At 37.9% G+C, this 259,990-nt stretch overlaps 9 protein-coding genes and 1 pseudogene across 27 annotated transcripts; 1 reads left to right on the top strand and 9 right to left on the bottom strand.

Moving 5' to 3' along the window:
• Positions 1-1,325: 1,325 nt before the first annotated feature.
• On the bottom strand, positions 1,326-3,828 carry LOC127453494 (PYD and CARD domain containing). Of its 3 annotated transcripts, none has more exons than XM_051719909.1 (3): positions 3,479-3,828; positions 2,644-2,697; positions 1,326-2,412 (listed from the first exon to the last, which is right to left on the bottom strand). In XM_051719909.1, the coding sequence occupies exons 1-3, from the start codon at positions 3,747-3,749 to the stop codon at positions 2,150-2,152; spliced, it is 588 nt and encodes a 195-aa protein (XP_051575869.1). In that variant the 5' UTR covers positions 3,750-3,828; the 3' UTR covers positions 1,326-2,149. The 3 variants fall into 3 exon arrangements, with proteins under 3 accessions (XP_051575869.1, XP_051575870.1, XP_051575867.1); XM_051719907.1 differs by having other exon boundaries at positions 1,329-2,412; positions 2,644-2,700; positions 3,479-3,827; XM_051719910.1 differs by lacking the exon at positions 2,644-2,697.
• Positions 3,829-30,583: 26,755 nt separating this feature from the next.
• Positions 30,584-35,746, bottom strand: LOC127453477 (caspase a-like). The gene is made up of 7 exons (XM_051719869.1): positions 35,370-35,746; positions 33,448-33,635; positions 33,100-33,276; positions 32,705-32,945; positions 32,413-32,529; positions 32,157-32,266; positions 30,584-31,998 (listed from the first exon to the last, which is right to left on the bottom strand). Exons 1-7 carry the CDS (start codon positions 35,632-35,634, stop codon positions 31,888-31,890), a joined length of 1,209 nt encoding a protein of 402 aa, XP_051575829.1. The 5' UTR covers positions 35,635-35,746; the 3' UTR covers positions 30,584-31,887.
• Positions 35,747-37,880: 2,134 nt separating this feature from the next.
• LOC127453481 (ETS translocation variant 4-like) lies at positions 37,881-41,238 on the bottom strand. Of its 2 annotated transcripts, none has more exons than XM_051719877.1 (8): positions 41,100-41,238; positions 40,722-40,805; positions 39,985-40,095; positions 39,794-39,859; positions 39,513-39,692; positions 39,065-39,304; positions 38,831-38,949; positions 37,881-38,629 (listed from the first exon to the last, which is right to left on the bottom strand). In XM_051719877.1, the coding sequence occupies exons 2-8, from the start codon at positions 40,801-40,803 to the stop codon at positions 38,354-38,356; spliced, it is 1,074 nt and encodes a 357-aa protein (XP_051575837.1). In that variant the 5' UTR covers positions 40,804-40,805; positions 41,100-41,238; the 3' UTR covers positions 37,881-38,353. The 2 variants fall into 2 exon arrangements, with proteins under 2 accessions (XP_051575837.1, XP_051575838.1); XM_051719878.1 differs by having other exon boundaries at positions 39,985-40,062.
• Positions 41,239-43,841: 2,603 nt separating this feature from the next.
• On the top strand, positions 43,842-70,023 carry LOC127453464 (retroviral integration site protein Fli-1 homolog). Of its 6 annotated transcripts, none has more exons than XM_051719831.1 (11): positions 43,842-44,011; positions 52,387-52,592; positions 53,514-53,683; positions 62,939-63,142; positions 63,358-63,429; positions 64,470-64,538; positions 64,633-64,695; positions 64,802-64,849; positions 68,512-68,595; positions 68,764-68,847; positions 69,042-70,023. In XM_051719831.1, exons 1-11 carry the CDS (start codon positions 43,994-43,996, stop codon positions 69,563-69,565), a joined length of 1,542 nt encoding a protein of 513 aa, XP_051575791.1. In that variant the 5' UTR covers positions 43,842-43,993; the 3' UTR covers positions 69,566-70,023. The 6 variants fall into 6 exon arrangements, with proteins under 6 accessions (XP_051575791.1, XP_051575792.1, XP_051575794.1 ...); XM_051719833.1 differs by lacking the exon at positions 43,842-44,011 and adding an exon at positions 44,126-44,264; XM_051719835.1 differs by lacking the exon at positions 43,842-44,011 and adding an exon at positions 44,344-44,562.
• On the bottom strand, positions 56,522-78,252 carry zp3d.2 (zona pellucida glycoprotein 3d tandem duplicate 2). Of its 3 annotated transcripts, none has more exons than XM_051719848.1 (9): positions 77,156-77,779; positions 76,317-76,432; positions 76,055-76,158; positions 75,807-75,981; positions 75,614-75,725; positions 74,156-74,244; positions 73,983-74,056; positions 73,541-73,746; positions 56,524-57,766 (listed from the first exon to the last, which is right to left on the bottom strand). In XM_051719848.1, the coding sequence occupies exons 1-9, from the start codon at positions 77,687-77,689 to the stop codon at positions 57,689-57,691; spliced, it is 1,488 nt and encodes a 495-aa protein (XP_051575808.1). In that variant the 5' UTR covers positions 77,690-77,779; the 3' UTR covers positions 56,524-57,688. The 3 variants fall into 3 exon arrangements, with proteins under 3 accessions (XP_051575811.1, XP_051575808.1, XP_051575809.1); XM_051719849.1 differs by having other exon boundaries at positions 56,524-57,763; XM_051719851.1 differs by lacking the exons at positions 76,317-76,432; positions 77,156-77,779 and adding an exon at positions 78,129-78,252 and having other exon boundaries at positions 56,522-57,766.
• A 703-nt stretch (positions 78,253-78,955) lies between these two features.
• LOC127453459 (uncharacterized) lies at positions 78,956-84,011 on the bottom strand. The gene is made up of 9 exons (XM_051719823.1): positions 83,548-84,011; positions 82,379-82,491; positions 82,197-82,300; positions 81,916-82,090; positions 81,694-81,805; positions 80,967-81,055; positions 80,796-80,866; positions 79,239-79,959; positions 78,956-79,132 (listed from the first exon to the last, which is right to left on the bottom strand). Exons 1-8 carry the CDS (start codon positions 83,962-83,964, stop codon positions 79,313-79,315), a joined length of 1,728 nt encoding a protein of 575 aa, XP_051575783.1. The 5' UTR covers positions 83,965-84,011; the 3' UTR covers positions 78,956-79,132; positions 79,239-79,312.
• A 3,771-nt stretch (positions 84,012-87,782) lies between these two features.
• Positions 87,783-181,212, bottom strand: LOC127453450 (dual specificity tyrosine-phosphorylation-regulated kinase 1B-like). Of its 7 annotated transcripts, none has more exons than XM_051719797.1 (13): positions 180,484-181,212; positions 158,953-159,057; positions 133,301-133,462; positions 104,585-104,730; positions 103,744-103,863; positions 103,211-103,399; positions 102,822-102,969; positions 101,732-102,018; positions 100,186-100,332; positions 95,976-96,137; positions 91,757-92,060; positions 91,468-91,571; positions 87,783-90,862 (listed from the first exon to the last, which is right to left on the bottom strand). In XM_051719797.1, the coding sequence occupies exons 4-13, from the start codon at positions 104,645-104,647 to the stop codon at positions 90,122-90,124; spliced, it is 2,265 nt and encodes a 754-aa protein (XP_051575757.1). In that variant the 5' UTR covers positions 104,648-104,730; positions 133,301-133,462; positions 158,953-159,057; positions 180,484-181,212; the 3' UTR covers positions 87,783-90,121. The 7 variants fall into 7 exon arrangements, with proteins under 7 accessions (XP_051575757.1, XP_051575758.1, XP_051575756.1 ...); XM_051719798.1 differs by lacking the exon at positions 158,953-159,057 and adding an exon at positions 105,271-105,416; XM_051719796.1 differs by lacking the exon at positions 158,953-159,057.
• A 1,159-nt stretch (positions 181,213-182,371) lies between these two features.
• On the bottom strand, positions 182,372-198,395 carry LOC127453454 (alkylated DNA repair protein alkB homolog 8-like). The gene is made up of 11 exons (XM_051719807.1): positions 198,255-198,395; positions 197,154-197,388; positions 196,892-197,023; positions 194,573-194,668; positions 191,763-191,867; positions 191,604-191,674; positions 188,338-188,444; positions 187,840-187,991; positions 186,699-186,955; positions 186,411-186,560; positions 182,372-183,986 (listed from the first exon to the last, which is right to left on the bottom strand). The coding sequence occupies exons 1-11, from the start codon at positions 198,387-198,389 to the stop codon at positions 183,387-183,389; spliced, it is 2,040 nt and encodes a 679-aa protein (XP_051575767.1). The 5' UTR covers positions 198,390-198,395; the 3' UTR covers positions 182,372-183,386.
• A 297-nt stretch (positions 198,396-198,692) lies between these two features.
• On the bottom strand, positions 198,693-210,769 carry LOC127453500 (rRNA 2'-O-methyltransferase fibrillarin-like; annotated as a pseudogene).
• A 5,066-nt stretch (positions 210,770-215,835) lies between these two features.
• On the bottom strand, positions 215,836-253,719 carry LOC127453473 (G protein-activated inward rectifier potassium channel 2-like). Of its 3 annotated transcripts, XM_051719861.1 has the most exons (5): positions 253,434-253,719; positions 248,144-248,256; positions 228,310-228,450; positions 223,667-224,543; positions 215,836-216,896 (listed from the first exon to the last, which is right to left on the bottom strand). In XM_051719861.1, exons 3-5 carry the CDS (start codon positions 228,385-228,387, stop codon positions 216,541-216,543), a joined length of 1,311 nt encoding a protein of 436 aa, XP_051575821.1. In that variant the 5' UTR covers positions 228,388-228,450; positions 248,144-248,256; positions 253,434-253,719; the 3' UTR covers positions 215,836-216,540. The 3 variants fall into 3 exon arrangements, with proteins under 3 accessions (XP_051575821.1, XP_051575820.1, XP_051575822.1); XM_051719860.1 differs by lacking the exon at positions 248,144-248,256; XM_051719862.1 differs by lacking the exon at positions 248,144-248,256 and having other exon boundaries at positions 216,651-216,936.
• Between the last annotated feature and the right edge of the window lie 6,271 nt (positions 253,720-259,990).

Below are 259,990 nucleotides of genomic sequence, written 5' to 3'. Positions count from 1 at the left end.
AAAGATGGCGATAACCAATGAGTCAATTATCACTGTCAGAACATGATGCTGTATTTTATGAAGGGACCCAGTAATAGAAACTCCTAAAACATGCACACAAATGTGCTAAAATGCAAAATTCTAATAAATATTACCTTACAACTGCTTTTATTAAATACATTAACATAATGTGAAACCAAATTATTGGCATATCAGATCTTGAACACTGTGTAATATAGGGTATTAAATTATGGTTTGTGCTCCTAAGATCATCTAAAATGATTCATGTTTTTTAAAGACACTATCTGTACTACTGATCTTTTGTAGTGTCTAGTAGTGTGTCTGTTTGGATCTGCCATGTAACATTAAGAGTAAAGGTTTTGACGACACATTTCAGTTAAGAAACTTGGTTAAAATTAAAATTGCAGACTCATATTGTCAGCCAGGTTAGCTATAAAGCTAATGATCAGGACATACTACAAATGGGCAACTTTCAGCTGTTGACATTTTACAAGACACTACACGTTTATAACTGAGAGAAAATGATACGAACTTTAAGTCACAGTATTGCTATGATATCGTCCGTTTCTTTAAAAGTTTGTGACCTTGGAGCTTATCTGTATGTGCTTGATTCCATGCTCATGAGAGATGTGACTCTGGTCCCTCCCTGATAGTAAAACGAAGTGTGATTGGTTGAAAATAGAACGTGCTACGATTGGTCCGATTACTTTGGCCGTTATCTGATTGGCTTAAGTAGACGATGGGTGGAGTCTACCTATTTGTGGATTAACTGCAGCTCTGGAAAATCCACAATTGTGTGCTGCCATCCACAAATGCACAGCAATTTTTTTTTTTTTTTTTTTTTGGGTATTTTATAGATTTGTATTTTTAAACAGCATATTTTGTGTTCTGAATTTTTTTTTAGAGGTGATATTAGCTGTAAATCTTCAGATTATAAAATTACAGCTGAAGAAGAAATTAAATGTTTTAAAATTCAATATAGAATTCAATATTCTATTACTGAAAGTAGGCCAGAGGTCAAGCATCCGGGTTCCACAGGGAAAAGTTGAGGGTATCAGAGAAGTCTAACGGAGCATTTTGGCCAATCAAAGAGCTACAATGGCAATTCCATCAAGTACCCATGATCAGTATATATCCGAACCATTTCAGTAAGTTATCATAGACACCTGCAGATCCAGTCCAGACATCAGAAAATGTTCAGTCCAAACAAGTTTTCTTCCACTTTAGATCGGGAAAAGAACTTGGATACAGACGTGACTAAAGTGGACATGAGTAAAAACTTTGTGAATTGAAATGCACAATCCAGAAATACTACCAGCCACATAATATAGACGGGTTGACACTCCTAAGAACATGTAGTAATCATTTTTTATTAACTGTTGTTTTCACATAAATGAGGAAAACCCGTCGTTACAGACGTGACAGTTGTGAAAGCACCACTTGATGAGGGGGGAATCAAAACTCTAAAACTTGTACCTTTGATCTCTGAGACATTGTGTGATGCCACATTGGCTATTGTTAAACATGTTCAGATACAATGCAAACATACAAAAACACAGTAAAAGTAGGTTAATAATAGTAATAAAAATTTCTTTTTCTGTTCAGAAAAACTCTTTAGAAAAACAATCAAGTTTCTCACTTGATTGACAAGAATTTTTTTCTTTCTGCCTTATTTTTGAGGTGATTATGAAAGAAGTATTCTAAAAGTATTCTACCAAAATGTTATAAAGTAACTGTATTCTGAATACAGGTGCTTGAAAACGTAATGGGGGCTGAATACAGTTTCTTCATTTTTGTATTCTGAATACATGTAGCCTATTCCGTTACAGCCCAAACCCTGTTGGTCAACCAAGCAAGCTTTTTGATAGACCTGATTTTGTGGCTAATCTATGAAATGGGTTGTGCTTGGAAAAACCAATAAACATAGTGGAGAGGAAGAGACTTTGGTCCAGTGAAGTTAGATTCTGCAGTGTGTGATAAAAAGCCTAGTTTTCAAAAGATGGCATCACTTTTAATATGTTAGTGCAGTGTATGTTTGGACAGCTTTTGTTACAATAATTGGAAGGTATGGTTTGCAAAATATTTCCCATATACTACAGGAGACAAAAGTAAATAAAACCATTAAAAAACATTCAGGCTGTCAGGAGTTTCACTTAGCCCCAAGCTCTTTCATTAAGTAGGACTGTAACTTCATAAGAACTTTGTATAAGGTATCTTTCCCTCCAGTGCCAGCAGAATTGATGGGGCCATCAAATAACGCTCTCATCTTGCTTTGCGGTGTTTTCTCAGCACGGATGGCATTGTATTCTTCCTGTCTGATGATTTCCTTTTCATAAAGTTCATCAAGGATGGCGTCTATGTTATTAACTCGTTGTATCAGCGCTGTCCGATTCCTGTCAATGAAGTGTTTATCTATAAAAGAGATGGGAACATGCATTTGGTCAGATTGTGAGGATGTGGAGGGAGTTCGTTTAAATCAAAGGGTAAAATGGCTAAAATGTTAGGTATTGTAGTATTTTTCAGATTTTAGCTTACAAGGTAGCCTATATATTGTCTCTCATTCATTGTCTAACTATAAAGAGTTCTCTAAAATGGTCTAAGATTCATTTTTGAAATAAATACAAAAAAGTTACACTTATTCACCATTAGATGGAGGGCTTGGCTGTGCTGGCATATCTTGAACGCTGTCAGATGAACCTGCTGATATAAACATTATTCTCTCTATAAATCGAACAACAAATTTCCACGTTACGTAAAGTACAGGGGAAGGTAAAAACATTCATTAACGTTGTTTAGCTTACTCAAGTCAATCCTAACAGTTTAAACAAGCCTTTTTGTGACGACAGAATAAATGTATCACATATAGATTGGGTTATTTAAATTCAACTAATGATAAATTGACTTACTGGTTCCCATTATTCATGATTATTTAACTTTAAGCCTAGTTATTTAATCGCTTAGATAATTATACTGCTTTTCAAAATATGGCCAAAAACTGACCTAGAAACCAGAACGTGGGGAAGTGAAAGTAAATTTGGGTTCAAGTCTACAAACTGTAGAATCATTTAAATAGTAACATAACTTTAGAACACTGTGCTACATTTGTAACACGAGTTTAACGGTGCTGCGGTAGGCTTGTTAACTACTTTTGACTTCAGATAACCCTACGACCACGACCCTATTTTATAGGGGCCTGAAACGAAATCGAAAGTAAATTAATCTAGCTAAAAAGCGAATGCAATATGAAAAATGAAAAAAAAAAAAAAAAAATTTTTTTTTTTTTAAATAACCTGAGATGTTCCTAATTGTTTTCTGGATTATGTAAGAACTCCAAGCAAGTGTCTTTACTAGATGGGAAGAGAACTTCCGCGTTCTACAACATACTTCGTAAACTCTGTCGTTTTGACGTCTTCTTTCCTAATTTGCAATAGTCATCGTTTGTAATAGCTCTGCTCCAAGGATAAAGGTTTTCACTTACTGTGTCCTGTGACCTCTCTGAGTTCCGCTGCTTGTTCTCTACAGCCAATTGCCTCTAAAATTTCGAGTGATACAGAAACCGCGTCTTTCGACGTGAAAGTGGTCACCATTAGATCTGCGAGATCTATCGAGTCTGCAGCCTTTTCGGTCGCACTTCGGCGGACGCGCGGTTCTTTCTGTCGATCGCACAATTTGTTTTTAAATTTCTTTTGGTTAGCCTCCCCCAGATCATCAAAAACGTCAATAAGGCGATCCTTAATAGTTTTCTCCATTCTTGCTCATATTGTTACTGCCTCTTCTAGTGGCTGTTGGCAGAAGATGAACCAACTGTTGTAGGTTGAGCTATGGAGAGTTTATAAGATGGAGGTGTGTCCTTAGACATGTACCTAAACTGTTTTATATGCTTCCTTGACCTTGACTTAATTGTTGCTCACACAGTAATGGCAAATTCAGGCAATCAAAAAGGACAGAAGCATGGAAATGCACCTAAAGCCAAGAAAATGGGTAGTTGACAAGACAAATTAACCAGGAACAGCATTGTCATGTTATACTTAACTATTTTAAACCTTTTTAAAACTACTTTGTTGCAATTAGCTGAGGATCTGCCTATTGAGGACATAAATAAACCTTAGTACGTTTAATATGTCGGATTCTGGTGTAGTAATTTGGCAATAATTATCCAGAAGTTCAGAAACTATGCATATGCAGAGAGATAATCATGAAACTAGTGCTTTAGATAAGAACAGGTAAAAAAGTGGTATCTACTTTATTTCTTCCATCACCTTATCAGCAGTTAAGGGAGCTAAGCTATTTAAGGTTATAAAAACTTGACTTGTTAAAAACATATTGGAAAATATTATGAAAGGTATAATTAAACACACAGACTTAGATGAGAAGAGATTAAAAGATAGCAGTTTAATGGAAAATTAATTACCAAACACATTACAAAATGATTTAACAACATATAAGACAGGCTTGTATGACAAATACAAACATTCCTGAGTACTTGGATAATGCTTTTCAGTATTGTATTTTATCTATGGAATTAAATACTGTATGTGCCAATGGAACTTCAATTTTAGGACTTGAATTTGAACATTTACTTGAAATTTAATTTGCAGATTTGAACTTGAATTACATCAAAATTGAAATTCAAATGTATGTGGCATGAATTCAGATAGTTAAAATCAGATTTCATTTTTTAATACACTGATTCAGGTTTTATATTCAGATTATGGTGAATTTGACAAAGACATCCGGGGTAGTCAGAGCAATCGAACCTGTTTGCAATCGAACTCCTTCTTGACCAATCACAACATAGCTCACAGTTCACATTTGGAAGAGGAAACGTCCGCTGTGAAATAGTGCCAACGTGTGATCATGGCAATTTGAATTTCATTCAGTTTTAATTAAACATGTTAAAATTCAAGTCCTAAAATTCAAGTTCAAAGTTTGATGCAATTCAAGTTCAAAACTGCAAATTCAATTTCAAGTAAACATGTTCAAATTCAAGTCTTAAAATTCAAGTTCAAATCCCAATGGCACATATTTCATTCCATGATTACCCCGCAATGGTCAAAATATTTGGTTGTGGGGTTAGAGGTGGGGGTATATGGTTGTCAAGAAAGGACTTTGTTCACCCAAAAATGATAATTCATTCATCAATTACTCACCCATATGCTGTCTCAAACTCTGAATTTCTTTCTTCTGCTGATTTTTGTGGGTGAATGGTTCCTTGAAATAAACTCAGCAAAAAAAGAAACGTCCCTTTTTCAGGACACTGTATTTTAAAGATAATTTTGTAAAAATCCAAATAACATTACAGATCTTTATTGTAAAGGGTTTAAACAATGTTTTCCATGCTTGTTCAATGAACCATAAACAATTAATGAACATGCACCTGTGGAACGGTCATTAAGACACTAACAGCTTACAGAGGGTAGGCAGTTATGGTCACAGTTATAAAAACTTAGGACACTAAAGAGACCTTTCTACTGACTCTGAAAAACACCAAAAGAAAGATGCCCAGGGTCCCTCCTCATCTGCATGAACGTGCCTTAGGCATGCTGCATGGAGGCATGAAGACTGCAGATGTGGCCAGGGCAATAAATTGTAATGTCTGTACTGTGAGACGCGTAAGACAGCGCTACAGGGAGACAGGAAGGACAGCTGATCATCCTCACAGTGGCAGACCACGTGTAACAAAACCTGCACAGGAGTGGTACATCCGAATATCACACCTGCAGGACAGGTACAGGATGGCAACAACAACTGTCAGAGTTACACCAGGAACGCACAATCCCTCCATCAGTGCTCAGACTGTCCGCAATAGGCTGAGAGAGGTTGGACTGAGGGCTTGTTAGCCTGTTGTAAGGCAGGTCCTTACCAGACATCTCCAGCAACAATGTCTCCTATGGGCACAAACTCACCTTCGCTGGACCAGACAGGACTGGCAAAAAGTGCTCTTCAATGATGAGTAGCGGTTTTGTCTCACCAGTGGTGATGGTTGTACTCGCGTTTATCGTCGAAGGAATATGCGTTACACCGAGGCCTGTACTCTGGAGTGGAAACGATTTGGAGGTGGAGGGTCCATCATGGTCTGGGGTGGTGTGTCACAGCATCATCGGACTGGGCTTGTTGTCATTGCAGGCAATTTCAATGCTGTGCGTTACAGGGAAGGCATCCTCCCTCCTGTGGTACCCTTCCTGCAGGCTCATCCTGACATGACCCTCCAGCATGACAATGCCACCAGCCATACTGCTCATTCTGTGCATGATTTCCTGCAAGACAGGAATGTCAGTGTTCTGCCATGGCCAGCGAAGAGCCCGGATCTCAATCCCATTGAGCACGTCTGGGACCTGTTGGATCGGAGGGTGAGGGCTAGGGCCATTCCCCTCAGAAATGTCCGGGAACTTGGTGGAAGATTGGGGTAACCTCTCACAGCAAATCTGGTGCAGTCGAGGAGATGCACTGCAGTACTTAATGCAGCTGGTGTCCACACCAGATACTGACTGTTACTTTTGTTCAGTTTATGTCTTAGTTGTTGAATCTTTATGTTCATACAAATATTTACACATGTTAAGTTTGCTGAAAATAAAAGCAGTTGATTGTGAGAGGACGTTTCTTTTTTGCTGAGTTTATAAGCGTAGCAGGATAAAGTTTGTAGAGAGAGCTGCATTCTGTTTGTTTTTGGAATGTATTTAAGTCTGGAATGGGATAGCAAAAAGAGCTTGTGTCAAGAGCATGTGAGATTTTACTTTGATATCAAAGTCCAGGGAACAATTAGAACTGCTTTATAAGGAGGGATCCTTTACATGCCATTTGTTTAAAGCCTTCTCTTATTTCTGGGTCACTCTCGAAGCATTGCGTAACCTATAAAACAGAGCAAATGTTGGACTGTGGCAAGAAACAAACCTCTACATCAAATATTTCAGTTTGGTTAAGTAGTGTACTCATGAAATAAAAGACAACAATTAAAACTGTTCTTAATTTACCTTCCTGAACAATTCATCAAAGTGATCCTTAAGTGCACTTTCGCAGAACACATTCAAAGTGTCTGACATAAGGTGTACCAAAAACAGGATCAACGTAAGAGACTGTGTCTGTAGAGAAAATGCTGTGCTAGTTTACGCAATTAGTAAACAAAGTAACCCCAAATCCTTTAAATCTTTGTTCAATATTGAAAAAAAACAAAAAACAAACAAAAAAAAACATTGCCTATATTAACAGCTCCATGAAACTGGTAATGATTAAAAATTAAAAGTAGTGAACAGAGTTTTACATTCATTAAAAATATTTCACCACTCATTGGAGTGTCCCCATCAGTTGGTTGGGTTTCCCTGGAATTTAAGCCATAACTGTAAATTAACTTATTAGAATTTAAGAAACATCTTCAATAAATGAAAAACAAAGTTAAATTGCTTACTATTTATTTATACCAGACATTCTACAATAGCATGGCTGAATAGACAAATATAGGCCTATGAAATCATCTGAAATAATCTGTTTGAACGCTCACCACTGGTCCAGGACATAAGACAGGTAAAGTGTTTCTCCTAGTGCATCCAGCCATTTGTTTTATTTTCTTTGGCTTATTGGTTTCACTTTCATTGATCTCCAAACCTCCACCCTCTTCTGGACTGAGACTTGATTAAGAAAGTCATTATTCAACAGTTCCCCTACCTCTCCACTGGAACATAACAGACTTTAGGTAGACATTTTACTACTTGCCTCATGTTCCTTTTCATTAAGAATTTTATGTTTAAATTCTAAGGTGCATCAAAAAAGCCTGAATTGCGCATTCCAATTATCTGGCTGATCAAACACAACCTGCACAGGTATCTCTTATGCCAGGGCACTGAAGACCCTGACAAGAACAAAACACACACACCATGATCACTGTTGTACATTCAACATATTTTGAAATATAAAAAAACTAGATTTAAGAAAAAAAAAAAAAAAAAAACACACACATGCAGTGTTCTTTACATCTAAAGTTTGATATGGCATCTTACTTTTTTATATATATATGCCAAATACAATTTACCAATGAAAACTACACTAATGCAATTATAAAAGTAAACAAAGTCTTGGACAGCATGCATAAGAAAGATTCAATTGTTTTTGTAAATGGATAAATGCACAAGTCTTGTAAAAATGTAAACTGTTCATAAATGAAGCAGTTTAAAATTTAAAACAAAGGTTAACTGAGATTAATCTGTACGCTACAATGAAAAAATGAGAAAATAAGAGCCTCATTAACATGGAAAAAACAGAGGTAGTTTTGGAAAGCTTGCACAACATTTCCTTGCTATTATTAGTACTAGGGTTGAATATTAATACAGATATCCTGATTCAATTTGATTCCGATTCACAAGCTTTCTATTTGAATTTTATTCAATTCCAATTCATGTGGGTATTTCAGTTATAATATTAATTTTGCTTCCATATGAAATAAATTATCCACCAGCTAATGCTAATGCTTAATTATACAGGGGAACTTCTAACTACATTTTGAAACAAATTTTATGTTATCCATAATGTTTTCATCATTTTGGTCACATTTTAGCTTTTTAAAAATGTATAAATCCAAAAATGTAAGTGTCATGTCTTAAAATTCCATATATATACACTATATATATATATATATATATATATATATATATATATATATATATATATATATATATATATATATATATATATATATACACTATATGGCCAAAAGTTTGTGGACACCCCCTTCTAATTGTTTGGGGATAGCCCTTTTCTGTTCCAGCATGACAATGCCCCTGTGAACAATGTGAGGTCCATAAAGAAATAGTTTACTGTGTCTGGCGTGGAAGAAATTGACTGGCCTGCACAAAGCCCAGACCTGAACCCCACTGATCACTTTTGGGGTGAACTGGAACAGCAACTGTAAGTCAGGCCCCATCGACCAACATCAGTTCCTGACCTCACTGATAGCCTTGTGTCTGAATGAGAGCAAATCCCTGCAGCCATGTTACTACATAGAGTATAGTGGAAAGCCTTCCCAAAAGAGTGGAAGCTGTTATTACAGCAAAGGGGGAAATTGATGCCTAAGGTTTTGAAATCAAATGTTCATCAATCACATATGGTGTCCACAAACTTTTGGCTATATAGTGTATATATATATATATATATATATATATATATATACTGTATATACACTCACCGACCACTTTATTAGGAACACCTGCACACCTACTTATTCATGCTATTATATAATCTGCCAATCATGTGGCAGCAGTGTAATGCAGAAAATCATGCAGATACGGGTCAGGAGATTCAGTTAATATTTACATCAACCATCAGAATGGGGAACAAATTTGATCTTAATGATTTTGATTGTGGCATGATCGTTGGTGCCAGATGGGCTGGTTTGAGTATATCTGTAACTGCTGATCTCCTGGGATTTTCATGCACAACAGTCTCTAGAGTGTATACAGAACGGTGCAAAAAAAAAAAAAAAAACACCATCCAGTGAGCGGCAGTTCTGTGGGCGAAAATGGCTTGTTAATGACAGAGTTCAGAGGAGAATGGCCAGACTGGTCCAAACTGACAGGAAAGTGACAGTAAACCAAATAACCATACATTACAACAGTGCTATGCAGAAAAGCATTTCTGAACATACAACACATCGAACATTGAGGCGGATGGGCTACAGCAGCAGAAGACCCCTCCGGGTACCACTTATGTCAGCTAAGAACAGGAAACTGAGGACGCAGTGGGCACAGGCTCACCAAAACTGGACTGTAGACGATTGGAAAAACATCGCCTGGTCTGATGAATCTCGATTTCTGCTGCAACATGCAGATTGTAGGCCCACTGCAGACAGAAGTGGAACCCGATGTGGTCTTCTGCTGTTGTAGCCCATCCGCCTCTAGGTTTGACGTGTTGTGCATTCTGGGATACTATTCCTCACTACAATTGTACAAAGGGGTTATCTGAGTTACCGTAGCATAACTCAGTTTGAACCAGTTTGGCCATTCTCCATTGACCTCTGTCATCAACAAGGTATTTCCGTCCGCAGAACTGCCGTTCACTGGATATTATTTGTTTTTGGCACCATTCTGGGTAAACTTTAGAGTTTGCTGTGCGTGAAAATCCCAGGAGATCAGTATTTACAGAAATACTCAAACCAGCCTGATTGGCACCAAAATCATGCCACGGTCTAAATAAAATGTTCCCCCATTCTGATGGTTGATATAAACATTAACTGAAGCTCCTGACCCGTATCTGCATGATTTTATGCATTGCACTGCTGACACATAATTGGCTGATTAGATAATCGCATGAATAAGTAGGTGTACAGGTGTACCTAATAAAGTGGTTACTGAGTGTATATATATTGTGGCGGAGTGAGCAAGAGACAGACACAGTGGGTGTGGCATCAAGCCACGGAGAGGCATTTATTGAAAATAATAATAAACATAAAATGTTCATAAATGGGGAAAATAGTGTTCAAGGGGGAAAGTTTCCAAAATAAAGGTGAATCTGGCATCCTCACGGTGAAAGGGGGCATTGTGTAGGATGGGGAGTGTCCAAAGGAAGATCCAGGATGTAGGCGGGGTATGGCGGCTGCATACGCTCCTCTCATTGGTTCGTGGCACGGCGGCTTCCCAGGGCCACGGTGTATGCGAGGGGAAAGCGGCCCAGCATCTGTGCCCATCGATGTGCTTCAATCCCCTGGCGTCGCATCTAATTTGTGCCGGGGGTCCGGGGGTGCGGGTACAGCACACACCTAATTTGGCCGGAACCCTCCCCGCTCTGCTCATGGATCTATGAGGACACCAGTGGGTACACATAAGGAAATAGAAGCTGGCTCCCCGAAAAAAGGTACGCTCTGCATTTTAAAGACAGCAGTGATGAAGCATTATTCACATCAGGTGTGATTCATCCACCACTGTTGGAATGAGGCTTATTAACTATGCACCTCTTCTCACTCTCCATCCCACTCCCGTTGTGAGCCTGGCTGAAGGATGGCCCTCAGAGGTGGAGCAACGATGACGAGAGGGAGGGGCAGGTCGTTCCACCACAATATATACTGTATATATATATATATATATATATATATATATATATATATATATATATATATATATATATATATATATATATATTTATTGTTTACATGCATATATTTTACATGCAAGTATTTACATTGGAATAGAACAAGCACTTAAACCGTACTGTCACTTTAATGATAGTGGAAGTTCAGCAAGCGTCTCACTGAAAGTGTTTCGACTGAGCGCACTTCAAATGATTTCGTTACAGCATACTGTATGTGCTATGTGTAATTAGAATTCAGTGGGTCTTTTTTGGTGGTTTTTAAACAACAACTGATTGTAAATAACAGAAAGGATATTAAAAGAGACATTATTCATTGGATTTCATCTTTGGACACACATTATACAGTACATAACAAGTCAAACCAAACTTTTAGTCTCAACCTGCAGTGAAAGGATCTCTGTGCTAAACTTCTTTGCCACTATACTACTGGTGTGAAATCTGAAATCTTTACCAGCCAGTTAATCACAGACATTTTTGAGGACATTCAACCTGCCACAGGCGCTGCTGATACAGTTCTACTCAGCAGTCGTTGAGTCTGTCCTCTGCACTTCTATAACTGTCAGGTTTGGTTCAGCTACCAAGTCAGACATCAGAAGACTTCAAAGGTTAGTTCGGACTGCTGAGAGGATTATTGGTGCTCCCCTAGCTACCCTGCTAAAACTGTACACATCCAGAGTGACGAAAAGGGCTGGTAAAATCACTCTTGACCCCATTCACCCAGCACACTTCCTTTTCGAACTGTTGCCCTATGGCCGGCGCTACAGAGCACTGAACACCAGAACAGCCAGGCACATCAACTCTCAGGCCATCCACCTCATGAACAGTTAAAACTGCCCCCAAATACTTTCCTTTTGCCAGTACAACCATGTGCAATATTCAATCCATCCATTCCTACTTATATCCATATTTCATTTATATTCATTAACATATCCTACCTCTTCTTCAATACATTTCATCACCTACACATAACTGTAAATCTGTATAGAAAATATTCAATCAACATTATTGCTCAAATGCATATGTCTCTTTTTTATCTGTTATATCTTTTTTTATTATTTTTATGTCACTACATGTATATACACTGGTGGCCAAAAATTTGGAATAATGTACAGATTTCACTGTTTCGGAAGGAAATTGGTACTTTAATTCACTGAAGTGGCATTCATCTGATCACAAAGTATTGTCAGGACATTACTGATGTAAAAAACAGCACCATCACAATTTGAAAAAAATCAAATTTGATCAAATTTAGACAGGCCCCATTTCCTAGCAGCCATCACTCCAACACCTTATCCTTGAGTAATCATGCTAAATTGCTAATCTGGTACTAGAAAATCACTTGCCATTATATCAAACACTGCTGAAAGCTATTTGGTTCATTAAATGAAGCTTAACATTGTTTTGTGTTTGTTTTTGAGTTGCCACAGTATGCAATAGACTGGCATGTCTTAAAGGGGACCTATTATGCAAAATTCACTTTTACATGGTGTTTGAACATAAATGTGAGTCGGCAGTGTGTGTACACAACCACCATACAATGTTAAAAGTCCACCCACTCCTCTTTCTTATATTTCTATTGATCAAAAACAGTGTCTCAAAATGATCGGTTTTCATTTCTGCTCTAAAGTGACGTCACTTTAGAGCAGGCCTCGCCCACGACTGGTGACGGACTCCACCCTATTATCATAGATCCTCCCCCGAGTGTTCTACACACAGTCCGACATTTTTTTCCTAAGGTGGGAAGAATAATGTCTCAGCTTCGTAAGCGTCATAAGTGTTCTGTTGTTGGCTGTAAAAGTGAACATAAAAGTCTTCATATACTCCCAGCGTCAGAGCCACTGAAAATGCAGTGGACAAGTTTTGTTTTTTAAGCAAATGTGCCCCAAAACATACAAAAATTTGTTTATGTTTGTTTAAATCATTTTACACCAGACTGCTTTGTGAATGAGGATCAGTATTGTGAAGGTTGCATGGGAAAGGACGAGTCGGGAAGCTCAGACACTGTCAAAGTAAGGCTTTTATTTTCTGCCCTCTGCACAGCCTGTACACTCTCTCTAGTGTTTTCCTGGGTTCACTCAGATAGCTTCACCAATAACAAAAACTCTCCATAAACTTCTTAAAAGACATGCAGCTTTTTTGACATTCAGGACACGCCAACACTGGACTGACGTGTTGTCCTCTCTCTGCTTCTGACGGTGGCGTGGCTGTTTATATGCCGCTCTCCCCAGCTCACTGGAATTAGAGACAGGTGTTAGACATAATTTAGCTCCGGTATAAGCGCCCTTACCGCTTTCTCTCTCTCCGGACGGGCGCTCGACCACGCCCCTGCAGCCACAAATATAAAGCAGGATTTTTCCAAATATTTGATTCTCAAGCATGGATCAGTACGAACTGTTCGTGGTCCAGCTTTAGTATCGCACTTTATATTTTGTTAATGTTTGCAAATCACCTTTCCGAATGTGCTTGTTAGCTGATTCCACGGCTAATGCAGCTAAAGTTACCATTGTCTCGGAGAACAGAGCTATGTCGTTATTTTTAATTTATAACCCGAAAACGCTTACTGTCAGTTACCATTGTCTCTGACTGTATTCACGGAGACCAGAGCTATGTTGTTATTTTTACGCTTACTGTCTGTATAATAATAGGGGCTGGGGAGAAGCAGCTAATTTGCATTTAAAGAGATACACACGGAAACAGCGTGTTTTTGATTCCATCTAAAAAGAGGCATTTACAACATGGTATAATAAATGATCCGTGGAGTATTTTGAGCTGAAAATTCACAGACACATTCTGGGGACACCTGAGACTTATATTACATCTTGTAAAAAGGGCAATAATAGGTCAAAAATGGCAAAAAAAAAAAAAAAAAAAAAAAGAAACAGCTTTCTCTAGAAACTCATAGGTCAGTCATTTTTTTGATAAATGAAGGCTACATAATGCTTGAAGATGAAGATTTCATACAAAGGTGTACACTACAGTCTTCAAAGACAAAGGACAACTGGCTCTAACAAGGACAGAAAGAGATGTGGAAGGCCCAAATGTACAACTAAACAAGAGGATAAGTACATCAGAATCTCTAGTTTGAGAAATAGATGCCTTACATGTCCTCAGCTGACAGCTTCATTGAATTCTACCCACTCAACACCAGTTTCATGTACAACAGTAAAGAGAAGACTCAGGGGTGCTGGCCTTGAAGAATTGCAAAGAAAAAGCCACTTTGAGGGGTCACGTGACGCCATGCAAGAGGCAGACGTGTGAGTGACGAGCTCTGCGCACTTTGCTAAATTTGTAATTATTTTTATGTTATAATCTGGTGAACTTTGATACACCCAGTTACACATTTGCTCTTTGAGGAAAAACATGCCAAAGAAGTCAAAATCCTCGGGCTCTGGAGACATTAAAAGACACTTACGTGTTCAGGATGAAAGCCCCAACAGGCCTACAGACCGGGGACTCAATTTGGATGGCGCAGCGGGAAATGAGGTCCAGCGTCAGTTGTCCAACATGTCGGCGATGTTGACGAAGGTTCTTGCTGACTTGGAGGATCTCGCTGTAACACGTCAATCGATTACGGCGTTGGAAATAAAATTCTCTGAGATAGTTACAAGAGTGACTGATGTTGAGAGACAAATTGATTTTCTGGAATCTTCAGAGAGGGAATTAACCGCTAATCCGCCTGCGACCAAAGTTGATTTAGAACATCACCTTGAAAAGCTTGAAGATCTTGAGAATAGAAGCCGCAGGAATAACGTTCGAATTGTTGGAATTCCTGAGCATGAGGAGGGCAGAGATATGGTGAAATTCCTAGACGAGCTTTTCCCAAGTCTGCTCGATATAACAGGCCACAAGCTGGAAATCGAGCGAGCTCACAGAGTCCCAGCTCACAGATCTGCTGCAGGATGCCCCAATCGATTCTGGCCAGATTTCTGAGATCATCCGATAAAGATCTTGTGTTGTGCCAGGCGAGGAGCAAAGGGAAGCTTTCTTGGAAGAACCATAATATTTTCTTATTCCTGGACTTTGCGAGTTCAACAAAAGAAACGTGAACGGTTCAAGGAATGTAAGAAACTCTTACATCAGCGAAAGATCACTTTTGCTCTGATCTTTCTGGCCAAACTGAGAATAGAAACAAAGGTCGGTCGCAAAGTATTTACATGTCCCTATCAGGCAAAGTCTTTTATTGAATCAATGGGTGAGTAAACCATTGGGTGTTTCTCATGTGAATGGGTCAACTCGCTGTACTTACTCTGGCTTTTGAGGAAGCTGGGCATCATTTTGGTTTCTTTTTTCTTTTTGCGTTGGCTCCACCGAGTGGCTGGAGTTTGTTTTGTGAATAACACTTTTCCTTAAAGAAAATTTTGCATTGACGAAAGATTACTTTTGCATTGAAGTTCCCAGCCAGTTTGAGAGTGGACACTATGGATGACCGCAAAATATCTACATGCTCACACAAAGATGTCTTTTATAAAGTGACGGATTGTGTAAGTCATGGTATATACTTTTATGCGGCCTCCAAGTGAATTGACTCGACCATCCGGCGAACCGGGATGCCGGTTTTGTTTCTTTTTGTATTGGTTCCGCCTAGCGGCTGGAGCTTGTTCTATTGAATAACACTCCTTTGGAACAGCTGTGGATTAATCTGTTCATTCTTCGTGCTTATTCCTCCTGCTGGCTGTAATTTGTTTATTTTTTTATTTTTTTATGGGACATTGGAATGATTACGTCATCCGTTGAACTCATAACAGCCGGCTCACTGAACATTCGTCTGTCTGTCCGAGGAATCTGAACGGCTTTATATCGGCTGGAATTTGTTTTGTGGAAGATCACACCTTTGAGACAGTTCTGTGAATGAAACACAATGTACTTTGTGTTCATTCTTCCTATTTGCTGGGGTTTATTTTACAAAGTATTTTCTGTTATGTAATTTTGCCTCACAAATTGAGCAATCTGATGGCAAAGTTGTCGTGGGGGCTCATGGGCGTTCATGGACCTTTTGAGTTTGAAGGAATTGTCACCGGTTGGCGCTTTCGTGCGCGGGGTTAATGCGCACGTTTTTCTTTTTTCTGTTTGTTTTGTTCGGGGGGGAAGTTCGGGGTTTGATTGTTTCACTAATGGGGAATGTGGTCTTTATAATTTTGTTTTTGGCACACAATTAATTTTTTCTACTATATCAAAATGTCAAATGTTAATATGAGTGTATTATCTCTCTCCACATGGAATGTTGGGGCACCCCATAAAAAGAAGGAAGGTTATTACTTTTCTTAAACGTAAAAAATATGATATAGTGTTTCTTCAAGAAACACATCTCTCCCTGCAGGAAGCTGAAAAATTTGGGAAGATATGGGGGGACATTTTTCTTTAGTGCTGGCTCAAGTAAGAGCAAGGAGTCATTATATTGATTAATAAACATCTACAAGTCAAATGTCTCAAACAGGTTAAAGATAAATTAGGAAGAGTCATTATTGTTTTAGCTGAAATTCAAGGGCAAAGGTTGATTTTGGCTAATATTTGCGCACCTAACGCTGATGATCAGGGCTTTTTTATATAGGTGCATCTCAATAAATTAGAATGTCGTGGAAAAGTTCATTTATTTCAGTAATTCAACTCAAATTGTGAAAGTCATGTATTAAATAAATTCAGTGCACACAGACTGAAGTAGTTTAAGTCTTTGGTTCTTTTAATTGTGATGATTTTGGCTCACATTTAACAAAAACCCACCAATTCACTATCTCAAAAAATTAGAATAGATCATAAGATCAATAAAAAAAAACATTTTTAGTGAATGGTTGGCCTTCTGGAATGTATGTTAATTTACTGTATATGTTCTCAATACTTGGTAGGGGCTACTTTTGCTTTAATTACTGCCTCAATTCGGCGTGGCATGGAGGTGATCAGTTTGTGGCACTGCTGAGGTGGTATGGAAGCCCAGGTTTCTTTGACAGTGGCCTTCAGCTCATCTGCATTTTTTGGTCTCTTGTTTCTCATTTTCCTCTTGACAATACCCCATAGATTCTCTATGGGGTTCAGGTCTGGTGAGTTTGCTGGCCAGTCAAGCACACCAACACCATGGTCATTTAACCAACTTTTGGTGCTTTTGGCAGTGTGGGCAGGTGCCAAATCCTGCTGGAAAATGAAATCAGCATCTTTAAAAAGCTGGTCAGCAGAAGGAAGCATGAAGTGCTCCAAAATTTCTTGGTAAACGGGTGCAGTGACTTTTGGTTTTCATGGACCAACACCAGCAGATGACATTGCACCCCAAATCATCACAGACTGTGGAAACTTAACACTGGACTTCAAGCAACTTGGGCTATGAGCTTCTCCACCCTTCCTCCAGACTCTAGGACCTTGGTTTCCAAATGAAATACAAAATTGCTCTCATCTGAAAAGAGGACTTTGGACCACTGGGCAACAGTCCAGTTCTTCTTCTCCTTAGCTAAGACGCCTCTGACATTGTCTGTGGTTCAGGAGTGGCTTAACAAGAGGAATACGACAACTGTAGCCAAATTCCTTGACATGTCTGTGTGTGGTGGCTCTTGATGCCTTGACCCCAGCCTCAGTCCATTCCTTGTGAAGTTCACCCAAATTCTTGAATCGATTTTTCTTGACAGTCCTCATAAGGCTGTGGTTCTCTCGGTTGGTTGTGCATCTTTTTCTTCCACACTTTTTCCTTCCACTCAACTTTCTGTTAACATGCTTGGATACAGCACTCTGTGAACAGCCAGCTTCTTTGGCAATGAATGTTTGTGGCTTACCCTCCTTGTGAAGGGTGTCAGTGATTGTCTTCTGGACAACAGTCTTCCCCATGATTGTGTAGCCTAGTGAACCAAACTGAGAGACCATTTTGAAGGCTCAGGAAACCTTTGCAGGTGTTTTGAGTTGATTAGCTGATTGGCATGTCACCATATTCTAATTTTTTGAGATAGTGAATTGGTGGGTTTTTGTTAAATGTGAGCCAAAATCATCACAATTAAAAGAACCAAAGACTTAAACTACTTCAGTCTGTGTGCATTGAATTTATTTAATACACGAGTTTCACAATTTGAGTTGAATTACTGAAATAAATGAACTTTTCCACGACATTCTAATTTATTGAGATGCACCTGTAGATCTTGAAGGATGCTGCAAACTGCTGGCACCCCTCATGATATAATATTGGGAAGAGACTTTAATCTTTTGATGGATTCAGTCCTTGATCACAGTGAAGCAAATGTGTGTAAATCCCCTAGAGCAACACTGACGCTTCACAGGTTGTGTTAAAATCTTGGTCTTACGGATATTTGGAGACATCTGAACCCATCTGGTAGGGACTATACATTTTTTCATCAGTCCATAAGATTTATTCTAGAATAGATATTTTTTTGATATCCAAATTCCTCATTTCATCTGTTGTTGATTGCTCAATTGGAAACATTTTAGTTTCAGATCATGCCCTGGTGAGTTTAGAGGTGTTGCCATATACAGAGAAAAATAAATCATATAGTTGGTGCCTTAATATGTCCCTTTTGCAAAATCCTGATTTCCAACAAATGCTAAAGACTGAAATCAATGTTTATATGGAGACCAACTGGTCCTCAGTATCCTCTGTGGGCGTGGCTTGGGAGGCACTTAAGGCGGTTCTTAGGGGTCGGATCATACAGTATGCCTCAGTCATTAAAAAATCCAAAGCATGAGAACTTGTGGACTTGGAAGAGAATATTAAAAGTGCAGAGGCAGAGCTGAAGCGCCATATGTCAGCTGATGGCCTCAGAGAATTGACCCGATTGAAATATAGATATAATACTATTTTGTCACAGAAAGTGGAATTTTGGTTATTCAGGGCAAGACAGTCATACTTTTAGTTGGGTGACAAGGTAGGATAGCTTTTGGCTAGATATATAAAGCAGAGAGAGTCTCTTTCTATCATTCCCTCAGTGAAATCTGCTGGTGGTGAAATTTTTACCTTGGCCATTGATATTAATAATGCTTTTAAAGAATTCTATCTTGATCTCTGTAATTCCACGTCTTCGTCTACTGATGAAGATATTAGAAACTTTGTGGAACCATTAGATATTCTTAAACTGACGATTGTGCTTGCGAAAAAACTCTCTTGATTCTGAGATAACCTTGGAGGAGCTTGACGAGGTAATTAAGTCCCTACCTACTGGCAAAGCTCCGGGGCCAGATGGTTTTGCTGCAGAATTTTTAGATCCTATGTACAGAACTGGCTCCACTTTTGTTAGAAGTTTATACGGAATCATTAAAGAATGGAAAGCTTCCTCCAACCATGACGCAAGCCCGGATCAGTCTGATTCTTAAAAAGGACAAAGATCCAAGCGAGTGTAAAAGTTACCGTCCAATCTCACTGATCCAATTAGATGTAAAAATATTGTCAAGAATTCTGGCTAACCGATTAAGTAAGGTTATGACATCTCTTATACATATAGATCAGGTGGGGTTTATTCGGGGCTTTAGCTCTTCTGATAACATCAGGCGTTTCATCATTATCATGCGTTCAGTAGCGAATGATCAGTCTCCGGTCGCTGCCATCTCACTTGACGCTGAAAAGGCATTTGATATGGTAGAATGGGATTATCTTTTTAAGATTTTGGAAATGTATGGGTTCGGGAGTACATTTATTGGTTGGATTAAGTTACTTTATAAACACCCCGTAGCAGCGGTACAAACAAATGGATTAATTTCAGATTATTTTACTCTGAATAGGGGCACTCGGCAGGGTTGCCCTCTTTCCCCATTATTGTTCTGTCTTACCCTGGAACCATTAGCAGCCACGATAAGAAAGGAGGATGATTTTCCAGGGGTTATGGCGGGAGGTGTGGCGCATAAGCTTCTGCTTTACGCAGATGATATTTTATTATTCGTCTCCGACCCCACTAGATCTATGCCTTGCCTCCACAGAATTATTAATTCCTTTTCCAAGTTCTCAGGATCAATTGGTCAATTGGTCTTTTCCAAGTTCTCAGGGTCAATTGGTCTAAATCCGAAGCTTTGGTTTGACAGCGTACTGTCCAGTGACGGCCTTCCAGCCGGGCGCCTTCCAGTGGCCCAAACAGGGCATTAAGTTTTTGGGAATTTTATTCCCAGCAAATTTGTCTGATTTAGTCAGAGTTAATTTTGATCCCTTAATAAAAAAGTTTTCGAATGATGTGGACAGGTGGGCTTCATTACACTTATCAATGATTGGGAAGGTCAATGTAATTAAAATGAATTGTATTCCAAAATTCAACTACCTGTTACAATCTCTCCCAATAGATGTCCCCCTCTCTTATTTCAAGCAATTTGATAGCATAGCGAAGTCCTTCATGTGGAATGGTAAGCGTGCCAGGTTAAATTTCAATAAGTTACATAGGCCGATTGACAAAGGTGGGTTAGGCCTACCCAAGACTTTGTTTTATTATTATGCGTTCAGTCTCAGACATTTGAGCCCCTCCCTGGTTGTGTATCGAAAAGGAAGCTCTTGCCCCTATCTCGCCTCTGCATAGCCTTTCAATCAAATTAATCGGAGAAGTTAAGTCACACCCCGTTATTTTGCATTTAAACTCGATATGGACAAAAGTGTCCAGAGTGTTTAATTCGGATATTTATTTAAACATAGCCTCGAGCATATGGCAGAACCCTAAACTATGCATTAATAAGTCCCCTTTCTGTTTGTCAGTTTGGATTGTGAGGGGGGTTAATACACTCGGTGAGCTATATGAGAGTGGAGTATTGAGACCTTTTGAAAATGTGGTTCAAAATATTGGGATTCCCAGATCTCAATTTTATAAGTATTTACAGCTGCGGCACCTACTCTGCACTGTTTTTGGGAGTGGCACGCACCCCCCTAGTGCGGCAGATACTCTGGAAGTGGTGATTACTGCTTTTGGAAAAGGTCATGAGGCATCAGTGTATTACTCCCTGCTAATTCAGTGTTTGGGGGACAGAGCTTTAAATTCCCTCAAAAGATTATGGGAGGAAGATTTAAATTTGTTTTTGGAGGAGGGAGTGTGGGCTAGGATTCTTAAAAACATCAAGTCTGCATCTAGAGATGCAAGGGTGCACCTTATGCAATTTAAGATTCTACATAGATTTTATTGGACTCCTTCTAAATTGTATAGACTTGGTCTTAAGGACACACCCACCTGCTGGCAATGCCATTTAGAAGATGGAGACATCGCCCATGTTTTTTGGGGGTGTCGTAAGATACAGGAGTTCTGGTTGAGGGTTTTTTTGGCTGACGTATTGGGTACTCGGATCTCCTTTAGCCCCAGGCTCTGCAGCTATCTGGCCTTTTTGGAGGGCTCTCGGGGAGGGACAGTGGAGGGAGACGTGTTGTTTTAAATGTGTATGTTGTAGCCTTTTTGTTTTTGAACATATACTTTTTTTTTTCAATGTATTTCTAAATATTTTCTTCTATTTTATTGTTTGTTTGTGTGTCTTTGTCAATTGTATTTGACCACTGGGGTATCTGTTTGTGTTGGGTGGTGGGGTGGTTAATGTTCGGGAGGAAGGGTTGTAAGTAATATAATGTGATTCCAAATATTCTGTTTTTATATATATATATATATATATATTTATATGTTATATGGAATCAATAAAAATTTTAATAACAAAAAAAGAAAAAGCCACTTTTGAACAGAAATACAAAAAGAAAAGGTTAGAGTGGGCAAAGAAACACAAACATTGGACAACAGATAATTGGAAAAGAGTGTTATGGATCTTAACCCCATTGAGCTTTTGTGGGATCAGCTAGACTGTAAGGTGCATGAGAAGTGCCTGATAAGACATAATAATAATAATAATAAGATTTTTTTTCTGCTTTTATAAATGTTCAGGCCGATTAACCAGGACGTTAGAGAAGAGAAAGTGAAAGTATTTTATATAAAGCATGTACATCTCTGAGATTTCTGTTATTTTCTCCATGGTTCAAGTCCAGCAATAATCTTTAGCGTTACAAATGCCCAAAAGTAAAGGGGGCGATTGGGCATGTTCATTTTTGTCAGCTGTTATTTTGAGATGAATTACACCGCACAATTAAGTGTGACGTGAATGAGACACCATAAAGAATGAGATATTGACAATTAACACAAAATTGAATTGCTAATGTTCATGAAAATGAGGATGAGGACGATATATATATATATATATATATATATATCAAAACTTTTGACCGGTAGTGTGTGTATATATATATATATATATATATATATATATATATATATATATATATATATATATATATACACAAACACACACTATTTTAATGACAGCAGTCAATTCAGCATTCCCAACAAACAATGCAATCCCTTACAAAGTATAGGCCTATAGTATTACACACACACAATGCAACACAGTACTACTGAAAAAAATAAAATAAAATAGGTTCTGTGGACGTACTGTAACACAGCAAAAAACACTAACGAATGCTTGAATGATCTCAAATTTAACTTTAGATAATTATAAACACTTTTATTAATGTGATTTTCATGGTCAATTTGTGAAATTACCTAGATTTACTAAAAGCATAAAATTTCTGTGAAGAAGCATACTAGAAACCTAAAGCTTAACTGAATAGTTTCTTTCCATGGCAAAGAATGCTATTTTAGTATAATGGTACTTGGCAACAGCACTAATCAGGGCCGTGCACAGACATTTTGGGGGGCAGGTGCTCAAGTGAAAAAAAGGGCACCCCTCTCATAATTATTTATAAAAAATAAAGTTACATACAGCAGCACATCTTCCTTACATATTTATTTATTTCAATATCCATTTATCACAAGAACAGGCAACCAAAGAAAACAATGCCACATTGTGCATGCTTTAATAGTATCTTTCTATTTTCTTAGCCTGTCTTTGTTGGATTATGCTGCAATTGTTAAATGAGCTAAATCAATGTTGTGCATGATAATTAAGGGTTAATCTCCCAAAAACAGACCACCAGTACAATATGATGTTTATTTGGCTAGGACTGCTTGGTCTATGCATTACAACAATAAGCCTCACCAGACTGTAACTGTAAGTGGCCCAAATTCAAGTACCCTTCCATATAGCTAGCTTTTTCTGCAGACAAATTTTAATGGGCTATTTGTCATTTGGCAATGTTTTAATAATATTTAAGTGAAATACATGATATAGATGAATGCAAGTGTTGTAATGTAGATCTAATTTAGGCAATAGCCCTCCATTAAGCTTAACAACAGGCAAGCTAGTCTGGCGAAAAATAGCGTCTTGACGCCATCATCAATGAAAAATGAGTGAACTCCGGTAGGCTAGTTCCTTTGTCAGGCAACTGAAACAAATAAATATGCATTACGCGGTTAATACGTGGTTAATAGTCAATCATATTTGGATATCAGAAACGTTAGCTGACCTGTCACAAGAAAATGTGCAAATATATGATTCGTCCACTGTTTACTGTGTCACAATCATACTGATTAGCAAATTCTTTAAAATATTGCCTAAATTGTCGATTCTTACTCCTGTGACACAAAATTTACTGGTATTTGTAGGCAAGCCAACTTATTGTCATTTCAATACAATAGTCCAGGGCCTTTACAAGCTCAGATTTTAAAGTTTAACTGTTCATCTAATTTTATTGAAATCTTATTATAGGCACACAATTTATTTAAACTACACAAAGTGGTTTGGCGATTCTAAATCAGACATGAAGCTACTTTAGCTGAATATTAGTACTTTGTCAGAATTATAGTTGAACTAACCTTATATTGGCTAAGTTAGGCTGGCTGTATTGAGATGTTTTAATATTGGGTTTAATTTTACAACAGTGACAAACAATGCCAAAGCGTAGGGCAAACACTATTGTTACCTGGCTGTCACCAATGAAGGCAGGTCAGGGAGACATGAATGCTGCTCCGCAGGGCACTCGATTGGCGTGCCATGGGCCAAATTTTAAAACTAAAATACAAAATTAGAAAAAGAAAATGTCTTGCAAAAAGGGCAGGTGCTTGAGCACCACCTATGGCCTATCTTCTGTGCATGTGTGTGGCACTAATCCTTCCCATTGCTAAGATAAATGTAATCACAGAAATAACCTCCATGGTTCACTTTTATCAGGAGGACTAAAAGTAAATGTGGACTTGCAATTCTCTGCTTGGACTAATAGTAGCATTTAGAACATTGATGGAACACTGAGTATATCTAAACCCAGATAGCAAGGAGACGTCTATTCAACGTGTATTTTTAGTTGTAATAGTCTGAATCAGTCATCAACCAATTTTCAATGTTGAATCAACATTCACTATTGGGTCAGTGCATCAGAACGTTATTAGGTTGAAAAAAGAACATCTATTCAACGTCGAAATGAGGTTGACTCATTAACATGTACCGCCGACCCATCTGGTCGAAATCATAACGTTTGTTTTATGTTGAAACCTGGTTAGAAAAATCGGAGTTCTGCGCATGCGCAACTTCAGGACGCATTGCTAGAAAACGGTCATTTTTGTATTATATAAATGTTTTTTTTTTTTTTTTTTTTTTTTTTTATAATTGAATATCATTGTTTTATCCTTCAGTGTTTTTTGTTTTAGTTTTTTTTTTAAACGATCTACCTTTGTAATTATGTAATTAAATGCCCATTGCGCACTGCCAGTCTTCAATGAGGCATCCGTAACTGAGGTAAATTTAGATAATTCACCTTGCACTCATTTCAGTTGTTGTAGATTGTCAACTTCAACATGATACATTTCACTCATATTTTTTAAACTTTAACTTTAGTTCATTAATTGATTTGACTTCTGCTCGCGAATGTCCTATGACGAGCACGCGAGCCTGCGGTGGTACCGCGCGCGCCATACTGAATAAATTAATAAATACTGAATAAATTATACACAAGGTGAACAGATGTTTAAAATTGTCATTACCTTCTCAAAGACTGTGTTTTAAGTTTAGGGAAAAAACCCTGTGGCATTGTCTGCATTACTGTGCACCACAGAGGTCCAAATGAGTATGGCAAAGGTAGAAGCCTCATGTTATCTTTAATATTATTACAATTGTATGTCTCACAGAAATATAACATTCATTTAAATATACTGTCATCTGCTGTATATATACATTTTGCTGGGAAGCAACTGGTGTCTTTTGTGTTTTAACTAATTGAATAAATATGATTATTTTAGGATGACGATTATTAGGTGGACTGGTAATAATACTGTTTAATAATATCATTTGTACGTATTTCTCTGTTTCAGAGAGATATGTGCAGTGCCTTACCCCCATTTCATTTACTCTTTTTTTAGGGATTGTCTTTGCAGTAAATCCACCCCAAAGAGGCTCAAATATGGAACACAGTGGTATTTTTTTGAGTATTGTATTGTAATGCCAAATATCTCAAGATAATGTTTGATATACTGTAGGGTGGAGTTAAAATAGTATAACCTGTTATTTCTGTATAATTCTTGAATTTACATTTGTGAGACTTGATTTTATTATTGAATGACCCACTGTTGAAATGCTGTTTCACTGTGATTGATGCCTTTTCTTTTACCTTTAGGGAGGGACTCCTCATCTGAGCCACATCACAGCACATCGCTGAATGGCAAAGGCTTTCTCATCATTGATTACAATTTTCCACCTTTGCAGCTTTTTATCTTACCAAAGGGGGGGTTTCAAATGCATAGTCTCAGCCTCAGACACGCCCACAGTCTGTGTACTAACTGTCTGACACTTATAGCGCACAAAATTGGAAATGCTTTCTCAGTTCAGTCAGACCAAATCAGATTGGCTGACTTCTACAGGATTTCCGAGAGCTTAGATTGAGCTGGTCCGGGTGGAAGCACGAGTCGAGTTCACAAGGTTCCGTGTTGATACAATGAACGCCTTTGAGGATTTAATAATCACAGAATTTGCCCAAGTTTGCCAGGTTAGTCACATCAACTCTTTTAAAGATATTCAACGTTTGGTTTGAGGCACAAAGCTGAAAGTGAAGTGGATATCCATGAGCAGAGCTGCATATTTTGCTTTGTTTAGTTATTTATGGCTGTGAAATACTCTGTAATGAGGTTCTGTGCTGTACTTACACTCTTTTCTGCTATTTTCCTGTGTGTTTTCTGTGCAATTGCTCGCAGAGACTAGCGCACCATTATATAAATTATTTATTCATTAATTATTTATGCTGGTCTTTTATTATGGTATGAGCCGTCTCCGATAACACCACCCCTAAACATCACATAATGACAACACTGACTGTGATGGGTTTTCCTGCCTAAGTGGGTGATTCTTTGCCAATGTTAGCTGCGATAGACCCCAGACCTTTGCTGTTTATGTCTACGGTCTGGGTACACGAGACTAGCAAATGCATGGATGAAGCATACATGGTGCAGACCAGGGATGCTGTGGTGTGAGACTTTGACCGTTAGATTACGGTCTAAGAAAAAATTGCGCTTAACCGTTTTTTATGATTATTTGCAAATTTTCTTTTTATGCAACAGCACAGAGGCAGAAAAGGCATATCATGTCACAATTTAATGTGTAAGTGGACATGTTCTTTAGGGATATATGGACTCTAAGCGCAGCCATACAAAAGCAAAACTGCTAAATACACAATAAATAAATATAAGGTTTTTAATAAGAGACGCAACACCGCTTATCTGCATCCCAGGTGCAAAATGCGCTTCAGTGTAACTGGAGTGCTTTGAATTGCTTCAGAACAGCATAACTGTAAGATTATTGTGGATGCACAACATATAGTTTACGGCACACAATAGTTTTGTCTTCTGCAATTTATTAAAGTGATCCATTGTCTGTCAGACACCCCACTATGAAGAATTGGCAACAGACTCCATAAAAATATTGTCCTCCTATCTGTCCACAAAATCTCACAAATAAACCTGTGGACTATGCATAATAACGGGAACATTGCTTAAAGCAGGCTATTTAAAGTCCAAAATTGACATTTATGGTTGCATGCAGTGAATTTGTACTCAAGCAATGCTTTAAATAATTAGGATGATTTAATACGCAACTTCTTGAAGTTGACACACTGATAGTATCTACACGTAAACGTATGCACTGTCAGCATGCTTAAACATTACAAAACGTTGCTTTTTCAGTGGACACGTGTCTGGTAGATTGAATTACTCTATCATGTTTTGGAGTTTGTGTGTAGTAGCCCCAGTTTCATGTGAACTGAAAGTTCAGTCAGCGACACCTGATCAAGCACCATGCGGTCGCCATCCGCACAGAAATTTGGCCAACTTACTCACTGCTCCTCGCTTTAGTCTCTCAAGTGCTGTATTGCCCAGTATACAAAAACCTTTGTAGGGTTTTAAAGGCATCAGAAGAGTTGTTATAGTATTGGGAATACTCCTGTGACCAGATAAGATTTGATACTGAAGTGGGTCATATGGCATTATTTAAATTGCATTGTTTTTTTTTATTGCAGGTCTTCTGTTTTACTGTGAGCCCAAGTTCAAGACAGAGAACTTGCAAATGTTGGCCTTAACCAGTGTCAACCTGGACAGACATCTATTCCAGTCCTACTTACACCACACAAGACTCTTTTCTGCTTTTATATGGATGACTGTCTACTTGCAAGTTATCTTCCAAATTAGATGTATGCAAATATTACTTAAACTGAATATTGCAGTAGCAAAAAACTTGATCCAGTTGCAGAGAATCCCTTATGTTAAAGGGATAGTTCACCCAAAAATGAAAATTCTCTCATCATTTACTCACCCTCATGCCATCTCAGATGTGTGACTTTTTCTTTTGCAGAACACAAATAATTTTTTTTAGAAGAATGTCTCAGCTCTGTAGGTCCAAACAATGTAAGTGAATGGTGGCCGAAGCTCCAAAAAGCAGATTAAGTCATAATACAAGTAATCCATATGAGTCCAGTGGTTTCATCAATGTTTTCTGAAGTGATCCAGTTGGTTTTGGGTGAGAACTGACCAAAATATAACTCTTTTTTCACTGTACATCTTGCCATTGCAGTCTCTAGGCACGATGATGATTTCTACCTTGATTACACTTCCTAGTGCTTGTTGCATGCGCAGAGTGCTAGATGGCGCTATGAAGTGTAATCAAGCTTGAAATCATAATCACCAAAGAGGCTGTTGATGTTATGATTCTCACCTAAAGCCGACTGGATCGCTTCAGAAGACATGGATTAAACCACTCTTGTCTTATGGATTACTTTTAAGATGCTTTTATATGCTTTTTGGAGCTTTAAAGTTCTATTTTTTTTGGGTGAACTACCCCTTCAAGAAAACCTTTAGATATAATTGTAAGCATATTGTTGTCACTAAGGGTTTTCTTAAATTAAGGGGTTTCTTGCAACCGGCCCCTTGTCTTTAAAAATAAATGTTAATTGCAAAGGAAAATAATTTATAGATTATTTCACTCTGTCCTCTATTTTCAAGGGTAACGTTATTTATAAAGTGCCAAATGTGTGAGGGATAGTTAAAAAAAAAATAAAAAAATAAAAAAAAAAAACCTTGCAATAAGTCTTGCGTTCCCTCGCAATAAATTAACCATGGTTTTACTTTAGTAATATTATAGTAAACATGACTTTAGTAATCATGGTAAATCTTGTGGTAGTGTTTTTTCAAAAACCATGGTTAAACAATGGTTTCTGTAGTAAAACAAGGTTTAATTTTCATAACGGTTAAATGTCTTTTTTCAGCAGTAACAATAGTTTAATTATGGTAATTAAACCAGAGGAACCACAGAATTCTAATTTTATTACCATACTTTTCATTGTCCTGTGTTATTACAATGGTTTTACTACAAATACCATTGTTCAACTATGGTTACTGTAATAAAACCATGGTTATTTTTTTCTGCAAAGGAATACAAAATATTTCAAGGGGAAAAAATGTCTCCCTCTCTGTCCTCTTAAGGGGCTCTCTGTGTTCCAAACCTGTATGTTATTCCTTTATGAAACACAAAAGAAGATATTGCAATATTGAATTTCAGTCAAGAACTCACTTTAATAGAAAAGAAAGATGCAATGAAAGAAAATGGTGACTGAGATTGTCATTCCTTAATGTTCTGCCTAAAATCTCCTTTTGTGTTCCACAGAATAAAAATGTCTAAGGTTCAGAAGAACATGAGGCTGTGTAGTTTATATGATGAAAGAACTGAAATGTTATTGATGAGCTAACTCTTAAATCTGTAACATTGACACTACCTTTAAATTAGCCTATTATTTGTAATTGTACATCCATTTTTGAATGCATCAGTGTGTATGCGTTTTCTATAATTGACTGTTAAGTCTTAAGATTTCTATACGGTAGAAAAAGTTAACTCCAAAGAATTATGTATTTGTAAATGTATATTTTTTATAAATAAAACAATGAGAAACTGAATGTGCTGTGTCTTTAATAAAGAGTACATATATAGACTGATTTATTCATTTAAGTATTTGGGATTTTAAAATAAAAGAAAGAAAATATGTTGATTGTATAACGTCGTTTCACCCAACTGAAATCAACATTGTTTCAACATGTTAAGCAAACCACTAGACATTTTTCATAGACTGTGATGACGTGTTTCCGCCTTATTTAGCAGCGTAAATCTTGCAAACTTTTTCATATGATAAATTGTTTTAAATATTGAGTTGAAGTTTATAACATTATGCTTTGTATTATATGACCCTGGAATTACGAAGTAGATTCAACGTGACTTTGATGAGCAAAAAGATGTAAAATCAACGTCGTTTCGATGCAGCGAGAGTTATCGATTGTACGTTTATTCTATGTCAGTTTGCTATCTGGGAAATGTCTAATTCTGTCTAAGTTATTTGCACAGAATGACAATTGTCCTAAAGGGATATTTAAAAATGACTTTATAGTTATGCAAATATAACTATGAAAACTTAAGCTAAGGATGGACACCAAAAGTTGTGTCTAGCTATTAAAAAAAAAAAAAAAAAAAATGCCCCAAATTTGTTAAAAAGTACACCAATTTCATTCCTGCTGCTCACACATTTTCTCCCATCATTTTACCAGCAGAGAAAAACCAGATTATCACATAATTTACTAATCAGAACCGTTATATGGACCACGTGTGCAGTCACCTTTACAGAGTTGTTCTCCTACCTCTGCTGTTTCACCATGAATGAATATTGTGTACTATTGTTTGCAACATTTGTTACATAACCTTTCAATCATTCTAAAGTTACAGTGAGTGTAAAACAACCCAGTATCATGAAAATTCGTACATATTTTATGAGTTGGCTATTTCGTATGATTTCGTACATTGTATAAATTTGTAGGATTTCATCACGTGCAAATGCCCGGATGTCTAATGCAGAAGCACGAGTTTCACAAGGCGTTAAGGACATGCTTATTAATATTATGCCCTTACCCAAACCCCTTATCTAAACCTAACTGATCAGTAGAGTGTGTAAACATGATAGGAAGCTATCATGCCAGTTATATAGTTGTGTGAATGGGCATCTGGAAACTGCTGACTATTTAGGTAACAGAAAAGGTTTTCTCTCCAGAGGAAAGGAAGCCAAGACCATTGTTAAAAATAAAATGCACTCACTTAGAATAGAAAAAAAGACAAAAAAGTAGAAATTTAATGGAAATGTATTTGCAAAGGAATTACAATATACTTGAATTGAATACTTGGATTCGAACAAACATTCCCGAATACCTAGACAATGCTTTCTCTGTCAAAGAAAGAAAGAATAGATAAAAGACAACATACTGTACTCATTGTATACCTGGGCGGGTAATACAAAATGCATAAGGCGGTATACAGTACATGCGACTAATCTAACAATAAATGAAAAACATAGCCTTAAATGTACACTACAATTTAAAAGCATGGAATTACTTGAATTTTTTAATAAATTGACATTTTTATTCATCTAGGTTGCCCTAAATAAATTAAAAACATACAGTAAAAAATGATTCACAAAATTTAAATAGTAAGTGTTCTAAATAGTACATTTCTATTTTTGTGTCAAATAAATGTTTTATTCTTTTTGCAGAAAGTCCTTGCAGATATGACAGCAGATTTGCAGAACTTAGGCATTAGTTGTCAGTTTATTAAAGTATTCAGGTGAACAGTCATCTTCTGCCCCATTTGTCATAGGTATGACTGGCTTGCACGGCAGTTCTCACAGACCTTTCAGTCAAGCTGTTCCCATTTAATAAATTGATCTATACCATTACTGGTATAGATTGAATTATAAAACAGTTATGCTCAATTGAAAGGCTACGTCAATGAACAGAAGTATCACTGCCTTTCAAAAACATAAAAATGTCTTCCATACTTGTGAACATATGCGATCTGATTGACTTTAAAATGACCACATAAGACGAATAGGATAAATGGCACAAATCAGTAATATGACAACTGATTTTTAAATAATAAAAAGTCCAAGACAGCTTGTTAACAATTAATTTGTGAACAACATTATATGTTTTTGCATTTTGAATGTTAAAAGAAATTGCTGCACACTATTCCTGTCTGATAGGACAAAAAATGACTTAAGTCAGTATCAGGTATTCTAATATTTGAGTCAAGTCAGAAGCCCACAGCACAGCACATTTGTAAATACAGTATTTAGGGAATTTGCTTTCAACAGCAAAGTTGGTATTATGGAACCAAACTGAACTCTTGGGATAATATGTTTAGAGAGAGAAAACAACATACTCTCTTCAGCTACTTACTTCAGCTTGATCTGAGGAGAGTGAATAACAAGCAACTTATACAAGTGTTAAGGGTTTTTTCTTGTTTTGAAAGAAATATCAAGAGGCCTACAGAAATATCAAGAAATATTTCGGATGTATTGACAGTAAATGTGATGACAGGAGATGATCTGCTAAATTCACAGGTGAGGAGTTGAGAGCATGTGAGACTTCGATTTCAGAGTCCAGGGAACAGGTAGAAAAGCTTTGCCAGCGTTGCCCTGTCTTTACATACCATCTGTCTGAAGTTCCCTGTCATATGTGGGACATTTTCAAAGCATCTCATAACCTATAAAAAGAGAATATTTTGGATTGTGAACAAAGTGTTGCTAAAACTGATGAAATGTCAGTGTACACACAGAAAAATTAACCTGTGAGAAATACTTTTGACTTTTGACAAAAAGAAATTCAAACAGGTTGCAATACAAGTTGCAGCATTTGATGTACCTTCCTGAACAATTCCTCAATGTGATCCTCATGTGCACATTTGCTGAACACATCCACTAAGCACTGGACATAAAATGTCCCACACACAACATGCCTATAAGATTTGGTGTCTGTAGAGAAAATTAAGAAGTGGGTCTGGATGAATAGTCAAATATAGTATGCGTCACTAATACTGTATATACTGTATATTATAGATCAGTGGTACACATTAACTATTAGATCATTTGAAATGACCAGTATGTGTCTGTGCACTCACCAGGGGTGCAGGACATCAGGGGGATGAAGTCCTTCTCTGTGTGCACCCAATCATCCTCCTCTATTTCCACAGGCTCCTCATGCTCACTATCATTGACCCACAAACGCCCGTGTTTACCTGGACAGAGATTTGTGTGAGACTGTGTAAGGCATTTTCAAGCAGTTCCATTTTGCCCCTTTGAAACAGCCTATAACAGACTTTAGGAGACATTGTTACTAAACAGTACTAACAGGTAAGTACTGAGAAATCAAAGATAATTTAAAGTTAGATGAGTTTTCACTGTTTTAAGTACCTCCTCTGCAGGCTTGAATAAGAATAACCTTTGGTTTATCACGCAGTGCTGCACAATTCTCTGCATTCAGATGGGAGAAGATATTATCGACGGGGAATATATCAGACGGGTTCTTTGTATTATCGTAATGGACACCTAATATGGCACCCATTTTGCCGTGGGACATTATAACCACAAAGGTGCTGTCTGAACATAAATGTTCCTTCCGTCCAGCAAAGCTTTTGACTGCATGATCCATTTCCTGAACATAAATAGACAACACAAAAAAATTAGGTGATAAATACAGTTAGACAACACCAATATTTTGTGCACCATCTCTACAATTAATCTAAAAAAGTCTACTAGCTCTATATTGATAATATGGTTTCATGAGGCTGGACTGATTTCTTTCGCACCTTTCCAGACAGATTTCTGTGTTTCACTACTTGATAATCCAGCTGGTTTAACAGCCACTCCATGTTCACTTCGTCTTTCTCCGCCCCTCTCCTGTTCATTCCCTTACTGTCAAATTCTGTGTTGTTAATCAGCAGGGCAAGCCGTTTTCTCACAGACTTGTCTGCTGGTTTGTAAATCTATGAAAAACCACCATGCAGAATTGAAATCAAAACCAATACCTTAAGAGTCATTTAGTCATTTATATATTCTTCTTCCTTTATATTTAATGTGTATCATATTTAATGTTTATCATTAAAAAAAAAGATTGTATTTTTTTCCTACAACATTTGTTGAAACAGAATACTTGCCTCCTCTCCCTTTTCTCTAAGAATTCTGTCTCTAAATTCTTGGCTGCATCGAGTAACAGCAAATGGTTTCTGCCAATCATCTGACATATACAGCGCACTCTCTGCAGGTATCTTTGAGAGCGTCCCCACAGGCATAAGAACACCCTGTGACTTTGAGTCTACCTCAGAATGTTGGCCCATTGGAGAGCCTAGAAAACAGAACACAGTTGTACATCATTCAACGTATTAAAAGAAGTAGGCTACATATGGCAGCACACTAAATAGTAAGCTATAGCACATGTAAAGATAGATGTCCGTTTAAGAAAGTTTGATCTGGAAAACATTGCATTTTAATTAACATCTACTAAACATCACGATGCATGAACGTCTTAAAGACATCTTTTGAACGTATTTTTGACATCCGCGAGGAAACGCTTTATAGAGGTGTATATTGCAGATGATCACACAACCTAAATAAAATAGGTACTTAAGATGTACGTGTGCTGTCAGTGTGGTAGAACACAAATATCATATTTTCAGACCACGTTTTGATATTCCTAAAACCTAGATTACAAAAGCCACAGTTCAGTAAGGGGCCGTTCACACCGAACGCGTTCTCGTGCTAAAAAGCAGCGACTAGACCTCAGATAGCACACACTTTTCTCAAATGTCTGTTTTAGATATTTTCATCTGGAAAGCATCACATTTTAATTTACGTCTGCTAAACACCTTTAAAAATAAGATTTACAAGCATGCTAAATCATAAAAGTCTCAAAGACATCTACTAAATGTCTTGTTGACATCCGAGAGGAAACGTCTCGTAGACGTATTGCATATGAGCAAAATAATAATAATAATAATAATAATAATAATAATAAGACTTTTAAACGTATTCCGTGTGCCATCAGGGAGCTGAACGCTGGTGTCTCGAAAAGTGTTTTTAAAAGTTGATGTTCTTTATAACTTGACATGGCGTCTAAAAACGCGGCGCTCCTGCGCGAGACGCTGAAAATAAATAAATAAACAGCGAGATGCGGAAAAGGGGCCGTTCACACCAAAAGTATTTTGCGTCCGTCTGCGCTGTTTTACAATTGTTTTGTGTAAACACGCTAAACGGACTCTTTGGCCGTTGCGCCGCGTGTCGCTAATTTGTTAACTAAAAAAAATATATATATATATATATATATATATATATATATATATATATATATATATATATATATATATATTTTTTTTTTTTTTTTAATTAACAAATTAAAAAAAATTAACAAATTAAATTAACAAATTAATTAACAAATTTAAAAAAAATGTTTGCGTTTTAAAATAATAAAAAAAAATATATATATATATATATATATATATATATATATATATATATATATATATATATATATATATATATTTTTTTTTTTTTTTTTTTTTTTTTTGCGTCTAGCGCAGGTGCTCCGCGTTTTTAGACACCTTGTCAAGTTATAAAGAACGCAAACTGTTAAAAACGCGTCTCGACACATGCGTTCGGTTCTTTTCGTTGCGCAAAAACGCGTTCGTTCTGAATGGCCCCAAAGACCCATTATTAAAGATAAAATTCAAGAACCTTGTAGAACTTTTTTGTAGGTAACTGTGACTATTCAAACGTTTCTTTGCTGATACATGCTAGATAAACCATTAAAAACATGAAGGTCCAACCGAAATCGAAAGTAGGTTAGAACAATCACACTTTAAAGCTATTGTAAATGAAATCACACCGATAACTTACTAATCTTCTGTCTTCTTATTTAATTTCTGTAATGCTCTTGAATATTTAAGAACTTTAGACCGTTTCTTCATTGGAAGCAAAGAGAACTTCCGTCTTCTCGGACTTAACGTTCTAAACGTCTCACTTCACAATTGAGTTTCTTTCCTCTTTTATATCAAATTGCACCAAGCATGACAGTTTCACTTACTGGTGACCTCTCTGAGTTCCGCTGCTTGTTCTCTACAGCCAATTGCCTCTAAAATTTCGAGTGATACAGAAACCGCGTCTTTCGACGTGAAAGTGGTCACCATTAGATCTGCGAGATCTATCGAGTCTGCAGCCTTTTCGGTCGCACTTCGGCGGACGCGCGGTTCTTTCTGTCGATCGCACAATTTGTTTTTAAATTTCTTTTGGTTAGCCTCCCCCAGATCATCAAACACGTCAATCAGGCGATCCTTAATAGTTTTCTCCATGTTTGCTCAGTCTTTTCCTGCCTCCGACAAGTTTCCTTTTCGCTAGTATGAGGGTTAGAGGCGAGAGCATGAATATGCATGCCCGAAAGACGGCCCCTGCAATCTCAACGCGTTCCTTGAAGATCTGTTTCCTGTAACCGAGCAAACCCACCCGCCCCCCAAAAAACGAAAACATTACGCATTTCATTTTCATAACAAAATTGCACCAAATTTAACGGATTAATCTTTAACAAAAAATTTAAAATATTTGAAGTTTTATTTAATTTAGTTAAAATTGCAATCTACAATTTGATGGAAATTTGTTCTTAAAAATAGGCAAAAATATTTGTTTTGTGTGTTATTATTATTATTATTATTGCCACTAATGCTTTCAATAACCTTTTTTTTGTGCTAAGTGTTTTTGTGTTATTAACGTAATCATATTAACAGTAAACATGTTATACAAAGTTGGACTCCCAGAATGTCTCTAAACACCTTTTTTTTCATGTTTCATCATTAAAAACCAGAACAAAAATGTCTTGAAGTTTTTGCTTAAAAAATGTGTTTGTGCTATTTTATATATATATATATATATACACTATATTGCCAAAAGTATTCGCTCACCCATCCAAATAATTGAATTCAGGTGTTCCAATCACTTCCATGGTCACAGGTGTATAAAATGAAGCACCTAGGCATGCAGACTGCTTCACAAACATTTGTGAAAGAATGGGCCGCTCTCAGGAGCTCAGTGAATTCCAGCGTGGTACTGTGATAGGATGCCACCTGTGAAACAAGTCCAGTCGTGAAATTTCCTCACTACTAAATATTCCACAATCAACTGTCAGTGGTATTATAACAAAGTGGAAGTGATTGGGAATGACAGCAACTCAGCCACGAGGTGGTAGGCCACGTAAAATGACAGAGTGGGGTCAGCGGATGCTGAGGCGCATAGTGCGCAGAGGTCGCCAACTTTCTGCAGAGTCAATCGCTACAGACCTCCAAAGTTCATGTGGCCTTCAGATTAGCTCAATAACAGTGTGTAGAGAGCTTCATGGAATGGGTTTCCATGGCCGAGCAGCTGCATCCAAGCCATACATCACCAAGTGCAATGCAAAGCGTCGGATGCAGTGGTGAAAAGCACGCCGCCACTGGACTCTAGAGCAGTGGAGACGTGTTCTCTGGAGTGACGAATCACGCTTCTCCATCTGGCAATCTGATGGACGAGTCTGGGTTTGGCGGTTGCCAGGAGAACGGTACTTGTCTGACTGCATTGTGCCAACTGTGAAGTTTGGTGGAGGGGGATTATGGTGTGGGGTTGTTTTTCAGGAGCTGGGCTTGGCCCCTTAGTTCCAGTGAAAGGAACTCTGAATGCTTCAGCATACCAAGAGATTTTGGACAATTCCATGCTCCCAACTTTGTGGGAACAGTTTGGGGATGGCCCCTTCCTGTTCCAACATGACTGCGCACCAGTGCACAAAGCAAGGTCCATAAAGAAATGGATGAGCGAGTTTGGTGTGGAAGAACTTGACTGGCCTGCACAGAGTCCTGACCTCAACCCGATAGAGCACCTTTGGGACGAATTAGAGCGAAGACTGTGAGCCAGGCCTTCTCGTCCAACATCAGTGTCTGACCTCACAAATGCGCTTCTAGAAGAATGGTCAAAAATTCCCATAAACGCACTCCTAAACCTTGTGGAAAGCCTTCCCAGAAGAGTTGAAGCTGTTATAGCTGCAAAGGGTGGGCCGACATCATATTAAACCCTATGGATTAAGAATGGGATGTCACTTAAATTCATATGTGTCTAAAGGCAGATGAGCGAATACTTTTGGCAATATAGTGCATATATATATATATAATTATTATTATTATTTTATCAAGCTCTTAACTAAGGATAAATACAATAAAATGTATCATTAATCTAGATAATAAACTGGAGGTTACAGCTGAAGTTACATTTAGTTCTGCATTCTTCTGTAAGCTCATAATAATAGTTATTATAACCAGTCCATCCTATGATCTTCATTATGGACAGATCTAAATCTAGTCTGGCATCTAATAAGCTTATCTCCTTCTGATTAAGGTTGCTGAACATGTTTCCCCAAAGCTCAGCTTTAAGCTAATGCTCTTAGTTTTTTCGTTTTTATAAGCGTTTAGCTGTGATAAAATTTTCACATACTGTGCTGTGGCCACATCTGTCTCTCAGACCAACAAACCTAACAGAATTAAACCTATTCAAAATTCACATGAATGCATAACATTTTGTGAAGAGACATGTTTATTACAACATATTTTTTTTTATTTACAATAATTAACAATCTGATGTCACACCATCAGTTTACTTATGAAAAACACATAAATTTACAAGATTAGTGTTCCAACGATAAAAGAGGTAGCGAACAATGTTCTGTAGGCCTCTAACTGCACTGGATGTGTGAGGACACCCTGGGGCCTAGGCATGATATTTCATGCAAGCATTCATGCAGGAATTCAAGGAGTGAGAACATAAAAACCAGGGGTATACATATTTAAAAATACATTTTAGATCTGTCTATGGCAGATGACACTGCATGTTTACATATAAAAACAACTGAAAAACAGCACGGATGCAAAAACACATTCAGTGTGAACGGCCCCTTAGAATGCAGCAGTCAATGAATTCTTTGTCATTTGACAAGACATGATTCCTGCTGTCTGACAGTTCATTTTGATCAGTGCATGTGTGTGAAAATGTTCTCTTCTAATGTGTCCAGGACTCTGTGGTTTCCTCTGATCTTGTCGTGCTGGCTACAGAGTGTGGAGATCCTACATTTGATGGCGAGATGTTTAGACTCGCTAAGACCTCGTGTGCCGTTTTCCCGAGCATGCTTTGCACGTCACAGACAAAACGGTAGACATAACGTTTCCCTGCTGTTTTGTGAATGATGTTTTTGTGGTAGTAGTAACGCAGACCACGACTTAGCTTCTCGTAATTCATTTTGGGCTTGTTCTTACACTGGCCCCACCGCTTGGCCACCTGGAGGTCACAGATAACGACAATGAGTTAATGAGATAATGAATATCTTAAACCAACCAATAAAACATCTTTATCTTTAGAACAGATGTAAAAATGTGGTTAATAAACTGATGAAAAGATAACGGAGGCCCTCTTCCTTAAACTGTCAACATGTTTTAGTTTAGAAACTGTTTTTGGGTTCAGTTGAGGAATGACTCTCACCTCTGCGGGGTCTGACATTTTAAATTCCCAGCCATCTCCAGTCCAGCTGATGAAGGTGTGGCAAGCAGAGTCCAGCAGAAGTTCCAGCAGAAACTGCCATAGCTGGATGGGCCCAGATCCTGATCAAAACAGGACCAAACAGGAATGAGCCATAAATACAAGACAAATGTAGTCTCACTTTATATTTTGAAACACGATTCCTTCTACAAAAGGTCCTGTAACTGAATGCCTCACCTGGGTAAGCGGACATTGGTGCCATTTCACCCTCCCTGTCTGACCTGTGAGATGGTGCACTACGCCTTTTGGCCACACGGGGGCAGAATGACTCAGAGGACTGAGTAATTGGAGGTGAGGAAGAGGATGGGGGCTGGCCAAGCATGGAAGTGCAGTAACTGGGTGAGGGGTAGTCGGCCCAATATGAAGGCCTGGTTTGTTGCTCTGTTTCATACAATGAATATGTTCCCTCAGTAGCACCTATGCAAGGAAAACAAGGATAAATATCTTAACTAGGATAAGGACAAATATCTTTTTAATTAAAGAATGATTTCAAAATCTCATCAATAATAGAAATTATATATATACAGTAAAATTATGATGTATAAATTTTAATGTAGGCTTATAGAAATTAATAGAAAATCAATGCAGAATAAACTAATAGAGAATAATGAGAACTGAGGCCTACCCAAATTCTCCAGATTAACAGTACCAGATGCTCCTCTATGACTTGGACCTTTCCCAGGTTGGTAATGGCTGATGGTGTCCATTCCTGGGCTGAATGTACTACTTTGTGCTGGAGGACAAAGAGGCACAAGGTTCTGGTAGGTTTGAGCAGATTCCTGATCTGCTACCATTGCATCTGGAACTGTGGAAAAACGACACATTATTAGGCCAGGTCACTTAAAAGAAGATTTCAAAAAATGTTAAGGAAGAAAATGAATTTTGCATTGGTGTTTTGATACTTACTAGTATACGATGCCCAGTAACTAAACTCAGGTAAGGTGTCTAGATTAAACAGTCCGGATTCACTGACTGAAAGAATATGAATCATTCAGGTAAAAACAGTAAACATACATTTTTTGTAATCAATAGATTAAATATTTGCTATAAGACTCTGACAAATGTAACTGACAGGAATTTCTGTGTTAGATGCTTACCTTTAGAACTGTGGAAATTCTCCTTCTGGGGCTCTGAAAACGTTTCTGGATACTGCTGTTGGGCAGGTCCTTTGCGGTCTAATAAAAAGGACAGGTCTTCACCACTGTAGTCTGGAGGTACATTACCAAAGATATCAAATTAATGAAAGACCCCCCTAGAATTAACAATGGATTAAATCTGTGCAACTCCCCCATAAAGTTTTCTACACCAGCTTTTCCCCCTAGTCTGAACTGTGCTAGAAATGAAGGAAACACTAGCTGTGGGACTGTGACAGGGTGATGAAGAAGGCTGTAGGAAAGGGGGTGCTAAATCTGTTAGAGGAGGAAGTCTGGAGGAAAGGATTAGGAAGAGAGGGAGGGAACAGAAAAAAAAAGAAACGGGTTTATCTTTAACCTGACCACCCGTCCCTGGTTTGGACATTCCTAAATCTCAGAGCATGCATACCCTGACACCCCCTTTTCCTGATGAGCTTTGAATTAGAGCACACAAACATGATGTCAAGGTCTAATTTTTAGGGGTTTTGACAGGGGTGTTGCAATTCTGGCTTTGCAGTTGAAGGACAAAGGAAATGTTTTGCACAGAGATTCAGGAAACAAGGCTGGACCAATACTAATGCCCAGAAAATTGGATGAATTTTCCTCTTGTGGCCAAACTTCATGTGACAATTGCAAGCATGGGCATCAATGTACTAATTTCTATCATCAGAAAGAGACAATAAGTTGAAATAACATATTACCATATGAACTGAAGTCGAAACCACCAGGAACCTCTTGAGTTCTGAAGTCTTCTGTGTAAAATCCAGCTTGATACATCTCCATATCTGAAAACAGAAATAGCATGATAAAGTGTTTAAGTTAAAAGCAAAGACTAAAATAATTTTAATGACACTTAATGAATACAGATATAGATAATAAAGGATGTGTACCCTTTCCATTGGCTTAGTTTTATTGTTTATTCAATAGGCCTAATAATTGCAGCTAGGAATGCCCTTTACACAAATTCTGTACATTGATTTATTAAATCAAACTATTTTATGTTTTATTTCATGTAAAAACAGTCCACTATCCAAGCCAGTCAATCAAAGTGTCTAATTGATAAGAAAACCAGACCCTACCTTAAATGTCTCAGGAAATCCTTATTGCAGATATTAAGGATGCGCTACAGCCTCAAGCAGTGCCTTCACACTCTTGACTGTCGGTGCTTTTACTCCGGACAGTTATAAAGAGGCGTTGCGCGTTGGGGCGTGCCCGCGTGTCTGTGAAGTAGTGCGTCGTGACTGCGGTTCCCTCATTTTACTCGTCGTGACGTCAGACAGGAGTCACGACCACAGATTTGTTACACTGCCATTCATAGAAAAGGTGTCTAGGGAATGTAGCGTAAAAAAAAATAAAAAAATAAAAATAAAAAAAGAATATATATATATATATATATATATATATATATATATATATATATATATATATATATATATATATATAAAACAGTTAATCGGGGTACATTTAAAGGTCTCTTTTTGATCAATTTTAATAAAAAGCTAAATCCCATGACTGTTTACTACTGCTGCTCCTAATAACAGCCGGTAGGCCTAAGTATGATAATACATATGATGTTTATTTGACAAGTCGTATTTGTTTAATCGTATAGGGACGTATATGAATGGTAGGCTACATGTTTCTGAGTTCAAAGTAGACCTAATTTTGAACATTTTCTGGGGCTTAAAGTTAAAAATTGTGTCCTACAGTTAAGAATGGAAAAAAATTAAGAACAGCCTATGCCCTTTAATTATACAATTAAACCCATGCAATAGATTTTATTCAAAATATTCTGCCCTTATATACTTGTATATTTTGCATTAAGAATATCAACAGTGATTAGACCCATAATTAATTGTGAGGCCTGTTTCACTTTCTCATTTTATAAAGGAAAATAATTTTCTTAAGAAACGAGAGGATAAATGTTCAAAACTGGAAGTTAGAAACAAGATCAGTCAGAACCAGTAACTTAGACTTTAACAAGCTGAGTTCGTATCTTTAAAAGCCATTCAAGAGAACAATGGCCTGTAAAATTCCGAGCCGAGAAGACCTGAAATCACGGCGTGAGTGCTTGGGACAGATAAGACCAACCCAAGGGCCTTGTATAAACAAACACATCAGGTCATTTTCCTCCCGCTCGCAGAAAAAAATGCATATGGAAATGTAAGTAAATCGTGCAAGGCGTGAGTCGTGATTGAAGCAGTCACGCGAACTGAAGAGGATACAATCAGTGTCCAGTTCCCATGACACCTCACCTGCGCACGCCGCTCCAATGTAAATATAAGTCAACGTATGTGTTTAACGTTAAAAATTAGAAGAACTTTTATTTCTCTGCATGGGATGAAAATACATTTTCATTGTTAATATTAACAATTTTATGTATTAAACTTGTATTAAATAAGATTCACAGTAATGTGATTTGACTAATATTTTTTAGTCTATATCATATATATATATATATATGATATAGGCTAAAAAATATTAGTATATATATATATATATATATATATATATGATATAGGCTAAAAAATATTAGTATATATATATATATATATATATATATATATATATATATATATATATATATATATATATATATATATATGATATAGGCTAAAAAATATTAGTATATATATATATATGATATAGGCTAAAAAATATTAGTATATATATATGATATAGGCTAAAAAATATTAGTGTGTATATGTATATATATATATATATATATATATATATATATATATATATATATGATATAGGCTAAAAAATATTAGTATATATATATATATGATATAGGCTAAAAAATATTAGTGTGTATATATATATATATATATATATATATATATATATATATATATATATATATATATATGATATAGGCTAAAAAATATTAGTATATATATATATGATATAGGCTAAAAAATATTAGTGTATATATATATATATATATATATATATATGATATAGGCTAAAAAATATTAGTATATATTTTTTTTTTCTTTTTTTTTCTCATAAGCTAAAGAACAAGCGAATACAATATTTGTATGCAGAATGCAGCGGATGCTTTTGAGTTCTGAGAGTTTTTATTCAGCTGTTGATTCATGATGCTGATATGGTGTTTTATATCACTAGTTAGTGGTTTAAGAGTTCTAACATAAGGCGCGATTTCCTGTTTAGTTTTTAACTGGCTGTTTGAAAAAAAAAAAATTAAATAAATCTAAAAACATGATAAAATATAGATTTTATCTATTAATACACCAGAGGCGATTAGCATGTAAGCATATATATAATAACAGCTCTGTTAAATTACTTTATCAACTTATTACTGTCAATCAATAAAGTAATCAGTTAATATGCAAGGAGAGGGAAAGACGATATAGGACTTTCATAAAAGTGCATTGCATGAGTGGAAGGTATGGTTGCATGTCGTAGTCAAAGAGTTTGTTAAAAATGCTCCAGTTCAGATCAGAACTTCTGAAGATCTTCAGATTCATGATTTTACCCTAATTGGAGGAAAGCAGAAAAATCTTGTAAATTGTTAGAAAATAAGACAAATAAACAGTATAACCGATAAACAAAGTTCAGATGGGTTTTTATTTATTTATTTATTTATTTTTCATTCTCGGCAGATTCTGATTACAATCCGTGGATTTTTTTTATTTTATTTTGATTTACCATGTTCTGAGAAGTTAGTGCAATAAGATTTCACCAATAAAGAACAGCGCTCGATGCTTTTGTGTGACTTCACTTCCCAATTTTAGAGAGGAGAGCTCAAAAAAAAAAAAAAAAAAAAAAAAAAAGCGTTGCCATCCGGTTATGGTCTAAGCGAAAAATGTTACAGCAATGGTTTGCGCCGATGACTAAATGCGCCTGTGCACACGAGTCGATGCGTTTCAACTGGGTTATCAAAGTACCTGGGTTTATATAGCTCGAGTTTACCAAACTGTTTTCTTCATGAACTCCACAGAAAACGGCAATGGACTGTACTATTAAGGTAGGCGTTTGATCTGGTTTATTGTCTGTTCTGAAAATGAGTAGAGAGAGCGCAACCACCCACACGGTTAGTGCGACTACTGGTGAGAGAGGCAAGGCGGTGATGTAGGTCCCCACTCTTTCCTTCTTGTACAAAATTTCCTCTTCCTTCCCGTTCGTGGTTGAATGTCGGCTCTTTAATAACACAAGAAACCACTACAACTTTTCGACTCAGATAAAAAACGAAATGGGGTCCAGAGCGCGCGCGAGAGAGGGTATGCACAAATTTGTGATTCCGTTTATTTATTTTTATTATTTATTTTTTTGTAACAGTAACACTAGTATCCACACTGGTATTTTTTAACTGAGCCTTCTAAGGCGGTTAAGTACATACAGCTAACCTCTTTAACTATTATCATCAAACGATCAAAGAAAACTGAAGCAATTGAGAGATGGAAAGTAAATTTCAGATATGGCACAATTATGGCGGGGCGCTCTCGAGGCAGGTGGCTTTATGGCGCCAACACCATGGACTGCTGGAGACTTTAGAAATCACGGATCGAATTGCGTCTGGTATTTTTATTCTGTATATTTTCCAACTTGTTAACATGGGCATGGTACATTGCAAAAGCAAATATAATTTCGTTGATGCACTGTTATAAAATGCAGAAGTTGAATTTGTTAGTTTATTATTTGGATGTAACATGCATGGCTTAAAACTGCGGCAAGCTGAGCTGGTTGCATGTTTTATTCGGTAAAATCGCTAAAAAATAATTAAAATCCCAGTATTTGCCGTTTTGATATTTTCAAATAGTGTTAATAGTGGTTGGGCTTTTTCAGTTATTAGGCTCCTGTTTGCTTGTTGTGGCTGATTTACGATGATGATTATTAGAAGAGTTAATGTAATAATAATAATAATAATAATAATAATAATATAAGCGCATATTTATAATAGTTATATTGGCTTTGGCGACAAGCATCTTCTGTAGTTTACTCCAATGGTGGCTGGAATTCGTTTCAAATGGACGTGTTCCTCAAACATTAGCGCAAATAAATCCACAAGTGCTTCTGTGTAAAGAAGACTATAGGCTTTAGGAAAATAATCACAATTACACTTTCTAGCAAAAACTGTGAATGTGAAAGCATTTAAAAATTCAACATCAAAGTACTAATCCTAATTACAGTTTTTATTTATTTATTTATTTCTGTTTGCGAAAACTGTGATTCAACTTTGACTCTATGCGATTATCTCTGCGCTATATATCCCCTTTGTAACCCAGGGGAAATTGTTATACAACATTTCCTGCGTTCTGTCTGTTTTTTTATTCCATGGCCGATTTAGTTCTTTAAGGAATAATTTATAGCAAAGTGCTGGGCGCTTGTCAGGTGTCGTTATCAGAACTCAGCAGGCTTCCTGTCTCAGACCTCAGACTTCCCGCGCACACTTCCTGTTCGGAAAAAAAAAAAAAAAAAAAAAAAAAAAAGCAAAGACTGACAAAACCATACTGATTCGATAGATGTGCGATGCCAATGCATTGTTCAACATTTCAATTAAATTAGCCGGACAATAAACCGAAGTGAAATTGAACGTGCTGCGGCTCCACGCGTTTTGGCGTCCTGTTACTCTCTGTAACACAGACTCTCCCCTCAGAAAACCGCCCCACTCTCCACTTGTACACCAATGTTGCTGATTAAAAACTTGTGAAAACCACAAAGTGTTTTTGCAGCTCAAAGCGCAGCTGCGTGTCTCTTTGCAAAATCAGCATGCCTTAACGTCAACTTCTGCTTTCTTTCACCCTTGCAACAACTGACAGTGTTTTCGCTCGATTAAATACATTTATTCATGCGCAAATATTATTTATCGCGCGTTTAAAAAGTCATACCTCTTCATAGACTATATCTATAATAGTAAATCATTATTACTAACCCTAACTAGACACTACAGATAGCCTAAATTATAAATTAGACTACAACAACTAGATTATAGCTATTATGCAAATTATTAAAAGGACTATCATTATTAGTTGTTATAGTTGTAGCCTGATAAGACGAGATTCGATTACTAATTCGATTACTAAATTTGATTTTAAGTTTACAAATCAGTTGGGAATAATGTAGTGATTGTGTCAGTAATTAAACATGCCCAAACGCAACAAATGAATTGATTTATTCCCTCAGGTGCGGTGAAAAATGTATCAAAGCAGAATGCAGTGACTGCACCATTAACAGACAGTCATATAAAATGCACACATTTGAACCACTTTTAACCGCAAACGAAATTGCCAATGGTATGCTTCAATGACGGTTAATTGATTGAAAAAATCTGTATAAAAGGTTATTTAGCGGGTTCACACATCAAAATGTCCAAATCAAAGATTTTATAAAATATGTTTGAATCAGCGTCAAATCTTATCATTATAGATATGATAAAACATGTAAAAGGAATCTCACATATTATTTGTCAATCTATGCGAGAATGATCAATAATAATAATATATTTCAAGTAAGAAATTGTTAAACAAGACTACATAAAAAACTTCCTTATTTTCGTTGACTAAAATTAAGCCTACAAAACAATCACTTGCACCCTAAACTGGCACTTCATGGTGCTTATTTTTAAGAGTAGGTGCATTAGAGTAATCTGGGAAATTATTGCAATTTTGAGTCTATTAATTACTTTGATCCTCATCCCAACACTTCAGATCAACAAATCAGACTTTAGGACAATCCAGCTAGAATAACGTACTGTTAGCGTTGACTTCATTGGGATGCAGTAAGAAATGTAGGCTATACATAACAGTTTAGGTGTTGCATATGTCCCAGATAACCCTAATCAACCTTATAATGACAACAAGGGGACGTTTCATAACCTGCTTGCATTTTCAAGAACTGCTCTTGTAGGTGCTTCCTGCAACACACATCAGATTCTAACCTGTTCACCTCTGAGAAATGAGAAGGAAGAGACCAATTAGAAAAGAGGCTACATCCCCAAACATCACCGGTTTTCTAGTAAATCTCACATATGATAACAGAATCTAACAGATTGCTTTTGCAAACTTGCAGGCCTAAAGGGGAGTGAGCTCCACCCTTTGAAGGTGATCTGCTGTGTGATTAGTTTCTGTGCAAAACCTCCAAAACATAAAACACTGAAAAACATTGAGGCTATTTTTTAAGAAGTGTAAGACAGTGTAGCTCCATTGAGTATAGCTTTGTCATAAGCTCTCTTGTCAAAGTAGTGATAATTAATTTCACAATATCGAGTTGAGGTTTGTTGCAATTGACTTGCAAACACCCCATGCATGTTTCACAGGCTCCAAGTGGCGCCAAGGACAACAGTAGCATTATTCTTTTGTGTGTGTGTTTGTGCATATTTCTCTTTGTTTTGTTTTTTTATGCAAGGTGTGTGTTCATCTCTCTGACCTTGACATTTGTGTCAGTTTATGTTTGCTAAAATATTGTGTTTGGATTCTCAGTAACAGAGCCTGATATGAAACTCATTGAACAGGAAGTCAGTTGTGGCATTGGTGGCCACGGTAGAGTATGTTTATGTACATCATTTTAGATGAGAGAGCAGTACTATGTTTGTGTGGTTGTGGTTAAAAAGGTGCATAGGTGCAGAATAATTTTAACTGCAGAATAAAATTAAAAGCTCAATTAAAAGCCATGCTGATGTGGCTGTAAAAGTGTTCTGTTTAAGGCTGAATAACATATGTTCAGAATGAGGTGTAAAGATATCAGTTTGTATATTCATTCATATCTGAATTTTTTGACAGACCTCAAGTGGATTTTCAAGTGGCACTGGAGAACTCAAAAAGTTTACAGTGCTATATAACAACTGTTGCACAATAAGTTTGGTGCATCAGTCACTTCTACTACAAAGAACAGCACTAAATTGAACCTCATCTGTGCCATAAGCTGAGGCTGTGGATTGCAGTTTGCTCTTGTACACGTTGACATGAGACTGAAATTTGCAAATGCATTAAGACTGGGTGATGAAAGATTTTTCGAACTCTCAACTTGGCATTGCTCTACTCGTGCAGGAATTTTCATAGCATTTGGTATTAAGTTTTCTCGATGAATATATCGATGAGAATTAGGTAGTGCTATTCATGCATGGCTAGTTCGCTAAAATTTTGGGAAACGGAACAAGGTATTACGCATGTCTTTACTATTAAATAAAATACCAACACAGAGCACAATTTATTTTGCGATTTGACTAACTTGGTCTGCTCTGACTTCTAGCCGGTTGGATAGCGGAAACAACACAGTGAAAATGCTACCCAAACTATAAGCTATTCATAACTTTAAGTAGCTACAATCAAACTACAAGCAACTATGAAGCTTTGAAGCTATTAAAGGAGATTTTTTTTTTTATTACATAACTGTCAAATGACATTATCTAATTTTACACCATCAATTCTACAGAATTTATCTGGCAAAAAAGAATTGGACTTCCCAATGCTACATATAAGTCAACTGGTCACTGGTTAAACTGGTTCACTCACATGAATCCCCCCAAAAAAACAGATTTGCTTAAATGTTTTGGACTTCCCATGAGAGAGAGAGAGAGAGAAAGAGAGAGGACGCTGTAGGATTAGTTTTGCTTGGCTTTGCATGCACAAAACAATGTAACAAACAAATACAACAAAAAGTAATGTATAGTCATGTTAGAACGTAGCAAAAGTTGAACTACTAGTGTGACAGAAGTTCAACTTTTGCTATGTTCTAACATATAATGAATAATGTAATTATGTTAGAATAGTTAGTTACTTGCAAATATTGATGAGGGGGTGTGGCACGTCTCATCAGGGTGCCCCAGAGAATGCTGCACCCTAGTCGGCAGGCTATATAGTCTGACAGGTAAAAACAAGTGGGAGATATGGGGAGAAAAAATGCCGTAACTAATTCAGGCCTGACTCCCCTGAAATATAGTAGCTATTGGTAGACTTTTTGGTCATTGGTGGAAAATGCCTTTTTTTTTTAATCGCAAAAGCAATGGGTATATGGACTTTGTAGGTAAATTATGGCAGCATATCCACTGAAACAGATTCCTGTAAATTATTAGCAATGCTGTAAAAATCAGATGTTACAGTGTCAGGTGAATGCACCCTACAAAGAAGGCCCGCATCAAGGCTGTGTGTTCGGTGACCATCAACCCCACGGCACTCGCATCAAATTTGTTTTTCAGCTTTAAATGACCTACATTTCTACCACTCCTCTGTTTCCTATCTCATGCCCCATGCCAAAAGGTTTCACAGCACATGGGGGCCAGATTTCCTGTGAGCCACCGAAAAAGCTCAGTGCTGACGTATTTCAGCTCTAAAGACAATACTGAACCTCTCGAAACAAGCTCTCTGAATTCATCTATAACACAAACATCTATTCACACATAAACAATTACATACATTTGAATATTTAAGGGCGTTTTCACACCTGGCTCGTTTGGAGCATTTGTTTCGGAACCTGGCGCGTTTGCTCCCTTGGTTCGGATCGTTTAGGCATACATGAACACGGCAATCGCACTCGAATCCGCACCAAAACAATCGGTCTGAGACCGCTTGAACGAGGTGGTCTTGGACCGATTGCAAACACACTCTGGAGCTGTTCGCTTGTTGAGAGAATGCAAACCGACCCAACGGATCAACGAACCAAACAATATCCCTATAAAAACCATGAACATAACATAATCTGTAGATCAGCACTTCTCTGTAATTCATCATCAAAACGTGGATATAGCCTTTTGGCAACTATATTAGATATAATTGCACGTTTAAAATAGAAGCTGTTTTATAATTCCTGAGGTAGGCTAATTTTAGTACGATCATTTCTCTCTTTTTGATAGTGGTACAACACGGGTAGGATGGCGTTAGCAACTTTTTTTTGACAAATAAAAAACATTTTTACGTGGCTTTACTGTGCTGTTTGTGTGTGTGTACGTGCAAGAGAGAGATCTGTGAGAACAGGCATGTTTCATTGGAGAAATAATGCAAAAGCAACTAATGTCAGGTAAAAATAACCATGACGGAAACTTTACAACTCATATCCATCTGAGTGATGGATAATTTGTATTTGGAGCACAACCTCTAACTGGCGATGCACGAAAATACATTTTTTACAGGCATATAACTTTAACCGGTATATCAGTGGATAAGCTTAATCCTGGAACAGTGAACAAACATAGTGACCAATAAGGGAACAGCTTGCTCACATGTGACTTTGACATAGTTTTGGCCCGGTTTGAAATGTTGCCTTGTGAAAGCGAAGAAAATGCCACTGTAACAGTTTCAGAATAAAGCAAACGGTCTACAGGTCTGAAAACACCCTTACACTCCCTTTTTGAAGTTTTAAGCTGACACACCTAGTGTATACCATCTCCAAGGCTAGACAGCAGACTACTAGTCAACTTTAAACACAGGAAGAAAACCCACAGATCATGTCTCAATTCCTAATTTGACTCACATCAATCTGGTGCCAATTCATAACTACCTGTAGGCTGAAGACACCCTAAACCATTTCAATAAACTGCACATTTTTAAGTTTCAGTATTAATGTCATCTGTAGCTGAACATCAGGTTGGCACATATGCCAGGTGTGGAAATCAGAAAATGTTTTGGATTCTGGCTAGTATTTCACATTGTCCAAAAACTTTGATGGTCTCTTAGTTGAAAGTAATTTTCATTTTCCATTTTATACCGATAAGAAGTGCTAATCTTATCAACGAAATTACTGACAAAAATATTTGCTGACAAAGGTCTTTTTTTTAAAACTTTTTAAACTTTTTTTTGTTTTTAAATATGACCAGAAAAAAAAATTATTCTGCAAGAAATTAAAAGTGCTCAAATAGAAGAAACATCTGTTTTTAGAAGAAACATCTCGAAAGAAATGATTAACCCTTGTGCGACCTTCGGAACATTTTTGTCTTTTTCATTTTTGATTTTTCAATCATTTTGGCTGTGTAAATGCCAATGGCATACATTTTGCCAATGGTGTGTATTTTTGGGGGAATTCTGATACACTGAATACACAAAATATTTACACTCAGGACCTTCAGGACAAAAATGTCCCCATTGAAACCCATTAAAACTGCAATATTTGATCCCAGTGCCATTAAAGCATAAAATCATGAATTCTATGATATTATGCTTTCATTCCTGAGCCCTAGCTTTAGAATTACCAGATGATGGCATTTTTATCATGTTTAGCCTATGGAGCAAATACATGCTTTTTTCCTATATTCTGTTTGCTGTATTATAGAGCACTGCAGGCCAATTGAATAAATGATGCAGCTAAAATTGTGTGGGTGTGTTGGTATGGATGTTAGAGTGTGTTTTGTGTGTACTGAGAAATGTGTGTGTGTGTGTGTGTGTGTGTGTGTGTGTAAAAAACAACAGTGGCATTATATAAACAAACTGGCATTTAAAGGGTTAAAATCCTGAAAATGAATGAATATTTGGTAGTTATGATCAGGACTGATGTTGATCAAAAAAATTAACTAATTGAAAGTGGAAAATAATATTAATATATATTATTATTATGGCAGTTTTTTGACGTGGACATTTTTATCCTCAAAGGACCTATGAGAAACTTTTTTTTTTATTGACACACGAGGGTTAATCCGATCCAATAATCCAGTATGTTGGGTATTTTGAGCTGCGTGAACAGAAAGACTCGAACATCTGCAAAATGAACTGCTTTGTAAACGGATTAATTACCTCACTCTAACGCATGCTATTTATACATGAGTTTAATCACTATATCCACAACATATTTGTAATATTAAAACGTACACTTGCACAGACAATGAAGCGAATGAACGGGTGAACTTGAACTAAGTTGTGCATCGAGTGTTAAATACACGGTTTCTGTAAAAACACCCTACATGCAATGCAATATCCTAAACTGGCTAAAACACAGAAAATTCATACGTCTCTAAAACATCAAGAATTTAAAATACATCAACTTTTCTTAATGCTTGAATATCTGATTAAAGTTTGGTCAGTTACTGTACACTTTGACATGTGCACTTTATCAACTAAAATAACTTATTTTCATTGACTAAAATTATGCCATTGTAGTCAGTAAATCCGACAATTAATGAATATGACATGAAAACATATTGACTAAATTTTCGTTAAAAGACTAAAACTATGACTAAAAAAAAAAACCGTAAAAATTTCTTGCCTCAATTCTTATGACAGCAGTCACGGATTAGGAAGGTACAACATAGTGATAGCAGCAGAAACCTGTAATATCCGTGTTCTGACCTGAATTACTGACTAAGCTTTTTTTCAATGCTTATGTTATGATTTTTTATTCACCTAGATTAAGTTAAGTGGTTGGATATGTAGGCCTAAGCATTTGTGATTTACAAAACCAGTGTGTTTGCATATGTCACAGGAAGCTCTATCGGTGGTGAGTGAAGACCAATCCATATTTGAGTCACCCTTCAATGGTCCCCAGGCCATGCAAATGAAGGGAGAGATCACCTCACCTGCAGTGTTCAGACAGGGTTCCGAAGAGAGCGCAGAACCCACTGAGCCAAACTGGACAGGATCGGCAGCGCAGAACCCTGCAAAGAGAGCAGAACACATTAATGGAACCAGGTGGGGGAAACACACTGATGGATGAGCTAATGTATCGTAAAATTCTGACATAATTTACTCACCCTCATGTAATTCTAAACACGTGACTTTCATATTTAGAACAATGACAGCAGACAAGCTCCAAAAAGGACTAAATATTACCATAAAAGTAGCCCATACAACTCATGAGCTACATCCTAAGTCTTCTGAAACCACACAATAGCTTTGTGTGAGGAATTTTAGGTAATTATTCACTGAAAAACCCTCCATCATAGCTCTCATTTCACATTCGCACTTGCCATCATATGATCAGTCACATGACATGTATGAACCAATAAACCTTCGGCATCATTGACGTCTGAACGCGTATGCAACACATATGAAATGGGGAAGATATTCATTTTTTAGTGAACTATGCCTTTAACATCACAAACATTTTATTTATTGTTTTCTCCCCTTTTCTCCCCAATTTGGAATGCCCAATTCCCAATGCGCTCTAAGTCCTCGTGGTGGCGTAGTGACAATCTGGGTGGCAGAGGACGAATCTCAGTTGCCTCCGTGTTGGAGACCGTCAATCCGTGCATCTTATCACGTGGCTTGTTGAGCGCGTTACTGCGGAGACATAGCGTGTGTGGAGGCCCATGTTATTCTCTGCGGTATCCACGCATAACTCACTATGTGCCCCACCGAGAGCAAGAACCACACATTATAGCGACCACGAGGAGGTTACCCCATGTGACTCTACCCTCCCTAGCAACCGGGCCAATTTGGTTGCTTAGAAGTCCTGGCTGGAGTCACTCAACACGTCCTGGATTTGAACTCATGACTCCAGGGGTGGTAGTCAGTGTCAATACTCGCTGAGCTACCCAGGCACCCCTAACATTACGAACATTAAGCCTTCTTTCCCTCCATAATTTCATTTTTTCTTTATCCATGCTACAGCCGAGAATCCCCCGTGGACTGCAGTGTGACAAAAAGGACACGACACATGAGTAACAGTGATGCAGGACAGTTGGCCTACCAGACCTCCTACCCTGAACCACGGAGTAGCCCACAAACTGCCACCCCACCAAGTAGTGCCACAGAGGAGAAGCGGGTGATTGTACCAGCTGGTGTGTTTAATAAAGTGCTTAATTTTTAATCGTCAACATGAAATGGCATTCACAACCCATTGTACTTCTGTAATGTGATTTTTTTTTTTTTTTTTTCACAAAACACCCAACAAGAAAAAAATATGGTGGGGTGTGTGTACTTGATTGGATCATTTAAAGTGGTATCTATGAGAGGTAGTGGGAAGGGAGGGATTGAAAAATATCTTTGGTGACTAGTGTTGGGAACCAAGAACCGATTCTTATTTTAAAACTGGTTCCATAAAAACAGAACCAAATGATTTATTACTTTTAGTTCCAATAACGGTTCTCGAATGTGCCGCATTCTGCAGATTGGACTGGATGCTAAAATACTCTGCTGCTGAATGGTAGCTTTGGAAACACTGTGACTGCAACTTCATTGTTGAATCAGCATAGCGAAACAGAACAGCGCAATCAATGTTGTCCGATTCCCAAACAAATTACACGGAGAAAGTTCTTTCAAATCTACAGCGCAAAACAGCATTAACAGTAATGCCCTATGTGAATGTGTACTGTTGTCCTAGCGACCGCGGTTCGAATCCACGTTTTGTTCCACTCTTTTAACCATCCGATTTTCACTCTTAATTTTACACTTTTAAAACTACTTAAAATAATCTATAAAAATTAATATAAATGTTGATTTTATCACAGTGATTTAGTCTCGGTGAATGTAGGGGAGTGCAGAGAAGGGTTTGATCCAGAGGTGGGGTCTGTCGATCGCGCTTGTTCCCACATGAAACTATGGTTACTGTATTAAAACCAAGGTAAGGTTAAGGTTAGGTTTAGGGGTAGAGGTTAAAGTAGTGTGTCTGTGGGACTCAAAATAAACACAATAAACACACTGCAGGGATGCCCATACTGTATGTTAGTATTTAAATATGGGTGCAAATAGTATCTGACACCATTTGCGCCAGCGTGCAATTAGTATCACCATTATTTGCACCAGGGTTGCGGTGCAAATAATATCTGCCACTATTTGCACTGGGGTGTAAATAGCATATACCATTATTTGCACCAGGGTGCAAATAGCATCTGCCTTTATTTAATCATGTCTGACTCGAAATGAACCAAGAACCATTACTGTGTTAGCTGTATTTAAAGCTTGTGTAACTTAAATAAGATTAATATAAAATGCTGATATGACAATGTAAAGTTAGATACACATTATAAGTTTAGTAATTAGTGGTATTATATATATATATATATATATATATATATATATATATATATATATATATATATATATACAGGTGCATCTCAATAAATTAGAATGTCATGGAAAAGTTCATTTATTTCAGTAATTCAACTCAAATTGTGAAACTCGTGTATTAAATAAATTCAATGCACACAGACTGAAGTAGTTTAAGTCTTTGGTTCTTTTAATTGTGATGATTTTGGCTCACATTTAACAAAAACCCACCAATTCACTATCTCAAAAAATTAGAATATGGTGACATGCCAATCAGCTAATCAACTCAAAACACCTGCAAAGGTTTCCTGAGCCTTCGAAATGGTCTCTCAGTTTGGTTCACTAGGCTACACAATCATGGGGAAGACTGCTGATCTGACAGTTGTCCAGAAGACAATCATTGACACCCTTCACAAGGAGGGTAAGCCACAAACATTCATTGCCAAAGAATCTGGCTGTTCACAGAGTGCTGTATCCAAGCATGTTAACAGAAAGTTGAGTGGAAGGAAAAAGTGTGGAAGAAAAAGATGCACAACCAACCGAGAGAACCGCAGCCTTATGAGGATTGTCAAGCAAAATCGATTCAAGAATTTGGGTGAACTTCACAAGGAATGGACTGAGGCTGGGGTCAAGGCATCAAGAGCCACCACACACAGACGTGTCAAGGAATTTGGCTACAGTTGTCGTATTCCTCTTGTTAAGCCACTCCTGAACCACAGACAACGTCAGAGGCGTCTTACCTGGGCTAAGGAGAAGAAGAACTGGACTGTTGCCCAGTGGTCCAAAGTCCTCTTTTCAGATGAGAGCAAGTTTTGTATTTCATTTGGAAACCAACGTCCTAGAGTCTGGAGGAAAGGTGGAGAAGCTCATAGCCCAAGTTGCTTGAAGTCCAGTGTTAAGTTTCCACAGTCTGTGATGATTTGGGGTGCAATGTCATCTGCTGGCGTTGGTCCATTGTGTTTTTTGAAAACCAAAGTCACTGCACCCGTTTACCAAGAAATTTTGGAGCACTTCATGCTTCCTTCTGCTGACCAGCTTTTTAAAGATGCTGATTTCATTTTCCAGCAGGATTTGGCACCTGCCCACACTGCCAAAAGCACCAAAAGTTGGTTAAATGACCATGGTGTTGGTGTGCTTGACTGGCCAGCAAACTCACCAGACCTGAACCCCATAGAGAATTTATGGGGTATTGTCAAGAGGAAAATGAGAAACAAGAGACCAAAAAATGCAGATGAGCTGAAGGCCACTGTCAAAGAAACCTGGGCTTCCATACCACCTCAGCAGTGCCACAAACTGATCACCTCCATGCCACGCCGAATTGAGGCAGTAATTAAAGCAAAAGGAGCCCCTACCAAGTATTGAGAACATATACAGTAAATGAACATACTTTCCAGAAGGCCAACAATTCACTAAAAATGTTTTTTTTTTATTGGTCTTATGATGTATTCTAATTTTGAGATAGTGAATTGGTGGGTTTTTGTTAAATGTGAGCCAAAATCATCACAATTAAAAGAACCAAAGACTTAAACTACTTCAGTCTGTGTGCATTGAATTTATTTAATACACGAGTTTCACAATTTGAGTTGAATTACTGAAATAAATGAACTTTTCCACGACATTCTAATTTATTGAGATGCACCTGTATATATATATATATAAAATAAATGGAATTCAGTACCATTAATTGTATAAAAAATAATGCTTTACAACGAGTGCAATTAATAATACCCCCGAAACGTAATAAGGAATATTCCTACCATCAGAGCAATTCAAGGTTGTAGTACCACCTTCATGTTTTCAGCAGAGGGCAGTAAGCGTAAATCTAGCTGTACAGGCAACAAACCACATTTAATGACAGCAGAGAAGATGATATGTTCTTGCATACAAACACAACTGGACAAAGCACAGTTCCAAATGCAGGGGACTTGAGATGTATTTTTCTAAATTTCAAACTACATACCTTGACACAGTGTCCTGAATGCTGTTTATGACAGGCCAAGTCAAGTCATTTTTATTTGTCATTTTTTTTTATTTGTGCCTTTCACAACACATCATTTCAAAGCAGCTTTACAGAAAATCATGCATTAACAGAAAATGAAACTGTAATATCTATTATGTCTTAGACTCATCATGTAGTTTGATAAAATACGATTGTGAATTGTGTTTAAAAATAAGTAATTAAATAGTAATTGTATTTAGAAACCCAGTGAGCAAGCCGAAGGCGACTGTGGCAAGGAACACAAAACTCCATAAGATGTTGGTTATTGGAGAAAAATAACCTTGGGAGAAACCAGGCTCACTGTGGGGGCCAGTTCCCCTCTGGCTAACATCATGAATATCATGCCAATATTACTTAATTATGTATAGTGCAAGTCATGGTTTAAAATTATTAAACTAAGTAAGTGTTAAGGGTCAGTGTTTAAACAAAGATGTTGTATGAACTGTAAGATTAATGACTATTGTCTTTGAAGTCCATCCTGGATTAACTGCAGAAGTTCACATAGATGCAATTATCCTTGTTAGTTGGCTGATGAAGGCTTTTGTTGGCAATTAATTGATGGTTTTTGTATTCCATTATAAGAGTGTAGTCCATCATTAGACCAAGGTGATGCAGGCAGAAATCAGTGAGGTGCATCGCAGTTCAACTGACCGGTCATTTCGATGAGGTCTATCCTAAGTCCAAGGTTCAGGCAATGGCATATGATGTACCCCATGTCTTATGGTTGGAGTTGGCATCAGTTCATCCTCGAAGTCCATCGTAATAGACTGAAGTGATGTTTGGCTGGCACCGGCTGCATTTATTCGTCATCACTCAGAGAAACGTAGCAGTGGAGTCCAACACGAAGCAGGAATGGAGCTGGATCCAGCCGGTTCTGCTGACCTCAGGACAGGTGTCCCAAGGTTGAGATAGGGAAACAAATAGAATAATATTAGCATAGATGCCATTCAATTTATTGCAGAGTTTATAGATCATGATCAATGTTTCTGGTTTCGGCAGACCTAACTAAAGCAGCCTAATTGTGAGTTGAAGGATAAATTAGGTGTATGCCTGGCTAAATAGATGAGTCTTTAGTCTAGACTTAAACTGAGTGTGTCTGCATCTCGAACAGTGTTAGGGAGACTTTTCCATAGTTTAGGAACCAAATAGGAAAAGTATCTACCTCCTTTGTGGATTTTGATATTCTAGGAACTATTAACAGGCCAGAGTTTTGCAATCATAATGAACGTGATGGAATATAGCCTGGTAGAAGGTCACTTAAGTACTGTGGAGCTAGACTATTCAAAGCTTTGTACGTAGTTAACAGAATTTTAAAATTAATATGAAGTTTAACAGGTAGCCAATGTAACGATGATAAAATGGGGCTAATATAATCATATTTCTTGGTTCTAGCCAGCACTCTGGCTGCTGCATTTTGAACCAATTGAAGTTTATTTATTGAACTTGCTGGACATCCTCCCAGTAATGCATTACAATAATCTAGTCTTGAAGTCATGAACGCATGAATTAGTTTTTCGGCATCAGCAACAGAGAGCATGTGTCGTAATTTAGCAATATTTCTTAGGTGGAAGAATGCTGTTCTACAAACATTGGAAATTTGATTTTCAAAGGACAGATTGGTATCAAAAATAACACCTAAGTTCTTCACTGTTGAAGACGATGTAACAGTACATTCATTGAGTGTCAAATTATATATTTTTTCAAATTATATTTTAAGCTTATTTTTAGAGGTTTTTGGTCCAATAATTATTACCTCTGTTTTGTTGGAATTGAGTAGAAGGACATTTCTGTCCATCCAAACTTTGATTTCATTGATACACTCTGCTAATTTGGAGAATTGTGAAATTTCATCAGGTTTTGAAGAAATAAAGTTGGGTATCATCGGCATAACAATGGAAACTTATTCCACAATTCCTGATAATATCTCCCAGGGGAAGCATATACAAGGAGAAAAGCAGAGGCCCTAAAACTGATCACTCCAACTTTGTTTGGTTTGACAATTCCACAAAGTGGTAGCGGTCTGCTAAATAGGACCTAAACCATGCTAATGCAAGTCCACAAATGCCAACTTAATTCTCTAGTCTATTTAAGAGAATGTCGTGATCTATGGTATCGAAGGCAGGACTAAGATCTAAAAGCACTAGAATTGAAATGCAGCTGCGATCAGATGATAAGAGCAAGTCATTTGTAACTCTGTTAAGTGCAGTCTCTGCACTGTGATGGGGCCTAAATCCTGACTGAAATTGTTCATATATACTATTTCTCTGTAGAAATGAACATAGTTGGGAGGACACTACCTTTCCAGTATTTTCGACATAAACGGGAGATTTGAAATCGGTCTATAATTAGCCAGATCTCCAGGATCAAGTTGTGGCTTCTTAATAAGCGGTTTGATAACTGCCATTTTAAAGTTTCTTGGGACATGTCCTAAGGATAGCGAGGAGTTACTAATATTAAGAAGAGGTGGCCACAACCAAAGTGAGACTCTCTAAAAGCATCTGTCAGATGCAGGTGTACACTGATGCGTCCTTAGAAAAGCCTACCCAAGACAGACTGACAACTTCCTTACAAGACTTATTTGAGATGATACAATGTATGGAAATAAACAATATATTGCCTTCTAAAGTAAATTTTTGTACCGCCTAATTAATGCTGTATTTGTCTGCCAGAATGATAATGTATTTTAATTATCTGATTTCTTATATTTATTGTATATATATTATATTATTATTTAAATGTGATTATAATTAATATATTAAATTCTTTTTATTTTAGGGGCTTTATCAAATACTTATACATGATTAATTTTAGAATCAGAATGAGCTTTATTGCCAAATATGCTTACACATACAAGGAATTTGTCTTGGTGACAGAAGCTTCCAGTGCACAGACAATACAAAAACAAGACAGAGATAATAAAAAAAAATAGAATAAAAATAAAAAGCGAATAGAAAATATAAGTATATATACAGCAGAAATACACAATAAGATAAAAACCAGTTCAAAAATGTAGTGGGCTGGGTGAGTGGGGTCCAGAATGATTTTTCCAGCCCTTTTCCCCACTCTGGAAGTGTACAGTTCTTGAAGGGAGGGCAGGGGGCAACCAATAATCCTCTCAGCAGTCCGAACTGTCCTTTGTGTTCTTCTGATGTTGATTTCGTAGCTGAACCAAACCAGACAGATATTGAAGTGCAGAGGACAGACTCAATGACTGCTGAGTTGAACTGTATCAGCAGCGCCTGTGGCAGGTTGAACTTCCTCAACTGGCGAAGGAAGTACAACCTCTGCTGGGCCTTTTTCACAGTGGAGTCAATGTGGGTCTCCCACTTAAGGTCCTGTGAAATGGTAGTGCCCAGGAACCTGAATGACTCCACTGCTGCCACAGTGCTGTTCAGAATGGTGAGCAGGGTCATTGTTGGGGTGTTCCTCCTAAAGTCCACTATCATCTCCACTGTTTTGAGCATGTTCAGCTCCAGGTTGCTTTGAATGCACCAGACAGCCAGATGTTCGACCTCCCTTCTGTATGCAGACTCATCATCATCCTGGATGAGGCCAATGACAGTAGTGTCGCCTGCAAACTTCAGGAGCTTGACAGAGGGGTCCTTGGCGATGCAGTCATTTGTGTACAAGGAGAAGAGTAGTGGAGAGAGCACACATCCCTGGGTGGCACCAGTGCTGATCGTATAGGTGCTGGAAGTGAATTTACCAGTCTCATTAACTGCTGCCTATCTGTCAGAAAGCTGGTGATCCACTGACAGATATAGGTGGGAACAGAGAATTGGTTTAATTTAGTCCGGAGAATAGCTGGGATGATGGAGTGAAAGCCAAACTGAAGTCCACAAAAAGGATCCTTGCATATGTCCCTGGTCTGTCCAGATGTTGCAGGATATGATGCAATCCCATGTTGACTGCATCATCCACAGACCTGTTTGCTCGATAAGCAAATTGAAGGGGATCCAGAAAGGGTCCAGTGATGTCCTTCAGGTGGGCCAACATCAGTCTCTCAAATGACTTCAAGACCACAGACGTCAGAGCGACGTGTGTGTATTCATTAAGTTCTCTGATTTTGGGTTTCTTTGGGACAGGGATGATGGTGGAGTGTTTGAAGCAGCAGGGAATGTCACACTGCTCCAGTAATCTGTTGAAGACCTGTGTGAAGATGGGGGCCAGCTGGTCAGCACAGGATTTTAGACAAGTGGGTGAAACACTGTCTGGGCCCTGTGCTTTCCTTGTCTTTTGTTTCTGTAGGAGCAGCACACATCCTCTTCACAGATCTTAAGTGCAGATTGAGTAGCAGGAGGGAGGAGGAGGGTGGTTGCAGGAGGTGTTGATGTTTGTGTGAAGTGAAGGTCAGAGCGGGTGTGGGGTGTGAGACTGGGCTTTTCAAATCTACAGTAAAACACATTCAGGTTGTCAGCCAGTTGTTGATTCCCTACAGTGTTGGGAGATGGTGTCTTGTAGTTAGTAATGTCTTTCAGGCCTCTCCACACTGATGCAGCGTCGTTAGCTGAAAACTTGTTTTTCAGCTTCCCAGAGTAGCTTGTGGAATTAATTTGATTAATTAATCGACACGTAATTAATTTGATTAAAAAGTTTAATCAATTGACAGTCCAAGTTAAAATATGAAATCACCTCATCATTTTGTAAAAGGCTGCTAAGGGCAGTAAATATTGTAGAGTTGTTCCAGTGCAACTTCACAAAACCAGCAAGGTGCGTGGGAAAAAACTAATTACTTAAAAAAAAAAAAAAAAAAAAAAAAAAAAGGAAATCCAGCAACCATCGTGGAATGGAGAAATATAAGGAAAAAGACTTTTTGCCAAACCATTTCAGCACACAGGCCTTCATCAGGGCTAAAAGTGTGAAAGTGAAAAAAGGAATCAACCAAATAAAAACAAGGGCAGGTTTCAAACTTACAAAAACTATCAGAGGCTGGAGTAAAATCACAAGGGCAGTAAATCCAGTAAGAATTGCATTTGTTATTTCCAAATATTTCTTCCTCAAAAGTACTACTAAAAGAATTGTTAATGGAACTGTTAAGGAACAGTAGTCGTTAAGAGAAATCAGAACTGTAATCGTTAAATTCCTTACCATCCCTATTAGTGACAACATAGAAAAAGAAAAGCCGTTTCAGAGGCGGAGCAAGTTATTACATTCTGATGAAAGGTTACAAAAGACAAACTTTTTTTAATTTGGAATTAAGACCAGGAATGTGTATTAAGAAAGTAAACAGGGTTAATTTTGATTTCATGTTGACTTAAATTTTCTGTTTTGTATGTTAAAAAGGGAAGCATTTGAGTGGTGGAGAAAAGACATTATTTAGAATTTGGTCAACTCCAGACTAAAACCCACATAGAGGATGTATAAATGTGTCTACACATAGATATGTGGTAATTATGCAATAACCACATGGCCTTGCATCACACAGGAACTGCATTTTATTTGTGGGAAAAAGGGCTTGTTTATAACATGGGCATTGTATAAGTGAGAAATACACATGGATGCACCGATGTCCTTCCTTTTTCCATGTCGTCTAAGATCCCGGTATTCAAAGCCAACTCAGCAGACTAAACTACGCAGATGAATGGCACAGATCCCAATAGAGATAATCATTCTTTACTTACAAACCAGTTAGGATGTTGAGTTATCTTTAGGGAGGCGTTTTGAAGGTCATCGTGACATCATAAAACGTCAAAACGGTGGAGTCGCTCTGTGCACTGTGCGACAATAAATGTTTGGGATTCTTTCTTATGAGTCACTCAGACAAAACAATTATAATGCACATAATACTCGGATATGACATCATATTTCTTGTAAAGTTAAGACAAAGGTGACTTTACTGCTTAATTTTACTATGGTTTCTGTGCTATTAAGTACTTACTGGAAGAACATGGCACTATAATGGCAAGATCATAGGTTTGATTCCCAGGGAGCTAGCAAACTAATATAAAAGTGGCTGGGCATTGACTTTTCTTTTATATCTTGTTTGAACTACTATTTCTTGTCACCTCTGAAGCGCTTGTTTTTAATTTTTTCTTTTGTTCTCTTTAAGACCCAGAAGTATGGACACAAGACCATGTGCGGCAGTGGGTAGACTGGGCTATAAAGGAATATGGGCTATCAGATGTGGACGTATCTCTCTTTCAGACCCTGGATGGAAAAGCACTCTGCAAAATGTCCAAAGAGGACATGATGCGTCTCACTTCCGCATACAACACAGACATCCTGCTCTCCCACCTAAACTACCTCCGGGAGAGTAAGGAACATTGCCCGTAATTCCATATGAATAATCGATTACTATTTGTTAATTTTCTCAAGAACACATCAGGGAAAATCATAATGCAATTTTAACCATTTCGATTTCTAAATGTAGGTTACTGTTAGTACATTCTGGAAACGATCTGTGCCTATTTATATCCATACAGAAGATAAACAGGGACTTTTCTGTTTTCTTTGCTATTCTTCACTCAGGTAGTCCAACTTTTTCCTACCCCACAACCCCAACCAATACACAACCACAGCCTAGACTACAGGTGAAAGCTGGTAAGTTAAACTTCAATGCAGTGTCCAAACTGGATTTTTTGCCACACCTGCCAATGACGAGTGAGATGAGAAAATTTATCAGCATAAATATCTGTATTATTTATATATATATAGACATGACAGTTCTGGGAGGTAATAGCCGCCAATCATTTTGATGACAGGCTTTGGCATTTCAGAATAACCAGAGCAACATTTGAGATGCTATAGCCTATGCGATAATAGTGATGATAATCTCTGAATGATTTATGCATTTACATTGCTTAAGGCAGTCACAGGACTTTGATGCACATCTATATAAATTCACATACATCTATACAGTATGTTATTTGCATCTTAGTTTTTCCATCCAGATTTTCCCAAATTTGCAAAAAATATCTGGATGGAAACCCAGCTATTGTGTCAATTATTGCACTTCCATTTAAACCATGTTTTATTTCTCAGTTTCTTTATAAAGTTACTGGACACTGGCAAGTATTATATACTCGACAAAGCCAAGGAGTTCATTTTAAATCCTAATGGAGGATGTCATTTTATTCACCTACACAAGACGCACTAGGCTGATGAGTGTTTATAAGTCAGAGAATTTTAACTGTTCCATATAAAATATACAAGTCAGCAGTCTGACAATAAGTCTAGGCCTACAATTTGGTGTTGAGTGCTGCTATACAAACTGTGGTGTGCTTTATTTATTAGTATTACCTTAGTGTTGCAAGGTTTTTCAAGGGTTGCAATTTCACACAGGAAACAGCTGCATCAGTACAGGAAATAATTGGCATAGATCTCAGGTTAGGACACAATTGACTATTCTGTGGCACATAGAATCGGTTGGAAAAAAAAGGACATTCACCCTGAGGAACTGTGTGCCATCTTCAGAACTTCTTAATGTTTTTCTCTTGGTTTTTGTTCTGCCCTATGCTTTTCCTTAGGAACCTTTAATTCATGGCTTCCTTCCTTCCACGGCTGCCTTTCTCCTTAAAGCCGTCCTGTCCTGTGAAATCACCCTTTGCTAACCTCTCTTATCTGACTTTGCCTTGGCACAGAAAACAGTTTTGAGGAGATCACCAGAAGGAACAGTTGGTCCTCAAGTGCCTTGCCAGCTGTTCCAAAAGGTAACAGGGACAAAAGGACTCTACATTCATAAAGCATAAAAGTTGCACAAAATGGTCAGCTTTTAAAGGAAATCTCACTTTTTTTTAACCACAGGTTCTCCAATCGAGCATCAGCAAAATACCAGAATTACAGAGCCTCAACCGAGACTTCCCCAAGGTTAACACCTTTAATTCAATATTCAATTAAAATGTTTTTATTCATTATGTAGTTTCACCTCATGTCAAAATATGGAATCAGTTTTGTACATTTTCAATCTTTTCAGATCCCTACCAAGCATTAGGTCCAATTAGTAGCCGTTTAGCAAATCCAGGTAAGAACTTTCATCCAATGTACATTATGTATAACTCAAATGATAAACAAATGTGGCCTTTTAGAGTATGTATAAACTCTGTATTATACACAGCTTGGACACAAAGTTGTGTGTGGTTCCTTCTTAAAGCACAATTAAGACTATGGGCCCTATTTTAAGACTGCTATATCTTGAGCGCAGTGCTATACGATGTGCCATACATGCAAAGTCAGTGGGCATGGCCATGAACTTTTGCTATTTTCGTGCAAGCATGCGGCAAGTGGGTTGGTGAAATAACACGTGAAAAGCATAAATTAGTTCAGTCAAGTGCAGCTTAATTCAAAGATTTTTCTGCGGTTATTGCACCATCTGCATCCTATTATATATTCCCATTCCCTGTCATATAAAAATGAAATCAATATAAATGAAGACAGCCCTTTCATAAGAATTTGGTTGTGTAAATAGGCTAATTGCAATGCATTATAAGAATAGAAATATGGACCATGTGTTACTTACGTTCTTTTGCGCATTAACTGCATCATTGTTGAATGTCAGGCATATCTCTATGACAGTGACACGTTCCTTATATACACATGGAAAATGTGGTACTCGTCAAGAATTACTGGATGTAGGCTGTGTTAAATTATAAAGAATGTAAGTTTAATTAATCAAATCAATTATTCTATTGACACACAAATCACAGCAAGTATTAAAAGTGATCAACAGATCTTTGATATCATCTACTGGTGGAATCCCCGGACTGCAAACTCATGGACTGAGTTTAGACTTTGTGCCAAAAATAGATGTGGTTTTCAGATGTCTAAGCGTAATCACCTATTTCTCATTAAAATAGCAAATTGCGATTTGCACCATTTCTTTAACATACAATACACCCAGTTTGAGCGCATATGCCCAACGACAGCACAAACATTCCCGTTGGCATGATAATTATGCTTAGAATTTACTGTATGTTCATGAATACTAGATAACGCAGTGCACAGTCTTTGGGTGTAGCCAAAGTCAATTTCAAAGCAAGTCAGTCCACTCTGTGGTCACCTTTGGATGAGGGCAGGCTTGGCAGCTATTTTTAATGTAAAAAAGCAGCATAAAAGTGCAGCGTTATCTACTCAAATTAGCAGTAAAATCTGATAACACTGGTCTCATAAATTGTGCTTCTTTAGCTCTCATCACACTAAAACTTTTTTTTTTTTTTTTTTTACACTGGTTCGGCTAATGCGCATGCACGTTCTCAAGTTGACTGAGAGGCAATGTCTGTATCTAAAAGGTGATTGGCTCTTTTACCTGTAAGGCGGTACTTCCTTTTCTACATCCGTTGGCTGTTCCCATTTCTTCTATTCATTTTAATACCAGTAGTCTGTCTCTGCTAAACTGTCTCTGGCATAGCACTGCGCCTAGCACGGTCATGAAAATAGAGCCCTGCATGTTTGTGTTGGGTTATACTACAGTTATATCAATATCAGGGATTTTCAACATCATTATCTGGACAGTTAAAAACAGACACAAGCAACAAATGTCCAAAGACATATTAAAGGGATAGTTCACCCAAAATTTAAAACTGTCATCATTTACTCCCCTTAATGTTATTTCAAACCCATATTTTCCATTCAATGAAAGTGAATGGTGACTAAAGGCTCCAATACACTAACAGCAAAGTTCTTTTTTGTTCTTCGCTTTTTTGTGCTAAAAGGAAATTATATATAAAGATAATATACTGTATATGCAGTAGATAATGAGTAATTTGTTGACATGGGCCAATGGCAGTAAGAAGGTGTTTACAGCCAGTCCAAAGTTTTCCTGAAAGTTTGTGCTAACAAGCTGTTTCGAACCACTGCAACGGACTAAAAAACAACTTTTTGCCAGATTTTGGTCGAAATGACACCACACCCGTTCGTTCTTCAAGTTTCTAGGCGCCTTTTGTGTTCCGCTGAAGAAAGCAAGTCATATGGGTTTGAACCAATATGATGGTGAGTAAAGAATTTAAGACAGAATATTCATTTTTGGGTGAACTATTGCTTTAAGGCCTGATGCTTGTGTATATACAGTTAAAGTCAGAAGTTTACATACACCTTAGCCAAATACATTTAAACTCAGTTTTTCACATTCCCTGTCTTAGGGCAGTTAGGATCACTACTTTATTTGAAGAATGTGAAATATCAGAATAATAGTAGAGAGAATTATTTATTTAAGCTTTTATTTCTTTCATCACATTTCCAGTGGGTCAGAAGTTTACATACACTTTGTTAGCATTCGGTAGCATTGCCTTTAAATTGTTTAAATTGGGTCAAACATTTTGGGTAGCCTTCCACAAGCTTCTCACAATAAGTTGCTGGAATTTTGGCCCATTCCTCCAGACAGAACTGGTGTAACTGAGTCAGGTTTGTAGGCCTCCTGGCACGCACACGCTTTTTTGGTTCTGCCCACAAATTTTCTATCAGATTGAGGTCAGGACTTTGTGATGGCCACTCCAATACCTTGACTTTTTTGTCCTTAAGCCATTTTTCCACAACTTTGGAGGTATGCTTGGGGTCACTGTCCATTTGGAAGACCCATTTGCGACTAAGCTTTAACTTCCTGGCTGATTTCTTGAAATGTTGCTTCAAAATATCCACATAATTTTCCTTCCACATGATGCCATCTATTTTGTGAAGTACACCAGTCCTTCCTGCAGCAAAGCACCCCCACGACATGATGCTGCCACCCCCATGCTTCATGGTTGGGATGGTGTTCTTCAGCTTGTAAGCCTCACCCTTTTTCCTCCAAATATAACAATGGTAATTTTGGCCAAACAGTTCAATATTTGTTTCATTAGACCAGAGGACATTTCTCCAAAAAGTAAGATCTTTGCCCCATGTGCACTTGCAAACTGTAGTCTGGATTTTTTTATGACAGTTTTGGAGCAGTGTCTTCTACCTTGCTGAGCAGCCTTTCAGGATATGTCGATATAGGACTCGTTTTACTGTGGATATAGATACGTGCCTACCTGTTTCCTTCAGCATCTTCACAAGGTCCTTTACCAAACTACGTTAATCTCTAGGAGACAGAATGCGTCTCCTTCCTGAGCGGTATGATGGCTGCATGGCCCCATGGTGTTTATACTTGCGTACTATTGTTTGTACAGATGAACGTGGCACCTTCAATTGTTTGGAAATTGCTCCCAAGGATGAACCAGACTTGTGGATGTCCACAATTTATTTTTCTGAGGTCTTGGCTGATTTCTTTTGATTTTCCCATGATGTCAAGCAAAGAAGCACTGAGTTTGAGGGTAGGCCTTAAAATACATCCACAGGTACACCTCCAATTCAGTACACCTCCTTTCAGAAGCTAATTGGTTTATTATCTAAAGGCTTGATATAATTTTCTAGAATTTTCCAAGCTGCTTAAATGCACAGTTAACTTAGTGTATGTAAACTTCTGACCCACTGGAATTGTGATATAGTCAGTTAAAAGTGAAACAAACTGTCTGTAAACAATTGTTGTAAAAATTATTTGCTAATATGAAATCTGTGGAGTGGTTAAAAAAAATTGAGTTTTAATGACTTCAACCTAAGTGTATGTAAACTTCTGACTTCAACTGTGTGTGTGTGTGTGTGTGTGTGTGTGTGTGTACACACACACACACACGAGATTAGTATGATTGTGTTTGCCCAACCTTCTTCACACAGAAAAGAAACCATTCCACATAAAGATCCGAACGACCAAACAAAATTCTAACAACCTGCCCGTCACCAGCACTGACAGGACTGTGGGTAGGTGACTAACCGACCCACATTCTGTTTCTGTATACAACATAAGTGTATGTAAACTTCTGACTTCAACTGTGTGTGTGTGTGTATATATATATATATCACACACACACACACACACACACACCATGAGATTAGTATGATTGTGTTTGCCCAACCTTCTTCACACAGAAAAGAAACCATTCCACACAAAGATCCGAACAACCAAACAAAATTCTAACAACCTGCCCGTCACCAGCACTGACAGGACTGTGGGTAGGTGACTGGCCAACCCACATTCTGTTTCTGTATACAACATACATTAAAAAGGTCACATTTGGAGACAGAAGTATAATAGTTTATTTCCTGCTGTGCCTCAGAGACTCTTCAGTTTCTGTTTAACTTACTCCATTACATTATCTGCTTTAGTTTTAAAAGGTCTTTTTGGACTATTCTCTATTTTCATGTAGGCTCTGGTCAGATCCAGCTGTGGCAGTTCTTGTTGGAGCTGCTGTCTGACAGCAATAATGCTGCCATCATCACTTGGGAGGGCACTAATGGCGAATTCAAGATGACTGACCCAGATGAGGTAGCCAAGCGCTGGGGAGAGCGAAAGAGCAAGCCTAACATGAACTATGACAAGCTCAGCCGTGCCCTTCGCTACTACTATGACAAGAACATCATGACCAAGGTGCATGGCAAGCGCTACGCATACAAATTCGATTTCCAAGGCATTTCACAAGCCCACCAAAACCATCCACCAGAAGGTGGTGCGCTCAAATACCAAGCCGAAGTGCCTTACATGCAGAGCTACCACAGCCACCAGCCAAAAATGAACTTCATGGGCAACCATTCGACCCCCATGCCCGTTTCCTCTGGGAATTTTTTTGGGCCTCCGGCTACATACTGGAATTCCGCAACAGGGGTGGTGTATCCCAGCTCACCCATGCCACGACACCCCAGCACCCACTCACATTTGAACTCTTACTACTAAACAGCAGCCTGACTAACCGTTAAGCCTAATATCAATATGCATGGTCTTAATACTGATATCTCTTGGTGCCCTTTTAGCACCTATAGGCTATTCATTAGGTCATTGAAGAGAAAGTATAAAATAGCAGCTTTTTGGGGATCCTTATGAAATGAAATATCTAGGCAGTATAAAACCTCTTGTAGCAGTCACAACCATCAAGTTCTCCATCTCGTCACATTTCTGTACAGTACATATGCATATCAAACACAGCTGTACTTATTTAGGGCTAAACTGTAAATATGTTTGCATGTTCCATATAGGGCTTTGAAAAGACGTGCCCAAAATCATGCATATTCATCTCTGTTTTACATGTAATATTCTTTTGTATGCAAGTGCTTTTGTACAGAATTTTTTAATCAAATAACCCCACTCTCCTAAGTGTAACATTATATTTCAAACCAATAAATATATGTAGCTCACTTCAGGTCTTTGAGGATTGGTTTTTATTAAAGTCCTTTTAAAAAAACAAAAAAAAAAACTACAGAACATTTTATATATCAATGCATTCTTACAATAAAAAAACTAGCCCTTCCTAAAAAGGCAAGAATTCAGTTACATTTTATTGCATTTTAACATAAAAAATAAAAAAAACAATATAAATAAAAATTGCTATACACCATGTTCCAAATTATTATGCACATGCCATTTTTGTTTTTCCAAAACAGTCAGTAGAATTAATTTATTTTCTCAACAGTTATTTTACAATGTGGATGTAATTACATGTGAAAGAACTGAATATCAAAAGCTTTATTGATATTTAAAAAAAAAATAAATATATATATAAATAAATATAAATGTTATTCCAAATAATTATGCAGAATGCACTTTGAAAACATTCAATGGGTTATAATGAACAAAACAGAAATCTGTCATATGTGCTGCATGGACAGATCATTTTTCAAAAAACAAACAATTTAAAACAAAAAACCTATTTACAGTTCAAGTTACATATTGATATATGAGCCCTTCTTTGAGATGACTTGAACAACTCTCTCCTCCATTGAACTTGCAAGTCCATGTATAGTTTCTGCTAGTATTTCATTTGAGGATGCCAGTATTGCCTCCCAGAGCTGTTGTTTGGAGGTATACTGCTGCCCACCCTCATAGATTCTCCTTTTAAGGATGCTCCACAGGTTCTCAATAGGAATGAGGTATGGGGATGATGGTGGCCACACCATGATTTTTTCCTCTTTTTAAGCCCATAGCAATCAAGGAGGCAAATGGTGTTTTTTGCAGCATGGGCAGTGTGTTGTCCTGCATGAAAATCATTTTATTCCAGAAGGCACGATTCTTCTTTTTATACCATAGCAGAAAATGGTCTGTTAAGAACTCCATATCTTGCAGAGGTCATTTTGACACTGTCAGGGACCCTAAAGGGACCTACCATCTCACTTGCCAATATTCCAGCCCAAATCATCACTCGACCACCTCCTTGTTGACGTCTCAGTCTTGTTGGAACAGGGTGGCCATTCACCAACCATCCAGAACGCCATCCATCTAGACCATCCAGTGTAGCATGGCATTCGTCAGTGAATAAAACTGTTTGAAAATTAGTCTTCATGTAATTCTGAGCCCACTGCAAACGTTTCTCTTTGTGAGCTTTGGTTAGGGGTGGCCGAAATGCAGCTTTATGCACAACTTCCAGCCTCTGAAGGATCCTGCATCGAGAGGTTCTTGGGACTCCAGACACACCAGTAGCTTCAAATACCTGTTTGCTACTCAACAGTGGCTTTTTTATAGCTGCCCTTTTAATATTAATTTGTCTGACAGAAACCTTTCTTAATAAGCCTTTATCTGATAGAATTCTTCTGTGCTGTGAATCACACACAAATATTTTGACAGTTCCATGATCTCTTCAGTTTTCACAATATATCAATTGTTTTCATGCCTTTTATAAGACATTGCACTATTTCACGCTTCATCTTCAGAAAGATCTTTCTTCCTCCCCATATTGCATGAGAATTGTGACTTGCTTAATGTGGAACAACCTCTAAGTAGGTTTCCCTTTAACTAAGATCACCTGGCAAACTAATTAACTAACCTGTCTGAGATTGATACCAGTTATCTTAAAACATATGAGAAATAAAACAATGAACACTTTCTTTGAAACACTAAAACCTGAATGTTTATTTTAATGAAATCCTACTGATATGTTAATTGCATAATAATTGCATGTAAATGCACTGGTCATTAACCATTTGTGTATCCTGGAGGATACAAATATTTGAAAGACAAGGGAGAGCAGCAATGAGTGAGTCGGTAAATTTTTTTGTGTAAAATATTGAAAAGGGCATTCCTGCAAATACTGAGGTCGTGATTTTGTATATAAACTCTGGCATTGGGGGGCCTGGGTAGTTCAGTGAGTAAAGATGCTGACTACCACCCCTGGAGCTTGCTGCTGAGTGACTCCAGCTAGCTCTCCTAAGCAACCAAATTGGCCCAGTTGCTAGGGAGGGTAGAGTCACATGGGGTAACCTCCTCATGGTTACTATAATGCGTTTCGCTCTCGGTGGTGCGCATGGAGTGTTGTACGTGAAAGCCACGGCGGATGGTGCAAGCCTCCACATGTGCTCTGTCTCTGCCGTAACGCACTCAAGCCATGTGATAAGATGTGCGGATTGACGATCTCAGCCGCGGAGGCAACTGAGATTCACCTCAATCCGGGTCGCAGAGGATGAGTCACTACACCACCACGAGGACTTAGAGTGCACTGGGAATTGGGCATTCCAAATTTTGAATAAAAAATAAAAAATAAAAAAAACTCTCTGGCATTAACTTGCAATCTTTATCCAAATGTAATGTGGCAGTATTTTTAATAGGCAGTTGACCTAGAGGCAAATGTTCCTATATTTTTAACATTATTTTGAAGATTTCTGCAAGCTCTAAAATTTAAAAAAAGCAATGTTTAGAAGAAAAACATGGAAATGTATTTTTTAGGCCCTAATGTGATGGAAAATAGTAATAAATAAATTCTCAGGTATCTATTTTCTTGCCCTTCTTAGGGTTAACTACACTTGCATGTTAACGCAAAAAGCCAAAGAGCAAAGCATATAGCTGAAGGTCAATATACTGTATAAAGATGGGAATGATCAAGAGAATTGTTCAATGATTAGAAATGGAAGGGTTTGCAACTTTTACCACCGTATGTTGGTGCCATACAAAATGATTTTGTCTGAGAAACTCCCAGAATTTTAAAGTATTACAGTCTAAAAAACATATAGAAAAATATGTTAGAATAACCAAAAATGACTGTCAAAAAGGAAAATGACTTATGCTGATAGAAGGGCCACAAATACTTGTTTTACATGACTGACATGCAGAAGAGCATACAAATACCACACAAGGTTTCAATTCCATAAGCTACAAAAAAGGGAAGCTGAGCATATAGTAGACATACTACGAGTGATTGAATCGTGTCGCTTGGCAATTTGACGCAACATTAAGATAACGGGATCAACATTTGAAATGAACAGCAAGAATTTATGTGCCATCCTGAAGGTTTCGTATGAAGGTTCTGCAGGGTACACATATTCAGATAGGTACTCCAAAAAGGTAAATAATGACAAATTGAGATGATTTTTATAGCATGAACAAACAGTTAAGTTGAAAAAGGAGTCAAACTCTCCCTGCAACGATCTGAAAATGTGTACTCTAAATGCAGTGCTTGGTCGAGCATTTAACATGTACAGCTCCTGCAGAGCTAAAAGATAAGAAACATTATGCAGTTCCCAAGACAATTATTCTCACACCATATTTTGGTGATGCGATCCATTAAATGACACTAAAAAGCTAAAAATGAGAGAAAACATGCCAATTTCAAAATTTAGTGTCATCGATTTATTAACACTTCAAGTACAATTAGGCTGTGAAAACTTAATCAAAATGTTTTGACTATTGGCTTCATTATATCCTCTTTGTTTAAACCAATCCAAATACCTCATCAAATATTTTGCGTGGCTCTACAAATTTGATATTTTCCTCTGCCACGGCCAGGCCTGGCAAATGATGACTCTTTGGTCCTTGGACTTTGCTGGTTTCCACTTCCATTGACATGAAAGGAGTTATTGTGGTTTGCTCTTCTTCAGGATCTTCGAAATCAGACTCCATGGTCCAGGGCTCACTGGTGATGATCTTGCTAGTCACTGTACACAGATTAATAGGAACGAGGGCATGCTGGTAAACTTGCCTTAAAGCTACAATTTGATCTTTAATAAAATTACAGAACAAGTTAAAGACAGTCTCCTTGTCTAATAACATGTTCAAACATCTTTACAGGCCTTACGGTGTTTACTCAATGCAGTGCTATGAACAGATCTTTATACTAACACTGTACTTCATTCATACTGACTGTCAAAATCAAAATTTGTAGGATTCTCACCAGACAGGTCCGACGCCTGACACTCGGAGTTGCAGCAGAAGCACACATCATTTGAACTGTACAACTCTTCCCACCTAAAGATGAAAGTACCAACTTATGGTGTTTATATAGACTTTGGTCTTGGTACTGATTCGTGATTAAAGTCACATTACAAGCAAATAAACTCAAAATACCGTTCTGCTGTTTGGTTGTAAGTGCAGGATTTTGAACTTGCCGTTGGATTTACACTTCCCACAGATATTTCACAATGCATGTATAGACGCTGTGGAAAAAAAAGAACAAGCAGCAGAATATATAAGCAACCTAAATAGATAGACGTATATGGACTATAATTTTTTTCTCCCAGTCATTCCAAAAAATCTAAATGTGTAAAAAAATAAAAAGCCTAAATTTGGATTTTTTTTTAGAAAATTTGACAAGTAATTTTTTTTAATCTTTTCAGCCTGATCTCATGATAATTATTGACAGTCAAATTTTGAGGAATATTACGTAAACGCATCCCGGCTGTTCAAGATGAAATGTCCACTGAGGGGCGCTAAATGTTAAATGTCTCCCAAAAGATGAGGTTTTTAAAAGCCTGATCTCATGAAAATTACGTGGTTCATTACACCTATCATTGCAGTTTTGGTGTGAAATGTCCACTGAGGGGCGCTAAAAGCGAGTTAAATGTTCTCCCAAAAAGATGAGGTTAAGGTTAATGAACAAAACCTACCTCCCTTCCCTAAACCTAATCAACAGTGTAACAAAAGCAAATGTGAGGAGAGCAAAACACATCCCTACCCTATACCTTACAGCCAAACCTAACCTAACCGATAGTGTCATAAAAGCAAATGGAAGACGAAAAAGGCAATAGATGAAGCAACCACGTAATTTGGTGGCTTTTCAATGCCACTTTCGGCTCGTGTCGACTGGCGTGCTTTGCTGAACTTGTACCTCGGTCTCCCGCGTTCAAAGTCCAACACTCTATCAGTTAAGCTATGGCGCATCTTAGTCACTCTGTAATAAGCTTCTAAATTCAGCTGGTTATGTAATTAAAGCGTTAAAATGGATTGTCTAGCAAGTCATGTGCTATAGTAAAAGACTGCATTGTGTAAGTAATGGAGAGAAAAATAAACGTTTATGAACTGTTAATCTGCCGTTTTACTTGAGTTGTGTGCAAAGTGACCAAGTCATTTTTGTTAAGCCTCAAGAGTTTATTTCACCAGAAAACTGCTGGTGTGCTTCTATGACACTTTCAACATACGTGTTGAGCGCGTGCTCTTCAGGACTTGTTTCCCATTCATTTGTGATGCAAATGACACGCGCTTCAGTTGAGCAACCACACAATTTGACCACACTTGGAAAAAAAACATGTAAATGTAGTTAATTATGTAATGTTATCGTTAAAATTTATCGTCTAAGATGTCATGCGCTAAAAGAGATTGAATAATGAGGAACAAGGCGAAAAGTACGCGTTTATGAACAGATAATCTGCCATTTACTTGTGATTTGTGTGAGAGAGAATTAAAGTCGTTGTTGTAGTCTCTAGTACACCAACAAACTGACGCGATACAAACAAGGTACGTAAAAAGCATTTTGTCAAAATGTAGCAATAGTAATGAGATTCTATGAGACCAGGTTGAATCTTTTACCTCTCCTAAAATCCCATTGAACATAAAGGCATCTAAGGAGAACCGCACGACATTCCTTTTTCCACTTTGTATGAATCTGGACCACATATGGCTCTTGCTAGCAGTCATGCACCTGAAATAAAGAGAGCATAGATTTTCTGGCCAAGATAGGGCAAAAATGTTCAGCCCTAAATGAACATATAAAAGGTGTTACCCATGGTTGTCAATGACTGCAAATTGTGGCGTGGACAAATGAGAGTTGTTGACAGTCACATAACAGGAGTCCACAAACAGCCTCTTGCCCTCAACAAGAGGGGGCCCTTCGGCTTGAAAGTACATGGGGTGACCAATCGTATAAGCTTCGGCGGTGGACAGTCTCCTCCAGGAGGCTGAAAGAGAATGGAGAAGATTCATTGACTGACTTGGGATGAGAATACATTTTATTAGTCAAACATAATTTACCATCCCTTGGGGTGAGTACAATGCTGTCCATAGTTTTCAGCGGCTTGAAGAAGTTCTGATGTTGGACTTCTGGTCTGAAACCAATTTTGTATGTGTAATAATATCTGGAAGGAGATTAGATGTGATCAATTGCAAAACAATTTAAAACAAATTACCTCAAGGGCAAACAAGTGCTTTTTTGTAGGCAAGAATCGGTGGTTAGTACAAGCACAATCACAAAACAATCCGCACCAGTTGGGTACAGCCAGTCACATACACATACCTGTTAAAGTGACACTCAATCGGGACTGAGAAAGGCATGGCATGTCGGATGGGCCCCGGGGCCATCACAGGAGAGTAGTGCAGTATGTTGGAATAAGTTACTCTATTATTTATAAACTGCATTCAAAAAGAAAAAGATTACCTCACAACAAGGTTTCTCAAGTGGAGAGCCCATTTAAAGGAATATTCTGGGTTCAAGTTAAGCTCAGTCGAAAACATTTGTGGCATAATGTTGATTACTACAACAATTAATCTCGACTTTTGCCCCTCCTTTTCTTAAAAACATATGTTAAAAAAAGCAGCACTTACAATGAAAGTGAATGGGGCCAATTTGTGGAGGGTTTAAAAGGCAGAAATGTGAAGCTTATTTTATAAAAACACTCAAATTAATGATTCCGTTTAAACTAGTGTATTATTTGATCTGTAAAATTGTTTAAATCTGAATTTTTACGGTCGGTTTATGGTTTCAGCGTTTACTGCGTTACATCATCATGGTAAAAAGTTGCAAAATTGCCTATAACTTTCCAAAAAAAGGTTAGTAAGCAATTTTATAACACTAAAATCATGTTAACATGCACATTGTTTAGGTCTTGTGGCTATGCTTTTTAAATAGTGAGAATTTTAATTTTTACGGATTGGCCCCATTGACTTCCATTGTAAGTGCCTCCACTGTAACCTCAATTTTAGCTTTTTTTCTTTTTAAGAAAAGGAGGAACACGTCGAAATGATTTTTTTTTTTTTTTTTTTTTTGTGGTAATCAACATTATGCCTCGAATGCTGTCGATTAAGCTTAACTTGTACTGAACCTGGAATATTCCTTTAAAAAAATAAAACGCACACCTTTCTCTGACTGTCACACTGGTCCAGCTCGTAAATAAATAAATGATAGTTCTTTGTGGTCTTGCTGATGTCGCACGTTCCGAGTTTCAACTCGGTCTGAAAGCCATCTTGACCCAAAATCTGTTTGTCAACTTTAACGATCATTTGCTTCAAGTGACAAACGACGTTTATTCCGCGCGATCGACCGTTGCGTGCAGAAGTTGCCCGTTGTGGGGCGCGAGGGATGAGGACTTGTTTCGTCGCTTCTGGTATTTTTTCGCGACCTGATCCATGCCTGGGAGAAAACTGCTCCTTGTCCAAAATGGAAATTCTTGAATGCAGGAATATGGGAAGATTTAGATAGGTAGAACCCCTTCGCTTGACACCAGATGCCAGGAAATCTTCAGCATTGCGCTCGTTTTCCAATGCTGAGAGAGAACTGCTCGCGAGCTTCTGCACAGCTGCCACACGCGATTGCGACGCGTAGGTTGCACATATGTAGAGAACAAGACCAAGAAAATTCATATTAATAGGAAATAAAGCTTCATAGCGCATAACTGCATCGAAAATTCATTTGTAAGCGTACAGCCACAATCTAAGTTCACTTAAACAGCGTTGGACTTGAGAAATTTCACTATCACAGGTAATTAACGCACCTGTTGTCGGTTTAAACAGAGAGCTTTTAGCAGAGACGGGCCACTATTGTATTTAAATGAATGGGAGAAATTGGAACGCCCAACCAAGAGGCTCTAGTGCCCAATGGTCAACGGATGTAGAAAGGAAGTCCCGCCTTCCAGTTAAAAAAAGCCAATAACCTTTTAGATACATACATCGCCTGTCAATCAACTCGCTTATGCGCATGCGTAGTAGCTATACAAGCCGGCATAATGCGTTTTAGCGTAATGTGAGGTGAAGCAGCACAGTTTATGATTACAATATTATCACATTTTATTGCTGTTTTGAAACATGTTCTTTGATCGTAATCTTGACCAACCGTTTTTGAGATTTCGGTCGTTCCCCATTCAAGTACATAGTAGCTGCACTGGCACGACCGTAAATAGCCTCCCGAGAGCGTTCCAAAAATGGCCGACAGTGGACTGACTTGCTAGAAAGCCTTTAGTTTAAAGCAGGCTACCAGACGTCACTGAGGTGAACCTCTGACCAAAAAATGCAGTGCACAGTGCAATGCATTTCCAAGTAATGTAAGAGAATTAATTAATTATTTCAAATTCTCTTGATAATAATCTAATCTTTGTGAAACATAAATATGAAAAACAAATGAATGCACCACTTTGTGTTTTTGTGGATTTGCATTTTGAGTCTTGACACTTTTAAAATAATTTATTAAACTTTTTTTTTTTTTCCCCCAGAGGGAAAAAAGTGTTTACAAAATGTTTTACAATGATGTTTAAAAAAATAAACATTGTTTAACCTTAATATAGAAATTTCGAGGAGATTTTTCTATTTGAATTTGTTAATTTAAGTTGATTTCACAAGTGGAAATTTTTATAAGGTTATGTTCAAAAGAATAAAAACTTACAATAAACTATATTTAAGTGTGGACACCTGTATCTAGCCAGTTATACGTCTAGTTTAGGTTATCTGAGTCTTATAATACTAGTGTATAAATACTTTACAATTTAAATGTAATTTCATTCACTAAACAGTAATGAGATTTTTCACAAGAGAACAGGGGTGCTATCAAAAGGTATTTATATCTGAAATATATTTTAAAAAGTGACATCATTACAGTGGATGTCAGTGTTGCTGTACATGAATGCAATGCAAGTTTATGTAAAAAAAGCATGTTTAATTCAAGTAAGATTATTAAATAATTTGGAAAGAGCAGCTCAAACAGTGCACAGAATTGATCTTGTTTAATTCAGACATGTCATTATGCACATATTCATAAATTCATAAGCAAGATACCAACATTAGGAAAGGATGCAGATAGTTCTATCCCCCGAGACAACTGCAAAGACAAGTCCATCAAGGGTCCTAAAACAGAAATAAATGATAAAACCTACCAACACAATGCAAGGGTCCATTATACAACGGTTGCTAAATTATGAATATATAAAATGCTTAAAGACAAATGTCATACCTTGGAGATTTCAAAAAACACTGGAATAAGCCCAAAAGATAGTAAGTCCCCAGTTTCTTTCCCAATGGTTCAAGTTAATCTATATCTTCATTCCACTCTATTGGTTCTTGCTTGGCATTTAAAAACATGTCTTCATCAATCAGCATTCGTGGCTGTATTGCGCGTTGTACATGCAAGTTCTTCTCAAAATGCTCAGGCTGCATTTTATCCTTGGACATTTCTTCTCTGGAAATGCGATTCATTTGTTTTGGTCGGCTCTTATTGGAACTTTTGTCATGGTTAACATCTTCCACTGACCCTTTTAATAACTGAACATTGGACTTTTCAACCAAGTCAGTTTTAATTTGATTTTTGAACCTCCCAGCATCTCCCTCCTCCATCTCCATTTTTTCCTTTCTTTCCTTGAGAAATATCACTTTTCCACTATAAGCCACTTTATTTTCCGACTCTGCACCAGTTGTCTCTTTTCCAGCAATTATTTCAACCTCTTCATTTAAATATTCTCTTAGCATCTCTTTGTCTTTCTTTTTTGTTTCCATCTGTTCTGCATCATTAGTCACTGCGTAATTATTCTCTTCCTCTTCACTGATTCCATGAACCTCATTTGTGCCCTCCTGAATATTGACCAATTCTTTCTTAGTCAGGATAAAAGGTTGTTGATTCTGGTCCAAAATCCAGGGCTTGCTTGTTATCAGAGATTGCATGACATGAGTCAAAGAAGCTGTTAAATGAACAAGAACATCAAATTAAAATTAATAAGTTGTGTGACACCTGACGTAGCGTTTTCATTTGAAGTACCGTTAGTAACAGCGATGCGAAACCAAAGTCCTTTAAAAGGATAGTTCACCCAAAAATGAAAATTCTCTCATCATTTACTCACCCTCATGTCATCCCAGTTGTGTATGACTTTCTTTCTTCTGCAGAACACAAATTAAGTTTTATAGAAGAATATTTCAACTCTGTAGGTCCATAAAATACAAGTGAATGGTTGCCACAATTTTGATGCTCCAAACATCTACATAAAGGCAGTATAAAAGTAATTCATATGAATCCAGTGGTTAAATCAATATTTTCTGAAGCATTATGATAGGTGTGGGCGAGAAAAATATCAATATTTAAATCAATTTTTTATAGAAATTCTTCTCCCTGCCAAGTGTGTATGCATGAAGAATGTGAAAGTGAAAGTTAAAGTGGAGACTGACTGAGCAGGGAGGAGAATTTAAAGTAAAAATGGACTTAAATAATGATTTGTTTCTCACTCACATCTATCAAATCACTTCTGAAGACATTGATTTAACCACTGGAGTCTTATGGATTACTTTTATGCTGACTTGTATGATTTTTGGAGCTTCAAAATTTTGGCACCCATGCACTGTATGGAGCAAAAGAGCTGAGAAATTCTTCAAAAAAATCTTTCTTTGTGTTCTGCAGAAGAAAGAAAGTCATACACATCTGGCATGGCATGAGGGTGAGAATTTTCATTTGTGAAACTTCCACTTTAATTTTTATTATGAGCGGTCCATCTCATCAACTCCAGCTGTCTCCGGTTACACTTACAAGTATCTTCAACGTCACATGTGGAATCACAACAAGCACAAACAGATGCATCAGTGTAGATTTCTTCCCACCTGTTGGTACAGGATAAGAACAAAGATTAAATCAAGCTTCTCTGCAGTTACTGACAGATGTGGAACAACTGTGTGAATTACAATTAGGTCAGTTGCTCACCTTCTCTCTGCTTTGTTATAGGTACAGGACTTTGCTGTGGCACTTGTAGTGACATTGTGAATGGACACTTTGCAATGTAGGTAAAAGTTCTGTGAAAAATGAGGAAAATATGCAATTAACAGACACATTCCCTACTGAATGTACAAATACACAAGGGCTATATCTTAGTTACTGTAGGGTTTTTATGTGCATGATTGCTTTCTCTTGGAGTAGCTATCTGTACTGATTTCAAATACTTCAAAACTGTCTTAAATCAGGACATTTTTGTGAATTTCATCCCCCAAACAAAAATTGCAGTATCATATTTTTGTAATAGCTCTTAAACAACTGAACACAATAACATTATGTATGTAGTTTTTTAGTGAAAGTTTGAAATCTCATGACAAGGGTATTTTTCTATGTCAGGTTGAGGCAAGTTGTTATATGTTCATTAATAAGTTCTGTTGGCCAAAACAATGGTATGATAGTTTGGTATGTGTCCCCCTACATTTTTGTCATTTAATTAATGGTTTTGTAAAATAATTGGCTTATGCTTTACATTGTGTAATGTCGTGAAAAATATTGTGCAATATTGTAAAAGATATTGGTTTGATTTTGCATAGGTTTTCATATAAAAAAAAATATAAAAAATTAAAAAAAAGTTTCTCAAATCAGTGTCAATAAATGAACTATTCCAGCTATTCAACTAGCCATTTTGCAGTCAAGACTTTAAGAATGAAGGAAATACCATGTCAGTAACTTGGGGGAGTAAAAAGGCATCAACTGAAAACCGAAGAATATTTGATTGTCTTAGGAGGAAGCGGGACAGACTTCCTTGTCTTCTGCTGTCCTCCATACACCTGAAATTGTACAGTTTGGTGTTTAGGTTTTTCCTTTTTCATCCCTTTTTGCAAATTGATAACAATTTAACAAGTGTCTTTATGCTGATTTAAAGCTCCAAAGAGCTTACCCAAAATTGCGAATCACATGGTGTCGTGAAGTGGAGCTCGGGGCATTGGAAGCCGTCACATAACAGGAGTCAATGAAAAGCATTTCATCCTTGGATGTATGAGCGGCACTGGCTTCAAAATACATGGGCTCCCCAAGCACAAAACTCCCTTTTTCCCCCAGTTTTTCCCAGTGTTCTAGAGTTTGCAAAATTCAAAAGACTATTAGGTACCAGGACCATTTAACACATAAGAGAGGTCAAACAAAACAGGAAATTATATAAATAGGAGAGAAAAAGCATACCATTACACACAAAAAGACTAAACTTGACCCTGCTTTCAAAAGTCTTGTGGAACATGGGCTCGTTCACAATGGGCAGGAAGCCTATTTTGTAGGAATAATGAAATCTAGAAATTGAAAAAGTTAGTGATGTGGTGCATCTTATTTCAAAGTTCTGAACCAAAGCATTAAGATTTGTGGTTTACCTATTGTATGAGCACTGGATGTTTAATGCAAGTGGCACAGCTCGGATGACTATCCCCTGGGGTTCTGGTGTATAGTGCACAATGTTGGAATACACAATCTGTCCATTCATCACCTGAGGAGGGTTAAACGATGTGAAAACGTTAATGGTGCAACAAAGAATTGTTTTGTTTACATTTCAGTGGCCGATATGACGGTGGTCTTGGAGCAATAATATGGGTGCCAGATAATACGAGGGTTGTTATCGAGAAAAGTCGTCAGCATTCGGCTGGTTGTGTAAATTCAACATGGTCATAGCTGGACTAAGCTAGTCAGCCAGTCTGGTCAAGCTAGTGCACAGCTGGTTTTTTAAGGTGGACCAGCTACAAAAGTGCCCCAAACCCCTCTAAAAACAGCCAACTGAAGAGCTAAGGGATAGTTCACCAAAAAAGGAAAATTCTCTCATCGTTTACGCTCCATCATAACATCCCAGATGTGTATGACTTTGTTTCTTCTGCAGTAAGAAGAATGTGAAAGTGGAAATTTATAGTAACAGCACTTAAGTACTGATCTGTTTCTCACCCACACTTATCATATCACTTCTGAAGATATAGATTTAACCACTGGGATTGGATAGATTGCTTCTATGCTCCCTTTATATGCTTTTTGGAGTTTCAAAGTTCTGGCCACCGTTCACTTGCATTGAATAAACCAACAGAGCTGATATGTTCTTCTAAGTCATACACATCTGGGATGGCATGAGGGTGACTAAATGATGAGAGAATTTTCATTTTTGGGTGAATGGGGCCCACTGGGGGGCCTCAGTAAACTTGCAAGTGGTCCTCAAGATGACTTATTTTGTAAAAAAATAAAAAATAAATATGCTATATTACAATAACAATTGCTGTAATCATTCTAAAAAATGCAAAACAACTTTATATATATATATATATAAAGCTGTATAACATGTAAACTGACATCATTTTTTATCTTAATTCATCAACTCCCTTTAACTTTTTTTTTTTGTTAAAACCAACATATAGTTCAAACTTCTACTTCAAGAACTGAAATCACAAAATTAATCATGACTAATTATTTTATCTTTTGACAAGTGGTGTTTCTGTTAATAAAATGCAATAAACCACTGACTTTTGCACCTTTGAGATTAGGTTTGTCTTACAGAATTGCTTACCTTTAAAGAGCCCCCGCACTCATTGAGGTCGTAGTGGAAATATAAGAATTTCTTGTCCGAGCGAGAGACAGAACATGTTCCCAGGTGAAATGAAGAAGGCAAACCTCTGAAGCCCAGTAGTCTCCTATTCAAACGCACCGAAACCTTACTGTAACCACACCACACTTCCACACCATGAGTATTACGCACAGGAGACACTTGGATACGCTGATGATCCACTTGAGGAATTAGAAGACGGTTTAAAATGTTGGGCAGGTGCCTTCTCTCAGGGACAGGTCTGAACAGCTCCATGTCAACGAGAGGAACTGGAAAATGTTCAAACATTGGTAAAACGTGGTAAGGCCGCATTATCGGAGGACTCTTTATAAACTCATTGTCTCCTGTCCACGGCCTGACCGCCCCGAGCATGGGGTGCATGGCATGGGCTTTCTGCTCCGTGGATGCAAGTTTGCTATATTTTGGGTGACCACCGGTGTTATAAGCGTAAGCTTTTGCAGTATAAAGTAAGTAAAGAAGGTACAAATAACAACAAAGATGCAAACTCTTGCGTCCCATGATAACGCGTAAAAGGTAACGTAGAGGAAAACGAAGTCGCCGTAGAGAAGAACATAAGGCGCGCGCTACAGCCACCTGTTGATTGATGACGTGACGTCACTACGCGCCTTGTTGAGTATGCGCATTGCTACTGTGTTTAAAGGGGTATTCCGGGTTTAATAAAAATTGAGATCAACCGACAGCGTATGTGGCATGCTGTTGATTAATACAAATATTTATTATTATTTCGAATCGTTCCTCGTTTATATATATATATACAAAAGCAATCATCACGGTTACATAAGGCAATGGAAGTGAATGGGGCCAGTCCATAAATGTTAAAATACTCACAATTTCAAAAGTATAGCCACAAGATGAAAACATTATATGTATTAACATTATTTTAATGTGATAAAAACGCTTATTAACCTTATCTGTGTAAAGTTTTATCCAATATTACATCTTCTTTGTAATGAAGACATATCACCAGTAAACCCTGCTATCCGGTTAACGCTGTAACATGGTAAATCCCCGATTTTATCACACTAAAATCGTGTTAACACGTGTAATGTTTACGTCTATTGGTTAAACGTTTGAAACAGTGTTTATTTTAAAGTTTATAGACTGGCCCCATTTACTTCCATTGTACGTGCCTTACTGTAATTGTGATAAACGATGGATGAGTTTAAATTATTTTTGTGGCAATCAACATTATAACAAATGCAAATACTGTCAATGTATCTTAACTTGTAATGTACCTGAAACATTCCTTTAATTCCTTGTCTGTTCGCTGAAATAAGATTTAAGTCATTAAAATGGTAGTGGTTTGTAACCACTTTAGCTAGAAGCATGCAGATTTACAATATTAAACTATGCTACTGCAAATAGCAGCATGTTAAACTATTGTCTTGGTAGAAAAATGAATGCAATTTTAAGTAGCATTTTTTTTTATATCCATTACTTACTTGCTTGGCAGACTTTGCCAGCTACACTTCAGTATAAGCAGGTTAGTTATCCTTAAAAGATGACTTGTTGTGAGACCAAGGAAAATACTTAAAGGGATAGTTCACCATAAAAGGAATAGCTCACCCTCATGCCATCCCAGATGTGTATAACTTTCTTCTGAAGAACACAAATTAAGATTTTTAGATGAATATTTCAGTTCTGTTGGTCCTCACAACACAAGGGAATGTTGACTAGAACTCAGAAGGTCCGAAAAGCACATAAATGCATCATAAAAGTAATCCATCCGACTTCAGTGGTTAAACCCATATCTTCTGAAGCGATTTGATGAGTATGGGTGAGAAACAGATCAATATTTAAGTCCTTTTTACTATAAATCTCTACTTTCACATTCAGCCACAAACTGGTTTGGGCTGGTCAAAGGTGGAGATTTATAGTAAAAAATAACTTAAATAATTATCTGTTTCTCACCCTCACCTAACATATAACTTCTGAAGACATGGATTAAACCACTGGAGTCGTCTGGATTATTCTTTTGCTGCCTTTATGAGCTTTTTGGAGCTTCAAAGTTAAGGCCACCATTCACTTGCATTGGGAGTACCAACAGAGCTGAAATATTCTTCTAAACATCTTTGTTTTTGTTCTGCAAAGAAAGAAAGTCATTCACATCTGGGATGGCATGAGAGTGAGTAAATGATGAACGAATTTTCATTTTTGGGTGAACATTCACTTTAAGCACTAGTACATCATGGAAAAGCTGTAAACATCTATACTCAATTTGTATGAGATCTCTATAATTCTGGTCATCTAGAGAAAGTAGTACAGTTGATGTCAAATTCATCCACTTAAACTTTTCATAAATTCACCATTCATAAAATGATCCATAAATTAATGTAAAAAGGACCAGAAAACATCTTGCAACATCTGTTGCATAGCCATTAAAATCTGCATCAGCTGTCAACTTGTATCTGCAAACTAAAATACCTAAATATATTGACCAAACCAGTAGGCCTTTCCGAAAAACTTGAATTCTGTTCAGTTTTATCTTGTGAAGAATGCAAGTAGAAATCTAACCTAGATCAGTGAATCTTAGTCTGAAATTGTGATGGCAATGTTTGAAAAATATCCCTTCAGATGCTCCTCCACTTCAAAAGAGGTGTTTTTGTGTGAGGGTTTTCAAGATTTATTAAGAGGTGACAAAGAAACAGTTTGTTCAGAATACTGTCCACCAAAACCTCTCCATTTATTTACACTGGCGGCCAAAAGTTTGGAATAATGTACAGATTTAGCTGTTTTGGAAGGAAATTGGTACTTTAATTCACCAAAGTGGCATTCAACTGATCACAAAGTATAGTCAGGACATTACTGATGTAAAATACAGCACCATCACTATTTGAAAAAAGTCATTTTTGATCAAACCTAGACAGGCCCCATTTCCATCAGCCATCACTCCAACACCTTATCCTTGAGTAATCATGCTAAATTGGTACTAGAAAATCACTTGCCATTATATCAAACACAGTTGAAAGCTATTCGGTTCGTTAAATGAAGCTTAACATTGTCTCTGTGTTTGTTTTTGAGTTGCCACAGTATGCAATAGACTGGCATGTCTTAAGGTCAATATTAGGTCAAAAATGGCAAAAAAAGAAACAGCTTTCTCTAGAAACTCATCAGTCAATCATTGTTTTGAGGAATGAAGGCTATACAAGGCTTGAAACTGCCAAAAAACTTAAGATTTCATACAAAGGTGTACACTACAGTCTTCAAAGACAAAGGACAACTGGCTCTAACAAGGACAGAAAGAGATGTGTAAGGCCCAGATGTACAACTAAACAAGAGAATAAGTACATCAGAGTCTCTAGTTTGAGAAATAGACGCCTCACATGTCCTCAGCTGACAGCTTCATTGAATTCTACCTGCTCAACACCAGTTTCATGTACAACAGTAAAGAGAAGACTCAGGGGTGCAGGCCTTATGGGAAGAATTGCAAAGAAAAAGCCACTTTTGAAACAGAAAAACAAAAAGAAAAGGTTAGAGTGGGCAAAGAAACAGACACTGGACAACAGATAATTGGAAAAGAGTGTTATTGATCTTAACTCTGTTGAGCTTTTGTGGGATCAGCTAGAATGGACGGTGTGTGAGAAGTGCCCGACAAGACAGCCACATCTATGGCAAGTGCTACAGGAAGTGTGGGGTGAAATGTCACCTGAGTATCTGGACAAACTGACAGCTAGAATGCCAAGCATCTGCAAAGCTGTCATTGCTGCATGTGGAGGATTTTTTGATGAGAAGTCTTTGAAGTAGTTTAAGAAGTTCTGAATTTTTTTTCAAATTGTAATAGTAATTTTTCATGTTATTAATGTCCTGACTATACATTGTGATCAGCTGAATGCCAATTTGGTGAATAAAAGTACCAATTTCTTTCCATAAGAGCAAAATCTGTACATTATTCCAAACTTCTGGCCACCAGTGTGTGTGTGTGTGTGTGTGTGTGTGTGTGTGTGTATATATATATATATATATATATATATATATATATATATATATATATATATATCGCCTATATTCTTAAATAATGACTGAACAGACACACAAATCTGTATTTGTGTTACAAGCAGCTCGGAAACATCTGCATTTTCAAAGTTTATCAGTGCTCAGACACTTTGCTGACAGTGCATTGTGAGTGTGACATTTATAATGTGACCAATGTCTTCTAAACATAACAAGATTAGAGGACCTACAGAGGCAACTCTCTCTTTAATAGAGAAACCAAAACTGATATCATAATACTTCAGACATTATGCTCTCATGAAGGATGATGTTGAAAAAAATTACAAAGTAAAGAAGCCAGTGAGGCCAATTACAAGTTTTAACTGGTTATTAAGAACATAAAGGACAGCAGTCATCATCACTGATCTGAGAATAAGGTAGTTTGCAGGTCCTGTCGCCTCTATGGTCGCAGGTTCGAATCCCAGTCATTAGAATTAACTTTGAAAATGACATTTCACTCTAACATTGCTTTAACGTTAACTGGATGATGCATGGATTCTATGTACACAGATTACAATGGATGAAGATGTCATCAGTTAATTTAATATATGGTATTGGTCAGTCATACTGAAGCTCGCTTCCAAAATGAAGTTTTCACATGATTCTGAATTGTAGTGGATTTCTACACAGTTGCATGAGGCTTGAATTTTGAGCTATACATATAATAAACCTAGATCAAACTCCTATAATCACCTTCTGTTCAATTCTGTCCAGTGGCTGACCAATAAATAGAGGCACTTGTTTAATACCATGTTTCCGTTACATAATATAAATGTCAAGCTTTAACCTGTACCAAGAAAGAAAGCAAAAAAAAAACCAAAACAGCTGAAAACAGATTCTTTTTTCCTTGTTAAATAGTAATAAATATATGAGATGCAGTGGTTTATTTTTCATTTTTCTGAAGCAGGAGGGTTAAAAAGTTTTCATTTTTATTATTTATTCATTTATCTGTCTGTTTTCTTTAGCAGCAATCCGAACATGGTTGAGAGTGGAGATAGCAGCCGAGAGAGTAGTTCACTTTTTTTTGACTTGATGGCTTGATGGGGGTGGGGGAGAATAAAGACAGGAGAGAAAGGAAAATGAGAGGCAGGAAATGAAGTCAGAGTGGGAGGGGCCACAGTCAGGAGGGCATGAAAGTGTCCCTTCAAATTGAAGTATTCCACCCTCCTGCTAAATCTCGTCCCAGACTCTTCCTTCAAACAGAAATATGGGGTAAGAAAATAAAGAGAGAGAGCTATAGAAAGAGGAGTGACAGCAAGATTTGGCTTAGCATATCCAGACTTAATACAAATGTGTTAACGCTTTCATAGTTTTCTATCCAAAACAAAAAAGGGTTCAAAAAAAGAGAGAGACCGAAACAAAAGAGAGCAACAGAGAGGTGAGAGTCTAGTGAGATGAAGGCGGCAGACAATTTTTTAAAATGAACAACAGGGAAGCATTTTGGTTTTCCATCTGACAAAATGTTTTGATGTTTTACAAGACTTTCCTGTATCACTTCCTCAATGTGAAAGCTGAGTTACGTTCCCCCTCTCCTTGTGAAAGCGGCTCATGGTTCAGCCTCCTCCTCTAGTTGTTAGTAGTTTTTTTCTTTCTTTCACTGTTTGGTGACTAAAAACAGTTTCTGTCATTTGCTTTATTTCAATCGTAGGATTTGTTTCATAGTTTCAGATATAGAAGCCAGTGTGTCAAGAGAGATTGGAAACATAAAAAAAGGTAACAAAAAATGTGTGTGTGTGTGTGTTTGTAAGTTGTGCATGTGTAGGTGAGTGGGTGAAATATACTCAACTAAAAAAAAGCAACCAAAAACAAAATGAAGCCAAAACAAAAATTCAAACCCAGTTTTGTTTTGCTTGTTGTTTTCTATGCATAAGTGTAATATGTCCCTTGAAAGATAAAAAAAAAAATAACTGCATAAATAAAACATTGAATAAATAAACACACCTCTAAATTTAGATCTCTTTCTAATTTCCTTACGTAGTGAATTTTAATAAATTAAATGTATACACTTATGGCAAAACTTAAGAAAAAAAAAAAAAGATAAAGAATAAGGGTACGTGCTCCTGCTGTTGTCGTATTGACAAAACATCAATTTTTTCAATCCCAAAAAAACAAAAAACAAAAAAAACAAAAAAAAAACCTGCTGCAAATCTGCCCTGAAATCGCATAAAAAACAAACAAACAAAAAACAAACGATTTAACAATGGTAAAAACAAACTTTCTGAAACCTTTTACGACTACTTCACCCACTGCTCTTCTCCTTCAATAAAAGAAAAACAAACAAACGATAAAAATAGTTTAAAATCATCCCCTTCATGCCCTCCCTTTACCTTTTTCCCCATGCAAAACCAAAATGAACAAAAAACAAAATCAACTGTTTGATATTTCACAAGCTTTTCCTTGCAATTCTGTTACTTGTGGCCATGTATATGTGTTTTATGTTTACTTCATGTCGTGTGTGTGGCGTTTTTGTCACTGTTATGTTTTTGTTAAAATTTTTGTATGGCTTTTGGAATTTGTTCAAGATTTATCAAGAGTTGGCTGCACTCTGACAGCTCCCACTGCCACTGCCGCACACTGCCATCATAGCGGATTCCTCGGAATCCGGCCGCCCCCCAGCTCCCCCGACTCCTCTGGGCGGCGGCCCCCCAGTGAGCATTCCCCCTACTCCGACGCTTCCCTGCGGCGGGTTGTTATTGTTGTTGCTGCCGGCGTAGCACGGAGGGATGTATCCCAAGCCGGAGGCAGCGACCATGCTGTCCTGGGAGGCTGGGGCCTGGGGCAACTGTTGCTGGGAAGCTGATGGGGGTTGCTGGGGGGCCATGACTGTCCTAGTCCGAAAGGCAGAGAGGCCCAGGTGGAGGTTGGAGGAGCCATACTGACTGGAGTCCAAGCTTGACGGGGGCGGCTGCATGATGGAAGACTGACCCAGGTGGTGGTGGTGGGTGAGGCTTAGCTCGATGCTGTCCTGCATCTGTGGGGAGGAGACGGGTATCAGCCCCTGGCCCTGTGAGGCCTGGCCCTGCGGCTGGTTCTGCTGCTGCTGTTGCCGGAGCTGTCTGCCGTTGCTGTGGTGGCTTCCGTAAATGGGGTGGGGGTGGTGCGGCTCCATCATGCCCCCCATGTTGCCCAGGAAGTGGCGCGAGTGCTGCGTGGCCGCCGGCTTGTGCAACAGCAGTTGGGGGTAGGAGGAATCGCTACCGCTGTTGGAAAGCTGACCCATGCCGCCGTCCCCTCCTGGCCAGATACGCAACTGCTGTTGAGATGGAGCCTGGAGAGAGGAGAAACCAAAGACGATGTCGACAAGATAAGGTGACTTACTGACCATACCAACACTCTAATGTTGTTCCAAATCCATATGATGTTTTGCCATGGAACACAAAAAGAGATGTAAGGCAGAATGTTGGAGTCAACATGAGAGTCAGAAAATAATGTGGGCTTTACAGCATTTTTAACATCTGATGTATTCTATACTAGGCCTAGTTATACATATCATTGCATAAAACATAAAATTACTCAAATATAAAATGTAAGTTAATTGATTAAATTGAAGTATTTTTCATCACTTTTAAAAAATGCCTTCATAAATGCAAAATAATAAATAAATAAATAAATAATTTACCCTAAAAATTACCCAGGGAAAAATATTGCCTCTTAATGGAAAAGTTAATTTCTGACACTGGCCAACATTCACTTTCATTGCATCTTTTTTCCATACAATGAAAATTAATGGTTATTAAGGCATTAACAATCTGCCTACACATCATCTTTTGTTCTATGAAAGAAAGTAAGTCTGTCATACAGGTTTGAAATAACATGAGTAAATGATGACACTGTGGAGTGCTTGAATGATGGTGTGATTGTTGGAGAACTTACTTGTGGGCTCTGCATCTCGTAGTCTGTGTGAGTGACCCCACTGTTGTAGTACCGGTTGCTGTACCGGTAATTTCGGTTGTCATTGGAAGAACCACTAGATCCACCTGGGTTGGGAACAACGACAAAGAACTCATGAGTGCCTCTTGATATTTTACTTTGCAAAAGTACATTTACATTACATTTATGCATTTGGTAGAAGCTCTTATCCAAAGCAACTTACTGTGTATTCAAGGTATATATTTATACAACCTTTGCATTACGTGTCCATGGTGTTCTTGCCCATGCTTACCAGAGCTGGAGACGGAGCTAGTGGTGGAGGTGGAGTGGCTGTGGTCCATGGCAGGGCTGGTGGAGGTGGAGCTGCTGGTATTGGTGCCCTCGTCCGTTGTCTTCTTGAAGAAGTTGTGCTGCAGAGCATAAAAGGGCGTGATGCGTGTCTTGGGGTCATAGTCCAGCATGCGCAGGATCAGGTCCTTGAACTTAAGGTAGTCGCAAGGCGCGTGGCCCTGCTCTCCAGTTCGCCTCCCCCCTGGACCTCCCGTCTCCACACCCAGGATCTCATGCAGTCGTCGCGTGGCAGGTGGTTTATATTCCTGGAGTGACGAATGAACAGAATGAGACACAAATATATCATATTTGGCGGAATGCAGTAAATAGTACAAATATCATCAAACTCTTGGGGTAAAGGGTGAGAACATATTAAATTGACAAAACTGTAATAATGTATTTGATTAATAAATGTAAAAATCTACATATTATAAGTATATACAGTGTATTATTATTACTCAAACACTTTAAAGTCAACATGAAACAGAATTCACAACCCATTTTATTTCCCTAATGAGATACATTTCCAAGGGTATTTAATGAAAATAGTAAAAAGCAGAATGGGACTTTATCCATCAGGAACTAGGGTTGGATTATGAAAAGTGGGCGTTCCATATCAGAATGGAGACTGACTTGAATGCAGGTTTGCAGTCAACTGAGAAAATTGTGATGGTCCATTTGCCTCCTAAAACAGTCGCCACCCCCTTTTGAGGAGGCTATAGGCACATGAAGGTTGAAGATCAATTTCAACCTTGAGAGCATCTCGATGTACAACCCCAATTCAGAAAAGTTGGGATAGAATGGAAAATGCTAATAAAAACAAAAAAGGAGTGATTTGTAAATTCTATTCACACTGTGCTTTATTGATTTATTATTATTATTATACACACATTTCAAATCGGATGACTGCAACACACTCCAAAGTTGAATGTTTACCACTGTGTAACTTCACCATTTCTTCTAATAACACTTAAACCTTTGGGCACTGAAGACACAAGTTTCTGAAGTTTAGCAAGCATAATTGTCCCCTATTCATCCATTATGCAGGTCTTCAGCAGCGCAGTTGTACGGGGCCTTCATTGCCATATTTTCGCTTCACAATGCGGCACACATTCTCAGGTCAGGACTACAGGCAGACCAACCTAGCACCCACACTCTCTGCTTACACAGCCATACACTTGTAAATCGGACAATATGTGGTTTGCTGTTGTCCTACTGGAAAACCACTTCTGAATGCGTGTGATCTCCGATCCCTCAGACGTCATGGTCTTAAAAACTGTCATTCGCCTGTAATGGATATCATGACATGGACTCGGGAATACTTTGGTAAACCTTTGTCAGTCAACACCATTCACCGCTGCATCCACAGAAGCAAGTTAAGTCTAAGTATACAAAGCAGAAGCCATACAGCAACACTGTTCAGAAGCACTGCTGACTTCTCTGGGCTCAGTCTCATCTGAGATGGAAAGTAGAACAGTGGAATCACGTTTTGTGGTCTGACGAGTCCACATTTCAAATCGTTTTTGGAAAAAACTGCCATTGTGTTATCTGGGGCATCCATGCTGTTATCAGTATCAGGTGCAAAAGCCAGTGTCTGTCATGGTATGGGGGTGTATCAGTGCTTATGTCATGGGTAACTTGCACATCTGTGAGGGCACCAATAATGCAGAAAGATATGGACACATTTTGGAGCAACATATACTGCAATCCAGATGCCGTCTTTTCCAGGGATGTCCCTGCATTTTCCAGCAGGACAAAACCAAACCACAAACTGCCCGGATTACAAATGCATGGCTGCTTAAGCAGAGAGTGCGGGCACTAAACTGGCTTGCCAGCAGTCCTGACCTGTCTCCAATTGAGAATGTGTGGCGCATTATGAAGTGCAAAATACAGCAACAAATTCCCCGAACAACTGTGCATCTGAAGACCTGCATCATGGATGAATGGGGGAAAATTCTGCTTGCTAAACTTAGCAAACTTGTGTCTTTAGTGCCCAAACACTTAATGCTATCAGAAGAAATGATGACATTACACTTTTTTTTTTTTGGAGCATGTTGCAATTATCTGATTCGAGTGTTTATTTAAAAAAAAAAAAAAAAAAAAAAATTATTTCACAAGGTAAAACGTTCAATAATATATTTTTGTAATGCTTTCAATATAGCACATGGTGAATAGAATTTAAAAATCACTCCTTTTTGCTTTTATTAGCATTTTCCAAACTGTTCCAACTTTTCAGAATTGGGATTGTACACCAATGCTAAATTTATCGTTATTCAGCATTGTTGTTGCAACCTATTATGTAAACCAGCATTAAATTACTGGGTTAACTAGATTTTAGAAAGGCTGCAACACTTACACCAGTAACCAGTAGCTATTTGGCTATTGGTTCAGATTAAGGCCTGCGTGTCCTAAGCGATATCAGCCGGAAAGTGAAGTTGATTCAGAAGCATATCAAATTTTACCATTTTGATGAAAGATTACAAGGGCTAACGCGCTCTGATAAATCATACACTATAACATCAGGAATGAGCATTTAGAAAGTAAAGGGTCCATTTTGATTTCATGTTGACTTTAATAAGAAACTGATCATCCTAAGAAATCATTAATGAATGGAGGTGAATGGGGACTGAATGTGAGATGTGGTTGTGTGTTTGTGGGAGTAATGATGTTTGTATAGGAGCCCTCAGTGTCACAGAGACCCTGTGATGATGACCCTGACCTGTACAACAATCAAATATCAACATCTATAATGTGAAAATAAGATAAAGCTTTCAAAGTTTTAAAACCTTTTCACTCCCTTGCTCACATAAATGTGCAAAATGTGTGCCAGGGCATTTGAGGTGAGTCTCTGGATGAGTTGGCAGGAAGTGCCAGACATTAATCCTGTAAAACAAAGTGTATTAGGACCTCATCCAGACTTTTACCCTCCACCTGCTATCACCTTTGCATCTTAATCTGAGCCGGAATACGGACACACACACTTTCTACATTCTTCAGCAGACGATACTTTCACTTATCACAATGTAATTCTATCTACTGGCTGCAGTCATTTAACCTCTGTGAACATGTGTTGCACTAAGTAGATATCGATATATCACAATTTTCTCACACTATTACATTAATACTTTAGATCCTTGTATCGATTTCTTATTTATGTATGCACTGATATGTCCTACAGATAAATAAATGAAGAAGCAGGTTGCCTAAATAAGCGGAAACTCTGAAACCACAATTCTCAAAGTGGTTAGACCCGCTCTGTGGCACCGTACAAGACGAAAGTTAAGCGAAGTGCGTGAGGGATTGACTCTAAAATGTATGAATGTCTTTGCATTAAATAACAAAATATCAAACCAAGTGCCATTTATTTTAACAAAATATAATTTTTAATATTGTTAGGTTTTAAATGATAAAACAACTAGATGTATCATTCAATATTAGGACAAAAAGTGCTGACACTTTCTGGTTGTCAAACCTTGTGGAATAAACTACACCTGTGGTTACTCTGCTAGAACAACTGTGTGAACTTGAGGGGAACTGACTTCATCCATTAAAATCACTTTGGAATGAGGCTTTGACAAGTGTCTGTAGTTCTAAAAAAACAAAGGTCTAGCATCATTTGTTTGCAGATGCCACTAGGATTTTGATCTTTTGTCTCTAACGTAATGACTTTCAGACATTAAGTGTGACTAAAGTGTCCAAAACTGTTGTGATACTTTACGTATCACAATCCGTATCAGAACGTGAGGTTGCTGGCGATACCCAGCCCAACTGTGCCAAATCTGATGTCTCTGTGCAAGGCTCTTTAGAGATAAAATGAGGGTGGCTGTGAGAATGATAATGTTGAAAATTATGCAGATGAGGAGAACAGATGCTGAAGGTACAGGGTTTGATTGACCTTGCGCCTCAGGAAATCAAGATGGGTCAGTGGAGAGAGGAGGAGCTTTTTCTGTCACAGACCAGCTCGGGTACATTAGCCTCGCTTAAATTTTTCATCTTGTGATTGAGACTTATCCCCAACCATTTTCTCCACCCTCACACTCTCCCTCCTCTGTTTTAGTCCTACTGTCTCTCTTCCCCTCTCCCTGAGGATAAAGTGAGCGTCGGTGTGGAGCAGGTGACAGTGAAGGAAGGGAGGCTTTAAGAAGAGGGCGAAGGTTAAGTAGAAGCAGAGTTTTACTCACGGAGGCTGAAGGATAAAGTACCTTCTTAATGTCCTTGTTCTTCTTGACGGTCCACAGGCCGTCAGAAAGCTTGTCGAAGTACTTTCGTGCTTTAGGGGCCTGATCCAGCATATGGTTGGGCGGGACCCCAAGCACCTCCACTATTTTATTCATCTGGTCCACCTGAGAGTGAAAGATAAAGCACAGTGTCAAAAAAAAAATCGAAAATGTATTTATGTTCCAACTAAGTCAGACAGCATACGCTTGCTGTGCACAATATGGCACCACATTCATAAAATAAGTTTATCAGATATCAAGACTTATTTTTAATTGCTTTTGTTGTTAGAGCAAGTTGATTAAGGATGAGTACACAAAGTATGCATTCTTACATCCCATTTGCGCTGTTTTTTAAATGTTGATCTACGTGCATATGCTTCAACCAAATGTTTGGCAGTTGCACTGTGTATGATTGCATTTTGTTTATTTCAAATTGAGCTGAATAAAGGGATATTTCACCACAAAATGAACATTTTAAAAATCATTTATTCGCCCTCATGGTATTCCAAACCCATATGAATTTCTTTCTTCTGTGGAACACAAAATTAGTTGTTAAGCAAAAGGTTAAACTCATTCTCTTTCATTGGATCTTTTTTCCATTCAATGAAAGCGAATGGTGATTTAGGCTGTCTTTCCGCCTTATAGCTCGTTTTGTTTTCCATGGAATAAAGAAAGTCATACAGGTTTGGAAAACTCCATATCAACAGTTTATTTCAATTTTATCATCAAAATGGTGTAAATGGTGTGGGCGATGGAGGAAGAAGAGGCATGGACAAATGAATTCATTAAAACTTTAATCAAATGAAAATATAACAATTAATTTTCAACATAATATTGTATTATTTTGTATTAAATGAAGTGCTTACAGAACCACACAGCACAATTCAAAATACAACACTGGAGTTATATTTTGCATACCAGAGCATCACAGATGTTAGATACTGCTTAAGTATAATACAATTACTACTGATTTATTATTATTATTATTATAAGTAGTAGTAGTATTACAGTGAATATTACATAACTTTACAGTGGTGATATATTTCTGTCATGCTTTTTTCCATATAAATTTAACTTAAATTTTGACAGAGCTTTTGTTTTTAAGTGTTTCTGTGCTGTTTTGACCAAGGACGTTAGCCGGTCGTGATTATTAAACCACAAAAGGCAGCTATATAATTAAATAAGTATGTATGTACTCGGTATGTGCCTCATGCTACAACGTGAATTTGCACTGTTTACCATCATCTGCTACAAACAGAGCATGCGATGCTCATGACAGTGTTTTCCCTGTATGAGCCAAGGAGAAGCTTTAAAAGGTTTGAGCAGCTGGCATCAGAACAACACTGTCTCCACACATTCATAAGTGCTCACATTTGAATTACACTGGTGGCCAAAAGTTTGGAATAATGTACAGATTTTGCTGTTTCGGAAGTTAATTGGTACTTTAATTCACCAAAGTGGCATTCAACTGATCACAAAGTATAGTCAGGACATTACTAATGTAAAATACAGCACCATCACTATTTGAAAAAATTCATTTTTGATCAAACCTAGACAGGCCTCATTTCCAGCAGCCATCACTCCAACACCTTATCCTTGAGTAATCATGCTAAATTGCTAATTTGGTACTAGAAAATCACTTGCTATCACATCAAACACAGCTAAAAGCTATTTGGTTCGTTAAATGAAGCTTAACATTGTCTTTGTGTTTGTTTTTGAGCATGTCTTAAGGTCAATATTAGGTCAAAAATGGCAAAAATGAAACACCTTCCTCTAGAAACTTGTCAGTCAATCATTGTTTTGAGGAATGAAGGCTATACAATGCTTGAAACTGCCAAAAAACAGAAGATTTCATACAAAGGTGTACACTACAGTTTTCAAAGACAAAGGACAACTGGCTCTAACAAGGACAGAAAGAGATGTGGAAGGCCAGATGTACAACTAAACAAGAGGATAAGTACATCAGAGTCTCTAGTTTGAGAAATAGACACCTCACATGTCCTCAGCTGACAGCTTCATTGAATTCTACCTGCTTAACACCAGTTTCATGTACAACAGTAAAGAGAAGACTCAGGGGTGCAGGCCTTATGGGAAGAATTGCAAAGAAATAGCCACTTTTGAAACAGAAAATCAAAAAGAAAAGGTTAGAGTGGGCAAAGAAACAGACATTGGACATCAGATAATTGGAAAAGAGTGTTATTGATCTTAACCCCATTGAGCTTTTGTGGGATCAGATAGACTGTAAGGTGCGTGAGAAGTGCCCGATAAGACAGCCACATCTATGGCAAGTGCTACAGGAAGCACGGGGTGAAATGTCACCTGAGTATCTGGAGAAACTGACAGCTAGAATGCCAAGGATCTGCAAATCTGTCATTGCTGCACAAGGAGGATTTTTTGATGAAGTCTTTGAAGTAGTTTAAGAAGTTCTGAACATTTTTTTCAAATTGCAATAGCCATTTTTCACATTATTAATGTCCTGACTATACACTGTGATCAGCTGAATGCCACTCTGGTGAATAAAAGTACCAATTTCTTTCCATAAGAGCAAAGTCCCAAAATTCCAAATTTCTGGCCATCAGTGTATATGCAAACTATATTTTTATCTCATTAAGTTGCAGCTTTTGTGGTTAAATAATCTCACTAGGACATAACATGATTTTAATTTGTGGGCTGAAAGTTTACATAATGACATTTGTAGGTCAGATGGTATCGGTTTTTGGTATTGGAACATTTTTACGAGTACCAGTATATGAGCGTGGTATCGGACCCCATACCAATACCAGTATCCGTATCGGGACATCCCTAATTAATAGAGTGCTTACAGAATTCAGTTCAACGTTTGTTACGGAGTGTGGCACATCAATATGAGTTTTAAAACAATGGAACAATCAGAAAAACTGGGGGCGGGACAAGCATCTTGAATGTACTGAGTGTTTACAGTAGCAACTTAATAATTTGTCTGTTCGGTTAACCATTAAATTCTCCTCCCTGCCCAGTAGGGGGCGATATGTACAAAGAATGTGAATCACCAAAAACAGAAGGAGAAAGTGAAAATGAAGGAAAAAGGACTTAAATATTGATCTGTTTCTCACTCACACCTATTATATCGTTTCAGAAGATATGGACTGAACCACCAGAGATGTCTGGAATACTTTTATGTTGCCCTTTTGTGGATTTTTTAGCTAAATTCTTTGGGCACCCATTCACTTGCATTATATGGAACTACAGAGCTGAGATATTCTTCTAAAAATCTTCATTTTTGTTCAGCAGATGAAAGAAAGTCATACACATGAAAGGGTGAGTAAATGATGAGAGAATTTAAATTTTTGGGTGAACTAACCCTTTAAATTTTCCATTAAAGGCCAAAATTTGCCCCCGGGGTTATTTATCAGGACCATTTTTTATCTTTATGGTAGCATTTTTTTTTTCTAACCCTGTAGAAATATACTGTGTTATCATTTCATGTCAAATACTTTAATCTTAAATACATTAATCAATTCATAAGTAAATAAATTCAGGGTTCCCACCCTATTTGACCACTGAATTTCCATGCCTTGTCCATGACCTTTTCAGGCGTTTTTGATTGCTAGATACAGATTTCTAAAAACCACTTTGATTCAGATCAATTTGCTAACGAATGAATCAGACCGATTTGTGAACCATTTAACCTAATTAGTTAAAGAGAACTGACTCGAAAGAATGATTCACAACGACAAATCGGACATCACTATGGCTTGCGAGCAACTTTTACTCTACACAAAGAGCAGTATCTAGCTCATGAAATATTTTAGAGCAGATAACATCTAGAAAATATGTATTAACTATAGAAATTTCAATGACATCTGAGATTATATTAATTCCCATGACTTTTACAGGCCTGAAGAACACAACTTTATACTTCTGTGATATTTCCATGTTTTGCATGACTGTGTGAACCCTGATAATTAGGTAGGCACTTTACTTTTAATTTAAATCAACATCAACTCATTTTGTGTTGTAATGTTGTTATAAACTTAACCATTTGTCTGCTTCTGCTACAATATCTTAAATGAGGGAACAATCTATTACATTAAATATGAGCACCTGTATTCTGTTCCGTTCCAATGCGCAACATCTAGTGTTTTTTGAACGGAAGAATATTTTTATATACTCACTGTGGGACAAATGGCCATACCTCATTGGAGCCGCTGAAGAGTGGCTCGCCCGTGTGCATCTCAACCAGGATACAGCCCAGCGACCAAATGTCTATAGCCAGGTCATACGGCATGCCGAGCAACACCTCAGGTGAGCGGTAAAACCGACTCTGGATGTACTGGTAAATCTGTGTTGCGATGGAGGAAGAAGAGGTAGTTGAAAGGCATGGACAAATGCAGGATACACAAGTTTCTACCAAGCTGAGCTTTCACTTTTTATCCACTAGGGGGCAGCAGAAGCTGCAAGTTAAGAAGGATGGTGCAGCACTGCCACCGGAAATCTATTCTCAATTAGTTATACCCATCTGAGCTGTGGGAAAGACCTCTAGAATGTGCCATGAATGCACATCCCACCAGGCGGAGACCATGGTGTTTCATTTCTGTGTTATAGATGCATTTATTCAATTCAGCTTCACCATGGCATCTCTACCAATGACAGAAATTAAAGGGATAGTTCACCCAAAAATAAAAATTCTCTCATGATTACTCGCCCTCCTGGCATCACAGATGTGAATGTCTTCAGAACAAAAATTAAGACTTTTAGAAGAATATTTCAGTTCTGTAGGTCCTCACAATGCAAGTGAATGGGTGCCAAAATTTGAAAGCTCCACAATCAACAAAGGGAGCATAGAAGTAATCCATATGACTCCAGTGGTTAAATCCATGTGTTCAGACACGATATGATAGGTGTAGGTGAGAAACAGATACAAATTTTAAGTCATTTTTTTTGTCATAAATTCTCCTCCCTGCCCAGTAGGGGGCGATATGTACAAAGATTGTGAATCACCAAAAACAGAAGGAGAAAGTGAAAATGAAGGAAAAAGGTTAAAAACATAAATATTGTTCTGTTTCTCACCCATACCTATCATATCGTTTCAGAAGATATGGATTGAACCACCAGAGATGTCTGGAATACTTTTATGATGCCCTTTTGTGAATTTTGGAGCTAAATATTTTGGGCACCCATTCACTTGCATTATATGGAACTACAGAGCTGAGATATTCTTCTAAAAATCTTCATTTGTGTTCAGGAGATGAAAGAAAGTCATACACATGAAAGGGTGAATAAATGATGAGAGAATTGTTATTTTTGGGTGAACTAACCCTTTAACTTTTCCATTAAAGGGCAATATTTGCCCCCGGGGTTATTTATCAGGACCATTTTTTATCTTTATGGTAGCATTTTTGTTTTCTAACCCTGTAGAAATATACTGCGTTATCATTTTATGTCAAATACTTTAATCTTAAATAAATCAACATCAACTCATTTTGTGTTATAATGAGTATAAATAGGCCAAGAATCAAATATTAAGAAATATTTCTGAGGTAAACAGATGCATTCATTAGGGGATAATTTTCTTGCCCTGGTTAGCTTCTGACCCCAGTCTCCACTAATCATTTATGTCTGTCCGCCATGCCAAGAAGAGAGTGAGTTTTCAGAAAACTGATCTAGTTAACTACTGGGTGTGACCTCATCTCAACCTGCCAATAGGAAACATGAATCCAGTTGGTCTGATGCAGTCTCACCCTCTGTCCTAGCTGACAGGAACTGCCAAAGTCCACAATCTTGATGGCACTGCGCTTGGGGTTGCACAGGAGGATGTTCTCGGGCTTGAGGTCGCAATGGATGATGCTGAGCTCGGGAGTGGCCAGGAAGAGCAGCGCCGTGCACAGCTGCTGAGCGAACTTGCGCGTCAGGTTGAGCGAGACGCCGCGGAAGTTGGTGTTGCGCAGGAGGTCGTACAGGTTGTAGGAGAGAAGCTCAAACACCAGGCACAGGTGGTTACGGAACATGAAGTGCCTCTTTAAATGAACTGAAGAAACAAAAATGAGAGAAGAGTGTTAGGACTTTCCCCAAAGTTAGTTCCTGTCATTATTTACTCACCCTCATGTTGTTCCAAATGCATATGACTTAGATAAAAAAGGGAGATGTTAGGCAGTATGTTAGTCTCAGTCTCCAATATTATATATTTTTTCCATACAACGAAAGTGAATAGCAATTAAGGCTGTCATTCTGCCCAATATTTCCTCGACTTCCACAGAAGAAAGTCATACAGGTGGGGAAAAGCATGACAGAATTTTAATTTTGGGTGAACTCTCTTTTAAATGTATTGAAATGATATGCTTGACCATATACTAAAGGGGTGGTCACACTAGGCTTTGACCATGCAAAATTACTTTGGATATTGCATTGGATACGGGCAACAAGATATGATGTTCTAGGGGCTCTGTTTTTACTAGATAATATATCACGTATAACGTTATTATATTCAAAATGGTAAAATTTACCATGTACTCCAACTTTCCTGACACTCCGATACTGCAAACCATGAAACTTTGAAATTTGTTTCCTTTGTAGTGAGCCAAGAGGTCAATCTGTGAACGTTCAGATCCTCTAATGGTCAAATGTTTTTCTTATGTGAATTCGCAAAGTAAACTTCACAGAGCGAAATGCGAAACTTCCTAACATGTGCTTGAGTTTGCATGCGTATGAATGAAAGTGAATAGAGCGCAGTGTGACTGCACCTTAAGAGTCTAACGTAGAGTAGAACTATGATAACAGCGTTTTATCTGCACTTGTATTCTGTGTTTGCAAAAAACAGCGTCTAGTTTTTACCTATGTAGTACTTCATTTCAGTGTCGTGTTTGTTCATGAGCTCTAGAAGCCGCAGCTCAATCTGGGCCTGGTTCAGGAAGGCTTTCTTGTTCTTGATTATCTTGATGGCCACCCACTCCTGCTCGTGGTGGTCGTAGGCTTTCACCACCTACACAAAAGGAAGAAGAAGAAGAAAAAAAATCAGCATTTAAATAGCAGGATACGTCTAGTTTTACAACAGAAACAAAAGTAGAAAAAGTAGTATGTCTTTTTTAATTATTTCAACAATGTTTAAAAGCAAGTGGCTTTCTGTATATATGCCTTCAATTCTCTGTAATCGCAAAAAACAAAAACAAAAAAAGTTATTTTATGTTGGCCCATTTTATTTTGTTCATAAGAGTAGGACTTACCTGTCCAAAGGAGCCCTTGCCAATAAGTGAGTCGATCTCGTAACGATCCAGCCACTTCTCCCCGTTTTTCACAATGTAGTCATAGTTGTCGTCGTCGTAGCCGTCGTTGTACACCTTGCGCTCTTTTTTGTTGCTAGAGTCCTCAGGGGGAACCTGTTGGGCTCGCCGTTTCTTCTTTGTGTAATACACCTGGAAAGTGAAGGATACAGCATCCATGACTGGTGTGGCAGAACGACCCGCCCCTCCCTAAAGTCATCGCCACCCTGCCTCTTCTAAAGACCACACTGGACTCTGCTAAAGGTTTACTATTTGCACCTCTGTACTACTCTCTATAGCAGGGTTTCTCAAATCAGGGTGAGCAAATCCCTAAAATGTTTACATTACTTAAATATTAGGGGTACTCAAGTAAATGATTTAGGTCATAGAGCTTTAGCATACCAGCACTCTATATTAAGAGAGCTACCTCACAAAACAATCATTAGGGAATTCATAAGATCAGTCTTAACAATAACTTAAATGCCAGGATGGCTTACCTCATTGATGTGCTTGTATGTCTTGATGAGATCAACAGAGAGTTTCCGTAGTGGCGCGCTGGCGGGATCTCGAAAACTTGGGGGTATCCTCCTCTGCAGGATGGTCATATCTGACAGCACCTGCACAAATCAAGAACACCAATAAGAAGAGCGAAAGTACAAAAGAGGCAAGGCAATAAGAAAGAGTGAATTGTCAGGTGTCTTCTCATAAAATGAATGGTAAACTCATAAATAAAATGTTCCAAATCCAACACTTTTTGGACACAATTTATTTGTATTTTTATGCTATTTTAACAGTTTTTCTGAATCTTTGTGAATGATAAAAAATATAGTGGCTCCAAAAAGTATTTGGACACTTTAAAAGGTACAATCAGTAATTTCTTCCCTCATTAAAAAGTTTTACTCCTAAAGAAATGAATAGTAATTTTTGCAACATATGTATAAATTATGAGCACTCACATGAGATGAAAACTTATCAGCAAGTCATATAATGTAAGTAACCTTATAAAAGCCATTTTATTCTATATGCGGAGGGTCCCCTAATGGGGGCTCCATGTTAGGATCATATAACCAGCCAAATACTACTCGCTTTATCCAATTTTCACTCATGGATTCAGTTAATCATGGCTTACTGTGAATAGTTCTACAATGGCACCGGTAACAGAAAACTACTGTGTTACAAAAAAGTGCACCTTTAAAATAAATGCCCCTTGCTTTGATATTATGGTATCTAATGCAAATTACATTGATACATTTTTGACTTAAGTGTGCAAATAAATTTGGAGGCCACTGCATGTGCAAATGTTTAGCATGTAGTTGTAGGGGGGCGTGTTTCTGGTACCTGCTGCTGGTCGGCCATGGAGTGGATGTTACTGAAGGAGGGGTGGCTGTGCTGGCTCGACATGGTTGGCTCAGCGGGGGAGAAGCCCAAGGCGGCAGGCTGGCAGAGGGTAGAGGAAGGGGGCTTGCATCCTGAGCTGCTTCCACCTTAATATAGGGGGAAAAAACAAAAAACGAGATGTATCAGAAGACACATTCCTATTGTGCATCACAATAATATTGACATGGGTGTGGGGAGAAACGCTGCACTGCAGTAACTATGGACACACTCAGGCACCATATTAGAAGAAAAACTAAACTTATTTTCGCAGCCTCTAGTGAAGAGATCTTTGAAATCTTCTACAATCTCATGGAATATTGGTACTTTAAATGAGCAGCTTTCTTCTCAAGATGTTCCAGTTTAATTCTGGCTTGGGAAATTTCATCACTTTCTCAGGTCAGCATGACAACACCAGAGATTGTGTGTTAGAGTAAGAAGGTGGAATATTCTGCTCTACACCTACAAAGCCCAGATAATAGTTTCCAAATCAGAATACTTCTCTGAGTTTCTGAGCAGCAGCATGTACTTGTAACAGCATGTACATTTAACAACTATAAGTTGATATTACATATACGCCATAAAATTAGTGTACAGCAGGTATGCAAACCCAGTGGAACAAAGAAAAACAGCCTTGTGCCACTGCAAACCTCAGCAGCTGATGTGAGTGACTAAGAAGCAGAGCTATCCATGGTCCTGTGCTGCCACTCGTTGGCCAAGAATATGCTGCAGGTTTTGCCTCTGAATACAGGGTGTAGATTTGACGAGTGCTGACCTCATATACCTCAACTGGTGCCTAAATTACAGGTAAACATACATATCAGGAAGTATAGAGGCAAAACAGCAAACAAGCCAATAACCAATAAATCTCCAGTCACTCTGCACAGACAGCATCAAGCATAACTAGATTTGTACATTTTCTGTACGCACTGCCACAATGCTAGGATGTTTGCTAAGGTGTTCAGAGTTGCTTTTAGTGTGTTGCTATGCAGTTACTAGGGTGTTCTGGGTGGTTGTTAGGTGGATGCTTATTGGCCCATATCAAAAGAGCCCACCGAAGTGTCTACGATATCCTAGGCTTGAATCCCACCGTCAATGTTTGTCTACGGGATTTTATGTTTGTTTTGCTCGTTTTATCGTATGCCCAGGGCTGATAAAAATATAAATTTTCCATAAATGGTTCCGATATGATTTATTAAAATTGCAAGGTCGATTTTAATATTGGGAAATCTTTACTGATACCCAGCCCTACTTCTTCAGGTAAGAATTGCAAGTCTGACAGCTTAGAAAAGTAATAGCACACCACGAAGGTGGAAACAACAGAAGTGGATATGCACATCAAGAACGCATGTGTGAGGAGGTCAGGACATACTTGCATTTGTAAACTCAGTCTGAAGGAAAATAAAGATCTTTACAGATCTAAACTCTTGAAGAGAAATAATTCAGTATCTCACAGCAGTAGTAGCGCAAATGCACCAACCACCTGTGTATGTGCGCACAGTCAAACAATGTATACTTTGAAAGGCTGAGCCTTTGACTGTACACAGATGCTAAGTGTTTGCGTCTAAGCCAATGTATACTTTGGGCTTTAGGGTAAAGGGTCTGTTCAAGTCCCTAACCCCAAATATGAGCATAGCAAGCATGGACTGTATAGATAAATATGAGACCTTTCAGAAAGTAGGTCAGTAAAGTCATGGAGCCAGTTACGTATACACAAGACTAAAGGACTAACAGGGAACTAAACTACAGGCTTATAAAGAATTAATGTTGTCCCAAATTTGATGGACAGAAATTTTAAACTACAGGATGCAATTTTTCTTCCGCCCACAATGATCCAATAGAATGTTGAACATTTATAATGTAAAAAGGAAGTATCAGACATTTCAGGAACTGGCAAGAATGTGCCGAGAGTACAGTAATTAAGTCAAATTGCTGAGTGCGGAAGCAAAGATGTGAAAGTCGGACAGGAGGATATGAAATGGATGAGATATTCCATAGCAAATGCTTTTATTGCTGCTTTTAGGGGCTGACAGGTGAGGAGTAATGGGGGTGAAATTTATCAATGACACATTACAACTTGAAAAAGCCCGACGAACAATGGCCATAGCTTAAACAAAGTACAAAACGACACATCTGACCACCGTCAACCCCAGAGAGTGATGTCAAGCATTGCTGTTACATTCCCATAGGAGGAGTCCCAGCATCAACTCACAGACAGTAAAGCTGCCTGGATAGAGCAATACATATGTGACTCATCTCAAACTGGTTTCTTTCTGCTCAAATCCTGTTGCAATTAATGAGAATGCACAACTAATGCCCACATGCTTCATTGCAAGACCTGCTAAACAGCTACTAGCTGATAAAAGCTTCATCAATTTGCACACTAGCAACAGTAATACTGCATTGACAGTCTTTTATAATGCCCTGAATGAAAATGCTTTTACTTATTCATTATACTTTCCTATGCCCTCATTTTTAGAGTGAAATGATGACTGTTAAAGCGAGCAATCTGCTGAACAGCAGAAAAAAATGTCACACTGTGCCTTTAAATGCTGAAATGAACACATTGAGAACTTCCTGAGTGTGACATCACCCTTCCTCCGCTCTGATTGGCAGAGGCCCCCTCCTTCCTGATTGGCTGCTGGTATCCAAGGGCTGGGCAGCGAGGTCTCTATAAATAAACCTGGTAGCTTATGCTGTATCAGCAACCCTTCCCACAATGCCGCTCTCACCCTCCCTTTCCCCACCTGTTACCTCTCTCTTCCCCCCCACCCCCCTCACAGTCCAAACTGATCTGGCCACAGAACTCAAATAAATGTTTGCAATGCGAAAGAATATTAATAAAATAAAACAGCCGAGGGCACATGCTTGTCTATTGACACACAGGTGCCAGTGCAGAAGTTATTGTCACATTTGCAAGTGTCAGATCAGGGTTGATAAATATATCAGGTGGTGGATGAAGTAATCATCTGCTGCAATTAACCATGCACAGACTCACCTCACTCCACAACCCCATAGCTGACCAAACACAGCTGCCAGCTGCCAATCAGGGTGTCACCATGGCAACAGACCAGCCTACTCCCTGACTCTAAGGCACAGGAAGAGAACCCCCCCCTCCCCCGTCGCTCCCACCCTCACCCTTCCCATGTCCGTATTGACCCCCTATCTTATTCCCTGTTAGGGTAATGGGAACACTGGTGCTATTGAGCCAAAGTTGGACACACCATGATAGTCATGTGAGGAAACGAGGGCAGGAAGGTGAAAACACAGTTTGATTATTATTGTCTGATTAAGAGAGCACTATCCTCTAAAAAGAGCTCATATATTTTCCCTTAAATATCTCAAAAACATTAATGTCAATATCTTTTAAATGGAGTGTAAAAACAGGCCTATACTACTGCAATGGTTGGTAAGTATGGGCGGCCATTCTGAGCAGGCATGGGTTAGTAGGGGTGCAGAAAAAGATGGCATGGATAAGATCTGCTTAATTCTCATAGAACTTGGAAGAACTAGAGGAACAGATATGCCAGTGTTACTGATTGTGCCATTTTGGAAGACCAAAATTACATTAACTTGATTTAAAAAAAAAAACAAAAAAAACAGGGAAACATCATCGAGAGCCACAGCTCCCAGAATTCAACAAGTTTATGATCCCAATCAAATGTGCTATCAACTTTGAGGTATATTTAGGTATCTTTCAATGATAGCCCTTACTTCCGAGCAATTCAAATAATTGAAAAAAAAAAAAAAATGGAAGTTTTTAGAGGAAGGACATCCTTATATTGTCATCTCTCTCAGTTGTCAGCTTTCCATAAGTTCCTTTAGCCCACTCGTGCATTGAGCGCCAAACTAGTCTGTTTTTGTGTGTACAATGTGTGGTTTGCAGTGGGTTGGGGAATATAAGGCAAGGATAATCTTCAAAGTATACTCTCTTGACTTCGAGCCCACGCAGACGTGTCTGACATGTGCGCAGTACGACTGCTTTGAGATACTCTTAGCACAGTCAAGAGCAGGCGCATGCACCTGCATCGGCAACACAATGCGGACTCTCCGTATGCATAGAAAGACTAAGTCTAGGGTGTACTTCGTTTGTCCGTCTGCTGTTCCCTCTCGTGCATGGTCGAGTGCTCAGCCTTTCAAAGTATACACTTTTGACCGCGAGTCAATACGGATGCGCTGGACGCACACAGACTATGACTGCTTTGTGAGACTCATTTATCAGTCAGTCAGTGGCAGGTGTATGCACAACAACACGTAAAGACACAATGCACAGTGCGCATGACGCAAATTTCGTCAGCATGTAGGCTGGTATTTCTACACACGCGGACAGTGCATGTGTGTTGATAATGACATTTGAATTACGCGCTCTGTGTTCTAACATACCGGCACACGGGAAATTAAATATAAGTTTCTTTTATTAAGGATTTTTGATTAAGGACTGAATGAACTGAGGGCTTGTGTTGCCACCTCCCATCCCAGAATCCTCCACTGGGTCATCACCTCAAAGAAACCTACACCTGATTGCCATTCGTGATTCGCTGAACACCCCAATATGCATGAGAATCCATCCTCAAAAGGGCTGCTGCAAAAATTTCAATATTTCCACTACGTTCAACACCCCTAACAGTGCTATGCGATAACCCCATCCAACCTTTCCTGGCGGCTAAACCCCAAACACTCCCACAGCAAACTTTAAACAGTCAGACCCCCCTAACTGAGTCAGTCCCCACACTATTAATAAAAGCCATCTGGGTAGACGCCTAAAACAGTGACACTGGTAAATTGAGAGCTCACACAGGGCATTAAAAATAAAATAAATCCCCCACCTCAAAATACATCATTACCTTTGGATGTATGATGACCGTCCACAGCAACAAGCAATACTAAAACAAGCACAGCACTGTCTGTACGTTAAAAATCCAAGTAACTAACCAATGCTCAAAACTAGTGGCCGAACGATATGCATTTTTAAATTGCCAATGCCTAGAGAGCAGAGTGGCTGGTAGCCGATGTAATGCCGATAAATACATAATACAATTTATTGACAGCAAATGAGATATATATATATATATATATATATAAAAAGTATTTACTCAAAATGGACAAGGCTGACAGTAGACGTAGGCAGTGGAATGGACACAAGGAAGAGCTACCTCTCCATTCCATTAAAGGGGTAGTTCACCCAAAAATGACCCACCCACACATTATATCACTTTTGAAGATATGGATTTAACCACTGGAGTTCTATGAATTCCTTCTATGTTTCCTTTATGTGATTTTTGGAGCTACAAAAGGTCTGATCACCTTTCACTTGCATTGTATGACCTACAGAGCAGAGATATTCTTCTAAAAATCTTTGTTTGTGTCCTGCTGAAGAAAAAAAAAACACATCTGGGATGGCATGAGGGTGAGTAAAAAATGAGAGAATTTTAATTTCTTTGGGTGAACTACCCCTTTAAGGCTAGGGTACATTTTGTTTTTCCGCTTGCCTTTCAGTCTTGAGCATGGACAAGCGCTCATCCTTTCAAAGTAGACGATTTTGACCGAGAGCCCATTCGGATGCATTCCGTGCATGCACACTACAGTCAATGCCAGGTGATTAAGTGGATGCCCCCCATGTGTGGAAAAAATAGGCTGAATGTGGACAGGCAGCGCATACTGTGCTGATGCCGAAATTTGTATCAAGTGCACTGAAAACCGAAGTTTGGCCTTCAATCAGCCAAGCGGACAAGGTTATCAGCAGACGCTGAAAACCTAAAAAATGGCCAAATATCGTCCGATTAATTGGCTTGTAAAAAATATTGGTCTATCACTATGTGAAACAGCTTAGAAAAGTTACCATTTGTACTGCCACACCTTTATTCTGCATTTCCATTTTTTATTATGCAAAGCATTACAATCACCAACACATGTTTAATGCCTACTTGTTGTAAACAGTTGCACGCCAACTGCTGTAATGTACAATTGCTGAGTCTCCACCCCTCTTTATCCTTGCATTTTAAACATGAGCCACGGGACCCTAAGGAGCTTACGTGGTGATCTCTCGATGAGACTGCACCTTCACAGCTCAAGACGACTGTGAGCTCGCTTTAACACCAGACTGGCTAATCTAAAGTGACCAGCACTAATCAAGCGCCCCTTGAGTAAAGAGCCACTTGCTCCGGTGGAGGTGGATGTTGACACAGAATCAGAAGCAGGCCTATTCACAATGTTTACTTTTTCTTGAGAAGAGGAAAGCAAGGATGATGCAAGAGAAAGACAGAAATGTGAACACCTGGACAAAAGTGTGAGTGAGAATAGGATATTGGGGAACGAGAAGGGAAACATTGCTTGGGTTTGAAAATTCTGTCATTATTTACTCACCCTCATGTTGACTTTCTTTTCACCATGGAACACAAATGGACAGCCTCAGTCAACATTCACTTTCGTTGCACAGAAAGCGATGCATTGAAAGTAAATGATGACAGACTTATATACTACCTGCCTAATTTCTCCTTTTTTGTTCCATGGAAGAGAAAGTCATTTGAGTTTGGAACAAACATGTAATGATAAAAGATAACAGAAAGATAACAGAAGTAAATGATGACAGAATGTTTATTTTTGGGTGAACTATTCCTTTAGTGTGGTTTCTGTGATGGGCCGGCTGCGTCAGGGGTGAGCTAGATGTTGGATGGACATGGTCTTGCAGGTACACTGCATGTGGTGAACAATAACATGTTTTTGTTCTGATTCAAGCCCACCACTAATCCAGCAGAAGGCGGAGAGACTGAGAGCCAATGAGCAAGAAGGGCATTTATCACTTTTCCCCTGAATATATGAAACAACAGATTTTATCAGCATGAAAAGATGACAATTATAGGCTGAGATTTCCACAATAGCCTCGTCTTGCACCCCAACACACTGTTCTTTATAAAGAAGGCCATGTGTAGGTGAGTTTAATTAGGCTAAACTGATTCAGTGAATCAGAACATTGAACAAAACACAATTATTTGTGGTGCTATTGATGCCACAATGTACTTTGTTATGAGGGTCCACTAAGTTTGTGGTGCAGTACATTTTAATAGACTGAACTGCTCTTAATGCTAAGAATTTTTCTCAGGGTATCAAATCCCTGTAAAAATAACATACAGTTTAAAAACTACACAAAACACTTTTCAAACCTTATCTGAATCAACTTCTTTATGCTGCCTTCACGTGCTATCGGAATTATTGTTAACACGAGTTTCCCACTCAGAAGTTGCACATGAATGACCCCTCAAGTCGTAATTATGACTGGGAAACTTGGAGATCATTTTGATACCCCAGTTTCTGAGATGGGAGGAATCCTACACTTTCAATATGGTGGAGAAGAGTACGGTTTCTGTAGTGAATGACAGGTTTTATTCATTTTTGTAAATACAGCTAATTGTTAGCGCTAACTGTTTTGGTCATATTCATTTATGTATATCAGCAACCATTTGATGCATGTTGTACATTTTTACACCGTAAAAATAGCTTGTATTTGACCAAAATTCCATTATCGTCAGCAAGCAGAGTAATACAATTTATGGTGTCAAAATAAAAGTTCCCCAAAAAATATATATGAATGAACGTTTTTTTTTTTTCGGCAACAAAGCACTTGAACACGACGTACTCATAATTACCACTTCAGAAGTGGGAAGTAGGATAATTCCGATAGCACATGAAGGCAGAATTAATCTGACCCAAGACCCAGATATGTAAATGATGTAATTTAATTTAATGTATTCAAATTTAAATAACTGATCTATTAAGCATGTCTGCCACATACCCCTAAACTTTGTTTGCCTAAAATCCAAATGTAGCAACATCGGAAACACTACACATAATGATAAAAAGTATACATCCATATACCAAAAGTTCCAACACAATGCCAAATCCCTCACATTTAAAAAAAGGATATCTGTGCTCCAATAGCCTTTATTTTGTGCTAAAAAATTTAAAATTCAGTATCAACTCTGGCTTTCACATGGCAAAATGTTCTTCCACCTTTAGACTGAAAACTGGTGAGCAAACAAACATTAAAGGCAGCGCAAACGAAAGGGACAAAGGGCAAGGAGCAGACAAGGTTGTTTTTCTCTGTCTCACAGACCAAACTCCATGCACCTTGGTTCAGGGCTGAGATTGACTGATATGTCTTCAGGTGTCCAATCAGCTAAAACACTTCCTTTGCCATGTGGATACAGAGGCCAATAAGACTTCCTGCAACTTCCCTGAACCCAGTGGGTTACTTGCTGTTATGTCTATTTTCAAGGGTTACTCAGGCATCTGAAAGGCAGTTATACACATAATGCTTGACATGCCAGACTGGGTTGAGGGGACAAAAATAGCAACAGGAGAGAAGTCAGTTGGATACACAGATAAAAATAAAAATAACAAATTAAGAAGAAAATGCAGAAACACTGTTACTTATCACCCCACCCCAGATCAATATATTAACTACAGTTATAGGCAATAACAAGTATGAACAATCAATACCAAAACAATTGTGGTATGCATCATAATGTAGGATGATATTCATAGAGTTAAAATGTTGAAGAGGACCTCATCAGCAGGTAGCAAGCTATAGGACAGACAGCAAAACTTCTGAATCCTTCTACAATCCAATTAGAAGGCATGATAAGAGTATGTGTGAAAATGCAGTCAATTGTCTTCTACAACTATTTTTTTGTCCCTATCAAGTCTACTGTACAAGTTGTGCATCAAGTGTGTTATTTATTACAAATTTTATGCATTGTCTCATGACAACTTTTAGCTAGCCTCCAATCCAACGCTTTATATTAAGAAAGGAAACATCAGTGAACTAATTTGGTTACTCGTTCCATCTTTATTTATGCAATTCAAATGACTGATGTATGTCATTAACCTGTAATGCGCTTCCCTAGTTTCATTCCAAAACCCTGATGTTTTCTTTCTTCTCTGGTACACAAAACTTATTTTCTTTAGATTTAGGTTACATTTTAGGTTAGGTTTAATTTTGTTTAACTTCATAAGAAAAATCGTAAGAAAACTTGTTCCAACTGTCATGTTTCTCTTTCTTCGGTGGTACACAATAGTGATTTTCCAATTTACATCATGGTTTGGTTTGGGTTAGGGGTTAAACATAGGAAAAATTGTAATAACATTATTTGTTGGTTTATTCTTCTCTATAGGAGTAAAATTCATACATCTTTGTAAGGCTGAACGATTTATCGAAATAAAATCGAAATCCCAATGTGACCCAGTGCGATTATCAAATCGCAAGGGCTGTGATTTAGTTAAATAAATAGTCTGAATACGTTGCCCGCTGTGCTGCGATTATGTGCGCAGCTGTTTGTCTGTGGTGTGTAGTGCTTTCTTAAACATGTAAACGGGGTCAGTGTATTACACATTTGGTTTCAGAGCAGTTCTGTGCTCAATACTCACAAATTCTTTCTATCTGATGCCCTGAGTGACTAATGGGCTCTGAGTTCTGTTCGCTGTGCTAACGTGCGCTGGTCGCAAGTGCCCTAGAATTACTTTAATCACACATTTGAGCAATTTCACATACCTCTATATTTGACTGCTACGATTTTTCTTAAAAAATTGAAATAATCCCATGACAGCGGGTTTTTGTGGACAGCAAGGCAGATGAAAGCATTTCATTGGATTAAAAGGCTGTTGTCAACTCAACTACAAGCAACCGTAACTTCTGTTCCTTCAGTTTTCAGAATAAAATCTTCCACCAAAATAATGCCCTTAAGGGTTTAACCGGACTGCATAGCAATGCTACAAGCAAGTTAAGAAATTATTGAAGAAATAAATTACTTTGATATTAATAATAATTATTATTTATTATATATTATTACTATAAAATAATATATTTCTATAATAATTTCTTAACATTATTATATTGAAATAATGTTTCATAATATATTTCAATTTATATATATTATAATTCAAGTTGACTGGGTCTCAAAAACATTATGATGAAAAATGAGCTGAACCTTTCACAAATTGGATCCCCCCCCCCCCAAAAACAATTAGAAAGCAGAGAGATGGATATTTTCCCCTGTGTTTCACGGTTTTATTTATTTATTTTTTGAGAGGATTCAAGTGTAAAAACTAGTGATCGACCGATATGGGTTTTTTCTCCAAAATCCAGAGTGCAGGGTGGCCGACAGGCTGACACAATGCCAATATATCACACGATTTAATATAGTAAATACCATAAATATAAAATTGCTAAAAAATTAATTAACTCTTAACACTATATTTTCTCAATTTCACACAAAACTTTAACTATGTAAAAAATAATATAATTTTTTTTTTTACTGTATTTTAAATGGTAGATAGCAGTTTCTTCTGATTTCTGTTTAGTCATAAAATTTTTGTAATTTATTTGCACATGAAGAAATTGTTAATATATTAGGAAGAAGGAAATAACAGTACACACAGTAGTCCAGCAACCATGGATGGCATGTCCACATTAGCAATCGCATTTTCTCAAAAAATACAGAACTAAACAAATTGTACATATAGTGCATAGTGAATATGACATTTACTTATAGTGCACATGAAGCATTTTTACTTTAAGTTGCACTCATGCGCTCGTGTCGATTATTATTTTTTATTTTATACCCTTTTCTCCCCCAATTTGGAGTGCCCAATTCCCACTACTTCGGTCATTGTGGTGGCGCAGTTACTCACCTCAATCCGGGTGGCGGAGAACAAGTCTCAGTTGCCTCCGCTTCTGAGACAGTCAATCCACGCATCTTATCACGTGACTCGCTGTGCATGACACCACGGAGAGTCACAGCATGTGGAGGCTCATGCTACTCTCCGCGATCCACGCACAACTTACCACGTGCCTCACTGAGAGCGAGAACCACTAATCCCGACCACGAGGAGGTTACCCCATGTGACTCTACCCTCCCTAGCAACTGGGCCAATTTGGTTGCTTAGGAGACCTGGCTGGAGTCACTCGGCATGCCCTGGATTCGAACACACGACTCCCGGGGGTGGTAGTCAGTGTCACTACTCGCTGAGCTACCCAGGCCCTGCTCGTGCTGATTATTTTTTTTTTTTCCTCCCCAACTTGGAATGCACAATTCCCAATGCGTTCTAAGTCCTCGTGTTGGCATAGTGACTCGCCTCAATCCTGGTGGCGGAGGATGAATCTCAGTTGCCTCAGCGTCTGAGACAGTCAATCCATGCATCTCATCACGTGGCTTGTTGAGCGCGTTACCGCGGAGACGTGGCGATTGTGGAGGCCCACGCTATTCTCCGCGGCATCCACGCACAACTCACCGAAAGTGAGAACCACACATTATAGCGACCACGAGGAGGTTACCCCATGTGACTCTACCCTCCCTGCAACCGGGCCAATTTGGCTGCTTAGGAGACCTGGCTGGAGTCACTCAGCATGCCCTGGATATGAACTCACGACTCCAGGGGTGGTAGTCAGCGTCAATACTCGCTGAGCTACCCAGGCCCTGCTTGTGGCGATTATTAAAAAATTCCGAATATCGGCCGATTTATCGGCCTTGCTGATATATCGGTCGACCACTAGTGAAAACCCTTTCTAGAACAGCATTTCCGGTCAGCAGTAAAGCATGGGAAAAACATGGTTTAATTTTGTTCAAAAGAAATCACAATATTTTTTTTTTTTTAAACATATCGCAGTTCAAATCACAATCACAATATTTAAAGAAAATCGCAATTCGATTTTTTGGTCCAAATTCAGCCCTACATCTTTGTATGAGCCACCTTGTATGTTTTCGCCATCTTGCAATATTATTACTACTTGTTATGAGATTGGGTTAAACTTTGTGTGATTTGTTCTTTGGGTCTGTTAACACAAATCAGGTCATTTAATGAAAGTGGGTTTAACACTGCCACAGCATTACTCCAGAGGTAAACAAATGACCCTTCCCAGGATGCTAGATGACCTTAAATCGTAATGCTATTTCCAGACTTGTGTGGTGTGGGGTTAGTCGTCTACAGTGGCTGTAGATAACTTGTTTGCAAACTTTCTTGAAATGGGCCAATTAATCAATTATATCGTAACTGCATTAAGCGGCTTAATGCTTGAAGGATAATTGAGTACCTTAATTGTAATCCTGAACTGACAACAGAATGGGAAGGACAGCAAATAATGAAGGTTGGACTAAGCAAGCCTATGTCTAACAACTCTATTGCAATTTTTCCATTTGTACAATTGCGAAGCAATGAATTGGTGGTCACTGGACTCCAACAACTTTTGTCAACATTTAAAATGCCATTTCCTGCAGCCTCCAAAACCTTAACAATAACCACTATTACTTGTTAGGTCTTCTTAATTTTAATAATGTGACAGCAACAATTTACTGGACATTAATAAGCCCTAGATTTGTCTGTTCTACAAATAATCAAATGCAACAATGGTCTTATGACATTATTCACAGTCCGCAATACCGATTGTCTGTATCTAAAAGGTGACTGGCTCTTTTACCTTCCTTTCTACATCCATTGACCATTGGGTGCTAGAGCCTCTTGGTTGGGCATTCCAATTTTTCCCATTCATTTTAATAGAAGTGGCCCGTCTCTGCTAAATAGTCTCTGGTCATACTTTACGCACACGTGCACACGCACACACAGATCAAGCGTAATGCTCCATGTGGTTTGTTTAGTGTTTGAGCAACTGTGAACTGTTACATTAATTCATTCTCCAGTGAGATTTCAGCTCGTAAGTATTTTAGCATTTAATTTGGAATGCAAAGCTTAAAACACAAAGGAAGAACTCAAAGGTCTGTCAAAATAAAAGTTCTGCTGAAATAAAAGCTCTGTTTAACTGGATGCATAAAATTAAAGACACTGTGAAAGAAAAATATTAACACTGTATAGTAAAATGTAATATTCTAAGTAATAGATCTAACACTACTAAAAACAATACTTTAATAATAAATGGTTTTATTTTAATCATTACTATCATTATTTATAATAATAATAATAATAATAATATGTAAGCTATACTCAAAAGCAAGTGTACTGAATATCAGTAGGCTGTTATACAGCTGTAGTAGATAATCAATTTTTTTCATTATTGTTATCATATATTCTGTGAAGCTCTGTTGTGCAGCAATTTATTTGACCAAAAACAAAATTGTAATTTTTCCATTTTCTTTTCATATTTTAATTTGATTAAATTTGTATGTAATAATTTGTTTAAATATCCAGAAATATTTAAATGGAAAACAGAATTTGTGACTGCAAGATGTTATACAATTCTTTTAATCAAGTCCTTTTCTGTGTACTTTCATAAGTAATCTGAGGCTATTTATTTGTTACCCAAGTATCAATTTAGTATCGATACTGAGGTACCAGAGCTGGTATCATACCGAAGCCAAGATTTTGGTATCGGAGCAACCCTAGTTGACGACAAGTCTGGGTTTAACACAATCAACCCACTTAAATTTATAGAAATCGGCAGTGGAACAAGCAAAATGTATTTTAACTAAAAAATCAAAAGGCATGACATCAATCTTTCAGTGTTTTATAAAAATGAATAACAATCCCAGAAAAGCTTTGTGACGTACATTGAGCACAATACAGTACACGCTGGTCTATAGAAGCATTCTGCTGCAGCTCTAAGATTCCCAGCAACAGAGCGATCACTGTGAGCTCACACCTCACGTAGAGCTCCCATAGCACACAGCACAAATTACAGCGCAGAAGTGATGCAAAGATTTAGCAGCAAGCTTCTGAAACCGTTTGAGAATGTTCAATCCCATGATTGTTTGAACAAGTTAAGACAATTATAGGAAAAGGAGTGCAAGTCTGTAGGGGTATCTGAAGTGTGGGAAAGATTTGACCAATTTATGTCCGGTCTAAAGGGAAATGCCCTTTGGGGGGGGGGGCATCTTTCTACTGTGAATAGCCTAATATTTATATTTTAACAAGCAGTTTAACCAACAACACAAGAACATAATACCCATTTTCAACAATTACATTTAGGTCCATCATGGTCCAAAGGTTTAATTGCATTAACTGACAAAATTATGCCTGGTGGTGCCTACCTATGTACCAATAAAAGATGACCAATGTTTTGACCAAACTGTATTGAAATTCAAACGAAATCAAGATCTAAGCTAGGTGTTTCCTCAAATTCCACAGCCATCACCACTCATCATGATGCCATCATTACTATATTGCCCTCGCTTCTTTCCCCAAAATAGATATCAATGCAGTTTTTGGTGCTGATGACTGAATTCATGATGAACATGACTTGCTGTCAAATGGAAACTGCATTTAAGTCATGAGGACATCTAAAGTTTACCACTGGCAGGAATTCAATACATTGTAGACATAATTTGACTGACCGCCTTGCCTTTTTACTTCATTGTACAATAGAATGCAATAATGTACATAACATTTTTGTGCAGGACTCACAGATTGAAACTCAACTGACCCTCAACATTCAAGCATGTTCAGACATTAAGGCTGCATTCTTGAGCAATGCATGCATGACCTGTGCACAAGTACACTTTATATAGATGTAAAGTGAGATTGTACTAACTTTTCGCTGGCTTCCGTAGCAGGTGTGACTGTGGCAAGCAGCGATTTTGATCTGGGCTGCCAATCCAGGATTCAGTCGCCAAGTTTGCGACCATTCTGTTAGAAGGCTGCGGCTTCTCCTCCACAGATGAAGTTATCACCATCTGAAATGCTTATGCGTTGGCCCGTGATATCCAAAGAATGACTCTAATCGAGTTTGTTGGGATCCCAAAAAGTACTTTCGAAAACGTCGCTGACATCAAGTATAGGATAATCCTTTCTCACATGCCTATAACTTCATTAAATAATCCAGTAGGGTACATCCAAAGGTAACTAAACTCAAGTTTGAACCATAAAGGCAAGATATAAAGATTAGGATTTAAATTTACACACAAAAATATCTTTACTTGTGAAATCCTGAAGTGACAGATAGCAGAAACTGATGAATGAAAAAGGCACCATTAAGTTATTTCAAACACCGTTTAATTTCTGTCCTTGTTATTCCCTTTATTACTATATGTTTTTCTAAGGCAATGGATTGGGTTTCAGGCAACAATGCTAACTTTTGGCATAAAAATATACATATTCAAACTATTTGTGTCATATATTTTATAGAGCTATATATATATATATATATATATATATATATATATACATATACATATATATATACTCTGCAACACACACACATATAGATATTTATATTTCTCTGTTTATATGGGGTTTAACTTATTTGGTTACTAAAGTTTGCATTACTTGTATTGTATCTAGACTCATTGTTCCATGATGCCGAGGGGATTCCATTTGTTAAAATATCAATAACTTTTTGAGAAAATGTTCACAGGAGTGGGATTTCACTGAGATCCTTGAGACAGTACCCCCCCACTTCAATTTTACAATCCAGATAATTCAGCAGCTGACAAGGAAACCAGAGCTAAACCTGGAAGTGTTGGTAGCCTTAAGGGTGGGGGTGGGGGTCTCAGTTTTCAACAGCATTTACCCCATCACTCTTGCTAAAAATAGTAAGCTTTTCTCATTTTCCGTCTAGGTATCCTACAGTGACTTAAATTGAGTCAAAAGGCAGGTACAGGTAGCAACAATGGGGTCGTGTTGCCCCTTTTCTTCAGTTATAACTTTGTAGCTCAATCCTGATATGCCAAATATGCAGGTCTAGGAGTGACTTCCTTGTGTGGGGGGGGGGAAAAACAAAGCTGCCCTTCCCGCTTTAGTGGAACTGGCAAAGTCCGCAGGTGTCTACAGGCGACCTTATTCGTTGGCAAGTCGCAAAAGAGGGGTGTAGCGAGCCAGGAGCTCAAAACACAGGCGAACAACCTATAGCTTGTGATAAATGTTTTCGTTGGCTGCAGGATCAAAACAAACACCTGCATTCACAACAACAATGACGAGTCAAAGTGCTGAAGTGCAAGTTACAGGCACAAAATGACCAAGTGGAGGAGGGATTGAAAACTGGCCGATTTCACTATACTTTTTTCACAATACAATGAGGGTGAGAACAGAATTTAGTCTCGATTATAGAGATGAAATGTCAAACGAATGGATAGGTAACAAGGAGAACGCGCTTCCATACGCAAAACATCTTCAGTTCGTTAAGAGGATGTGTTGCCGCTTTGCATTTAAAAATGCAAAGCTCAAAGAATTCAAACGCCTCTTCCGCTGGTCAATCAGTGACAATTCACTCAAAAATTCGGATTATAATCGTGGGTGCTCCCGCTGTCGTCCAATCTTGCGCGCTGTCAAGCCGACTCAAAGAACAATTGAGACCTTTCAGTTCGCGACTGAGAATTTTCTACTTTCCGTAGATCATAAAACAGATTTCAATGCGTCACCAAGCGTTTATGGGAAAAATATCAGCCGGTAAACACTCTGATTTACTTCCATCCTGAGCTGTCACGGCGAGCGCAATTCCGTTCAGTTTAGTGGGGCTTCCGCGTAGACTTTTCACTGATACATCTGCCGTCGTACTCCCGCTTTCTGGATTCCAAACCGCAACCGTGACGCTTCTTTTGTTTTGCTTTTCTTCGTCTTTGACTCGTACAATTGTTTTTCTCCGTAAAGTCTTTTCCAGTCAGTCTCAATTCATACTCGCTGCTTTCCCGTTATTACTCCTTGATGTCTAGCCTCACTGGCCGGCACTGCTTCCACGCCCTGCAATGAGGATTGTTCCATCAGCTATTCAAGTGGAGGGGGGACATAGGAGAGCCACTCTGTGGAGGAGCTCGGTTGACGCAGCACCCCACGCTTCAATGTTTAAACACCAAAAGCCGAGGGGCTGCCATGAGAACCATGAAACACGTTTTAAAGGAGTGACGCATGACTATGTGCTTATCCATATTTCATCAGATCAAACAAGGCTTCGTCACAAATCTCATATTCAAGAGGATTTAAATGACCAAGCACCCCCTTTCCAGCTTAGTTGCGCCACCAAACCGCTTCTCTCCATTTATAGAAGCTCTACAGATATAGATATTCACACAGCCCATATACATACATACATCCATATATATATATATATATATATATATAGGAATACATGTAACGTGATTACGTATTTAAAATACAAAATATAAGTAACTGTATTCCACTACAGTTACAATTTATATCATTGATAATTAGAATACAGTTACATTCAAAAAGTATTTTGATTACTGAAGAGATTACTTTGCATTTTACTGTCATTTGTTTCATTTAATATTTAGTCCTTTCAGATGGAAAACATTTATACATATAAATGATGCGATCCAAAGTGCATTTGAACAGCGGTGAAACACTTTCTTATGATGTGTTACATTCATACGAGCAGACAGAGAAGTTTGAAGTAAGTTTAGAGCAGAAGAAATAGAAATAAACCTTGTGTAAATTGTCAGCTTTACGCTAAACTAAAATGCTATTTCTAGCCATTTTACATGCACGTTACCAGGCACGATCATATTTTTTTATCAAGAAAATTCACGTTAGATCATAAGTCCTTTTTTTCTAGTAAAACTTTTGATATTAGGGCAAAAATTATATTCTTGATAATAATTTTTGTATTGTTTTCCTGTAAAAATATCTAAAAATCCTTAAAACAAATTGTTTTAGAAACAACACAGCATAAGATACTTAGGTTTTTCAGAGAATGTATTTTTTATAGTCAAAACAAGTGAAAAAAATCTACCAGTGCTGAAGAAGTAATCAAAAGTATTTAGAAAATGTTACTGACCTTGAGTAATCTAACGGAATATGTTACAAATTACATTTTACAGCATGTATTCTGTAATCTGTAGTGGAATATATTTCAAAAGTAACACTCCCAACCCTGTATATATATATATATATATATCTATCTCTGGAATCATTATAAGCAACCCCTGATTGAATATAATCGCATTCTTTGCAATGCAGCTAAACAATGGAACACGTTAAAACAGTTGTAACGTAATACAGCATGCAATACAACGTTATGCACACAATACATTACAGATAAGTCGGGTCTAATAATCTACAGTCATAAGCATGTTATTTTTTATTTGTAAAAATGACTTTGATGAGCAACAGTTAAATGTGCACGACAAATAATTATTTTCCGTGCTTTTCTTTTTTTTTTTTTTTCAGCAAACTTTTCTGTGCTAAAGCGCGCACACACGCCAATGTCCCCTTCCACAGAACTGCTCCTCAAATCTCTCTCCCGCCCCTTCTGCTAACGCGCGTGCATGGGTGCTACATTCTCCACCCCCCCGTGTGCGCGTTCGAAGGGTCTGTTGCTATCCGACGCCACGGCAGCTTATGTGCGATTGGTCAGGAGTTGTGCCTGTGGCTGTTTGAATTGGTCAGTTCGGTATGGGGGCGGAGAAGAGACGAGAGACTGCCCTTTTCCCTAGCTCGAAAATACAGACGCGGAAACAGGATGACGTGCCCGCGGATATAACACAAGGCTTCAGGTAGTTTGACACGGAAGGGGAGGAGGAGGAGAACATAACGAAAAGTTGAGATCGGGGAATTGTCATCAAATCAAATCAAATCAAATCAAATCAAATCAAATCACTTTATTGTCACACAGCCATGTACACATGTGCAATGGTGTGTGAAATTCTTGGGTGCAATGTTGCACCCAATCATCAGTGTTGCAATGAGGCAAACTTTAAGTGATCAGTTATGCTTAAATTAATAGTTCGGGTTCAATACAAGTTAAACTCATTTGACAGCATTTTCAGCATAATGTTGATCACTACATTTGTCCCTCCTTTGCCCATTTCCTTTGAAAAAAGAAGCAAAATCTGTTACAGTAAGGCACTTACAACATTACAATGCTCACTATTTCAAAAGTGCAGCCACAAGACATAAATAATACGTTTTTTGACATGATTTTAGTGTGATAAAATGTTTTATGTGTGAAGTTATATCCAATATTAAATATTTTTGCCTATTTTTAAGATTTACACATGTTCATTTCATAACAAAATTCCATTAAATTGAATTGTGTAATGTGTAAAAAAAATAAAAAAATTATATATATATATATATATATATATATATATATATATTCATTTTTTATTTTTATTTAGTTAAAGATAACTCAATTCAATTTAATGGAATTCTGTTTTGAAATTATGTGTCAATAAAATAAATTAAAAAAAAAGTTAGTGTAAAAACAATGACTTAAACAACTTTAAATTTAACAGAAGAATTAAAGTTAGTGCTTTTATCAAATTAAAAGCTTAAGATTTTTGGCTTTAAAAACTCCAAAAAAAGGCCCCATTCACTACCATTGTAAGTGCCACACTGTAACCCAGATTTTTTTTTTTATTTAAGAAAAGGAACATTATGCCACAAATGCTGAGCTGCACTTGCATTGAGCCTGGACTATTACTTTAACTTGAAATACCAATGAAACTGAACTGTTATTTAAAATAATAGTAATAGTAAGAGTTAAGCTCTCGGCCCAAGATTTATCAGAACAAGATATTACTCATAAAGTGCATTAGCCCAACTATACCTAAAATGAGTAATTTTTAAGATTTATGACATAAATTAAGGATGTACACACAGTAGAAAAGTAAAGGTAGAAACAGAGTATTTCAAAACCAACTTTTTCTTGTGCCAAAAACTTGCTTAAATCTTAAAATCGTTATATTTTAAAACGCCACGTGAATAATTTTTACAGATTAATTATCGTTATTAAACTAAACTTAAACTTTTAATGAAAACTTAGTTTTGAGATATACCTCTTCACAGAGTTTGAGTTACTGTAGGCTATTTACAGTTTTACTTCAGCTACATATGTGCACGATATACGGAGTTGCAATATCAAGTTTATTATGAGTTTTGTGTAATTTGACCATACTTTGGTTCGGAAGCATGTTTAAAACTCTAGTTACGTGTGGGATGGTAATTCCTCTCTCCGTTTTCCCCTAAAAGAGTATAAGGGAGGAGGTCGATGGTGGTGCAAAATGAGGTTAACCATGCTGTCATTTATCCTCAATGACTCCACAGAAGCCATTTATGCAGGGCCGTAACCACAATATACTTTGAGGGGGACAAGTCCCCCCAATAATTTATATCCTTGTTGCTGTTCTGCTGCAGTCCATTATGCACCGCTGTTTAACTGTCATTAAGTTGTTGCAGGAATAACATAATGGTTTAAAAAGTTTAATTTTTAGCATGCTCATTATTCTAACACCGTTTGCCAGTGTTATATGAGATAGCCAATCAACTCGATGAAGGCTGGACTCAAGTTTAAGATGCTAAGCGGGAACCTGGATTATTCCAGTGCCACGCATCAGCAAGCAGTTCAGGTTAAGAGTGTTTGTGTCATGTAAGATGTTAGTATCTAACTAAACATGCAATATTTGACCACTGTTTTATGATTGAAATTTTGTAAGGACCAACAGTAATTTCCAAGGGTGCAAACTATTCACCATTTGGCAAAATTTGCTGTTTTGAATTAAAAATATGTCACGTACAGTACTTGATTTGTATGTCATTCATAACTGTGAATGTGAAAACATTAACGGAGCCGTTTTCAGCAAATCAGGCTTAAGACAGAGCGAATGTGTGTATATTGTAAAGGAATTGAATGAATGTGGTAATCTGGCCACCTTTGAAGTAGCTTTTTAGAAATGTATTTTGTAATTGTCTGAGAAAATTATCTATATGAAAAGAAGTAGAGCGTTATCATCCAGATCAGAACTAGAACATGGGAAGAATTGTGACTTCTATTATGCTTTAAGGTTTTGGCAAGGACAGTGTCATATATTTTTAATGCAAATATTATTAGGTAATAATTAAAAATTCAAGATTTTCTAAATAATTTCCTTACGTCTTTAATTAATTCTGAATTTTGTACAGCATCTCCTAAGTCTACTTTTAAAAGAGACCATTATATTTTGAGTGTCTCGTCAGGTTTGTGCTAAAAAATTAGCCACCAGTTAAAGGAATAGTTCACCTAAAAATGGAAACTTTTACTCACTCATTTACTCACCCTTATGTTGTTCAAAACCCATATGCTGGGTTTTTTCTTGGAACATAAAAATAGATATTTTAAGCAGATCTATTCAATAGAATAACGGTTTATAGTGAGCAGGAGCTGTCAAGCTTCAAAAAGGACTATAGTATAGTATATACTATAGTAGTACTATAAAGCACTATTAAAAGTTCAGTATAGACATCATAACAGTAGTAAATATGACAAGTGCACTATGTTCCAAGCTTTCTGGGGCCATACAACAGCTATGTGTTGTATGGACTACTTTTATGGTATTTTTATAATTATTTTTTTTCTTTGGACCTTGACAGCAGTGTGCAGTCGTCAGTATGAACTGTTTTTGTATGGAAAAGAGCAGCATTAGGATTAGGGCTGCACCTAACGATTATTTTGATAATCGACTAATCTATTGATTATTAGAACGATTATTCGACTATTTGGGCGATTATTGCAATGATTAATCATTAGCTCTTAACCGACTATTCAGCTTGTGCTCTAACTTAAAAGGTTGTATTAAACGTGCTTGCTAACAATAAAGAGGACAAAATCATCTTTTAAAAATATCTCGAAATGACATTCACTGAATTAAAGAGAAAAATACTTTTTATTAAGTTTAATTCAGTAAAAATTTCACTATAAAAAAATCCTATTGTTATCAAGTGTATTTGTCTTTTTTTTTTTTTAATTTAAAATTGTCTAAAAATCCTTAAAACAAGATACATTTACTTGAGAAGCAACATATAAGATATTTAGACTTGCTTTAAGAGAATGTATCTTAAATATAAGTGTATTTTGTATATAAGTGTATTTTTTCACTTGGTTATACTTCTGCGAGTGCAGTAAAGACTAAAACTTATATTCAAGATCTATTCTCTAAAAGCAAGTCTAAATATCTTCTATGCTTCTCAGGTGAATGCATATTTTTTTTTAAAGGATTTTTAGATATTTTAAAATATTTGTATTTTTAATATTATATTCAACATTTTCAGATAAAAAAATAAATAAAAAAAATGTATTCTGCAGTATAGCTGTAAGTAAATGTACATTGTTTTAAAGGAGTTTTAGATATTTACATTGGAAAACAAGCCAAAACAAAAACAAATAAAAAAATGTATTTTTTTGCAGTGTATAATGGGGTGATATAAAAAGATTAAATCCATCTTTAACTCACAAAAAATCAAACTCTCTCTTATCAATAAAGCTGCATTTTACCAATTTTCTTAACGATAAGAAATCCACAGTGACATATATTATGACTCAATAAGTTGCCATCACGTTATAATCTAGCTGCATTAAGCGCGCACACTCGAGGGATGAACGTCCCCGCAACAGAGTGTACCTCAGCCAGGTGCAGTTTCAATCTCTCCCCCTTGGATCGGGACACTTCGCGCAACTCATAGAAGAGGTGCTGACCGCACAGAGAAATGCCAGTTTCCTAATTATTTTAACTTTAATAAAGCTATAACGCATTAAATAGAACTGCATTAAAGATGTAACGCCGGGGTGTTTCCTTTAAAGACGCTCGACACGCAAGTTTTTCTTAAGCTGATCGCCAGCTCCAGCTCTGCTTATTCCACAACAAGAGTGCTTCTGTATTTACTTATTTTGTATTTTTGCATTATAATTCCCTCATACTTTGCGATCTACATCACCTGAAGCTGTTTGGAAAGTTTAGAGTGCGTCTGGACTGTGAGTTGCAGTGCTGCTCTTGTGTGCAATCATTAGAGTTTCATATGATCTTATGTTACGTTAAGATCAAACGACTATTCGACAATGAAAATTTCGATAACGTCGACTAATCGTTCCAGCCCTAGTTAGGATTATTGAAGAAAAGATTCTACTGGGAGGAAAAAACGAGAGACAACCTGAGGGCAGTAAATAATTTCGTGTGTTTTCTTTTTGTTAGCCAGCTGACACAGTCATGTCACTTTACAGATATATCCATGATGAAAAGATATTCAAATTATATTCATCTTTTCTTTGAGACAGCACAGAAAAGACAGAAAAGATGACTGAAACAGGCAAATACAGACACAGTGTTTGTCTTGTACTGTGTGAACTTTAAAAATGCATGTATCTTTTAAAACCAAAAATTATAACATTTTGGGCCTTTATCGCATTTCAAGCCTTTATTCAAAAATGTATTGCATTCAGCGCCTTTACTATATTAAAGGGTCATGAAACACTAAATGTTACCAGATATGTATGTGTTACACATATGATAGAAGACAAAGTAGGTATCCATTATTTTAATATTTTAAGATGAAAGTGGTTAATTTAGGAATTTTTTGCGCTATTTTCGTCTTCCGGGTTTAAAATCAACATCGAGTCAACGTCACACGATGTGACGTGTCCCTGTACTATAGTGCATCGTCGCATCATCAGTGTCTCATAAATATTAATGAGACTGCGTGGCCTTATCCTAAGAGAATGGGCTGTCTCATGAGTATTCATTAAACCATGTGACAAGCGCTTCAAACTCTCAAGAGCCTCAGTGTCAGCTGACAAAGTTGACAATACCGATGCGAGTCCCCCCCACCTCGCGCCGTTGACAGAGGGACAGGACAGTCATTCAATCATTGCCAAAACCTTTTAAATGTTCGTGCAGCACGCATTTATTAACATGAGTTTTTTGAGATATGCGGTGAGGTGGACTGTCACTGACTGAGGCTTATTTGAGACACGGTTTACACTGATTGTCCCAGACACACAAACCCTGTCGATCCATCCTAAATGTAAGTGTGTTAACCAATCTAAGCACTTATATTTGTGAATCAACGTCTTGGAATAAGTCTCACAAGTTATTTAAGTGTTAAAAAAACATTCACATATTTTTAATACAGAGTACATATGGCTTGGCATTTACTTGTGCATTAAATTACAGATATAAAATGACCAGTGTGATTCTGTGTACTGTAAACAGTGTATACTTTATTTGTGCATTGTGTTATAAGCAATTGTGAGAATCTTTGATGATGTTAACTGCATTAGTGAAATAATGCTGAGTAACTAGATCAGACAGTTGTGTTCCTTCTTCCCTCACTCCGATGGATGTATCTTTTGAGAACTCAACTGTGCTGAAACAGGTGGTGTTGTGATCCTTAAAGGGAAAAACGGATGGCGTTCAACATATTTAGTTAGACTTTAACTTTGCCAGCTATACAAATCTTACAATTTGTCATACTTCATCCTGCTATTTAGTAAGAGCGGGCATGGGCAATTTAGATGACAGATTGCTTCCCTTTCTCCCTTGCCCTGCCCCACCCCACCCACAAGGGGAGGGAGGGGCCCTTGTTCTCACAGCTGTCCACACCCAGTTGAGTTGCATTTTTCGAAACGGTTGTGAGGTGGACTTGAGCTGAAAGAGGGCTGTTTCATGACCCTTTAAAGGACCAAAGAGGACCATTATATTTGTGACCTCAACACCCGTGATCCCCCACCCCCAAAATGGTTTGGTCTCCCCCAATGTTCAAGAGATGGTTATGGCCTTGCGTTTATGTGCATCTTTTCACGTATCTTTCTCTTACTAGATCGAAATGTCTGCTTTCAATCAGTGATATGCAAGTGTGTAATTTTTTTTTTTTTTTTTTGTCTTAAAATATCATGTAGTCACATAACAATTAACCTCGCCCAATTTGGAATCATGCGCAAGTCTATTTTATATACATCGATTTTCGTTCAAGCAAACAGAGAAAATTCACACACTAGTTCAAGATCAACATTTTAATGGCAAGTAGATGGACACTCCCAAACGAACTAAACAACAGGCAACTTCAAAGCAACAAAAACAATAAAATAACTAATGATATTCATAGCATTCACTTTGTAAAATTATAACAAGCAACAGCATGTGCATTTAATGGGCTTCCTTGATTAAAATTAACTACATGTGCACAAAATAATTAGACGTGCTTAATATGTTTAAGAAAATGCGCTAAAATAAATTTGGGGACACTACAATACTTTGCTGTCAAACCTCAAAAAACCTAAGTAAAAACAGTGCGCACCCCTCTGACAGCTGCGGCACCCCCCGTGCGTGTCACATTATTATTGTGGTGTGTAAAGCATAAACGCACAGATAAACGTCTACGTGTACAAGTGAGCAGGTTCTTGAGAGGAAATGCAACTCGGTTCCAATAAATCACCTTTGCAAAGCTCCCAGACACCCGAGATTAAAAACGCAAGGCGAAGATTCCGGGACTCACGTGCCTTGCAGCAAAATTCCACCCGGCAACTACACATTGTACCATGGTAACAGCGCTGCCATTGGTTCCGGGTGCGTTTTGAAATGACCAATGGGAGGGCCGGCCGCGGGTGATGCGTGTTGCTAGGTAAACATGATGCAGTGGGAAGATACGGTAGTCAAACTTCACTGAAGAAGCTAGCAAGCGCACAAGGAACGGCGGGGTAACACAGCAGCGAATTACAATTACACTGCGGGGAGGTTGCCGGGGTTGTGTTTCAGCTCTGCTCACGCTAGAGATGGGGTTTTTTTTTCTCCATTTCAAAGTGTGCATTACAGAGATACATGTGTCTGTTCGGACACATGCAAGTTAAATAAGGCAACAAATATGGGTTTTCCCACTAGGAGCAGAAGATGAGGACGGCATGCTGACCAAGACAAATCATATACTCTTCAGAGCTTTTATTTTCAACCTCCCTATTGACAGGCAGAATTGTCCAGATATACATCACAGCACTCCCAGCAAACACTTCCCATTGGCTTGTCCACCAACAGAGAAATATTTACAACTAAGTAAAAATACAGGGTGATGTCTGACCTCTTAGTCCCTAAATATGTAAAACAGTCACTTGTGTATGCTTTCTTTGGACCACATCTATTCATTATGTCCAAGTGCACTATAACAAAACATAGCAATTTTGGAATGAACACTTAAAACAGGTGGGATACAGAGCATTCATCTTGCAATATTCCTTGTAGAGAGGGGTAACCACCCTGTGTGCCATCTGCCACTCAAATTACACACAGTGACATTAAACAAACAAAACTAGTCTCAACATTTATTTCAGGACACCTGAACCTCTAAGTTACAAGTAAAATAAGTTTTAGTGCTTTTAAATAGCTTTTCAGTTAACTTTTATCTATACAAGAGAGACCACCCGATCTCTATTTCTGTGCTCAAAATTAGTAAGTGTTTTAGGGCACAGTGATGCACAGGATATGAAGCTGTAGCTTAAAAAAAAATGAGAAAGAAATCAAAACAGAACAGTTACCCTCATTACACTTAAGTTACCAATGACAAAAATGGCCCAATGTTGCCAGTGCCATGGAAGTTCTGCCAAGAATCTTAAGAGGGGGTAGAGTCAAGTTTACCATTACAGAAGTTTGAGGTTTCATCCATAAATAGGTTGTATGAGATGCCATGCTTGGAATGTTATGGATATGAACCCTAAAGCTGTCCAATGCTTTGGCCATGGCACCAGCATTTCAAATCACTCTGTTAAGTCACAGTTAGTGCTGTGGAACAAAATGACTAAACTGCCATCACAAAAACAACATTAGACTTTCTTTTTTTAGAATTCACAAATCAGTTTAAGGACACAAATGTTGGATTAATGCCAGAAAGTGATATAATACTGTACACTAAAAAAATAAAATAATTTAGCCTTTTTCTTATTCACAATGTATTTTTTTTAAATTGCCATCAGATTGAATTCTGTAATCTTTAACAAAATGCAATAAATAAAACATAACATTTTATTTAAAGATAACTCAATTCAATTTGATGGAAATGTATGAAATTGAAATGCATATATCATAAAATAATTTGAGTATATATACTGCATGTGTGTGTGTAAGTATATATATATATATATATATATATATATATATATATATATATATATATATATATACACACACACACACACACACACACACACACACACATTACATATACACCGATCAGCCACAACATTAAAACCACCTGCCTAATATTGTGTAGGTCCCCCTTGTGCCGCCAAAACAGCGCCAACCCGCATCTAAGAATAGCATTCTGAGATGATATTCCTCTCACCACAGTTGTACAGGGTGGTTACCCGAGTTACCATAGACTTAGTCAGTTCTAACCAGCCTGCCTAGAATTTACTCCAAATGGTACCAAAAACAAAAAACATCCAGTGAGTGGCAGTTCTGTGGATGGAAATGCCTTGTTGATGAGAGAGGTCCAACAGAGAATGGCCAGACTGGGTAGAGCTGACAGAATAGCATTCTGAGATGATATCCTTCTCAACACAATTGTACAGAGCGGTTATCTGAGTTACCGTAGACTTTGTCAGTTCGAACCAGTCTGGCCATTCTCTGTTGACCTCTCTCATCAACAAGCCGTTTCCATCCACAGAACTGCTGCTCGCTGGACGTTTTTTGTTTTTGGCACCATTCGGAGTAAATTCTAGAGACTGTTGTGTGTGAAAATCACAGGAGATCAGCAGTTACAGAAATACTCAAACTAGCCCATCTGGCACCAACAATCATCCCTGCGATCATCTAATCACCCAATCGTGTGGCAGCAGTGCAGTGTATAAAATCATGCAGATACGGGTCAGGAGCTTCAGTTAATGTTCACATCAACCATCAGAATATCAGTGATTTGGACTGTGGCATGATTGTTGGTGCCAGATGGGCTGGTTTGAATATTTCTGTAACTGCTGATCTCCTGGGATTTTCACACACAACAGTCTCTAGAATTTACACAGAATGGTGCCAAAAACAAAAAACATCCAGTGAGCGGCAGTTCTGTGGACGGAAATGCCTTGATGAGAGAGGTCAACAGAGAATGGCCAGACTGGTTAGAACTGACAAAGTCTACGGTAACTCAGATAACCGCTCCGTACAATTGTGGTGAGAAGAATATCATCTCAGAATGCTATTCTGAGATGGGGATTGGCGCTGTTTGGCAGCACGAGGGGGACCTACACAATATTAGGCGGGTTGTTTAAATGTTGTGGCTGATCGGTGTATATGCATTCATCCATACTGTACACACAAAAAATATTTCAGTCTATTTTTAAGATTCGCAAACATTTCCATCAAACTGAAATGAGTAATCTTTAAATAATCTACATTACTTTAAATTATTTACGTTTAATTTAATACTGAACATTATGCCTTAGTCATAATATGTATATTTTATTAAAGATTACTCAATTCAGTTTGATAGAAATTCATCATACAATTATGAAATGTTTAAATCTTACAAAATAGACAGGGTTTTTTAATTGGTAATATATATATATATGGTAATATAATCTTATTTTCTCATCGGTATGCTCACACATTTCACTTTCATAACAACATTCCATCAAATTGAAATGAATAATCATAAAAAAAAAAAAAAAAAACATTTTATGTTTTATGAATGTAATTTTGTTAAAAACTGCCCAATTCAATTTTATTGTATGAAAATGTATTTAGGAAATATAAATGCATAAATCTTAAAAATAGGCTAAAATATTTTTTGAGTGTATCATATCTAATTTCCGTAATACTTTTATTATTTTAATGCATATCTTTATTAATATAATATATGGGGGTGTTAAAGTAATATTGATTGTAACTTTATGAATGGTCTCACAAAGATAAAAAAAAAAAAAAAAAAAAAGAAGTGATTATTGTCACATCATGATATATTAAAAATAAATGTTCTGGTAAGAAAACACATATGTACCTGATAATCAGGAAGAGACAAAGATTGACAGTATCTGTCCACACGTGTCAGTGCACTTACACCTGACCCTTTCGTGGAGTGAGATGCAGGAGAATCCCCACTGTTAATCCCTGATGGGCCTTGCCCCCACTCTGCCCTCCCTTCCACAGGATGACCTTTCACCTGAAAACCACATATATAACAGTTACACAGATAGTCAATGAGAGACACAGCCAGGGCCTAACCAGTATCACCATTTTTTTGGCGCAGTTATGTACACTTATTTTATTCTGTGTGTGATTATATTACAAAGAGTTTACTGCTTTAATGCATGCATTTGGGTGCTCTAGATGTTATGCTAGGGAAACAATGGAGGGATTAAGGGTTATTCCGTTTCTTAAGGGGTTAAGAAGAGGTTGTAAGTGAGATCTGGTAGCACATGGGTCACTGATGTCAACGGTAGCCTCGAGGTAACGTCACAATAAGCAGCAAGATGTACAAGTTACCAAAATTAACAAAGCTAAATTACTACATGCTATGTACACCGATCAGCCACAACATTAAAACTACCTACCTAATATTCTGTAGGTCCCCCTCGTGCCGCCAAAACAGCGCCAACCCGCATCTAAGAATAGCATTCTGAGATGATATTCCTCTCACCACAGTTGTACAGGGTGGTTACCCGAGTTACCATAGACTTTGTCAGTTCTAACCAGTCCACATAGAATTTACTCCGAATGGTACCAAAAACAAAAAACATTCAGTGAGTGGCAGTTCTGTGGATGGAAATGCCTTGTTGATGAGAGAGGTCAACAGAGAATGGCCAGACTGGTTAGAACTGACAAAGTCTGCGGTAACTTGGATAACCGCTCTGTACAATTGTGGTGAGAAGAACAGCATCTCAGAGATGTGGGTTGGCACTGTTTTGGCAGCACGAGGGAGACCTACACAATATTAGGCAGGTAGTCTTAATGTTGTGGCTGATTGGTTTACAACTTTATATACTAAAATGGAAAAATCTCATATAACAGTATATAACTGGACTGTTAATATTAATGCTTTACCAGAGATTAAGAGAAAAATGCATGCATAGGGCTGTGATTGAATAGAAGTTAGTGGTGGTCCCTCCTCTGCTGCCTCTAGTGGTCAAGCCAAATAAGTGCATGAACCCTTAGAAGGTGGGAGAGAACAGCCTTTACAGAATAGAACATAGTGAATGACTGAAAGAAGGGCAGGAAAGGTGTTTTTAAACGCATAAATTGTTTCTGATAATGTATAATTGTCCCTAGCACAATGTCAAACCTCGCTATACTTTGAAAAGAGAGAAAACAAAGTAGCCTTTCACTGTCAAAAAGCATTCGCATGACCCCCCCCACCAAAAAAACATCTTTAAAAAAAAAAAAATAGGAAACTCATGCCATGTCAAATGCATCCTTCTGTATTTTGTGTACAACAGCATCATCAAATTATTTTTGGAAGTAGGCCTTCAGTTGTAAATTCCTCAATGGATCCCTACAATTCTGGACTTCCAAAAATAAAGAAAAAAAAGAGCAGTAAACAGTTCCGATAAGGTCTGTAACAGTTTAAGATGAAGTGCACAAGATTGTATTTAAACTTAATTAAAACTTAAGCTTTAATTTGTTCAGAGCAATGATCAAATGGATTTCAAATGTGTTTAGTTCTGAAAGCAAACCTGGCCATCTATACTATTAGCCTAGTGGTTTGGCTGACGTTTCTTTTGTGACTATGCAAAATAACAGTTCACACAGACACAAGAGTTGATGAACACGTGATATAATGGCAGGACTGGAATAAACTAAGGCCACTGGATTTGCCTAAGGACAAACCCATTAAAAAAATCCATCTAAAACACATTAAAAATATCTCCCCATTACAAGGCATGGGTGCTATAGACAATCTACTTCAGAGGAAATGATGCCCAACGTGAACATTTCCTACAAACCTATGAAAGCTGAACTGCTTTGTCTTTTTGTCTATACACGTTTTTATCTAAACATCCAATACTTTTAGAAGTTTTAATGTTATTTGCAAAGCAAAATAGGCATATACCTTTAGAATTACTAAAAAAAGAGTTTATATACTTGAATTTTTATTTAACAGATGTCTTTTTTTCTCATTGTTGTATATACATGTATGTCACACTCTTGTATCAGTTACATTATACAAATGAGCATCAAAATAAACAGACATTATGCTAGGGCTGCATGCTTATGACAAAAATCATAACTGTCTTTAATTTCCACTGATATTGTGATTACAATGAATAGAATTTACATTAAAATATTTATTTTGTGTGGGGCATCTGCATGCAAAATTGTTTACTATCAAAAACAAGCTGAGAACTGTGCTCCTTATTTACCTTATTGCTGTTTTATACATCAGTAAATAAAGACGAAAAAATAAAATATGGCAGAAACAATGATTGGAAAGACGTCAGAGATGGGCAGTCTGTCTGTGTCTGTTTTGGAAAAAGAGTTGGAGGTAAATAAAACATAGCACAATGTCAAATACAGTGTTCAGACCATATATTTATTTGTTAAAAATTATTTATTTTTAGTCTATTACAATAAAACACAATTATGATCAAATTGTGGCTTCCCATTCTTGTACATAAAGATGCATGATAAAATGTGATTGGCTAGAGCAGTTCGCCATTGTCGCTGCATCGTTCACACTTCAAGATCATTTGCCGATAATATCAAACATGCCTGAAAATATTGCAGTGTCTGTCACAGCTCAAGACTGGCTCAGATCACTTTGCTGAACTTCTCATACTTAACAAGCATAGGTGACCGTAGCAAACACCGATTTGGTGGTGATTCAGGGGTTTTGTCTAGGGATGCACCGATCGCTCTGATACTGACGTTTTTAACCGGATCGGGTATCGGTCCGACGAGCTCAATCCAAATCCGATACTGTGTGTTAGTGACTGTCCTTACTGTCAAACTACAAAAATGGCAAAAAGAACCAAAAAAGCACCATTGAATTAGTCTATATGACTCATTCAGTCTCTTGAAGACATACGATAGCTTAGTAAATCTCAAAAGGCTGTGTTTAATAAATAAATACACTGTATAGTCAGCATACGCCGTGCGCTTTAGTAAATGAGCAGTGCTCTGTTGTGTCACGCACATACGTAGACAACACGCGCGGGCTGATGACGTGCTACTGTTGCAGCTCTCAGAGCGGTGGGCAAGGTAAGCACTACATAGGAACAAAATTTCAGATGTAGATACTCGATAGTTTGGTTCGCTTATACCATGCATTGAGACCGGAACTGGAGAAGCAATTTATACGATTTTTAATTAAAAGCATATTAAACTACCGTGAACTAGCCCACAAACATACTCACATTTTTCCTGTAATGTTCCACCAAAATAAAAGTCCCAGGGTTTTAAAGTTGAGAAACTATGACTGAAATACACTACTGTTGTATAATATTTTTTTGTTTTGTTATTATTATTAATATTATTAATAATAAGTATTTTTATTGTTATTTTTATATAAAATTGCAATAATATTACATTGAAAGGGTTCCAAATAATAACTGTGTAATAGAAAAGTGGACTGATATCTTACTACAACTGAAGTGAAAAAGAAAAAATGATATAAATCAATTTATGTTTAGATACAAGATACAAGAGAAATTCTACTGAAAACTTTCACTGGAATTACTGTTAATTTTGCTGCTGCATTATCCAGTAGATTATTAAAAAAAGTTTTTCTTAATAGGCAACACATTATGTAATTGTTTGTTTTTCTTTTCTCAATTGTATAATGAAATAATGTGTAGGCAAGGCAAGTTTATTTATAAAGCAAATTTCACACAGTGGCAATTCAAAGTGCTTTCCATAAAAAAGTTATGTCAAGAGGTTTGTGTTTCTTTACATATAAAAGAGTACCCACAATCAGTTCCACACATTGAGGTATAGACATTCTAACTGATCAAGAAAACAAACACTGGTATCGGGATCGGTATTGGCCGATACTGAGAGTTCAGGTATCGGAATCAGAAGAGGAAAAATGGTATCCATGCATCCCTAGTTTTGTCGCAGACCTGGGAAATCTGTCTGAGGCTTAAGCAACACAATAAACAAAACTGTTATTCAACTTTTGAATCAATTTTAACACAAAGCGAGCAATGGAGATGGTGTTCCCCATGTCTGCAAAACACAACATACGAATATTTTGACACAACAGAAGACCTAAATTGAATGCTGTAATCGAAATTTCACGATTAGTTCATTGTGGAAGCTGTAATTGTAATCTCATCATATTTCTAAGAATATGATAGTTAGTATACTTAGTGTGTATTAAAATGTAATGATAGTAAATTAATTACAATAACTAATTGCTGAACTTAACTGTATGAACACATTTCACACAATATTTACAAAATAAAAATATTAGAAAACAAACTATCCACTAACAGACAGGTACATTTTGGAACTGACACCAAGAGGAATAATCATTTCTGTTAATCAGCCAACCAGGCAGTGATTGGCAGAAGCAGACAATCTCAAAATGGCTTAATATCGGCTGATTAATCACTATAGTAATAATATATCTTACTCTTCCCAAAACGTCTACAGAACATACTTTTTTTTAACCATTTCGGTCCCTCTTAATTTGTCATTTCTTTGTCAGTGGCAGTCACATAAGATAAAAGGACAAAGTTGGCTATATTTGCCTGTTGGCTTTCATAGATGTAATCACCTAGCAGAAGGTGGACAGCATGTGGTAAAATAAGGACCTGTCAGTGCATGCAGGAATCATTTTTATACGGCCAAAATCTCACATTCGGGGCTGGAAACCAAATACAGTATATTATGCTTAACTTTTTCCTTATCTCTGATATATAATATTATCATTTTGGCTGAAATAATGTTGCAGTGTTATTGAAGGATAATGAATTATCAATTTCGATTAAAAAGATTACTGTTGCGTCAGTCAAACCAGGTACACAAAGGCAAATAACTGATCCACACTAAATTAGTAGCATAAAAATGCTCAAACAGCCCTAAAAAGCACTGAATCTCCATTGAATGATCTTATGAAAAAGAGCATCCTCTGTAAAGCATATGCAAATAAATGTTATAATCACAGTTTGTTATAATTTAATAAGACATGATTTCACAGAATTGCAATAATATAGCAGCATATTCTAGCCTCAAATACACAAAAGCCATCTGAAACATTTAACTTATACTTTAGCCTGTGTCAGTGTGTAGCCTATTTTGGGTAATGCTCATATGTATATCATTAAAAAATATTAAGTAAGGTAGATCAAATGTCACTGATAGCTGAAATAGGTTTAAAGCATACCATTAAAAGATTTCTTGGATGGTTATCACACAGGTGGTTTTTTAGACCAACACTTCTGAAACTACCAGGTCCATTAAGTTGACAATTGACCTCCACCCCACCCGTTTTTGGACATAAGAGACAAAAATACCAATAACATTTGTACTCTGTAAAAACAGCAATTCTTAGACCTCAGTCCACATCATGCCCCTCAGTCCACCTCTCCAGCTCTTCCTCCTCTTCTCTCTGCCCGTCCTGTTCCTCCTATACTACGCATACGATGTGATTAAGCTTCTGTTAAGCCAGGCATAATCTCTAGAAGCTCTGGCTATTTAATTCTTGCTGTGCCAGCTTAGAGCAGTCATGGAGCCTGGAAAGGGGTGTGTGGAGGCATGCAGGCAGGCACACAGACAGGCACTTTGGCAGTCACAGTCAGTGCATGAAGAAGTCTCGCACTCCCACAGTGACAACAGGCCTTTTACATGGAGCCTCAGAGCCTATATTAACCATAGGCCTTGAAACAGTCATGTTTCAAATATAGGCTACTAAGACACACATTCAGGTGTTTTAAGCATTGTGCTGGCACATGCTCAATTCCAGATGCATGCATGTGCACAGACAGATAGCCTCTTGCATTCAAGTGATGAAGCAGACAGACAGACTGACGAGCTTGCTAATGAATTCATTTGGATGCCACTTTGAATCCAAGCTTCTAACAATTTGTGGAACCCATTTATGCAATAAGGATTTATCTAGGCCAATCCAAGTGCATGCTGTCTAAAGGTAGGCCAGAACTAGGAACACAAAAACCACAAGAAGTCACAGATCTTTAGATCACCTAAGGTCCTGTTTACACCTGGTATTAGCATGCATTTTGAGCGATCCTAACATAAGTGGTCAAGGAAGACACATCGCCGTGGATTTTACCTTAATAATAACTTAGGATGTGGAAAAGGCCAATAACCGATTAATCAGCCAATATTTATTGTTTTTTTTAAATCAAGAATGATACATTTCTTAGCCTTCCCTAATTATGACGGGCACAGAGGTTGAGGCTACAAGTGTCCAAACTAAATAAAATTTCAAAAGCATTTTATTGCGCAACCAAAATCCCAACACTTTAAACAAGGCCAAAATAAACTGGGGACTTTTATTTTGAAATGATAGAGACATGCCTTTGTTATAATGCTCTACCTGTAAATATTTAAATTAAGCTTTTATAGCCTATATATTCACCAGCTGAAGAGTTTTACATACATTATATTGTATATAAAACTGTACTGTTGTCTTAGTGCAGTGGTTAATTGACAGGCGAGTAGGCGGTGCTTCACTGCTGTTTGAACCCATTAGAACGGATGAGCTTTTACACTACGATCCCAATTTGGTCACATGCGTTTTCAACCACCTCCAAATGTAGCTGAAGCAGACAAATAACAAAATGTTTTGAACCCCATTTACACGTCTTTAGTGTCCTTCTGTTTCAAATGGATCTTAATACCAGGTTTAAACAGCCGGTAGAAAAAAATAAAAATAAAGAAATCTAGGTAAAGTAGCCCCAAATGAGACGTATGAACCTAGCGGTCAACTGATACAGGTTTCTCAATGGCTGAAGCTAGACACACTGAGTAAAGGCTGTGAGGCTGAAAAGTCTGTGTCCCCCCACTGTTGAAAAAAAAAAAAAAAAAAAAAAAAAAAAAAAAGAATAAAATCATTTTTCTAGTGAAATAGGCTAAAACAAATTTAATTATAGCAATTAAGATGTGTATATATATATATATATATATATATATATATATATAGGCTCAAAAAAATCTCAAATTGGCAAAATATCAGCAGATGAATCTGGTCTATCACTAGATGAAACTGTGCATATGATGACGGCCTACCTGATGGTGAATGTTGTGGCGACTATGCAAGAGTGGTTTTTGGACATGACACAATTTTACATTTTTCTCCATTATAAAAAGGCTGAGAGGTTTATAATTGTGGGCCCAAATGAAAGTACAGACAATTTCCTACATTTTCAGCAGTGATTTGGGGGGGGGGGGGGTCTGTGGAATTGACATAAACATGGTAAAATGTGTTAAACACAGTTTAATTTAACAAGTTTTGAGTGCTACACTCCTATTTTTACACTCAAAAAATTATTTATGGAGGCTGTTCACTTTATTTAAACAATTAATTTTGATTTAACACCATTGTATCAGGTTTCTTGTTCAAACACGACTGCATTGTGTTAAACTGACTTGAATAGGTGACTCTTTGTCTTAACTCGATGTGTTCATTTTGAAAGAGCTCGTTTCAATCAAGCTCGTTCAAAAAGTGCAACTGGCAGCAGGAAGTAAACAGTTAAGACGTAGTCGGCAGCAGTCATCAAGTGTTTCCATTTGAAAAGATCAATTTGATGTTGAGTAATTAAATTGGCATTAATTGTACTGAGTTTGTTAACTCTATACTTTATATATTTAAATAAATATATAACTTGACCAGATTGCCTTCTTTAATAAGTACAAACAACAGTTATTGTTTTTTTTTTAAATTTTGTTGTTTGTCTTGCATTGCCCTATATTGTCAAAATACAACGTATAATGGCAATTAAAAAGTAAAGAACTTACTGTGTATTGACAGAATCAGTTAACATTTTTATGTGATGTGCAAAGCAAGGTACATTAAAAACATTAAAATATTGATCTGGAACAGACACCTTTATTGTCGTGCATTTTAATTTGGACATAATATCTACTTACTGAACCATACACGAAAAAATCAGTTTGCATGTATTTAAGGTTTACATGCATGTAGCTTCTAATAAGAGGAGTTTTTTTTTTGAAGAAGGAATATACTTCTGTTCAAACATATGCTTATGATTGGATGCTGTCTCTGAGCGCGCACTTTTCCTCCATCAAGATGTTCACTGCTGTCCGAGTGGATTCAAAAGTAAGTAATCTCAAGTTCAATCATAACTTCTTATTATTTTTGTAATACGGGAACTACACAAATATTAAATTTAGATGTATCTACATAAACATCCCAAACAGTACTTAATGTTGGAAGAAGACATGCGGCAAGTTGCTGGTTTAGGAAACTGAAGTAACCTCTTAGTTTAACTTCAGTTTAATTATGATATTTTGGGATATATAGAATACATAACGAACAGCGACAGATATCTTAAGAATGTTTTGTCCGTCTACAGGATATTATTTTAAATGATACAGCATGTGCTTAACTTAAGCAGCTTCTCGGTGTATTGACAGAGGTACAATTCTACATTTTACATGCATTTTAACATTGAGGAATTTTTGTTTATTGGAATTAGCCTGTGATTCTTTAGATTAAGTTTATCTTTTATTTTTGTTAAGGTTACTGTTGTGTAATTTAACTGAAAGACTTATATGCTATTCGCTTTTCTCCCCATTCTAAAGAATATTGAGAGCTTATGCTACCTTCACGTGCTATCGGAATTATCGTAAATACGAGTTTCCCACTCGGAAGTTGCACATGAACTACCCCTCAAGTCGTAATTCTGACTGGGAAACTTGGAGATAATTGTGATACCCCAGTTTCTGAGATGGGAGGAGTCGTAAACTTTCAACATGGCGGAGAAGAGTACGGTTTCTGTACTCAATGACAGGTTTTCTACATTTTTCTACATACAGCTAATTGTTAATGCTTGCAGTTTCTGTCAAATTCATTGTATATCAGTAACCATTTCAAGCATTTTGTACATTTTCACACCGTGAAAATAGCTTGTATTTGACCAAAATTCCATTATTGTCAGCAAGCTAACTGAGTGATATACTGTGTCAAAATAAAAGTTCCTCAAGAAATATGCATGAATGAACCTGGCGTCGTATATGTTTCCTGTTTTTTCCGACATACAAATCCAGTTGTTAAATCCATGTCTTCTGAAGTGATATAATTAGTGTGGGTGAGAAACAGATTAATATTTAAGTCCTTTATTACTATAAATCTCCACTTTCACATTTACATCTGAAAGCCTGTTCAGTTTCACTTTCACATCTGAAAGTGTAAGTGGAGATTTGTAATAAAAAAGGACTTAAATATTGATCTGTTTATTGTATCTGAAGATATGGATTTAACCACTCGAGTCTTATAGATTACTTTTATTCTGCCTTTTTGTGCTTTTGGAGCTTCTCACTTGCATTGTATGGTCCTACAGAGCTGAGATATTTTTCTAAAATCTTCATTTGTGTTCTGCAGAAGAAAGTAAGTCATAAACATCTGGGATGGCATGAAGGTGAGTAAATGATAAGAGCATTTTCATTTTGGGGGGAACTATCCTTTTAAAGAAGATTTTCTTCCATGGAAGAAATAAAGTCATACAGGTCTGGAACAAGTGAGTAAATAATGACATAATTTTTTGTGTGAACTATGCTTTTATGTAGGTGAAATTGAAACAGATATTAATTAATTGTTCTTTAATTTTGCCACTTTTTTCTATTTCTGTATTTCAGGGCTGAAGATTCAGAAGAGCCAAATGTTGGATATTCACCAGTTGCCCTGTTAACAGCGGTCAGAGAACTCACAGGTGCTGCAATTTAGAGGTGTGAATCTTCACGTGCCTCACGATTCGTTTACGATTCAGAGGGTAACGATTCGATTATAAAACGATTCTCGATGCATCACAATGCATCTTGTTCTCCAATTATTTTATTAATAATGAGCAGTTACCGTTACATATGAATCTGTGGCAATGGATGTTCAAGAATCGCAGGTGATGGCCACTCGGCTGGCGTTACGCATCGACTCCATCACTCTAGATTTTGTGTCACTGTACAGAACAGGTATAGCGGTGTCTGTGAAAAAACTCTGAGAAGGGATTCTGTATCTCGGCTCCATGGTATGAAGGAGGGAGCGAAAGCAGGTGTTTTCCACGACCGAGTAAGGGCGGAGATCCTTTGCAATAAATGTGGCAATGGACTGTGTGATCTTTGCCCTTTCGGAGTCCTGAGGTAAATTTGATACCATTGCTTGTTGTATTGTTGGCTGATTAGCTGTGTTTTGCGGGGTTGCTGCTAACTATAGCTCTGGGTGAAAAAGGGAGATGTGATTCCTCGTATTTGTTGTGTTGCCAAAGTATTTAATCTTGGTTTGATATGTCTTGCACACAGTCTATTTTTCTACTTATCTTAGTAAAAACCGAAATGTGCCCAAATATCTGCTTTCAAGAAGTTAGGTGCATTTTTAAGCACCGGCTGCAGCTCTCCCTCTGCCATGTCTCCTATCTACGAACATCAGACACAAGTGCTTTGATTCCGGAGGACATAGGCAACTTTTGTATTAATATTTAATAAGACTACTTGCTTTATTTAAAAAGAGTACAGCATATACTGTATATGATATTTATGCATCGATGCAGAATCGTTCACGTCAGCATTACGATGCATCGTAATAACGATTATATTCCACAGCTCTACTGCAATTCACTACAATCTGGTCAGGAATTTCATTGTTCTTGAAAGTGAAGTCATCACCCACCTGCCCAGGCTTTTCAGATTTCTTTTTACGTTTGGACTAGTTTATGCATTGGATCCGAGTTACCCAAAAGAGTATTAAAGAAAGGTGGCTTTATAAGGTTTAAACGTTGAAGGATGTGCAACACTAATGCAGCTGTATACAAATTATCCTGTCGCTGTCAAATGTGCGGGTTTTTTTTTTCAGTGTTGTGCCTCATGTTTGTCAATAATTGTACCTTGTCGTTTAATATTAGCAGTTGCAAAACATTGAAGTAATACTACTAGCACATTTCGAGTCACCTAAAATTATATAGTTTAATAAAGTTAACATGGCTTAAAAAAACAAGTTAATAGAAAGCATATTCATGATTTCAAAAACATATATTTTTTAAGTTGTATAAATATATTAAGTTTGCAGAACTTAAAATTTTGAGTTGTGGTTAATTAAAATAAACATGAGTAATTGCATATTTTAATTGGACCAAAATCATTACTTTTAATTTATAGTTTCTGAGAAAAACAAGTTATACATACTTGAGACTTAGAAAATAGAATGAGAAAATAGAATTTTCATTTATAACTGGCATTACCTAGTTCTAGTAACTTGACCTAATCGACTTCATCTAATGTGATATAAATATGTAAGCTAAACAAGACAAGAAGGCTTAAATGTAGGAGAACATAACTGATTTAAGTTAAACGAACAACATTATTTCAAGTTAAACGAACACCATTCATTTATGTTAAACTAACACCATTCACATTCATTTATGTTAAACTAACACCATTCATTCAAGTTAGTTTTACATGGTCCATTTTATTGGGTTTAAATAGATTCCGTTTTGTTAAAAGAACTTGTTACAATCACGTGGAACCATTGCCCGTGATTGCATCACGTTCAGCCAAAATGTTATTTTTTTTTTAGAGTAACTGAAAGTGTAATCAAACAAAGCAACAACAACAAAAAAAAAATTATAAAAAAAAAAAATTCACACAAGGATCATCCTACACAAAGAAGATACACAATCTTCTTCCACCAACTAGGGGTGAAAAACTGGACGGTTTCTTTGGAAGCAAAATAACGTAACTTTAATTAAAACAAGGACCAAATGTTTTGCGAATTCCACCATTCCATTTGGTATCAGACTTAATAGTAGAGCTGTTATTGACAACTGATGATTGTACTTTTGAGTATGTTTAATGTGTCTGTAAATGTGCTTTTATATTTGTCTTTTTAATATTTTTATGTATTTTCTGCATTAATTCAATCATGGTGTTGTTAAGTAGAAAGGAAAATAAAACTTCAACTTCAACATGTTTAATTAACAAAGTTTGTGAGCAAATACAGATATACGATTATCTGCCACTACCGAGTTTGGTGGTTCTACATTTTATGCTACCTTGATTTAAAAATCACTGATAATTAATGGCAAAACTTAGAAAGAAATGTACATAACTTTGTTCTTTATGTCTCTACGTGTCTTTTATGTTTCAGAGTAACTGGGCTCAGTTATAAACAAAACACTGAAACAAAAAGCACATAATTAACTTATAAACATTCTGAACTCATTTCAACTGAATTGTGAATAGCCTCTGGCTAGGCTTACACTGAATTGGTATGTTTCTTAATTTTTTTTAATGTTCTTAATTCATTTTAATTGAATTTTGAATGATTCTGAAGCTCATTCCTTTTTAGCTGAAGCAGCCTCCGCTTTGGCTTTAACAGACTTGTCATATTTCTTGCAGTTTCGAGCTTTAAGGTGATTAATCAAATCAGTTGTGTTAAAAGTTTTAACTGTTGTTCCACCTCTTGAAATTCAAGTGTGCAAAACTTACAAATTGCAACTCTGTTGGCACTGCCACCTATTTCAAAGTAATTCTACAAAAGAGACATTTTCTTTCACACAAGGCACGAGATGTAGGTTAATTGTCCGACACATTTTTTCACCACCTTTTGTCAGGAAATAACTGGCCCTGATCATCGGCTGTATTTCAACAAATCGGCCTATTTCCAAAAGTGCAAATAATTGACTATATCCCCTGATACCGATGTTTGGCCGATTCATCAGTGCATCTCTAGGCATTTGTAAAACTTTGAGAATGACAGGTATTCACATTCTGCAGAAATCTGCAGTTTTGCATGCACAGATTATTTCTGTATGGTTCTCATTTAAGCCCCCTTGACTATATTGTTACCCTATCTGGAGAATAGCATAGGATTTATAGACAATTGGAAGAGTTTTTTGGGTAGACCTGACCTGCTAAAGAGAGACGGACTCCATCCCTCCAGGGAAGGTGCCGCTCTCCTCTCTAGAAATTTGGCTCATAGTCTTAATAGTGATAGTATTTGACTAACTGGGGCCCAGGTCAGGAAACAGACAGAATGACCTAACCATCCATCTACAAGCTGCCATGAGACATCACACAGGTCAAATAAACTACAACACAGAGAATTCATCACCTACACTACCGGTCAAAAGTTTTGAAACACTTGACTGAAATGTTTCTCATGATCTTAAAAATCTTTTGATCTGAAGGCGTATGCTTAAATGTTTGAAATCATTTTTGTAGACAAAAATATAATTGTGCCACCATATTAATTTATTTCATTATAAAACTAAAATTTAATTAAAAAAAAAAATAATAATAATTGATGACTTGGACCAAATAATAAAGAAAAGCAGCCAATAAGTGCCCAAATAGATGGTAACTCCTTCAATACTGTTCAAAAAGCATCCCAGGGTGATACCTCATGAAGTTGGTTGAGAAAATGTCAAGAGTACATGTCTGCAAATTCTAGGTAAAGGGTGACTACTCTGAAGATGCAAAAATGGAACTGTATGGGATTATAAGCAAGCAGGAAACCGCGCACCCTGAGGCCGCGTTCATTGTGACCGGGGACTTTAATAAAGCCAGTTTCAAATCAGTCGCACCAAAATATCACCAACATATTAGTTTTAACACACGAGGGGACCGGGTTTTGGACCATTGCTACTCTCCCTTCCGGGACGGCTACAAATCCCTCCCCCGCCCACCATTTGGCATATCGGACCACTCTTCCATTCTGCTTCTGCCCGCTTACAGGCAGAAACTGAAACAGGAAGCACCCACCCTCAGAACGATCCAGTGCTGGTCGGACCAATCAGACTCTATGCTACAAGACTGTTTTGATCACGCAGACTGGGAGATGTTCCGGTCCGCCTCTGATGATGACATCGAGCTTTACGCTGATAGCGCAACGTGTTTCATCAGAAAGTGCGTAGAGGACGTCGTTCCAACCAGAACAATACGGATCTATCCGAAGCAGAAACCTTGGATTAATAGCGATGTTCGCGCGGCACTTGATGCGCGGACCTCCGCTTTTAATTCCAGGATCGTGGAGGAGCATAAACTAGCCAGTTATGCTTGCTATCAGATCAGCAAAACGTCAGTACAGGAACAAGATTGGAGGACAGTTTAACACCACCAACTCTAGAAGCATATGGCAGGGAATTAACATCATCACGGACTTTAAAGGGAATAAAAACTCCGCCGCGAACACCGCTGCCTCTCTCCCGGATGAGCTAAATATTTTTATGCTCGTTTTGAGGGAAATAACACGCCCTCGCGGAGAGAGCTCTCGTGGTCGAGGCTACAGAGGTTAGTTCACTCTCCATCTCTGTAGCGGATGTAACCCGATCCTTCCGACGGATGAATATCCGCAAAGCCTCGTGTCCAGACGGCATTCCGGGCCACGTCATCAGAGCGTGCGCGAACCAACTGGCTGGTGTTTTTACGGACATTTTCAACCTTTTCCTCTCTTTGTCTGTAGTCCCCACATGCTTTAAAACGTCCACCATTGTGCCTGTTCCAAAGCAATCCAAAATAACTTGCTTAAATGACTGGCGTCCTGTTGCTCTGACCCCCATCATCAGCAAATGCTTTGAGAGACTAATCAGAGATTACATCTGCTCTGTGCTGCCTTCCTCACTTGACCCATTGCAGTTTGCTTACCGCAACAACCGCTCCACTGATGATGCCATTGCATCTACAATACACACTGCTCTCTCCCACCTGGAAAAAATGAACACTTATGTGAGAATACTGTTTGTAGACTACAGCTCAGCATTCAACACCATAGTGCCCTCCAAGCTTGATGAGAAACTCCGGGCTCTGGGCTTAAACAACTCGCTGTGCAGCTGGATCCTGGACTTCCTGTCAAGCAGACGCCAGGTGGTTAGAATAGGCAGCAACATCTCCTCATCACTGACCCTCAACACTGGAGCCCCACAGGGCTGTGTTCTCAGCCCACTCCTGTATTCCCTGTACACACATGACTGTGTGGCAACACACAGCTCCAATGCCATCATTAAGTTTGCTGATGATACGACGGTGGTAGGTTTGATCACTGACAATGATGAAACAGCCTACAGAGAGGAGCTGCACACTCTGACACGCTGGTGTCAGGAGCACAACCTCTCCCTCAACGTCAGTAAGACAAAGGAGCTTGTGGTGGACTTCAGGAGAAGAGATAGAGAACACAGTCCCATCACCATCAATGGAGCACCAGTGGAGAGAGTCAGCAGCTTCAAGTTCCTGGGTGTCCACATCACTGAGGAACTAACATGGTCCATCCACACTGAAGCCATTGTGAAGAAGGCTCATCAGCGCCTCTTCTTCCTGAGATGGCTGTAGAAGTTTGGAATGAACCGCCACATCCTCACACGGTTCTACACCTGCACTGTAGAGAGCATCCTGACTGGCTGCATCTCCACCTGGTACAGCAATAGCACAGCCCACAACCGCAAAGCCCTGCAAAATGTGGTGCGAACTGCCAGACACATCATCGGAGGTGAGCTTCCCTCCCTCCAGGACATATATACCAGGCGGTGTGTGAAAAAAGCTTGGAGGATCAGAGACTCCAGTCACCTGAGCCATGGGCTGTTCTCACTGCTACCATCAGGCAGGCGGTATCACAGCATCATGACCCGCACCAGCCGACTTCATGACAACTTCTTCCCCCAAGCAATCAGACTTTAGAACTCTTAATCTCCCATGATCAAACACATCAGCACTGCACTTTATTAATCTTATATCTCACTGTCATAAATTGTGTTATTATTCTATTATATTCTCTCTTAACAACTTACTATCAACCGACAGCCTGAATGTCAATACAGTACAATACAACCTACTGTACATTCTATATATACTTTTTGTTTTGTATAATGTGTATTCTATATTGTGTGTATTGTATACTGTACATTGTATGTTACTATTTGTATATTGTGTTGTGTGTAATTATGTGTATATTAGATTTTAAATTGTGTTGTAAATCTGATGTTTACTGTAAATTGGTATATGTCTTTATCACTGTCACGACTACTATGTTGCTCGGAACTGCACCCAAGAATTTCACACACTATTGCACATGTGTAAATGGTTGTGTGACAATAAAAGTGATTTGATTTTGATTTGAAATATAACACAGTTTTGATTTATTTTGGATTTTGTTTAGTCACAACATAATTCCCATAGTTCCATTTATGTTATTCCATAGTTTTGATGACTTTACTATTATTCTAAAATGTGAAAAAAAAGTAAATAAATAAATATATATATAATGGAATGGAGTGTTTCAAAAGTTTTGACCAGTTGTGTATATATCATACAAACTAACAAAGTTTTTGGTGTTACTCAGAGGACAGGATACAAGTTTAATACTTTTGAACTATTTATGCTTAATGTGACCATCAGATATAAACAAAAAAATCTCAGTCATCTTTTGCCCTTGCTACAGTACACAGATCACCCAGGCCGTATTCTGATTTCCTTGGTGAATTTGCAGATTTTCTATCAGATCAAGTAGTTACTGTGGATAGAGCTTTAATTGTTGGTGACTTCAACATTCACATAGATAATGAAAATGACACATTGGGATTAGCATCTATCGATATTCTCAACTCAACTGGAATCAGACCAAATGTGACAGGACCAACTCATCGCCATAATCATACGCTAGATTTAATTCTGTCATATGGAGTTGATGTTCTGCCACAGAGCGAAGACATCTCAGATCATTACCTTGTCTCTTGTATGCTGCGATTAGCTAATGTCACTCAATCTACACCACACTACTGTTCAGGTAGAACTATTCTTTCGACCACTAAAGATAGCTTCACTAATAATTTTCCAGATTTGTCTCAAATACTCAGTAAGCCAAAACGTCTAGAAGAACTTGATGTAATCACAGAAAATAAAAATAGTCTTCTCTAGCACTCTTGATAATGTTGCCCACCTTCGATTAAGGAAAATTGAAGAAAAAAGCCCCGCACCAGGGTAAATGATCACACTCATGCTCTCGAGAGCAGCTCAGAAAATGGAGCGCAAGTGGAAGTATACAAACTTAGAGGTATTTTGAGGTGCATTTAAGGATAGTGTCTGAAGCTACAGACAGGCACTAAAAACTGCCAGGTCAGCATATTTTAGCCAGGGCTTGACATTAAGGATTGTCATGTGCTTGTCCTTTGGATAAGTAAATTGGTCATTCACTTGTCCGAGTAAAAAAGGAAACATTTTTCAACTGTGGAGTAAATATAATTTTTTTCAGAAGCAATATCCTCATCAATATTATTATTCAGTCACTTGTTTCCCAGCAAGACATGATACAATCATGTACCAACTTACATTTACATTGTTGTTCTTGGCAAATCAAATAACAGGTAATTAAAAATGACAGTTCATTCAGAAATTAAAATTCTGTCATGATTACTCAACTTCATTTTGTTCCAAGCCCAGAGAAGTGAGAAATATAAAGGAAATACAAAAAGGCACAATGTTAGCCCCAGTCACCATTCACTTTCATTCATCTTTTTCCATACAATGAAAGTGAATGGTGACTGAGACTAACATTCTGCCTAACATCCCCTTTTGTGGTCCATGGAAGAATGAATGTCAAATGGGTTTGCGATACATTAGATGAGTAAGTTATGAGAGTATTACAATTTTTGGGTCAACTATCCCTTTAAGAGTTCAAGTCAATGCTCACCAGACTAAAGATGACACAATGCACTGAAAGTTAACATATGAAATCTTGAAAGAGGGGACCTGCTAAATCAGTTACGATGTTTATGAACAGCCTATATTTTATATATATATATTATATATATATATATATATATACAGTTGTGCTCAAAAGTTTGCATACCCTTTTGTAATAAATGTACCATTTTTAAAGAAAACATGAGTGAGCAAGCAAAACACATTTCTTTTATTTCTTATGGGATTCATATTCAACTGTAGGTTATAACAGAATGGCACAATCATAAAACAAAACATGGCAACAAAGAAAAAAATGAAATGACCCCTGTTCAAAAGTCTGCATACCCTTAGTTCTTAATACTGTGTATTGCCCCCTTTAGCATCAATGACAGCATGCAGTCTTTTGTAATAGTTGTCTATGAGGCCCCAAATTCTTGCAAGTGGTATAGCTGCCCATTCGTCTTGGCAAAATGCCTCCAGGTCATGCAAAATCTTTGGTTTTTTGCATGAACCGCATGTTTGAGATCTCCCCAGAGTGGCTCAATGATATCAAGGTCAGGAGACTGTGATGGCCATTCCAGGACCTTCACCTTTTTCTGCTGTAACCACTGGAGGGTCAACTTGGCCTTGTGCTTAGGGTCATTGTCGTGCTGGAAACTCCAAGAGCGTCCCATGCGCAGCTTTCGTGCAGAAGAATGCAAATTGTCTGCCAGTATTTTCTGATAACATGCTGTATTCATATTGCCATACATTTTCACAAGATTCCCCGTGCTTTAGAGCTCACACAGCCCCAAAACATCAGTAAGCCACCACCATGCTTCACAGTGGGGATGGTTTTCTTTTCACTATAGGCCTTGTTGACCCCTCTCCAAACATAGCGCTTATGGTTTTGACCATAAAGTTCTATTTTGGTCTCGTTACTCCAAATTACAGTGTGCCAGAAGCTGTAAGGCGTGTCAAAGTGTTGTCGGGCATATTGTAACTGGGCTTTTTTGTGGCATTGGCGCATTAAAGGCTTCTTTCTGCCAACTCGACCATGCAGCTCATTTTTGTTCAAATACTGTCGTATTGTGCTCCTTGAAACAACCACACCGTCTTTTTCCAAAGCAGCCTGTATTTCTCCTGAGGTTACCTGTGAGTTTTTCTTTGTATCCCGAACAATTCTTCTGGCAGTTGTGGCTGAAATCTTTCTTGGTCTACCTGAACTTGCCTTGGTATCAAGAGATCTCCAAATTGAACAGTACTGACTGGCATTTTCAAGGCTTTGGATATCTTTTTATATCCTTTTCCATCTTTATAAAGTTCCATTACCTTGTTATGCTGGTCTTTTGACAATTCTTTTCTGCTCCCCATGGCTCAGTATCTAGCCTGCTCAGTGCATCCACGTGAGAGCTAACACACTCATTTACTATTTGTACACAGACACTAATTGCAATTTAAAAAGCCACAGATGTGGGAAATTAACCTTTAATTGCCATTTAAACCTGTGTGTGTGTGCGTGTCACCTTATGTGTCTGTAACAAGGCCAAACATTCAAGGGTATGTAAACTTTTGATCAGGGCCATTTGGGTGATTCCTGTTATCATTATGATTTAAAAAGAAGCCAAACAACTATGTGATAATAAATGGCTTCATATGATCACTATCCTTAAATAAAATACATTTTTTTTGCATGATCAGTCATATTTTCATAATCAATGGCAAAATTTCACAATTTCTGCCAGGGTATGCAAACTTTTGAGCACAACTGTATACACACTGGCAGCCAAAAGTTTGGAATAATGTACATATTTTGCTCTTATGGAAAGAAATTTGTACTTTTATTCACCAAAGTTGCATTCAACTGATCACAATGTATAGTCAGAACATTAATAACGTGAAAAATTACTATTACAATTTGAAAAAAATGTTCAGAACTTTAACTACTTCAAAGACTTCATCAAAAAATCCTCCATGTGCAGCAATGACAGATTTGCAGATCCTTGGTATTCTAGCTGTCAGTTTATCCAGATACTCAGGTGATATTTCACCCCATGCTTCCTGTAGCACTTGCCATAGATGTAGCTGTGTTGTCGGGCACTTCTCACGCATCTTACAGTCTAGCTGATCCCACAAAAGCTCAATGGGGTTAAGATCCATAACACCGTTTTCCAATTATCTGTTGTCCAAAGTCTGTTTCTTTGCTCACTCTAACCCTTTCTTTTTGTTTTTCTGTTTCAAAAGTGCCTATTTCTTTGCAATTCTTGCCATAAGGCCTGCACCCCTGAGTCTTCTCCTTATTGTTGAACATGAAACTGGTGTTAGCTGAGGACATGTGAGGCATCTATTTCTCAAACTAGAGACTCTGATGTACTTATCCTCTTGTTTAGTTGTACATCTGGCCTTCCACATCTCTTTCTGTTCTTGTTAGAGCCAGTTATCCTTTGATTTTGAAGAATGTAGTGTACACTTTTGTATGAAATCTTCAGTTTTGGGCAATTTCAAGCATTGTATAGCCTTCATTCCTCAAAACAATGATCAACTGACTATTGCATATTGAGGAAACAAAAACAAACACAAAGACAATGTTAAGCTTCATTTAACCAACCAAATAGCTTTCAACTGTGTTTGATATAATGGCAAGTGATTTTCTAGTACAACAATAGCAATTTAGCATGATTACTCAATGATAAGGTGTTGGAATGATGGCTGCTGGAAATGGGGCCTGTCTAGATTTGACCAAAAATTACTTTTTTCAAATAGTGATGGTGCTGTATTTTACATCAGTAATGTCCTGACTATACTTCAGTTGAATGCCACTTTTGTGAATTAAAGTACCAAATTCCTTCCGAAACAGAACAATCTGTACATTATTCCAAACTTTTGGCCACCAGTGTATATATTAAAGATAGATAATAGGATGATGTTTTAAATATGTATGTTTATTATTAATATATTACTTAAATCAGTACATAGGCCTTCTTATATAATTCAATAGGCAGAAAAAAATACCTGTATTGTCAGATAGAGCTCTAGAGAGATGGAGATGAGAGATGTAACTGGTGTTTAAGGATGAAGTTGTCTGTTTTAAGCGTTTCTCTTCACCCAGCAGTATTTCACAAAGCATTTTTTTATTTTTTATTTTTTTGGCTATTTCTGCCTTTCTTGTGAAAGGTGCTGTAATATGAGCTGCACGATGTGTAGAGGCAAAATCAGATCACTCCAGTGTCACACGTAGTACTACAGTCTGCTTCGTTGTTCATAAACAGGAGCAAAAGTTTAATTGCGTCGCTTGTTTATAGAAATCATTCTTTTTATATAGGTGTAAAGACATTTGCATGTCGAATTAACAGGTTGAATTTCAGCAAAAATGTGACAGCGTGCTCAATGCGCGCTCACGCTAAACTCAACACATGTCCAATGAGCCGCGGAATGTTGTGAGAAGCAGTAGCACTAATCAGTCACCCTGATTCTAATATTACGATAGAAAGCAGGAACAAACAATCCTAGGTGTTTATTCAGTACTGTGGTTATACTGGTTAGAAATAAAGCCTTGACTGAACCAGATATTCCGTCGCAGCACAATAGTAATGGCTTCATAAATTTCTTTACTGATAAAATTAAAAACATCAGAAATAAAATTGGAATTATGCAATCGTCTCTCACAGCACCTCAGAAAACAGCGTCTCATAATTTTCATCACAAGCAACTTCAATCCTTCGCTGTCATAGGTCATGAAGAACTAACAAAATTTATCAAAACATCAAAAGCAACATATATGTTAGATACAATACCAACTAAGCTCTTAAACAGGTGTTCCCTATAATCTCAAAACTTGCACAGATCTAAATGTTGAGAGAAGGACCCAAGCGCAGATAAGCAAACAATGAGCTTTTATTTAAATAAACAGAAAACATACATAACAAAAACTCTCCTAATGGAGAAAAAGAAAACAAAGAAAACCAAACTAGAAATATAGCTGCAAGCAGCGATGACAGGTCCAAGCACCATGGGTCCATTTCCACCCGGTGGCTTTTGGAAAACAATGCAAGGTGGACACATGCATTTGGCATTTGACATTATTCTAAACAATTCTGAAGCAATCTGGGTAAATATAAAAGGACTATTTTCAAGTCTGTTGTAAGAGCCACACTTCTTGCTGCCAGGTGGTGGTGCTATGACCATGACCCAAAATAGTTATATCCATGTGATTAGCCCCTAAGACTAAACATACATCTACATTTTGATCTAAATCACACATTGCACTCAGAAGATACAAGACACTTCCTGTTCCCCATTTTTCACCATAAATGTATTGCTTTGCCATGGCAACAACTTTCAAAATATCAAAAATCCGTTTGCAATTTAGCATCTAGAATGTCTTGGCATGATGCTGCACAAATTTGGTCACATGAATCCCCTAGGAGGAGTATTTAAAAGTTCAGAGCCTGCGATTTTCAGAAAATCCAAAACGGCTGACTTCCTGTTGGGCAAGCTAATGACTGTAAGTATGAAAGTTGTTCGGCTTGATGAGAACAATATATGTACCAAGATTGGTGACTCTACATGAAAATGGGAGTGCTACAGAGACCCCGTTACATGCCCACCACACGCCAATGTGTGATATTTTGCCCAGTCCTAATGGCCAACGACCCTGATGTGTGTGCAAAATTTTATGAAATCTTAAGCATGCCAAGTGCCTCAAAAACACCCAAATTTAGGAAGAAAATAATAATAACAAATAATGCATTGCCATGGCAACAGTATTTAAGATATCAGATATCCCTTTAAAAATTTACATCAGCAGTGTCTTGACATTATTCTTAAGAATTCTGAAGCAATTCATGTAAAAATAAGAAGGCTATTTCAAAGTCTGTTAAAAGTGCTATACTTCCTACTGCCAGTTGGTGGCGCTATTACCGTGAACCATAATAGCCACGTCAAAGTGATCAGCCCCCATTACCAAACATACAGCTAAATTTTCATCAAAATCATACAATGCACACAGAAGATATAAGGAATGTCCTGTTTCACATTTTTTAGCCATACATTTATTGCTGCGTCATGGCGACACCGTTCAAAATATAAAAAATCCATTTGCAATTTAGCATCTTCAATGTCTTGGCATAAGGTTGCCTAAATTTGGTGACAGTCACATAAATCCCCTAGGATGAGTATTCAGAAGTTCCGGCCTGCAATTTTAAAAAAAAAATGCACATTTAATCCAAAATGGTCAACTTCCTGTTGGGCAGAGCTAATGACTATAATTTTGAAAGTTGTCCGGCTTGAAGAGAACAATATATGTCACAAGTTTGGTGACCGTAGAAAAAATTGACCCCACCACTTTTGTGAAAAGGTGGTGCTACAGCGCTCCCCAGCCACACCCATGTGTTAACTTTTTCCCAGGCCTAATTCCAGATCATACATTTTTCAAACAGTCCAAAATGGCCGAATTCCTGTTAGGCGGAGCTTATGACTGTCAGCGCTAAAAGTTGTCCGGCTTGATGAGATCTATAAATGTACAAAGTTTTGTGACTAGCTCAAAAGGGATGTGCTACAGAGCCCCCTCCACACGCCCATGTATGACATTATTGCCAAGCCCTAATGGCGATGACTCTGATGTGTGTGCAAAATTTCATGAGTTTTTAAGCATGTAAAGTGTCCAAAAGCCCCCGAAACCAAGAAAAAAATAATAATCTTTAGAAGAACAATAGGGCCTCCGCACTTTCAGTACTTGGGCCCTAATAATAATAATAATCCTTAGAAGAACAATAGGGCCTCCACACTTTCAGCGCTTGGGCCCTAATAAGAATAATCCCTAGAAGAACAATAGGACCGCCACACTTTCAGTACTTGGGGCCTAATAATCCTTAGAAGAAAAATAGTGCCTCCACACTTTCAGTGCTTAGGCCCTAAAAACAAAACAAATCCTCAAATCCTTTTATAAATTGTGTTCTACACAAAATATCTGAATTGAAACTTGCACTTTTCCACCATCGGGCCGAACAGAATGGAGCACAGTGAGGAACGGTTCCAGTAGCATTTCCACTTGAGCACAGTGCAGCACGGTATGATTTCATATAGTTCTTGGTCAGGATTTCTTGGCACTGTCAGCTAACCGTGCTCAACCATGCTGGTGATTTGGTTGTAGAACATGGCAACTCACAATTTTCAATTTGCCAACGCCAAGGTAAATTAATTGTTTCTAGGTAGCTGGCCAAGCAAACTAATATTTGAGTGAAGTTAATAAAAGTTCATAAAGAATGAGTGTAGTGTATCTTTATGATTTTTATGATGATGGTTTAACTAATATAGTACATTCTTTTTCTACATGCCTTTTTCATCAGGGGGGTAGATTACGACAGCTAGCTCATAAAGGGTGCTCTCACACTTGACTCGATTGCTTGGACTGAACCCGGGTTCGTTTCCTCCCCCCTCCCCCTGTTGGTCTCTGTTCACATCATATTTTTTGGGTCCGAACCTCGGTCTGATTACATCATCAACGTGAGTACAAGCGGCAGCTGCTTACTACTGTAACTAGGCAATAACTCAATAAGACATCAGCTTTGCTGTGTTATTGATGTATTCATCTCTTTTGATTTACCATCAAAACTTTACATGCACAAAATGACAATTATGTTTGTCTGCCACGGATGCATTGAATGCGCAATGAGGTGAAAAATATTAGCGTTTGTCTGCTGCAAGCCAGCGGATGCATTGCAAGAGTGAAGAATGTGAGCTGCTCTCTGAAGGTGAATTATTTGGACACAAGCTGGTATGAGAAATTAATTAAACCATAATAACTGCGATCGGGAGCCTGCAAAGATGCAAATTATACGTCATCAATAAGGGTTCACTTCTGCGATTTGGTACGACTGTGTTCATATTAGCAGCAAACAGCACCAGAGTTTATATGAACCATACCCTAGCCCACCTTTTCAAGTGGACTCTGGTGCAGTTCGCGGGTGTGCACCAGAGTTCGGAAAACAGCGTTCACACCACCCAAGCGAACCGAACTTTGAAGTAATTCGATCACGGGTGTGCACCAAAAGTACTAGTGTGAAAGCACCCTAAAACTCATAATATATCATATTATTATATTTTGTCAATAAATCTCCTTTTAGCTAGTCTGGGAAGTTTTACCTTTGTGCATTTGTGTCCAGTGGCACAAACAACCCCTCAGCATATGATGGTAAACCTCAGCCTTTTTCTTTTTCCTTTCCTTTTTGCAAATGGGCTATGACTTTTCTGTACTTCAGCAACATAAAAACCAGTCCCATGTATACTATACGAAACGTTTTATAACCCCAACACTGGCATGTTTATAAAGACTTTATAAATATTAAGGAAGTTGGATCTATAGCCTAGTGGCTAATATATGTGCTCCAGACATTGAGCCATGGTGCTCATGCAGGAGATGCTGGCTCAAATATACCCCTTACCGAGATTTCCTGATTGAGTTCCCATCTTCTCAGAATTTCCTGTCATCTCACTACTTGCTTCATCAATCAAATAAAGAATAAACTTATGGACTCAGAATTAACAGTAGCTGAATTAAAAAGCAAAGTCTACACTGAGATTTTAATATGTCTCAAAAGTCATCACATCTTGACTTTAAATGACTTCTCTCATGGAACAGGGATTTGCAAGGGATGGATAAAGATTACTAAAATGGTGAAGGAAGTATTTTAGGAGCAACTCAAAACATCTTTATCCCATCCAGCTCCATCAATGACTACCTCTCTCTTTCTCTCTCTCTGACACACATCCATCTTTACACCTTTCCTTTATGTCTTTAGATTGAATAGGAGTTTCATTTAACTTGACTTATTGAGATCTCTTCTCTCAAAGTTTATTCAACTTTCCTGTTACCTTTCCCATCTTCCATGGACTCACTCCTCCATGCTTTCAAACTCATTCACCCTCACTCTCTCTTCATCTCAGAGCTGTGTTAAGCAGGTCAGCAAGGCAGGGATGCTGAGAGGAAAAAAGATATCCACCAAGAAAATCAGCCCATGATCTTTTCACACATAAGCACAGAGGATGCTAAAACAATCACACATTCTGAGATATCAAACTGATCTAACACAAACATGCATACACACTAATGTAAGTGCTTAAAGGGATGGTTCATCCAGAATGTTAGCCTAAGTCACCATTCATTTAGGGCTGGGCGGTTTTTCAGATTTTTCCAGTTCATTTGAATTTGCATTTGGACATATTTTTATTTCTTTAAAATCGAGATTTTGCATAAAAACATCTGAAAGCTATAGTTAGATACATTGAAAATCTACCAAAGGCTGAATAAGGAAGAGAAAAAATTCACAAAGCTTGTCACTCCCGTTCTGATCAGCTGCACATGTGTGGCGTGCTCCAAATGAACATGACACTTTAACAAGGAGACTGATATAAAAGACAGCGGTAATATTCCCAGTACAATTGTTCAGTGTGATTGTAACTCAACTTCGTCCATCATGCATGTATACACAGGCTTAAGATCATAACTGGCCTCAGCATGTGCATGTTGATGAACAGTCTCCTTTCTTTTCTTTTTACCCATAAAAAAGCATTGGTTACATGACAGGCGTAACCAACTTCATTTCAGATCAGATGGATATAGGCTATATATGGGAGAATCAAACATCCACTGCTCCTTTTACAATGATGATTCAGATAGATCGCTAATCATTGCTTTGTTCTGTGACGTGTTTCAAGTGTACTGCATCTATAGCCAACATTTGGCAAGCAATCATTTTGACAAACTTTGCTAGTTGAATTGTAATGATAAATTATTTCATATTACTGTGCTGCTCAGCGTGAACCGCTAGAGGGCGCGTCTCTATCTGCAGGGGTTTATGAATATACACACAAATGGTTTGATATACAATGAGTCCTTTTTTGATAAACTTGATAATTTATAGATATTGATTTCTAGAAAGCTTTCTAGATAGACTTGGTTTAGAGAAAAATGGATACCTACACTGGCTAAGAAGTATTTTGTCGTTTTCTTATTTTATTCTATTATTTCTGAATATCTGGGTTTATCAGATTTTAATTTATTTTACATTTACACTCTGTTGACAACTTCTCCCTATGGTGCATTTGGTGTGTTTGTAAATTTTTCTTGTGCACTTTTGTTTCCTATGAAAAGAACTTGGGTTTCTAACCAGGTTGGCCTTGCGTTCTAATAAAGCAATCTGAACCATGTGAGTACATTTAAAAGTTGAGAAAAATCAAATTGTGAATCATCCAAAGGTTTAATAAAAATTATATTTTATTTTTTTGCCATATCACCCAGCCCTACATTCACTTTCATTACATCTTTTGTGTTCTACAACAGAAAGTCAAACAGGGTTGGAACAAAATGAGGGCGAGTAAATTACAGAATTATAATTTTTTTTTAGAAAAAAAGAATTTTTTTAGGTGAGCTATCATGCAAGAATCAACTTTCTATCAGCACACAATGCAAACAGAATGCATAGATTGTAGCACAGCATACTCATTGCTTAGCCTGCCTTTCTCTGGACAAAGGGATAGGAAGAGGCCTACAAATATAGTCAGAAACTTAAAAATCCTCATCTTTATTTTGAGGATGACCAACCAGATCATATAGATCAGGTTTTTTTTTTTAATTTCTGATGCCAAGGAACCCCAAATATGATGATCCCCCAGCAAGGGACCCCCATATGTAAAAACAACCATATATTTGTATGTGTATAATAATGCATATTCATGAGTTGAGACATTTTTGTTGTGCACAAGCAGTAAGTGTGATGTTATACAAGCAGTGCATGTGATCTTATTAATCCAGCATCGTTGTTTGCAAAATTTAATAATAAGTGTTTATATTATAATAAAGCAAAAATAAATTTTTCAAATGTTATCTAGAAAATATTTGCTTTGTATTAAAGTTGAAGTATATCACTTTTTCAGTGTTAAAATACTTTTTATCCCAGCTTAATAGGCAGAGACATTTATAAGTAAGCCATTAATGGGTTCATAATGTAAACACTGTCTCTCTGGTGCTATAAACATTCCTGTGTTTGTTTTGAGCGGCATGCTTAGACCCCACCCACCAATATTACTCAACCAAAGGCGTGAGTTGGGGGCGGGACTATCTGACTTTTTAATCAACAGCACATGTATGAAGGTAAATCAGTAGCAAAACTTGAAAGCTTGCATATTTGGATCTGAGAACTTGTACAATAAATATTTGTACTCTTAAGTTGAAATTTACACTCACAGCACTGATGTGAAAACTTGTAAAATACAAATTTGTAGTTGAATGTTGCAATCTGCACTCACAAATAATAATTCAAAGCTTGTGTTCTGAATTAACAATTGCAGACAAGTAGTCACAAATGTGTAAAATGACATTCACATAAACACAACTACAGACAAAAGGTTGTTTATTTACAACCTCTCAAATCTGGCACTGCAACTTTAAATCTTCACGACTTGACTTTTGCAACTACTTTTGTGAAAATCCTGTAGCAAAACTCATTTGTAAACTTGTAAACACTGATGCGAGAGAGCAAAACCAGTGTTTGGCAGGGGAGGGGGCAATTAAGTTGTTTTATTGGTTGATGCCTAGTCAACGAAATGGGACGTTTTTGTACGCTATGAAGTCACGCCACAGCACCAGCCTGTGCCTTTTTAATAGGGCAAAGTAGCGATGGGAAGTCCGATACTTTTCCACGAACCGGTTTGTTTCAATTAACTCATTCAAAAAAATTATTCAACAGTTCTTTTACTTTAGCACGTAATGACATCACTAAGAGTAGCATGAGCCTCCACATGCTGGGAGTCTCCACGGTGTCATGCACAATGAGCCACGTGATAAGATGCGTGGATTGACGGTCTCAGAAGCGGAGGCAACTGAGACTTGTCCTCCGCCACCCGGATAGAGGTAACCGCGCCACCATGAGGACCTACTAAGTAGTGGGAATTGGGCATTCCAAATTGGGGAGAAAAGGGGATAGTTTTTTTTTTAAATATAATAATAATTCCCACAAGTTCCACGTTCATCGAGCGGGAAATTCCTGCTCACTTTTATTCATTTTACAGTGCAGCTGCGAATTATTATTATAATTTCTTTTCTCCCCTTTTTTCCCCAATTTGGAATGCCCAACTCCCAATGCGCTCTAAGTCCTTGTGGTGGCGTAGTGACTCGCCTCAATCCAGGAGTCAAAGGACGAATCTCAGTTGCCTCCACATCGGAGACCGTCAATCCGCGCATCTTATCACGTGGCTTGTTGAGCGCATTACCGCGAAGACGTAGCATGTGTGGAGGTTTCACGATATTCTTCGTGGCATCCACGCACAACTCACCATGCGCCCCACCGAGAACGAGAACCACACATTATAGCGAACAAGAGGAGCTTACCCCATGTGACTCTACCCTCCCTAGCAACGGGGCCAATTTGGCTGCTTAGGAGACCTAGCTGGAGTAACTCAGCATGCCCTGGATTTGAACTCGCGACTCCAGGGGTGGTAGTCAGCGTCAATACTCACTGAGCTACCCAGGCCCCCGCAGCTGCGAATTACTAAACCAATAGATACAGATGAACAAATCAATAAACTTGTATTTGTATCAAATTGTAACACCAGAAGATGCGTGAGTAACTTCGCTCTATCTCTCCCTCTCTCTCACGTGCAGCTGTCATCAGTGCGTTGAGCGCTTGAGTTTAGTGTGAGTGAGCGCAGTGAGGGAGCGCTCTGTTGGATAGTTACTGTGCTTAAGATATTACAGATGTATAAAATTTTCGAAACCTGTTAATATGACATGCAAATGCCGTTATACTGTATTTCTGTTAGCAAGTGATGCAATAAAACTATCACTCCTGTTAATAATTAAAGCTGTTGGCATGAAGCCTCCACACGCGCTATGTCTCTCAATGTCGCTCAACAAGCCACGTGATAAGATGCGCGGGTTGACGGTCTCAGACGCGGAGGCAACTGGGATTCGTCCACCGCCACCCGGACTGAGGCGAATCACTACGCGACCACGAGGACTTAAAAGCACATTGGGAACTGGGCATTCCAAATTGGGGAGAAAAGGGGATAATTTTTTTTTTAAAATATAATAATAATTCCCGCAAGTTCCACGTTCATCGAGCGGGAAATTCCTGCTCAATTTTATTCATTTTACAGTGCAACTGCGAATTATTATTATAATTTCTTTTCTCCCCAATTTGGAATGCCCAACTCCCAATGCGCTCTAAGTCCTCGTGGTGGCGTAGTGACTCGCCTCAATCCAGGAGGCATAGGACGAATCTCACTTGCCTCCACGTCGGAGACCGTCAATCCGCGCATCTTATCACATGGCTTGTTGAGCGCATTACCGCGAAGACGTAGCACGTGTGGAGGTTTCACGATATTCTTCGTGGCATCCACGCACAACTCACCATGCGCCCCACCGAGAACGAGAACCACACATTATAGCGAACAAGAGGAGCTTACCCCATGTGACTCTACCCTCCCTAGCAACGGGGCCAATTTGGCTGCTTAGGAGAGCTAGCTGGAGTAACTCAGCACGCCCTGGATTCGAACTCGCGACCAAATGTAACATTCATTTACATTTGTCAGCTGAGTTTTAGCATGCTTTGATTAAATACTATTTAATAAAACAAAATCATATTTTCAGTAAAACAAAAGCATATTTCCAGTACGTTTTATTTGTTATTAAAGAAATTTACATTTCGTCAAACCCTCGGGACATGCATGCTCACATCAGCAGCTCACTCATCGGTTCTTCGGACATGTCCATTAGAGACTGTTCTCAGTTCAGTGTACTGTTTCGAGAGTTCTCGTGACTGAGTCAGTGTACTGTTGAGCTGAGAACTGCTGTGACCAGATCATCATACATTGATAAGACGGATGTCATACAATTAAGTCATAAACATATTTCCAGTATGTTTTATTTGTTATACATTTTGCTGTACAGAAAAATACACCAGTAACAAACATTTGGCCCCCCTTAATCACACGACCCACGCATACTCAGTATCATCAGTTCTCAGTACGTTGGACACCTCCAAAAGATGTGATTCTCAGTTCAGTGTTCTGCTGGCTCAAGAACTGCTGCGAGCGACTCGTCATACTGTTGACGAGAACTTTTACGACCGAAGTGTTCAGTCCGATTTGTGAACTAGTTGGAGCAGTTCACTGCAAAGAATAGTGTGGAAAAGCAGATAATACCAGTTCTAGGATCATATAACTTCCGGTTATCGGCTTATTTCAAGTCGGAGTGTCAGGCAGTTCCGAGAATGTGTTATGATTGATTAAATGTGCATCAGTGTTGACTCGAGACATGAACTGTTTCAAACAATTCAGTCCGATTTGGTGAACTGGTTCAACTCGTTCACTGACAAGAACCGGTTCAAAATAACGATATTTTCACGAATTGGATATCACTAGGGCAAAGCATAGCGATAGAGGGATCTAACAATCCAAGGGTAAATTTTTTAATTATTAATTAAATAGTATTAAAGTTTTGTAAAAAAAAATTTCCTTCACTGATATACTAACATATATTATTGAAGATGACCACTTTCCACTCGACAATGTAAATTATCAATATTTAAGGGAAAATGTACAGTCATCTGGTCATTATTGCAAAATAAACCCCATTCAGTGTGATAATAAAAGACAGCTTCACGTTAGGGCCCTAATCACCCTGTCATGGTTTATTTTAAGATAATGACCGGCTGACTGTACATTTTCCCTTAAATATTGATCATCATTAGCGAACTTGCTTCAGCTAAAAGAGTAATGAATTATGTTGGTTATTTAGACATCACACTAATGGACAAATACCTGTACAATACTTGGGATACCTGGTAAAACTTTACATCTTTGAGTGAAAAGTGGTCTTCATCAATAATACACGTTAGTATATCAGTGACGGAATACTTATTGATAAGTGTGGGAGTACAAAAGTTAATGTGTAATACAAGTTTGTGTCTGTAGTTGTATTTATGTGAATGTCATTTTACACATTTGTGACTACTTGTCTGCAATTGTTAATTCAGAACACAAGCTTTGAATTATTGTATGTGAGTGCAGATTGCAACATTCAACTTCAAATTTTTATTTTACATGTTTTCACATTGGTGCTGTGAGTGTAAATTTCAACTTACGAGTACAAATATTTATTGTACAAGTTCTCAGATCTAAATTTGCAAGCTCTTGAGTTTGCTACTGATTTACCTTCATACAGATGAGGGGCGTATTCAGAAAGCTGTGAAAACATTGTTTATTTTTGCAATTAAATTTTCTTTAGGTAAAATCTCTCTGTGCTTATTGAAATTCAAAACACTGCCCCCAGTGGCCAAAGCGGTAAGTCTTCGCACGAATGGTGCGTGTGAGCTCCACTTTCAGACTGTAACGCAATTACTTCCTGGATTTAACACGGGAGCCAAACTTGGGTCTCCCACGCTGCTGACGCAACATGAAACTATGGCTGTCAAGAGAAAAAAAATAACTTGATTAATGTCATGATTTCCGGTCTTTAGAGTTGACTTTTTAAAAATACAATAAAAAAAAAAAAATTCTCTGAAATTTTCCACGGACCCCCTAGCACCCCTTTGCGGCCCCTGGACCCAAGTCTGAAAACCCCTGATCCATATTTTACATTTTCTAATGAAAACGTGAGTTGTGCTTGCCCGTGCAAACCACAATGCCTGGACCATGCAATGCGGTTGTTAAAGTGTTCCAAGTAGTTGCATCAATGTGAACTTCTGCAGTTAATCAAGGATGGACTTCAAAAGACATTAGTCATTAATCTTAAAGTAAAAATTTTTTTTACAAATAATTATATATACACTACTGGTCAAAAGTTTTGAAACACTTGACTGAAATATTTCTCATGATCTTAAAAATCTTTTGATATTAAGACATATGCTTAAATGTTTGAAATTAGTTTTGTAGACAAAAATATAATTGTGCCACCATATTAATTTATTTCATTATAAAACTAAAACTTAATTTAAAAAAAAAACTTTTTGAAATTGATGACTTGGACCAAATAATAAAGAAAAGCAGCCAATAAGTGCCCAACATAGATGGGAACTCCTTCAATACTGTTTAAAAAGCATCCCAGGGAGATACCTCAAGAAGTTGGTTGAGAAAATGTCAAGAGTACATGTCTGGAAATTCTAGGCAAAGGGTGACTACTTTGAAGATGCTAAAATATAACACAGTTTTGATTTATTTTGGATTTTGTTTAGTCACAACATAATTCCCATAGTTCCATTGATGTTATTCCATAGTTTTGATGACTTATCTATTATTCTAAAATGTGAAGAAAAAAAAATTATAATAAAGAATGAGTGTTTCAAAACTTTTGACCGGTAGTGTGTGTGTGTGTGTGTGTATATACATATACATATATATATATATATATATATATATATATATATATATATATATATATACAGGTGCATCTCAATAAATTAGAATGTCGTGGAAAAGTTCATTTATTTCAGTAATTCAACTCAAATTGTGAAACTCGTGTATTAAATAAATTCAATGCACACAGACTGAAGTAGTTTAAGTCTTTGGTTCTTTTAATTGTGATGATTTTGGCTCACATTTAACAAAAACCCACCAATTCACTATCTCAAAAAATTAGAATACATCATAAGACCAATAAAAAAAAACATTTTTAGTGAATTGTTGGCCTTCTGGAAAGTATGTTCATTTACTGTATATGTACTCAATACTTGGTAGGGGCTCCTTTTGCTTTAATTACTGCCTCAATTCGGTGTGGCATGGAGGTGATCAGTTTGTGGCACTGCTGAGGTGGTATGGAAACCCAGGTTTCTTTGACAGTGGCCTTCTGCTCATCTGCATTTTTTGGTCTCTTGTTTCTCATTTTCCTCTTGACAATACCCCATAGATTCTCTATGGGGTTCAGGTCTGGTGAGTTTATTGGCCAGTCAAGCACACCAACACCATGGTCATTTAACCAACATTTGGTGCTTTTGGCAGTGTGGGCAGGTGCCAAATCCTGCTGGAAAATGAAATCAGCATCTTTAAAAAGCTGGTCAGCAGAAGGAAGCATGAAGTGCTCCAAAATTTCTTGGTAAACGGGTGCAGTGACTTTGGTTTTCAAAAAACACAATGGACCAACACCAGCAGATGACATTGCACCCCAAATCATCACAGACTGTGGAAACTTAACACTGGACTTCAAGCAACTTGGGCTATGAGCTTCTCCACCCTTCCTCCAGACTCTAGGACCTTGATTTCCAAATGAAATACAAAACTTGCTCTCATCTGAAAAGAGGACTTTGGACCACTGGGCAACAGTCCAGTTCTTCTTCTCCTTAGCCCAGGTAAGACGCCTCTGACGTTGTCTGTGGTTCAGGAGTGGCTTAACAAGAGGAATACGACAACTGTAGCCAAATTCCTTGACACGTCTGTGTGTGGTGGCTCTTGATGCCTTGAGTCCATTCCTTGTGAAGTTCACCCAAATTCTTGAATCGATTTTGCTTGACAATCCTCATAAGGCTGCGGTTCTCTCGGTTGGTTGTGCATCTTTTTCTTCCACACTTTTTCCTTCCACTCAACTTTCTGTTAACATGCTTGGATACAGCACTATGTGAACAGCCAGCTTCTTTGGCAATGAATGTTTGTGGCTTACCCTCCTTGTGAAGGGTGTCAATGATTGTCTTCTGGACAACTGTCAGATCAGCAGTCTTCCCCATGATTGTGTAGCCTAGTGAACCAAACTGAGAGACCATTTTGAAGGCTCAGGAAACCTTTGCAGGTGTTTTGAGTTGATTAGCTGATTGGCATGTCACCATATTCTAATTTTTTGAGATAGTGAATTGGTGGGTTTTTGTTAAATGTGAACCAAAATCATCACAATTAAAAGAACCAAAGACTTAAACTACTTCAGTCTGTGTGCATTGAATTTATTTAATACACGAGTTTCACAATTTGAGTTGAATTACTGAAATAAATGAACTTTTCCACGACATTCTAATTTATTGAGATGCACCTGTATATATATATTTTATTTTTTTAACAATGGACCTTAACGTTTACTTAATTTACAAATTTAAAACCATGACTTGCACTGCACATAACTAACATTGCCATTACATTCATGCTGTTTAGCCAGAGGGGAACAGGCCCCCACATTGAGCCTGGTTTCTCTCAAGGATATTTTTCTCCATTAACCAACATCTTGTGGAGTTTTGTGTTCCTTGCCACTGTTGCCTTCAGCTTGCTCACAGGGGTTCTAAATACAATTATTATTTTATTTCTATACACAATTTACAATCATATTTAATCAAACTACACAATGATCACTAAGACTTTATAGATATTACAGTTTCATTTTTTGTTAATGCATGATTTCCTGCAAAGCTGCTTTGAAACCATGTGTGTTGTGAAAAGCGCTATACAAATAAAAATGACTTGACTTGCTAGGGTGTTCTGGGTGGTTGCTAGGTCACTTCCTGGCCAAGTCAAAACAGCTCTCTGTGATATACTGGTTTCTAGACATGGCTTAGGACCTCCAATGTAAGTCTACTTGTAAGATTTTTATTCAGGGTTTTTCCTCCAATTAAATTTTTCGGCGAAGAGAAATTTCAGTCTGGCGAAGCAAATTTGATGATATTCATGTTGCTGTTGGACTTTATAAGTGCTAAATATGCTTCATGTGGTACGCAGATGTGCATGGGGTGATTGAAGACTGGTATCGCGTGCATGTCATTTATTATGTGGCACGCGTTATTTTTTTCATAACAAAAACAAATTATTATTTAAAGAGCACCTATTATGGTTTTTAAATGTGCCTAATTTTGTTTTAAAAGGTCTCATACAATAGATTTACATGCATCCAAGGTCAAAAAACACTTTAATTTACTCATAATTTAAATTGCAGCATTAACTTTTTTACCCAGTTTTAAAAAATGACTCGTTCAATGATCCGTTATAAAGGATTCATTCTAAACTCCTCCTTTCAGAGAGGCTACTCTGCTCTGATTGGTCAGATGTCCCAGTCTGTTGTGATTGGTCTACTGCTTAGTGTAGTGTTTGAGGGTGGGTCAAAGCTGTTCGCGAGCAGCCAATGAAGACCAGAGGCAGGTTTTTTTGTTACCACATTGGCTGTGTCTCGTTTGGAAGGATGCGTTCTCCGGAAGTCGCATTTGTCGGCCGCATACGTCATCAAGGCTGTCTCGTTTCATTCTTTTTTTTTTCTTTCTATTTCTTATTATCTATTGTCAATGCCTTTTATGTATATGCACTTACATTTATACAATTGTTAACCTTTTTGCATTCCCAATAAAAAAATTATTATTATTTTTTTAAATGAAACGAGACAGCCTTGATGACGTATGCGGCCAACAAATGTGACCTCCGGAGGAGCAGCCTTCCAAACGAGACACAGCCTATATGTAGGTTAGTACAGGAAATAAGTCTGGAATTACTAACGACTCGTTTCAGGTGTTGAGAATCGGTTCAATATCTCCCATTTGTCGTGCACTTTGATTTTTGAAACTTTGCACTTTTTTTACATACACAAACAGCTATATAACACACTACATGAAAGGTAATATTTGAAAAACCATAAAAGGTGCTCTTGTAGGGGGCTTTCACACTGGGCACGTTTGCTGCGGTCCGATTCCGAGTGCGATTGTTCCCGGTGCCCCCCGCAGCTTTGGTCTGGTTTCACACTCTCTTGATTCTATCGAACCCCGGTCCATCTGCGTTCATCTTATGTCATCACAAACACGCATGGAGAACACAACGCGACTCATCATACTTTTTGTTATTTTGGTGCCATTATGCACAGCAGAGTGAATGACAACTGCGTATATGTGCACTTCATGGTGTAACTCATCAGATGTCCAGGGGAAGGTGGCTTGCTGCTGCTCGAAACGGCGTTTTTTGAGGAGACAGCTGATTGCAAGGAATTCATTTGCATCTTTGTTTACACTGCACGCTTACTCACGCTCGTGTCCACTGTCATCTCCTATTATACCCTATATTTATAACCTATAATAGTATTTATATATAGTATTTATAAGGTGTATAGATAAATAGATAGATGTCATCATCGGCTAAAACGCATGCGCAGGTTACTTTACTTACTGAACGAGTGCGCACCCAAGTCCGAGTTGCTTTCACATTCACGCGAATCACGCTACAGTTCCATTGCAACCGAACTCAGACCACCTCCTACAGGTAGTCTCGGGTTCGGTAACGCAGTGCGCTCCCCAGTCCACATGACAGCTTTCACATTACCAATTTTTCATGCGAACCGTGCTGCATTTCGAACTAAACTGCCAGTGTGAAAGCACCCTAAGAAAGACTACCTAACTAACAACTGAGGAGCAATCCATAGTCTTAACTATAGTAAAATAAAAGTCTGGGCCTTTATAAATTATGAAGAAAATTTATATTGTAATATATTTCCTGTACGATGTTTGATGTTAGGAAACAAACTGGTCTGGTTTGGCTTCAGATATTCATAGAATCACAAAGATTTCTAAATCATTAAGAGTCTGATAAAAGAAAAACAATATCTGTTATGGAGAAGGAAACAAACATTTTTACAATAGAAGCAAAGTCCCAAATCAGTAAAGTGGTTTACTCATGAATATTATAACTAGCCCTATAGAAATAAGGTGTTAAGTTAGTTTGATTTCCCATAGCACCTTGAAGTACAAAAACCTCAATTGAATTCAGAAGTTTCTAGATACTCAGATGATCAAAACTAAATAATATTCTTTAAAAACATGAAATGCAACAACATATTTTAAATATGAATTGCAATTATGCAACAACAACAAAAAAACTGCATTGTGATGAACGTGTACGTCAGCCACCACTGAAGACCATTTTTGACTCAGAAATAAACCTGTTATGCCAGTTAATTCACCAGGTGAATATAGAAATTCTGATCACTTAAGTAAAAGTCACCCATTAAAATCAAACAATATGAGATATCATTCATGTCTGCAAACAAACAGTGTGGGAAGAGTTACAAATCAAAGTTTAATACTTTGGGTTAGGGGTTTGTTCTAATCTTGAATGCCTAGATTTTGAATCACATTGTCTGGTCAATGATGTGCACTGCTGAAACTTAAAGGGTTTCTGGGCTTTAACAGCTCAAACACTGACCAAGATTGCATCACAAAAAGGTGGGGACTGGACCAGAATGACTCACACAGTACTGCTGCTGAGGGGTACACCTCACCAAGGCAGAATTTATATGTGCATGCAGTCAATGGTTAAGAATAAGTAGTGAAACAGTAAGAAACATAAAATCTAAAACTTTCACTGTAAAAACAAAAGAAAAGTGTTTGCCTTTTAGTTGGACTAGACTGATCTTGTTGAGATAACTCAATTATCCAAGTTTTTGTTTGCTGAACTTGTGATAAGCTATTGAACTTAGGAAAAACTATTCAGCTGAAATAAAAAATATACTGCAAGTCAAGAGAATTACGCAAATCATGCTCACAAATTCGGATTCCCAGCATTCACTGCAGCATTAATAAATTATGCAAATTGCAGTGTCACTTTCTTATTTAAATTTTTACTGTTTGCTGTTTTTATTTATGCTGTTGGTTTTTGTGTTTGCTGTCATGTTCAGGTATTTGTTATGCTGAATAATTCAAATCTCATATTTTTACTCGAAGTGTTTGATATTTGTCACCATCATTAATTTGCATGTAAAGTGTTGAGGCCCATGAGTGTCTCCTTGACAAGCTAAAGCAAAATAAATGAAAGGTGGCTGGGGCTAACATTCTGTCTAACATCTCCTCACATCTCCATGAGGGTGAGTCAGTGATGACAGCATTTTCATTTTTGGGTGAACTATCTCTTTAAGAACACTTTTAGGATCTAGCTTTTTATTTCTCCCATCAAAAAAATCTGTGCAAAGAACACCTGACTAAATTACAGCTCCTAACCTCTCTCATACCATAGGCATATCCACCATGTCTGTCCAATATCTATGAAAGTCACAATGTGCTTTTCATTACCAATTTATGAGCCACTGGATGCTGGAAGAAAACTATATTAGGAAGGGACAGGCAGCAACAGCTTATAAAGGGAAGCTCAGAGCTGGCCATGAAACCAGCTAAGGAGCTCTTGACCAGAAGTCTGCTCTTGCATGCCCTTTTTAATGGGCTGCATACATTACTTGCTCCAAACATAGATGAACACCAACTGACTCCATGTATGCTCTTTGACAACTTGTAAATCATAAGAATTGAATTTTTAGAGTTAAAAAGACAACATAAGAGCGTATATAACTCCAAAAACGGCTTGTGTGGCCAATTTAACTTGCATACATTCAAGTTTTGTAGCCTGTATACTACTGGCTTACTTCTAAAGCCCTGTTTACACCAGCTATTAAAATGTGTTTCAGGCAATCCGATCACAAGTGGACAGGCGAGACCACATCACCGTTTACACCTGGTCTTAATATACTGTACATCTCTTTTGACCATACATGTCTGGATTTTGAGGGGAAGGTCTCTTGATCTTATGAAGCCATCAATAATTATTTCAGTGCATTACTACATGATTATAAAAAAAACGGTAATCTGTTTCTCCCAATTACACTTGAATTTAATCTAAGCACAAAATGACATTTAGAACAGAATTCTGTTATTTTAGTGGAATACATGTATTAACTGAGCTTCACATGCAGTATCATACATCACTGCATGTTGATATCAGGCATACTTTAGAAGTTTCGTGTTCAAGTTCAAGTGCGTGTACGTGTGCATTTTTTTTTCAATCAGACAGTTATTTTCCTTTTTAAACCGCATGTAACCAGCAAAGTTTAAAACTCCTGTTTTAGTACAGACAGTTTAGTAGGTGATGCTTCGCTGCTGTTCGAACTAATTTGAATGGATGTGTGTTTATACTACAAGCCTAATGCATTTTCAAACACTTTCGACCACCTCTGAAAGTGGACATCTCTCAAAATATTATGGACCCCATTTACACCCGTCTTTAGTGACATCCCATTTTCAAACGGATCGCCTAAAGCACATCTTAATACCATTTGTAAGCAAGGCCTAAGTCAGTTTTGTAAGCCAAATTGTGGGCACCAAACAATACTATTGCGAATACTAATATTATATTGTGAAGAAGATTAAAATCACCAGAACAGGTCAGTCAATCTGTTCTGTTTGTTTATTAATGTTGCTGAGAGGTTGCCTGACTATTAAAATAGAGGTTAGGAGAATAAAATGCTGCACAATTTCTCAATGTTTGAACAATTTCTTAATTTCATATTTACATAAATGAATTATGGTCTTGTGGATCTTATCAAATGAACTTACTCAATGCAATATCCTGGCACTGTTCACTAAAAGCCCGTTCTTAGCTGTCTGTTTAGAAGCTGCTGAGCAACAAAATGGGTTGAAAGACATATGAAGATCTGCAGAACTTCAGGAACAATACACTTTAACAGCCTGGGCATTCTAATGATGGAGAATGTACTTCTGTATGTACTAATTCAAGTTGGATATCATCCACAGAGCCACATGTTGACCCCACACATGAACCACGCTTTGGAGGAAAAGCCTGTTAAGAGCCACATCCAAATCGATGTGTAAAGCTATATGCTCTCTGATGAGTGAAAGGATTTGTCCTAACAGATTCACACAGGGATAGACAGATAGAAATAATGGGTGGGAAAATGCCCCCACCAAAAGATTGTATACTACCGGCCCTGGGTGGGATAGGGAGACAGGGCTATGGAGAAAGCAGGAGCTTTTGCTAAGGGTAGCCTACATCATGCACACTCATAGAGATAAATTCTTCCTTAAAGTTTCCCACTCCTGCTTTATTTATAAGTGCACACAGTAAGGCCTTCTAAATGTAGCTTATGCATTGCATCAAGAATGCCAGCATGCAAAAACTGAGAGACAGTACAAAAACCTACAATATATACATGTCCTCTCCTTACAGAGCTGTCAAATGTGCGTTTGTTGCGAGATGAATGGGGAATACTGCCTCAGGTGGTCTCTAAAAAGACTAACAAGCTTGTGTCCATCCCAGTTTAGTTTATGTCAGCTACAAGTGATGAAAAGTACATGAGAGAGGGAACATTAATGGCTAATGTGTGGCAACTACAATGCTGTCAACCTTTCAGAATACATATTTTGTTTCTGTTACACTTAATACATATTTTAGACAATATGAGGGCTAAACGTCTTGCATAATCTTTTCAAGTCTTATGTCTGCCAATTGAGGACATATCAAGGCCTGAAATTCATTTCTGAAAATAGCTCATATGGCTCCTAAAAGTAGGGGGGGCTCCCTTGAAATTTAATAAAAAGGGATTGTTTTACAATCTTGCTTAAATCTGGGGGGGGTTATTCAGATGGAATGATATTTTTTTAAGGAATAGTTCACCCCAAAATGAATATTCTCTCATCATTTACTCACCTTCACCTTTCTTTCTTCTGCTGAACACAAATGAACATTTTTAGAAGAATATTTCAGCTCTGTAGGTCTATACAATGCAAATCAACAGGATCTAAAACTTTGAAGCTCAAAAAGCATAGACAGCATAAAAGTATTCCATATGACTCCAGTGGTTTCATTGTGTCTTCAGAAGTGATACGAGAGGTGTGGGTGAGAAACTTTTTTATTATAAATCTCCACTTTAAAACACCCCTCCTAAGTGCTCTTAACTCCTATTTACTCAAATTTATAGTAAAAAAGGACTTTCTCATGCACACTTAAACGCTTCAGGAGACATGGGTTCAAGCACTGGAGTCATAAGGATTACTTTTATGCTGCCTTTGTGCTTTTTGGAGCTTCAAAGTTCTGGTCACCATTCACTTGCTTTGTATGGAACAACAGAGCTGAAATATTCTTCTAAAAATCTTCATTTGTGTTCAGCAGAAGAAAGTCATGCACATGTGAGATGGCATGAGCGTGAGTATATGATGTGAGAATGTACATTTTTGGGTGAACTATACCTTTAAATATACAGCCTACAATATAGCCCTTCTCTTCAATCACTTGTTTCCCAGCAAGACGTGATGCAACCGTGTGCTGACTTACATTTGTGTTGTTCTTGGCAGATACGTTCACCCAAAAATGACATTTCTGTTATCATTACTCACCCTCAAGCCTGTATGCACAATGAAAGTGAATACTGACCACTGTTATATACTGAATATATAGAACTGGATCGCTGACGCAACCGGAAGTGTTTGAGTGGCCATCTTGGTATGCCAAAACTTTCATAGAGCATCAATGACTGACAGGCGAAAATGCCCCCGTTTCACTGTCTCCTACCTGCATTTCACCCTCTAGTGACAATCATGTTTCATGTTTGATTTGCTCATTATGGATAATATTTGTTACGAGGAAGAAGATATTCACAGATCATGATGTCAGAGCATTCACCTGCACCGGTGTTCAGCCCATCAGTGCAGCAAAACTGTTCAGAAGTTGTAATGCAAGTAGGAAAAGCTGTCATATCTTTTTTAGGGTGATAATACGTCGTTACCCCCGAAATTGACTTTTTTTAAAGTCAGACCAAATGCCCGGGATTTGCTTGTTTTCATATTGAAGTGCTCTCTGTAGTCAGTCATGCATGGATACATGTAATATGTTTGTTTGCCATTTAAACAGCATATCAGTTTAATTTTAACCAACTTTGCTTTGCGTGTCTCCCTCCAGCTCTGTGCGCCTGTGATAGAGGGAGAGAGCGCACGCTAATTCATGTGACCGCGAGAAAAAGGCACTTTTTGATGAAAACATAAAACATGTAACTGAGCTCTTCTATGTTCACAGTAAATAAGTCTGAAAATGTCTGTTTGTATCTTATCTCAGTTTCAGTGAACCTGTTTACATTCAGCTTATCTGTTCGCTGATGAAGTTTGTTAGAGGTGGATACTGTTTGATATTAGATATACATACTGTAAGCTCGGGCTTTCAAGCGATTTCAAAAAAATAATAATAATAATAATTACATGTGTAGAACATTTGCCTTGTAGGGATGTACATGCAGATTTCAGATATAAAATCGGTGATTGAATGACTAATGTTTACTCATTAAATGAGATGATTTCCTATTAAGTCAATAGGGACATTGGAATGTTAATTGGCATAGCAATATGGCGGCGCAGTGGCTTCACTGTTATGACGTCACGAGCAATCCAGTTCTATATTATACAGTGCATCCGGAAAGTATTCATAGTGTTTCACTTTTTCCATATTTTGTTATGTTCCAGCCTTATTCCAAAATGGATTAAATTCATTATTTTCCTCAAAATTCTTCAAACAATACCCCATAATGACAACGTGAAAGAAGTTTGTTTGAAATCTTTGCAAATTTATTAAAAAGAAAAAAAGAAAAAAAAGAAAAAAAAAGAAAAGAAAAAAAAAAAATCACATGTACATAAGTATTCACAGCCTTTGCTCAATACTTTGTTGAAACACCTTTGGCACCAATTACAGCCTCATGTCTTTTTGAGTATGTTGCCACAAGCTTGGCACACCTATTTTTGGGCAGTTTCTCCCATTCTTCTTTGCAGGACCTCTCAAGCTCCATCAGGTTGGATGGGGAGCATCGGTGCACAGCCATTTTCAAATCTCTCCAGAGATGTTCAATCGGGTTCAAGTCTGGGCTCTGGCTGGACCACTCAAGGACATTCACAGAGTTGTCCCGGAGCCACTCCTTTGTTATCTTGGCTGTGTGCTTAGGGTCGTTGTCCTGTTGGAAGATGAACCTTTGCCCCAGTCTGAGGTCCAGAGCGCTCTGGAGCAGGTTTTCATCAAGGATGTCTCTGTACATTGCTGCATTCATCTTTCCCTCGATCCTGACTAGTCTCCCAGTTCCTGCCGCTGAAAAACATCCCCACAGCATGATGCTGCCACCACCATGCTTCACTGTAGGGATGGTATTGGCCAGGTGATGAGCGGTGCCTGGTTTCCTCTAGACATGACGCTTGCCATTCAGGCCAAAGAGTTCAATCTTTGTTTCTCATGGTCTGAGAGTCCTTCAGGTGCCTTTTGGCAAACTCCAGGCAGGCTGTCATGTGCCTTTTACTGAGGAGTGGCTTCCGTCTGGCCACTCTACCATACAGGCCTGATTAGTGGAGTGCTGCAGAGATGGTTGTTCTTCTGGAAGGTTCTCCTCTCTCCACAGAGAAACGCTGGAGCTCTGTCAGAGTGACCATCGGGTTCTTGGTCACCTCCCTGACTAAGGCCCTTCTCCCCCGATTGCTCAGTTTGGCCGGGCGGCCAGCTCTAGGAAGAGTCCTGGTGGTTCCAAACTTCTTCCATTTACGGATGATGGAGGCCACTGTGCTCATTGGGACCTTCAATGCTGCAGAAATTTTTCTGTACCCTTCCCCAGATCTGTGCCTCGATACAATCCTGTCTCGGAGATCTACAGACAATTCCTTGGACTTCATGGCTTGGTTTGTGCTCTGACATGCACTGCTAACTGTGGGACCTTATATAGACAGGTGTGTGCCTTTCCAAATCATGTCCAATCAACTGAATTTACCACAGGTGGACTCCAATCAAGTTGTAGAAACATCTCAAGGATGATCAGTGGAAACAGGATGCACCTGAGCTCAATTTTGAGTGTCATGGCAAAGGCTGTGAATACTTATGTACATGTGATTTTTTTTTCATTTTTTATTTTTAATAAATTTGCAAAGATTTCAAACAAATTTCTTTCACGTTGTCATTATGGGGTACTGTTTGTAGAATTTTGAGGAAAATAATGAATTTAATCCATTTTGGAATAAGTCTGTAACATAACAAAATGTGGAAAAAGTAAAGTGCTGTGAATACTTTCCGGATGCACTGTATATCAGTGATGGTGACTGAAACTATCATTTCCCCTAAAATCTCCTTTTGAGTTTCCCCGAAGAAAGAGAGTCATACAGGCTTTAGGGTGAGTAATGATAACAGAAATATAATTTATGGGTCTACATTTTGGGTATTTTTAGCCAAAAGCTGCACAAGCGTGTGAGAGAGGGAAAGAGAGAGGATGCAGAAGAGCTGATTTATTTGCACTGATTTTGGAATTACAGTTTAATACAAACACAAGATTATTGATTTGATTTGTTCAACTGTATTGATTGGTTTACCAATGCCCGCAATCTTGCGCCAAAATTCAGGCCCTGAACATGGTGAAACTTGCCTTGGAGTTCTGCTGCACGAAAATTTCCTTCAAAGACTGCACAAAATACCTAAAATAACATGTCAATGCAGAGGCAATCTCTTTTAATGGAGTACAGAAACAAGTTTTCAATATAGGCCCAACTCGGTCAACCTGGCAATTTAACCTCACAGTATGTTTACAGCTGTTCCAGCATTTCGTACAATGAAGTTAGTCTATTCACAGCCATGTGTCACGGACACCAAAAGAAATCCAACACAGAGCTTCTCTTACACATACAAATAAGAGGGTCAAATCTAGGCTAATTGAAAGAAGATTGGGAGACTAAACAAATGAATGGTGGATACAGATGTTTTGGAAATGCATTAAGTGCACCAAAAAAACAAAAACTTCAGAGGATTTTGTGAGGGGGGGGGGCGGGATTTTAAGAGACAGGTGGCTCCCACACAGTAACCAAAACGACATTTCTCTCAAATAAGCAATAATGCATCCTCTTCTAACAAAAAATAATAATAATAATTCAAAGGAAACTGATGGAAAGCATGACCAAGAGTTTTTGTGATTGTCAACTGCATCAAATCTTTCACCTACAATTGAAATCCACCCATTTCTGTTCTGAAAAATTGACATTAACTGTTGCAAAAGCATGAATCCTCACTAACACCTAGGCATTAGCTATGTTTAAACCATTCCTAAGGTTGACAATGTCTATTGGTGGAAAAAGAAGGCTGATCGAGATGGCAACATGCAAAAAAATAAAAAAAAAAAAGAACAGAAGAAGTGTGTCCATTTTGAACAGGTGTCCTGAAAATATGCTACCCATCAGGATGTGCAACCAATGCTATAGTTGCATGTTTTTGGGTTGGGTTTGGGATAGGGTTAGGGATTAGTACTGCCTCACACCATATCACACTATCTGATAGTTATGCTGGTAGCACATCCTGATCGGTATTATCTGCTTGACAAGATGAGATACCTAGGATTTTAACACATTTTATGCTGTTGTAGTACATACCGACAGGTTCTTCCATGCCTCCCGACATGTGCTACCCATGTTTTAACTTTACATATCACTGTTTTTCACTGCTGATAGCACATCCTGAGCAGGTAGCACAGATTGTCAGAACACCGGCATTGCTACTTCAGCACCACAGCAGAAGCCTTGCAGAAAAAGCGCTGGAGATGAAGGGTGCAGGCATAGCCAGATATAACAAGGGCTTCGACTGCAAGAACACTGGGTTAAATAGAGACCTGGGTAAATGTGCCACATCCAAATTAATTCCAGAGGTGGACAGTAATAAGAATCGGACATATACCCCCCAAGCAACACGCTCGTGCACGGATGAACGTTAAGAAAAATGTAACGTCACCCCAAATAGGGACCCTTGATTAAAGTCGCATTTTTATTAACAAAATATACCCGTTTCAAAATCAAGATGCACATCCTAGTAAATACATTAACAAATAGGGTGAACATCAACAAGATAGCTGTCAAATTCCGACATTCTGCTCAGAAGAAGATATGCAACCCATGCAACACCGCAGTTTTGCATTAATGTAATTGTGGCCGAAGTGATGCTGCTGTGGGATTCTTTTTCTTTATTTTTTTTTTTTTTAAAACAACCATTAAATGACAACTGGGTGTCTGAAACAAACGTGATGGGCAAACCTGACTCATCAATCTGAATAATAAAAAGCGATAATCGAAGGATGCATTGAAGGTCTCATAATCCATAATCGAACATGGGTGCATCGTTGCAAACGCCAGCAACCCGATACAAAATGTCATGCATTGCCTGTGACTGGTGGTCATTTTTCCGATGTGATAGAATAAACTGTTTTGCATTATCATAAACCTACTGATCATCCAAGCCAGAGCAGGGAAAATCTATTGCATGATTTTAATCATTCCGAAATCACATCCACTGACAACCCATGAGTGGAGCTGCTACCGCTGACTGGATCGCAGAAGAGAATAACGTTTAAATACCTGTCCGTTGTATTTTGAATCTGAACCAGTTTACATAAAGTAACAAGCCGAATATGCCCTCACTCCCTCCCGATTCCCCTGCACAGAGCCCAGGCACCGAACGGCCTGTGCACCAGGCATCATCGCAAGGGAACACGGTGTCTTGATGCTTGATGAGAGGAACGAGGAAACAGGCTTGAGCCATATGAGAGCATCTATCTTCACGCGAGTGAAAAAAGACTAAATTAGCTGGCGTGAATGTGGTTTATATGTTTAAAGAAACCCGCTGTCCTCTTACCTCAGCTTCGTGTCCAGCTTCCCGAAGCAGCCATTAGCAGTATTCCCCCTCTACCGACTGAACCTCCGCCACACAGGTACCGGGGCGGACCGAAAAACCGGCAAAACGACCCCTCCCCCCGAACCGCCACCCCTTCGGACGGACGGACGGGTTGCTGAGATTGCTTCCCCCCCACCAAAACAAAACAAAACACAAGCGGGATAGTCTTGTCGTCGTTCTACAATCCCTCCTCAGTACACTGGGGTTTTTTCTCCTGTTACAGTACCCTGAAAAAGAGCGCGACAAGAGCGTATTCAAACCTCCGGCGCGGCCAACCGTCAGTCCGATGAGCAGTACCGTGACAGTCGATATTCCGCCTTGACGTGGTGTCTCCTCTCTCCTCCTTCCAGAAAAAGCCGCGGTAAGTCAGGTAGCGGTGGTGGTAGTGTGTGGGCTTCGGTGGCTAGCGCCTAGGCTAACCGCGTTCACGTAGCCCAGCAGCGGCAGTTGTAGTAGCTTGCTCGAGGTGGCTGTTGCAGCAGCGGAACGGTGGAGGGGTGAGAAGGTCTGAGCGATTAAATGAACAAAAATGAGAAAAAGAAAGAAAAACGGATGAACTAAAGACAGGGGTTTCACCGTCGCACCGCTACAATTAGCGATGTGCATTCGCCAGGGGCCAGGGAGCCCGCCCCCCACCCTCACTGCCCGTTAATCTCGGATCGGCTCGGCTCCGCGGCTGCTCGTCGCTAGAGAGGGTTGCACGGTTGAAGCGCGTCACCGCGTCAGAGCGCGCTCTCGCCCAGTGTGTGCACTGTGCAGTGTTCACAAAATGGCCGCTTAAACAAACTTGACAACGGGCTTCACCCAGCGGCTGTTGGCGTGATTTGCCTCGGCATTTGCCTGTGTTGGGAAGGAAAAGTGTATTCTTATAGAAACAACAATTAAAAAGACTCACATTGAAGTGGCTTTCAGGCTTGTATCCGGCTATTAGAACGTGAATAATGTCTGGAGCAATTGAAGAGCGTAGCCACATGGTTTATATTATTTTGCAGAGATTGTTTCTTAAAAAGTGTATTTCTAAATCGTTTTCTGTAATCTTTATTTGGTTAAATTCAAATAATTGTTATCGACCCTCGACACTAAACAGTTGATAAAGGCATCACTTATTTAATCTGCTGCATATAACTAAAGACAAATTTAGTGAACGTGCGCTGCACGCGGTCATCAAATACCGGGGTGCCACGCCCCCTCTGGACACCTTTATGGGGTCGTGTAGTGGATGTGAAAATTAAGTTTGACGATAAACCTTCTTTCCTCACCACAACCACATTACCTCTTATTCCAGGCCGAGGGTACGATTTAAAATAGCCTAAATGAGTTATGTGCAAATGAAAAAAATTGTCTCCCCTTTAACATTAACACCTTTTAAGCTTTGAACATTTCCCCCTCTTTATACTGTTTCACAGTTAAAGTTTAAGAACCGCATTAGTTTGTGTAAAATACGCCAAGGCAAAATATACATGCAAATCAGACATAAGTCAAATGGGCCAACAGGTCAACCTAGGTTATCAAACATTTTTTAACGTATACAGGAAGTTCGTCATCGCATTCACACAAGGTGAAAGTTCATAGCGTTACTTTTACCTCTGTTTTAAATTTATATCCGACGCCCTCTTGTGCCTATTAAAAACAGTACAGGGAGTTTACCTGTTTGAAACGGCTCTTCTAAAAGAAGACACTGAAGTTACCTATTTGTGGTACATGTTTTTGCAAACCCCTTGCCAAAAATCTGGCCAATAATGCAGCAAATTTGCTACATATAAACTGCAAGTCTGCTGCAAATAGTTTTTGCAAGGGATGCAAAACTTTGCTTTGAGGACAAATCATGCATACAAGCTTACAGAACCAGTATTTCCAAAAGAGTTTAATTTAGCAATTTGTTAATATACATAACAATTCTCTTTTTAGTGAGAAAGCTGAAAAGGCATATGCAAAATTGTCAGAATTAACAAAACATATTAAAGGAATAGTTCACCCAAAAATGAAAATTCCCTCAACATTTACTCAACCTCTTGCCATTCCAGATGTGTATGACTTTCTTTCTTCCGGGGAACACATATGAAAATATATTAATGGAGATATGATGTCTGTTTGTCCACACAATGTCAAGATTTAAAGGAAAAAAGGAGTAACATTTTGGTCTGTTCTCACCCAAAATCTATTAGATCTCTTCAGAACACATGAATTTAACTATTGGAGTTGCATTGATTATTTTTATGCTACCTTTATGTGCTTTTTAGAGCTTCAAAGTTGTGGTCTCCATTTACTTGCATTGTATGGACCTACAGAGCTGAGATATTCTTTTATGAAACATTGTTTGTGTTTTGTAGAAGAAATAAAGTCATACACATCTGGGATGGCACAAGGGTGAGTAAATGATGAGAGAATGTTCCTTTTTTTGGGTGAACTATTCCTTTCTTTCTTTTTTTCAGAGCAATCTAACAATTAGTGGGATTTATGCTTAAAATAAAAAAAAAAACTATTTGCCAGTAGAGCTGTTCAGGTTGTAGTAAAAAAAATCCAGAAGAGAATGAGCATTTTCGAACCATGGGTTCCCTCAAGATTGTCCAATGGGTTTTTATAATGGCAGTTTTTCATTTATTTATTTATTTACTTTAAGATACATGGGAGTTTTGCTCTAAAACAAATTACAAACAGTCATACCCCAATCGTGAATTTTAAAGCTGTCGTGTTTTTAAAAAAACTATGTTGCTAACAAGTTGCTAGATAAGAACTACAACGGTTTCCCATTTCATCAGGCACGTTCACTCACATGCTTTTGAATGCATGAAAATTCTTGCTCAGTTTTACACAAACACTGAATTAAATTCAATTAAATGAATGAGCCATAATTTAAATAAAGGTTATTTTCCCTGTGCAATATCATTCTTTGAAGAGGTATCTAGTGTTTTCTCCAATTCCACACACCAGTTACCCTGATCGTGGTAGCTCCTAAGCACTTTAACACCTGTCACAGCAGAACACAACTCCTCCAGCTCTCCCTGCTGGAACACATGATAATAGCGGTGAAACACAGACCCCTGGCTTGTTTTGTCGACTGGGACTTTTGTACTTCCACTTGCATCTCCCTTGTTCTTGTCCTTGTTACCTTTTAAGTGCCATGGCACTAGAAGGTCTTGGGAAAGGAAAGCTGTGCGATTAGTATGGACATGTATTCTAGGTTGTGTCGTGTTCCCAGAACTTTCCTCTATGCGTGTCATGTCTGAACTCATTTTCCCAACATATTCCTCCTGTCGGTTGGGGTTATTTTCTTCAGTTTTAAGTTCCTGACCATTGTCCAGGCTAGTTCTAGGCACCATGTTCTCCTCCTGGTGCTTGTTTTCTTTTAGATATTTCGATTTCTGGTTGTTGTATTCCTGTTCCATGGCCCAAACGTAGATTAGAGCCTTTCCTCCCACTTTCAGTAAGCGGACCAGCTCTCTGATAGCTGACTGTCTTCTTTCCTATGAACAGAACAAATCAGGTGTGAATTTAAACATGCATCATGACTAAATTAAAGGGATAGTTCACCCAAAAATGAAAATTCTCTCATCATTTACTCACCCTCATGCCATCCCAGATGTGTATGACTTTCTTCAGCAGAACACAAACAGAGATTTTTAGAATATTTCAGATCTGTAGGTCCATACAATGCAAGTGAATGGTGACCAAAACTTTTAAGCTCCAAAAAACACCTAATGGCAGCATAAAAGTTATTTGTAAGACTCCAGTCTTCTGAAGTGATACAACTGATTTTAGGTGAGAGCAGACCAAAAAATGTAACTCCTTTTTCATTATAGCGGCAGCTAGCACTTTGTGCATGCATCAAGGGTTACAAAGTGTAATCCAGCTTGGAGGAGGACTACTGATGTCAAGATATGAAAAGATATTATATCTTGGTCTGTTCTCATCCAAAACCGACTGGATTGCTTCAGAAGCAATCCGGTCTGTTCTCATCCAAAACCGACTGGATTGCTTCAGAAGATATGGATTAAACCACTGGAGTCTCATGGATTACTTTTATGCTGCCTTTATGTGCTTTTATGGAACTTCCATGTTTTGGTCACCATTCACTTGCATTGTAAGGACCTACAGAGTTGAGATATTCTTGTGGAAATCTTCATTTGTGTCCTGCAGAAGAAAGAAAGTCACACACATCTGGGGTGGCATGAGGGTGAGTAAATGATGAGAGAATTAAACATTTTTGGTGAACTACAGTGCATCCGGAAAGAATTCACAGTGCTTCACTTTTTCCACATTTTGTTATGTTACAGCCTTATTCCAAAATTGATTAAATTCATTATTTTCCTCAAAATTCTACAAACAATACCCCATAATGACAACGTGAAAGAAGTTTGTTTGAAATCTTTGCAAATTTATTAAAAATAAAAAACGAAAAAAATCACATGTACATAAGTATTCACAGCCTTTGCCATGACACTCAAAATTGAGCTCAGGTGCATCCTGTTTCCACTGATCATCCTTGATGTTTCTACGACTTGATTGGAGTCCACCTGTGGTAAATTCAGTTGATTGGACATGATTTGGAAAGGCACACACCTGTCTATATAAGGTCCCACAGTTAACAGTGGATGTCAGAGCACAAACCAAGCCATGAAGTCCAAGGAATTGTCTGTAGACCTCCGAGACAGGATTGTATCGAGGCACAGATCTGGGGAAGGGTACAGAAAAATGTCTGCAGCATTGAAGGTCCCAATGAGCACAGTGGCCTCCATCATCTGTAAATGGAAGAAGTTTGGAACCACCAGGACTCTTCTTAGAGCTGGCCGCCCGGCCAAACTGAGCGATCGGAGGAGAAGGGCCTTAGTCAGGGAGGTGAACAAGAACCCGATGGTCACTCTGACAGAGCTCCAGCATTTCTCTGTGGAGAGAGGAGAACCTTCCAGAAGAACAACCATCTCTGCAGCACTCCACCAATCAGGCCTGTATGGTAGAGTGGCCAGACGGAAGCCACTCCTCAGTAGAAGGCACATGACAGCCTGCCTGGAGTTTGCCAAAAGCCACCTGAAGAACTCTCAGATCATGAGAAACAAAATTCTCTGGTCTGATGAAACAAAGATTGAACTCTTTGGCCTGAATGGCAAGCGTCAAGTCTAGAGGAAACCAGGCACCGCTCATCACCTGGCCAATACCATCCCTACAGTGAAGCATGGTGGTGGCAGCATCATGCTGTGGGGATGTTTTTCAGCGGCAGGAACTGGGAGACTAGTCAGGATCGAGGGAAAGATGAATGCAGCAATGTACAGAGACATCCTTGATGAAAACCTGCTCCAGAGTGCTCTGGACCTCAGACTGGGGAGAAGGTTTATCTTCCAACAGGACAACGACCCTAAGCACACAGCCAAGATAACAAAGGAGTGGCTCCGGGACAACTCTGTGAATGTCCTTGAGTGGCCCAGCCAGAGCCCAGACTTGAACCCGATTGAACATCTCTGGAGAGATCTGAAAATGGCTGTGCACCGATGCTCCCCATCCAACCTGATGGAGCTTGAGAGGTCCTGCAAAGAAGAATGGGAGAAACTGCCCAAAAATAGGTGTGCCAAGCTTGTAGCATCATACTCAAAAAGACTTGAGGCTGTAATTGGTGCCAAAGGTGTTTCAACAAAGTATTGAGCAAAGGATGTGAATACTTATGTACATGTGATTTTTTTAAATTTTTTTATATATATATAAATTTGCAAAGATTTCAAACAAACTTCTTTCACGTTGTCATTATGGGGTATTGTTTGTAGAATTGAGCAAAATAATGAAATGCGATCCATTTTGGAATAAGGCTGTAACATAACAAAATGTGGAAAAAGTGAAGCGCTGTGAATACTTTCCGGATGCACTGTATTCCTTTAAGAGATTGCTCTGAGTATGTTCACCTGTGTAGAGAAATGGTGAATGACAGCAATAGATATGCAGGCATCACAACTGCCACTGCACAGTGGGACAGACAGGGCATCAGACACAAACGCCTCATAACCTCGCTCAGTGCAGATCTGAACCAGATTAGCACTGCGGTCACAGCCCACCTACAGACAGAGAGATTAAACAGATTCAAAGGACTTTTCTATTTTTTTTTTCAGAGGTGAAGTAATTGATCATCAGTCCTGCCTTAATAGCAAGTCCATGGGTCACTTCCTGGTAAAGTCTAATGCTACTGGACCTACCGACATCACGTCAGGGTTGATCCCCAGGTATTTGCCATTGCCGCATCCGATGTCTGCCATAATAGCACCAGGAGGCAGGGACAGCAGGAAGTCTCGAACCTGAGGCCACGGCGAGTGTCGCGTGCTGCTGAAGTGGGAAGAAATGTCCTCATAGACCTGATGAACATACTGTGCCTCCAAACGGCATGCATCACCTTTAGCAACAGGCACTGTGGGTGGAGAGGGTGGCCGCTGGCTATCACATACAGATGGAAAGTCTATAGAAGGAAATAATCAGAGTTTTATAGTGGATGTAAATAATTTTTGAAATCTATACAAATGGGTCAATGACGTGAAGCTCATTTTTTTAAATTGATTTTTTGTCTGGATCTATTAAGTTAATCAAAATACATTCAATTCACACAAAACAGATGAATAGACCTTTCTATTATGGTGAACGATCTTTAAATTTAGCATGAGTTCAAAGTCATTTCGATATTTATTCTAGGGAACAAAGTCAAGAATGTCTAGCTGAAATTCTTGAAAAAAATAAATTTCGCACAAGTAGTTTCAAATAAACCCTTAATATTATTATTATTATTATTATTATTATTATTATTATTATTATTTTTAAAGCAGTGAAACTATTTTGTTTTAAAATATTATTAAGGTCTACCAGAGGTCCACCTATATGGGATGCAATGGAGAAGAAAATGTCAGATTGTCATGTATATACTGTGTGTGTGTGTGTTTGTATATATATATAAATTGAGGTTACAGTGAGGCACTTACAATGGAAGTGAATGGGGGCAGTTTCTGGAGAGTTTAAAGGCAGAAATGTGAAGCTTATGATTTTATAAAAGCACTTACATAAATTCTTCTGTTAAAACTCATGTATTATTTGACCTGTAAAGTTGTTTGAACAAAGCCAACTTTATAAAGGCGGTTTTAACTAAGAACTGAAGAGTGCCTTGGAACCTACTTCTTGATGATTTGAAAAATGTTCCCTACCAAAGTTTACCTTCCATATACCTTTTTGAATTTCAATCTCTTTTGTTAATTTTTGTGGTAATCAATATTATGCTACAAATACTGTCAGTTGAGCTGAACTTGTATTGAAACCGCAATATTCCTTTAATAGGGAAATAGTTCATGCACTCACCACAGTTGCAGGGTGTATGACGGATTTTGCGAAATGTTAGCGATGTCCTCGTTCCTCGCCGACTCAGGGTCAGGTTATTCAAGTCAGAAGTCACGACCCCTGACCCTCCAGCCTCTGTCACTGGTACAACATCAAACTTCCGAGGCGTTATACTGACATAAAACAGAAGTCATTTTCAACAATAAAATGAAATATACTGTAGATATGATGTAAATCAATTTAATTATAAAAATATTAAAACATATTTGAAAAAAAGAAACTACGCATTATCAACAAGAAAACAGAAAAGTCAGTAGATACAAGAGGCAAATAACACTTCTATTAATTCGGCCAAGAAGGTGCACAGTCATGAGTCGATATGATCAACTCAAAATAATCAAGAGTTAAGAAAACTACATGCTATGCTTGATTAAACACATGATTCGTAAAAGTCTGGCTCATTAGATAGTCTAATTATATAGATGCTTGTTTTAAAAGAATGATCTTCCTGTTTCTCACCCATGGGTCCACAGATAGCGGCTCTCTCCTTTCATCACTAGTAAACTCCGCTCTGGCAGCACCACAGCGACAGATCGTCCATCAGGATGTCTGAAGTCCATTATTGTCTAGAGGAAGGTGAGGAGGTGAGACAGCATAAGATGTTAAACAGAGATATAAATCCTTATAGGAAAACCATGAGGTTCATTTACTGTCTCCATCTTTGTTTTGACAAAGGAAAATCAGATAATCAATAAAGTTGCTGTACCGTAACTCAATCAATAAAGCTACATACAGGCTTTGTGTAACAGAACACTACAGCACACTTTATCACACTGACCCACTCATAATACTGAAGTGTGTAAAATAAAAATTAAAGAGTGATTTATATAAAGAACAAATACAAGAGAACTACAAGAAACAAACATTTGCGTTATAAGCATCCTTAAAATATATATGGTCTGTCAACAGCAGCCACTCCAGAGTCTCTTTCAAATTAATGCAATAAAACTGATCGTAAACAGTGATGAGATACAATTATGATTTGCGGCTCATCTAGTCCAAGGGTTTTCAAACTGGGGTCCGCGAGAGGGTGCTATGGGCGTCCAAGGAAAATTTCAGAGAAAGAAAAAAAGTGTTTATAAATGTAAAAAAGTAAAAAACTATATTTACTGAATTGTACATTATTGCCATTTCAGTTTAATCACAATGTTTCTCTTCAGAGTTAAACATTTAACATGACTCAATTATTTGTTAGGAAAAAAAGATACGCTGAAAAAGTAATGCTAAGTAGGCTAAATATTTTCCAGGTAATTTGATGCTGCACCAATTTGAACATTTTGGTCTGATTCAATACCCATTTTAACAAAAAACTATAGGCTGATATCGATATTTTGCCACTTTCTCACCTTATTTTGTCATCAGATCACTGTTTTGCTTTAATTATGCTTTAAAAATGTACAAAGGTACAAAAGATATTTTATTGTTCTGACAAAAAATGTTTTCCATTGAACATTAATTGGATCTGTTGAACACATGACAGGCCGAAATTTTAAGAAAGCCACAATGAAAGATAAATACAAGTTAAAAACATAAAAAAGATAAAAACAATATAACATGACAATTTATGAGGAAGACAAGGTTATTTCGCACTTCTAAAAAAAATTTTTTTCACTTTGTCTTTGTGGTTCTAATGACAGAAAAAGAAAAAACCTTAAGAAAAATCACTACCTTAGCTTGCAAAGAATATCACGAAACCTGTATTGCAACGTTTCGGTCACACAACCTTCATCAGGCATTAACAAAATAAAAGTGCAATACCACCAAATTTAAAATATGTCAGAACCAATCAACACATCTGATGACCGTGATGTAACCCATAACCAATAACAGTCAATTCGATAGAGGACCTCTAGAAAACCACAAACGCCTACTGGCGAACTTATTACAAATATTATAAAAAAACAAGATAAATATAAAATATTTAAAAAATATTTAATTCATAAATACAGGATAAACAAAATAACAGTAGATTACAACCAGAAGAGGACCAACGACATTATATATAAAGATCCTTTTTAGTCAGCATAGAACATACCACGACATATTCACCAACTTCTTACCGTATAATATCCATTTTTTTTAAAACACTGGCATTTGCTAACATCTGATAAATGTTTTATTCCATCATCCTCCTCTTATTGTGTTTAAACTGGCTAAAAAATGTAAAAGATAATTTAGTCCATGCTCAGTTCCACAGTAAGGTTTCCTCACCGTGGAATTTTCGGTTTGGTAATTGCGCTCAATGTAATAATAAGTTCAAACCGCCTTTTTTGTCATCCGCGACTTGGTAACTGTATTCAACTGACTGTGATCACTTGTTCCTCCACCCATGGAGTTTATTTGGTTCGTTGCCCTTGTGGTCTAGGATATGTGGAGAAAATATCACGGCAGTTAAAACAACGGATTAGTGAACATAAGTGTTCGATCAGGCGAAAAGACCTAAACTATCCTGTTGCAGCTCATTTTGTTGAATTCAATCATGATGTCTCCTCTTTGCGTTTTTGTGGCATTGAGAGTGGTATGATGGCACTGAGAGGAGGCAATCTTGAATTGATTTTACATTTTGGATACACTTCAAACCTTATCACTGATGGGACTTGATGAACTTGTGTTTAATGTGATGCTGTAGATATTCTGTATATGTAGTTATTTTTTTCCTATGTTGACTAAAATGGATCTTTATATAATGTCGTTGGTCCTCTTCTGGTTGTATTCTACTGTTATTGTAAAAAATATTTTGTTGTTTATCATGTTTTTATGAATTCAATATTTTCCTTGTCTTTCATAAAATCTTAAATAATTTCGCCAGTAGGCGTTTGTGGTTTTCTAGAGGTCCTCTATCTAATTTACTGTTATTGGTTATAGGTTACATCACGGTCACCAGATGTGTTGATTGGTTATGACATTTTAAATTTGGTGGAATTGCACACTGTGTTTTGTACATGCCTGATGAAGGCCGTGTGACTGAAACGTTGCAATAAATGTTTTGTGATATTCTATGCAAGGTAAGGTAGTGTGAGGGATTTTTATTTTTTTTTACTTTACTATAGTACATGTCCTATGCACCTTCCAACTATTTTTCAGGTGTGCAAGGTTATTTGGTTATTCTTTGGTTCAAAACAGAACTCACATTTTACATATTATGAATTATTATATTCAATACGCTTTTCTTTTTCAGATTTCATTTATTTTAATAGGTATTAATATTACACAGAGTAAAATTATTATAAACTTAAAACACAATCTATTAATGCAATAAATTAAACCATTGTTATATATATATATATATATATATATTGCTGTTTTCATTCTTATGAAAACCGATGGTTAATATTAGAGGTTTATAATTTGTTCAGTAATTGTCTGATACATTAGTGCATCCTACAGATGATATTTTATTAATTTCTCTCGGCTTTAGAAAAATAGCACTATTAAAAATAAATATTTTAATTGTCTTTGTACTATCACACTTAAACTTTCTCTTAAATAGTGACATATATATATATATATATATATATATTAAGAGGGAGTTCCCTCACAACATGATTGTCATATTTGGGGGTCCTTGGCATCAAAACGTTTTAAAACCCCTGCTCTAGTCGAACCACCACTTAGTAAAAATCATAATGAATTAAGGTTATTAGACCTATTAAAGGTCATTAAACATATGCATAAGTTAATGTATACTCTTACTTTTGACAGTCTAGTGCTTCATTTATATGTACCTTTGCCCCAAGACTCAATGAAAGGATGGTGTCCTCAAATGCTGAGTGAGTGTCAACATGAGGTGGAATCCCTGAAACAAATGATACATTTAAAAATGCACATCCGTGTAAATCTCCTTTCAGCTGCATAAATACATTATAAATAAACTGAGTGCCCACCTTGTCCACTTTGATATTGGTTTACAGTGAGCTGGTCTGGTAGAACACTTATGAGACCATCAGCCAAACATTTCTGCAGTAAAGCATCACATTCGACTGGCAGGCCTGAAATGACACGTTTATTACATATACAGTACTGTGAAAAAGTATTTCCTGATTTCTTCCGTTTTTGTGTATATCTCATACTAAATTGTTTCAAAAATTCAAACAAGGGGCTTGGGTAGCTCAGTGAGTATTGATGCTGACTAACACCCCTGGAGGCTCGAGTTCGAATCCATGCTGAGTGATTCCAGCCAGGTCTCCTAAGCAACCAAATTGGCCCGGTTGCTACGGAGGGTACAGTCACATGGGGTAACCTCCTCGCGGTCGCTATAATGTGGTTCTCGCTCTTGGTGGGGCGCGTGGTGAGTTGTGTGTGGATGACGCGGAGAATAGCGTGAAGCCTCCACACGCGCTACGTCTCCGCGGTAACAGGCTCAATAAGCCACGTGATAAGATGTGTGGACTGATGGTCTCGGACGCGAAGGCAATTCCAAATTGGGGGGAAAAAAAAAATTCTAACAAAACTAACATAAAACAAAGACAATATGAGTAAACACAAAATAACATTTTTAATGATAATGTTATTTATTGAAGCAAAAAAGTTATCCAATACCAACTGGGCCTGTGTGAAAAGTATTTGCCCCTTAGTTACTAAATCCCCAAATCTATGAAACTGCATTCATAATGGGGTTCAGCTGGACTAGACACACACAGATCTGATTAATGCCAGCCCTGTTCAATCAAATCAACACCTAAATATAACTTTTTCAGCAGCATGAAGTTGGCTAAAAGGTCTCACCCAGTAGCACACTTTGCCAAGGTTGAAAGAAATTTCAGAAATGATGAGGAAAAAGGCGATTGAACTACATCAGTCTGGGAAGGGTTACAAAGCTATTTCAAATGCTCTGGGACTCCAAAGAACCACAGTGAGAGCCATTGTCTCCAAATGGAGAACACTTGGCACAGTATTGAACCTTCTCAGAAGTGGCCAACCTTCCAAAATTCCTCCAGCGACAACTCATTCAGGAAGTCACAAAAAAGCCAAGCACAACATCCATGGAACTGCAGGCCTCTCTCGCATCAATAAAGGTCACTGTTCATGACTCCATTATCAGAAAAATGCCATACATGAAAGAGTGGTGAGGCGAAAACCACTACTAACCCAGAAGAACATTAAGGCTCGTCTGAATTTGCCAAAACACACCTTGATGATCCTCAAACCTTTTGGGAGAATGTGCTGTGGAAGTCGAAAGCGGAACTGTTTGGAAGACAAGGGTCCCGTTCTGGCGTAATTCAAACATAGAATTCCACAAAAAGAATATCATACTATGGTCAAGCATGGTGGTGGTAGTGTGATGGTATGGGGATGCTTTGCTGCTTCAGGGCCAGGGAGACTTGCAATAATTGAGGGAAACATGACTTCTGCTCTCAACCAGAAAATCCTAAAGGAGAACGTCTGGTCATCAGTCCTTGAGTTGAAGCTCAAGCGCAACTGGATTGTGCAGTAAGACAATGATCCAAAGCATAGTAGTAAGTCCACCTCTGAATGGCTCAAAAGAAACAAAATTCAAGTTTTGGAGTGGCCTAGTCAAAGTCCTGACCTGAACCCAATTGGAATGCTGTTGCAGGACCTTAAACGGGAAGTTCATGCTCGAAAACCCTCTAATGTTGCTGAAATAAAGCAGTTCTTCAATGAAGAGTGAGCCAAAATTCCACCACAGCATTGTGAAAACTGATCTCCATTTATCGGAACCATTGGTTGCAGTTGTTGCTGCTAAACCAGCTATTAGGTTTAAGGGGCAGTTCGTTTTTCACATAGGTGATAGGAGTTGGATAACTTTTTTGCTTCAGTAAAATATATATATTTGAAAACTGTATTTTGTGTTTACTCAGGTTGCCTTTGTTATATGTTGTATCTCGTCTGAAGGTCTAAAACAATTTAGTATGAAAACTACACAAAAATAGAAGAAATCAGATCAAATACTTTTTCATAGCACTGTATTTCTATCACATTGAGGATAAATCAGCCTCAACGATGATCATTTATGTATTGGTTTCCCTAAACACAGTTTTGAAACAACTGCTTTTCTATGAACAGTTTAATATTTTAATTCCAAACTTAATATAATAATCATAATTAACTGATCATTTAACTCTTTTATTTTAGAGAATTCTTAAAAATGGTTCTGTGCAGATCAAAAAAGACCCGGTAGAGTACCGTTCAGTAGATATACATCACTTTGATTATAAACATAAACGTTAAAATAGTTTTTTTTTTTTTACACTAAACATGATTTTATTGTGCCATTTAATCTGGAAAGAGCGCCACCTATATGTCAAAATTTCGTTTTGAGTGCAGAAAGCTTATAATTTGAATACTTACACATTGTTTCTGTTTGAAACAAATACAGAATCATGGTTTATATTCTAAACATGCCCGGAAGACAAAAAATTGGCAAAAAAGACTTTGGGATGGTCTCTTTTGACTTGTGCCAGTAATCAACCATCTAGCAACAATTCAGTAATGCCCTAGCAACCACCTAGCAACACCCTAGCAATGCCCTTGTAACCCCTGACATTGCATGAATTGACTTAATCATTTATTAATTGCTGTGGAGAATACAAAGGCATTTTGACTACATACAAGATTAAGAATAGCTTTTCTCACTCTTTTTTGTTTAACTGAAACTGGTCAAAATTGACAAGCATACATAACAGAAGGGTTAAGTGGATAGGATTCAGGTAAAAATGTTGAATTTTAAACTTACCACCTGGTAATGGCTTGTCTTTGTCCACATTATTGTTATCATATCGAAATTCATATCCGTAATGCTTCACTCTTCTGTGTTTTAAAGCTTTCTGCACTGAAACAACAAAAACAAAATTACTGAAATAACACTGAATATTACATTTTAGTCTGGTAACAGATTGCAAAAAGGCATTTAGCAAAATATTGTCTAAATAGATCCAGGGATCTGCCAACCACAATCTCAGCCAATCCATGCATCCCTAGAATAAAATAAGGCAGGATGTTCTTGGTAACATTCTACAAATTCTACCAGTTCAGTTCCATTCTGTTGTGTTCCGTCTGTTTGAACAGCCCCTGGCCTGGTCTAATTATCTGAGCCGCTTCACCACCGAGCTCAGCCGAATACCACTGCTATCTGTGAATATTGCTACTCTACATACAACTGTACTGAATAAAAAAAACAATATGGACTTTTTCTGTTATTATGAAGCTTGAGTCTGGAGTAGTAGGAATCAGTGCAATTGTAACACCATAAGAACTGTCTATTGAAGCGTTTTCCCCCCTCATTTTTTTCTTTTGATTTAACATTTGAGAATGTGGACCGACAAACTTATTTATGTATTTTATGCACATTAGTTGAAAATGAAATACTCATTTTTAACAGCCAGGATAGGAATGTTCTATGCAATAATATATCGTTGCTGAATGGTTTATGTAGTTATTGCGCCCTCTTGTGGACTAAGGAAACAACGCCAATTTAAAAATCAGCTGACTTTAAAATTAGAATATTAGTTAATATAAAATGGATAAGGTACAAGGGGTGGAATGAGGTCCTGGGTCACTAAAAACCCAAAGTATGCATTAAAAGGTTAAAAAATGCTTAAAGGAATATTCCGGGTTCAATAAAAGTTAAGCTCAATCGACAGCATTTATGGCATCATGTTGATTACCAAAAAAAATTTTTTTGATTTGCACCTCAACCCTTTTCTTTAAAAAAAACACAAATCTGGGGGGGCCTGGGTAGCTCAGCAAGTAAAGACGCTGACTACCACACCTGGAGTCACAAGTCAGGCTTCCTAACCAACCAATTGGCCCGGTCGCTAGGGTGGGTAGAGTCATGTTGGTTAACCTCCTCGTGGTCGCTATAATGTGTTTCTCGCTCTTGGTGGGGTGCGTGGTGAGTTGTGCGTGGATGCCGCGGAGAATAGCATGAAGCCTCCACACGTGCTACGTCTCCGCGGTAACGTGTAACTGAGATTCGTCCTCCGCTACCCGGACTGAGGCGAGTCACTACGCCACCACGAGGACTTAGAGCGAATTGGGAATTGGGCAAGCCAAATTGGAGAGAAAAGGGGAGAAAAAAAAAAGCACAAATCTTGGTTCCAGTGATGCACTTCCTATGTGAAAGGGGCCAATTTTTGAACTTTAAAATACTCACTTTTTCCAAAAGTATAGCCAGAAGACATAAACCATATGCGTGTTAACATGATTTTAGTGTGATAAAATCACTTACTAACTTCTGTGTAATGTTATAGCCAATTTTACAACTTCGTTGCCATGATGATGTAATGTCAACAAAATTACAATTTAAACAACTTTACAGGTCAAATAATACATGAGTTTCAACAGAAGAGTTAATGTAAGTACATTTATAAAATTATAAGCTTCACATTTCTGCCTTTAAACCCTCCAAAAATTGTCCCTATTCACTTCCATTGTAAGTGCCTCACTGATACCTTGATTTTTACTTTTTTTAAGAAAGTAGGGACGAGTCTAAATTAATTTTTGTGCTAATCAACAATATGCCACAAATGCTGTCGATTGAGCTTAACAGATCATTACATAGAACGTTTGAAATTAGTTAGAAGTAGTGCTGTCAGTGTTTTTCATATGGATTGATTCAATTGAATTGATTCTATTTTAGTGAATTTCTGTCCCTGTGGCGTTTGGAAAATGTTAATAAAGCATTATTGAAACATATGGTTTTGTTCTATTGTGTTGTTCTTTCCAAAAAAGGAAATAAATGCATTTTGACAGGAAATAAGTATATATAGTCAAATTTCAGCACTTTTAAAATCTGAGATTAATAGCAATTAACAATGAAAAATCATGAGATTAATCGCGCTAAAAATTGTAATCTACTGACAGCACTATTTAGAAGTAGAAATTAGTTACATATTCACAAACCTTTGGCTGAAAACCCTGGCTCTAAAGCAATAACTGTGCAAAATGTAAATATTGCCCTATACACACAAATAAATGCGCTGAAATTTTTATTACTGATTTGTGCATAAATCTAACTGTTAGGATCCCAATAAGGAAGCCAAATGTGCCTTACCCATGACATCATCAGTATGTGATGTCCAGTCAACAGTCTGTAGCAGCTGAGTCTCCTCCTCTGGAGACACAAAATCATCCAACACAGACAGACCAGGAGGCAAAGCACAGGATACAGTCTTGTCACTGTCCACTGACAAATGAATAGAAAAGTCTCATCATTGACAATTTATTTAGATCTCCTGAGTAAAAATAATCGATACGTCCAGCACAAATGAATCTCTATCAGAAATGAATACTGAAAGTGAACGTGTATGATGCACCTTTCTCAACATAGCTGAAATAGAGCATCACACTTTGATCCTGACACTGAAGTGATCGTCCATTAAGAAGTGCGTATGCATTCTGGCTCGCTTCAGATGATGAATATGTCACAAATGCATATGGTTTAGCAGGAGGTGTGAGGAGTGACTCCACAGTACCACCCTCTTGAAGAACCTCCAGAAGAGACTCTCTGCTCACTCCATTTCCCAAACCTCCATTAGACACCACCAGATGCTGCAACACATACACAATAGATGTTTATGAACATGGACTCTACTGACTAGTTTTACGAGCCATTTATACAAAGCCACGGACTGCAAAGAGGCTTCTGCAAGATCACAGTTACAAGAGTTGATTGATAACAGTTGTCATTTTTTAAAACAACTTATAAGCAAAGTTTCTTAGTTTGAGTTCACTTCTGTATCCATATTGTGTATATGATGCAATAATGGCAACAAAACAAATATATTTCCACATTGCAAAAACTCTTATTCTTAATCAGAATCTCTGCCAAGTCTTAAAGGGATAGTTCACCTAAAAATGAAAATTCTCTCATCATTTACTCACCCTCATGCCATCCCAGATGTGTATGACTTTCTTTCTTTATAATTTATATTTAAATATTGATCTCTTTCTCACCCACACCTATCAAATTGCATCTGAATACCACTGGAGTTGTATGGATTACTTTTATGCTGACTTTGTTTGCTTTTTGGAGCTTCAAAGTTCTAGCCACCCATCACTCTCATTGTATAGAAAAAATGCAGTGGCAGTGTTGTCTGAGACTGTCATTCTGCTTACCACCTCCTTTTGTGATTCATGGAGGATGGAAATTCATAAGGGTTTGGAACAATGCAAGGGTGAGTAAATGATGATAGAACTTTCATTTTTGGGTGAACTATCCCTTTAACTCAGATGTAAAAGTCAATGTGTGAACATTATAAGCAAAGCTGACACAAGCATACCAACAACAATCAGACTCAAAAAAATGAAATCGAAAACTACCATCACAACTGTCTATTATAACTTATGGAATTATTTTGCATGCCTGGTCAAACAACATCCTCCTGGCACTCCATCAAAATAAGCTTCGAAAGTACCTTTGTAGGGTGCGACACTGTGCTTATGCCCTCGTGTTTCAGCAATGTGTGACTGGCTTTAATTTGCCTTCGGAGTAATTTTTTCTCTTCTTTAGTTCTTCTGATAGCTCTTGTGTTGTCCATGCTGTCCTCCATTGTGCAACCGCTCATTTGGTCCCTCCGTTGACAACAACAACAACATTGGTTCCTACAAGCGAATGTTCCCAACCTGACAGAACTATGCTGAAGACACTAATACAAATTGGCCAGGATCTGTCAGATTTTCGCATGCAACAAAAACCGTGGCATTTCAGTTGCTGAATGTACAGTTTATGCCTTGATTATAGCTGACATTTAACCCTAACCCTAAAAAACACCATGGTACTACCATGTTTTTTGGACACCCACCATTGTAATACCAAATTGTAGTAGTTTTTCATATATAAATAAATGCTTTATTAACAGCAAACTTAACATACAACATATTATGGTATCACAAATAAACAAGTCTCACATACATTACACAAAGTGACAAAAGCAAAAATAAACTAACAACTGGACAAGAGAGGAAAAAAAGGGTATATAACCATCAATTAAATATTGTTATAGCTAATTGCAATGTATAAGACATGCATGTGAGCATCAGTTAGCTTTGATCACTTGTTAAAATGTTAAATGAAGAACATATTGCAACTGTTTCGTTGCTTTTCTGTTTCTAGATTTTGACATTACCTCTATACAAATTTTAACCTTCTCAAACACAGCAAAAAGATGCTTGCTGTTTGTAAATTTGCATTTGTATGAAATTTACATAAATATAAAAATAAACTTATAATGAAACTCGCATCATTGGAAACGTGATCCTTGATATAATAGCCAAAAATCACATGATGACCATAACATATATATTTTTTATATTGTGGGTAACAAAAAACCTCAACATTCTTCCAAAAATTCTGGATGTATTGGCAAGACCAAAACAAGTGAGAGATCGTTTCAGGGGAATATTCACAAAAAGAGCATTTAACATCAATATCACTCTTACACTTACTTTTTAAGGGCAATCGAACCAAATAGCGAATTGCAAATCTTGTCAGACATGGTGCCTTTGACATTTTGAACAGAATACAATTTTTCAGGGGTGCAAATGAAGCTTGATTTCAGAGTGAGCTTCAACATAAATACTAGTGCACATGGGAATTAAATTGAAACCATGCTAGAGGATCTTCAAAATCAACCTTGTAAGCCTTTGAGAGAAAAAAAAAAAAAAAAAAAAAAAAAGATTTAAGCTAAAAGAAAATGAAATTAATCAAATATATATATTTTATTGTAGATTTCTACTTATCCCCCCCCCCACAACTTGCCATTTTACCTGTTTCCCGACTCAGGTTTGTGAACTGGTCTTTTGATTTTCAGATTTCTTAAAATCGCCAAACATTACAATTGCGAAGAATTAAAACATGCCTCTCCCAAAAACGTAAAAGTCTTATGTGACATGTTTATTTGGCCTTAATAAAAAAAAACATTCTCAAAATGTCAACAAATACTGTTGATGTATATAACCTCTTATAAATGTGTCCTTTTATTTTTAGTAGCAATGCACTAAGGTAATCAGAACTCTTACAATTCTTTAAGAGCCTAATTTGTCTCATTAACAAATGTATGCTTTGGAAAACTCTTGATTTAGTTAACACTAGTAATCAATAATCCTTACAAGCAAAAAACATTCACACCTCTTAGAGTACAGTATATTACATAGCTGAGGATGACAATACAACAGTAGCTCTCCATAAAGCACCTGGTCCTTGCTAACAGGAATAAATTAGATGTTTTCCTTTACCAGTGGAACAGGACAATGGTTTAGTTATTTCAGTCTTTTTTTGTCATGTGCATACTGTGGGTCCATCTAGTGGCAGAAACAGTACTTTCAGGAGTAGAGGACGTGAAATGTGTTGAAAGATTTCACAAGAGCCCCTCATTTCTTCTGCTTGGGTGCCGGTCTACAAGACATGAAAAATAGATTTGAGTTAGAAAAAAATCAAGAGTGAGTTATAAGGGAAAATCACAGGCCTTGTGTACAGCCATTGCAAAAGCGTAACACAGACACTTAAAAATACAGTATGTACACCATTTACTATTGGCATGTCAGAATATATACAGTGCATTCATAAAGTATTCAGACCCCTTCATGTTGGAGCCTTATGCTAAAATGCTTCAACATTTTTTTTTTACACCCCATACCCCATTAAGACAAAGCAAAAACCAGATTTTGATAACATGTGGCACTTTTCCACTGCACGTTACGGTCGACTCTGCTCTTTACTTTTCTGAGCTTGCTTTTCCACTGCAATTTAGTGCCGCCTCAATGTGGGTGGGATTATAGGCTGATCGTCATAGATGCGCCGCCTCTATTGCCGTGATATCTTAAACACGACACAAACATTACTAACCATAAACAATAACACGACCACTAGCTTTTAACTACTAGCTCGTGCTGCATAAAGCAGTTGTTACATGGTGATTTTGCCTGGTTGTTTTAGAAGCAAGCTTTCCAGTAGCTGGTCAACTAAATAAAGTGATGCTTTCAAGCAGAATATAGAGTTAACGTAACAAAACGTACCATCCTCCATCGTGGACTCCAACAACACCGAGTCCAGGGCACTCTACCTCCCATTGCTCGCTGGTCTATTGCCATAGTTAGCGTCCATTTGGTCGAACCACTTCCACTTTCTTCTGTTTGAACCACTCCGGCTGTTGTGGTCCTTGATGGTTCTGTAGTCACTTAAGTTTTTTTTTTTACTTTTCCCTACACTGTTGGTAGGTCCAGTGGTAGCTGTGTGCAGCCAACAGCTGAGACACTTCCTGAAAGACTTTTGTTTCGCGTCGTTCGTCGCTAACTAGAGGAATGTCTGCACGTCGTTTATTGACCACGGCATGGTTTTGCGCACAGCCATTTCTTTTTACAATTTGAAAGTCACGTGAACAAATGATATTGCCGTCGCTAACTTTAAAACTAGCGGGTTGATGTCCCATGTCGCAAATCCAGTGACACTGGTTGTGACGATTCTCTCTGACCAATCAGTGATCTGCAGGGTTTTGACGTCACATTTAGTATCGGGTACTATCCACAGTGGAAAACCCCCAAAAAGCGAGCAGAGTCGAGCTGTACTGTGAAGTGGAAATGCCCCATTATATCACAATATCACACTGACATAAGTATTCAGTCCCTTAACTCAGAACTTATTTAAAGCACCTTTGGCAGCGATTACAGCCTCAAGTCTTTTCGGGTATGATGCGACAAGCTTTGCACACCTGAATTTGGGGATTTTCTGCCATTCTGCCAGATCCTCTCAAGCTCTGTCAGGTTGTATGAGGACCATCGGTGGACAGCCATTTTCAGGTCTCTCCAGAGATGTTTGATTGGGTTCAAGTCCAGGCTCTGGCTGGGTCACTCAAGGATTTTCACAGAGTTGTCCCTAAGCCACTCTTCTGTTGTCTTGGCTGTGTGCTTAGGGTCACTGTCCTATTGGAAGGTGGACCTTCGGCCCAGTCCGAGTCTGGACCAGGTTTTCATTAAGGATATCTCTGTATTTTGCTGCTTTCAGCTTTCCTTCAACCCTGACCAGTCCCCCAGTCCCTGCTGCTGAAAAACACCCCACAGCATGATGCTACCACCACCATGCTTTACCGTTGGGATGGTATTGCGCAGGTGATGAGCGATGCCTGGTTTCCTCCAGACATGAGAATTGAACTGAGTTCCATCTTTGTTTTAACAGACCAGAGAATCTTGTTTCTCACAGTCTGAGAGTTCTTTCGGTGCTTTTTTGCAAATTCCAAGCGGGCTTTCATGTGTCTTGCACTGAGGAGAGGCTTCCGTCTGGCCATAAATCCCAGATCGGTTGAGTATTGCTGTGATGGTTGTCCTTCTGCAAGTTTCTCCCATCTTCACACATGATCTCTGGAGCTCAACCAGAGTGACCATCGGGTTCTTGGTCACCTCTCTTACTTAGTCCCTTCTCCCCCAATTGCTCACTTTGGCCAGGCAGCCAGCTCTGGAAGAGTCCTGGTTGTTCCAAACTTCTTCCATTTAAGAACTATGGAGGCCACTGTGTCTCTTGGGAACTTTCAATGCAGCCAAAAAAAAAAAAATGTGTAGCCTTCCCAGATCTGTGCCTTGACACAATCCTGTCTCTGAGATCTGCAGGCAGTTCCTTTGACCTAATGGCTTGGTTTTTGCTCTGATATGCATTTTCAGCTGTGAGACATTATAAAGACAGGTGTGTGCTTTACCAAATCATGTCCAATCAATTGAGTTTGCCACAGGTGGACTCCAATCAAAGTGTAGAAACATCTCAAAGATGATCCAGAGAAATGGGATGCACCTGAGCTCAATTTCAAGTGTCATAGCAAAGGGTCTGAATACTTATGTCAATGTGATGATTCAGTTTTTTCATTTAATAAATTTGCAATGTTATCAAAAATAAGTTTTTTGCTTTGTCATTATGGTGTATGGAGTTTAGACTGATGTGAAAAATCTTTTTTTTTAAAGCATTTTAACATGAGGCTCAAACATATCAAAATGTGTACAAATGAAGGGGTCTGAATCATTTATCTATGCACTTTACATAAAAAGAAAAAAATGCTGCCAACAGCTCAAGACTACAAGCACAATTTTACACAAATTTAAATTTCTGAAGGGAATAGTGTGAAGAATATGGTGACTCTAGAGAATGCATACAGATTCTGTCATTTGTGTGCATGCATAATTCTAGTATGGAAACTATGCAGGTTTCTGCATGAGGCCTTTGGTCTTAAAACCATCAAGACTTACCTGTAGATTCCCACAACAACTGCATGGTCTCTCTCATATGGCTCAAGTGTCAGCTGCTCCTGGGGTTTCATGTTCTCTGCACTCATCTTCTTAATCTCTGATGCAAACACTGCCTCTGGAGCTGCTGTTGAATCAATGCAGTTTGCCTAAAGAAAGCAATAGAGAAAAAGTTAACAATGGAAGGTTTTTAAGATTTGACTTTCGACCAAGTATAATCACAGATTCATAACAGTTGAATAATCTTTTCTAAAAGTATCAAAATAATTCATAGGTGTTGTTGGCATTAGGTTAATGATGCATTTAACTAAATGACAAATATTATTCTGAATGAAGAATTTAGTCTTACAGCAGCAAGAACATTAACAACATTAAAAGACAACATTTTAATAATTTTATTACCTTGATGGAAATAACAAAATGGCCTCCATTCTTTAGGAAGTTGTGTGCATTGAGGGCAACAATTCTTGTTTGGTCAGGCTGAGCAACATCAGCAAAGATGACATCCACCATACCTTCAAGAATACAGAAGCGTGGTTTAATAAACAACCTGGAACTGCATTTTCTTAAGTTAAAAATACATAGTCATATCATCGGAACTTACCAACAAGCATGCGATATTTGTGTGGGTGTCGTGCATCTTCAATGATGGGAATAATGTTGGTTCTTTTCTTTGCCACATTCAGCAAGTCTCTGCCTGATCTGTGGGAGAACTCCACAGCGTACACCAGCCCGTCCTGTAAGCAAACTAAAATTTTAAAATCTATTTTTTTTAATAAATATATAGAGAAATCACATACTTTAATTAAACAGGGCTCACCAGTATCAGAGCAAAAAACTAGTATCATAATACTGTTTAACCAAACCATAAGTGCAAATCTGCTTTTATGCATTGATTAGATGATTCAAATCATTGACTATTACTGAGCTACAAACATGGAGACACCTGATTTAACATTAAAGGAATAGTTCACCCAAAAATGAAAATTCTCTCATCATTTACTCACCCTCAAGCCATTCCAGATGTGCTTGACTTTCTTCAGCAGAACACAAACGAAGATTTTTAGAAAAATATCTGTGCTCTGTAGGTTCATCCAATGCAAGTGAATGGTGACCAGACCTTTGTAGCTGTAAAAATCACTCCAGGCTCCAGTGGTTAAATCCATATCTTCAGAAGCTATATTATAGGTGTGGGTGAGAAACAGATCAAAATGTAAGTGCTTTTTTAACTCTAAATCTAAAATGTCACTTTCACATCTGAAAGTGAAAGTTAAAATGGAGATTTAGAGTAAAAAAGGACTTAAATAATGTTTCTCACCCACACCTATAATATAGCTTCCGAAGATATGGATTTAAGCACTGGAGTCGTATGGATTACGTCTATGTTTCCTTTGTGATTTTTGGAGCTACAAAGGTCTGATCATGTAGAATATTTTTATAAAGTTGAGTATAAATTAATCAAGTATAATCAATTTTAATATAGCCATTTTATTCCACAATTATTTCTGATGGTCAAGCATGAATTTTAGTGTGTGTGTGGAGGAGCCCATGTAGGAAAGGAATGTGCTCACAAATAGTAAACTGCTCTCATGACTGCTGAGAAAATATATGGTGAAGTTCCTCCACAGGTGTCTCCTATCCACTTCTTTAGCCGCTATGGCTGCAACTAACGATTATTTTGATAATCGACTAATCTAACGATTATTCGACTATTCGGGCGATTATTGCAATGATTAATCATTAGCTCTTAACCGACTGTTCAGCTTGTGCCCCTGACTTAAAAGGTTGTATTAAACGTGCTTGCTAACAATAAAGAGGACATAATCATCTTTTAAAAATATCTCGAAATGACATTCACTGAATTAAAGGGAAAAATACTTTTTATTAAGTTTAATTCAGTAAAAATTTCACTATAAAAAAATCCTATTGTTATCAAGTGTATTTGTCTTTTTTTTTTTTTAATTTAAAATTGTCTAAAAATCCTTAAAACAAGATACATTTACTTGAGAAGCAACATATAAGATATTTAGACTTGCTTTAAGAGAATGTATCTTAAATATAAGTGTATTTTGTATATAAGTGTATTTTTTCACTTGGTTATACTTCTGCGAGTGCAGTAAAGACTAAATAAACTTATATTCAAGATCTATTCTCTAAAAGCAAGTCTAAATATCTTATATTCTGCTTCTCAAGTGAATGTATCTTTTTTTAAAGGATTTTTAGATATTTTAAAATATTTGTATTTTTAAAATTATATTCAACATTCTCAGATAAAAAATAAAAAATTCTTCTGCAGTATAGCTGCTAAAGTAAATGTACATTGTTTTAAAGGAGTTTTAGATATTTATATTGGAAAACAAGCCAAAACAAAAACAAATCAAAAATGTATTTTTTGCAGTGTATAATGGGGCGAAGACTACTACCTCTCTCACCTTTCTGTTCACTTCAATCCATCTTTAACTCAAAAAAACAAACTCTCTCTTATCAATAAAGCTGCATTTTACCAATTTTCTTCACGATAAGAAATCCACAGTGACATATATTATGACTCAATAAGTTGCCATCACGTTATAATCTAGCTGCATTAAGCGCGCACACTCGAGGGATGAACGTCCCCGCAACAGAGTGTACCTCAGCCGGGTGCAGTTTCAATCTCTCCCCCTTAGATCGGGACACTTCGCGCAACTCATAGAAGAGGTGCTGACCGCACAGAGAAATGCCAGTTCCCTTATTATTTTAACTTTAATAAAGCTATAACGCATTAAATAGAACTGCATTAAAGATGTAACGCCGGGGTGTTTCCTTTAAAGATGCTCGAAACGCAAGTTTTTCTTAAGCTGAGCGTCAGCTCCGGCTCTGCTTATTCCACAACAAGAGTGCTTCTGTATTTACTTATTTTGTATTTTTGCATTATAATTCCCTCATACTTTGCGATCTACATCACCTGAAGCTGTTTGGAAAGTTTAGAGTGTGTCTGGACTGTGAGTTGCAGTGCTGCTCTTGTGTGCAATCATTAGAGTTTCATATGATCTTATGTTATGTTAAGATCAAACAACTATTCGACAATGAAAATTTTTGTCGTCAAATTTTTTTTTATTATTGTCGACGATGTCGATAACAGACTAATTGTTTCAGCCCTATTAGCCACACTTTGGTAGATCATATATAAGCAGGAAGGAACACAGTTGTTGGAGGGGCTCTGCAGGGCCACTCGGCTTTTATCTCTCTGATAATAAAGTCTATCTTCTGGCATCAAAACCCCAAGACTTTGAGAGGGAGTTTTCACAGAGATGGCAGAAACCACATCAATCACCATTCACTTGCATTGTATGGACCTATCGAGCTGAGATATTTTTGTAGATATCTTCATTTGTGTTCTGCTGAAGAAAGTCATCCACATCTGGGATGGCATGAGGGTGAGTACATTTTTGGGTGAACTATCCCTTTAATAATTTACCTACTTATTGGAATAGCCATCTGTATTTAGTGTATTTACAATGCATGTTTTAATGATGTTAAATGTGTACAAAATGTGGAAAAAACACTTACCGGTCCAACAACATCAGAAACGTGGGATACAGTCGTCCCTGATGCAGCTCCTAAGTACATGACCTTTGCTCCTGGCTTGATGTGGTTCTGGTCTATACCTCCTAAAATTGCTGCAGCCAGCTTCGAGCGGAAAGGATTCCACGTTCTGTACTCAATCTTTGTTTCTCCTTCCTTCAAAAATGGAACTGCATGTAAATATACAAAATACATGGATCCAATGCTTTCTAGAATAACCTGAGTGAAAACTAGAGACATCACTATAAACTCACCTCAACACTTATTTTTTCTCTCCATACACAGACTCTCCAATTACCATGTTCTTTGTGACCAGGGCATCCTCCTTACCACGGCAGATGAAAACCCCTGTGATTTTCAAATGAAAGGTAATTAAGAAAAGAATGAATCTCCAAAACACAATCTACCTTCAAATTTGAGAGTACAACAACACTGACGCACTTTCATGTCTATGAGGCTCTACAGTCACCTTTTTGCCCCCCCGAATCCTCCTCGTCCCCCTCCACGGCCTCTGGGAGTGCCACGGCCGCCCCCTCGCCCACGGAAACCTCCTTCACCACCACCACCACCAGGTGATCTGAATCCTCCACCTTTATCAATTAAGGTTAAGGTACGTTTTAGAATAGATACACCTTTATAGCGGGTTGGAAAAGTTCTTTAGAATTTCATTTAAAGATTTCAATCTTTCAAATTGTCAGATATTTCATCACAAGCATCTCTATATATTGATAGCCTTAAGTCTCAAAATCTTCTAAATAAATATACTTCCTAAATCGTTTGAATAAAATTATACAATTGTATAAATGTAAATAGGCAGTTGAAATGACATGTAATGTATTGTCACTAAAGAAAAGGGACATTCTTTTTAGTCTGATATTTTCATAATTTGGCTGGACAGAAAAGAACACAGATCTCGATCATAAAATGTACTATTCAAATTGTGTTTAAATGTTTTTTTAAGCATTTTCAAGTAAAATGTGGAAAGTGTCCTGCAGTACGACAGTCAAATGCAGAAATTTATCAAAATAAACAATGGATTATTTTACCCTCAGAGACCGATGCTGCATTTTTTGTTTTGTTTTTTCAACTTGAACATGTTTTTAGAAAGCCACAGATTTTATATATATATATATATATATATATATATATATATATATATATATAAATAAAAAAAAAAGATTAAGCATATTTTGTTTTGGGGTGAATTTGAAAGATTTCAGAAAACAATAGGAGTCTATGTTAAAATCTTGATATTTATGAGCACATTTATAATATGATTACTGTGTGCCTTTAGCAAGCTGTGAAGTTCAATATGCATTTTTTTCCCCACCAAAACTTTTGTAAATAAATTTCAAAGTGTCAGCTACTGACACTTTTTTAAAACCACTTTTAATAGTAAAAAAAAAAAAAAAAGAGGTATCGTTTAATTGCAGTAAACAAACATTGCAATTCTGCTATGCTGGGTCTCTGAGGGTTCAGGGCTGCTGCACAGTTTTTAAAATCAAATTTAAGACTTTAAGACCTTTTTCAAGACCTGAACAAATTAAATTAATACCGTATCCCCATACCAAAACAAACCCACATAATCTCAAAATAAATCATGTATAACAGGCTCATACTTAAACAGGCAGGGGAACACATTCAACATAGCCTTAACATTGCTTATCAGTAAAACAGAGTAGGCTGATTGCAAGTTTAAAATACTCATGATGACCTATTACGGTATGTAATCTAAAAACATACACTTACATACAAATATTTTAACTCAAAGATTGTCAACGTACCAAATTAAGGGTGTTTTCAGACCTGTAGCTTGTTTGGTTTGTTCCGAAAAAGTGGCTAAAATTGTTGCAATGTTGCACTTTCATCTTGGTTCGGTTTCACAAGGCAACCTTCCAAAACTGTCAATAAAACATGTGAGCAAACTGTCCCCTCATTGGTCAGGATGTTTGTGTGCTCTTCCTGGGATTTAGCTCATACATCAATATACCTTTTACAATGATATACTTGTAAAAATCTGTCAAAAGGTACAAATTTTAGAGTATTGTATGTCACAGTTACACAAAACAGAATGTATTACAGTCGGAAGTTGCGCTCCAAATAAACATTATCCATCACTCGGATGGATACGAGTTGTAAAATTTAGGTCATGGTTACTTTTATCCATCATTAGATACTTTTGCATTATTTCTGCATTGAAAAGTGCCTGTTCTCATGGTAACAGAGCTCTCTCACTTGCTCACATGTGACCCTGCACTCTGACCCCAGCCTAGCTGGGATATGTGAAAAAGAAGAATTTCACCGTATATGTGCAAATGTATAATGTGTGATAAATAAAGAAAATTATAATTATTATTAAATTATTATTAATTATTATAATTATTAATTATTATTATTATTAAAATTATTATTAATTATTACTCTCTCTCAAACACACACACAAATACATACAGAAAGAGAGAAGCCACGTAAACATGGTTTTTATCTGTCAAATAATTGCTAAAGCCATCCTACCTGTGTCTGAGAAGCAATCATGCTAAAATTATCGATTTTAAACATGCAATTAAATTTAGTATAGCTGCCAAAAGCTATATCTATGTTTTTATGATGAATAACAGTGACATCCTGACCTACAGATTTCTTCCCTGCAGATTCATCTTGTATGTTCATGGTTTTTATAGGGGTACTGTGTGGTTCGTTGGGTCGAATTGCATTCTCACCACAAGCGAACCACTCCATAGTTTGTTTCATCCAGGTGGTCTTGGACTGATTGTTATGGTACGAACGTAACGGTAGCCAGCTAGTACGTGATAGCTGTGCAGTGTGTAAACCTCACTCTCCTGGCCTTAAGAGCACACACACTAGCGACCAAAGCTAGAGGCCATGGCATTTATAGCCTCCTTGTTAGCGCGTCCGACTCCCATGCTGGGGATCACCAGTTCAAATCCCGCACGGAGCAGGTCGAGTAGGACCAGTGACATGAATCTGAGTGCAATTGCTGTGTACACATATGCCTAAACGAACTGAACTAAAGGTAAAAAATGCACCAGGGTCCGAATTTAGTGCTCCAAATAAGCCAGATATTAAAATGTATTAAAATTAAAATGCTAGTATAACTGAAAATGCCAGATTTACATTTGGGTTCTAAATTAAAATTGAGTTGCAGTTACCACAAGTTTAAATGTCCATACTTACCACCACCACCTCGACCTCCACGGAATCCTCCTCTTCCACCCCGGTCTCTGCCCCTGAAGCCCCCTCTGAAACCACCACCTCTCAGATTGAATCCTGACAACAGGGATTAAATATTAGGGCTAATTAAAAAGAAGCGTAAAACATAATATCTCATTCTAATCTACACCTTTATACCTAGTCAAACAGGGCTGGAGTTTAAATGGCCACTCTAACAATTGAGTCCACCACAACAACAATACTGAGGTCTCGCTCACAGGTTGTGCACTAAACGAAATTCAATTCATTTGTACCAGGTTGTTGAAATGAACTTAACATGGTCGGACAGGCAAGACAATTTCCTAATCCCATGTGGTGGTCTGCATCAATGTGTGTAAACTAACTCATGAAAACAACACTTGCTCAAAACGACTAGGCAGCAACGAAACTATAATGGCAACATTGTAATAATTTGATAATGAAATAAACACCGAAATTTAGTTAACTAAATGTTTAGTCTCTTTAGTAAAATACGTGGGGGCTGAAGCCCCGCGTAAGCAGCATGGCTGCACGCACGCGCCTTCTATTCACAGCAAAAAGCTTCATTATATCAACTTTGCAATAATGTTTTTTTTTTTTTGTAAGACCACGTTAACAATGTTTAAACACAGTAATAAGACAGTAACACTATCAGGACATTTCAAAGAAAGTGCGATTAGTGTGCTAAAACTCCAAGCGCGTGCCTAACTTGACCGGCATGTTCTCACGCGAGCACATCTACATTTATAATTGCTAATGTTTCATCGTACGACTTTAGAAACACATTTAGATGCATGAGAAATGTAAATCGCTTACCTGGTTTCATTTTAGTTCAATATATATGGCTTATCCCCTTCTATTATACAAACAGTTGCAACATAAACAGAGAGCGTTGCGACGCTTTTCCTCTGAACTCGTTCAGCACTGTGATCAGGTAGCCACATGTGCGGCAAACGTCTTTCCCATAATGCACTTGCAAAGAAAAACAAAATCCGTGGCTCTCGCCTTTTGGCCTCGCCATCTAGTGGGCAAGATCTGTAACTACAATCAAGTGCCATTGCACTACCATGTTTTTTCCCCTTTATAAATGCTGTAAAAATATTTGTCATTGTTAGTTCATGTTAACTCATGTGGTTAACTAATGTTAATATATGGAATCTTAATGTAAAGTGTTATCAAACCATGGTTTTTGGACATATAGTTGCACCATGGAGTGCCATGTAAGTACCATGGATCATGGTACATGAATGTGGTCATTCAGTATCATCCGATACCATCACCATACCATGGTAGCACCACAGTAAATGTATACATCAAATAAGCTTTCGTAATTAGGGAACAAGACACCAGGTCGTAATAGACTTCAAGCTAAAACTAAAAGCAATTAAAGGGATTGTTCACTCAAAAATGACAATTTCAAAAATCTCATCATTTACTCCCTCCTGACATCCCAGACGTGTATGACTTTCTTTCTTCTTCAAAACACAAATGAAGATTTTTAGAAGAATATCTCAGCTCTGTAGGTCCATACAATAGAAGTGAATGGTGACCAGAACTTTGAAAGTCCAAAAAGGACATAAAGGCAGCATAAAATTAATCCATAAGACTCCAGTAGTTAAATCCAAATCTTCTGAAGTGGTGTGTTTGGTCTTGGTAAGAAACAGATCAATATTTAAGTCAGTTTTTACTGAAAATCTACACTTTCTCTTCCACATTCAGCCACCTACTGGTTGGAGCTGGTCAAAGGTGGAGATTGATAGTAAAAAAGAACATGAATATCTGTTTCTCACCTACACCTATCATATATTCGCTTTAGAAGATATGGATTTAACCACTAGAGTCACATGGATTACTTTTATACTGCCTTTATGTATTTTTTTTTTGGACCTTCTGAGTTCTGGTTGTAACAGAGCTGAGATATTCTTCTAAAAATCTTTGTTCTGCAGAAGAAAGAAAGTCATACACATCTGGGATGGCATGATGAGGGTGAGTAAATGATGAGACCATTTTGATTTTTTGGGTGAAGTATTACTTTAAAAGATGAGCATGCATTTGATTCTCAGGGGCATTTTTTAAATTTATTTTATTTTTATTTTATTTTTACCTTTATGAGGGCTTTTTTTATTTTATTTTTTTTACTAATTATAAAATATAATGTTTAACATCCTTTCAGAATAAATACTTCCATTTAACCAGTTCATTAACATTAACAAGCAGTAAAATGCATAACTACATCTAGAATATAATATTAAAAACTTCAGCAGATGTTACAAAACAAGAGAAATTCATTATGAGGGCATTTTTTGCTCCAAGATTTTAAATTATGGGGGCATTTTAGTCACTTTCAGTGGCATTTTTGGCCCATGCCCCTTTAATTTCCGACCCTGGTTTCAATAAATATTCCCCAATGATATCCTTATATTTTCATTTGGTCTGCATGCATGTCTGCCCACAGAAAAAGAAAGGTTTTGTGAATGGATTTATTAGATTAACTGCTTTTCATGGCCTACACAATGGTTAAAATATAAAACTACCTAATCTTTAAAGGAATAGTTCACCCAAAAATGAAAATTCTCTCATCATTTACTCACCCTCTTGCCATCCCAGATGTGTATGACTTTCTTTCTTCCACAGAACACAAATTAAGATTTTTAGGAGAATATCTCAGCTCTGCTGGTCCATACAATGCAAGTGATAGTGACCAAGACTTTGAAGCTCCAAAAATTATATGAAGGCATCATGAAAGTTATACATAAGGCTCCAGTGGGTTAATCAATGTCTTCTGAAGCAATCCAATCACTTGCATTGTGTGGACCTACAGAGTTGAGATATTATTCTAAAAATCTTCATTTGTGTTCTGCAGAAGAAAGAAAGTCATACACATCAAGGATGGCATGAGGGTGTCAGTATGACATGAAGTTTTTCATTTTTGGGTGAACTATCCTTTTAATAATGTTCTTCATGCCACTTAAATAACTGTACAGTTTTTTATGACAAACTAATTTATATACTTGCAAATTCTACATTTTTTCATGTTTATTTTTCTCATAAATCAACAATAGGTTCAAGCAAGAGCAATTGGTTTTGGGTTGATGTTATATTTTAGTATAAACAAAGCTAGAATGGATCTTTTTGTATTAAGAGGGTTGTAAATGCTGTATGGTTTCTTACACATAACACTTATTTCTCATTCTCTTGGGATCTCATGCAGCTCATAGTATCTAAGAAGATGGAACTGTTTATTTAATGAACCAGAAATTAAATTAACTTTGTTAAATCTGGTGTAAAAAAAAAAAGAAAGAGCAAAAAGAATGCTTGAAATAATCATGAGGGCACTTACCATGCACAATGAATATACAGTAAAGACAGAAGGTATGGACGATGACAAAATTAACCAAATAGTACAATGTTTCATACTTTCTGTCACACATATCTTGCTTTAAATGAAATATAAGCATCAGTTGCAGTGCCTTTTAATTTATTGGGTGTTAATCCCCAACTTTTTATGTGTATTACATATCTGTCATTCAAAGAAATCATTACTTCCCATCATTAGCTTGTGTGTACACCAGGCTATATCACATAGTCTGCAAAATATCTATTGCTCAAATAAAAAAATAAAAAAAGTGTCATGAAAGTGCATGTATTTTATATTTTGTGTATTGTGCGTTCAGCAAACTACAATGTACTGAAAATCTACCTATAGAATTAGTCATAGCACTGCTGATCTATAGATGTGCACAAGTGTGTATTTCACCTAAGTTCAAGCCTTGATCTTATGGTCACCTAAACATACCTTTGGTCTGGATCTGGCTTATCGTCTCAGACATGACCACTCTTTACTAAGATTGAAAATTACGCCAGGAACAGGTCAGCACAGTATCTTAACCATTACACAGAATTCACAAGAATTCTATGGTTCAGCATTCTCTCAAAATTCAATTGAATGGACGTCCTTGTCCTTGGACATGTGTTGGTCTGGGCCGTAAAAGGGTCTGGTCTTGACTCCAACTCTGCTGAGTTTTATATATGATGTGCAAATGTATGCTTATTCTATGCATAATCAATATGCCCATGATAGGGAATGAAATGCCTTTCTTTAATAAAAAAACTTTTTTTTTTTTCAAAGCTAGACAATGCTGTTGTGTAGCTGTAAGCACCTTTTAGGCATAAACTCTTAATACTTATAAACTGAATGTATAAATACACCTATACACCTCATAAGCAATGATGTAAGATCAGTATTGTGTGTTAAGCAAGCACAGTACAAAGCTGCAAATATATACATGTTACTTAGCCTAATTACAGACATTACATTTAAATTCAAGCTGAGGTTTAAAATAAATAGTTCACCCAAAAATGAAAATTCTGTTGTCATTTACTCAGCCTTGTGTTGTTCCAAACTTGTATGACTTTCTTCCATGGAACACAAGAGGAGAATTCTTGAATGTTTGCGTTGCTCTTTCTTCCATACAATGGAAGTGAATAGTGACAGGGGCGCAACTACACATTTCCGAGCGGGTATGTAAAACGTAATTTTGTGCCCCGTGTATTTTGGGGGGGGGGGTCATCCATTATAAGCATTGAGCGGGGGGCAGGGGGGTGATGTTGGAGGGGTCGAGGAGGCCGATTGCACAACCCTTTAGTGAGCCGCATTGCATACCTTGCATATATGGTTTTTGCGCCTCTGACTGAGGTTGTCAGTGCCTAATATTCTGACAAAGGGGTCGTTCAGAACAAATGCGTTGTTGCACACACACACACACACACACACAAACAAAAGCAAGATGAAGCGCAACTAATACAGAACTCAGGTCTCAAGATGCATTTTTAAAAATGAACATTTTTAACTTGACACAGTGTCTAAAAAATGCTGCGCTCCTGCAGGAGACGCCGTAAAAGCAGGAAATGCATTGCAAAGCTCACGTATAATCAGGGTTGGGAGGGTTACTTTTGAAATATATTCCACTACAGATTACAGAATATATGTGGTAAAATGTTATTTGTAATGTATTCCATTAAATTACTCAAGGTCAGTAACGTATTCTAAATACTTTGGATTACTTCTTCAGCACTGGTAGATTTTTTCACTTGTTTTGACTGTAAAAACTCTGCCAGTACAGTAAGACAAAATACACATGTTGAAAATACATTCTCTGAAAAACATAAATATATTATGCAGTGTTGTTTCTAAAACAAGATCAATCTAATTGATCTTGTTTTAAGGATTTAAGGATACAGTTACTTATATTTTGTATTTTAAATACGTAATTCTGTTAAATGTATTCATTACTCCCCAACCCTGCGTATAACTGAAAAACAGCGCAAACGGCGCAAACCATTTTCGGTGTGAATGGCTCTTAATACCTCCTTTTGTGCTCCATGGAGGAAAGTCATAAGGGTGAGTAAATGTTTACAGAACATTTTAGGGTGAACTAGCCCTTAACCCTTGTGCGTCAATTTAAAAAAAGTTACTCAGGAGTCCTTAGAGGACAAAAATGTCCACGTAAAAAAAAAACAGCCATAATAATATTATATATTAGTATTATTTTCCACTTTCAATTAGTTAATTTTTTAAACAACATCAGTCCTGATCATAACTACCAAATATTAATTCATTTTCAGGACTTTAACCCTTTAAATGCCAGTTTGTTTATATAATGCCACTGTTTTATTACACACACACACACACACACACACACACACACACACACACACACACACACCACACACACACACACACACACACACTTGGTGCAGCTATCATTATGAGGACTCTCCATAGACATAATGATTTTTATACTGTACAAACAATAGATTCTATCCCCTAACCCTAACCCTACCCCTAAACCTAACCCTCACAAAAAACGTTACATTTACATTTTCAATAAAACATCGTTTAGTATGTTTTTTAGCAGTCTGAATTATGGGGACACTAGAAATGTCCTCATAAATCACATTTATAGCATAATACCCTTGTAATTACCAGTTTGTAACCTAAAAAACAAACACACACACACACACACACACACACACACAGATTTCTCAATACACACATACAAAACACACACTGACATCCATACCAACACACCCACAAAATGTTAGCTGCATCATTTATTCATTTGGCCTGCAGTGCTCTATAACACAGCACACAGAAAGTAGGATAAACATGAGAAAAATTGCACCATCTGGTGGAAAATATAAAAATTTGTAATTTTGAAGCCAGAATGAAAGCATAATATCATAGAATTCACTAGTTTATGCTTTAATGGCACTGGGATCAAATATTGCAGTTTTAATGGGTTTCAATGGGAACATTTAGTGTAACTATTTTGTGTACACAGTGTATTATAGATGTATTATAGGAACTGAGGTTGAAATATCAAAATTCCGCAAAAAAATACACACCTTCGGCAAAATTAAAAAGACAAAAATGTCCCGAAGGTCGCACAAGGGTTAAAGTATTTTTACACCTAAAATTGTATTTAATCATATCTGATTCTGTACTATATTTGAAAACAGCTGTTAATAACAGTACCAGTAAAGGGTCTATGACAAAATGTAGACCTATAGGCCTAAAGATACTTCAGTTTGTGGCTGAAGCAAACAGTAATGTGGTGAAAGTTATTTTGCTTCGTGGATAACGCTGCAATGTGCCACACAGGGGCAGCATAAGATCGCTGATCACAGAACACAGGGACTCTGTCATTCTTGTCCACATTCCATTCTGTTCACATCACCATTGCTAACAGTCTCTTCTGCTGCTTCTTCTTCTTCTTCTTCTCCTTCCAGTTTCTCTTCATCTGGCATCTCCTCTGGGTGTATGGGCTCTTCCAAGGTTGCTGGGGGTGAAATGGGAGGCAGTGGGATAGCTTCCCCTTTATTTGCAAGTTCTGCTAGCTCACTTGCAGAGCAGGATGGAGTTGGGGTGGGGTAGGTGTGGTGGAACGTGTCATAATCCACCTCGTAAAATCCCTCTTCCAATGAGAGTACAGGGGTGAAGCGCTCTCCCCAGAGCACCTCTGAGTTGAGATACGAGCTGCGGGCTTGACATGTCATTCCTGGGGGAAAAAGTAGAGGAAAGTGGCCATGTTTTTGAGACTGAAGAGCACAGAAGATAAAAAAGACCAGCTTCAGTAAATCATGGCATAAAGCGACAAAAATGCCCCACATATTTAAAATGTGTTGACAAAAATGCTTTTTTTTTTCCATTCATGTGATATACAGTACTGTGCAAAAGTCTTAGGCACATAAGATGTTTCACAAAACCATTTGTCTTAAGATGGTTATTTATATATCTTCAGCTTTAGTGTGTCAATAGGAAATATAAATGTTAGACTCCCAAGCATTACTTTTGCAAATAGAAAAGATTAGAACAGAAGAACAGGGAACCCTGCAACAGATGTCATGGCCCCCACAAAGCCCCCACTGAACATCGTGTCAATCTAAAATTACATAAAGAGACAGAAGCAATTGAGACAGCTTAAATAGATAGAAGAACTGTGGTGAATTCTCCAAGAAGCTTGGAATATCCTATCTGCCTACAACCAAGAAAAACTGTGTCCAGGTGTACCTTGGAGAATCAGTGCTGTTTTAAAGGCAAAGGTGGTCACACTGAATATTGATTTAGCTTTTTTATGTTTACTGGACTTTGTATGACATTAAGTGATAAATGAAAACTTTTTCACAAGTGCCTAAAACTTTTGCACATACTGTATTTCATAATACAATTATGCCCTAGCTTATCTGGTTAGGCATTTAGATACTGCAGTGATCATTTTAATTAAAGGGATAGCTCAACATAAAATCACTTACCCTCGTGAGAAAAGTGAATAAATGATGACAGAATTCTCACTTTCAGGTAAACTTAAATTGATTCAACTGATGAATTTGAGATAGATGGACAACGCACTGCATCTTATATGTTAGAAAGAATATGCCCTCTTAGAGGTAAAATGCCCCTGAAAATCAATTCCAGGGGGCAAATTTGGTCCATAATAAAAAAAGATAATTTCTAACACTGGTATGGACAATCATAAATAGTTCACGCAACTGAAAAAAAAAAAAAAAAACATTGTGGAGAAGTAAATATAGCAGAAAAGATTTACTTTGAAAAAGTTAGTTTAATAAAATATTAGGTAAATTCTACATTTGTACTCAATTTCAACATGACTGCTCTTTTTATAAGTAAATATTATTTAGGATTGTTTATCTTTATAATGCGTCATTATGTATCAGTCCTTAAGTAGAAAATCTTTTTATCATTTATTCACTAATTTGAATAAATTTCACATGTAAATAAAATAAGTACATTTTACTAAACCTTTTGAAGCCGGTGTTCTCAGCATGCACTGGGCGTGAATAATCAGTTCGCTTGCATGGTCTCCCTGTTTGCAAGTACCATATATATCAGATTTGTGAGTAAAAGTTACTGTATTATCTGATACATTTAATTAAAATGTACTCACTCACTTTAATCAATATTTTGTCACGAAGTTCATTTAGATTTTATACCATTATAACTAACTTAGGAAAACTGTTTCCAAAAACTTGCAAAATAAAAAATAAGTAAATCTTACTAGTCTAGTTTTAGTACTAGTATAGTATTTTTTAGTGTGCATGATATGAAAATTTACTTTTGGAAAATTAAATCCAAAATAAGTTCAGTAAGAGCAAAACATTTTAGAAAGTTAATTATTAAGTGTCTTGCATTAGAAAGCTGCTTGAATATATGAGCGGAAAACGTGTCTAAATTACAGTGTGGTGTGGACCTAAGATAGAATGCTTTAAGTGTTACAGTTCCAGGAATAGTTTCCCCAAAATGACAATTCTGTCATCATTTACTTGCGTTGTTCCAAATCCATTTGACTTTCTATCTTCCATATAATATGCAAGGGAATATTTTAAAGAATATTTTGCTGTTCTTTTCCATACAATCAAAGTAAATGGGAACGGGTGCTTTCAACTCTTTTGCTTTATTGGTCTTCTTAAGCCATTTTTGGTGCTCGACTGCACCCACCCTCATTCATTTTCATTTTATGGAAAAGAGCAGTGTAACCATTCTGCCTAGCATCTCCTTTTGTGTTTTTAAGGGAAGAAAAAGTCATTTGGTTTTCAAGTTAAAAGGCTGAGGAAATGATGAAAGATTTTTCATTTCGGGGTGAACTAATTATTTAGACACTTGATCAATTCAGTATTGACAATATTAAGACATCAACAAAATCCACATCTTCAACAGGAGCTGAGGGATTACATGTTCCATTTTATCTTCTGAAAATCACTAAAGGTCATTGTCTAATTGTGCTTTTGACCTTTGAAGTGTAGTGATGATCCTACCCATATTTCAACGGGAATATACTGTAAGCTTAATGAATTGATGAGAACATTTTCAGAGAAATACCCAGACATGCACGCACAAGAGCTGCTGAATATTTATGCGCACATCAACTGAAAATAGAACACAAGCAGTTTCATCATCTGCTTAAGTGAACCTTGAACAACCGCACCAACTACTCCACTGACAGACAGAGCAACAAAACACACTTCCAAAAAGTATCTCTTTAACTCACTTTCAAACACACACAGAGTGGAATACATAATTATGCTGTCATAATGAATATATATGATACATAAGAGAAACTCTGTGGACATCATTCATCAAGCACATCAACATTCATGAGATTCATAGTGTACACTAGTTCAATCAAACTATGTGGGTAGTGCATATAATTATATTATGGAATAATCAATGTGTACTACCCCGAAACAGCAATGGAAGCTTCCCTTTTGTGCTAATGCTTTGTAATTGACTTTAACACATCTGTTCTGACATTTTCAAGTTGTGATTAGTTAAATTAAAAAATATTCCATTAGTGTTGCCACATCCACACAAATCTAAGTTTGAAATCACTGTTTTCAGTTTTCCAATGTCATCTAAATGCTCCATTTTTTGTGGAGGAAAACGCTGTTATCGAATGGATGAGAGTTGTAAATGTAGCGAAATGAAAGCGTTTAAAAACACACACACGTTATTGTGGATGCAGCCTTAGTCTTCCTGGGGCTAATTCCCCATCATTTGAAAAGGTTTCATTTAAGGGTATGTGAGTAGAGAGTGAGTTATGTTCTTTGATTGCTCAGGTTAATGCTCAAATTAGAATTCTGATGAGAACAATTATCATAGTGATTAGTCTTGGACTCTGTATATATGAGTTCACTCTCTGTTCAGTGCCTCCCTTATGTCATTACCATGATTGGTCTTGAGCTACCAGTTTTAAAATCCCATAATCATTACTAATTCCTCAATTCCAGAGGAATTTACATCAACATTGTACTTAACGAGTGCACAAGCAGTATACAGAAATCCAACTATGGCTACCTGCCTTTCTGCAACTCAGATAGGACTGCTGGTCGTTGTATTTTATTAATATTCATGAGCCAATTAATATTCATGAAATTAATATTCTTTAGCCAAACTTGTACATTTCATAATGTTCCCCCACACACACCTATCCGATTTCGCCCCTGATTAAATCACTTTAAGCTGAGAAATTTATTTAGGAAATCAATAATTATTCTTGATAACTTTCTAATTTAATTGGGCCTTGAGGTACAGTACTGACCTGAATAGTTTCATTTTCTGATACTGATCCATTTACTAATATCCGACCTCTTGTCTAATAATAGAGGTTAAACCTACATCCGAATGAAAGTGGGATGTCCTGGAACTTCAAATGTGAGACAAAATAAAGTAGAATTCTGCAAACAGCATTGAACAAGTGATCATTGTGGGTTGAATCAAGCTTCTCGATGCATCCCACTCCTGGACAATGATTCATTATATTCGTGGTAGGACACAGTGTGTTTGTGAGTGTGTATGTCTTAATGTATGTGTGAGAGCAAATCTTATCATGAATTGCATTAGAGTTCACTCAACTGTCTTCTGCTTACTAATTTCCCTAAGGAAGTTCTGTTGTACTAATCATACTAACAGCCATCTCTGGAGTCCTCCATCTTTTTGTTTAATACTGGCAGCCATATAGGTCTATACTGATCACATAAATTCACTGTCAATATAATTTGTGATTCCCATGAAAATTCCACCTCAAGTCCTGCTGTAAAAATACTGCTACCAGGGGAACTGCTGGCAAATCTGGTCACTTTTCATGTTTGACTTGCAGGCAACACCCATCTAAAAAATCCCTGGACTCAACCAAAGAAGGTCTATAATACCCAGAGAAAGCTATATATTAGCATTTCCATTCAAATGGCAGTGGAACCCCCAGAGGTATGCGATTTTGAAATCTTTGCTCTTGGGCACTCAGTTCTGCAGCCAGGTTTTTTTTTTTTTTTTTTTTCTTAATCCTAAACATCTGAGGCATAAAGGCCATCTGACTATTTACTCTGGAAGACAATAGAGTGCAACAGTGCCCACACACTTTATCAGCCGTCTTGGTTCTGGAAATATTTTTCCCATTCATTTTTTTCCCATAGGGAATTCACAAAGTACTTCATAAAATAATTCTTAGCCATAAACCAGTTCTGAGGTGAATCACAACATTACAAATTTTGATTTGAAGCAACAAAAAATGTGAAAATCTACAAGACTGTGTACTTAAAGTGTACTTTCACCCAAAAATGAAAATTCTTTCATCATTAAATCACCCTTATGCCATTCCAGATGTGTATGACTTTCTTTCTTCAGCAGAACACATTTGAAGAAAAAAATAAAAATATCTTAGCTCAGTAGGTCCTTAAAATGCAAGTGGATGGTGATCAGACCTTTGAAGCTCCAAAAATCACAAAGAGTCAGCATAAACGTCATCCAAACGACTCCAGTTGTTAAATTAATGTCTTTTAAAGAGACATGATCGCTTTTGGTGTGAAAAGGTCAATATTCAAGTACTTTTTAACTGTAACCCATCGTTTCCAGTCAGCGGAAATTCACGAGAGCACAGAGTTCATGCGGTCTTTTGTGTGGCGTATTCGCGTTGGCATGTTACGGCCGTAATCTCACATTTTTCTCTCGGTTGAGACATCCAGGAAAAGCACACAAACGCACCATTGTGAAAAACATACAGATACAAATACAGATCCAACAAAGCTTCTGTACAATGTTCCCTCTACTTCTTCTGGGTGTGTCACACGTGTGTCTGTTCTTGTGTGAACATGCCAACATGATTACGTCACACGCCAACATGATTAAGTCACACGCACATACTTCTGCTGACCGGAAGCGATGATTTTCAATTAAAAAGTACTTAAATATTTATCTTTTTCACACCAAAGCAATCACTATGCTATAGAAGACATTAATTTAACCTCTGGAGTCATTTTGATGATGTTTATGCTGACTGTCTGTGATTTTTAGAGCTTCAGATGTCTGATCATCATCTACTGAGCTGAGATATTTTAAAATTTTTCTTCAAATGTGTTCTGCTGAAGAAAGAAAGTCATACACATCTGGGATGGCATGAGGGTGAGTAAATGATGAGAGAATTTTAATTTTTGGGTGAACTAACCATTTAAAGATGGTATGAACTACAGTACCATGAAGCCTTGTAAATGACGTAATAAAATTAAAGATGGAAAATATGAAACTATGGATTTAAATGTGTTTATTCTAAGTATAGAATGAATCCCTATGTCCAAAATACAATACTTTAAGAGTATGTACACTATTTGATAAAGAACACACTTCTCGGCCAGTAAAACAGTACATTCTTTAGGTATACAGGTAAGTAGTACTTTATCCGGGATTGTGGGTATTGACAAGTGACCCAAACACAGTATATGATGCAATAACAATAACTGCGAAGTGATCTACTGTGGTTTTGATAAACAAGCACACTTAAGAACAAGGAAGAACTTTCTTGGTATTTATAGCACTTACAGTTGAAAAGAGCAGTCTGACTCGCAGCTCTCTGCCTTTTTTTTTAAAATAAAGCCTTTTGAACATGACATCTCCTCAGCTTCCGAGGGATTATGGGATAGTATACTGTAGTGTCCAGTCAACACGTACTTCAAAATCTCGCCGGAAATAGTAGGTCATCCTGGTATTTCTCTCTAAGAGTTTTATGAATACTGAGGTTTCGGACAAATTACTCCATTGACATACTGTTTTTGTCATACTATTTAGTAAGGAAGTATGCATATTTGGATGAAGCAAATATATTTAAAGTATACTGCAAAATATTAAACAAATATATAAGTAGTTTGAGAGTATAGCGAGACCAACTCGATTGCTTATTTCGCAATGTGTCATGGAAGCAGGGCTCGCGATTCTCTGATTGGTGGATTTTCCCTCTCAGGATCAGTATATAGCTTATGTGCTCTTCAAGTGGACTCGGAAATATCGTAATTACGAGTTCCGAGCACATGAATGACCCAGCAAAGTCGGAAGTTCAAGTGGGGAACTCAGAATTCTAGATGATACCCGAGTTGCCGAGATGACAGGAGTCGTAAACTTTCAACATGGTGGAGAAATGTGCGGTTTCTGTAGTGAATGACAGGATTTATTCATTTGTCTAAATACAACTAATTGTTAACGCTTGCAGTTTAGGTCATATTCATTTATGTACAGTATATCAGCAACCATTTGATGCATTTTGTACATTTTTACACCGTGAAAATAGCTTGTATTTGACCAAAATTCCATTATCGTCAGCATTTTAAGGATATTTAGATCAGCTACTTTTGAATAGCTATGAATGGAGAAAGATACTTTATACCTGCATAATGGTTTAGTTACGGCATCTACCAGCAGAGGCTAACTGACCCCTACTAACCAGCCAAATCTGGTCTTTCTCTCTCATTCTTCCTGATCTACCCTCACCTGTGGCCTCCACCATTCCCTCCAAGATGACGACTATTTCAAACTCCTCTCGTGCCAGTTGCTCTTGAGAGATGTCCCAGAAGGGGCTGTTTTCATTGATCTCATGACAAATGATCAGAGGTGACACGAGGAACAGGCGATCGTCCCCTGTGTCGAACCCTACATTGATGTCCGTCTGGTTTAGGGGGATGAACTCTCCTTCCTTAGTCTGCTTAGAGCGTATCAGCTTGGCCCTAATGGAGGCCTCCACAATGTGTGAGTTACGCAAGTCACCGACACGGAACATCAAACACAGTTTGTTGTCCCGCATTGAAATCACAGCTGTGTTGGAGAACATGAGCGTTTCAGCACGTTTCTTTGGCTGTGAGATCTTAACAAACATACAGCCCACCATGAAGGCATTGACAATGGAGCCCAAGATGGCTTGCACCAGAAGAAGGATGATACCCTCAGGACATTTGTCTGTAATGACACGGTACCCATATCCAATGGTGGTTTCAGTTTCGATTGAGAAAAGGAAAGCTGAAACAAAACCATTGAGGTTATTTACGCAAGGTGTCCAGTCATTGTCGTCAGCATGGTCCAGGTCTCCACGCGCATAGGCGATGAGCCACCAAAGGAGACCAAAGAACACCCATGTAGTGGTGTAGACAAGCGTGAACACCAAAAGATTGAAACGCCACTTCAAGTCCACAAGTGTGGTAAAGATGTCCGTTAGGTAACGGTAGGTTTCACGCACGTTTCCATGGTGGACGTTGCACTTCCCGTCCTTCTCCACGTAGCGCTGGCGTCGTTTCTTCAATGGACCGCCTGCTGGATCAGAGGAGTCTCCTCCTCCCACCACTCCCCCAACAACCATTGTGCGGTCTGTGGGGATCTAACATCGCATGCGTTTCAGAACAGAAGAATGGAAAAAGAAGATAAAAGAGACAATGTTAGATGACACAATGAGACAATGGAACAAAAACAAACAATAGCAGCCAGAAATGCCAATTAACATCAGAATCTTTCAACTTCTTGGTTTAAAACTGTAATTTGAAAAATTTGCATTTCAATGAAGGAAATACTAGACCTTGAAATGCAACGTAAGTATAGTGTTAAGGTTTCTGGTGAAGCTTAAAGGTTTTAGTCTTTGTTCTGAATGACATTCTCATACTAGAAAACATTATATTGGACAAAATGAGTGATTAGGTTGAGTAATCCATATTTTTGGTCTGCTTTCCCAGAAGAGAAAGAGTGTAAATTTAAAATGTGTATATCTTCTAAACATTACTTTTGTCAGCTTTTAAGAAAAGCACAAATGAACCCCCCACCCCCCTCACACCAAAAAAAAAATGTATGTACACATTTTTACACAAAAACAGTACAAAATAGCACATAATTAAATATATCCCATGAACAATAAATACATCCCACTGAACATTTTCTTTAGAAGCCTATATACATTATATTGTGTAGCATTAATGAAACTATGGACTAAACATATTGACACCTTTTCACATTACACAGCACAAGATGATGTTTATCAAAGTTACCTTTCTCAAAAGCCTGCTGTGGCAGTATCATGGTAGATTGATGGTACAATATGGTAAAACCTTGGTATTTTTAAAATCTATCATGGTATTTATATGATACTACTCCAAGGAACATGTCCAATAAACATGGTATTGGCTTGGTAATTTTTTGTACTTTTAACATATTTGACATTTGGAATTTCAGAGGGAGCCACAACGCACAATGCTTTTCAATGGGCGAACAAAGCACATTTAAATGCATATACTGTAGATATACAGTATCTGGTACTCCGCATACCTTAATTATTTATTTAAAGCAGACTCTGCGATAGCTAAACTTTATGATCATTTAATATCATTATACATACATCAAAGAGAGAAGGAAAAATATCAATAACTTGCTGCTGTACGTGAAAATCGTCTGTATATTGGCTCCTCATCCTCATCTCCTCTTCATCTTTGACACCCAAGGGCACTCTCGCCCGCACCATTCATGGTGTAGTACCACACCAGTTGTGTATCATTGCTGTTACCCTTATCACTTTTGGGAGTAAAGAGCAGTTCTCCCTTTGATTGGTGAATGTCCCTAAAGCGCAGCTTCCACACGTCTCCTTATTTTGCGCTCCGCAATACCGGTGAACCTCGTTATATTCAATTAATGCTTGTCATTGGCAGGACCATACACAGGGACTCTGCTCTCTTTACTGATCCTGGAAACTTTCATCTCGATCAACAGAGCAGTTTGTGAAAACGAAATATTAAAAATGCACACCTGATGAATGAAGCATTGATTGTGTAAAATAAATAGATCGTTCAATGCAAAATTATTGCAAAACAATATGTAATTGTGTAATTAATTAGGTTAAATGTGTATAAACATTTCCAGAGAGGTAAATTACAAGTGGAGCAGCACTATACGGACACATTTCAGAACCTCGCACATAGACAGCAACTCTCTTAAGTAGCCTACCACTTAAAGCGCATCCTCGCGCGTTCATGTTAAGTGCAGTTTTGGGAAACGCACATAAAAAATAATGAACAATCGTAAAATTGCTAGTAGAAAACACTCTTAAACGCTAAGATCAATCGTTATTGGGAAACGGAGCCCAGATCAGTCCAGGGCTGCATCTCCCAAAAGCATCGTAAGCCAAAGAAGATCGTAGAGACCATTAGCACCAGTGGTTTCTATGATCTCCTTAGCTTACGATGCTTTTGGGAAATGCAGCCCAGAGCCTTTTGCAATACAGTTTTTCAGGGAGTCAAAATTCCAAACACACCATATAACTAGCCTATTTAACCCTAATCATACCCATATATCAGACTAACCAGAAATAATGCTATGCAACTGTTATGACCTATAGTCCTTAACACATATTTTTTTTATTATGTATTCCTACCATTACTTGATGACGAATTCCAGTCCTTGAGAATCTCTAAAATTTGTTGTAGAAGTTGTTACGTTTGCCTCTTTATCTATTGAAATCAGAAATTGGCCACTGATGACAGCATCATGATCATTCCTTTCAGAGTGAAAAGGTCTTTTAAATCATATTTTGTGCTGCCTTTGGACAACAATTACCTTTTAGCTCTGTAATTAATGTTGCCTCTTTTCCCTCGTAACGAAGACAAGATGTTAATATTAGCTATTTTATTTGAACATTCTTTTGTCCTTTTTTTTCCTCTTAGAGGGGAAAATGAAACCTCCAAATCCCACTTGTCAATGAATATGTGAAGAAAATTACTTCCTGGATTCAACACGGGAAGAACCCAGTTCCCCTTCTGTAACTCACTCGACGTTGTGTCGATGTAGTGACACTAGGGGTTGCTCTTGCGAGCCCCAAACACCTCTAATCTTTGAGAAAGGCCAATGACAACTGGCAAGTGGAATTTGCATGCCACTCCCCCGGACATACGGGTATAAAAGGAGCTGGCTCGCAACCACTCATTCAGATTTTTTCTTCGGAGCCGAGTGGTTGTGTGTCAGTGGCTGAATTCCACTGCCAGTCCATTCACCTCAGAAAGAAGCGTATGCTGTTGGATATACAGCGCATTTCAGTGGCTTTCTCTCCTTCTGCACGCTTAGTGCAGACTATGCCCCTGGGTGCTTCGACAGCACTACTGAGAGAGTATATATTTCTGCAAAGAATATATTTTCCTCTATCAGAGCAACACATTGACGTGAATGTCTTTTTAAAGACGCGTCTTTTTAAGGATGCCTTTCCGTCTTTGTGTGATTCCTGGATGCGGTCGTTATCTCTCCACCTCCGACGGCCACGGGCGCTGCCTCACGTGTCTGGGCCACGCTCACACTGAGGCAGCGTTCGTGGATGGTTCGTGTTCTCATTGCGAGAACATGACCATGGCAATGTTGTGGTCGCGTCTTTCCTTCCTCCGAGGGAAAGCCACTCCAGCTGCCCCCCGCGCTGCGCCTCCTACCTACGGGTACGAGGCCGGCCTGGTTGGCTCTGGAGGTGATTTGGGGATTTGAATGGGTGCAGTCTCGCCGGTTAATTCCCCGTGGACCTCTCGTTCCCCAGCATGCTCGTCTGCCCCCGTCGAGTCCCAAGATGAGACCAGCTCGCCTCACGGCCAGCCTAACATCTCTTTCGGGGATTGCGAGCAGGATGAGTCCTCGATTGCAGCATCGGAGAGCGCACTGGCGATGTCGGGTGCCGAGGACTCGACTGGGCTGCCACCTTCGGGTCTGCCCGCCCAGTCTGAGGCCGACGCAGAGCTGACCGCCATGCTTGCCCGGGCTGCCGCGATTGTCGCGTGTGGCATTTTCTCAAAGATTAGAGGTGTTTGGGGCTCCCAAGGGCGACCCCTAGTGTCACTACATCGACACAACATCTCGTTCCTTCCATCAGGGAACGGAGGTTACAACAGTAACCGAGATGGTCTCCAACACTGCTGACGTTGCGTCAGTTGTGCCACAGGAGAAGGTAAACATGCTTGAACTGATGCAAAAATGTCTGAATCTTACTAAATAGTAAGCAAATTTTATAAATTGCATTATTCAATTACGAATCATAGTCGAATCAAATCAATACCAGAGCAAATATTTACACCCCTAATGCATATAATAACATGTACAAAACACACAAAAGTGAATATGATGAATGAACGTACTTTTTCATTGTGATCAACCCATTTTTTTGGCAGCCTGATGCCCTGTTTTTCCACATCCTGCCCTTTGAAACTACTCATGGCCTGGAGGGCTGAAGCTGTAGATGTCGTCTATGATCCAACACAGCAGCTGGAGCTCTCAAGCTATCAAAAGCAAACATATAAATATCATTAGGTGAAAACCCACAAAGCTGAGCAAAGATTGGAACAATTTACCACATGAGATGAGATAAATGTGTCTGTCCATATGTGGGACCAGCCTTAATTAAGCTCAGAGTGTTAAATTATGTTGTTCTACATCTTTTGCTACCCGAACATCAGATTCACACAGTTAGTCCTTGATTCTGTTTTACAAATCAGTAAAATTGTTATAGCATTGAATATGTCTAGAAGCACAAAGTGAAATGAAAGTGAGCATTACTGAGATCAACACTGAAAAAAAAAAAAAAAAAAAATGTTTTCAACAAGTCAGATCTGAAATTTGATGGATCCTCCCAAACATTTACAGTAACATAATTTATGCATTAAAACGGCACAGAAAAAACTTTATTTTTATTGGTCTGCAATCCTTCTTTAAACACACCAAGCAAAGCAAGATTACAAATCACAGAGTTTACTTGAAAATGTATGCATTTACTGATTAAACAATAACCAGCATTTTTCTTACATATGTATACTTGGGTACCAAGTGAGCACTACAATTTCCATCTTTAAATGAAAAACAGCATTGCTGTTCAACAGCATATTTTGTGTTTTCGGTTCCTCTCTAACACTCATAGTAACAAGAATTAATGCAATAAAATGGCAAAGAGAAAAAAAATTATTGGTTTGCAATGATTATTTAAACACACCAAGCAAAGCAAGGTTACATTGACTTCGAAAAATGTAAATCACACAATTTACTTGAAATTGTATGTATTCACCTATTAAATAACCAGCAAGATTCTAACATGAATAATTTATATTTTTGTACACAGTGTGAATTTTAGTATCCCTGTTGAAAAGACCACCAATGCCAGTCACCAGCATACAGTATACTGTGCTTTGGATTCTGTATGCTGGTGCCCACCAGGGTTCTTAAGTAGCTTAACCAGCAAGAAAGCACCAAACCAGCAAAAACCTGCCTAGAATTTTATGTTGGTTAAAGCTAGTCTTTTCAGCAAGAATGTTTTCCTATGTGTATTTTGCATGCAAAAATTATAATCATAACAAATTACAGGTACAATGCCATAATGGACACAATTTCTCCTAAAGTAAAGGGTAAAATATTGCACATGGTGTTGTATATGCCTTATCTCTCCATATAACATTTTATTTACACATATTGATCATGTTCACTTACTGTTAACTCACAGTCCCCAATGACTACATCTCTCGCTCACTGCCCAAGCATCACCCAACACTACAGACAGCAGGTGTGAGTTAGTGCCAGTGAGTTCTTAGATAGCACACATGTGAAGACAATATTAATGATGATGGACTCAGTGGGGAACACATGGCAAAACAGTCTGAGGCAGATGGGGGCAGACGGCACTTACTAGGAGATCGCTGATTGCTTATATGGTACGTATACTGGTCCAGAGACAGAGATGAGAGTGATTGAGGGAGAGATAGAGAAAGACAGAGAAAGTGATAGATGACTACTCCAGTCAAGATGAACTGTAAGCAGCATGTTTTGGCCAATGATTTATTGTGTGAGTTGATAAAATATTATATCCTGATAACATCTACTTGTTTTAACATTATTTTGGCTTGACAGGTTTCCTATTCCAGGAGATTAGAAGGGTGTGTAACAGATATTGTTAGGATGTAGAGCCTTGAAAACAAACTGTACCTTAGACACTATTTAGCAGGGCTGTGAACAAGCTGAAAGAAACATCACAAAGGTTGTTTATGAATTCCGCACCATATACAGGCACAATGCAATAAAGCAACAATTGATCATGTAACTTCATCTTTTGCCTTAAATATATACTGTATGACCGTGACAACAGGATATTTTGCTGGATACTTGCTTCAGGATTCCCAGGTTTTTTTTTTTTTACCAACAAAATGTGCTTCATGTGGTAACATCAAAATTGATTGGTTTTATTCAAGACAAAAAAATTATTTAACATCACTGTATCAACCTGAATACATTAGGTTACACCAACAAAACTAACACTTAAGGGTTAGATCAGGTAGAAACAACTCCTTAAAGGATAATTCCAGGTTCAGTATAAGTTAAGCTCAATCAACAGGATTTGTGGCATAATGTTGATCACAAAAAAAAAAAAAGAATAAAAGAAAAAATTCAACTTTTCTTTAAAAAAAGAAAAAATTGAGGTTACAGTGAGGCACTTACAATGAAATTGAATGGGGCCAATTTTGGAGGCTTTAAAGGCAGAAATGTAAAGCTTTTTATTTTAGAAAAGCATTTACATTATTTCTTCTGTGAAAAACTATAAAGTTATTTAAATTGTCATTTTTACAGTCGCTTTAGGCTTTACACCGTTATTACATTGTCATGGCAACAAAGTTGTAAAACTGAATATAACTTTACACTTAGTTAGTTAGCAATTTTATAACACTTAAATCATGTTAACACACATATTGTTTATGTCTAGTGGCTATACTTGTATTTTAATGTTAACAGATATGCCCCATTGACTTCCATTGTAAGTGCCTCATTGCAACCCCAATTTTTTATTTTTTATTTTTTTTAAGAAAACGAGGGACGGGGAGCCATGTGACGCCATGCGAGAAGCAGACGTGTGAGCGACTAGCTCTGCGCACTTTGCTGGTTTTTTAATTATTTTCATGTCATAATCCGGTGAGATTCGATACACCCAGTTACACATTTGCTGTTTGAGTTAAACATGGCAAAGAAGTCAAAATCCTCAGACTCTGGAGACATTAAAAGACTCAAACTGAAACCTCTGAGGGGCCTGTGGATCGGGGTCTCGATTTGGACGGCACGTCGGGAGATGAAATCCAACGTCAGCTGTCCAACATCTCGATGATGCTGACGAAGGTTGTTGCTGGCTTGAAGATCTGTAATACGTCGATCGATTACGGCGATGGAAACAAAATTCTCTGAGTTTGTCACAAGAGTGTCGTATGCTGAGAAACGAATCGATTATCTGGAGTCCCTGTTTTGTTCAGGGGGAAGTTCGGGGTTTGATTGTTGCACTAATGGGGAATGTGGTCTGTATAATCTTGCTTTTGACACACAATTTCTTTTTTTATTATATCAATATGTCAGTTGTTAATATGAGTGGATTATCTCTCTCCACATGGAATGTGAATGGGTTGGGGCACCCCATAAAAAGAAGGAAGGTTTATTTCTTTACTTAAGGGTAAGAAATATGATATAGTGTTTCTTCAAGAAACACATCTTTGTCCGCAGGAAGCTGAAAAATTTCATTATAAGTCATTATACTGATAAATAAACATCTACAATTCAAATTTCTCAAACAGATTGAAGATAAAGTAGGAAAAATCATTATTGTTTTAGCAGAAATTCAGGGGCAAAGGTTGATTTTGGCTAATATTTACGCACTTAACGCTGACGATCAGGGCTTTTTCATTGATCTTGAAGGGATGTTGCAGGCCGCTGGCACCCCTCATGATATAATATTGGGAGGAGACTTTAATCTTTTGATGGATTCAGTCCTTGATCATAGTGAAGCAAAAGTGTGTAAGCCTCCTAGGGCAACATTGACGCTTCACAGGATGTGTAAATATCTTGGTCTTGCAGATATTTGGCGACTTTTTAACCCATCTGGTAAGGATTATAAATTTTTCTCATCAGTCCATAAGATTTATTCTAGAATATATATATATATATATATATATGTATTTTTATATCCAAGTCCCTCATTTCATCTGTTGTTGATTGCTCAATTGGAAATATTTTAGTCTCAGATCATGCTCTGGTGAGTTTAGAGGTGTTGCCACATACAGAGAAAAAGAAATCAAATAGTTGGCACTTTAATGTGTCCCTTTTGCAAAATGTTAAATACTGAAATCAATGTTTATATAGAGACCAACTGGACCACAGTATCCTCTGTAGGCATGGCTTGGGAGGCACTTAAGGCAGTTCTTAGGGGCCGGATCATACAGTATGCCTCATTTACCAAAAAAGCCAAAGCACGTGAACTCGTGGAGTTGGAAGAGAATGTTAAAAGTGCAGAGGCAAGGGGGCCTGGGTAGCTCAGTGGTAAAATAAGCTGGCTACCACCCCTGGAGTTCGCTAGTTCGAATCCCAGGGCGTGTTGAGTGTCTCCAGCCAGGTCTCCTAAGCAACCAAATTGGCCCGGTTGCTAGGGAGGGTAGAGTCACATGGGGTAACCTCATGGTCGCTATAATGTGGTTTGTTCTCGGTGGGGCGCATGGTGAATTGAGCGTGGATGCCGCGGTGGATGGCGTGAAGCCTCCACACGCGCTATGTCTCCGTGGCAACGCGCTCAACAAGCCACGTGATAAGATGCGCGGGTTGACTGTCTCAGACGCGGAGGCAACTGGGATTCGTCCTCTGCCACCCGGACTGAGGCGAATCACTATGCGACCACCAGGACTTAGAAAGCATTGGGAATTGGGCATTCCAAATTGGGAGAAAAAGGGGAAAAATCCCCCCCCCAAAAAAAAGTGCAGAGGCAGAGCTGAAGAGCTGAATGTCATCTGATAGCCTCCGAGAATTGACCCGATTGAAATACAGATATAATACTATTTTGTCACGGAAGGTGGAGTTTTTGCTTTTCAGGGCAAGACAGTCATACTTTGAGTTGTGTGACAAAGCAGGAAACTTTTGGCTAGATATATAAAACAGAGAGAGTCATTTTCTACCATTCCCTCAGTGAAATCTGCTGGTGGTGAAATTTTTACCTCTGCCATTGATATTAATAATGCTTTTAAAGAATTCTATCTTGATCTCTGTAGTTCTAAGTCTTCGTCTACTGATGAAGATATTAGAAATTTTGTGAAACCATTAGAACTCCCTAAACTGACGACTGAGCAAAAAAATGCGCTTGATTCTGAGATAACCTTGGAGGAGATTGATGAGGTAATTAAGGCAAGGCTCCGGGGCCAGATGGCTTTGCAGCAGAATTTTTTAAATCTTATGCTACAGAACTGGCTCCACTTTTGTTAGAAGTTTATACTGAATAATTAAAGAATGGAAAGCTTCCGCCAACTATGACACAAGCCCGGATCAGTCTGATTCTTAAAAAGGACAAAGATCCAAGCAAGTGTAAGAGTTACCGCCCAATTTCCCTGATCCAGCTTGATGTTAAAATTTTGTCAAAAATTTTGGCTAACCGATTAAGTTATGACATCTCTTATAAATATAGATCAGGTGGGGTTTATTCGGGGCCGTAGCTCTTCTGATAATATTAGGCGTTTCATCAAAATCATGTGGTCAGTAGCAAATGGTCAGTCTCCGGTCGCTGCCATCTCACTTGACGCCGAAAAGGCGTTTGATATGGTAGAATGGGATTATCTTTTTAAGGTTTTGGAAATATACCGGTTCGGGAATACTTTTATTGAATGGATAAAGTTACTTTACAGACACCCAATAGTGGCGGTACAAACAAATGGATTAATTTCAGATTATTTTACTCTGGATAGGGGCACCCGGCAGGGTTGCCCTCTTTCCTCATTATTGTTCTGTCTTGCCCTGGAACCATCAGCAGCCGCGATAAGGAAGGAGGATGATTTTCCAGGGGTGGTGGTGGGAGGTATGGCGCATAAGCTTCTGCTTTTCTGCTTCTGACCCTACCAGATCTATGTCTTGCCTCCACAGAATTATTGGTTCCTTCTCTATGTTCTTGGGATATAGAGTCAATTGGTCTAAATCCGAAGCTTTGGCTCTGACAGCGTACTGTCCAGTAACGGATTTTCAACCAGGCACCTTCCAGTGGCCTAAGCAGGGCATTAAGTATTTGGGCATTTTATTCCCAGCAAATTTGTCTGATTTAGTTAGAGTTAATTTTGACCCTTTAATAAAAAGGTTTTTGAGTGATGTGTGCAGGTGGGCTTCATTACATTTATCTATGATTGGGAAGGTCAATGTTATTATAATGAATTGTATTCCAAAATTTAACTACCTGTTACAATCTCTCCCTATAGATGTACCCCTCTCTTACTTTACGCAATTTGATAGCATAGCGAAATCCTTCATTTGGAATGGTAAACATCCCAGATTACATTTCAACAAATTACATAGGCCAATTGACAAAGGTGGGCTAGGCCTACCCAAGATTTTGTTTTATTAGGGTTAGGGACATTTGGCTTAATATTCCACCTTAGAGTGCCCCTCCTTGGTTTTGTATTGAACATGAAGTTCTTGCCCCTATTTCGCCATTGCAAAGCCTTTCTATCAAATTAGTTGGAGAAGTTAGGTTACACCCCGTTATCTCGCATTTGCACTCGGTATGGACAAAAGTGTCCAGAGTGTTTAATTCAGACATTTATTTAAATGTCGCCTCGAGCATATGGCTGAACCCAAAATTATGTATTGATAGGTCCCCTTTCTGCTGGTCGGCGTGGATTGTGAGGGGGGTTGCTACACTCGGTGACCTACACGAGAGCGGAGTGTTGAGACCGTTTGAAAATATGGTTCAACATTTTGGGATTCCCAGATCTCAGTTCTATAAGTATTTACAGCTACGTCACCTGCTCTGTACTATTTTTGGGAGTAGCATACATCCACCTAAAGTGGCAGATACTCTGGGAGAGGTGATTAATGCTTTTGGGGAAGGTCATGAGGCATTAGTGTATTACTCACTGTTAATTCAGAGTCTGGGGGACGGAACTTCAACTTCTCTCAAGAGATTATGGGAGAAAGATTTGAACTTAGTATTGGAGGAGGGAGTGTGGACTAGGATCCTCAAAAACATCAAGTCTACATCTAGAGATGCAAGGGTGCATCTGATGCAATTTAAGATTTTGCATCGATTATATTGGACCCCCTCTAGATTGTATAGGCTGGGTTTAAAAGACACACCCACCTGTTGGCGATGCCAGCTGGAGGATGGCAATTTAATACATGCCTTCTGGTATTGTTTGAGGATTCAGGAGTTTTGGTTGAGAGTCCAGAATTTTGTTTGTGAGGTCCTGGGCACTCAGGTTCTGTTCTGTCCCAGAAACAGGGGAAGGGATATACAATTTTATAAATTGATTCAGTGTGTGTATGTTCTGTTTGTGTAATCCTGTTTTTTTTTTTTTTTTTTTTTTTTAATCAATAAAAATGTTAATATCAAAAAAAGAAAACGAGGGACGAGTTAAACTTTTTTTTTTTTTTTTTTTTTTTTTGTGGTAATTATCATGATAAATGCTGTCAATTGAGCTTAACTTGTATTGAACCCAGAATATTACTTTAAGGTAACAATAGGAGGTTGCCATTTTTATAGTACACACTTGTTTCCAGTCATTTGTGAAAAGAGTTAGTTTGCAGTCACAAAAAAGCAATTTCTAGTAAAAACAAAACAAACAAAAAAACAGGGAAATCATAATATTATTTAGTGACATTTCAAGTTTTCCATGACCATGGGAACCCCTGTTGAATTCCAGTTTTGTGTAGCCCCACCCACAGTGAATTCTCATTAGTTATTTTAAATTACTTAATTCATTGAATACATGACTTGTATTACACATGCTATACAGAAATAATATTGGCATTTATACATTTATTGTAAAACTATAGGAGCATTGGCTCCCCTTGATGAGTCAGGTTTCCTTGCTGCAGTCAACTTTGGCTTGCTTAGAGGGGGCTGCAAGACATTAAGGCAAGATTTCTATAAAGCTGTTCACTGGGGCTTTATGAACTCAAGGCATGGCCTTCTGTATAGCTGCTTTGAATCCAGATGTTTATGAAAAGTGCTGTACAAATAAAAATTACTTGACTTGATTTTGATCTAAAATCAAACTCCACAAACCTGTGTATTAAAACATCAAGTTGATAAAAAAAAAAAAAAAAAAAAAATGCATCTAATTGATTGTCTGTGTGGACAGAAATGACTTCTTGCTGGTAACGCATCACACCTGGTTAGGACAAAAAATAGTGTTGTGATTGGCAGGATTGCATGAACAGGCTTCACCAGAACTTTTCTTTGTAGCAGAACAGTGAGACCAAATCAGTTGAGAGGTTATTAAATAATTTAAAGAAAACATGGTCACTTGACTTTACAACGTGAAACCGGAACTAGCAGAGGAGAGACTGGTAACTTTGGTCTTTATAATTGGATATAATTGGAAAGCCTTCTTTTCCTCGTGTTTCTAGTTTGAACTCTAACCACAATTTAATCAACTAGGACGTTGTCATCTGTGACATACCCACATTACGCAGTCAAACAGCCCAGCAGCTTGGCCAAAACTGCGCTATGTCACGCTTCCTAATCTGTTGCGTCATCAGAAACTGGAACACTGGATTTCAGCAGGGGTCAGCATTAAATGTCACCAACTGGAGAGAGCAGCAAGACAGCACTCTTGTTGCTCTGTGCCTCTCGCTGAGATTGACCAGTGTGACCTTGTCAAGCTGTGTGAGATCAAAGCACTTTGGCTCTTTTTGGTTGTGGTATCATCATCTCTCATGGCTCTAAAGAGTTATCATTTTATTGTCTTAAAGGGATAGTTCACCCAAAAATAAAATAATTTACTCAGCCTGTAAATAGATTTACAGGTTCTCAAAAACATTTGACTGGTTGTGGGTGTTTGCCAGGGGCATTGCAATGCAGCTGCTGAGGTGTTCTGAGTGGTTTTATTGTGTTGCTGTGCGGTTGCTAGGGTGTTCTGGGTAGTTGCTAAATGGTTGCTTTCTAGCCCAAGTCAAAAAAGCCCACTCCTAAGTCTCTAAGACTGAGATATTCTGGGCCCTAAAAGTGGCTTGGGTCCCTCCTTCAATGTAAATCTATGGGATTATTTTTCCAAGAAGCGAAAAACATAAATGCAACCACTTAACAGTGCACCTCTCCTTAAAAAGCAGAAAAATTTGAGGTATCATTTACAGTATGTCAGTAGCATAAATGAGACAAGTTAAGCACCAAAGTTTAATATTTGGGTTAAGGGGTTTTGGAAAACATGAATGAACAATAATAATAGTGATGTTTGATTTAGCAAGTCAGAGAGTCAGAATATAACTGCAGAGGCGAACATGATTATTATTTCAGTCCACATTCTAATAGCTGAATGATTTACTCAAGACAGCACTGTGGCAGAGATGGAGAAGATATATAAATGGCTACATTGCCATAATAGATGAGACAGTGCTTAAGAAAAGATCTATTGAGACAACCTTGCCAGATGGCTCTGACTGATATTCTTCATGGGCTCTGACCTTCACACAATCCTTATCCATTTTATCCAAAAAAAAAAATTTTTTTTAAACGTACAGCCACAAGACATAAACATTGAATGTTTTGACATGATTTTGTTGTGATAAAAAAGGGATATAGATATATTTTCCTCAACTCATGTTGTCTGAAGTTTTTTGTCTACTGAATGTTCTTGGAAAGATACTTTTTTCAATGTTTTGTGCACGGAAAGATCCAAAAACTCTTTAAACTGCAGTACAGCCCATTGAAGAGATTGTAAGTCTATCCCTCACAGCCTCGTTGTCATTCTCATTAAAAATCAAAGATGGCGCTACTGTGAATAAATGTTACACCATTTACCAGATTACAGGTTTTACGTGCGTTACGTTGCCATAACAACAACTTTGTAATATTGGATACAACTTTACACAGATATGGTTAGTAAGTGATTTTATGAAACTAAAATTAAGTGACCGAGTAAAATGTCCACATCTTGTGGCAATACTTTTGAAACTCTGTTAGTTTATGGAATGGCCCCCGTCACTTCCATTATAGGTACTTTACTATAACTAGGGATGTCCCGCTACCATTTTGTTGAGAACGAGTACAATACTTCCTTTTTGGTACTTGCTGATACGATACCTAGTTTTATTTATTTATTTTTTTATGAATTCCATATCAACAGCTAGTAGCGGTTCTAGCTTGTATGGCGCCCTAGGGGGCTGGGGGTTGTGCGTGGTTGGAGATGAGATGGCTGGTGGACTTCAGTGCACCCATGTTGCCCATGTCTAAATCCACCCCTGTCAATAGCTTATTTAAATTTTATCATCAAAATGGTAGCTTTTAGCTTCCAGCCAGCAATCACTACAAATAACTCAGCCCCCTCAACATCCTTTAGCTGTAGATGCTGTAGGTGGACTCTGTAGGTGGGCCCTTGCAGCTCTAAACAAACCTTTCTCTCGCCGGTCAACCAAAAGCCAGCTGTATGACCTCTTCATTCCTGAAGAAGCAGAGAGAATCCTCAACTCTTTCCTACCTCTTGCTGATCTCCGGAATCTCCCCGCGAAACAAGTAAGCACTCTACTCATCGCATCGCTTACCATACCTCCTCAAAAAAAAAAATAAAATAAAATAAAATAAAAAGCTCACAAACTCGGGAACACAGGAACCCACAACAATCCAGATGAACAATCCTTCCCTCTCTGAGTCAATTTCAGCATTACCCTAGCTTCCCCTCACCTACCCCCCTCCCAATGGCCACCGACCTCTATCCCAGCCAGAACTGCTGCCGAGGCTTCCACCCCCCTACAAAACTTCCTGCAACAGCAAGCCACAGCTACATCAGTAGTAGCCCCTCCTGCCATGCCCTCAGCCCCTGTTCATGCCCCACTACATAGTCTTTTCTACCCCCAAAATGTTTGTCCCCCAGACAATCTCAACATGGCGCTGCTCACACAATTTGAACCCACCCCACTCCTCTTCGGACCGGCTGTGCCCCTCTCACCTGCTCTTCTCCCCTCTTAAGCTCTGAGCTCAGCCATGCCTCTGCCTCCGCCAGCCCATACCCTGGCTTCAGATCTGCCTCCATTCTCCACCAATCTTCAGTCTCAAATTTTGTCAGGTGCGGATATAGCCCTCTCATTCCTTTTCTGCCCTCTGCCAACCAACAAATCCTCCGCACTGTAGACTATGGTACATTCTCTGTTACCCTTAAAAACACTAACTCCGCTTCCAACCTCTCCCTCACCCTAGTAGAACAAACCCAAGTTAAAGTCAAACAACTCCCTCTGCAAAACATTTTGTCACATCTCCCCTCCAAAAGTTCAACCCCAGCTGCCAAGTATTCAACAATTTCAACAACCTCGGATGTTTCAGACATTGTTGCAAATATTTGCATATTATTAGCTTCTGTGGCAGAGCGCACACCCGCCCCATACATCCAGTTCACTGTTCCTCCCTTGTAAAATTTATGATTTCAAAAACTACCTCTCCATTCATGTCAATATTTCAAACTTATCAAAGAACTCATAAACCAACCTAATCAAAACTTCTGCCATAATCTACTGTCAGGCCTCCAATATGGGTTCGACCCAGGTCTCTCCAGCGTCCACAACACCAGCCTTATCTGTAATAATTTACAATCAGCACTAACAGAGCCCGAGGTAGTAGACTCTTTTGGCCAAAGAGTTGAACGTGGAATTTATGATTGGCTCATTTGACCCAGTCCCTCCATCGGCTTCAGAGGTCAATGGTTTGTCTCCACATAGCCCCCAGAAGTATCTAATCTCCCTTTTTCACTTTCATCTGCCTCATCTGCTCCAGTTTTTCCATAAGCTCATTCATGGCCAACCGTGATGCCCAGCCATTGGTAATCCCTGGATCGCACTTCTCATCAAGGGCATTCAAAATTCCCACCCTACTCGCACAGACACCAGACAGCCAATAACTACAGATGTACTGATAAGGTGTCAAATATTATTATTTTCTGTCATGCATTCACTTGTTTTGTTGGTTACTGGCATGAGTGTATGCTGCAAGAATGACATAAGAGCAATGCACTCGTGCCAGTAACCAACAAAACAAGAGAATGCATGACAGTGTCAAAAGGACGAGCCATGCAATCTCACAAAGACTAGACAAGACATTAAACAAGAATGTCAGAGCTCAGCCACAAAGACAACAAAATACAATCAACAAGTGGATGAACCCTGACAAGTTTCCCCCAAAAAATGTGTTGGGTGACAGCAAAGCCGAGCTAAGTTTCTGTAACGAGCGGCTTAAGATGTAAGATCGATGCTAGTCAAAGATAGGAGGACACTAGGCTCCTATGCGGAAGCTGTGACCAAAAATAATTTTAAATTGTTTTGTGTTTGTCTCTCCCAACCTCGGGCGTGCTTCACGTGGTGCTCGCCTTGCACTGCGTGTCCGGGTCACGATCCGTTGTCATGTTGTGCAGGGATTCGGCTGCTTCGGTCTTGGTTGCCTATTTATATGTGGCCGAACCCCCACGCAAATATCCCGTCTTGTCTGTCATTTGGCATGAGCGCATGTTGCCATTGTCTCTGGGGATATGCGCTTGTGTCATTCGTGTGTTTGTGTCTGTGAGAGCGCGTGGCTTTGTTTTGTTTCTGTATTGCCACGTGTCTCTCAGTCTTGCGTCATGCCCCACCTTATGTCTCTCTCTTTCTTTTGTTTGCAGGTGCCACAGTGATCTCAGCCCCGTTGCCCTGGTTACTTCATTACCTTGTTAGCTGATCATCTGCGACACCTGTTCTCCTCGTTTTCCCTCCTGATTTCTCTCCCATATATTCTCCTTGTGTGCACTGTCTTGTTTCAGTTCGTTGTCTCTGTTAAGTCAGATCAGTCACGTCTTGTTTATTTTCAGTCTAGTCTTTTCGGTCGTGTTTGTTATCTGTCTGTAGGTTTTGTATTTCTCTCCACCGTGAGAGTTTTGTGTTCTGTTTAGTTTTTCTTTTATTTAAAGCCCATTTTGTATTCTTGCGTTTGGGTCCTCCTCACTTCACACTTTCAACAATCCGTGACAGTATGAACTGACCACTTCTGGACCCAGCAGAGACAAGATGGGCATCTTCCTTTTTCCATCTCCCCCCACTAGTTTAACCATCCGTCAATGCATGGTTCAGCTCGTCCACCTGCGCAAGAGACTTTGCTTGCGTGTTTTTGATTGCGGTGGACAAGCTGGACTATGATGAGGCTGACCTTAAAGAGGTATTTAACATCTGCCTTGATCAACCTCTCAGTTGGGGGGAGATGGAGAAACTGGGCACTTGGGCTTTTGGGATTTCGTCGATCACCTTTTGATCATGGTGAGATGGAACTCTCATCCCAAGAAGGACTTCTTCAGATGGACCTCACCATCGTCCCACCCTCTGCAAACCCAATCCCCAGTCCCCCAATGACCCATAAACAGAGGAAGAACGGGTCAGCTGCTGTCCCCCTGAGGAGGCAGCGGTCATTCCCGCTGCCGACTGCCAGGAGGCGGCGGCCATTCTCCCTGCAGTTCCCCTGGCGCTGCCAGTGCTCGTGGCCATGGAGGCCGTTTTCCTGTCGTTGCCAGTGCTCATGGCCACGGAGGCCATTCCCCATGCCGTTCCCCAGGCTCTGCCAGTACTCACGGCCATGGAGGCTGTTCCCTAGTCTCTGCCAGTGCACACGGGCATGGAGGCCATTCCCCTGTCACTGCCAGTGCCCACGGCCATGGATGTCATTCCCCCAGTCTCTGCCAGTGCTCATGGCCACAGAGGCCATTCCCCATTCACTGCCAAGGCCCACGGCAATGGAGACCATTTCCCTGATGCTGCCAGTGCTCAAGGCTGCGGAGATCATTTCCAGGTCTGATTTTGCTCCGATCCTGGAGTTGTCTGTCCTCACTCCCGTCTTGGAGCCGCCTGTCCTCGCTCCCATCCTGGAGCCACCTGTCCAGTTCCCTGAGACTGTCGATAAGCCTGTCCAGTTCCCCGTGGCTGTTGAAGAGCCTGTCCAGTTCTCTATGGCTGTCGACGAGTCTGTCCAGTTCCCCGAGTCTGTCCAGATCTCTGAGACTGTCAATAAGCCTGTCCAGATCTCTGTGGCTGTCGATGAGTCCATCCAGTTCCCTGAGCCTGTCCAGATCCCTGAGACTCTCGATAAGCCTGTCCAGTTCCCTGTGGCTGTCGACAAGTCTGTTCAGTTCCCTGAGGCTGTTGTCGAGCCTGTCCTGTTCCCTGTGGCCATTCTTGACCGCTCCCACGTGCCCATTACCCTGCCTGCCCTGCCTATTGTGTCTGCACTGTTAGCCCTGTTTTCCATACTCCTTGCCCTGTTGAAACCTCCTCCCAGATCACCTGACCCTACTCCGGGCCTGGAGCTGCTTCCATGGCCACCTGACACTGCTCCATGCCTGGAGCCACCCCCATGGCTACCAGACCTCACTCCATGCCTGGAGCCACTTCCATGGCCACTTGACACTGCTCCATGCCTGGAGTCACCCCCATGGCCACCTGACCTTGCTCTATGCCTGAAGCCACTTCCATGGCCACCTGACCTCGCTCCATGCCTAGAGCCACTTCCATGGCCACCTGACCCTGCTTCGTGTCTGATACCTCCGTCCTAGTTTCCCCCACCCTCCCTCCCTTGGTTTGTACTGCCAGCTCCGCCCTGGTCTGTCCCGTCATCTCTGCCCTGGTCTGTCCCATCATCTCCGCCCTGGTCTGTCCCACTGGCTCCGTCCTGGTTCCCTGCCCTCCTATCCCATTTTTTTCTCTGTTCTGTTCTGTGTTTATGCCTGTTCTGTTGGCCTTGTGTCATGTTTGGTGTTTCCCTTGGGACACCAAGAGGCGTCCCTTAGGGGGGGAAACTTGTCAGAGTTCAGCCACTTGTTGATTGTATTTTGTTGTCTTTGTGGCTGAGCTCTGACATTCTTGTTTAGTGTCTTGTCTAGTCTTTGTGAGAGTGCATGGCTCGTCCTTTTGATGCAGTCATGAATTCTCTTGTCTTGTTGGTTATTGGCACAAATGCATTGCTCTTATGTCATTCTTGCAGCATGCACTTGTGTCAGTTGTTTTGTTATTCACTTCGGTCTTGGTTGCCTGTTTATATGTGGCCGAACCCCCACACAAATGTTCTGTCTTTTTGTCATTTGGCATGAGCGCATGCTGCCATTGTCTCTGGGGATATGCGCTTGTGTCATTTGCGTGTTTGTTTTGTTTCCGCATTGCCACGTGTCTCTCAGTCTTGTGCCATGCCCCACCTTATGTCTCTCTCTTTCTTTTGTTTGCAGGTGCCACAGTGATCTCAGCCCCGTTGCTCTGGTTACTTCATTAAGTAATCTCCACCGTGAGAGTTTTGTGTTCTGTTTAGTTTTTCTTTTAATCAAATCTTGTACTCTTGCGTTTGGGTCCTCCTCACTTCATGCTTTCAGCGATCCATGAAAGAAACTATCGTGGTCAGCAAAGCAAACCGGTTAACCATTTACCGTTATCTCAAAATTATATGAACATGCGTACTCATGAATTTGAGTTCTAAATGTAATTTCGGGAGGATCAGGTTCATCTAATCTAGTAATCACTGCTAGAGTATTTAAGGCTCACTTATCTATCTCTAGTGCCAATCCTTCACACATCCCTCCTCCTTCCCATCCCCTCATTTATTTTTTTCTATAAATCCATTAATATTTCCTCCATGTAGTCCAGGGGGAAACTTGGAGTGCGGGTCAAGTCCCATGCTCGAGACCCTCCAACGCGAACAGGAAGCCAAACCAGTTCTCAACCAGATCTCAAGATTATATGAAAAAGGCACGCAAACTTGTGAATTAGTAGTAGTAGTTGTATTACAGTGAGTGAATACTATATAACCATGCAGTAGTGATATATTTCTATTGTAATTTTTTCCATTTAAATTGAGCTTTTATTTTGGCGGAAGCTTTTATTTTGTAGTGAAACCCTTTGGAGGTATGCGAAAGTTCTGCGTGTCAGATGTTGTGTACGTGGTTCTTAATTTTATGCCCTGACCCAAAACCCATACCTAAACCTAATCATAGAGTCCCAAAGCATCATTTGAAGCAGAAAGAGTATGTTATGTATGACGGAAGAAAGTAATTATTGCATTTTAGAAAGAGACGAGGGAGAGTCACCTGAATGGCTGTTGTAAAAGTCATAAAAATGTGTACAACCCTCTTCGTACAATTTCATACGATTTAGCCAACTCACAGGAAGCCGCACGATTTCTCCGTGAGAGTGTGTTGGCAAGTTTAAAATGGAAAGTTAAAAATAAATAAATAAAAAATCCTGAAGTATTATATAATTTTTATTATCTACAAAGTAACAAAATGCAATACATTTCAACTGAGGCAGGGCAGGCTTTAGTGGTTGCCTTTATAATATAAATGCATATAATCCTGTGCTGCTTTTACTTCATATGTAGGTATATTGTCCATTATGAAGGCCTGTTCACTTGCAGAAGATTGGCTGTTGCCATGTTGGTTCGAAAACCCTTCAAATTCCTTTCATTCACATCTCATTTGGTAAACTATAAAACCAAGACATAAAACATCAACCTGCTGCATCATTTTAAAAGTAGCCCAATTCTGCAGGGAAAACACAGACTTGGTGACCCTGCTTCTATTGCAAACCCATCCAGCAATTGGGAACTTAACTGAGTGCAGTGGCATGGAGCACTAAGTCACCACTCCCACGATTCACATAATTACCTTTTCAACTATTTTTACATAATCCCTCTGTTTCAGAGATAGACTGGATCATCATTACCAATGATGCTTGGAGAGTTCACCTTGGGTTACTGTGTGCAGTAATTGCATCCACTGTGCTTCTATACTACATGAACTGCACTACATGCTACATACGGTACATCCATCCATGCGATTCTTCAACCCTTACTAATGCTGACATAAGGAAAGGTCTGAAGGTTGTCTGGCCAGTAAATTAGATTTAGGAACCTTTGATATGTCACACCACTGTACCCTGCAACTCACAGCAGGCAGCATCACTTTCATGTGACATGTCTTTAAAAACTGATAACAATTTGCACTGAATTTCAGGGTAGCACATAATAGACCTCCGGGGCGAATTCACTAAAGCATGCAGGATTTAAGCATGAAAACCTACATTCAGTATAATGCAATGTTATATTGCACTATGCATGACTATAAATGAAGTCACTGTAATTTTGTTTCAGTGCAAACACTCCTCATTTCTATATAAATTAGGTTTATAGATTGGGCCTTATTTACAAAGCTATTGCCCCCCGCAGAAAGCAGGCAGTTTACAGAATACAAAAGGGATGTTTGTATACATTTTCTAGTAATCATGGCAGCAGTAATTTATCAAATGATGATTTAGGGATGGAAAAGAGCATTATAACCCCTTCACTTAGAGTATGCACCATATTTAATTAGATGCAAATGAAAATGAGGCCATGAGGGATAAACATACAGTTTATTCAATATGTATGTTCTGCTTTTAAGTGCACTGGTGTCAATTGTTCAGCAAATATGTCTGAAAATACATCTATCCAAAAACGAAATAAAATGTTAGAAGTAAAAAAAAAATGTGCCATAGGACCTAGATAGAACAACATATTGAATGAACTGTATGTCTAACCCTTACAGCCTCAGTTACAGCCTGATCTCATGACAATATAATGTAACAGTCTGCTTCCAGAAGTAAAAATAAAAAAATTTTATCCCATAGATGAATTGATTTTCAAAGATAACAGGGAGGACCAACTGTGAGCTACGAGGTTGTTCATCGATGGTATGGTTCCATTGAAGCCATCTGTCTGTGTTATTTCAGATTCATTGTTTAAAAATCATGTTTGATAGCCAGGGTGGGGAGGGTTACTTTTGAAATGTATTCCACTACAGATTACAGAATACATGCTGTAAAATGTCATTTTTAACGTATTCTGTTAGATTACTCAAGGTCAGTAACATATTCTAAATACTTTTAATTACTTCTTCAGCACTGGTAGATTTTTTCACTTGTTTTGACTATAAAAACTCTGCCAGTACAGTAAGACAAAATACACATGTTAAAAATACATTCTCTGAAAAACATAAATATCTTATGCAGTGTTGTTTCTAAGATAAATCAAACTGATTTTGTTTTAAGGATTTTTAGATATTTTTACAGGAAAGCCATACAAAAATTATCAAGAATATGATTTTTGCCCTAATATCAAAGGTCTTATTAGAAAAAAAGAAATTATGATCCAAGGTGAATTTTCTTGATAAAAAAATGTGATCATGCCTGGTAAAATGTATGTAAAATGGCTAGAAACAGCATTTTAGCTTAGCGTAAAGCTGACAATTTACACAAGGTTTATTTCTATTTCTTCTGCTCCAAACTTACTTCAAACTTACTTCTCTGTCTGCTCGTATGAATGTAACACATCATAAGAAAGTGTTTCACCGCTGTTCAAATGCACTTTGGATCGCATCATTTATATGTATAAATGTTTTCCATCTGAAAGGACTAAATATTAAATGAAACAAATGACAATAAAATGCAAAGTAATCTCTTCAGTAATGAAAATACTTTTTGAATGTAACTGTATTCTAATTATCAATGATTTAAATTGTAACTGTAGTGGAATACAGTTACTTATATTTTGTATTTTAAATACGTAATCCCGTTACATGTATTCCGTTACTCCACAACCCTATTGATAACAGAATTCATGGTAAACAACTAAATTACCCATGATCCAGCAGAGAAAGCTTCACCAATCAGAGAACCGCGGCCAACGAAGCCTTTGAAACATGCCTAAGAGCGACCACCCACTCCCATGACGCACTGTGAATGATGTAATGGAGTCAATGTCTCTTCACACTTAAACTACTTATCTATTTGTACATATCAGAATAATTAGCAGAAAACGTAAAATATATTGTTTTTATACTTTTAACCAACAACCTAAAATCAATTGTTTTATATATTCCCATCATTATTTATTCAATGACATCATTCACAATTCTTCATGGGATTGTAGTCTGTGCCCTCATGAAAGATATACACTCTTGTACCTTTGTCTTTTTGTCGGATTTTCAAATACTTTTTTACCTCAAAAAAGTTTGTGATGTTGTGATTTACCTCAGAGCTGGTTGGTTTGGTTCATGGTGTAAAACTGTTTTATTAAGGATTTTATGAAAAGTCTATGGAAGAAATGAATGGGGAAAATACTTCCGGAACCAAGATGGCTGAATAAGTGGGCCGGCACTGTTGTGCTCTATTACGCAAAATTGGCGACATTTTTCCTTACATGCATTGCAGCAGTTTCGAGATGACATGTCAAAATAAGCAAAACCCACCTCGCTACCCTAAACCCTAAACCTAACCTATAGTGTCATAAAGCCAAATGTGAGATGAAAAACACAATTACTTAAGCAACCACGAAATTTTGTGTTACAAGTCATGCGATATAGTAAAATATTTTTATGTCATAAGATAGCATTGTGTGAGGAACAGGGCAAAAAGTGTTTCTGAACTAATAATCTGCCGTTTTACTTGTGTGAAAGGGACTCAAAGTTATCGTTGTTGTAGCGCCTCTTGTGTTTATTCCACCAGTAAACAGCCATGATACGTATACAACGAGCCATGTAAAAATCGTTTTGCAAAAATGTAGGTATAGGAACATGATTCTATGAGACCAGATGGCTCATTTTTATTAGTCATAAATGAAATATGGCATCTACCATGACTAAGTTCCATGGATAGATTGCTTATGAAACTAGGAGAAAAAAAAAACACTTTGAGAACATAAACTTTTCTAACATAGGTCCCACAATATATTATGGCGAAAATGTGAAGTACCAATCTAAGCAATCTACTGTATGTGCACTCTGTATAACAATGAGATTTGGAACAATAGTAACAGAAAGCAGAATGAAAGAATTCCCACCGTGTAGGTTGTTAGAATAGAGGTGATCTCCAATATGCACTTGTGTATTTACAAAGCCCTTTTATTAGCAACAGAGGCCATCTTCATCTTAAGCGATAAAATAATTTGCTTCCGTATAGCAGCTGTCTCACCTCTCTGCAAAACAACAGATACATAGACGAGTGGAGAAGGATGAGCTGTCCGACATGGACCAAAAATAGATAGAAAGCTTTTGGTTCACTGATGCCATTCCATTAGGGTGCTCCTGTAGAGAAGATGAGAGGTTGGATAACATTGTTTTCACTTCACAATCAAGCTCATCAGAAACATTAAAGAGATCTTTCACACAAAAATGAAAATTCTGTCATCATTTACTCACCTTCATGATGTTTCAAAGCCATATGACTTTCTTTCTTCCATGGAAAAATGAAAGGAGATGTTGGGAAGAATGTTAGCCTCAGTCACCATTCACTTTCATTGTATGGAAAAAATATGCAATGAAAGTGAATGGTCACTGAGGCATTAACATCACCTTTTGTGTTCCACAGGACAAAGAAAGTCAAATGGGTTTGGAATCATGAGGGAGAGAAAATTATGGCAGAATTTTTATTTTTGGGTGAACTGTCCCTTTAAAATGGGTATTGTTCACTTCTTGGATCTGGCATTCTTCTGAGAAAAGTTTGAGCCTTTTCCAAAGCTGCTTATTCCCTTGGGAAAGGGCTGTCCCCAAAGATAATTGCTTGTCCTGTTTCATTTTGGCTTTAATTGCAGCCTTAGGTTATATTTTATGTCTATATTTCGACTTAAACAGAAGAATACTTAAGAGAACCTGAACTGAGCCTTGCCGCTTCATCATTAATCTATAGTGCCAGAAGATAATGAATTATATTTATGAAGCTCTATGGATCTCTTGTAACCTTAAGCACTATCATTATGTTAAGGAATGAAGCTGAAATTCATATAAGCGATATGGCTTGTCTCCATAAATATGCTTATTAACTGAGACTACAGCTACAGCTAACACTATTAAGGATATACACCACACTAGCTTGCTAGCTAACGTTGCAATAAATAATTAGTTTATTGATTGTTTCATAAGTTAAAGAACATAATGTTGTACACTAGCAGTTAGCTAGCTTGCTAATGTATTTACTGAGATATTCTTATCATTCATTCTTGTTGCCTAAAATGTTAACAGACTGATCTCACAGTGAAATCAGAAAATCTATTTTGACTGTTCTTTAGCTAAAATAGATCTGTGCTTACTTTGCCCCCAGTGGCCAAAGCGGTAAGTGTTCCTGGGCAAATGGGCACATACTGGCCAGCAGCAGTCGCCTGTTCTCCCTGACCACATTTCACACTAAGAGTGAAACCATGTCTCACTTAAGTTCACAGCTGCCTAGGGGTTTGGGCTACATCGAAATGGACGGTAAGCTGTGATCTCCATAAGTGAACAACTCTGTGTGCGCCAGAGGAAATGGCAGTGAGTATAACCCGGAGTCGACCCTGACACGCACAGGCACAGTGCAACACCAACAATGTACCTCAATGTAAATATGTGTTTATAGCTAAATGTATTGCAGACCTAATCAACTAACACAGCCTTGTTTTATGCATGATGCAAGTCCTTGATTTGTGATTGTCTCCTAAGTACATATTGTAGTGCTGTGCATGCCTGTGCTTAAAGAGGACAACATCCAGAAAAAATAACATTTAAATATTTGGTGTAATTATGCCTGTTGTGTACCCCAAAATCATCTTCCTTTTAGTTTGGTTACAGTTGAAAAATGTTGGCTGAACAAAGTCAAGAAGGTGCAGGATTGTTTCCAAAAGCTAATTTAAAGTAAGATAAGTAAGATAACAATAAAAGAATGACAGTGCAAAAAGGAAAAAATATTTCTGTTAGCAGGAGAGGGCATGTTGCTGGTTCAACAGAACCCACATGAAGGGTTTTCTTCATAGTGTGCTAACATGATGGGGTTAATACGATTAGACATATATCTGTCTTTTTTTATTTTTTTTATTATTATTCTTTTTATATAACAGTTATTAAACAGTTAACACAGGGCCGTTTCTAGGCACTGGCGAACAAGGTGGTCGTCTAGGATGCCAAAATGGTCACAACTGGCCCTGAGTTAACATATTTGGGAATAGTCAGCACTTGAAGTGGGACGGTATGCAGCAGTACACACCTGCACTTCTCTAATTTTGTCTAGAGTACTGGTAGTTTTTCTTGCATACCACCACTTCTCAGAGTCTTCCTGTACAACGTAATGTCTTTTTTTTAATGTAAGTCAGTGATTCGATGAGGCCAGCCAATCACTTTTATGTGACTTTCCAAATGATTTTGATAAAATCGCAGTGGTAAACATTCGAGCCCTCTCTGCGCAAAACTCAGCGGTGAGTTTAACAACACTCAGCATGTGCAACAGCATCAGTGCTAGTCAAGTGATCCGTGGTCCAATTCCGAAGGAGCGAGCGTGTTTAAGCTTGTCTGACCATAGTTCAGTTACACTCTTCTCCAAAACATGAACCAGCAACTTTTGGGTGAGTGCATTTTATCGAGTCTTATTCAATCAAATGTATTTATGCAAATTGTTTAGCTGCTGGGTGCAGTCAAAACTACAGACTTAGAAATGTCAAAGCTGTTACAGAAGTGATGTCAGCCTATATGCACAACCTTTTTTCACAAAAGATAAATTGATGACGAAAACCAAAGCTTCAAAGAAAATACACAAGAAAATTTGCATTTTATTTTCCAGTTTTTTTCTGTAGAGCTTGAAAAAAAAGATTATGTGAAGTGTCACTGAACTTGCCTATGCATAAATCCTGACAGTGTTTGGTTGTATACAGATGTGTGTCAGCGTTCACAATCCTGAACATCATCAAATCTGTTTGTTCATTGTTTCTTATGATTATTTATTATCTGCACAAGTATATGGCTCCTGTGTTCAAATTCATGTGTGCAGGAGTCAGGACAAGAAAAGGCTAAATGTCCTCTCACTGAATGGGAGGATAATAAAGAAAAAGGAAAAAAACAGACATCATTTTTCAGTTTTAGGCTGCATTATTTTGCGTGACAGTTCTACTCTTATGAGGGTTGATATTGTCAAAGATACAGACTTAAGCAGATCTAAATGCTCTTACTCAGTTTTCATAAACAACAACCCTACATTGTATGTTTTTATTTTCAAAGTAAAGTTAATCAAAACCTATTTGTTATTTGAGGGTGTGAGGTCATGTTTGTTTTTCATTTAACCCTTAAATGTGCAGTATGTAAGATTGAGAAACCCTTGTTATTGATGACACCTGTGGCCATTAAATGAACTACAGCCAGCTACCTGTTGCTCGTGCTCGTGCACACACTCCATAGGGACGCGAGCGAGCATAAACCAAAACAATGACGTAACATACAAAGAGACAACGTGATTCACCGGCATCATGCTAACAGATGAGGTAGCATAATTAAAATGACACAGTTATGATTGTTTTACTACAAACTTTGATACTGTATATTTGACTCTCTAGTGTTGGAACAGGGCTAAAACAAAGTGTGGATATAGGTCTGACTATGTGAGACTGTAGTTCGAAGTAATCACTTTTCTTTGTTAACTGCATTTATACGATAGCCTATGTCGGTGTTAGCTTGCTAGCCAGCTTTAACAATAGCTGTTAGCTAAATTTGGTGGATGATGACAGTAGCTGTTTATAAAATAGACTGTACATTATAAATATGTTGACACAATTCAGTATTGATGTGATTCCATCACAACTGTCATTTTGATATATCGATGCGCTACTGTTTTATAATAATAGAATGTATATATTTTCTGTATAACCAAGTTACGTTACACTAATGAATGGAGCTTTTTGCATTATTTTGAACATTGTCTAGCATTCATTTAATGTATTATTGTAGTTTACCTTGCTGAATAATTTCAGATTAACATTATGTCAGTTACTGTGAATCAGCATACCTGACTTTTAGTATAAAGAGCAAGGTAGCTTGCAATTCGTCAGCGTTATCAGGCAAGATCAAGTTAGCTAAAATTACACAGATCAGTCCTTATGGCACTATATTTCACATGCTTAGTTATGTAAGCTTACCTGTCTAATAAGAAGAACACCAATTCAGGGTCAGTTTTGATCCTCAAAACCGGTTTTGATCCCCAAAACTGAACGAAGGTCCCTCCAGGAATCAAATGCCCTGCCGATGTTCACTCTATTTTTCGCTCAACCAAGATTACGTTCCCGCTTAGTCAGATGGGATTCAGTATATAAATGTTATTTTTTTTTTTTTCGGCTTACTCTGAGTATGTGTAGGAGTCGGTGTTGTGCTGGAAGCTGGACGTTTGCTGGATTCCATCTCTAAGATAACGTTACTTAGTGTTGCAGTTTGTTGTCAGTGTTGAATAGCGGAAGAGAAGCTACTGTCTGAGGCAAGGCTCTCAGGAGTGCTCATAAACGTCACATCCTTTGGATTTTCCCGACAAAAGCGACCCGCTCCCTTCGCATGAAAATCAGTCTACAGGCTTTAATAGGCAACCTAGGAAGTCTGGGAAGGGCTCATTTTTTAAGTTGCATTACAAGCCGTTCACATATTGGCAAAAAAAAAAAAAGGCCAAAGATTAGATGAAAAATTTTACATATTATATCTTTAAAAATGTTCATTAAATACCCTTTTTAATGTAATTACATACTATTTTAATGTAAATAAATGCATATTATTAACAGTTTTGTTTTTTATGTTAACATGTTAGTTACAATAAATGTGTTAGGTAAGATAAATACAGTCTCACAGTATTATTTATTTATTTATTTTTGTTTAATTTTTGGGGTGAACTATTCATTCAAGTCAAGCTCATAATGCCCTATTTCATCAATATGGTATTTCTCATGTACTCCCATGAAATCCATACTCAGGTTTATGTTTGAATTAATCATTCATGCACGTCAATTATTTAGGCATGCATGTCATTCGGCTTCAGCATATTTCAAGACAACAATAAACCACATGCAGATCTGAATGAACTAATGTCTGGCATGAGAACTTAGTAACCACAACAACAATACATAAATGAGCGCAGAATACTGTATATAATTTGTCAAATTAACTGGTTAAACATACATATATATATATATAATATAGCCTATATTACAATAATAATATTAAATATAAACCCAGAGAGTAACTATAGATTTTATTTATTTTTCTATTTTTTTCGGAAATAGAACGTTTGTTTTATGTTCTGCATAATGGTTCCCCTAACGTTCCCTTAACGTTCCCTTAATGTCCGTTTAAATTTCGGGAACCTTTCTGCAACATCAGTCTACTATTACAGTGAGAATCGGTTGTGTGTCAAAACGCGTCAGTAAGTTGTCATCATCTTGAAATATACTCACAAAACAAAGCAAAAATAAAATATTAAGCGTGTAACTCACTTATGTAAAGTTAGTCCCTTGATTTATTTGAAACTGGCTCCCAGTGGCTTTCCAATCTGAGCTCATTTGAAGAGAAGCGCGCGCCGATGTTTTCTTGTCGCGCGCCGATATTTATTGTCTCCGAGCATATAAACAGACAATATGACGACGACTTGAAGGTCTCTGAATCGTTTCAGGGTAAAACCACGTCCCATGAATTTTACAATGCGTCGCGCAACGCTGTAGTTGGTTATTCCATCCAGTCCAGTCCCGTTCACCTCTCCACGCGATGGGAAGACTTGCGAACGCAAAAGGTGTGCTGATGTGGATGCTGGAACAATGTGCGTGATGAGAGATGAATTGGTAGGCGAAACACAGAAGCATGAGCGAACGCGTGATACACATGCCCCCTCCCCCCGGTCCACCCTCTTTCCAAATGCGTGCAGCGCGCAAATGCATAATAACCTGTATCACCAAAGCATTTTGACAAGGGATGCTGCTTAACATCTCATACAGTTGTTACAATGCAGTTGTGAATCAATTCAGAAGAATTCTAAGCTCGCTTTTGTGATGCAACTGTATAGTAGGACACATAGCCTTGTGTTTTACGTGAGTAATTATTCAGGTAGTTTGCTTTATATATTTAACTGTTTAAAAGCAAAAAGTACAGAATAATCATTGCAAAGGGGTCTGGAAGCTTCAGTAGTTGCCATTAGTGTTCAAGGCTTTTGAATATACAGTGATATTATTTGGGATAACGCAGCTTTAGCTAAATAAATAAATATGGCATGAACAATTTCAGGTCATTTTCCATTAATCAGGCTGTACTGTTTCTGGAGCTTGCACCTAACCATCTCACTTGCACACACAAAAGGCAAGCTCTGCCCTGTTTGGGAACCTTGCTAAAGGGCACAATTGTGACAGAACTGGATTTTGACCTCAGAAACCTTCCAGTTGAATGAATAACGCAAGTACTCTTTTAATAGTAATAGTACTTCCCCAACTTTGTTAATTATTAAATAGAACACAGTGTTTTATCACACTCACGCTTGCCTCGCATTGTCATTTTTAACTGAAAATGTTGGCTATATTGAGACAACATCTAGCATACTACGTATCAGGGAAATTTAAACTAACATGATGGATAACAATAGACAACAGTTGAAATTTTACAACATAGTCCATCAGATATTTGTAGTGCAACCTCTGTATTTGACCTGTAAAGCTTATGAGTGTCAATGGCAAAAAAGACAGAAAAACAATGAACAAGAACACAGGTCAGTCCATGTGAGGGGTTAAGATTTACACATTTCAGTTTAATAAAAAATTCCGTCAAATTTAATTAATACATTTTTAACAAAATAAAGTTAATATATATATATATATATATATATATATATATATATATATATATATATATATATATATATATATTTGTTTTCTTAATTTAATTTAGTTTAATATTGCATAATTCAATCTGATGAAATTTTTTATTGAAATTGAAATGTGTAAATCTTAAAAATAGGTACAAAGTACAAAACGTCAGCCAAAAGAGAGTTTGTAATAAAAATTGGATTGATCAGGTAAGTACCTAGGCTCAGCAGGAGAAATGAAAAGTGTGAAGTGAGGTATACATTTTATTAATTAATTAATTTATTTTTTTGATGACATCTGAGCTTTTTTGTATTTATTTTATGATATATTTTATTTTATGGCCATTATCAAATGTATTAATGTTACAATTCAGTAAATTAATGAAATAGGAATACATTTCCTATTATCCTATGCCCCCTCAAACCCATATCAAAGATATACTGTAGTAAAACAGATGTTTCATGAACTCTATCTGCAGATAAAACCAGCCACTGCCACTAAAACTGTCACTTACAGTATTTCTATGTTTTTTGTATTTTTCTGCTCCACTGTCCACATATAAAGGTTGAGGAAAGACAGGAGACACCACAATAGGTCACCACAGGGCCAAACTCTGCAGGGGCCCAGAGAGGGCTGCACTTTGATGAGACAGGGATGATCAGAGCGGGATGTGCACATGGGTTAGAATGATGCTCTAAAGTGCAAGGAGGTCACCATAGTGCAAAGCTATAATGATCTCTGATTACCTGTTTTTGATCTCAGCAGTTTTTGATCTTAGCAGCTTTTCAACTGTATTACTATAACTACCTCTGTAGTGTCACAGAACAGATGGTCTGTGGAAATATGTAGGTACTTTTGAAACACATTTCCACCCTTTATTTAACAGGGTAAATCTAGCAAACTTTTTTGTTTATTTTCAATATTTGAACGATGCACTAATGTGCACTATATTTTACTATTTTAATGTAATAATATATCACCATATTTTGTCTTATATTACCACTGCTAAGATAGGGTTTCAAAAACAGTCACTGAGGGAGTGTCAATAAATTTGTCTTCTTTTTGGCAAGTTTCAAAAAAACAGCATTGTATCATCTGAATGCAGAATTGTTTCTTGCAAAATCAAGCTCATGGGTTTGATTTCCAGGGAACACACATACTGATGAAATGTACACTTTGAATGAACTGAAGTCACTTTGGATTAAAGCATCTGCTGAATGAATAAATGTAACAGCTGTGCAAGTACAAAGTTATCATTTCCTTTTTTATCATGTTCTTTTACTAGTTGACATTCAGGTCTTGTGTACTTTTAATCTGTCACAAACCATTTTAAAAGGGCTAAAACATCCAAAGGTGCAGGGACATTTACCGAGATGAATGTTACAACATTGTGTTGAGCTCAGAGCTTTGTGTGGTGTTTTTCACTTTTCTATTACAGCTCAAGGCTAAGGTATTTCCTCCTAAATCTGACATCGCAGTGCAAGTTTATTGCACACTACAAGAAAAGTTTGAAACAAGGAAATTTTCAGAATTACTAATCTGTAGATTATGACATATACAAAGGCCTATATTGGTTTTAATAGGCTCATGTTTTATACACATTTTAATGTAGCACCACCAGCCTTAACTGGCTTAAAGGCAAGCCCCAGAGCCAGTTGTGCTTTATGGTGACCTCTCCCCATGGACTTTTTTTCTTCTTCATTAGGTCAAGCATGTGAGACTTTATAGCATACTTAAAAACTCCCTTTTAAAGCATCAGCAAACACATGGAGAATTTGTATGGTTAATGTATATTCTATTGGCTAGATTATCAGCAAATAATGATTTAAAGGAATATTACGGATTCAGTACTTTCGACTTGTCCTCATTTTCTTCAAAAAAAAAAAAAAAAAAAAAGAGCAAATTTGGAAGTGAATGGGGCCAATCTGTAAACATTAAAATACTCACTGTTTCAAAAGTATAGCCACAAGATGTAAACAATATTTGTGTTAACATGATTTTAGAGTGATAAAATAACATTCTAACCTTTTCTGTGTAAAGTTATAGACAATTTTATAACTTCGTTGCCATGACGTTGTGATGTCAACAAACCCTAAAACCCTAAAATGACTAAAAACGACAATTTAAACAACTTTACAGCTCAAATAATACGAGGTTTAACAGAAGAATTAATGTAAGTGCTTTAACAAACATTATCAACTTTACATTTCTTTCATGTGTTACACACATAAAGTATACATTTTTTAGTTTGTTGTTGTTGAGAAAATTAAAAATATAACAATCACAAAATAAAGAGAGAAAAGGAGAAAAGAAAAATTCCACAACAGATACAATGTTCAATTTCGACCACAATCATGTTTCTCTCCATATGGTCCTCACTGAGAGCCTTCCAGAAAGGTCAAGTATTTATCCCATTTCTTACCATAGACGTCTAATCTGCCAAGCTGTTCATATGAATCTTTTCAATTGCCGCCACCCTGCTTAATTCTGTGAACCATTCTTGAAATGAGGGAGCACCTTTTAACTTCCATCCTCTAAGAATTATCTGTCTGCCAATCATTACACTAGTTTGGAACCAGCTTTTTGTATATTTGTCACCTACTTAAAAAATTCTGCATTGTTTTTAATAGAATTCTGTGGTGGAAATGACAGTGATGGAAATGACATTTTTAATGTTTTTGATATAAAATGGCAGACTCCTTTGTCTTGCTAAGGTTTAGGGTCTTGCTAAATTACAGTTTAATTGTAAATGATGGCAAATGAAAATATTCTGCTCACAAGTAATATTTATTATTTGCCCACAATTAATTTTTCTTTAAACATCACTTGTCTCATTGTCTTGTTTGGTGTGGTGGAAATGACACCACAACTGAGACAAGTCATCATTTTTGAAAAATTTAGATAATATATATATATATATATATATATATATATATATATATATATATATATATATATATATTTTTTTTTTTTAAATAGATTTTATTGTATAATATTGAAAGTCTGGCTTTGGGACAAGGATAAAACAAAAAAATCTGACATAAAAATAAATGGTAAAGACTTGAAAGAAAATGGCTGAAATACTGTTCATTTGTTTTAATAAAAAATAACCCCTTGGACATGAAAGTACCCGAAGTTGAAGAAACACCCAGTGTATCTTCTAAAAGTTAATTTAGTTCAGCTTTCATGAGCATCCAAACATGGAGCAAAAGCCACTGAAAGCCTCAAGATTCCAATTTTGATTTCATGCGGTCTATATTTTTCTTTTCTAAGAAGCATCAGTTAAGATCATACCTTTTAAATGCAATTGCAAAATGCTGAGAACAGGTACAATGTCAGTTGTTTTGAAAATTGGAAACCAATGTAATCCAAATTAAATAAAGATTACATCTTTTATAAAAAAAAATCAAATTAAAATTGATTTGAAAACAAAATAGCAGTTTTGTTTTTAAACACAATGACTTGAAGAGGCAAAACAAATCCTGCCTCCCAGGATGTTGGTCTTACCTGCTATTACCATGCCTTTTTAAACCCACAATCTTCATTCAAAAACACAGCGAGAAGCACACGCTCTCCAAAATCTCTCCATCCCAGTGAAATGTGGCTCCTACTGCAGCTTCGTGTCCTTCTCAATAAAACTTAAATAGCCCATCATAATGACTGTACATGCCTAAATGTTGGAAATAACTCTATTACAGTCTCTGTCTTCAAGGGGCCCCTCTGAATGATACGGAATCATTTCTTCCATCTGTAGCCAGAGACATATTAGAAATGAATAAGCGAGATGGAGAATGAATTGGAGAGGGAGAGAGAGGGGTTGAAGTAAGGGCAGATAGCTATCAAAAGCAGAAGTGAACGATGATTTGTATTTTGATGAGCTGCTACAATCTCCATAATTACAAGGGTGACCTGCTGTACACTTTAGTGGCTTTATCTCCCTGCGAAATTACATATTACAGGGAATTATTCAGAGATAAGTGACACAAAGAGACATGCCCCTGTGTACAAGCACAGATGTGACTGTGATGAGGCGGTCTGTTTTAAAGGCATTTTGTCCGATTAGTGTAGCTCAAGTGTGCACTGATGGGTGTTAAAAGAACCCACCACATTAAAGCAACAAATTAAAATCATTTTGAAAGGAAGTGGCTTACAAAGTAAATTTTTCTCTGGTATGTTTTAGGTATTTAATAATAAATCAAAGTTGGAGTTTTGTGGATTTTAGTCCATGCTTGTTTGCTTGCGTACTCCTAAACATTCATAAATTATCTTCAGTGGATACAGTATAAGCGTTCAAGATTTGCTGTCTTTCTCTTCTGGGAAAATGCACTACACAGATTTTTGTCCAATCAGATGCTCTCTAGAATAAGAGTATCGTCCTCCAGCCAACCAGCAAGTAGCAAATCATGGTTCATAACGGTTCTTTTAGCACTTTTGAGGAAGAAATATTCAGAAATAAGAAATGGAATTCTTATTGGATTTACTGCCCTGAACAGTCTGTTTCCAAAAGATTCATCATTGCATATTTTAACAGAACCGATTCTTGCAAAATTTTAAAATACCACTTATTACAACAAAACTAATAAGGTCAACTACACATTGTCATATCAACAACCATCTGACAGTAGCGGTTCTAGCTTGTATGGCGCCCTGGGCGAAACCCGCTTCATCCCGCCCCCAAAGTTGTTGACAGGGGTGGGGTGGGGTGGGGTGGGGGGTGGTGAAGTTGTTGACCGGGACATGATGCTGCCCTAGGCAACTGCCCATGTTGCCCATGCCTAAATCCGCCCCTGCCATCTGATATAATTTACTCTAAATTCTTGGTTCCTTTAAAAAGTGCATAATGAAATTAATGATTTGAGGTACAGTAAGGTTTTACTTAACTAAAAAGAACGAGCTGACAAAAGTCATTAGTTTGGCATCAAGCACTGTATGTTTTGCAGTGTTGATTCAAAAGAACTGATAAGAGTCATTCGTTAGGGAATCAGGCTGCACTGGTCACACTGTAGATTGAAAAGAACCAGCTCATAAGAGTAATTTGTTCTTGAATCGGACTACACTTATCATGCTGTATTGTTTCCCACTATAGGTTCAAAAGATCCGGCTCATTAGAGTCATACATTTGGGAATTGGACTACACTGTTCATTGTATATAAGAGTAATTTGTTTACTGATCGGACCACACTGGTCTCGCTGTATGTTTTGCA

The sequence above is a fragment of the Myxocyprinus asiaticus genome, chromosome 15, assembly GCF_019703515.2.
Source record: "Myxocyprinus asiaticus isolate MX2 ecotype Aquarium Trade chromosome 15, UBuf_Myxa_2, whole genome shotgun sequence".
Classification (NCBI taxonomy): Eukaryota; Metazoa; Chordata; class Actinopteri; order Cypriniformes; family Catostomidae; genus Myxocyprinus; species Myxocyprinus asiaticus.
This window is presented reverse-complemented; position numbering and strand designations above follow the sequence as displayed.

Bases quoted from the DNA above. Each gene is read 5' to 3' on its own strand.
- LOC127453464 (XM_051719831.1), top strand. The intron at 52,593-53,513 runs GTGGGGGAAACA...TCCATGCTACAG, and splicing joins GAACACATTAATGGAACCAG to CCGAGAATCCCCCGTGGACT. The intron at 68,848-69,041 runs GTAGGTGACTGG...ATTTTCATGTAG, and splicing joins CAGCACTGACAGGACTGTGG to GCTCTGGTCAGATCCAGCTG.
- LOC127453473 (XM_051719861.1), bottom strand. From the start codon at position 228,387: ATGAGTAGTTTCAAAGGGCAGGATGTGGAAAAACAGGGCATCAGGCTG. The intron at 224,544-228,309 runs GTACGTTCATTC...ATGCGATGTTAG, and splicing joins GGGTTGATCACAATGAAAAA to ATCCCCACAGACCGCACAAT. The intron at 216,897-223,666 runs GTGAGGGTAGAT...TTTTTCCCCCAG, and splicing joins GGGAATGGTGGAGGCCACAG to GAATGACATGTCAAGCCCGC.
- LOC127453459 (XM_051719823.1), bottom strand. From the start codon at position 83,964: ATGCACCCCATGCTCGGGGCGGTCAGGCCGTGGACAGGAGACAATGAG. The intron at 81,806-81,915 runs GTAAGCTCTTTG...GTACAATTTCAG, and splicing joins CATGTGATTCGCAATTTTGG to GTGTATGGAGGACAGCAGAA. The intron at 81,056-81,693 runs GTATTTCCTTCA...CATTTTTCACAG, and splicing joins TCCCCCAAGTTACTGACATG to AACTTTTACCTACATTGCAA.
- LOC127453494 (XM_051719907.1), bottom strand. From the start codon at position 3,749: ATGGAGAAAACTATTAAGGATCGCCTTATTGACGTTTTTGATGATCTG. The intron at 2,701-3,478 runs GTAAGTGAAAAC...TGTTTATATCAG, and splicing joins CAGAGAGGTCACAGGACACA to CAGGTTCATCTGACAGCGTT. The intron at 2,413-2,643 runs GTGAATAAGTGT...TCTCTTTTATAG, and splicing joins GCCAAGCCCTCCATCTAATG to ATAAACACTTCATTGACAGG.
- zp3d.2 (XM_051719848.1), bottom strand. From the start codon at position 77,689: ATGCGCTATGAAGCTTTATTTCCTATTAATATGAATTTTCTTGGTCTT. The intron at 76,159-76,316 runs GTATGTGTATGT...ATCTCCTTCCAG, and splicing joins ATTGAGTGTCACTTTAACAG to ATATTATTACACATACAAAA. The intron at 74,245-75,613 runs GTAAAAGATTCA...TTTTTTCCACAG, and splicing joins TCAATGGGATTTTAGGAGAG to CGTCTATACATGCATTGTGA.
- LOC127453481 (XM_051719877.1), bottom strand. From the start codon at position 40,803: ATGGAGATGTATCAAGCTGGATTTTACACAGAAGACTTCAGAACTCAA. The intron at 40,096-40,721 runs GTAATATGTTAT...ATGTACCTCCAG, and splicing joins TTTCGACTTCAGTTCATATG to ACTACAGTGGTGAAGACCTG. The intron at 39,693-39,793 runs GTAAGTATCAAA...GTTTTTCCACAG, and splicing joins TTACTGGGCATCGTATACTA to TTCCAGATGCAATGGTAGCA.
- LOC127453450 (XM_051719794.1), bottom strand. From the start codon at position 119,295: ATGGTGATAACTTCATCTGTGGAGGAGAAGCCGCAGCCTTCTAACAGA. The intron at 102,019-102,821 runs GTAAAAACTAGA...TTGTTTCTTCAG, and splicing joins TGAAATGAAGTACTACATAG to TTCATTTAAAGAGGCACTTC. The intron at 91,572-91,756 runs GTAAGCATGGGC...TTCCCAACCCAG, and splicing joins TAGCTCCGTCTCCAGCTCTG to GTGGATCTAGTGGTTCTTCC.
- LOC127453454 (XM_051719807.1), bottom strand. From the start codon at position 198,389: ATGGAGGACAGCATGGACAACACAAGAGCTATCAGAAGAACTAAAGAA. The intron at 191,868-194,572 runs GTAAGTTTAAAA...GTGTCATTTCAG, and splicing joins AGACAAGCCATTACCAGGTG to GCCTGCCAGTCGAATGTGAT. The intron at 183,987-186,410 runs GTGAACATACTC...TTCTGTTCATAG, and splicing joins TTCACCATTTCTCTACACAG to GAAAGAAGACAGTCAGCTAT.
- LOC127453477 (XM_051719869.1), bottom strand. From the start codon at position 35,634: ATGGAGAAAACTATTAAGGATCGCCTGATTGACGTGTTTGATGATCTG. The intron at 32,530-32,704 runs GTACTTAAAACA...ATCTCTGTCCAG, and splicing joins TATTCAAGCCTGCAGAGGAG to GTAAACACGGGCGTTTGTGG. The intron at 31,999-32,156 runs GTACATCAAATG...CTCTTTTTATAG, and splicing joins TTGAGGAATTGTTCAGGAAG to GTTATGAGATGCTTTGAAAA.